This window comes from Homo sapiens, chromosome 3 (assembly GCF_000001405.40).
Source record: "Homo sapiens chromosome 3, GRCh38.p14 Primary Assembly".
Lineage (NCBI taxonomy): Eukaryota > Metazoa > Chordata > Mammalia > Primates > Hominidae > Homo > Homo sapiens.
The window spans coordinates 147,352,087-147,640,444 of record NC_000003.12 but is presented as its reverse complement, the minus strand read 5'-3'; the positions used below and the strand labels follow the sequence as shown (position 1 = coordinate 147,640,444).

The 288,358-nt window shown below is 37.6% G+C and overlaps 3 protein-coding genes, 2 long non-coding RNA genes and 1 pseudogene across 12 annotated transcripts, besides 13 other annotated features; 3 read left to right on the top strand and 3 right to left on the bottom strand.

Annotated features, from left to right (window-relative positions):
• Window positions 26,510-26,559: a silencer, noted in NCBI's record as "silent region_14801". NCBI's record gives its function as "represses an Ori minimal core promoter by ATAC-STARR-seq in GM12878 lymphoblastoid cells {active_cell/tissue: GM12878}" and the evidence as "EXISTENCE:reporter gene assay evidence [ECO:0000049][PMID:35858748]".
• NPM1P28 (nucleophosmin 1 pseudogene 28) lies at window positions 48,595-49,736 on the top strand (annotated as a pseudogene).
• Window positions 49,737-130,534: 80,798 nt separating this feature from the next.
• LOC440982 (uncharacterized) lies at window positions 130,535-219,118 on the bottom strand. The gene is made up of 3 exons (NR_121655.1): window positions 218,886-219,118; window positions 132,393-132,504; window positions 130,535-130,850 (listed from the first exon to the last, which is right to left on the bottom strand). It is a non-coding gene; the product is annotated as an uncharacterized LOC440982 (long non-coding RNA).
• Window positions 219,281-220,209: an enhancer, noted in NCBI's record as "H3K27ac-H3K4me1 hESC enhancer chr3:147138023-147138951 (GRCh37/hg19 assembly coordinates)". NCBI's record gives its function as "activates a minimal SCP1, AML or CMV promoter by ChIP-STARR-seq in naive H9 embryonic stem cells {active_cell/tissue: H9 hESC(naive)}" and the evidence as "EXISTENCE:reporter gene assay evidence [ECO:0000049][PMID:30033119]".
• Window positions 221,148-221,297: an enhancer, noted in NCBI's record as "active region_20675". NCBI's record gives its function as "activates an Ori minimal core promoter by ATAC-STARR-seq in GM12878 lymphoblastoid cells {active_cell/tissue: GM12878}" and the evidence as "EXISTENCE:reporter gene assay evidence [ECO:0000049][PMID:35858748]".
• On the bottom strand, window positions 223,726-231,080 carry ZIC1 (Zic family zinc finger 1). Its single transcript, NM_003412.4, has 3 exons — window positions 229,351-231,080; window positions 227,764-227,927; window positions 223,726-227,091 (listed from the first exon to the last, which is right to left on the bottom strand). Exons 1-3 carry the CDS (start codon window positions 230,330-230,332, stop codon window positions 226,894-226,896), a joined length of 1,344 nt encoding a protein of 447 aa, NP_003403.2. The 5' UTR covers window positions 230,333-231,080; the 3' UTR covers window positions 223,726-226,893.
• Window positions 226,588-227,427: an enhancer, noted in NCBI's record as "H3K4me1 hESC enhancer chr3:147130805-147131644 (GRCh37/hg19 assembly coordinates)". NCBI's record gives its function as "activates a minimal SCP1, AML or CMV promoter by ChIP-STARR-seq in primed H9 embryonic stem cells {active_cell/tissue: H9 hESC(primed)}" and the evidence as "EXISTENCE:reporter gene assay evidence [ECO:0000049][PMID:30033119]".
• Window positions 227,428-228,267: an enhancer, noted in NCBI's record as "NANOG-H3K4me1 hESC enhancer chr3:147129965-147130804 (GRCh37/hg19 assembly coordinates)". NCBI's record gives its function as "activates a minimal SCP1, AML or CMV promoter by ChIP-STARR-seq in naive H9 embryonic stem cells {active_cell/tissue: H9 hESC(naive)}" and the evidence as "EXISTENCE:reporter gene assay evidence [ECO:0000049][PMID:30033119]".
• Window positions 230,893-231,473: an enhancer, noted in NCBI's record as "OCT4-NANOG hESC enhancer chr3:147126759-147127339 (GRCh37/hg19 assembly coordinates)". NCBI's record gives its function as "activates a minimal SCP1, AML or CMV promoter by ChIP-STARR-seq in naive and primed H9 embryonic stem cells {active_cell/tissue: H9 hESC(naive and primed)}" and the evidence as "EXISTENCE:reporter gene assay evidence [ECO:0000049][PMID:30033119]".
• Window positions 231,896-233,086: an enhancer, noted in NCBI's record as "VISTA enhancer hs1043". NCBI's record gives its function as "enhancer in: neural tube[9/10] | hindbrain (rhombencephalon)[9/10]" and the evidence as "EXISTENCE:transgenic organism evidence [ECO:0001131][PMID:17130149]".
• Window positions 233,902-254,399, top strand: ZIC4 (Zic family zinc finger 4). Of its 8 annotated transcripts, none has more exons than NM_032153.6 (5): window positions 233,902-234,082; window positions 237,633-237,717; window positions 243,976-244,593; window positions 249,199-249,514; window positions 251,586-254,399. In NM_032153.6, coding segments are annotated over exons 2-5 (1,005 nt in total). In that variant the 5' UTR covers window positions 233,902-234,082; window positions 237,633-237,647; the 3' UTR covers window positions 251,587-254,399. The 8 variants fall into 8 exon arrangements, 5 of the variants coding, with proteins under 5 accessions (NP_115529.2, NP_001230185.1, NP_001161851.1 ...); NM_001168379.2 differs by lacking the exon at window positions 233,902-234,082 and adding an exon at window positions 234,925-235,072; NM_001168378.1 differs by lacking the exon at window positions 233,902-234,082 and adding an exon at window positions 236,161-236,481 and having other exon boundaries at window positions 251,586-254,397.
• Window positions 243,979-244,716: an enhancer, noted in NCBI's record as "H3K27ac-H3K4me1 hESC enhancer chr3:147113516-147114253 (GRCh37/hg19 assembly coordinates)". NCBI's record gives its function as "activates a minimal SCP1, AML or CMV promoter by ChIP-STARR-seq in naive H9 embryonic stem cells {active_cell/tissue: H9 hESC(naive)}" and the evidence as "EXISTENCE:reporter gene assay evidence [ECO:0000049][PMID:30033119]".
• Window positions 246,566-247,067: an enhancer, noted in NCBI's record as "H3K27ac hESC enhancer chr3:147111165-147111666 (GRCh37/hg19 assembly coordinates)". NCBI's record gives its function as "activates a minimal SCP1, AML or CMV promoter by ChIP-STARR-seq in naive H9 embryonic stem cells {active_cell/tissue: H9 hESC(naive)}" and the evidence as "EXISTENCE:reporter gene assay evidence [ECO:0000049][PMID:30033119]".
• Window positions 248,937-249,451: an enhancer, noted in NCBI's record as "H3K27ac-H3K4me1 hESC enhancer chr3:147108781-147109295 (GRCh37/hg19 assembly coordinates)". NCBI's record gives its function as "activates a minimal SCP1, AML or CMV promoter by ChIP-STARR-seq in naive H9 embryonic stem cells {active_cell/tissue: H9 hESC(naive)}" and the evidence as "EXISTENCE:reporter gene assay evidence [ECO:0000049][PMID:30033119]".
• Window positions 249,452-249,968: an enhancer, noted in NCBI's record as "H3K27ac-H3K4me1 hESC enhancer chr3:147108264-147108780 (GRCh37/hg19 assembly coordinates)". NCBI's record gives its function as "activates a minimal SCP1, AML or CMV promoter by ChIP-STARR-seq in naive H9 embryonic stem cells {active_cell/tissue: H9 hESC(naive)}" and the evidence as "EXISTENCE:reporter gene assay evidence [ECO:0000049][PMID:30033119]".
• On the bottom strand, window positions 251,539-253,583 carry ZIC4-AS1 (ZIC4 antisense RNA 1). Its single transcript, NR_046703.1, has 2 exons — window positions 253,346-253,583; window positions 251,539-253,126 (listed from the first exon to the last, which is right to left on the bottom strand). It is a non-coding gene; the product is annotated as a ZIC4 antisense RNA 1 (long non-coding RNA).
• Window positions 262,423-263,303: an enhancer, noted in NCBI's record as "OCT4-NANOG-H3K27ac-H3K4me1 hESC enhancer chr3:147094929-147095809 (GRCh37/hg19 assembly coordinates)". NCBI's record gives its function as "activates a minimal SCP1, AML or CMV promoter by ChIP-STARR-seq in naive H9 embryonic stem cells {active_cell/tissue: H9 hESC(naive)}" and the evidence as "EXISTENCE:reporter gene assay evidence [ECO:0000049][PMID:30033119]".
• LOC124909494 (leucine-rich repeat extensin-like protein 5) lies at window positions 269,989-277,779 on the top strand. The gene is made up of 2 exons (XM_047449442.1): window positions 269,989-270,081; window positions 270,170-277,779. Exon 2 carries the CDS (start codon window positions 275,144-275,146, stop codon window positions 276,125-276,127), a length of 984 nt encoding a protein of 327 aa, XP_047305398.1. The 5' UTR covers window positions 269,989-270,081; window positions 270,170-275,143; the 3' UTR covers window positions 276,128-277,779.
• Window positions 280,330-280,916: an enhancer, noted in NCBI's record as "H3K4me1 hESC enhancer chr3:147077316-147077902 (GRCh37/hg19 assembly coordinates)". NCBI's record gives its function as "activates a minimal SCP1, AML or CMV promoter by ChIP-STARR-seq in naive H9 embryonic stem cells {active_cell/tissue: H9 hESC(naive)}" and the evidence as "EXISTENCE:reporter gene assay evidence [ECO:0000049][PMID:30033119]".

The window sequence follows — 288,358 nt, the reverse complement described above, 5'->3', positions numbered from 1 at the left end:
TCATTTGACTTCCTTTATTGTTAACTGTGTTTAAGTCTATAATTTCTAATTCCTTAGCTAAGGCATAAGCTCTTTGACTTTAGGAATCATTGTATCCTTCACAGTGTCTTGCACATTGATTGCTAATTGATTGCTGATTAAGTAATTGATTAGTTGATCAATAGACTGTTCTCCATAGGAATTCCTTTGTTTAAAAATAGATGTTAAAATGGACTTACATGAGTAATCCATAATCTTGATTTGGGGACATGTCACACTTTGCATTTGGAACAACTCCTAGATAAGAGATTACAATTTTCTATAGAATAAATGACTAAACTGATAGAATAATAGATAATTGTTCTAAGTAACACAGCATCTCTCATTCCCTGGAGTATGACTTGGGACCTCAGCCTCTTCATCTTTAAAGCAGAAATAATCATTCCTACCCTATAAGGAAGGTTGTTTAAAGATAAAATGAGATAATAGCTGAAAGTGTTTAGCAGTGTGCCTGTGACTTCATAAATGTCAATAAATTAGGATAGCAATAGTTATAGGAGAAAGTATAATTATTGTTTTTTTCTTTCTTATTATTTCAATAGTTTTTCAGGAACAGGTAGTATTTGGTTACATGGATTACTTCTATAGTGGTGATTTCTGAGATTTTGGTACACCCATCACCCAAGCAGTGTACATGGCACTCAATGTGTAATCCTTTATCCCTCACCCCACCTCCCACACTTCTTCCTGAGTCCCCAGAATTCATTATGTCATTCTTATGCCTTTGTGTCATCATAGCTAAGCTCCCACTTATAGGTAAGAACATACAATGTTTGGTTTTCCATTCCTGCAATACTTCACTGAGAATAATGGTCTCCAATTCCATCCAGTTTGCTACGAATGCCATTATTTTGTTTCTTTTTATGGCTGAGTAGTATTCCATGGTATATATAATTTATCCCAAATTTTCTTTATCTACTTATTGTTTGATGGGCATTTAGGCTGGTTCTATATTTTTGCAATTGCAAATTATGCTGCTTAAAAACATGTGCGTGCAAGTGTCTTTTTCATATATGACTTCTTTCCCTCTGGGTAAATACTAGTAGTGGGATTGCTGGATCAAATGGTCGTTCTACTTTTAGTTCTTTAAGGAATCTCCATACTGTTTTCCACAGCGGTTGTATTAGTTTACATTCCCACCAGCAATGTAAAAGTATTCCCTTTCACCATGTCAACATGTTATTTTTTTATTTTTAAAATTATGGCCATTCTTGCAGGAGTAAGGCGGTATCTCACTGTGGTTTAATTTGCATTTCCCTGATAATTAGTGATGTTGAGCATTTTCTCATATGTTTGTTGTCTATTTGTATATCTTCTTTTGAAAATTGTCTATTCATGTCCTTTGCCCACTTTTTGATGGGATCATTTGGTTTTTTGTTGCTGATTTGTTTGAGTTCATTGAGGATTCTGGATATTATTCCTTTGTCAGATGTGTAGTTTGCAAATATTTTCTCCCATTCTGTGGATTGTCTATTTACTCTGCTTATTATTTCTTTTGTTGTGCAAAAGCTTTTTAGTTTAATTAAATTCCATCTATATAACTTTGTTTTTGTTGCATTTGCTTTTAGATTCTTGGTCATGAACTCTTTGCCTAAGCCAATGTCTAGAAGAGTTTTTCTGATGTTGTCTTTTAGAATTTTTATGGTTTCTGGTCTTAGATTTGAGTCTTTGATCCCACTTGAGTTGATTTTTGTATAAGGTAAGAGATGAGGATCTGTATCATTCTTCTACATGTGGCTTGCCAATTATCCCAGCACCATTTGTTGAATAGGGCGTCCTTTCCCCACTTTATGCTTTTGTTTGCTTTGTCAAAGATCAGTTTGCATCTATTGAGATGATCAAGTGATTTTTGTTTTTAATTCTGTTTATGTGGTGTATCATATTTATTGACTTGTGTATGTTAAACCAACCCTTCATCTCTGGTATAAAACCCACTTGTTCATGGTGTATTATCTTTTTGATATGCTGTTGGATTTGGTTAGCTAGTATTTTGTGGAAGATTTTTGCAGATATGTTCATCAGAGATAGTAGTCTGTAGTTTCCTGTTTTTGTCAGGTCCTTTCCTGGTTTTGGTATTAGGGTGATACTGGCTTCATAGAATGGCTTAACGAGATTTCCTTTTTTCTATCTTTTGGAATAGTTTCAGTAAGATTGGTACCATTTCTTCTTTGAATGATCTTTTGTGTTTCTGTGGTATCAGTTGTACTATCTATCTCCTATTTCTTTTCTAATTGAGCTTATTTGAATCTGCTCTCTTCTTTTCTTGGTTAATCTCAGTAACGATCTGCCAATTTTGTTTATTTTTTCAAATAACTAGCTTTTTGTTGCATTTATCTTTTGTATTTTTTTCTTGTTTGTTTCAACATCCTTTAGTTCTGCTCTGATCTTCATTATTTCTTTATTTCTACTGAGTTTGGGTTTGGTTTATTCTTGTTTCTCTAGTTCCTTGAGGTGTGAGCTTAGATTGCCTATTTGTGTTCTTGCAGATTTTTTGATGTAGCATTTAATGCTGTGAATTTTCCTTTTAGTGCCACTTTTGCTGTATCCCAGAGGTTCTGAACCATTGTGTCATTACTGTCGTTCAGTTCAGTGAATTTTTAAATTTTCACTTGATCTCATTGTTGACCCCAAGATCATTCAGGAGCAGATTATTTGATTTTCACCTGTTTTTGTATAGTTTTGAGGATTCCTCTGGAAGTTAATTTCCAATTTCATTCTAAAGTAGTCTGAGAGAGTACATACATAATTTAAATTTTCTTAAATTTATTGAGACTTGTTTCGTGGCCTATCATATGGTCTATCTTGGAGAATGTTCCACGTCCTTGTGAAAAGAATGTATATTCTGCAGTTTTTGGGTAGAATGTTTGGTAAATACCTGTTATGTTCCTTTGTTCTAGGGTATAGTTTAAGTCCATTTTTTCTTTGTTGATTTTCTGTCTTGATGACCTATCTAGTGCTGTCAGTGGAGTATCAAAGTTCCCCACTATTATTGTGTTGCCATATATCTCATTTCATAGGTCTAGTACTAATTGTTTAATAAATTAGGGAGCTCCAGTGTTAGTTGCACATATACTTATGATTGTGATATTTTCCCATTGGGCTAATCCTTTTATCACTATATAATGTCCCTCTGTCTTTTTAACTGTTGTTGCTTTAAAGTCTGTTTTGTCTGATACAAGATTAGCTATTCCTGCTCAGTTTTGGTTTCCGTTTGCATAGAATATATTTTCCACTCCTTTACCTTAAGTTTATGTAAGTCCTTACGTGTTAGGTGAGTCTCTTGAAGACAGCAGATACTTGGTTTGTGTATTTTTTATCCATTCTGCCATTCTGTATATTTTAAGTGAAGCAATGAGGCCATTTACATTCAACATTAGTACTGAGATGTGAGGTACTGTTCTATTCATAATGCTGGTTGTTGCCTGAATACTTTGTTGTTGTTTTTGTTTTGTTTTGTTATTATTTTATAGACCCTGTGAGATTTATGGAGGTTCTATTTTGGTGTACTTCAAGGTTTTGTTTAAAGATTAGAACTCCTTTTAGCATTCTTTGTAGTGCTGACTTGGTAGTGGTGAATCCTGTCAGCATTTGTTTGTCTAAAAAGGACTTTATCTCTCCTTCATTTATGAAGCTTAGTTTTGCTGGATACGAAATTCTTGGATGATAATTATTTTGTTTAAGGAGACTAAAGACAGGACTCCAATCCCGTCTGGCTTGTAGGGTTTCTGCTGAAAAATCTGTTGTTAACCTGATAGGTTTTCCTTTATAAGTTACCTGATGGTTTTGCCTCACAGCTCTTAAGATTCTTTCCTTTCTCTTGACTTTAGATAAACTGATGACTATGTTCCTAGGTGATGATCTTTCTGTGATGGATTTCTTGAGTGTTCTTTGAGCTTCTTGTATTTGGATGCCTAGATTTCTAACAAGGCTGGGAAAGTTTTCCTCAATTATTTCCTCAAGTAAGTTTTCCAAACTTTTAGATTCCTCTTCTTCCTCAGTAACACCAATTATTCTTATGTTTGGTCATTTAACATATTCTCAAATTTCTTGAAGACTTTGCTCATTTTTCAAAACTCTTTTTTCTTTGTCTTTGTCAGATTGGATTAATTCAAATGCCTTATTTTCCAGCTCTGAAGTTCTTTTTTCTACTTGTTTGACTCTATTGTTGAAACTTTCCTGTGTATTTTGCATTTCTCTAAGTGTGTTTTTCATTTTCAGAAGTTGTGATTGTCTTTTATTTATATTATCTATTTCTCTGGAGACTTTTTCATCCATATCTTGTAGTTTTTTTTTAATTTCTTTTGTTTTTCACCTTTCTCTGGTACCTCCTTGAGTAGCTTAATATTCAACCTTCTGAATTTTTTCTAGCAATTCAGAGATTTCTTCTTGGTTTGGATCCATTGCTAGAGAGCTAGTGTGATCTTTTGGGGGGTGTTATAGAACCATGTGTTGTCATATTACCAGAATTACTTTTCTGGTTCCTTCTCATTTAGGTAGACTGTTTCAGTGAAAAGATCTGGAACTCAAGGGCTGCCGTTCAGATTTTTTTTGTCCTATGAGATGATCCCTTGATTTGGTACTCTCCCCCTTCCCCTAGGGATGGGACTTCCTGAGAGCCAGAATGCAGTGATTGTTATCACCCTTCTGCATCTAGCCACCCAGCAGGGGTACCAGGCTTCAGGCTGGCACTGAGGAATGTCTGCAAAGAGTCCTGTGATGTGATCCATCTTTAGGTCTCCCAGCCATGGATAGTAGCACATGCTCTGGTGGAGGTGGCAGGGGAGTGAAGTGGACTCTGTGGGAGTCCTTGGTTGTAGTTTTGTTTAGCATGCTGGTTTTGAATACTGGTTATGCTAGTGGTGATACCACATGGACAAACTCAGAAAGTCTGGTTAGCCAAGGTGTTCCAGGTGGCAGAATTAGCTGTTGTTTTCTCCTTCTTTGGACCAGGATTGTTCTGTTATGAGTTGCTGTAATGGCTTGAGATACATACTCAGGTTTCTCAGGTGATCAAGGGGGGCATAGAGCTCCCAGGAGTTTATGTCTTTTGTCTTTGGCTACCAGGGTGGGTCAAGAAAAACCACCAGGTGAGGGCGGGTTGAGGCAGGTCTGAGCTCACACTGTCCTTGAGCATGGCTTGCTGTGGCCACTGTGGCAGGTAGTGGGTGGTTCCCAGGCCAATAGAGTTACGTTTCAAAAGGGATTATAACTGCCTCTGCTGTATCACGCAGGTTGCCAAAGCAGTGACAAGGCTCACCCAGCTTGAATGTAGTCAGCAAGGCCAGCCTCACTCCCATCATGCTCCAACAACAGCACCAAGTTTATATCCAGGCAGCTAGTGAGTAGGGATGAGATCTTGCCCCAAGCCACATGCCTCCCCACTGAGAAAGTAAGCAGGGTTCTCAGACCTTGCCCCTCCTTGCCTGCCCACACCTTCAGGTGCTGCTTCTGTGCTCATATCTCTACTTCCCATTCCCACCCCTACACCCCTCCAAGATTCTGCTCAGAAAAATTCATAATCAATTGAAATTATTACGAAGTTCAGCTAGGAGCTTCCTTCATGCTGTGGTCCCTCCTCAATTCTGCTGGTTGCCTTCCTCAAGGACCTCTGTGAGATAAGGCCAGGAATGACTTCCCTGGGCTTGAGCTAGGGACCTGGAGTGCCTACAGGGCTCTTCCCATTGCTTATTCTACCTTTATGTGTTGCTCGGCTCCCTAAATCCACTTCAGATCTAGGTAAGGTTAAATCCTTTTCCCATGATCTGGATTTTCACGTTCCCCAGTGGGGATGTGCTCTCAGAGGCAGCCTTTTTCCCCACTTCACACTTTGGGAACTCACAGTTTTTCAGCTGTCTTGCAGAGTTGGCAGAGGCAAGCTGCTTATTTCAAAGGATCTGTGAATTATTATTATTATTACTATCATTTTTGGTATGTTCCTGCAGTAGTTCTCGGAGCAAAAGTTCACAATGTGAGTCTCCACATGCTGTTCTTTCTGCCCAAGTGGAAGCTGCATATTAGTCTTGTCACCTATCTGCCATTTTCAGTTCTATAGCTAATTACTGTTGATTTCACTATTGTTACTCTATCCTCCATAATTATGACATAAGAAATCTCGGCTGGGCATGGTGGCTCATGCCTGTAGTCCCAGCACTTTGGGAGGCCAAGGTTGGCAGATCACGAGGTCAGGAGATTGAGACTATCCTGGCTAACACGGTGAAACCACGTCTCTACTAAAAATACAAAAAAAATTAGCCGAGCATGGTGGTGGACGCCTGTAGTCCCAGCCACTCCGGAGTATGAGGCAGGACAAAGGCGTGAACCTGGGAAGCGGAGCTTGCAGTGAGCGAGATAGCTCCACTGCACTCCAGCCTGGGCAACAGAGCAAGACTCCATCTCAAAAAAAAAGAAAGAAATCTCAAGACACCTATTCCATAATTTCCTTTCTCAAATAAAAGGATTCTCCACGGATTGGAGATCACATTGGTAATTCAACCTTTTTTGAAAAATAAGTGAGCAATAGTGTATGCATTAAGAGTTCAGTCTCAGGGGTCAAATCTATGTAGGTTAAAAATACCAGTTCCATGACTCATTAATTCTGTGACTGGGTAAGTTGCTGAACTTCACTTTACCTCAGTTTACCCATCTCTAAAATGGAAATCATAACAATATATCTTCATTGTTATTATTATTACTAGAATACAATTAATCAGAGGGAAATGCTTTGCATGTCTAGGATGAGTTTGGGTAGGAAATTTCTGCTGCTTTTTATCTTTAAATACAGAGAAATAGAATTTAGAGTTTGAAAAAAGCATTAGAAGTTATCTAACCCAGATTTTCAACTGTACCAAAATTCTTTATAAATACCTCTCATGAATGATTATTCAGGCTTCCCTAGAGGGAAAGCACAACCTCATTCCAACTTTATGTAGCTTGAATTGTTTCTTATTGCATTCAATTTTACTTACAAGTAATCTCACACTTTGGTTCTACACATGTTGTCTGTCCTACACAGAAAAATGTAAAAATCCCTTTTATTTGGTAAATTATTAAAGATTGTTATCATATAATCCTAGAGTCCTCCATTTTTCTTTTCTTCTAATGGTTTCTCACATGCTCTGATTCTTAGAATCTTTTCCATCCTGTTGTCTCACCACCAGACTGATACTACATTCCTTTTAATGAGAACCAGCAGTGAACACAATAACATAGGCATTCAGTCAGGTTATTACTTTCTTCATTCCAGGGATGTAAATTCTATTTATTGCAGCCCAAGTACTGACTTAATTGTCAGTTCAGTTGTGTCATTGTCTACCACAATGCTATTTTCTTTCAAGCCACATCAAGGATTGAGAACATTTATTATAAATTTACACTGTATGATTATTCTACATAAGTTTTTAAGTTTTATTTATTGTACATAAAACAGAAAATGTAATTCCAGTTCCAGTCCATAAGGTATATGTAATCCCAGAAACTTACTAGGATATATCTACATCTATATATATCTTATATCTTTATATATCTATAAACCTATATACATACACACACACACACACACATACACAGAGAGAGAGGGAGAGAAAGAAAGAGAGAGAGACAGTGAGAGAGAGAAAGTCTCACTCTAACACCCAGACTGGTGTGCAGTGGGTGATCATTGCACACCAGTCTGGGTGTTAGAGTCTGGGAACACCCAGATCATTGTTCACCAGTCTGGGAAGCTCACTGGAGCTTCAAACTCCTAGTTTCCAGTGATCCTCTCACCTAAGCCTCCCAAGTAGCTGGCACTATAGTCACATGCCAATTTTTTCACACACCTGGCTAATTTTTTCATTTTTCATAGAGATGGGTTCTCACTATGCTGCCCAAGCTAGTCTTGAATTCCTGGCCTCAAGCAATTCTCCCATCTCAGTCTCCCAATGTGCTGAGATTACAGGTGCAGACCACTGCATCCAGCCTTATTTCAGTAATATTTTAAAAGACTTTCACAGCAAAAAAAAAAAAAGAAAATAAGAAAAATTTTAATCTGTCAGTGATGAGCCAGATTGAAAAAAATTAAAAGAAAGAAAGAAGGATTTTAAGAAGTCACTAACGTAATATGGGTTATTTTATTTAAGCTTACATGGTTTAAAAAGAAAAATAATTTTAGTAGATTATACTTTCAGTTTTGAATACCAATCTGCAAGTATAAAGTTGATTTTTTAATGGTAAAATTAAGTTGCATGACATTTTCAACTAAAGTTGAGGTGGTGACTCTTAGTTTTCCATATTTACTTGGTAAGGAAATGTTAGTCCAGCTAGCTAAAGTTGAAATATCTAAACTTATTTGAACAAATTTATTAAGCCACATTAAGATGAGATTTTTAAACAAAATAACTTACTGGCTCATCATGATGAAAGTAGTATTATGTTTTATTTTATCCCATCCTTTCTCCACCTCTTTTGAGCTAAGGGGTTAACATTTATTTTATGTCAACTATGTAATCATTTGTAATAAAGCTACAGACTCAAGGCAACTAAGATAAAAATTAATTAAACTGTAAGCAAAGTATTTTTGAGTTTTAAAAATATAGTAATAGAGGATAGGAATAACAAATAGGAATAAAGAATATTAAACAGGCTGGGCACAGTGGCTCATGCCTGTAATCCCAGCACTTTGAGAGCCCGAGGTGGGCGGATCACCTGAGGTTGGGAGTTCAAGACCAGCCTGACTAACATGGAGAAACCCCTGTCTCTACTAAAAATACAAAAGTATGCTGAACATTAGGCTGTCATTTCATTTCATCGTGGATACAGCTGATTGTATTCCCTAGTTATCATACTTTAAAAAGAACATCTCTGAGTTGAAAAGATATGACATAACTGGCTGTTGTAGGCATTCCTTATGTTTTAATATCCAATCTATGGTTCAACCAAAAGAAATCCAAATGACATAGTACCACATTACTAGCAAGCTCCAGAACAAAATAAGGTAGCCCAGTTTAAACAACCAAATTGTTCTGAATAACATAACTTTTTCATATTGCATCTCATTTTTTATTATTAACAAGATTTTTTCTTTTAGATTATTTACCAAACTAAATTTAGAATGCCCACATTTTATGATTTTCCTTTTGGAAACTAGAATACATAGTTGTGGGATTCAAAACTTTTATGTATTTCCTCATTCATTTGGGCAATCTGAGTGTGTTTAAAAAAATACAGAGAGTATCTATCTCCTACAGAATTAGAATACTGTGGTTTCCTTTACTTACTCACAGAGATCCTTTGGAAAGCAAATACTTTCTCTCCTGTTTCCTCCTTCCCTGAGGGCTGTATTTTAATCCTCTTTGATAATTTTTTACTGATAAAGCAAGGGAAAAGGAGAAGCAGAAGGCAGGTCTGTTAAGGCTTGTTAGCCAGATCAACACAGGATTTTGATTTCAGAATCAGAAGAAGGTTCTGTTAAAATTTTGCCGTATAACTGAATAGATTGATGAGATGATCTGACAATCTAGTTAGTGAAAACTGAAAACAAAAGTGAAACACCTTATGCTATGAATTATTAAGGTAACTTTTAATTTTTAAAATTTAATTTATATATTGGCATTTTTAAAAACCTTACTAAACTTAGTTATGACCGATCTATTGATTTGTGACAATGTGTAACAATAAAAAGCACTCCGTATGATTTTGCATTTGTTGGACTTACCTTGTAATTCTCTATCTTAGACTTTACATATTTCAAGTGTATGCTCTTACGTGAAGTACTTTCATATTACACATCTTTTTCCATTTCTTCACTACAAGTCTTTCTGCTTGTTTTTATTTAGATATGTTACTTCCATATATCTAGAGTTTAGAAAGCAATGCATCCAACCTGAAAGTCTCTGACATTTAATAGAAGATTTAAATCTATTTACACTTATTGAGCTTATCAATTTGTTTGGATAACATTCTCAGGGATCTATAGCAGATATCCATTAAATATTTGCTTAATAAATATATTTGGCATATTTCATCTCTGATTTTATCCCCTCCTTTCCGGTCTTTTATTGAACTAAGAGTATTTTCTCTATCCTCACTTTTCTTTCCCTCTAACAGTTCGAAAGTTTCGCATTCTATTTCTATTCTTTCAGTAATTTATTACAAAACCTTAGACATTTTGACAAAGAAATTTTACAAAGGTTTATTTTAACTGTTTAAGACATCATTTTTATTGCTTTATGTCATTTCTAACAATTCCTCCACCTAATTTACCAAAACAGTATTCAATAAAGACAACAATAAACCTGAGTCAGACGCAAAAGTGTGTTTACAAATGTAGATATTTAAATTTGATATTTACACATTCTTAGGATGAAATCAAATACAATAATAAAACCCCAAAACAAGAAAACCAATATAAAAGTATTTTAAACTCCAATATGAATACACTGTAATTAAAAAGGAGTATTCAATAAAAACAGAAATGCTTGCCTTTACACTTTTTTTTTTACAGATTATTAAAATTACCCAACCAGGATGAGGTACCCAATAAATATTCATATCATTACGACTTGGTTTTGATTGTCATTCTCATGAGGCTGCACACAACTACTGAGCTGTAACATGACTCAGTTTTTCCATTGATGAAACTGTATGTTCCTTCTGCTGTCAGTGATGTGTAATCAATTGCTACAGCTTTATTGTACTGTCTACAGCATAAATGCAAATTGAGATTAGCATAAGTAATTGTAGCATCTAACCTTTTGGTTAACATGAAGCCATACATAGGTAATAAAAGTAAGATGTTGCAGTGGGAAAGAATCATCAATTCCACAGTGTAGTTATTGATGGACAAAGCCTATGAAAGTCAAATGAAATAAGAGCAAGTGTCCCTGTTAATTAGCATTCAAGCATACTAATAAAACCCTTACATTTTAGCATTTTTAAGGAGATAATTCATTACACAAATAAACTCTGAAATTAAACACCTATGTAAAGATTTTTCACAAAAGTGATATTCTTTCCTGGAGGTGGTGAGGTGGGGAGATGGACATTTATTAAGAATATTCTTGCTGGCCTTGTGATGGGTAGAATAATCCTCCACATCCCACCAAAGATGTCCATGTCTTAATCTCTGTACTCTGTGTATATATTGCCTTACATACCAAAATGAATTCTATAAATGTGATTAAATTAAGAATGTTGAAACACAGGGTCACCTGAGATTATCCAGGTGAGCCCAGTGTCATTGCAAAGGTCCTTATAAGTAAAAGAGGGAGGCAAAGGTTCAGAGTCAGAGAAGAAGTAAAGGTCAGAGTGATGCAATTGATGGCCTTCTAGATGGAAGAGGGCTATAGGCAAGGAGCAGGGCAACCTCTAGAAGCTGGAAAAGGCACAAAAACAAGCAGATCCACTCCTAGAACCTACAGAAGTGCAGCTCTGCTGATAACTTTATATTAGCCCAGTGAGACCCATTTCAGATTTTGATCTCCAGAACGATAAGATAGTAATATTGTGTTGTTTGTGGTAATTTGTTACAGGAGCACGAAATACTAATAAAGGCCTCCTGTAGTAAGAAATTCTGAGAGAAAAGGAAAAGTTGTTTTGGGCTGGGAAAAATAAGAAATGAGATCTAGAGAGTTAAATAACTCATTTCAGGTCACCCAGTTAGTGATAGAATCAGAATATATATGTGGATCTTTCTTTACTATTACTACATTTTCACAAAGAACTCAGAACTAACTCAGTACACAATGAGTAGAGTCTGTCCAGAGGCAAGTGGAAGATTGCTCTTTTTACGATCAATGCAATATGAAAAATTAAGCTAAAATATGTTGAGTTCTACATAAAAATAAAATGTGTACAAGACCATAAAGGAATCTCATATTTGTGCATAGTCCTCAAGATAATCCAAGTGCCCCAAATTTTAAACTCTCATTTTACGCTAGAGGGTTCTTGGAACAAAATCAGACTGAAAGGAGTCACATACAATGACATTTTCAAAATGAAGAGACTTTTTTGTAAAACACAAATTTAAATGGTTGAATGAAAATTACATTTTTTGTAAAAAATGCAGTGTAAATAAACATTAATGAAGAAAAAACATTCTACAGCTTAAGCACATGTATTTCAGTCAACATATGTTTTATACATATTCCAAATGCATGAGGTTGAAACAAGAATTTCCAAGAGAGATAATGAAAATGATTTTTAAGTAGTAAAAGTTTTCTGACTTTATTTTGACTAAATTAAAACTGGCTGAAAAATTGAGGTAAGTTTGCCAATGATGATTTGTGGCATAATTTCTGATGTCCAAATGAAGGTGGTTGGACAAAAAGGGACAGGTTAATTGTCTTGAGTAACTTTTAATGTCGAGTGAGCAGCTGATTTGAGTAACTTTTTCAGAGTTCATCAGGCTTCTTTTATATTATTGCATTACTTTTTAGCACCTACTGGGTCTGTATCTGTTCAAAATTTTTTAATCCTTCTTAATTTGTTATTCTATGATGTCACTTGCAAAAGTCTACCAAATTTCCTCCACTTTCCTTAAATATGTAACCCTGTGGCTGCTGCCAATGTCCTCTACCTTTTCTCCTGTTGAAGACAGTAATCCGCTTACTATGGTCCCCTACTTCAAAAAATTTCAGTTTTATATCTCTGCTTTCTCACCTTCTTGCTGCCAGTCTTTGAGAGAATTGTTCTCAATGGTTACCAAGACTAACTTCTCTATTTTTACTCTTAATAGCTTTTACTTCATTTTCTCCAAGATATTGTAACATCTGAAGACTCTCCTCCAACTTTCTGCTTGCAAAAACTTCTAGTGTAAAAAAAAAATAGTCATAATAGTCATAACAAATTGGCCTTGCCTCTTTAAGATGCCAGCTCTTTCTTTTGATATCAACTTCCCTAGGATATAACTTATTTCAGTCTTATTTCAGCCTCTTCACTCTACTGAGATTACTGTGCCAAACATGACCATCAACCTTTTCAATATCACATACAATCCTCCCTCCAGTCTTTCTTAAGTTTGCCTTGTTCACACTATTTTTCTCTATTGATCATGCTGTCTTCAAACTACCATCGAGATTTCTGTAACCCTAAATTCTGTGAATTTCTCTCCACTATTCTGATTGTTCCTTCTCTCTTTTGCTGGATCCTTTTTTTTTTTTAAACTACTTCCGTAACTATTTCCTGAGCTTCTTTTCTCTCTTTTTCATGTACCAGAGCTAGAAATCCTCTTATTTTACATAAAATCCAATTCTAAATCAGAGTTGTAATTACATTGTTAGTAGGATGAATGGTATAAATGAACATTCAGGAGAAACAATGTTCTGAAACTTAAGCATATGTATTTCAATCAGAAGAAAAGTATGAAAGTCTCCTATTTTTCTAATTTTTTCATTTTATTTTCTGAAGTTTTTTAAGTATACCATCATATTTGTAAATTTTACATTTTTTCAAATTATTTATAAAATTTTAACTTCTTATTTATTTTCATTTTTAAATTGCATTTGCCATTAATTCTAGAAAATTTTAAATAATAATAGTAGATGGAATGTCCTTACATTTCACCATTAAGCTTATGCTTGAAATATATTTCTATCCTGTAAAACAAAAGTATTCATCTATTCTTATTTTACTAAGAAATTATCATCAAGAATGGACGCTAAATTTTTTAATCGTATTTTTTGGCACCTATGGAGATGATTGTAAGTTTTTCTTCTTTGAGTTATTAATATGAATTATATTCTATTTTAAACAGTTCTATAATATCAATATGTTCTCATTCTGTACATGAGAACTTAGTTGATGAGAGGTTCAGGATTACATTAAGATCACACAACTAACAAGTCACAGGAAAAAATATAAGCCTGTCTGGATCCAAAATATATGTACTTTTCACTTTGGCAGTGGTTTTCAAAAAGGGAAGGAAAGAAGGGAAGGAGGAAAAAGAAAGAGAGAAAATATAAACAAGATATTTTGTTCAAATGAAATCTAATATGACAATTCTCCTAAAAAAATAAAATAACAATAATAAAAAGCCCCAAACTGCTCTAGTAAAGTCGGGTAGCAAGCACAATGCCTGATTTCTCAGCAACCTTGAACTCTTGGAACTGCCTTTGATGTACCTGAACCAGAACTCTGAGGAACAGAGGTTGAGAGCCAAAACATGCCATTAACTCTGTTACCCAGGCTCAACTCATTTATTTGTCCTAAAAAATTTTTATTATAAAATTATACATGCATTTGATAAACCATTTCAAACACTAAAGAACAGTATTAAATGAAGTGCAATAGTATTCTTCACTATCCTCACTTTAACTCTCTAGACTTAAACACTTTTAACTTTATTAGTTCTTCAGTTAACACCATGAATCTAATAATCTAATAACCTATTTTTCTCGATTTATTATTTTACACACATTTATAGACTCTGTCTTGAAAGGTAGGGAACTAGTTTTATTTTGCTATCTTCTTTAGTGTTTGTTGTTTTGCTTTGAATACCCTACTATCTATTTTTATAATGTTACATACCTAATTATAATTAGTAAATAAACTTTGAATAAAATAATACACTTCTATTTATAGAAGAGATATAATCTAAAGTTACTAGAAGAGATATAACCTAGAGAGATATAACCTAAAGTGTACTACGTAGCATGAGAGAAACTTTGTCGATCTACACCATTGGAGGTAGCCACTTGTTAGCTCTCTACCTTGCTTCTTTCTGTTACCCTCATGCACCATGCTTATGCTGGTCACCTTGTCCTTTCTCCAACATGCCAGGCCTGGGACAGCCTCTCAACATTTGCACTATAATCTCCATGTCACTGATCATTCTTTCATATTTTTGGTTTTTTCTCCCCCATGTCTTAGGAAATGTTCTTAGATCTATATGCCACCCTGTCTACCAAATTTTATATTTCTGTGATTACATGTTTAATTCTGAAAGTACTCATTTAGTCTCTGAGTGATTCTATTTTATAGGATATATTGAACTCTTGAGAGGTTCCAGTACTATGTTAGATCCAGGGCATAAGACAGACAATAAGGCCTGGCACTGCCCTTGATAATTTTATGGTCTAATATGGGAAAGAGAACAAGTGTCACTACCCAGCATCCTGGATGCAGTATAATGGTAAGAACTTAGAATGTTGAAAATTTAAGATTTGTCAGACATTTATGTTCAACACTTTCTCTAGATTATTAGCTCGTTAAATTTTCAAAACTTCCTTATAAGTTAGGTGTTATCTTTCCCCATTTGATGAAAATAAGGGTTAGAGGGTTTAAGTTACTTACCCACAGTGTAAGGAGCAGGGCTAGAATTTACAGGCAGGCAACTAGATTTCAGAGACAACAAACCAAATCACCACAGTGGGACAAATACCAAGGCTGAGTCTGAGGCTCAGCATCAGAATATATAATAGACAGCACACTGAGTATAACAAAATGAAGGTGGAAGGGAATTGCTAATCATCTAGTGTAATCCTTTTAATATTTTAAAACAATGACTTTATTTTACCTAAAGAACTATGTTTTTGAAAAACAAATCAAACAATACTAGAAAGCTCAAAGACAAAAGTAAGAAAGCATACCAAATTCTACCAGACAGAACCCTGAGTAAATATGCTCCAAATTGCCAAGTTCAGGGTTTTTTGTTTTGTTTTGTTTTGTTTTTTAGACAATCTCCCTCTGTCACAAGGCTGGAGTGCAGTGGTGTGATCTCTTCGTTCACTGCAACCTCTGCCTCCCAGGTAACAGGGATTACAAGCACCTGCCACCACACCCAGCTAATTTTTGCATTTTTTAGTAGAGATGGGGTTTCGACATGTTGGTCAGCCTGGTCTCGAACTCCTGACCTCAGGTGATCTGCCTCAGCCTCCTAGAGTGCTGGGATTACAGGTGTGAGCCACCATGCCCAGCCCAGACTCTTAAGTTTTAATAGTTAAGTGACTTTGGGTGTGTAATTAAACCTTTCCATTCTTCAGTTTTCTCATCTATAAAACGGGAATAGTGATAGGGCCAATCAGAAGGTTGCTGTGAGGACTGAATTATTGTAACCCTATAAATAAAGCATTATAACTGTAAACCAGCTTCAAATCACAGAGAGGTGGGACTCTGCTCAACCAAAGCACATAATCCTTATGCATAATTAAATTAAGCTTTCCATGATAAACATCTCTTCTACACATTCAGGTTCAATATTCTAAAATGCCCAGCTACAACAAAAATAATTAGATTAAAAATTGGCAAATTTCCTCTGTGTTTCATCACTCTGTGTCCCTGGGGTGTCAGTCTGCAAATTACTCTCTATCATCTTTCTATCTTCTATTGTTCTCTTCTCCATTGGTTTCTCCCAATTTGAATTCAAATGTATTTATTGTTTTCTTATGTAACAATACAACAACATACTTCCCTGGTCCCTGCCTTCTTCTCAAGCTCCTTCCCTACTCATCTCTGTCCCTTTTGGAAAAATTCCTGGAGGAGAATCCATATCACAGCACCTAATTTCTCATCTTTCTCTTCCTACTCTATGTGGGCCATCTTGCTACTGGCCCTTCATTTCTCCCAAATCATTCTTACAAACATCACTAACAATTTACTAATTGTTAGGTTCAGGGGTCCCTCTAAGATTCCCATTCCACTTGACCTCTCTCCAGCACATTTGACCTTGCCAAGGCTTTACCCATCTCTGCTCCTTATTCCCATTGCTCTGGCCCCACCCTTTATCAGCTCTTGCTTGGGACACTGTAAGAACTGATTTCCCTCCAATTTGTCTTCCCCACAACCACCAGTTTTCTCTCTAAACCTACATTTGTTCAATTTAAAAAGGATTTATTAGGTTATCAAAATAAAGAAGACATAGTTCTAAGGGCAAATACTCACAATATAATAGTAAGTGAACAAAACAGGATTAAAAAACTATGTAAATAGTATCATTTCAATCATATATGAATAGTGTAATGTGTATATAGCATGTATATATGTCCATCTATATGTATTTTTATGTAAAAAAAAGGTACCAAGTGTTCATGTGATTTTCTGTGGTGATAGGACACCGAATGTTTATTTTCCAAACAAGCATTTATTACTGTTGTAATTTAGAATAAAATGTAATGTATAGTATGTGAGCACACAATTTTGTTTGAGGCAAGAGAAAAAGTCTAGGAAAGCTAAAGAGCTCTAATACCACCCCCGTTAGGTTTTGAAGGGTGAATGGGTATTTTCCAGTCAAACAAAAAGAGAATGTATATTTTACATAGAAGGAGGAGCATGAGACAGTTCCACAGAGGTGTGAAAGCATATTGCATATTCAGAACAAAAATAGTCCAGTAGGCTAGGGAATGTGGTGGACTCTTATAATAATAACCTTCTTTGCATTGGTTGTTACCAAAATGATCTCCTATTTATCCTCCCAGTCTTTTTGTTTATTTATTTATTTTGAAAATTAACCTCTTCTGTGAAGTCTTTCATGACCATCTCTGATTTTATAACAGCTCTTCTATCTCTATCGCTGTAGTCTTAGACCATATCTCCACATAACACGATCATATACGAGCCCTCATTGTTTGGCTGGATCTTAGAAATTTGTTTCCTGCAGCTATTTCCCTGCCTCTCATAATCATGGCTGGTATGGATTGTTTCTAGAAAGTAGCATACAGAATAACAGATGAACTCTATACCCCCTAAAAACTACACACACATACTCATAGACACACACTCAAATCTTTCCTCTAAAATATGTTTTTCCAGTAACATAAAAATACCATGAAAATCAAACCACTGTCAAGCTCTTAAAAATTTCTTCCTTTCTTCAATGTTTTCCCATATTCAAGATAACTTCAATAAAAAATGCAAGTAATCTACTTTTAAATTTGCTAGTAATTTTAGCAGAATGTCATCTTGTCCTATTTCTGATCTCTGTACCATGAATTAGTGTATAAGAATGGTTTAAAGATGTTTTACAAGTCACAAATACATGATGAGTAGGACCAAGTCATCTTCAATAGGTCAGTGAATCTACACAGGCACAACTGCTATTTTTCCATTCAGTGTAACCACTCAAGTACGCATTAATTTTGATGTGACTGAAGAGGTCAGAGAGAGTGGAAAGACTATTGGTCTGTGAAGTGGGAGACTCAGATTCTAGTCCTGGGACTGCTAATTAGCTGTGGGACCTTGGAAAGACTCCTGAACCTCTTCTGTCTTCGACTTCTTCATCTTTAAAATGAAGCCCCTGGATTAATTCATTTGAAAAGTCCCTTCTGAATTGAAAAGTCAAGATCTATAAGGAAAAATCATGTCCAAGTTTACCTTAGCTGTCTATCTCATTTTGCCTATTTGTAAATTGGCCTTTAACATCCTTTCCAACACTGACTTTGCTTTACTATGACTGATGAGATAAAATAAATGTGAATTCTGCTAAACATCAATACTAAGCCAGCTTTCTCAAACACTGGAATCAACTCACTCTAGCCAAAATGTTCTCAGGCCTAGAAATTCATCATATTTTAGTCACTTAAAAGATAATTTATAATACCATTATATCATAGTAAAATTTTTATCTTCTCTATAGATTAGTGAACTACATCATTAGATTTACTATAATCATAACTTGAGAACTAAAACATTGGAACAGTAATTGTATTATTATTTCCACTAACATAAACAAAACTAATAAAAATAAGTATCTAAATGTTCATGGTCTTTTCACTCTGAGATACTAAGCTTCAAAGCATTAAATCCTTTACCTTCTGATAGAAATTAGAATGCTAACTATGAGCTTGCATCTCAGCAATTCCTAAAAAGAAAAAAAATACATTAAGCACTCAACCACAAGCAAAGTTAAGTTCTCACGTTAAAAAAAATTGTGTGATCTTCCCTTTGTGGAGCTTACTTTGTTTTATAAGGGTGCTCATGATTAAAATAACATAACATAATAACAAAAGTCACAGACAATGCTAAAATACTAGTAAAAACATTCAAAATATCGAGATAAATACAACTTTCTTTTATTGTATTTTATAATAATTTTATCCATACAAGAAATATAAGTAAATTTTGAGGGATTTTCATGACCAGGTATAGAAATCAATTACCTAAATTGACTATACATTGATATCATTTCGCTAAAGCATCATAAAACAATGTCATCTTCTTTGACTTGGCAGTACTTAGTTTTTTAAAGAAAATTACAGGACCAGTAGAAAATTTTAAAAGTAAGTTTAAAAGCCTAGAATTCCCATTAGTTATTGTTAACTTCCATTTTTGGCTTGATCATATCCTAATTACAGATGCATGACTATGAAGTCAATGGTATTTTCAAAGCAGGAATCTGTTGACTCATCCCACAGGGGAAGAAAAAAAATCCAATCTCTAGCTACTTGCCACCAATATTAACAAAAATTATCCTAATATATTCATAGGCATATTGATCAGCTGTTGAAAATTTCAAGTTAAACAAAAGTAACTTATTTTTCATCTACAACTAAATCTTGGTCTAGCATAATAAACTATATTTTTAACCTGCCTGTTCTTATAGTCAAACATGTAGGGAAGTTGGGGCTTTTATATTCAAACAAAGGCATCCAGCTTAGATGTGTGATAGAATTTCTAAATTGACACCCAACTTCAAAGAGTAAAATTTCAAGGAGTCCCCGATTGATTAATCAATTGCAGAGCTTTCAGTGTAAACACACACAAAAAAACCTTATAAATTCTTTGTTTTCTGTGTTTTCAAAAATATAATAAAATATAATGATTTATAACCATCAAAAATTATACTTTAATGTTGATTGATTAAAGTCTGTTAGCATGAAACTATAGCCATCAGTTTTTTTCTTTGTGTTATATAATTTTAAGATGTATGAGAAATTTGATCAAATAACCAGTAAAAATACATCCATGCATCAGTATTTTTAAGAAGCCAAAAAATGATATTCTATTACGCTGATGAGGCTAGAATTAATTTAAATAACTTTGGGCTTGATTCATGAAAAACAAAAATACTTACACAGTAGGGGGGCATTATTTCTGCATTTTTTTATATGCACAAGTCATGGTCTGCATTCAACTTTCAATTCAAAAAGAAAAGTTGCAGATTTATGTAGGCAGGTTTTTGTGTGAGTGCACAGCTCCAAAGTGAAAAATAAATAAGCCTGGAGAGAACTTAAGCCTTTTAGCAGAGTGTTAAAATGATTGCAGGCTGAACTTCAGGCCCCCAAAAAAATCTCATCCCAATAAATTATTACCAAAATGTTAGCCAGCACCACGTTGTCACACTCAGGCAGCAGGGACATAATGGTGACACAGAAGAAAACTGCCACATAAATCACTTTAAAACAGCCCTTTGCTCCATATAGGGAGAAACTTCCATCCTCAGCTGAATCTCCTCTCCCACATTTTCATCTCTGAGAAAATGGCAACTGTCCAAATCACTAAAAACAATTTAAAAGAAATCCCTGGAGATGTTGCTGCCAAACTTAGTAATAGCCTTTCGTGATTAAGAAAAAAGGAAATAGGTAGTAAGAAAAATTCTTTTTAGAAATATTCTCCCTTTAAAATCTGAATTGATAAAGTAGATCACAGGTCTTAAACTGAACCAAAGAATCAATAAATATTGATTTTTTCTTAATTTGGCTTTCTTAATTCCACTAAGGGAATATATCTTTTATAGAGTATAGAAATATAAAGAAATGGATTCTATAATAAAATAATTTGGCATTGTTAAGGCATTTCAATAGAGGCAAATGCATTTAACTCATGAAAAATGTTCTCAGAATTTTTACATCTATTATTTCCAAAAGCCAATTTTAAGCTTTCAGACCACATTTGCAATTATTCTTTAAATAAACTGTTCAGCAAAAATATATATCTATTAAAATTTTCTATATGAATAAAAATGGACTTTATAATTAATGACCATGAAAAGTCATTCTAATAGTAAAGTAAACCAACATTATTTATATGTTTTAAAAATAAATAAGGCTATATGTGTTTTTAGACATACTTACATATTTGTAGAAATCATGTTGTGTCAAAAATAGAATTAATTGATTTTATTTTAATGTAAAGTATTTTAAAATACTGTCATAGCTCTATTGTTTCTCACATTTTGAAACAAATCATTGTTGTTGCTTCTTTTTGTCCCTTAAACTTTCAGGAAATCTTAGCTATTTCATAGGTGCACCCTATGAAAATTTTTTATATTCAATAAAATCTTGAAAATAAATGGAAAATAAACCTAGACGTTCAAGATAATTTTATTAATCCTGTGGAAACTATTGCATAATAACACAGACAGTATTCAACTTCCCTTGTCAATTTTGAAACTCAGCTATTACTGTTGCTGTCTTAAATTTAGCATCCTTAAAGCTGAAGGGGGGAAAATCAACTTGCAATTTAGACAGTTATCAAATTACCAAAACTAGTGCAGGAACTCTTAATGAGCAAAACCATTAACAATTTTCCGACTGGAGCCCCTGTTCAAATACCTTGGACACCTTGTTAGCACAGAATGAGGTGTTCAATCAAGAGACTGGGAATTGGAAGTACCAGGGCACAGTTTTGAGTGGTGATTACAAGGGCGAGAGGGCGAGTGCCAAAGTAACAGTCTTCTACCCTGCAGGAAGCTGAGAAACCTTCAAGTCTACATTTGTAAATCAGGCCCGATGATTACAGCAGTCACAAGCAAAGAACATATGAAACAATTATTTGCACCATTCTTTCACTGTTTTAATTTGCTCTTAAAATGAACAAGATGATCCCCAGAGTCACTGGCATTTTGTCTTTAGAATTTTAGAGCATGTTCTAGGATTTTTCATGGCACTGTAAGCCAAGGAAAAGACTAAAAGGATAATTTCAAAGAGCATTCCTTTTTTTTTCCTCACAAGCTTTTTTATTGTGCAGCTTTCCTGTAACTTAACATAGACAAAATAGTTTGCAGGAATTTAATTCATTTCAGATATTTTAATTGTTGACTATTTAAAAATAAAATATGTTTGTCACTTATTCGTTTTTAACTTTTGTTTTATTGCCTTTTATTTAAAATGCAGTATCTTAGACATTGAGACTCTTGCATTAAATTCAGCAGGAATAACAGAACATGTTTCCAGTTTTTAACTACTTTAATCTGCTCTTTAACCACTGACAGCTCACAAATAATTTACTAAAAAGTTTTTATTTTAGGTTACAGCATTTACGTTGTCCTTGAAGCTTAATAGTGACACAGTATCAAATGTATTTAAAAGAATATATTTAAGCAAAATATTACTTCTTTAAATAAGCATATTTATCTTAAGTGAAAAAATTGCACTGAAAAAACAAAATTAAACAGAAAACAAAACCTTCCAAATGCAAATACGTGGAATTGATTTTATTGACATTAGGTACATCTTTTTTACGAAGTTGACTATAGACAAATAAAAATTCAGGTGCCATAAAATAAAGTGTTTATAGTTGGAAAAAGGAAACACAAATATATATTTATAATTTTGTTTTATGATACAAAAATCTATTTTTTTAACTTATTAAATATGCACATATTTTTCTCTGAATTGTTTGCAGGATGATGTACTAAATGTTTAGGGGATGGTTTTGCTAATTAGTGACAGACATGAGGATTTATATATAATATTATATTCTATATGTCTGTAATTTTATAAACTTTATTATGAATTAATCGGAAAAAGAATTTTCAAAAGAACTTAAAATTACCAATTAATTTTATTTCATTTTATGAAAGCATATTAAAGGTTAGATTCTAAGTCTGTATTTTCTTCAATAGGTAGATACTGGAAAATAGCATTTTTAAAAGACTTGGAGCACCTCTGAATTTGAAAACATCATAAGGTTCTGTTTATATAAGCAAGGAAGGAAAATAACACAATTTTAACTACTTATAACTGATTTCTGAAAATTTATTAAATAATATAATTAAATTTATTTTTAAGTAGGTTTATATTTTCCTAGAGAGCCTTCTATTTCCTCTTGACTATTATTTTTGTCAGTGTTTTGCTACATGGTACAATATTGAGGTTCCAGAGTTTGATTTTCTATACTAAATCAATGGTTTAAAATACTGTAAACTCATGTGAGAGATTGCCATGTAATTTTGTAATGTATTGCAATCACATAATTTGTCCCCAAACCCACAGTGATTACTGTTAAATGCTCCTTTTCTCAACTAGTAAAATCTTTTTCATGATTTGCTATCCAAATGTAGAGGGCGCTATTGTTCATGTATTTTGAAAGCGTTTCATAAAGGAAAATACATTTAGCTAATAATTTAGTATTTGTTTTCAAAATGTATCTATAAACTCCAATGGAAGTATCAATGTGTTGTCTGAATATAAATTTAAAGTAATTGAAAAAGTGTTTATATAGATCAGTAAAATTGCATTTGCCATTAAAGATTTATGCATTTTTAATTATCCCTGAGCTCTAATTAATCTATAATTAATTTTAAATATTATGATAACCAGATTTTACAGAAGTATTTCAATTTTTCTCTTATTGTAGTTATGTAGAAGAATAGCCTTGTGCATAGGAGATGCGTGCTGCAAAATTTAGGAGTGTCACTACTTTCAAGCGATTTAGGGAAAAGATAAACTTAATGTAGCAAAAAAATGTTGATTTTGAGTGGAGAACAAGCGAATGTTTACTGTACTGTATTTCAACTTTTTTTGTATGTTAAAATTTTTCAAACTAAAAATTTGCAGGAAATATTCTGATTGCTTATCTCATTCTTAGTTTTTATGTTTATTTTGTTCATTATTTTTCTAAGAAAATATATATTTTAAAAATATCTTACTGAGCATGCTAGTTTCTGTATGCTAAATTTTAATGCAGTTTTTAAATATAAAATGTTATCCTAATTATATTTCTGTCATTAATTTCTTGAGGTTGAATGGGGTCAATAATTTTAGACTAAAAATTTATATTTGCTCATATTTTTACAAAATGTTATGTGAGTAAATATTAATCACTTGTAAATATTTTCTCAAGTATCACGAAATCACCTGAGTTCACTTTTGTTTTATGACTTTTGTTTGTTTTATGGTTGCTGTAAAGAGCTTAAAAATGAGTCAACACCCCCCCAAAATTATAGTCATTCTTGTTCTAAACACAAAATTTAGGTAAGATATTGGTATAGTTTACAAAATGAATTTCAAAAATTTAAATATTTGGATGCATCATTGTATCTAAATGCATGGAACAAATGTTACATAAAACTAACCAGTACCTTGCTACTAATAGTACATGCTGTAGAAGAGTTACAATTACAGATTTTAAACACACTAGTTTAGAAAATTCAAACCAGGCACTAAACATTGATTGTATTCTAAGGTAGTTTTCATTCTTAATTCTTCACATTTAATTTAATACTTTGAATAAACCATTTCAAAATGTTTCTTTTCATGTTACTTATATATTTAATACATCTAAATATATTTTATAAATATTGTAAAGTATCTTATTAAGTTTATTATATTAAAGTCTATATATATACTGAATAGACTTAATAAGAAAATTGTCTCTTTAGTTAAATAAAATCTAGTTAAATAAAAATCACATTTAGAATCATCCAGATTATTGATTGAATATTTCTTTTCTATTTACATTATTAGGCACTGCGGAAGCATCAATAGCATCTCTTTTTCTTTTTAATCTAGCTTGCAGAAAGAAAGAGGGAGAGAATGTTAGTGACTAGTGTATGTAAATACGTATTCTATGCATAGCCATGAAACTAACTCACCAGAAAAAAAACACAAATATTGCTTGTGGAAAAGTTTTGAATGTAGCTCAGGCATTACTTTTCACCACTTCAAATTATTTTAAAATCAAAATAAGTATGGCAGAAAGCACAAAAAGAAAAAGCAGCTCTTTAAAATAGCTCATAACTTGCAATTTTAAATAGGATATCTGAAACTTTGTCTGGTTAAACTGTATCTAATCTTGCACAAGCAGGCATTGTCTAATTTTTATGGTATCCATGCACGTTCAAGAAGTTTTCCACCTTAAAAACAAGGGAGTAGAGTTGAGGGGGGTGGGGCCAATCCATAACTGAGTAACAGTTGCCTTTTATGTTTGGCAAGTTCTTTGGGACCAAGATACCCCCCAGCCTGACTGACTAGGAGGCTGAGATGCAGTTCGGCCCTGTCTTTATGTCAAATCACTGCCATCAAAACAATGGCTCATATTACATGAAAATCTTGTGCAAATGAGCCATAATGGGAGTGAATGACAATCTCGTAAGACCATGCAGCAGGGTCCTCCTTTGATGTGAAATACTGTTAATCTTTCTCAAACATAGCCCACTAAGCATACTTGGCAAATCCTATATGAGAAAGTCCTTACAGTACAGATTCGGAGATAAACACGCTGTAAGTGAAAAAGACACTAATATAAAGTTCCATGTTGGTCATAAATTTTCATTTACTTCAGTCATTTTTTGGTTGGGGGTTTGTTTTTATGTTCTTAGTGGTTATCATTTTTGTCTAGTCTTTTGAAGGATATTTATACATCACACTTCCTTATTTTAAAATGCTGGTTACAATGGCATTACGAGTGTTGGATATAAATGTTCAATGGCTGATTTTAAAAGTATTTTTAAAAGGATCTCTAAGGGTTATAATAATTTGAGAATGTTTGAAAATCTTATTTACATAGGCTTTTGTCGTTAATCATAGTGGACTCAGACTGATGGCTTCATATTATTTGTGCCATAATATGAAAGAGAAAGGAGAGAGAGAGACAACTTTCAAGCATGATGTTTTCTATTAGAAAAAAGAATGACTTAGGTGTTTCTATTTTTAAAGTAGTTTAAACAGCCATCTAAATATCTCCCAAAGAGTAATAGATCAGCTTTTGGATCACAAAAGGTATTTTCTTTCACGCTCTAATATCAAAAATCTAACTGTTTTGCTGGATATCCAAATATGTAAGGCCCATGTCTAAAGCAAGCTGAGTCAATCATGGTAATTCAGTGCTGGTAGGAAATATGCCTCTTCAGTTGTGCTCTGCTTTTGAAGTGTTGCCTAAAAATCAGCCTTGGGCTTCAAAGAGAGAGGGATTATAGCCTTTATCCAGCAATTAATATGGCTGGAATTCAGAATGTCAGTGTCTAACCACGATCCTGGCTGGACAGTAGCATAGCAGGAATTCGTTCTTCAAAACTTGGAGTAAATCATAAAAATGAATAAATAGTAAAATGTTATTAATGTGTGGCAGAAAAGAAGAGGGGAAAAAATAAACATTCCACTTCTAATGACCTACCTATGTTTTTGACATGCAGACAAGCCCTCCCAAAAAAGTGATGTCCCCAGACCTCTAACCAGCCTTATCCACCTAGATCGTTTTAATCTCCCACCAACTGCTAGGCAGAAAGAAGTGCTATTAGAGAGAAAGCTATTCCTTTTGCCTTCTAACATAGATCAGATGACAACCTCTCCAAGTCCCTCCTCTCTGTCAGAGTTCAAGGGTTCAAAAACGGTCAGAATGTCAAGCAACAGAAAAGCAGCAGGGTTTTGCAGGAAGAGTTTAAGTACGTTAGATTATGCAGAGTAGTCAGAAGAGACACTGGTGTTAGGTTTCATTTTTCATTCTCAATCTTATTTTAAGTGCCCTTTGACAGTAGCCTACAACAGAGATCCCCTTCTGCTACTGAGAGATTATAGAATGCAAGTCCTTAAAATACTATTTATTTCTACTTAATACTCTGGTATATTTGAGGTTGAATATTAAATAACAAAATGTCCGCACCTTTATAGCAATAGATTATTTGGAATTAATATTTCAACATGATGTGTTTATCTTGGTCTGAAGGCAAAGGAGTGTCATCTCTTCCAGGAATTGTGAACAAAAATTAGGAAAATCTCTCACGAATTTGAGGAAATTCCTCCCTTGGAATAGGTAGGACCCCTCCCCACCATATACCCGGAACCACCAAGCAATCTTGCTTTTTAAAATCTTACACAATTGTTTCTGCATGTTTCTTTACAATTTTTTTTCTACTGACTTGAAAGAAAACCCACATGTAAAGTATTTACAGAAAAGTATCACAGCATCCTGACAGGCTAAGCAATGTGTTTCATTAATAAGCAATGTTTATTGCTCATTATAGAGGTTTTGTGTGGAAGATATTTGAAGAATGATCACTATAAAATCTAATATTAACAAAAAATTTTAAATATGTAATAGTCTTTTTGATATCATATACATATTTACCCCTAAATCTCACACATAAATATAGAATTGAGATCACAGAGGCATTTAATTTGCTATATTCTTTTTGCACTTATTTTCTTTTTTATATTGCTGTGCATTTCACACTCATAGCAAAAGGCCTGACAGTGTGTTTTAGTTCCACAGAAAGCTAGAAGAAAAAAACAAGGATGGATGATAAACTAAATAGCTAAGAGAAGGCAAAGTGATGCCCATTGTCCTCATTCTATTGAAAATGGGATCAGAATGTGTACAAATCTAAGCAGAATCCATTTTTTCCTTTCCTTTTTTGCTGCCTTAATGTTAAAGCAGTGTGATTCCCAGGCCCCAGTTCAAGTATCAGGAAGCCCACCACGGCTATATCGCCATAGAATAATAGAGTACTTGGTGTTAAAAAAACAAAACGAGTAAAGGAAAGATAATTCAGGAAACTAGAGAACAAAATTCTTCAGCCATCAGAAAGGAAGAAGAACGTGAAAGAAAACCTGCATTTAACATTTTATCTCATATTTTTTATGATATAAAGTTCCTTGTTAGTACAATATCATTATCCAACAAGCTTGAGATTTAGGCAATGTCTACTTATAGAAAGGATACCATGGAATATCTCTACCATGTATTTAGTTATCAGCAGCACCTAGTTATTAGGTCCAAACTATTTTAAACTAATTTCAAAAGATCTATACCCTATTCAGAGTTTAAAGTTTCCAGACCCATTCACAATCACTATCCTATTCCCACTTCCATCAATGCCCTCTCAATGACCCAACAGGTATGAATCTATACATTTATACATATATATAATATATATTACATATGTATTATATATAATACATATATATTATATATAATACATATATAATATATATAATACATATATAATATATAATACATATATATTATATATAATACATATATAATATATAATACATATATATTCAACTGTATTACTTTGTCAAAAATCTCATCAGATAAAACTGTTTTGTTGTCGTTGTTTGTATGAAATTGACATTTTCTGTAATAATATGCACTGGAAAATAATTTTTAAAAAATACAACAAATGTTGTTACTGTTTCTTATAAAACTGAGATTTCTGCAGGGTCCTCAATACTTCCCAGCAATCCTGTTTATCATTATTTAGTAAAAACATTTCTAAGTCTTCTCATCTAATATTTTTAATTCTTTAACTTAATTTTTTGAACAAGTAATACATTATCATGTGTTGGAAAACCAAAATAAAGAATAAAAATGTGAACAAGTGAAAACTGTTCCTCTTAACCCTCTCTCCACTTATCCAGTTCCCCGGACTCCCCAGTCAGATAACCGTTGTTGTTTTGATATATTCGTTCATTGTGTCTTTACGTATGTATAAGAAATAGAATCAACCACTATAGCCCTTCCTGAAATATCTGTTTGTGGCTCTGTCCCTCACTGTCACCTTTGTCTCACATTTCATTGTCACCACAATGCTCTCATTCCTTACTCATCCACTGACCTACTCTATGTATCTCCTTCTTCTCCTATTTCCTCCTCTAACATCAGAAAAGCTGCATTTTATCCTAGTGAAGTCCAATTCTTCCACGTGGGGTAAGGCCTTATTATTTCCACTTTCTAAAAAACTTTACTCCTTCAGTTCTTCCTCCTTCCTCCTACATCTCCACTGTCTGCTTCTATATGTTCTGGAGTTGGCTATTTAAATTTGAATGCATTAAAATTAGGTAAAATTCAAAATTTAGTTCCTCAGGTGCACTAGCTATATTTCAAGTGCTTAATAGTCATATGTGGCCAGTTGCTATAGAATTAAACTGCTCAGGTAGAAAACATTCCTACCGCTGCAGAAAATTCTATGGGACAGTGTTGTTCTAGAGCATGTTTGAAAAATGATAGAATTTCGTCACTCATTAAGTGTGACCTTGGCCAAGTTTTCTTTACTATGCTTCAATTTCTTATGTAGTAAACTGAAAAAAAGAATAGTATCAGTTTTGTAGGTTATTGTATATAAAGAACATATTAAATTGGCATGAAAAAATTGAACATGAATATAAAGTTGAAGATACAGGTATGGATTCAGAAATAGATATATAAAGATAAAGATATATAAAGATAAAATTATTTCAAAACAATTAGTATTCTTTTTTCCGTAATAAATATCTTAGTCCCACCGAAGCTACCTTTGTGTGTGTGTGTGTGTGCACGCACGCACACACGCACGCATTGGGCAGTTCTAACACATTGTATTTACATTCCCGAATTCTCATAAGCATAGACCCCCATTTATGTTTCCATTTCACTTTATACATACTTTTATAATTAAGTGTTATTGTATAACTTTGTTATACAATATTAAATTAAAGATCATAACTTTGTGTTTTTAGCACCATATAAAGGTCCAGAACACATAATCAATATTCAGTAAATTTTGTTGAATTGAATTAAATTTAGTTTACAGACACTCAATTAATGTTTTCCGTGTGTGAAAATTTCTCTCACTTCATTTAAGCTATGTTCCCATTTGTAAGTTCAAATATCATGTTTTCTTTTCATCATCTGTTCTAGACTTGGTAATCATATGGGTTTTATTGTCTCCTATGTGTTCAAATCTTCATTAGCCCATTTGAAATGCCCTACACTCTTCCAATTTAAAGATTACTGTGAAAGAGTGTACTTACGGTCAGAAACTTGTACTTGCCTATCGCTAGTAACCAAGATAATTTTATTTTAAAAAAATGTTTGATAGTATTTTGACTTTATTCTGAGAGAGAGAATAATTAAAAAGGGAAGAAGAAAAGAAAAATAGATGGTAATATAACCATCACTCCTTGCTGTTTGTATAAAGATGTATTTTCCTACTAGATGACTACAGTGAGCTATTTTAAATATGTATTTTTTAAAGTTGTTAATTTTCTCTTTGAATACATATATATATTCAGTACAAATATTTTTAAAATACTAATTATTACATTTTTCAAACTAGAGGGGCCTCTTAATTAATTTAACTATACTCAGAAGTGAATGTTCCATGATTCCCTCATGACACCCTTAGAGCTTTACATATTTATTAAACACACGACAGATACTTGTTAACATTAGTAAGTATTAATGTTAAATGATGTATTATTTTATGAAAACCCATTTTGCAGAAACATGAATTTACCCAAAAATAAAATATGTGAATATTCAGTTAAAATTTATTTTTAATCAGCATTTACAATTGAAATTAAGTATTTTTATATATATCTCATTAGCCCTCCAAGATAGTTTATGCCTTTTGGGGTATTGGTATTTTATTCTATGCAAAATTAATTTGTACACAAATTACATATAGGCTGACTACATAAGGAATTGTACGTTTTAAGAGGAGGGTGGGCCGGGTGCGGTGGCTCACGCCTGTAATCCCAGCACTTTGGGAGGCCCAGGCGGGCGGATCACGAGGTCAGGAAGTCGAGACCATCCTGGCTAACACGGTGAAACCCCGTCTCTACTAAAAATACAAAAAATTAGCCTGGCGTGGTGGCAGGCGCCTGTAATCCCAGCTACTCAGGAGGCTGAGGCAGGAGAATAACGTGAACCCGGGAGGCGGAGCTTGCAGGGAGCCGAGATCGCGCCACTGCACTTCAGCCTGGGCAACAGAGCGAGACTCCGTCTCAAAAAAAAAAAAAAAAAAAAAAAAAAAAGAGAAGGGCTTCGGCCCGGTGCAGTGGCTCACGCCTGTAATCCCAGCACTTTGGGAGGCCCAGGCGGGTGGATCATCTGAGGTCCAGAGTTCAAGACCAGCCTGACCAACATGGAGAAACCCCCGTCTCTACTAAAAATACAAAATTAGCCTGACATGGTGGCGCATGCCTGTAATCCCAGCTACTCGGGAGGCTGAGGCAGGAGAATCTCTTGGACCTGGGAGGCGGAGGTTGCCGTGAGCCAACATCCCGCCATTACACTCCAGCTGGGCAACAAGAGCAAAACACCATCTCAAAAAAATAAATAAATAAAAATAAAAATAAGAGGAGGGCTTCTACCATCAAATAAATCACAGTTTATTCATAAAATGGAATACTGAGCAGACTGTAAAGAGAAAGTAGATCACTATAGATAGAAAGGAGATAGAAAACAATCTATAAAATATATTGATAAATATTTTTAAAATTTTGGAAGACAGTGAACAGTTTACTACTACCCATGTAAGAAAAATAGAGATATATCCATACATTTATATGTTTGAGATTATTTAGACTATTCGTGGAATAGAAATTTTGTTCTGTTTGAATTTTTACCGATTTTTTTAAATGCTTTTTTTGTCTCATCATCAATGCATTCAGTTTTGCAAGTCCTTTTTTTGTTCTTTTTTTTTTTTTTTTTTTTTGACGGAGTCTTGCTCTTGTCACCCAGGCTGGAGTGCAGTGGTGCAGTCTCGGCTCACTGCAACCTCTGCCTCCCAGGCTCAAGCGATTTCCTGCCTCCGCCTCCCGAGTAGCTGGGATTACAGGCTCCCGCCAGTATGCTTGGCTAATTTTTGTAGTTTTAGTAGAGACAAGGTTTCACCATGTTGGCCAGGCTGGTCTCGACCTCCTGACCTCAGGTGATTCGCCTGCCTCGGTCCCCCAAAATGCTGGGATTACAGGCCTAAGCCACTGTGCCTGGCCTGGCACAGTCTTAAAACAATATCAAGAAAAAGACTTCTACTTTCCATATCTCCTAACCTACTAAATTCTTTTTTCCAAGAACAACGACTTCCTTTACACATCTATTTGCTTCCATGTTTCTAAATATATGCCTTAGACTTACATTTCATGATCTATCAATTTTATAATTTGTGTATTGACTGTGTTATGGCATCATCTTATATAAACACCTTCTATATCCCCTCTTTTGTAATTACATACTTCTTAAGATTTACATGTTGTGAGTTATATACATATTGTTCCTTGCTGAGTCCAATGATAGTCAAACAAGCTATTCTTTTTTCTTACTTGCTTTACGTGTTATGTTTCATAAAGTCAATAGTTGCCTGTTTAAAATTATTTTTCTTTTTGTAATGTTTACCTATAGTTAATTCTTCCTAAAATTTCAAACACAATTATTATACACATCTCAATACCATTTTCTACATGTCAAAGTTAATCAAATTGAGTCAAAATTATTTTCTCCCAGAAATCCTCCTCTTTGGGTCCTCTGATTTCTTGTGAAACCTTATCTGATTGCTCTCCAGGCCTATTGCAGAGCTGTTATTTTGGAACTTTCCTTTGTCTCTCTCCCATGAGGGAGCCCATGTCTTTCTCTTCCTTGATTAACTCCCTCTCTTCTAGTGAACAGCAGTACTTGATTGAGAATAAGTGTCTGGAAGATAATTTGCTGAAGTCTTATATGTGCGAAAAAGTCTTTATTCTAACTTGGCCAGAATTTGGCTGCAGATAGATTTTTAGGTTGAAATTGTTTTCATCACATTTTACGTGCTAAGTTCTTGGTAGAACTTTCCAATCTGTTGACCCATGTCCTTCAGTTCTAGGGTATTTTCTTGTATCATATCTCTGTTTTCTCTTTCCTTTTTTTTTTTGTACTCTTTGTCTTATGGACTTATAAGTTTTACATGTCTGCCATTGCAGTTAAGGATAGAATGGTGATTAAATATATGTTTCTAGTCTGCCATGTTTAATTGAATGTACCTATATTATATTTCTATTCTTCTTGATGTTGGACTTTTTGGAAAGTCTAATTTTCTTTTACTTCCTAGTGTTAATTTTTTTTTTCTGTTTATACTACTTTTCCAAATATTTTCCCCATTTAACCTTTCAACGCTTCTATTTATATATTTACTTTTTATTCTGAATAGCCCTTTTTCATTCCATGATTTTTTTTAAATAACATCCTGTTCTTGTTTCATTAAAGTAATAATTTTGTGTCTCTAATCATATCAATTAGTTTTTGTTTTCTTCTGTTTCCTGAATTGCCTCTCATTGTAGTTTACTTTTTATTTGTTTATTTTGGTCTCTGTGTGTTACATTTTCAGCCTCTTCTAACATGTCTGGAGATTCTTACCACTTCTTTCATATTCAAGAGTAAGTCACCAACAAGTTGGTTAGAGGCTCTGCTTTAGTGAAAAGAGCTTAAAGATATGAGTGAAACCACCTTTTCGTTGTAGGAAGGAAGCACAAGCATCTTTAACTAGATGCACGCTTGAGTGGAGTGTCTCTGTTGTAGTCAGTCTCTTTGATGGTGAATATCAACCCAGCTGTTAAGAATCTGGTAGCCCCAAGTGAGGTAATTCGTCTGGAGATGTCACCATTTCACTTATCTTTCTTACTCCCATGCTGCCTGTGCCTGGCATCCCAAGTCTCATCTCCTTTTTTGTTGTATCTGGAGCCTCCAAATTCTAATCCTTACCAAGGTTCTGCAGGGCAGGCTGCTGTGCTTCTCATCATTATCATCCTCTGCAAACATGTAGGTTTCCAATCCTTCTACTTTGCTGAGTCAGTTATTGTCATTTCATCTGTTTTTCACCTCCTATAAACCTACTGGTATCCTCTGTTATATTTTCTTTTACACTCTTTGTCTTATGGACTTATTTATAAGTTTTACATGTCTGCCATTGCAGTTAAGGATAGAATGATGATAAAATATATGTTTCTAATCTGACATGTTTAATTGAATGTACCTATATCATATTTTAATAAAAATATGCAAGAAGGCCCCACAAGTTTTTGGAGTGTTCATAATAATGTTCATCACCAAAAAATATTGGGGTAAAGAAATCTTCACAATCAGTGAATATATTAAATTATTTATCACCAGGAAAATTTGGCGTACAATTAATGTCATAACTAATAGTATAATAACTCCATACCGACTTTCCCCAAAAGGATGTTTTCAGTATGGACAAATGGTTGTTGTCCTATACCTTCTTACAGAAGTAAAAATTAGTTCAACATTTCCAAAGGACAATTTGAAAATACATCCGAAGAGCATTAAAAGAAGCATACTTTCTGATCTAAAGATTATCTTACAGTAATTTATCTAGGAAAATCTCAGTGTATGTATCTAGTTAGAAATTATTTGTTTGCAAATCAAATGAAAGTTGATCACAGAAAATCTCCTAGGCCACAGTTACTGGAAAGATGTCAAAGATTCACTGAGCCACAATGTGACTGAATTGTCTTTCTCTAAACCACTGATTCTGGTTTCTCATGAATAACTCTCCCCAAAATGACAGCATCAGCCTTGCATCTACAGGATCATCTACTTTGGTTCCAGACAACTAAATGACTTAGTCTCCATGTCTCAATTTCGATTTCTCAGAGAATAAATCTGATTGGCCTAGTCAAGTCAGCCTTTGTGGTCAGTGCTCAAGAGAGAGTTAGTTGGAAAATCAGAACTAATTCTTCTCAGACTGCTAGGGTTGGAGAGTTGTTTTTAGAAAGAAGCATGGAGATCTGGAGAAATGTATCTGCACCTCTAACACTCAAGATAGTATCTACAACACTAGCCAACTAGGTGAGTTGGACCATTATACAATGGCTGGTCTATGTCCAAAGATTGACTTGAACCATGACTCAAATACCACAAAGGTTGTTTTCATTTTAGTTTGCTATTGATCCAACAAACAAGGGATGCAAAGAATAATAATCAGATTCAGGACATAATTCAGTGGACACAATTCCTAATGCCTTTCTGGATCCTCAGAGTTTTGTCCAAATTTCAAAAGGGTTGGCAGCACTGATAGAGTGAAAAAAACAGACAGGTAAGAAAATCCTAGAGCCTCAAATGCATCCGTTTTTAGTGGCTGTGGCTGGCTGGGGAAGATGAGAGAGAAAAGCAGATAAGCACTCGGGGGCTTACCTTATTGCTAGATAAGAAAAATGTAATGAAGAGTCTATGTAGAACAAAGTGTGTAACAGGACAAGAATACTAATAAATAGTAACTGACACCAGGCTTAGGATAGACAAGAAAGCTAAGAAAGGGAAGACTATAATATATGGAGAAAGAAATTGCTATTTGGTTCTAGGTGACTATATTTTTGCAGAAAAAAAAAGTATTTCTTTATTTTTTGTTTCTAAAGACAAGTCAGAAATCCAGATTTCTATGTGACACTTCTGGATTTTGAAATGTTGGAAACAATCAAGATTTTGTAAAACAATATGTAGCCAGGAAAAAGACATCTGCTGATAGAATCAGGCCTGCATACAGCTAATTTGTGAGACTGTCTATGCATATTCTAACATGTATACACAAACACACACACACCCTTTGTAAATGAATACGAATCTTAATTATTCTCCTACGCTAAAACCCAATATAATCAAGAATGAGAAGTTTAGCTTTATATACAAATTTCCTCAAAATCACAGTATGTTAGCATAAGAAAGAATATGGGATTTCAGTGATCATAACTCCATTATTTTATAGATGAGATAACATGTATAGAAAGTCTTAACAATTTGTTTAAGACTTAAAGACAGTTATCTATCACATTTAATTATTTTGGAATTTTCTTTAAGACGTAATAAGATTTCTTACATTCTAAGATATAATTCATGTCTAGGTATCATATCTCCACAAGCATTCTAGCTGATTACTATTTCAGTTCAAACTATAATTCATCAGGAAGCTTTATGTTTGTTTCATAAAGCCATCAAAATTATTTCAATGTGCCGTCTAGAAGGTTTAATGTAACTATGGCACATAATGGTACCGCGATTATTCTGGATTAAATAACATCAACATTAGCCTTTATTAACTATTGGCAAGGGACCCACCTTTAACCACCCACTTCACTTTACACTTGGAATTCGTAAAATGCTATATTTATTTCAGGGTACATTTGTCCAGGTGATTTTCAAATTCCAACCTTGGTTCTTGTGCCCAGATTTTTTTTAGATCTTTTACTTCACACATTGAAATTTATGGGGCATTTCCCAGTACTCCCTGCTGCGTCCCTCATCAGGTCCTGGCTGTCAGGCCACTAGGAAACAAGAAATGAATGCTGGAAAACCCTGTGGCTGTTCTTAACTAAAGAACTACAAACATGACCAAAGTTCTCTGCAAATCCTCCTAGATTGTCAGAAGAAAAATGGCAACAAGCTGCAGCCATTCAATGAAGCAATATTTTCCTTATTACTTGCAAAGTCTTTTACTTAGCCTCAACAGTATCATATTTGAAATGATTTTATGACTGGGGGCAATACTTGGGTAGCCATCTGTTCTCTCAGATTAGCTGTCAAATGAGTAGAGTGTTTTTAGTCAATGTTTTCAAATTGCTTTAAAATATCAACAAATTCAATATTTGTTCATGGCATTGGTAAGGAATATTTTCATATTTTATTCCCTCAAAAAGTTGGACTTTACAATAATTTAATATTATCTCCATAGTAACTGGTACAAACGAATAGATTCTAACTGACATTAAAAGAAAAAGAAGAAAAAAAGAAAAGAAAAGTGGTCAAAATGTCAAGATGGATTGGGTATACCAGAGCTATTTTTACACTTGCAATTTTAAAAGCAAATCTTTAATTTGGAGATTTCTGCCTATCCACCATTACAAGTCCCTTCAGGGCAATGATCTATCAAGTTCTGACTCTCTTAAACTGTTTGTGCTGGATTCCACATCGATCACACTCACACTTGCTGCACTTTTAACCAGAGAGCCAAGAAGCAATAATTTTCAATTAAGAAACTAGAAGACTTGGGGTTTGATTTATGGTGCATGACTAATTAACAAATAGCTGGCCTTATGAAAATTAAGCTGCTGGTTACTACAAAGATTTAACTTCATTTTCTTGAAAAGAAACTGATATAATACAGAATGTAATTTATTTATGGAAGTAGTATGATGCATTTTAAAAGTCATAGACATGTAAATGAGATAATTATCATTTTTAAGTGACAGGGCTAATTATTGATATTATGATGAATTTTGTATTCAGAGTACATATACACCTGAAATAAAAGATTATCTTTCCTTGGAATAATGATTTATACTTCCTTCTTATGGTATTGGAAGATCTAAAAATATTGCACATAGTATAAGTATTGGAGAATCTTTTTCAAAAAGAAGAGAAGTAAAATTAGGTTTAAATTTTTTTTGAAAATTACTTGATGTAAATTATTCAGAATGAGTAAATGAATTTATAAACATGAAAAATATTATCAAGTGAATGTGACAGTCCATATGTATGTTTTGTATTAATTCCACTTTTTTCTTTGTTTGTTAAATACAGATTTATGAAAGGCAAATGCCTAAAATCATAAAAAAACAAGGATGAAGTTTACCTTTGTTCCATAAATAAAACAATTTAATGCTATGTCATGTGTGATGTTCTTTACCCTATTAACTTGGGCTCTTAAAATATTAAAAACCTTGAAAATATTCAGCTTTCTACCCTAGCTTTGCTCTACTCCACCTCTCACATTCTCCTGTGCAAGTAACCTGAACTACCCCATGTTCCCCAAACATCACATTCATTTCCCACCAATCTTTCATCACTTATATAAATCTAACTACTTGTAAACTTCTCAAAAACTACATCTCCAAATTCTGCCATCTTTCAACTCCAACCTTAGATGTCACATCCTCCATAGAAAAGCAAAAGTTTTCTCTTCATCTTTCCACTACTCTGAAAGGATGTCTCCTTTCTTTTAGGTCCTACAGTATTATAGAATCATCCATAACATCAGGGGCTGTCAATACTGGCTGCTATGATGGGGACTTGAAATATTATTGTTTTTTATTTGAGTGTTCTTTAATGGATATTTTAATTAATTATAATTTACCTAACTGCATGCTTATGTGCACTTTCTAAATGTACATTATACTTCACTAAAATTACTTTAAAATTTTCAGTGCTGTGGCTCCATCCCAAACTAATTAAATCAGAGTCTCTGGGAGATAGAGCTTTGGACATTGGTGTGTTTTTTAAATGTTCCCCCTTATAAGTCCAACATTCAACCAGCTGTTCAGAACCACTGACCTATCTGATGTCTTAAGAAGGTTATCTACCTTTCTAGAGAGATAGTTGCCATGAATAACTATCCAACCAAGTGTGAATGGATTACCAAAACTGCACAACTCCTAACTATACACATTCTTCCACAGAGTTTTATGTCTGACCCTTTTCTAGGTGATACACTTGCAATTTGTAATCACTGCATGTTTGTTTCAGAGTTAACCAGATGCTCTTAGGGATGCTGATTCCTAAAATGTGATCATGTCTATGAAGTTGACATTATTATAGTATTTGTAATTTTATGGTTCTACTATAGCCTTAAAAGAGGAGAATTTTTTAAAGCTGTAGTAAGAACTATAAAATTACAAATACTATAATAATATCAACTTCATAGGAATGATCACATTTTAGGAATTTCTTGAGAAATACCTAATGTAGATGACAGATTGATTGGTGCAGCAAACCACCATGGCACGTGTATACCTATGTAATAAACCTGCACGTTCTGTACAGGTATCCCAGAACTTAAAGTACAATAATTTAAAAAAATTCTCCTCTTACTGTTTACTTCTTGATATTAGGAGCTGGCTCACTTTTTTCAAATACATGTTCACATAGCACTATTTTGATGTTGCTTGGCCAACTCTGAGGCTACCATTAAAAAGAATAGTGAGGTGGCTGGGTGCGGTGGCTCAGGCCTGTAATCCTAGCACTTTGGGAGGCTAGGGTGAGAGGATTGCCTGAGCTTAAGAGATCAAGACCAGCCTGGGCAACATGGTGAAACCCCATCTCTACTAAAATACAAAAAATTAGCCGGCTGTGGCAGCGTGTGCCTGCCCAGCTACTCAGGAGGCTGGGTAGGAGAATTGCTTAAATCTGGAAGGAGGAGGTTGCAGTGAGCTGAGATCGTGCTGTTGCACTCCAGCCTGGGTGACAGAGAGTCAGAGTAGAGTAAGAAAGATAATAATTTTGTGCCTCTCTATTTTTAACTATGTCTTTGAGATGTCAAAAATATTAGAAACAAACTTCTAATTGTTTAAATTATGATATATTAATGATCAGAAATCATTTGTTGAAATAGTTTGTCTTTGTGAAATTTATTTTTGCTATTCTCTATATTGCTACCAAATTTCTTCATGCAGATATTAATAAATAAGCTTCCATTGGAATAAAGCATCTCAGTGACAGCTCTCAAATCTATTTGCATTCTACCCTACATCTAATGAACTGTCTCTCTAAAGTACAAACCTAATTGAGTTTCTACCTTATTTCAGAATCTTTACTACATACACATCTCCTAAGTCTTGGCTACTCAAATTGAGGTTTGGGGGCCAGTGGCATGTGTAGAAGCCTATTAGAAAGGTTGAATTTCAGGCCTCACTCCAGAAAGAAATCAATCAAAATATACGTTTAAATAAGTTGTCCAAGTGAATCATATGCACACAACTTTCAGAAACTCTGACCAACAGAATAGTAAAAGGCCAAGCTCATCATTACCTACATCCCATCTATATCATCCAGCCTTATTTTTACCTCATATTCAACGTGTTGTCCTAGTCATGCTAGCTCATATAGAGTTTCTGAAGCAAACAAACCTTTTCTTTTATTTGCACATCCTATTAGCTCTATCTTTTCTTCCTTACCACACGTTCAATTGGTAATTCACCTGCTGAACTTCTCAATTCAGCTTATTCTCCTCCTTTTTGAGACAAGAGTATCTCTGACTCCTCAGGTAAAGTTAGGATTTTTTTCTTGTTTGCAAGGCTCTATTTGAAAAGTTATCAAATGGTATTGTAAGGAATATTTGCATTCCTATTTTTCTTTAGTCTGTGGGTTCCTTGAGAGCAAGAATTACATCTTGTTAAATCCCACATTCCTGGCTGGGCGTGGGGGCTCACGCCTGTAATCCCAGAACTCTGGGAGGCCAAAGCAGATGAATCACGAGGTCAGGATGGCCAACATGGTGAACATGGTAAAACCCCGTCTCTACTAAAAATACAAAAATTAACTGGGCATGGTGGTGCGTGCTTGTAATCCCAGCTACGTGGGTGGCTGAGGCAGGAAAATCACTTGAACCCAGGAGGTGGATGTTGCAGTGAGCCAAGATCGTGCCACTGCACTCCAGCCTGGTGACAGAGCGAGACTCAGTCTCAAAAATAATAATCATCATCATCATCCCACATTCTTATCTAACAATATTTTGAACATCAAGAAATGAGTCCTCAAGTACTTTATGAGTGCTGGACAAAAGGCCTAGATTAGACCATTTCTGAAGAAAGACTGTTGCAGAATGTTCCTTTTACACCTTTAAAAGCACTTTGGAGGGAGGTTCCAAGATGGCCAAATAGAAACAGCTTCAGTCTGCAGCTCCCAGCATGAGCGATGCAGAAGATGGGTGATTTCTGCATTCCAACTGAGGTACCGGGTTCATCTCACTGGGGCTTGTCAGACAGTGGGTGCAGCCCATGGGGCAGGGCGTGGCATCACCTCACCCAGGAAGTGCAAGGGGTCAGGGAATTCTCTTTCCTAGCAAAGGGAAGCTGTGACAGATAGTACCTAGAAAATCAGGACACTCCCACCCTAATACTGTGCTTTTCCAACAGTCTTAGCAAAAGGCACACCAGGAGATTATATCCCATGTCTGGCTCAGAGAGTCCCACAACCAAGGTGCCTTGCTTACTGCTAGCACAGCAGTCTGAGGTCAAACTGCAAGATGGCAGCGAGGCACGGGGAGGGGCGTCCACCATTGCTGAGGCTTGAGTAGGTAAACAAAGCAGCCAGGAAGCTTGAACTGGGTGGAGCCCACCACATCTCAAGAAGGCCAGCCTGTCTCTGTAGACTCCACCTCTGAGGGGCAGGGCATAGCTGAACAAAAGGCAGCCGAAACTTCTGCAGACTTAAATGTCCCTGTCTGACAGCTTTGAAGAGAGTAGTGGTTCTCCCAGCACGGAGTTTGAGATCTGAGAACGGACAGACTGCCTCCTCAGGTGGGCCCCTGACCCCTGAGTAGCCTAACTGGGAAACACCTCCCAGTAGAGGCCAACTGACAACTTATATAGCCGGGTGCCCCTCTGAGTCGAAGCTTCCAGAGGAAGGATCAGGCAGCAACCTTTGCCGTTCTGCAATATTTGCTGTTCTGCAGCCTCCACTGGTGATGCCCAGGAAAACAGGGTCTGCAGTGGACCTCCAACAAACTCCAACAGACGTGCAGCTGAGGGTTCTGATTGTTAGAAGGAAAACTAACAAACAGAAAGGACATCCATACCAAAACCCCATCTGTACGTCACCATCATCAAAGACCAAAGGTAGATAAAACCACAAAGATGGGGAGAAACCTGAGCAGAAAAGCTGAAAATTCTAAAAATCAGAGTGTCTCTTCTCCTCCAAAGGAATGTAGCCCCTCGCCAGCAGTGGAACAAAGCTTGATGGAGAATGACTTTGACGAGTTGAGAGAAGAAGGCTTCAGACAATTGGTAATAACAAACTTCTCTGAGCTACAGGAGGAAGTTCAAACCCATTGCAAAGAAACCTAAAAACCTTGAAAAAAGATTAGAAGAATGGCTAACTAGAATAACCAATGTAGAAAAGTCCTTAAATGACCTGATGGAGCTGAAAACCATGGCACGAGAACTACGTGACATATGCACAAGCTTCAGTAGCCGATTCAATCAACTGGAAAAAAGGTTATCAGTGATGGAAGATCAAATGAATGAAATGAAGCGAGAAGAGAAGTTTAGAGAAAAAAGAATAAAAAGAAATGAACAAAGCCTCCAAGAAATATGGGACTATGTGAAAAGACCGAATGTACATCTGATTGGTGTACCTGAAAGTGATGGGGAGAATGCAACCAAGTTGGAAAATGCCTTCACAATACTATCCAGGAGAACTTCCCCAACCTAGTGAGGCAGGCCAACATTCAAATTCAGGAAATACAGAGAACGCCACAAAGATGCTCCTCATGAAGAGCAACTCCAAGACACATAATTGTCATATTCACCAACACTGAAATGAAGGAAAAAATGTTAAGAGAAAACAGAGAGAAAGGTTGGGTTACTCACAAAGGGAAGCCCATCAGATTAACAGTGGATCTCTCAGCAGAAAGTCTACAATCCAGAAGAGAGTGGGGGCCAATATTCAACATTCTTAAAGAAAAGAATTTTCCACCCAGAATTTTATATCCTGCCAAACTAAGCTTCATAAGTGAAGGAGAAATAAAATCCTTTACAGACAAGCAAATGCTGAGAGATTTTGTCACCACCAGGCCTGCCCTAAAAGAGCTCCTGAAGGAAGCACTAAACATGGAAAGGAACAACCAGTACCAGCCACTGCAAAAACATGCCAAATTGTAAAGACCATCAATGCTAGGAAGAAACTGTATCAACTAACTAGCAAAATAACCAGCTAACATCATAAGGACAGGGTCAAATTCACACTTAACAATATTAACCTTAAATGTAAATGGGCTAAATGCTCCAATTAAGAGACACAGACTGGCAAATTGGATAAAGAGTCAAGATCCATAAGTGTGCTGTATTCAGGAGACCCATCTCATGTACAGAGACACACATACACTCAAAATAAAGAGCTGGAGGAAGATCTACCAAGAAAATGAAAAACAAAAAAAAGCAGGGGTTGCAATCCTAGTCTCTGATAAGACAGACTTTAAACCAACAAAGATCAAAAGAGACAAGGAAGGCCATTACATAATGGTAAAGGGATCAATTCAGAAAGAAGAGCTAACTACCCTAAATATATATGCACCCAATACAGGAGCACCCAGATTCATAAAGCAAGTCCCTAGGGACCTACAAAGAGACTTGGACTCCCACAGAAAAATAATGGGAGACTTTAACACCCCACTGTCAACATTAGACAGATCAACAAGATACAAAGTTAACAAGGATATCCAGGAATTGAACTCAGCTCTGCACCAAGCCAACCTAATAGACATCTACAGAACTCTCCACCCCAAATCAACAGAATATACATTCTTCTCAGCACCACATCACACTTATTCCAAAATTGACCACAAAGTTGGAAGTAAAGCACTCCTCAGCAAATGTAAAAGAACAGAAATTATAACAAACTGTCTCTCAGACCACAGTGCAATCAAACTAAAACTCAAGATTAAGAAACTCACTTAAAACCTGTCAACTACATGGAAACTGAACAACCTGCTCCTGAATGACTACTGGGGATATAATGAAATGAAGGCAGAAATAAAGATGTTCTTTGAAACCAATGACAACAAAGACACAACATACCAGATTCTCTGGGACACATTTAAAGCATTGTGCAGAGGGAAATTTATAGCACTAAATGCCCACAAGAGAAAGCAGGAAAGATCTAAAATTGACACCCTAACTTCACAATTAAAAGGACTAGAGAATCCAGAGCAAACACATTCAAAAGCTAGCAGAAGGCAATAAATAACTGAGATCAGAGCAGAACTGAAGGAGATAGAGACACCAAAAACCTTTCAAAAAATCAATGAATCCAGGAGATGGTTTTTTGAAAAGATCAACAAAATTGATAGACCGCTAGCATGACTAATAAAGAAGAAAAGAGAGAAGAATCAAATAGACGCAATAAAAAATGATAAAGGGGATATCACCACCGATCCCACAGAAATACAAACTACCATCAGAGAATACTATGAACACCTCTGCACAAACAAACTAGAAAATCTAGAAGAAATGGATACGTTCCTGGACACATACACCCTCCCAAGACTAAACCAGGAAGAAGCTGAATCCCTGAATAGACCAAAAACAGGTTCTGAAATTGAGGCAATAATTAATTGCCTACCAACAAAAAAAAGTCCAGGACAAGATGGATTCACAGCTGAATTCTATCAGATGTACAATGAGGAGCTGGTACCATTCCTTCTGAAACTATTCCAATCAATAGAAAAAGAGGGAACCCTCCCTAATTCATTTTATGAGGCCAACATCATCCGGATACCAAAGCCTGGCAGAGACACAACAAAAAAAGAGAATTTTAGACCAATATCCCTGATGAACATCAATGCAAAAATCCTCAATAAAATACTGGCAAACCAAATCCAGCAGCACATCAAAAAGCTTATCCACCACGATCAAGTTGGCTTCATCCCTGGGATGCAAGGCTGGTTCAACATAGGCAAATCAATAAACGTAATCCATGATATAAACAGACCAAAGACAAAAACCACATGATTATCTCAATAGATGCAGAAAAGGCCTTTGACAAAATTCAACAGCCCTTCATGCTAAAACCTCTCAATAAATTAGGTATTGATGGGACGTATCTCAAAATAATAAGAGCTATTTATGACAAACCCACAGCCAATATCATACTGAATGGGCAAAAACTGGAAGCATTCCCTTTGAAAACTGGCACAAAACAGGGATGCCCTCTCTCACCACTCCTATTCAACATAGTGTTGGAAGTTCTGGCCAGGGCAATCAGGCAAGAGAAAGAAATAAAAGGTACTCAATTAGGAAAAGAGGAAGTCAAATTGTCCCTGTTTCCAGATGACATGACTGTATATTTAGAAAACCCCATCGTCTCAACCCCAAATCTCCTTAAGCTGATAAGCAACTTCAGCAAAGTCTCAGGATACAAAATCAATGTACAAAAACCACAAGCATTCCTATACACCAATAAAAGACAAACAGACAGCCAAATCATGAGTGAACTCCCATTCACAATTGCTTCAAAGAGAATAAAATGCCTAGGAATCCAACTTACAAGGGATGTGAAGGAACTCTTCCAGGAGAACTACAAACCACTGCTCAATGAAATAAAAGAGGACACAAACAAATGGAAGAACATTCCATGCTCATGGATAGGAAGAATCAATATTGTGAAAATGGCCATACTGCCCAAGGTAATTTATAGATTCAATGCCATTCCCATCAAGCTACCAATGACTTTCTTCACAGAATTGGAAAAAACTACTTTAAAGTTCTTATGGAACCAAAAAAGAGCCTGCATTGCCAAGACAATCCTAAGCCAAAAGAACAAAGTTGGAGGCATCACACTACCTGATTCAAACTATACTACAAGGCTACAGTAACCAAAACAGCATGGTACTGGTACCAAAACAGAAATGTAGACCAATGGAACAGAATAGAGCCCTCAGAAATAATACTACACATCAACAAACATCTGATCTTTGACAAACCTGACAAAAACAAGAAATGGGGAAAGGATTCCCTATTTAATAAATGGTGCTGGGAAAACTGGCTAGCCATATGTAGAAAGCTGAAACTGGATCCCTTCCTTACACCTTATACAAAAATTAATTCAAGATGGAATAAAGACTTAAATGTTGGACCAAAAACCATAAAAACCCTAGAAGAAAACCTAGGCAATATCATTTAGGACATAGGCATGGACAAGGACTTCATGACTAAAACACCAAAAGCAATGGCAACAAAAGCCAAAACTGACAAATGGGATCTAATTAAACTAAAGAGCTTCCGCACAGCAAAAGAAACTACCATCAGAGTGAACAGGCAACCTACAGAATGGGAGAAAATTTTTACAATCTACCCATCTGACAAAGGGCTAATATCCAGAATCTTCAAAGAACTTAAACAAATTTGCAAGAAAAAATCCAACAATCCCATCAACAAGTGGGTGAAGGCTATGAACAGACACTTCTCAAAAGAAGACATTTATGCAGCCAACAGACACATAAAAAAATGCTCATTATCACTGGCCATCAGAGAAATGCAAACCAAAACCACAATGAGATACCATCTCACACCAGTTAGAATGGCGATCATTAAAGAGTCAGGAAACAACAGGTGCTGGAGAGGATGCAGAGAAACAGGAATGCTTTTACACTGTTGGTGGGAGTGTAAATTAGTTCAACCATTGTCGAAGACAGTGTGGTGATTCCTCAGGGATCTAGAACTAGAAATACCATTTGACCCAGCCATCCCATTACTGGGTATATACCCAAAGGAATATAAATCATGCTGCTGTAAAGACATATGCACACACATGTTTAATGAGGCACTATTCACAATAGCAGACTCAGAACCAACCCAAATGTCCATCAATGATAGACCGGATTAAGAAAATATGGCACATATACACCATGGAATACTATGCAGCCATAAAAAAGGATGAGTTAACGTCTTTTGTAGGGACATGGATGAAGCTGGAAACCATCATTCTCAGCAAACTATCACAAGGACAGAAAACCAAACACTGCATTTTCTCATTCATAGGTGGGAACTGAACAATGAGAACACTTGGACACAGGAAGGGGAACATCACACACCAGGGCCTGTTAATGGGTGGGGGGGTGGGGGAGGGATAGCATTAGGAGATATACCTAATATAAATGATGAGTTAACGGGTACAGCACACCAACATGGCACATGTATGTAACAAACTTGCACATTGTGCACATGTACCCTAGAACTTAAAGTATAATAATAATTTTTAAAAAATCACAACAAAAAATAAAATAAAATAAGCACTTACATAGAAATTATAGAATCAGAAGTGAATTGGAACATAAATCAAATCATTCTCTTTCAAAAAAAGATGATCCATGTTAACCTATGTATATGTTTATTCACAATAATCAATAAATGATTTCTAAATAATATGATTTATTTTCCAATGCAGCCCTCACTGACTTGTATGAGTTACATAAGGCATTTAGCCCAGTGTTGGTTTAAAGTGATCAATAATAGATATATTCTTTATTTAGCCTTCTCTTTAGCTTAAATCTTTCATGTGGCAATTAAACTCCCATTGTCTTTGTTCAATGCTTAAGTAAAATGGTAAAAATCTAAAATTAATTTCAAAACTTCATTTTAGTTAAAAGGTAACAGAGTACCCAACAAATTAAAAACTTACTGACTTCTTTTATTTCCTTTGCCAAACCACTTTGGATTGTTTCAAGGCAGAGGTTTTTGTTGTTGTTGTTGTTGTTTTGTTTTGTTTTGAAGAACATAGATAACTTTTATACTACAATATTAAGTACTATAGAAGATGCACACATACTACACACATACTAAAGTTCTTACTCTGTAAGTCAGTTTGCTTGATGTAGCAGCAGCTACATCTACCATTCACTAGATATCTCTTCTTTTTGTCAGTCACCAGAACAAGTGGATTACCTGCATTAGACCACTACAATCAAATCAGCCTCACAAGAGAGGGGGCAACACATCCATTTTGTGGACTGAGAAAAGAAGACTTCAAATGATATTTACTCATACTCTATTACCAATCAGTTTTGCTCTTACAAATATATCTGTCCCAGAGAATCTTTCATCCAGGTCCGCAAGCTTCATAATACATAGTACTAGCATATGATCTACCATGGTTCCTGCATGATCCTATACATCTTTGGGAGTATGCCAAGAATTAAAAGCCCTGGGCACTCTGAACTTGGCCATTATTTAGGATTGAGCTTACAGTGAGAAACTCTGAAGGATGAGGTAATATCTTGGTATGAGACAAAGAGCAGGCTTGCTTATTATTTGCTATACTTGAAATTCCTCAATGTGATGTGAACCCACTATATATGAGCATCCATCTAGGCTCCTCTGTCTTGCCATCATGAAACTTAGGGCATGAGACCCAAGAGCCTCATATCTTTTTCCAGAATCCATAAACAGGACAACTTATTGGCTCCTAAGTAAAATAAAATTGAATCTCACACCTGACCCTTAACTGCAAAGGAAGCTGGAAAATGTAGTTTTTATTTTGGGCACATATATGCCCAGCTGAAATTTCTATTAGTTTGAAAAAAGCTACTTGCCATAATTATCAATATCAGCATCATTTAATTTAGGTTATGTATGTGGTTGTTGATTCTACACTCCAAGCAATGCAACTAGGGCATTAGACACTGCTAAATTCCACAAAAATAAAAGAAGAAAATTAAAAGCTACTAATAGATTATGTGAAAGATGTATACATTGCACAGACTGTCACTGAGGTATTAATCATTTATTTGTATGAACTTGCTACTGATTTGAAAAGAAACTGCTTAGTGTTCAATGACATGTAATTCAGTTCAGGAAAAATGAATTTATGAGTTTTACCAAATAAGAAACTGTTGACATGAAAAAATGGGTGTTATTAGCTTGAAGCAAAATCTTAGAGATAATAGTGGAGCACACTTCCAAGAAAGGCCATATCACAAATGATCTTCATGGCACAAAGAACAATATTGTGCGAGTTAACATGGACATCAACAATTCTGAACCAAATAGTGATTCACTAATCTGAATTCAGATGTAAATAAGGTTTAATAATATCTTAATTAATTTATTGCTTTTTTATTTTTCTGTTTATAAGTGCCCAAAGTGATATATGGTATCTTTAAAACTATGTTCCTTCTTGTGATTCTATCCTGTGCGGTTGTTTTCTGGAGCAGTAGTCTTTTATCTCTGTCTGCCTTCTCTCCCACCTATGTGTGTGCCACCACCCATGGAAGATTCGATGGACATAGACATGAGCCCCTTGAGACCCTAAACTATCTTTTCAATTCTGAACTAAAGGTCAAAAAAGATGATCACTTTGAAGTAGATAATGATGAAAATGAGCGCCAGATATCCTTAAGAATGGTGAGTTTAGGGGCTCGTGCAAAGGATGAATTACACATTGTTGAGGCAGAGGCGATGAATTATGAAGGCAGTCCAATTAAAGTAGCACCGGTGACTTTGAAAATGTCTGTATACCAACGGTTTCCGTTGGGGCTTTGAAATAACACCACCTGTGGTCTTAGAGTTGAAGCATGGTTCAGAGCCAGTGCATACTAGTAGACAGCACTTTGTAGCTGGGGAGAAAGACACACAGTCGGAAGATGAAAAAGAGGAGGATGTGAAACTCTTAGGCATGTCTGGAAGGCAATCTGCCCCTGGAGGTGGTAGCAAGATTCCACAGGATAAAGTAAAACTTACTGCTGATGAAAATGATGATGATTTTGATGATGAGGAAACTGAAGAAAAAGCTCCAGTGAAGAAATCTACATGAGATGTGCCAGCCAAAGATGCAAAACAATCAAAGCAGAATAGAAAAGATTCGAAACTGTCAACACACCAAGATCAAAACGTCAAGAATCCTTCAAAAAACAGGAAAAAAAAAAAAAACTCCTAAAACGCCCAAAGGACTTACGTCTACAAAAGATATGAAGACAAAAATGTATGCAAGTATAGAGAAAGATGGTTCTTTTCCCAAAGTGGAAGTCAAGTTCATTAATTATGTGAATAATTGCTTTTGGATGACTGACTAGTAGGCTATTCAAGATCTCTGGCAGTGGAGGAAGTCGCTTTAAGAATATAATTTAAACAGTTTTGCAAAATTTTTCATCTTATTTCATTTCTTTAACAGTTGATATCTGGCTGTCCTTTATATTCCCCTACTGTGTTTGATAAATGTTCTTCAGGTTCCATTGCCAAGAATATGTTGTCAAAAATGCCTGTTTAGTTTTGTAAAGATGGAACTCTGCCCTTTGCTTTGTTTTAAATATGTATAGAATGTTATGACAGGACATAGTAGTAGTGGCGGTCAAACATGGATATTGTGGGGAGACAAAAATATACATGTGAAATAAACTCAATATTTTAATTAAAAAAATGAGTAGATCTAAGAGCTCTTTATACAAATAAAAATAAAATATACAAGGACTAATAAATCATTGAGTCATAGTTTAACTGTAATAAAAATATAAAATAATGTTTTTGTCTTACAATGGATGACATATTAGGCTTAACAAAATAAGATAAATTCTCAACTATGAATATGAATATTGTGTTTGACTTTGGAGTCCCATCCACAAAAAGAAAGCTGACAATCCTCCACTCTTACTTCATTCTTCTATACCCTTTCCATGGTACTGGCAAGCTCTGACCAGGCAGACTAGGACAAAATCCCTTGAAATAGCAGGTTAATAATATAGAAGAAACATGGATTCCTAGATGATTCCACAGGGCAAAGCCACCAGCCTATTTCAGGCACCCTTCTAAGTCTAGACTGTTATATATGAGGGAAACAAACTTCTATTGTATCAAGTCTGGTATTTCTATTGTATTAAGTTGGTCTATTTGAAATTTGTATTTCTATTGAATTAGGTAAATTTGTACTTGTCATGATTAACTTGTCACAGAAATGCTAAGGAAAGGTACTATTATTACTCCCATTTTTAGAGATAAGAAAATGGACACTAATAGGGGTTAGGTAATTGCCCAAAGTCAAACATTAGTGGAGAAAATGAGATTTTTTTTCACCCGTATAGGCTGATTCCAGAACTACCTTCATCATGGTGCTATTATTGTTTCCAGTGAATACACAGCCACGTGAAGCATGTTATACAAGTGCAAAGTATTGACATGGTGCATTTATACATCAGTAACTCTCTACAGCAATACAATTATCTTATATCCAAAAAATACACAAGTCATTATAATTTTTACCATTTGTAAGCATAATATTGGATATTTAATCTTAAGAAATAGCTCAAAATAACTCCACTAATGTGATATTGTCTATTATTGACAAAACCTGAAAAAACAGTATCTACAGTAGAAAAGTGGTTGAAGAAAATACAAGCTCACTGAAATGTTTTGAAGCAAACAAAGGTATAATGATAAACATTATACCAGCCTTTCGAATGTTTACAATATAACACTATGTGAAAAACTCAGGCTGCAAAGAAAAATGAAAAGAAATGAAAACATAAAATATCGTTGTTCTCAGCTTCTTTGAGGCCGAACACATAAAGTCAAGGTACATTCTGCATCAAAATTATAATACATCAATGAAATTTGCCTTTCCATCTACTTGTTTCCCTCCCTTCTCTCCAATTGTATCTTCTGCCCTTCACATAATCAGTCTCTTCTTTTATAATGAAGCCCTTACAAGATTTTTATTTGGTTAACAAATATGGTAAGTCCCTGCTACACTCAAGGCATTATGCTAGACATTTCCTCAGGAGAGAAGAATGACATCATAATTGGGAGTAACTACTACATACTTATTGTGTTACCAGCATTGGTCTTCATGATATACGCATAAAGCTAAGACCAGATGTGAAGTATAACACTTGCTGGTGAGGCGAGCAGGAAATTAAAGGCCAAACCCTCAGCAACCACAATATCTTGGACTTCTCACTTCCTCCATTGCCTACTGGTAACTTCATTTGAGGGTGATCCAATACAGAAAAAGACACAATAGAAAGGAATGTGTTAAAAGTCATCTGTAGCTCAGGCCACACTCCTTGCCCTGCCAAGACATCTGCTTGGAAGGAGACCACAGAGGAGTCATTCTGAAGGACATTTAAGAAATACATTTAATGTAACTCATTGAATTTCATTTTTTTTGAGAACTATAGATTCCCATGTAATCTATAAGTGTCATACCTCAAACCGACACTGTAGTGTAAGACTAAAGCAAGTACTGGAATAAGTCAAATTTTGAAGGCTCCTGTATCTCATTTTGCAGACTCATGCCTTTGTAGTGCCTTGATCAACCTGAGCTGTGACTGTAGAATCGCAGCAAAACCAGGGTCTCTAGGAAGACAGCCTCTTCCTAGTACTACAGATTGTCTCCAAAGCTTGCTACAACTCTGAGAGGTGGGTAGTATTTTCTCCATTATACATGAGGAAACTGAGTTTCATAGGTCATCCAACAAACATGAGATAATACTAACTTTGTTCTTTCAGTCTTGAAAGCCCACGTTCTTGTCAGTGTACTGTGTGATTTTATAGCAGGAAGCAGTAAGGAACACTTACATCTACAGGTCCAGGCTGTAGATTTTAGTAGAGGAGGAAGAGTTCTTCTGACAGTGTCATTGAGGAGGACAGCAAGGAGCATTGTAGGAAGAGTATTTATGAGAAAAGATACCAATGTCAGAAACAGCAAAGTGCCCAGTTTGATTGAACTAATTGCTGTGTGCTAGAGAGAGGAGCTGAAAAGTTATACTGGAAATATATAAGACTCTAGAAACTGGAACCATGGTTAACATTTTGGCCTTACACTTCCTCTGTTGAAATTCAGGTGGGGCTTAGCTAATTAATAATCCATGGGCTACTTGTACTCTGAATCATGGATATTTTATCTTATTCCTTACCACCATTAACTCCCTTTCTGTGTGCAGGTCAATCAACTTTTTCCATTATATTTTGAAAATTAATTACAGCATAATAAGGAGTTATGAGCAAATTTCCTAAATGTTAGTCTTCACTGGCAGGACGGTTAATATAAATGTATGAAAGGTACAAAGGCAACTAACAAAGAGTTGTAGAGACTAAGCAAACTAGACAATACTTTTTCCATCTAAGGAATTCAAATTCAAACTTTTGGTAAATGTGGTAGTTGCCATGTAATAAGAGTATATTATACATTATTTTAACTGTTTTAAACATATTAATTCATTTAATCCTCACAACAGCCCTGTGAAGAAAATGAGAAGCATTCTCATTTTACAGGTTAAAAAAAAATGGGATACAGAGAAGTTGATTAACTTATTCAAGGCCATTCAGTGGTAGAGCCAAAATTTGAACCTAGAACTTCTGGCTCCAGTCAAATTTTGAAGGCTCCTGTGTCTCATGAGCACCTCAGTGTATGCCTGTATCTCATAGAGTGCTATTCATGCTAAATGTTTTTCTTCTTACAACCACAACAAATTTAGAAGCAAATGCTGGTAAAATCTGTATTTCAGGAAATTTTATCACCAAAAGCTACAATTTGTTCAACAAATACTTATTGTGCACCTATATTTTCAAAGTACTGGGTACCACCCATACAGCCTTCCTGACCAAAGCCAGGAACACATACCCATATGCTTGCACCTATCCATGGCTGTCCTTTGACTAATCTACTGGGTGTCACTCAATACTATTCAGCCAAAAACGAAACAGAATCACACATCCCACTGAATCAAATTACCAGTCAACAAAACAGAAATTTCATTTATTAGCTAGTACTGTAAGATAAATAATTGGTTGTTGGCAGGAAATAAGAGAACAGTCTTATAGAAATGATTTCTGTTACATATCAATTCATAAAAGTTACCACCACTCTGTCCCTGGTTACCCAGTCAAATTAGTCTAGACTCTGGAGCAGTGTTTTTTTCAAGGTGATCTGTGTTATATTCACCTGGAGTAATTAGTTGAAATGTAAACTTATTTACAACCCTGCTATATCAGAAAATTTTGCAATGGGATTTAGGGATTTGAAGGTATAACAAGCTTTTAATATTTTCCATACTTTCTTAAGTTTGAGAATCACTAGTAAGGGAAAACATGAGAAAAGAGACTTAAACGACTTCCCAGAAAATGTTGAGGTCTATAAAAAAGTAATTCATACTAAAGGATAAATTCACTATTTCTAAAATTAGACATTGTAGGTTCAAATGTGCTCTGAATGTAGATAATTATATTTTTTAATACGAAAATGGCATTATTCAAAATTACGGTAAATAATTTAGCCCTTTAAGATTATGCACTTATATTTAAATTTCTGGAGAAATATATCAGAATTATCTTATTTGGCAACTTACAGCAATAAAACTGAAGTGTTGGCCAGGCACGGTGGCTTACGCTTGTAATCCCCAGCACTTTGAGAGGCTGAAGTGGGTGGATCACTTGAGGTCAGGAGTTTAAGACCAGCCTGGCCAACATGGTGAAACACCATCTCTACTAAAAATACAAAAAAATTAGCAGGGCATGGTGGTACGTGCCTGTAATCTCAGTCATTTGGGAGGCTGAGGAAGGAGAATTGCTTAAACCCAGAAGGCAGAAGTTGCAGTGAGCCAAGATCACACCACTGCACTCCAGCCTGCGCAACAGAGTGAGACTCCATCTCAAAAAATAAACAAACAAAAAATACAAAATGTTTTAGGCAACATAGCTTATTTTTCTCTTAAAATAATAGGTCCAGAAATAGGCAGTTGCAGGCAATGGTCCAGCTGCTCAACTCTGCAGACATGGGGTAAATTGAGTTCCCTGTTTTTTTGTTCTTCCATCTTCCATTCTGTTCTTACCACACCACTTTGTTGCTTCATGGTCACAAAATGACAGCTTTTCCTCCAGCAAAGCATTTAAAGCAGAAAATAAGAAAACGGAGACAGGCAATGCCATAGGTCCAAACACCTTCCCAGCAGATGTCTAGTTAAGTTGCATTCATCTGAGTAGTATCTCAAGATCACACCACAAGAGGCTGAAAAATTGAGAAACAGGATGGCCATGATTGCTTTAGACCAGGAGTTAGCAAATTACATCCCATGGGCAAAATGCTGCCTGTTCTCTGTTTTTTGTAAATAAAGTTTTATTTGAACACAACCACACATATTGTTTTAAAAAATTTTTTATCTATGAATTTTTTGATGCTAAATCAGCAAAAGTGAGTAACTCCATGATAAACCTCCTGGCCTACAAAACCTAAAATATTTACTATCTTATCTATTATAGAAAGTTTTGTGACCATAGTTTAGACCAATAATGATCCATCACATGCAGCTGTGTACATCACTGCACTAGGGGTTCTGGTGGCAGAAATAAATATTGGGTAGGCAAAAAAAAATCTCAGTGTCTGCCACACTGTGTGTTTTGGAGAATCTTCTTTGTTTATTGCCCCATCTCTAAAAAAATGAGGTGCTCCTCTTAAAGTTTTAGCTATCACAAAGTCGATGTTAGGATTCCTTGTGAAAATAAATACAAAATATTTACCACAGTGCCTACCATATAACAAAGGTTCAATAATGTTAGCTATTAGTAAAATTATTTATATAAAAACCCTACTGCTTTAGCCTTTCATTTTCCTGAACTGACACCTGAACTGCTTTTGCCTTTCAAAATTATTGAAAGTCAGTTTCATTTTAAAAATTATAATTACAGGTATCATACTTGTCTAATAGTCTTTCTATTGGTAGATTTTGGTAATGTGGACTTGAAAGCACCTTCTAGATACATAACAACTGATTAAATGTTCTAGCACCAACAAACTGACATAAATATATTTATTGAATATAATCTACCATCAAATGCAAAAAGATAAAAACCTTTTAATTTGTTATATATAAAATACAATGATTTGTGTTTTACTGGAAATTTTCTTTAAAGAAAATTGGTATCTTTATGAGACTTCGTCCTGGCATGCCACTGTTTCCAATAGGGTTCCTATCAGGCCCTGTATAAATATTTTCGTAAGCCACACTTAGCCTTTAGAGTTGTCTGGAAAGACTTTTTTGCAAAAAGTTATTTAGTTTCATGAGACCAAAAAGGCTGTTATATAATTTCTCCTATGTGCATATATTCTTCCTGCATAGTCAATGAGAAAAATTTGCTTAAATGTTGCTTTCTTTATAAAATAAATGCAAAAGGTATTACTAATAGAACTCCGATTTTTTAAATATTAAAACATAATAACAGAAGGTTGAACTCTTCTACTGTATGATCTTTTTCAATGTACAACACTAATTTTCTGTATTAAAAAGACATGGAGATCTACTTTCACAATATAATTTGAAACACAGAGGAAAATGTTGCATGCTGAGCGATAAAACTGAATTTCATTTTTGACTCTTGAAAGAGACCTATCCATTTCATTTAGGTCTTCCATATTTTTAACTTAAAAAAATAGAAATCTACAAAAATATTTTGGTAAAAATCTCTGGAACTCTGCAGGAGTCCAGGGAGTCGAGTGAAATTGCTTCCCTGCATTAGATGAATAACTCATTGACTGGCCCTATCCTCATTTAGCTCCAATGAAATAATAATGAGGAAACTTGTATAAAAGTGATTTTTTAAAAACTCACCACAATCTCTCATGCATGTTTTAGAATTATTCACCAAAATCCAGAGATATTGAATATAAAAGATGAGAAACCGTTTCCTAGTGCCTTCAGGCTTGCAGCTCGGTATTTAGAGATCACTGTCTTTCTGCTGCGAGCAAATAGTCTATTACAAAACAGGTAGCCATGAGAAGGTAACTTCATCAGTAAAAAATTGGCCTAAGCTGAAATTTTGGCAAAACAAAAACAAAACAAAACAAAGCAAAAATACAATAAGCACTGCCAGATAGGATCAGAAACACTATTATTTGGAACATAATTCATTACACAGTTACAATAATTACTTTTTTGGAGTATTAATCCCATCCCCAATCAAAGGAAAGCCTTAGGAATTCAGGCATGCAGCATAAAACTTTAAAATGAACCAAGATGTTCTTTCATTGAGACATTCCATACCCTCTTTTTCTAAGATTACCCAAGAGCTAGCTTTCACCACAATGCTACTCTAAGCAGTTTGCATCTCTTTGGTGCTGACCATCCACCACTAGGCTGACAACACCAAGTGCTTCATTGTGAGACTTTTATATTTTTAATAAGCACCTATATATGTAAGCACTGTAATACCTGTATATAAGCACTTTGGTAAATACTTGTATATTAAGCTATCACCATCATTCTTGAATCTTTTCTCCACAAGCTTAATGCACCCTTCCCAGGGCTTCTACTGTCTTTCTGCTTTCTCAGGACCTCCTCAGTGACAGGCAATCTACATCTTCTCTTTCTGAGAAATCCCCCCAGCAGCACTTTATTTCATCTTATGTTTAATTCCAATCAACACCCTGCAAAGGTATTTCCTGAACTACACGCAACTATATATTTTTAATTCATTGACAAATCATTAATTTGTGCCTCCCACAACAAAGTGATCAGCCTTCATATGTTATTCCTCCCAGTGGCATTTTAAGTACGGTCAAGTTCATAACCCAAATAATAAGTCTCTGGTGGTGAAATGTCAGATACTGATAAAGCTAAATGAGCAAGATACACTGTTCTGGGGGCAAGAGAGCCTTCTTAACATCCCGTAAGTTCTCAGCTAGAGCTGTATAATTTAGCTATAGTTAAAACTGGACATTTTTTGAAAAGCTTCATTGATCTTTTATTTACATGCCATTAAATTTATCCATTTTAAGTGTGCAATCCAATGATACTTAGTCAATGTACAGAGTTCTACAACCATCATCACAATCTAATATTAAAAGTAACATTATTCATAATAGGGAAAAATGGGAACAAGTCAAATGTGAATGGATAAACAAGAAAATAACCAAAACCTGGCCTTTTAAGTGAGATTCCTGCAAATTTCATTGATAGCTTAAATAGATATGATATATTTATTTACCTATATATTTGGAGGGAAAAAAATAAACAATTTGAATTTCTCCTAATTCAGAGTGAAAAGTTTGTACTGTAAGAAAAAGCCAAAGTTCATTATTTTGAATGTCACTGAAAAATAGCAGAAGATAGTTTTACCATTGACATTTCTACTAGTTCCCTTTGCATAATGAATATATTGTTATATTATGTAAATATCATGGTTTGTTCTTTCAGTGAGCATTAGTCCAGTTACCCAGAGTAAGGCAAGAAAATTGTCTTCCAAAGTCATGTCACAATGATTCTAAAAATACAGAACCATTTGATGTAGCCATCCAACTATTTCTAGGCAGAATTCTATTTATGTTTTGTAAACTTAAATGATTCATAATTGGCAAATAACAAGATGATGGAAATAAATGTAGCATTGGGAAACAGTCATATGTGTCTCATAGAATCAAATTCTAATAAATTACTATAATTTGAGTGCTAATAGTCCCACTCCAGGAAAATCTTGTCCACCAAAATCTGACCAAATTTTGGCTAAGCAGAAAGCTTTTGTTGAATGTGATGTGGACCTTTCCCTTGAAAAGAAACAAAGATTACAAAGACTACAATTATTATCTATGTACTCCGCTTCTCCCATATCCAAAAATATGTGTTGGATAGCTTATATTAAATAGAAAAATAGCACACTGGAAAACACTTTCACCTAACATGGAACGGCTTACACCTCTACTATCTCTGGACTGAAAACCAGATTAGTAAAAAAGTTTAATGTTATTTATATTCTTCATTTCTGATTTTAAATCTTCTCAAAACTATTTGTACATCAAATGTAATTTTATTGCATTTTTCAAGAATAACCAAAAGAAAGTCTATGCTAGTCAGAGAATAACTTTACTCTTATCCGTTTTAAATCATAACATCTGGTTTCTCTCGCTAAGAAATTTGTTTAATTAAATATTTTATTATGGATACTCATTCAGATTTTCAAAAATTGTCCTGCCCCTAGATAATGACAAATGGTTGCTTTCAGTAGGACTTATGTTACTACAGCTGTGGTTTAAGAATAACTGTTTCTGTATTTTGATAATATACTCTATCTTCACATGGGTATACCAAAAGCAAAAATATTAACACTGTGGATATATGAGGAAATAAAAAACATAAGGCTCCTCTCAGAATTTAATGCCTGATAGCTAATCAATTCCTTTTGTCATCTGTATCAAGAATTTCCAACAAATTTGTAACAATTCACCAATCAGATTTGAAAACTAATCTGGCTAATCTCAGTCGCCAGTCTCTTCCGGGACCATAATTCTATAAAAGTCACAGAGTAAAAAGACCAGTGAGGTTCCTCGAAATCCCACCTTTTCTGCATCATCCATTTCTAGAGAAGTCTGTAGATGCACCAAGATGGTACACTACAGGCATAATTCCCCTTAACATTTTCCCAGTAACTGACTACACAGATTTGTCTGACAGTCAGCACTCCTGCCCTTGCCCCCCTCTCTGACAGGCATCCTGGTATATAAATTTTTACTATTAAAAATTATCCCTGTTTAATTTATCAAAGAACATGAGGAATAACAGCAAATGTGGACCTAGACTAAGTCACACCCAACAAGCAAATTACAATCAGACTGTGTCTGCTATTGAAAGAGTAGTAGTCCTTATTTGGAATGTTTTTAAATCACATTATTATATTTTTTAAACATCACAAGATTTCTTTAATCAATTATTTCCTTGGGGCCTGTCAAAATAATATTTACCTCACTTTGGAGGCAAGTAGAAGAGAACACTTTACCTTTAAGACCTTTGAATAGTATCCTACAAAATGCTGCAATATCTTCAAAACCCTTTCAAAGTACAGCTGTCTTGAATTAGCCCAATAATTCTTAGTAGTAACATACCATAAGAGGAGAAACAATGTGTTACAATAAATGTTCATTGAATGCTATTCCTGTCTCTACATTCCTACTGTATTCTGCTAATACTGATGCTACTATTTTACTTTTGGTGGCACCTGTTAGATAATGTAAGGGGCGGTCTCTATGTTATATCATCCCCCTGTGCTAATGCTTTCATTCAGCTTCAAAGTACACTATGTTCCTTCTTTAGAGAATAGTGGCTTAAAAATTTTTCCTACATTGTCACTTATTGAAAATATTTTGGCAGCCAGGCATGGTGGCTGATGCCTGTAATTCCAGCACTTTGGGAGGCTGAGGCAGAAAGATTGCTTGAGGCCAGGAGTTGGAGGTTGCAGTGAGCTATGATCATGCCACTGCACTCCAGCCCAGGCAACAGAGCAAGACCCTGTCTCTAAAAAATAAAAAAAAAATTTGGTAAATATCAAAAATTCACATTACAAAGTATAGTCTAATAGAACTACAGAATTTTGACCATAACATTCTATAACAAATATATATTACGTATATAGAATCAATAGTATTTCAGAAGATTGTTTTTAATGTTCTTTGTGATTTTACATCAATTTCTCTTCTCACACTAAAAATTATTTTCATAGAAAGATATTGCCTTTCCTGTTCAGATTCCTTGTCATTCAGGCCATTCCTTAAACTACATTTCTCATAGCAGCGTGAGGTTTTCTGAACGACTTTGTGCTCAGTAGTAAACATGCCTTTTATATACTCATTATTCGTTGGAATATTTATTGAACATTGTTTGTGCATAAGAAACTGTGCTGAATGTTGGACAAGACACAAGACACAAAAATAAACAAAACATTCTCCCTACCACCAAGAAACCTAAAATGTCTTATGGGAAATGAAACAGTGACCAAATACATTCCAGACAAGGCGATTTGTGTTAAACGTCGTGTGTGGGGGACAAACCAGAGTCAAAGGAGTTCAGAGGATTACTATCCATGGTTTTGGAAGAGAATAACAAGTCATATTTTTATTTGTAAACTCCTATAGGAGTGAGATTTATGTTCAAGATTAGCACAGTTATTTAACCAATTACGCAATGGTAATACAAATGGAAAAAAACCTGAAGGTTCTCTTCCTAGCATTAATTATGAAGGATTTTCAATAAAAAAATGTAGGAAATGCAGATGTGTACTCAATTTTCAATCTCCCAGGATCAGAGGTTGTATAACTTCCATTTATACTTAATCCTAGTGTATAAGGAAATGTATAACTATGAGGTCTTCACAATATGTGTTTTGGCTGAATTCAGTTGCTAGAATGTAAAGTTACAACAGAATCTCTGCAAAAGTGAATAACAACTGGGCAGCACCCTGAACAGCCTTCTCTTCTGTGGCTACACTGCCCTTACTCCCAATTTATCCCAAGAAATCGTATTCTGTATTTATTTAATTACTGATGTCATCTTCCCTTAACCACTTTCTTAAATGTCCTTATATCTCTCTTAAAATCCAATGGCTGAATACAGCATATTAAAATTCTAATCAGAGCCTCTGAGCCCACTATAAATATAAGAATCATTATAAAACTACATTACTTGCTATTTTTTAAAACTGCACTTGCATTTCAACTCCTAAGAAAGTTTGCTACAAAAAATCTTCATATATGGACAAAAATATGGCATTTTTATAATATTATTTTTAAATGTATAGTTTTTTAAAACAAGTGTTTAACATTAAAAATAGTTACATTATTGTGTTGTATGCATGTTAAAAAGAATGAGATCAGTCTATGTACTGACATGGGAAGATCTCCAAGACATAGAAAAATATGCATCTTTTACAGAACTATTTGTTTGTGTACATATGCACAGAAAAGGCCTGTAGGACACTTACCAATCTGTTATCACATTGCTTTTCTGTGGGGAGGAGATTAGGATTGAGACAGATGGTAAAACGTGACTTATTTTTACTTTAATATTTGTGTATTGTTTGACAATTTTACAACAAGCCTATATTCATTGTGTCATATTTTATAAACACACTTAAAATATTTAATTTGGAAGAAGTCTTTTAATTTGCAAACTAAGTTGCAGTCTACTGTTGGCAGACTAAGACCATTTATGTTCTCAACAGCTTAAAATAGAATTGGTGAGAAAATATTTAAAATAATTCATAAAAACCTTGAAAGAATTTTAAAGTAAATTTTCCGTCTTGTCACTTGAAAATTTTCGAATTCTCTGTTTCTAAGGGAAAATTTTCAATATGAATTGAATTCAGAAATGTAGAGTAGTGATTAATATGGGCTCAGGTTAACGGAAAAAATCTGTATACATTTTAAAAAGGTAAGTATATGCTGGAAAGTCACTTCTTAAAACAGTTAACCAACTCTTCTAAATATACAAAACTTTTTTTCAAAACTGGACTCTTGAGAATCCAGGACATAAGTGTTGGAAGAAGGATGTGAAGAGGGGAAGGAGAAATAGTGCGAAAGGTATGCATGAAATTTGGGAGAGGGGGATGAAAACTGCCTGGTAGTCAATCTAGGTCCAATCCTCATTGCATATTAATTGACTTAAGCTGTTGAGTTAATAAAGGTAGAGAGGAGCAGATATAATTTTTAATAAAGGAAAAAGTCCTGACTGTAGAGATGCTGGTGGCATGAGCAGTCTTCTTTTTCGTTTGTAGTTTAGGAGTAGCAGCGTTGGCCTCAAACCAAGAAAGACAAGCAATGACTGCCTCATCACAGTAAGTATAGGGCAAAACAAAAGATGAGGCAGGTTTTTAATGAGATCATTGAGAGTTAACAAGTCCTTTTACCTATCACAGAGAAAATCCTGGAGAACCACCATAAAGAGTAGTGACATGAGCTGGCTCTAGCTTTGAGTACATTTGCCATCCCAGGTGGGATTCAAAAGAAAAAAAAGTTAATGGTGTCTGGGTTTCTTATTTCTTCATCTCGTATTTTCTTACAATCAACCACTCATTATTAAGTAGTTATTTAATTAATGATTTTTATACCGAAAAGAGCAAGCATGGCCTTTTTATCAGTCCATTTCTGCGTTTTCTCCATCTGTTTAAGGAAGAACTAAATTACAAAGATATGCACCAAAACATAGCACCACCATTATGTTGGAGTCATTATCTTAACCTCTAGGCAAAGCATTTAGAAAAAAAAAACTGTCAAGAACAAGCAGTCTTGAAGATCCATACGCTTAGTCTTTCACGTGACTACCATGTGGCTGCTATGGCACCGCCATCCACTCTTGGTCTGAGGAACTTCCAGCAGTGAAGTAGTAAGCTCAGCATCAGATCAGGGTCATTTCCCCCTTTTGTTTGGTACCCTTGCAACCAGCACACACCTTGACATCATTCATTAGCTTTGCTGTTAACATGCGTGCACATACACAGACACAGACACAGACACACACAGATACACACACACACAGTTTTTCTCTCAGAGAGAGGGAGAAGAGAGAGCAAGAAAAAATAATTGTGACCAAGGCTTTGAGAAAATTAAGATTAGACTTTTAAAACCTGAGAATCCCCAAACCAGCTTGTCTGGCTAATTCAATAAAATTTTTATCAACGTTGTGTATGCCACATGGTGAGGGAGAAAAGGCTTGTGCACAGTTCTTGTTATTTTATCGCTTTTTGAAATGGAAATTATACATAAGATCTATCACAGATATTCAAAGCTGCCTGATCAATTCAACCCAATTTTGATCAACTTGATGGCATGATGTGTGAGGGAAGAGTGAGCTTGTGCAAATTTCTTACTATTTTATCACTATTTCAAGTGAAAATCATACCCAAGGTTTATTACAAATAGCCAAAGCTATTTAATAAAAAATAAAGGAAGAGGATTTAAACATGAATGTATTGTGTTAATTTGTTTTTTCTTTAAGGTGGGTAGAAGAAAGTAGATTCTTACAACAATCAAGCAATCTCTAAGCCAAGAGGTCAGGTACCGATACTACCAAATAAAACAAGTCCCTTTTTGGTACTAGGGAAGAAGATAGTTATGATATGGGTGTTACTACTCCAGAAAGCAAGTTATCTGTTGTGCATCTTTGTTGGTGCAGAACTGGAAACAATCTTGTAAACTAAAGTTTTACAGTTTAGGGTTATGTGTCAACAAGCACACAAATGAAATTCAACAGATATTTTATAGCCACCCAAGCTTTTTTATTTTTGAATTTTTTGAATTTTTTCCAATTTCTTGAGACACTTTCCACTAAAAAATAGCACGCATGGCCAGGTGTGGTGGCTCACGCCTGTAACCCCAGCACTTTGAGAGGCTGAGGCAGGCAGATCACGAGGTCAAGAGATCAAGACCATCCTGGCCAACCTGATGAAACCCCATCTCTACTAAAAATACAAAAATTAGCTGGGTGTGGTGGCACGTGCCTGTAATCCCAGCTACTCGGGAGGCTGAGGCAGGAGAATCACTTGAACCCGGGAGGTGGAGGTTGCAGTGAGCCAAGATCGTGCCATTGCACTGCACTCCAGCCTGGCAATAGAGCGAGACTCCGTCAAAAAAAAAAAGCCCTTATTTCAAGTTGCAGGCATTGCCTTCCCCCAAGAAGCCTTCTGTGTCTCCAACAAGTCCAGTTCGAATCTCCATTGAGTAAAATATTACTGTATTTTTTAAAGCTTGGAAGAGAGAAGAACCAAACCAAACACTTCTCTCAGCCTCTCCTCAGTGACCTTCAGTTTTAAAACCACGATCTTAAACCATGTGAATCTAGAATTCACAAAGTAAAGACATGAAAAGAAAAAGGGTTTTGAAGCTACTTCCACACTAGTGCAGTGAGCCTGTTATCTAGCAAAAACTTCCATAGAGCTCAACCTATTTCACAAAAGTAGCAGTTTGCAGAAAATGATTTGGGGAAAATTACTCTTAACCCTTCTACCCCTGCAGATGCAGACTCCAAAATGCTTAAGAACTGATACTGTGAAACATACTATTAGCATATAGTTATACAGAAAACTCCATGACATGCTTTTGCCTCATACAGGATTTAGGCGAGACCTTAGAATGAACAAATTACTAGGTGTTTGTGTGTGTGTTTTTAAACCAATATAGAAAGATATAACTTTTTAAATCATCTGCATCAAAAATAAAATTTCACCATCTGTTTTTCATTCATTTACACTCAATTAATTTTAAAAAATTAAAGCAAAGAGGATGGAAGTCTTCGAAAATAAACATTTAAGACTTTATTTGCAGCCTAGTGGAAGAGGGCTAAAGTGTTTCAATCAGCAGGCATGACCTGCCCCAACATAGTGTTGTGGTTTTTTTTTTCTCTTCAAAACAACACGGCCCATTATGTTTTCATATACATTTTTTAAATAGCCAACTCATTTTAAAAATAGGCAATTGCCATATTTTAACTTTCAACCTAAGTTGGCAGATGACATTTTATGTACCCCTATGTAGGCACTTGCATTCAGAAAACAGAAAAACTTCTGTAGGCAAATTTGAACATTCAGTGGGTAAAAGTAACCTTTAATGAATAAACATTGGATATCTGCCTAGCAACAGAAAAAAGTATTCTGACTCCTACATAGTATAAAGTAGAAAAATTAATATGACACTTGGAAAACATGCATTTTGTAAAATATACTTTCTATCTCTTAGAGCCCATGTGATGTTGCAGTTGCTATAGTAACCGTATGTTTGTTCAGCAGGAAAATACGTAGGTACAGAATGCTTACATTTATTCACAAATTCTCAGTGAATTTGTGAATAGAAGTGATTTTATCTGCCAAATAGAAGTGATAAATAAAAAATTCTCAGTGGATAAGCAATTCTTGTCCCTTAATATTAAAACTACAATAATGTAATTCTATCAAGCATTTTTTCAAAGAAATATCATTGTTGTTCATAAACTTCAATATCTCATAAACAAAAATGGCTGATCTAGAAAGAATTTTTAACTTCTCATTATTTGTTCATTTGCATGGAATACAATATGCTAAAATGATTAATTACAATTGTGAACCATTAAATTAAATTCATATGCATATTTTTAAATTTCAGTTTTAAATATAGGCTGGTTCTACTATCTCCTATAACAGGTCTTATAAAACCTCGTCAATGGCACATATGTTGAATAAATACCTCAATATACTACATTTGCCAACAAAGTTCTAAAATGAACTTTGTAAATGTCATGATCCTTAATGCTTTTGTGGCATAAATGGAGAGCATTCCTTGCGTCCATTTGGCTATGATCGTGAGCGTACTTTGTTTCCCCAAGAGAAGAAAGAAGAGTAGTAAACCATTTTTGCAGAATGCCATTCTCCTACAACAGTTTTATGAAAGAAACATCTGTGACAAGAATCTTTAATGCTTTTCTGAAAGCCACAGCTGACAGTAAAAGAGCATTGCTAAAAGTGGCAAATCAATCCCATTCTGCCCTTCTCAGAGCATGACACTTAATTTGCTATGTATCACATGTATTTTCCTCACATGTGCTGAGAGACTGTGACATTGATGTGGTGGCTTTCATCCAAGCCTCAGCTGAATAAACACTTGGGCCATACAGTGGGCAAACTGGCATCCTAAAAAACGTCTTGTGTCCTGGGCAAGTTAACTTCACCTCAGGGAAGCATTTTTCTAAGTTTCAGTTTGCAATTTGAGTGCATAAATGGAATCCCTGAACACGGTTTGGAAAACCTTAAATCATTTCACACACAAAGAGCACATTCTGTATTTTTAAGCAAGTTTTCTCAATGTAATGCAATTTTTATGTGACTACCTGAAAACATATGCAAATAGAACAGATAAAAATGAATAATAGTATATAGTATTTCTAATAAAATTATTCCATTGCATAATCTGTTATTTTAAAAAGTATAAAAAATAAGCATATTAGATATGTTTGAAATGGGTAAGTTTTTTAATTAAACAATTTATTGACATAAAATACATACCAAAACACTCAGAAACCTATTTATATACCTTGGCAAATTTTGTAAACTGAGTGAATATACTTGTAATCAAGTACCACAACATTATTAGCACACAGAATCCTTCATTACACCTTTCTAAAACATATACAATTGCTTTTAAATTTGACACAAAATCTTTAACAAATGAGAAAACTTCATTTAAATAATATCAAGCAAATAAGTTCTGGTAAAGAGTATGAATACATCAAGGTCCCTGTAGTTAATGAGAATATCTCTTTTTGTGTGTCTTCTGCGCATCTGCAAGTGATTATTTTTTATTTTTCAACAATCAGGGAAATCACCATTACTTTTACCCCCAAATCACCCCAGTGTTTTTTTTTAACTCCATTGACGTTTTATAAAAATATAGAGGTAGAAAAAAATCCAGGTGTGCATATCATCTCTGCCATAAGTTGTTTTAATTACTCCTATTTTTCTTCCTTCTTACTAAAGAACTTCAATGTAAATCCCTCTTTTTTTTCAAATTTAAATTATACTTAACAGGGGAGAATACATATACTATGTTTTTCTCTGTCTCTCAGATTTCTCCTTCATATGATCATTCCCAAAACAAAATAAAATTGTTTTTAAAAACCTAAAATTAAAGTACAGTAAATGTGTTCTGTGTTGCTTCTTGACCCCCCCAGAGTATGCTTAGATGTTCTGTCTATGACGCCAGGTACCAGGGTTTGTACCCTAGCCACCTGAAGCATTAGTCCCAAGCCACCAATCTCCATTAGTCCCACCCATATTCCTGAAACTGACAGGAATTTAAGCAGTCCAGCCAATACCTTCAGGTACGTTTCAAATACTCACCACAAGAGCTCAGCGTGTTCAGAACTAAATATGTCCAAACTTGATTAACTTGGAATCTCAAACCTCAAGGTCATCTCTGGTAATATCCTTCTGGCAACCCTTACATTCACATGAACAACAAGTTTTACCAAATATACCTCCAAACTCTTTTTTAAATCCATTGCCTACTGTCCTTTCCCACTCCACTGAAGTCCTTACTCTTTCCTGCCATTTCATCTTTACACATGCCATTTCATCTTTCTAGAAGAACTTTACCCTCTTTTGCCTTGTAAATGCCTTCTCAGCCTTCAAAACCCATCCTGAAATGGCTCCTCCTCCAGCTGCCTTCTCTGACCTAGTCCATACCCTGGAGTAAAATCCCCTTTTGATGTGTCATAGCATGTGTCATTCTGTATCTGTGTCCTCAACTGGAACAGGAACACACTGGGCTGGAACAAAGTATTTCATCTTTATATTTTCAATATCTAATATATCACCTGGGATATCACATATGCCAAACAAACAATGAAAGAATAAAACAAAATAAAATATTCTTTGCCTAAAAGGCCTAAAACATCCAGAAGATAACTTTGAACCAATTGCAATTTGCCTGGGTCTACCTCCCTTATCTCAAAAGGGATTGAATGTAATGCTGGTGTAAAAAGTCATTGTGAAAGTGAGCCCCAGTCTTGCCAGCAGCACCCAAGAAACACCACGAGTGCAGAGTCATCAGGAGCTGGGAGCTATGTGGGACAGGTCATGGAAGACGAGGTAATAACTAAAGGACAACCAAAGCTTAGAATAAGTCTACTGCTCAGAAGACCCGGTGTAGTGTGCTCTCTCAAAAGGTGAAACGGGACCAGGGGCAGTGGCTCATGCCTGTGTTCCCGGCAGTTTGGAAGGCTGAGGTGGGAGGATGGCTTGAGCCCAGGAGTTTGAGACCAGCCTGGGCAACGTGGTGAAACTGCCATCTCTAAAATTTAAAAAATAAACCGGACCTAGTGGGCCACACCTGTAGTCTCAGCTACACAAGGGTGAGGTGGGAGGATCACTTGAGCCCGGGATGTGGAGGATGCAGTGAACTGTGATTGTGCCACTGCACTCCAGCCTGGGTGACAGAGTGAGACCTTGCCTCAAAACAAAACAAACAAAACAAAACAAAACAAAAAGTGAAAGGGTTTACTGCATTGTAGGAATGATGAACTCATAGCAGTTTTTTAAATGAGAATATTATTTTAAAAAGGAAAGAAATGAATAGGTTGGATTAAATCGTGTCTCATATTTAATGTATTACTGCCATTAAAAAAAAAAACTTAGAAAATACCTATCCCTCACATCTGCCTTGCTGTTTGTTTTATCGTTGTCCTGGAGTGGTTTCTTTTGATAAGTGTATCGTAAGTGCCCCTAGACATAAATGTGGATCATGCATTTCCAGTGAAATTTTAAGTTACTGTTGCAAATGTGTGCCTTAGAATGTCCTATATTAAAGTGGTATGTCTAAAGGTACATATTTGACAAGATATTTCAATTGTATTTGAAAGATCTAGTACAAATACATTTGAAAAATGTTTGTCACCCATACAAGTAGAAGAAAAACTTCAGATAGATGGTCAGAGAATTTTTTGAAAATAGAATCTGGAGCTCTTGTTCACCTATGATATTTGAAAGTTAGTGAAGACAATAGGCTTCTTACCCAAACCACTAGCCCTGATCAGTAACAAGATCAAGTTTCCAGGCATTTCACATCTAATGTTGATTGTGAAAAAGCTCTTCCTGCTCCTTCCACAGTCTCTAAATTTTGGAATCCTAGAAGTCCAGTTTGAAGAGTACATTTTTCCCCAAAAGAGAAGAGTGAGGGAAGAGCAAAGATACAGAATGCACAAAGAACTTCATCTGGATAACATTTTTCCCATAAATGGGCCTCTGTTTTCTGATCCTCAGGGTGAAGTGTATTGATTTGATATAAATTTTTTTTTTTTTTTTTTTTTTTGAGACGGAGTCTCGCTCTGTCGCCCAGGCTGGAGTGCAGTGGCGGGATCTCGGCTCACTGCAAGCTCCGCCTCCCGGGTTCACGCCATTCTCCTGCCTCAGCCTCCCAAGTAGCTGGGACTACAGGCGCCCGCCACTACGCCCGGCTAATTTTTTGTATTTTTAGTAGAGACGGGGTTTCACCGTTTTAGCCGGGATGGTCTCGATCTCATGACCTCGTGATCCGCCCGCCTCGGCCTCCCAAAGTGCTGGGATTACAGGCGTGAGCCACCGCGCCCGGCCTATAAATTTTTAAAAAATAGGCCGAGCACAGTGGCACACCTGTAATCCTAGAGCTTTGGGAGGTTGAATTGGGAGGATCACTTGAGCCCAAGAGTTCAAGATCCACCAGGACAACATAATGAAACCCCCATCTCTATAAAAAATAAAGCATAAGCCAGGTGTGACGGCACACATCTGTAGTCCCAACTATCTGGGAGGCTGAGCTAGGAGTATCACTATATCCCAGGAGGTGGAGGCTGCAGTAAGCCGTGATTGTGTGATTGTGCCACTGCACTTCGTCTGGGTGACAGAACAAGGATCTGCCTCGAAAAAAGAAAAAAAGATGTCTGAAGTGTGGAACAAAGAAGATAAGCAATAAATAGCATAATAAGTAAAATATATTATTTGTGTGATAGTAATAACTATTAAAAAAATTAAGGATGGAAGGGGAACATGAAATTGATAAGGGTTGAAAATGCAGATAGAGTGGCTGATGACTTTTCAGAAAATACCTGAAGTACAGGAATATATAATTTCAGTAAACGTAGATGAAATAACTCAGGCCAAGCTTCTTGCTGGGGACAACTAAAAAAAAGGAGGAATAGAATTTTTTGAAATGCCCTTAAAAGTATCAATAAAAGAATGAGGAAATACCAGGCCAAAATATAGAAGACCCCAAAAACCTAGAGAAGTAAGTCAAAAAAATGAAAGTTCTCTCTTCAGGAAAACTCTAAAATCTGAGGCCAAGGAATATTTCTATGAATAACTGAAATGATTGTAGAAAGATATTACAAGTAGCTTAATGTCAATAAATTTGAGAATGCCAATGAAATGAACTAATTCAGAAATTAAGTAATTATGAAAATTTGGGAAGAAGCCAATTTAAGATATGAAATCTGTGATCACTGATTTTCCCACCAAGCAAAACTCATTAACAAATTATATCATGCACTCAAGGCAGTAATTCAAACTATAAAACTTCTCCAGAGAATAGAAAAACACTTACACACCTCAATTCATTTTATGAGACCAGCTAACCTTGACAAGGACAGGACATGAAAGAAAAAGTAAAGGCTAATCTCACTTACATACGTAATTGGCAAAAAACATCTAAATAAAATATTAACAAACCGAATCTATAATTATATAAAAATGACAATTCATCATGACCAAATAGGTTTTATATCAAGAATGCACAATTGATTTAACATTAGATATTCAATGTAATTTACCACATAAACAGAGTAAAGAATAAAATTGTACAATCATTTTAATAGATACAGAAAATGCCTTGGTAAAATTCACCATGTGTTTATGGTTTAAAAAAAATTTTTTTAAACTTATAGCAGGCCAAAATAGAAAAGACCTTCAAAATACTAGTGGGGGGGAATACGTAAAAAAAACCTACAGCAAACATCATAATAAGTGGTGAAACAATGCAAATTTTCTTTAAGATTAGAAGTAAAACAAACACATTCTCCATTCTCACTTCTATTCAACACTTTGATTATATCACAACCAGTGCAGTAAGAGAAGACAAATAAATAATTGGCATAAGAATTGAGAGAAACAAACAAGATTGTCATCATTCTCAGCTAACATGATTATATTTTATTTTTTCAGAGACAGGGTTTTGTTCTGTTGCTCAGGCTTGAATGCAGTGGTGCAGTCATAACCCACTGCAGCCTGGAACTGCTGGGCTCAAAGTATTCTCCTGTCTCAGGCTCCCAAGGAGCTAGGATTATAGGTGCACAGCACCTGCCCAGCTAATTTTTATTTTTTATAGAGACTCATTTTATAGTTTATTTTTATAGAAACAGTTCTATTTTTAGTTCTTATTTTTTACGTAGGAAATCCAACAAAGTCTGTACATAGGCTACTAAAATTAATAAGAGATTTAAGAAATTTGCCAAACAAAAAGGTAATAAATAGACATGATGCTTTTTATATGCTAGCCACAAACAGAAAATGGAATTTTAAGAGAAAATGGACATATATCTATTGTTTATAGGCCATTTATATACATGATTAACTCAATGTTGAAAACTATGTTAATTCTTCACATGTGGTTTTACAGATTCAATACAAGCCCAGTTAAATAACAAGGAGTTTTGTGTAATGTGACGAGCTAATTCTAAAATTTTTATGGAAATGCGGCCAGGCGCGGTGGCTCACGCCTATAATCCCAGCACTTTTGGAGGCCGAGGTGGGCGGATCACTTGAGGTCAGGAGTTCCAGACCATCTTGGCTAACATAGTGGAAGCCTGTCTCTACTAAAAATACAAAAAGTAGCCAGGCCTAGTGACAGGCACCTGTAATCCTAGCTATTCAAGAGGCTGAGGCGGAGAATCGCTTGAACCCGGGAGGCGGAGCTTGCAGTGAGCCGAGAACCCACCACTGCACTTCAGCCTGGGCGACAGAGTCAGACTCGGTCTCAAATAACATAACATAACATAACATAACATAACATAACATAACATAACATAACATAACATAACATAACATAACATAACATAACATAATATAACATAACATAACATAACAAACATAAATAAAATAAAATAAAATAATGTACATGGAAATGGAAAAGACCATGCATAGCCAATACACTTCTTTTTGTGCACATGCTTTATTTTATTTGTGTAAATTTAAGGGGTACAAGTGCAATTTTGTTACTGGATATATTGCCTAGTGGGGAAGTCAGCTTTCAGTGTATCCATCACCCAAATAATGTACATTGTTACATTAAGTACATTAATGTAATAATGTACTAAAATTACATTAATGTAATAATGTAATAAAATCATTAAGTATTTTCTTATCATCCTCCCTATTTCCATTCTCCATTTCCACTCTTTTGAGTCTCAGTGTCTAGCATTCCATATTCTGTGTCCACGTGTACACATTATTTAGCTCCCACTTATAAGTAAGAACATGCGGTATTTCTGTTTCTGAGATGTTTCACGTAAGGTAATGGTCTTCAGTGCCACCAATGTTGCTGCAAAATACATGATTTTTTTATGGCTGAATAGTATTTCATGGTGTATATTTACAACATTTTTTTATCGAATCATTGGATGATGGATACTTAGGTTGGTTCCATATCTTTTCTATTGTGAAGAGTGCTGTGATAAATATATGGATGCAGATATCTTTTTAATGTAAGGATTTTTTTGGGGGGGGTGGGGTAGATACCCGGTAGTGGGGTTGCTAGATCAAATGGTAGTTCTGTTCTTTGTTATTTAAGAAATCTCAACATCGTTTTCCATAGAGGTTGTACTAATTTATATTCCTACCAACAGTGGAAAAGCATTCCCATTTCTCTGAATCTGCTCCAACATGTGTTTTCTCTTTTTAGTAATAGCGATTTTGACTGGTGTAACAAGATATTTTGTTGTGTTTTTAATTTGCATTTTTCATGTGCTTGTTGGCCATTCATATGTCTTCCTTTGAAAAATATCCATTCATGTCCTTTGAGCACTTTTTAATGGGAGCATTTGGCAGGCGGGGGCAAGTATTTGTTGTGAAGTTCCTTGTAAATTCTGGATATTAGTCTACTGTTGGATGCATAGTTTGCAAATATTTTCCCCCATTCTGCATATTGTCTGTTAAGTCTACTGATTGGGATTTTTGTTTTGTTTTGTTTGTTTGTTTGCTCTGAAGAAGCTTTTTAGCTTAAGTCCCATTTGTCTATTTTTTTTTTTTTTTTTTTGCTTATGCTTTTGAGGTCTTAGTCATGAATTATTTGCCTAGACTAGTGTCAAGAAGAATTTTCCCTATGTTTTTTTTCAGTATTTTATAGTTTCAGGACTTACATTTTAGTCTGTAGTCCATGTTAGTTGATTTTTGTATGTGGTGGGAGATAGGGGTCTAATTTCCTTCTTCTCCAGATGTCAATCCAATTTTTCCAAAACTATTTATTGAAAAGGGTGTCCTTTCTCCAGTGTGTTTTTGTTGACATCATAAAAGATCAGTTGGCTATAAGTATGTGGCTTCATTTTTGGGTTCCCTTTTCTGTTCTATTGATCTGTGTGTCTATTTTTACACCAGCACCATGCAGTTTTGGTTATTGTAGCCTTCTTGTATAATTTAAAGTCAGATAATGTGATGCCTCTGCCTTTGTTCTTTTTGCTTAAGATTACTTTGGTAGTTAAGGCTCTTTGTTGGTTCCATATTAATTTTAGAATTTCTTTTCTAATTCTGTGAAAAAGGACATTGGTATTTTGATAGGGATTGCATTAAATATGTAGATTGCTTTGGGCAGTATGGTCATTTTAATATTAATTCTTCTGATCTATGAGTGTGAGATGAGTTTCTATTTGTGTCATCTACAATTTCATCAGTGTTTCATAGTTTTTATTACAGCAATCTTTCACCATTTTGGCTAAATATATTTGAAGATATTTTTTTCTTTTTAGCTATTGTTAATGGAATTGCCTTCCTAATCTGGTTCTCAGCTTGATCATTATTGATGTGTAGAAAGACTACTTGTTTTTGTGTGTTGATTTTGTATTCTGGAAACTTTGCTGAATTCATTTGTCAACCTGTGGAAGCATTAGCATTTTCTATATACAACATCTCAGCAAATGAGGATAATTTGACTTCCTCTTTTCCAATTTGGATGGTTTTTTGCTTTGTTTCTTTCTCTTGCCTTGTTTCTTTGGCTAGGACTCCCAGTACTATGTTGAAAAGGAGTGGTGAAAGTGAACATCTTTAGAAGAAGTTCTAAAACGTCTTCCAGTTTTTAGAGGGAAAGCTTTCAACTTTTCCCCACTCAGTATGATGTTGGCAGTGGGTTTTTCATAGATGGCCTTTATTATTTTGAGGTATATTCCTTCTGTGCTTAGTTGGTTGAGGGTTTTTATAATAGAGGGATGCTGAATTTTAATAAATGCTTTTCCTGCATCTATTAGGATAATCAAATGGGTTTTAGCCTTAATTCTGTTTTTTGTAATGTATCACATTTATTGATTTGAAAATGTTGAACCATCCTTGCATCCCTGGTGTAAAACCCACATGGTTTATTTTCTTTTTGATGTGCTGTTTGATTTGGTTTGCAAGTATTTTGTTGAGGATTTTTGCATCTATGTCCATCAGAAATATTAGTCTGTAGTTTTCTTTTTTGTGGTGTCCTTGTCTGGTTTGGGTATCAGGTAAAACTGCCCTTGTAGATGGAGTTAGGAAGAATTTCCTCTTTGTTAATTTTTTAGAACAGGAAGGTTGGTATTAGTTTTTCTTTGTATATTAGGTAGAATTTAGCTGTGAATGCATCTGGTCTTAGGCTTTTTTATCATTGGGAGATTTTTTTATTAGTAATTTAATCTCGCTACTGGTTATTGCACTGTTCAAGATTTGTATCTCTTTCTGGTTCAATCATGGAAGGTTTTATGTATCCATACATTGATCAATTTCCTCTAGGTTTGCTAGGTATTGTGCATAGAGATGCTCATAGTAGTCTCTGATGTTCTTTTGTATTCTATAGTATCAGTTGTAATGTCTTTTTTTATTTCTAATTTTTTAAATTTGCATCTTCTTTCCTCTTTTCTTGGTTAGTCTAGCTAGCAATTTATCAATTTTGTTTATCTTTTCAAAAAACCAACATTTTGTTTCAGTGATTCTTTGTATTTTTTCCCTCAATTTTATTTGGTTCTGCTCTAATCACTGTTATTTATTTTCTTCTGCTAACTTGGGATTTGGTTTGTTCTTGTTTTTCTAGTTTCTTCAGATGTGATGTTAGGTTGTTAATTTGTAATCTTTCCACTTTTTTGATGTAGCCATTTTAATGCTTTAAAATTACCTTTTAGCACTGATTTTGCTGTATCTCAGAAGTTTGAGTATGTTGTGTTTGCATTTTCATGAGTTTAAAAAAATTTTAATTTCTGTCTTAATGTTATCATTGACCCAAAAATTGTTCAAGAGCTTGACGTCTAATTTCTATGTATTTGAATGTTTTCCAAAAGTCCTCTTGGTACTGATTTCTAGTTTGATTATACCTAGTATGAAAAGATACTTGGTATGATTTTGATTTTTTAAACTGTATTAAGACTTGTCTTATGACCTAACATATGGTCTATCTTGAAGAATGTTCTATGTGTGGATGAGAAGAATATATAATATGAAGTTGTTGGAAAGAATGTTCTGTGTCTGGTTGGGTCCATTTGATCTAAAGTCAAATTTAAGTCCAATGTTTCTTTGTTGATTTTATGTCTCAATATTATGTCTAGTGCTGTGAATGGGGTGTTAAAGCCTCCCAGTATTTGTTTATTGCTGTCTATCTCTTTGTTTGGGTCTAGTAATATTTGTCTTATGTATTTGGGTGTTCCAGTTTGGAGTATAAATATATTTAGGATTGCTATGTTCTCTTAGTGAATTGATTTCTTTATCATTACACAATGACCTTGTCTTTTTGCTGTTTTTGATTTAAAGTCTTTTATCTGCTATAAGTATAGCTACTCTTACTTGCTTTTGATTTCCATTTGCAAGGAATATCTTTTTCTGCCTTTTTATTTTCAGTCCATGGGTGTTTTCCAGGTCTGGTGAGTTTCTTATAAGCAGAATAAAGTTGGACGATGCTTCTTAAATTTATTCTGCCATTCCATTTCTTTTAAGTAGAGCATTTACTGCATTTATATTCAAGGTTAATGTTGATATGTGAGGATTTGTTCCTGTCATATTGTTAATTTTTATCTGATTGTTTCATAAATTCTTTGTTTCTTTCTTTTCCTCTTTGTTGTTTGGGTCTGGTGGAATTCTGTTATGTTCCCATTTGATTCCTTTCACTTTCTCTTTTGTGTGATTGTTTTATAAGACCTGTGAGATTTATACTTTTATGGGTTTTTATGATGGCTAATATTGACCTTTCATTTCCATGTTTAAGACTGTTTTAAGCATTTCTTGTAGCACAAGTCCAGTAGTGACAAATGCTGTCATCATTTGCCTACCTAGGAAAGACTTTTTATGTCTCCTTCATTTATGGAGCTTTTTCTAGCTTAACTGAGACACAAAGAAGAAGAAGAAGATGGAAGAACTTGCTCAAACAACTCTCAATTTAATGAGTGTGTAATCATCACAAACTAGATAAATATAATAATAGAAGAGAACAGAATTCCTGTGACAAAGATAGTATGCAGAGCAGTAGAAAAAGAATTGTCTTTAATAAATTATATTATGAAAATTTGATATCTATATGCAACAAAAAGAATTTGATTCCAACATTAAATTATACACCAGATAAAAATCAACTTAGCTTGTAGATATTTTTATTCCTTTTTTTCAGAAATCTTCTACTTCATGGTCATAAAAATATTCCTTTTTAATTATCTCCTGGAAACTTTATGGTTCCCCTTTTCTAGCTATATACCTGTCTTCAACCTTCTGTGCTGCTATAACAAAATATTTTAGACTGGGTAATGTATAAATAACAGACATTTGTTTCTCATAGTTTTGGATGGTGGGAAGTCCAAGATCAAAGTGCCAGCAAATGTATTGTCTGGTAAGGGTTAACTCTCTTCTTCTAAGATGGAGCCTTGTTTCTGCATCTTTCAGAGGGCTCAAACACTGTGTCCTTGTATGATGATAGTATAAAATGGCAAAAGGACCTAGCTAGTTTATAAGAGCACTAATACTATTCATGAGGACAGGAACCTTGCCACCTAATCATCTCTCAAAGGCCCCACTTTCTAATATCATCATCATGATGATTAAATTTCAACATAGGGATTTTGGACAGACACATACATTCAAACCATAGCAAATGCCAATATACCAATAGTGAAAGGTACCTTCTTGACCTTAGGATAGGGAAAGATTTTTTAAAAACACACTCACCCATGTGTGTACACGAACTAACCCAAAATAAAAATAACCAAAAAATAAATTTGATAAATTATAATTTATTAAAATAAATAAATCCTGTTTTCAAAAACATTTTTAAGAGAGTAAAGTGAAGAAAACATTTGCAACAAATGCAAATGCAAAAGACTTGTATCCATAATATATAAATAATTGCAAACCAAAAGAAGAAAACAGAAAATGAGATAGATGGGCAAAATACTTCAATGTTGCATTTCATAAAATAATTTATACAATTGGCCCATAAACAAAAGAAAAGCTGCTCAATTTAATTTGAAATCAGTGAAATGTTAATTAAAATTATAATGAAACATGTTATACACCCACCAGATAAAAACAATCGAAAGCCCAAGCATATCAAATGTTGGCAAAGACGTAGAGCAACAGGAACTGTCATGTGTACCTGGTAAGAGTGTATTTGACACAAACACCTTGGAAAACAGTGTGGCACTATGAAGTCAAGTGAAAGAACCCCTTCCTATATGTTGTAACACAGCTATTCCAGTTCTTGTGTTCACTCTGAAGAAATGTATGTAAACAGAGTAACTCAAGTCCATTAACAGTAGCATGAATAAACAAATTTTGGTATATTCATGCAATTGGACACTATAGAGCAATGAAAAGTAACAAGTTAAATTTACTCACAGCACATCTTACATAATGCTAGATAAAAATGTAAAACACAAAGAATACTTACATCATGATTCCACTTACACAGAGTTTGAAAACAGGAGAAAAACTAGAATATATTAATATTCATATATAAATCTTGAATCTTTCAAAAAGAAGGTTTAGAGTGGTGATTACAATAGACATCAAAATAACGATTACTTCTAGTGCAGAGTATGATCAAGAAAGGAACACCAAAGAAGCTTTGGATGCCTAAAATTTCAATTTTGTATGTTAGTGACAGTTACATTAATGCATCTTTTTAATTTATTCATTCATCTGTTATGTACTTTTAGTATATGTTGTACTTTACAGTTATGCAGACCTATATGGGAAAAGCATTCTAGACAAAACTTCCTTACTAACCTGCCTTCTAGGACTTAGAAATGTCTTATTCACTGCAATTGTCCTGCATTATCTGAACTATTCATCTCCTCCCTTTTATTCAATCATCACCACTTCCATAGTTGTCTTTTCTTAGAGAAAACTGTCTATTTATCTATCTATCACTGTCCATCTATCTGTGTATCTATCCATCTATCTATCTTTCTATCTACCTTCCACCCTTTTATTGAATATCACCTTTTAGATGATCTCCAAAAGCAAAAGTTCAAAACAATTCAATCACTTCTCCCTAAACCTACTTTCCTTACTAGATTCTCCCCAATCTTATTTTACCTTTATATGCTCTTAGTTAATAAAGAACCTGATCTAAGCAGAGCCAATCAGATTCTTTCCCTGGGATATTTATGAATTAGGACTAAGACAAGAAGATTAGATCTTTTAGATGGGTGGGTGTCAAAGGTGGTAAAATTTAGGTATGCTCAGTAACTATGTGTCCTATCCTAGAGGAAGCCAGTCTGCAGGACAAGCGAGCTAAGCTAACATAAAGAGAAAAGAAGGCAGGGCACGGTGGCTCACACTTGTAATCCCAGCACTTTGGGAAGCCGAGGCGGGCAGATCACCTGAGGTCAGGTGTTCCAGACCCGCCTGGCCAACATGGTGAAACCCCATCTCTACTAAATACAAAAATTAGCCAGGCATGGTGGTGCACACCTGTAGCCCCAGCTGTTTGGAAAGCTGAGGCAGGAGAATCGCTTGAACCCAGCAAGCAGAGGTTGCAGTGAGCTGAGATAGCCCCCCTGCACTCCAGACTGGATGACAGAGTGAGACTCCATCTCAAAAAAAGGAGAGAGAAAAGAAGCCATAACAGGTAGCAAAATAAAATCCCACAACAGTCAAGTCCTATAGTCTAGCTGTCTGTAAGATCCAGCTTCTTCCTTTCCCTTTACAGAGATCTTTGAGTGATCTTTCTACTCAAGCTAATTTAACTTGCATTTTTAAATAACAAATAAAACTCGACTTAGAGGATCTAATTAACCTTGTCTAATGTACACTCTTCAAGGTATATGGCAATGACCAAGAGATATCTGCAGTGACAATAAATTACTATAATGTACCTATAAAACAATGATTGTTTTATAATTTATACACAGTTCACATCTGATACATCCATCAAATTAACATTGAATGTTTTAGATTGAAAAACTACATATAATGCTTGGACCTATTCAATTAAGTATGTAATATTTAAAATACATGTTTCAGTTTGATTACAGGACCTAAATAATGTTAATTCACTTAAGATAATCTATCTAAAAATTGCCTAAGGTTGTTTGCCTTTATATTAATTTCAACCATTTTATCAAAAGCAGGAAATCGAGTTTTCCTTTCTTAGTACATATATTTGAATGTGTAAATAAAATATATACATCATTGCAACATTTTAAAAGTTCAATAAAGCAAAATATGAATATTAAATATGAATAAAGTAAAATATGAATAGTAATAGGTCAGATTTAAAAAGAAATAAAAAGAAAATAACATGTCTTTAAGAAATAAAAAATAAACTTCAGAATGCATGCCCATTCACATCATGTCATCTTATGCAGATCTATATGCTATCTAATATTTACTTAAAATGAACAATCTCCATGGCAGCCAGTGGATCAAATGACACATGAGCTGACTGTGAAGTGTGGATATTTGTATTTCTTACACTAAAATTGATTATATAATAACTACAATCAATAATGGAATTATATTGTTTTATCCTAAATATATGTGGAATGATAGAGTATTAAACATGCATTTTCCAGACTATAGTTGATAATGTCAATGTTATTTTTCCATATATTTCTTTTCCTCTTCTAGCCTGACATTTTAGTTTGGTAATTTTAAAATGAAGATTAACAAAAATAAAGCCAATGAGATTTTCTCAAGTTGGGTGTGTGAGGCAGAATAATGGCTCCAAAAGAAGCCCACATATTACTCTCTGGAATCTGTAAAGATGTTTTATCTTACCTGGCCAAAGAGACCTTGCAGATGTGACAAAGTCTGTACATCTTAATGTACAGACATTAAGATAGAGAAATTATCCTGGATTATTTGGGTGGGCCCAATGGAATTACAATCGTGTGTTTCTCAGCAATTGGAGTACATGCTGAGAAATGTGTCATTACACAATTTCATCATTGTGCTAACATCACAGCATGTACTTAAACAAACTTAGATGGCATAGCCCACTATACAACTAGGCCATTTGGTAAAGCCTATTGCTCCTAGGTTACAAATCTGAACAGCATGTTGCTGTACTGAATTCTGTAGGCAGTTGTAACACAGTGGTAAGTATTTGTGTATCTAAACATATCTCAACATAGAAAAGGTGCAGTAAAAGTATGGTATTATAATCTTATGGGACCACTGGCATATATGTGGTCTGTCATTAGCTGTAATGTTATGTGGCAATAACTGTACATGAGTCCTTAAAAGCAGAAATCCTTTCCCAGCTGAGGTCAGAAGAAGAGATGATGATAAAAGTCTCTAAGATGCTACATTGCTGGATTTGAAGGTGGAGGAAGGGGACATAAGCAAAGGAATTCAGGTGGCCTTTAGAAGCCAGATGATATAAGAAAATTGATTCTCCCTTAGATTCTCCATAAAGAAACGAAGTCCTACTAGCACCTTGATTTTAGCCCAGTGAGTCCTGAGTCAGACTTCTGATCAACGGAACTGAAATATAACAAAGTAGTATTGGTTAAGTCACTAAGTTTGTGGTGCATTGTATAAATCTGTTCTCACATTGCTATGAAGAACTATCTGAGACAGGATAATTTATAAAAAATAGAGGTTTAATTGACTCACAGTTCCACAGGCTATACAGGAAGCATGGCTGGGAGGCTTCAGGAGACTTAAAATCATGGTGGAAGGTGACAGGGAAGCAGGCACCTCTTACATGGCCAGAGAAGGAGGAAGAGGAGAGAGAAGCGGGGGCTGCACATTTTTAAACAACCAGGATCTCATAAGAACTCATTCACGATCACAAGAACAGCAGGAGGAATGTCTGCCCCCATGATCTAATCACCTCCCAGCAGGCCCCTCCTCCAACATTGGGGATCACGATTCTACATGAGATTTGGATGGAGAAACCGAGCCAAACCATATCATAGGTTTTATAGCAGCAATAGGAAACGTATAACCTAGGTAAGACATTGGTGTGGCTTCGTAAAGAGTGACAGGAACCAATTAAAGGAAAGGAAAAGAAGAGCCCCACACTCCCTCATCCCTACTGCAAAAAACGTAATTTGACATATCTGAGTAACAGACACATCCCTTCAAAACAGTGGTGGGCCCAGTCAAAGTATTAGCAAGTTACCATCAGCACTCAAAACTCTAGGAGTACTCCAAGAGATTCCTGAGACTTTATGTCCCCTGCCAAACTCTGTTAATACCACATTAGTCTTCCTTCAACTCATAAGCTACACTGAATTATAATTCAGTGTGAAAACAAGCCCAAGCATGCATATATTCCTCAAAAAGCCTACTCAGTCAGTTAAACAGAACATTTATTTTTCCTAAGATGGTTTTTGGGTGTGTATATATTTACATATATTTTTAATAATAGAAAAAACTTTTCCTCAAAATAACAATTTTTTTTCTTTTCTGAAGGATCTTTCTTCTCGAGTAGCTGTTAGGAAAGGGAGAGGAGGGAAGATTAAACACTTTCACATCCATTATTACGTTTAAACATAAAACAGCTTTTAAGTAAAGACATTTTATTTTCCAAAATTAAGCAGGCAATGGGTGTTTAACAGATTTTATGAATAATATCTGACAGAACTCTCTGCTTTCTCAGAACAGTATAAGCAAAATTTGCATTCTGGAACGTCACTTTAAAAAGAAGAAAACAGGTGCCAGTATAACAAACCATGCTCTAAAAACTGATGAAATTGAATCTTCTAAACAAATAATAACATTTATTGATTCAAATTTTTTTACATTTACAACAAAGGAAATCCAATTGGTTTTCTTTATTGATTTTTAACACTTTGTAGCTACATATTAACTTATCTCAACAATTCTCAAAATGTAGACCCGTAAGCGTCCCTGAGATCCTTTCAATAGGTCCATGAGGTCCTCTCGTTTCAATAACATTTCTATGTGAGGCAAGATTTTCTTCATATATTTCAATCCAACAAAATGTCCCAAAAGATTGAATGCAGAAGCAGATATGTTACCTGGTTCTTCAGTTTTGACAGACATTAAAAAAATTACAAAAATGTAAAATGATGCCACTCTTCTCATTAATTATTTTAACCTTAGAAATATAGTTACTTTCTTAAAGATGGTATTTATTTCAATATTCAGTATTTTATTAATTTTAAGTGAATTAACACATATGTACTTTTCAAACTTTTCAGTGTTGATTTCTAATGTCTATTGATATGATCCACGTACATGAAAAAACTGAAGTCCTCAAATTTTTGAAGAGTTCAAAGGGTTCCTGAGCACAAGAAGCTTGAAAACCACTGTTTAACCTCAGTAGTCCTCCCAAATCTCTGAGGAGATATGGAATGAGGTCAAAGGTCAGGGGAGGTGGCCATGAGTGTTGAATAACGTTTATTCTATGATACATCAGCATGTAAAGGTGTGCAAGATGATCCATTGCATGGTAAGATGAAAATAATAAAATTTCAGTAATGTATATTTTATATCATCCTTTAATTTCTATATTAATGTAGTTTTATAACATACATAATAAATTTAGAAATAAGAATTAAATGTATTGAAGGAAGTCAAAAATATTTTACTCCTAGGGCTCATAATTTTGAAACTTGGAGACTACTGATTTTAGAAACTAGATTACTTTGTCTACAATGGATAAAGTGCTGACCAAAAAGCTTTTGAAAAGCTTTTTTAGTGTGAGGACTCTGATATTACACACACACACACACACACACACACACCCCAGACAAACATGAACTATTTAATGAAGCAAACAAAAATCCAAACAGGTCTCTATCAAAGAAGAGAGATTTTGTATAAAATGTCAAATGTGTTGTTCTCTATTTTATATTATTGAAGGAAATGTCCCATGTGGAAGGGCCATTTCTTCGTGAAGACTTCCTGATAACCAGAGTTCCATCATCTAACTTTCCTTATTTTCCATATTAGCCTGGGATAATTCAGTGTTATATCTACTTACTCCTTTTTGGGAAAAGTGAGACTGTTAGTTGTTACTGTATTAACATACAAATTTCAAAGGAAATTGAGAAGTAATTTCTAAATAGGTAACGTCTTTCATAGAAATTGAAGTAAATGCTTATAAGTTTTAACAATGGTATATTTACTTATTCTTTACTTTTATAATCTGGCCTTAATCTACATTATCTTTGTATCTCCCAGTACCCCACAGCACACATCCTCTGATCCCATCTAGTTCTCTATCCTTATATACTTAATACCCTTTAAACATTTATAGACTTTGGCCATTCTCTCAAGAAATTAGAAACTGGTATGAAGAAAAAACATTGTCACAAGTAACCAGTATGAAAAGAAGATAATGATAAAAGTCCCAAGAAACATGCAAAGAATGCACCTGTGATGTAGACTGACACTTACTCACACAATATCCATGCTTCTCTTCCTTTTAATACCAGAACCCAGTTGTATGATAGCCTGCAAAGTTCTCAACCATCTTTGCAGCCAGGTAAGGCTTTGTTATTTGTTATCAAGTTCACTTGCTGCTGATGTTGCCATGTGATGCTCTGGTTAAGGAAATAAAAGCCAAAGTTGTTGGGCTGAATTCCTTGGAAAGCTCTTTATAGAAGTGCATCCCTTTTGTTCTTTCCTTCCTATCTCCTGCTGTCTGAAACTTGAACAAGGTGGTTAGAGCGCCAGCAAACCACCTTGGATAGTGAAATAATCTAAAATGAAATCCAGGAAGGAGCAGAAAAATAAAAGGGGCCTAAGTCCTTTATGATTGTGGAGTCCATATACATATCTTAGAATATTAGGAAGGGGAGGCAAGGAGAAGCAATTCTGTCATAAAAAGTTGAACCTGATCCTAAACAATATGATACTCTTGGAAATTTATTTAAAAAGAGGAGAAAAAAGGAATACTTCCATTAGGTGTTTTTAGTAGCATTTGAGCTAAACCTAGAAGATTAAACAGGACTTTATCATCTAGTCATACTACAGAAATTCATTAAGGAGAAGATTCCAAAAAGGAAATTATATACACAGTATATGAAATTTATCGGAAAAGAGCATGGCACCTCCTTCCTGAGCCTCTGTACACACCCACTTAATTAAAAGATTATGACCCTTCATATATAAATCTCCCCTATCTAAGGCCTGGTTCAAATCCAGCTTTGGAGTCTGCCCACTTTAGTATGCTTGCTAGTAACTACTGCAGGACAAAAGGCCCACTCACTCATAGGCAATCCTACATCATTTGTTATTCCAATATTTTTATGTCTTGTCTCACGATATAGATGATAGGATTTCTGATGTCAGAGAGTGATCTTTAAATTCCTAATTATGTTTATAGTTTTTACACATCTTACAGACTTAATCATAAAAATGTGTAATTTTTAATTCTCTCCCAAGTGTCTTTAGAGTGGTCTGGCCTGATTTGCTGAGCATTTAGGTAGAAAATGTATAAATATATAAATATCAATTCTATAGTGTCTGATAGCTTACAAAGAGTTTTATGTCCATTATTTTACATAGTTTTACAACAAGTTTGTGAATTAGACATCACTCATGCAATTTTTATTCAATAAAATATGAGCTAGGCTTAAGGCTCACTAGGGGAGTAGCACTAAGCCTCTAAATTATTACAATACCATGGAGAAGTACTAATATAGAAGCCAGGATAAGGCTCCAGAAGGCTTAACTGACTGAGAACATTGAGCACCTTTCTGATGGGGAGGGCCTAAGAGCTCCAAAGAGGGAGTGATAAGTGAATGGAGTTGTAAAGAAAAAAAAGTATCTGGAAGTCAGAAAGAAAGGGCATTGCAGACAGACCAAACAGCATGTGTACAGCACATAGACCTAAGACAGCATGGCCCATTTGAGGAATAACAAATAATTTGGTGCAACTGAAGGAGTTACACCAAACTCTGGAGTTAGCTAGAGGCCAGAAAACAAAAGACATTGTACACTAGCTACAGCATTTCTCTTTTACCTTGCAAGCAAAGAAGAGTGCTTAAAAAGAATTTTAAGCAAGAGACCTCAGATGTACAATCTGGAAAGATAATTCTAAATGCAGTGTCACAAATTATCAAGAAAAAATTATAAGAATGTGTAAGATACATAGCAGAGCAAAGTACTGCTGAGTTTCCAACCACAGAGACACATAATTCTGAACCTGATTTTGTATTTTTAAAAATGCACTTAGGTGTTAGCAATACAATTAAATGCAGAAACATAAATAAAATTTTTCAGGATTTTGAAACGACTGTCTTCTTACCCCTCAGAAAAGAAAGAAGAGACTACAATTCACAAAATGCCAGGATCTGTTGACAAGTCACATATATTTCCTAATTTTTATTTTTGTTACTATTGTCCTATTTATTTGTCCTTATGCTCCTCCATTAAAACTGAGAGTTAGCTGTTTACTCTTTACACATTGACCAAAAAATGTTTATATTTTTCTTTCTCAATTGCTCTTTTCTTATTTCTTCCATAAAGAATGTAAAAATTGCACTTGTATCCATTTTAAATGCCATGAGCAATACTTCAGGCAGAAGCAATATTAATCAAATGTGAAAAAGTATTTCACTATTTTTTAATCCAGAAGAATTTTAATGTATTTTATTATCTTCACTCATAAAAACAGCTTAATATACTGTGAGAATTTATTCAAGACTGGATAAAATGAATTAACTGTCTAAATAAGACAGAAGACAAGGTAGAGCTTAGGTATTTTCTTTGCCAACAACTGTTTCTAAGCTAACATGCTAATGTACTTTTTGGAAAAATGCCAAAGATGATACTATGGATCTTTGTTTTTTCTTTCTCTCTGCTCATATGTTTCTAAAAATATTATACTATGAATATATAGACTAAGTCTCTTTTTGCCTCATAAAAAAAGGGATAGATCAGTCATACAGTGTGATACTGTAGGTATGTTAGGAACCTGAGGATGAATTTCAGCTCTACTCTTAGCTGGTTGTGACCTTGGGCAAGATGCTTTACCGCAAAGGATCTGTTTCTTCAACAGCAAAATGAGAATAATAGTAAATACCACACAGGATTATATTAAGGATGAAAGAATATATTGTGTTTACCAGTGCCTGGTATAGAGTAAGTGTTCAATACATAGAATTTTACTGTTATTAATATTTCTATTAATACGTTTAGAAATTATTTGCCTGGTGGGGTATGAGGCCATCCCTGTTGGGGAGAAATTTCTGTCAATTAATTATTTAATTTGTCGGAATTATTTTTTAAGGAGGCACGATGTCATAGTAGTTAAGATATCTGCTTTTCTAAAATCTCATCCCTGGTTTTTATACAGATTTGTAACTTTAAGCTTCAAATTTAGTTTAAGGTGATCTTAGATTGCAACTACCCACAGATGTATAAGCAAATTGTCTCACAAAAAGAGATGCCTAGACTTTAAACTTTGGGTAATATCCAAAAATGATTTTTCAAGGGCAATGAAAATCAAAGATAATCAAACATGAGAAAAGAAAAAGAAAAAAATTATGAATAAAAAAGACAACTTCATATATTGACATTATCACAGATTACAAAATAGCTATGTTACTGTAAAGAAACAGATACAAGCTCAAAAATACCAGCAGGATATGGAAAGCTAGAAAAAGTGACATAAATTTAAAAAACAAATATAGTTTGAAGAAATAAAAATTACAATAAAATACAATTAAATAAAATGAATCAAATACAAAATAATTATAAGATTCAATACAATAAAGTATACAAAATAAAATTAAAAAATTCTCGGTGGACATATTTGGCAGCAAACCAGGCATAGTATTAAAGTAGCAAAAAGTAGTAAACTGGAAGACAGATCTGAAGAAAATATCCACACTGCTACAGATTGAGATAAAAACCATGATAAACACAGAAGAGAAGGTAAGAGACAAGAAGGGTGTAGGAAAAAGTCCCAGGAGGATGTGACAGTGTTTCTCCTATTTTACATATCTAATCACAAGGCCTCAAAAAAAAAGCAAATATTGACAGTACCAAAAGGAGGGGCAAATTAATAGTTAGAGTGGAAGATTGTAGCATATCTCTCTTAGTTGGCAAAATAAATAGAAAAAAATAAGTAACAGTACAGAAGATTTAAAAATATGATTAACAAACTTGATGTATGGACATTACACTGCAATTGCAGAATAATATTTTTTCAAACACACAAGGGACACTTAGAAAATTTACTGTATATTGTGCCATAAATTACATGTCAACAAATATGAAGGGATTGAAATCACACAGAAAATAGGAAAGGGGCACAAGGAAGCTTCTGGAGTTTAAGCATTGTTTTGTAGCTTACTCTAGATGGTAGTAACATGAAATTTTTATGATAATTTGTTGTTATATAGCTACATTTTATGCACATTTTTGTATATAATTTGTGTCTCATAATATTTTTAAAATAAATATGAACCACACAACTAAGCCCTCTGATTACAATGAATTAATGTAAAAATTCAAACCTAGAAAATTTCCCATATCTTCAGAACTTATGCAACATATTTTTAAATATCACGTGGGTGAAAGAAATATTATAAAAGTAATTACAAAATATTTTCAATGGTATAATAACAAATGCTATAAAGCAAAATATATATAATAAATTTAAAGAAGCATGTAAAATAATATTAGCACGAAATACATGTATTAGAAAAGAGAAATGTTGTAAGTATACTAAACACCTATCTAAAGTAGTTAGAAAAATAATCACGAAATAAAGCCAAAGAAATGTGGAGTAAGAAAATGGAGACAAATGCAGAGATTAATAAAATGTTTAAGACTGTAAAATAGAGAAGACCAACAGAGCCAAGGTTGTGTGTTTGAAATGACAAATCCTGTGGTAAGATTGATCAAGGAGACAGAAAGTGATGGAAACAGGAAGGGAGGGAAAGAGAATTTGGGGGATGAACAGGAAAAATCACTGCAGATGCTGCAGACGTAAAACAGACCAAAAGAGATATTACAAATAAATTTATAAATAAAGTCCTAGAAAAGTATGTCTCTAACAAAATTTGACTCAAAAAGAAGTGGAAAACCCAAATAATCCTTTAAAAAATTGAATCAAGTGTTAAAAATTCTCCTGCAAGGAAAACTACAGGCCCAGATAGCTTTATGAATGTTTACCAAGCAATCAATATAGAAAAACTCTATATTGCTTTGGAGTGAATTTTGCACCAATACTACAAATTCCTCTGTTGAAGCCCTAGCCCCAAGTGTGATGGTATTTGGAGACTGGATCTTTGAGAAGTACAGTATTAGGCTTAGATGAAGTCATGAGAGTAGGGTCCTCATGGTGGGATTATATACTAAAGATTATGATGAGTTTGCTCACCAGAGTCTGTGCTCCCTCTCTCACTGTCTTGCTCTTATGCTTGTGCCTACTTTCTCTCTACCCCCCACCCACCCCTCTTCTCTCCGCATATGTGAGGACACAGAGAGAAAGTGGCTCCCATCTGCCAGTTTGGAAGAGAACCTTCACCAGAAGCCAACCATACGGGCACCCTAATTTAGGATTTCCAGCTTTGAGAACTCCAAGAAAATAAATTTCTGTTGCTTAAACCACCCAGTCTGTGGTATTTTGTTACGGAAGCTAAAACAGATGAAGACAGATTTATATACATTCTTTCAGAAAATAAACATGTTATACTTCTCAAGTCATTTTAAAATAAACTTGATACTAACTATGAAAGACAGCATGGGGAAGGAAAATTAAAAGCTAGTTTCACAGTCTCACTCAGAATATAAAAGTCTGAAAAAGTTAACAAATCATATATAAAGAACATAATATATTATGACCCCCTTGATTTTGTCACAAAACTAAATGTAGGCTTAACATTAAAAAAAATCAATGTAATTCACTGCAACATCAACAGAAAAAAGGAAATAAACATATTATCAACTTACTGTAAATAGAGAAAGCACTGATAAAATTTAAAATTCATTGGTGATAAACATTTGCACCATGCTAGAAACAGAAATGAGCTTTTTTAACCTGACGAGGGTTATCTTACAAAAAACATCTATAGCAAACACTGTATTAAATGGTAAAACTTTGAAAGCTTTCCCTTTGAAATGAGGAAAAAGGTAAAAATACCTATGGTCCAAACATCTATTCAATAAGAGAAAACAGTGAAGAAATGAGGAAATCAGTTACTATAATTATATAAACGTTTTAGGGTGCGTAGGAAAATATTTCAGTATCCTTATAAAGGTAAGACATAGTTCAAAATGCAGCTTTAGGAGTTGGATACACTATTCACAGAAAAATATTTAGTTTTCTTTTGCCATTCAAGCTGAAGTAAAATCTGAAAAGTATGTGACGAATCTCTGAAAGAACCAAATATAAATATTTATTGATCCAAATGGTTGTTGAGTACTATATTGTGTGAGGCTGCTAGATTCTAGGAATACAGACAGGCAAAGAATAGACTCTGTCCTTGAGAACTTTACAGTCTATTGCACAAAACAGGCAAGTAAAATAATAACAACAATAATAATACTAAATTTTTACAGGGGGAAGTTATTGGATCATTGATAATAACTCAAGGGGTCATGGAGGGAAAACATGCCTATTAAGGACCTGTTTCTTAAAGATCTATCTCTTTAATTTTGCCAGATTAAATATGAGAGATAGAGATAGGAAATTTCTCATACTCTTATCATGTGAAGATATTGTTTTATACATGGAACATTCAAGATATCATTAACTGTGAGGCAATTCTATGTTATATATAAGAACACCTAAGCTCAGAGAATTTATTATGCTGTGAAGCACAAGTCAAAAGCTAATAAATGCTTAACAAGAGTTAAGTGCAAGTCTAACACCGAAGTTTATGCACATACGCACATTCATGTAAATGAGACTGTGTAGCTAGCAGCTCAAAAATTTTTATCCTACTAAGGCTAGATAACAATTGGCAAAAAGTTATATATGTACATATATACATATATGTATATATATGAGATAATGTAATAATTATTAACAATAATTTCACAAGCAAGAACACTTGAGGAAAAATTACATGAGGGAATATTTACAATGAAAACGCATATGCAACTTCCATTTCTGTTAGTGGCAGCGTAATTTAGACATATTTTTCCACTGAAGATAACTAAAAAAAAAATCAGATGAAATATTTTTAAATCTCCTTTTAAAGTTTTAAATATAAGAAGTAATTACCATTCCAAAATTCAGAGAGGTTACTATGGCCCTTGGATTGTCTTCACCCTATATTTGCCAAACCTGAAGAGGTAGGTAATAAATTGAGCAGTTCTTTTTGTGAACACTCAGGACTACAGACAAAAGTTAAAGTCCAGAGCTAATGAAGGATGGTGTATTAGGACATTTTTTTTGTATTGCTTTAAAGAAATATCTGAGACTGCATAACTTATAAAGAAAGAGGTTTAATTAGCTCATTGTTCTGCAGGGAGTACAGGAAGCGTGATCCTGGCATCTGCTTCTCGTGAGGCCTCAGGACACTTACAATTATGGTGGAAGGTGAAGAGGGAGCAGGCACATCACATGGCAAGAGCAGAGGCAGAGAGAAAGCGGGGAGATGCCACACATTTTTAAACAACTGGGTCTCACAAGAACTCACTCACCATGATGAGGACAGTACCAAGCTATTCATGAGGGACCCACGCTCATGATCCAAACTTCTCCCACAAGGCCCCACCTACAAAATTGGGAATTACATTTCAACGTGAGATTTGAAAGGGACAAATATCCTAACCATATCATCAGGACACTTGGATAAACTAATGCCCACTAAGCTTCTACTCAAGAGTTGCATTCTAGGAGTTACTTTGCACCTGAAGTGAGCCACTTTTGCAATCAACTGATGCCTGGCTTCAAGTCATTTCTGCATCTCAGAATATATGTAGCTCTGAATTTGGATTAAGATGGTCATGGATTTCCAGCATTCCCATGTGCCAGGAAAAAGTAAAGAAAATCCTTTTCAAAAGAACATATTAACCACAAACTTTTTCTACAAATAGTTTTTCAAATGCAATGACCAACATAAAATAGAAGATTGCAAGACACAGGTAAAGACATAAAACTGGCATAACTACTACTCTTGTCATTTCTAAAACCAGAAGGAAGACTCAATGGAAAAAAAAAAAAGACCACAAAAGTAAATCATAAATTTTACTGGTAATTGGATTTACACTGAAAAATTTAATTACCATTGGCAAAAAAAAAAAATGCACAAAGCATATTATCCCAGGCCTCCAGACAGAATACCTCATAGCTTTAAATAGTAAGCATAATAATCTAAGTTTCTTGGTTATATATCACCACTAAAGAGTCCTGAAATATGTTATTATCATTATATTTCTATCAGAAAAACAGTCTCTGTCTCCAAGTAAAATAACGTTTCAGTTAAAAATGTACAGTTTTCCAAATGAAGTATGAAGATTTCCCTTACATTCCAAAGAAACTACAAAGAAATCAAAGTTTACATAAGCATTCCATATATGGATGTAATCAGTGGATACATGATAAAAGTTTTAGAGAACTCTATTCTTCCACTCACTTTATGAGATAAAATAGATACTTAGCATGGAATTTCTTTGTGATGAAGATTTTGTGATTAATATTATACCCAACTTTTGCTAAATAATAATGGAAACTTATTTTGTTTTCTATTATAAGTAACTTCACTTATCTTTGATCTATAGAAATAGCATATTGAAGCCAATATAATATGAAGTGAAATCATTCATAAGTTTCCATGGTAAACTATTTTTTAAACAAAAAGAAAAAGCAAGAGGAAAATCCTGGATAGTTTATTTTCTAAGTGACTAAGAAATAAAAGCTACCCATTAGTCAGACAAGAGAATGACCCAAACAATTTCGTCTTCTGTTAATTCAGGTTAATTAACCTTGTGTTATTTCAGCTCATTCAAATTACATGTCAATTAATCAACTGAGTTTTTACAAATCATTGATTTTTTTGCTAGTTAACTAACAAATGCCAATCAGAAGAATCACTGATTTATAGAGTCCTTAAGTCCTTAAATTTCTATATCATTCCAACCACATTACAATTAACTTTCTTTTTTATTTTTATTATTATTTTTGAGATGCAGTCTCACTCTGTCACCAGGCTGGAGTGCAATGGTGTGATCTCAGCTCACTGCAACCTCTGCCTCCCGGGTTCAAGCGATTCTCTTGCATCTGCCTCCCACGTAGTTGGGAATACCATCGCATGCCACCATGCCCAGCTAATTTTTGTATTACTAGTGGAGACGGGGTTTCGCCATGTTGGCCAAGCTGGTCTCAAACTCCTGACTTCAAGTGATCCTCCCTCCTTGGCCTCCCAAAGTGCTGGGATTACAGGTGTGAGCCACCACGACCAGCCGACGATTAACTTTCTTTCAACTCAAAGATCTATTTATAAACACCTGTTGTTTCAATCCCAATATCAAAGCCTTTATGTTGTCCTATTTTCATTCAAATCACATTGTCAATCTTTTCATCAAGGACACACTATAAATAGTAAACCTATTTAGAAGGACGTGACTATGGTATAAATGGAAAAAGGTACATTATCAAAACAGAAATAATTAGTAAAAACTCTTAGTGAAAAGAATTTGGAGAAGTTTCATCAACAAAACATGAGAAATTTTTGTACAGCACAGAAATACTAAAGCATAAATTACTCAATACTGTTATTACTTCATGAGTAACAATTTACCTAAAATTGGTTATTTTCATGCTGAAGTAGAATTTCTCTCCAAAGAAGTTGACATAAAACAAGATAAAATTTAAATTTAGAGAATACTAAGTGTTTTTATTTTTCCTGAACAATTATACAGTACTTATTTTGCCTAGCAAAGTTAGGGACAGAATTCAAGACATTTTTTATTACTTTTTCATCTTTTAGATTTGGGGGTGAATGTGTGAGTTTGTTACCTGGGTGTATTGCGTGACGCTGAGGTTTGGGATACAAGTGATCCTGTCACTCGGGTACTGAGAATAGAACCCAACAGTTTTTCAACCCTTGCCTCCCTCCCTCCTTTCCCCTTATAGAAGTCCCCAGTGTCTATTATTGCCCTCTTTGTGTTCATGAGTACCCGACGTTTAGCTCCTATTTACAGGTGAGAACATACAGTATTTGGTTTTATGTTCCTGTGTCAATTTGCTTAGGATAATGGCCTCTAGCGGCATTCACGTTGCTGCTTTAAAGGACATGATTTTCACAATACTTTCATTTATTTATTTATTTATTTATTTATTTATTTATTTATTTATTTTGAGACGGAGTTTCACTCTTGTCTCACAGGCTAGAGTGCAATGGCGCGATCTCGGCTCGCTGCAACCTCTGCCTCCTGGATTCAAATGATTCTCCTGCCTCAGCCTCCCAAGTAGCTGGGATTACAGGTGCTCACCACTATGCCTGGTTAATTTTTTTGTATTTTTTAGTAGAGAAGGAATTTCACCATGTTGGTCAGGCTGGTCTCGAACTCCTGACCTCAGGTGATCCACCCGCCTCGGCCTTCCAAAGTGCTGGGATTACAGGCGTGAGCCACCGCACCCGGCATTCACAATACTTTCATAATTTGCATTACAGAAGTGAATTCCATTCATGTTGAATGATACTGTTGTGTTGCATTGTAGGTTTCATTTATTCATAATGTAAAATTCTTTAAGAATGCTTTTTAAAATTATCATTCTACTTTCTACTGTTTTATGCATTCCAGTTTTTTTTCTACAAGATAATAAGTGTTTAATCTTGAAGCCTGTAGAACTATGATAGCTGAAAGATTCTGAGCTCAAAAATAGAGAAATCCACTACAACTTCCATTTGCTGCAAGTTGTAAATATATTGTTACTAGCACCTCTGTTATTAAAACCAGACTTTTATCAGGACCAACTGGTGGAAAACCAGCTCTATTTCTAACTTTATTAGCACATTCTAGCTTCCTTCAGAAGCAGGAATTTAATATATTAAAAACTTAAAATATTTACCATTTTGCTTATCAAAAATAAATTCCCAAGAGTTAACAAATTTGAAAATGAAATATAGGACTTTGCTTTGGATAGGACTTTCACTGGGGACATTGCAGCAATTAAAAGAATAATGTATCAATGTTACTTTAGGAAATGGTATAAAACAGTAAAATAAATTTTTCAGAACTAAAGCAAAACAAAACAAAAAACATGGTTGTAGTCTTACTTCTGTAAAATACTACCTATGTTTAAATGGTTACCTGAACAAATATCAAAGCATCAATCTTTGCAATTCAGTTTGCCTTTTGTATAATTATGGGGGAGATTTAGTTTTTTAAACCCTACAGAAGTTGCACAAATAAAATATCATGCCTAATCAACATTCCCATGGAAATACGGATTGAGCACAGCAAATGAACAACAGTACCTTAATTATGGTGAAATTTCCTTTTCTTTAATAATGAAAACAAAGTATGTATTGTTACAACATTTAAGAAGAGTTTGTTTTACAAAATTAAAATAGATATAGTTTTTCAGAGTTTTTGTACATATACTCATTGTACAAAATTCAAACAAAAGAATGTAGCAAAAAATATTAACATTAAACATTACTTGTAATTACTTGTAAACCATTACTTGTAATTACTTGTAAACCAAGGAAGATTTACTCAACATGTTGGGAAACATAATTCCTAACATCTTGCAATACATACATATGTAATTTTTAATGGGTTTAATCTAAATGCTATATTTTAATATACACAGTTCATTCAAAAACATTTCATAGCAAACTTTTCTTGTCAATAAATATAAAAATACAATATTTTTGATAATCAGAGTTTTCTATTATATGAATATACCGTAATTTATTTGACTAATTCACAGATATGTTGGTTGACTGGTATTATGATGTTGCTATTCCAGTATTTAAGTCATCTTTGAACACATTTCCAGTCATTTCCTAAGAATAAATTTCAACAATTAAATTTGCTGAATCAGAGTGTGTATGAAAGTTACATTTTGACATATAGTATCAAAAATATTGTACCAATTTATATAATCACAGCATCTCAGGAGAATACACACTTTACTTCATCTTTGCTAATTACCATATTTTTAAAATATCATGTTTTTACTGAACTAAACTAACAACATATTTTTTGCTAATTTGTGCTTTTGTAGAAAGGCTGAATATCTTCTCATATTGTGTGTGTGTACATATATATATATATAATATATATATATACATAAAATACAGCCCATCTGCATTCTTCTTATGAAATTTTAAAATAAATTTTTGATGAATGTTTTACCAAGGCAATTTTGGAATCTACTAAAAAAAATTTCTACATAAGTGGTACACAAATCTGGCCTAAGTAGAAACACAGAAACCTGTGCAACTGAAACATGTGGCTAGACCATCATTATATCTCATTGCCCTACAACTCTGTTTTAAATCAGTTACTTATAAATTAGCTTGTTTCATTCATATTTCTTCACCACCTAACTTGACAGGCAATTTTTATGGAGAAGAAATGAATGACTGTATTTTCAACTTTTAAAATTATTTTACAATTGAATGCATCCCCCTCAGTATTTCTAAAGAAGTTTTGACTACATTTTTTTCTCTTAGATGCCATATACCTGTCTCTTGTGTATGATTACCACTCCATGAGTAACACTAATGACCAAATTGACACAGCATCCTCAAAGACAGAGTGACATCTTTTCATTCATCTCAATCTGGAGTCAAAAACATCAGGAATAGATATATTATTTCCATGTCATTTGAGTGATCTGTAGCACTGCTAACCCTCACCCATCAATGTGTACCTCTAGGGACTGCTAGTGAACCTGCCTGTTTCCTCCACATTACAGATGTTCTTTCTGGCTTCAAGCCTTGAAATACCCACTGTACCAGCCACACTCCAGACAAGGTTCTAATATTTCCTAGATGTCTCTTGCTTAACTAAGACCTAGCATTTTTACAGCTCTTAGTGGGTAGCAACTGTTCATGGTTTAGATTTTTGAACTACTAACTTGATCTGTTTTCATTTCAACCACTTAAAAATAATTCCACCTTGTCTGAGGAAGGAAACAAAACTAGAGCCTCCTCATGGGGCCAGAGCATGGCACAATTTCTGTTATTAGGCTCCTTCTCACAGCAGACAGAAGAAACAACAAGGCTTCTTCTCCAGGCTTCCAAAAATATTGCTTCTGGAAAGCTCTGAAAACATAAGAATTCACAGAGGAAAATCCCATTTGCCCACCGTTTAGTTTGAGTCATTACCTTAAAGCTCTAGCAGGAGTCCAGGAGGGGTGTAGGGATGGCCTTAATCACCTCCTGGGGCTTCTCTGTTATAGAAAAAAGAACCTGTGGAATAGTCTTCTCCCTTTCCAAAATCCCATTTCAACTGAAATATGTCAGTTTTCGCAGACATCTCTTTCTGAAACAAATACCTATTCTAACATTTACCTCCCATTCACATCTCCCATGAAAAAAGAGGTAAAAAGATCACTATATAGTATATATTTTTTAAAAAACTCGGTATTTAAAACACACTTTCTACTCTGTATGCTTCCCCCTCACCTTTTCTCTATTTCTTTATATTGAGGTAAATATTTTTCAGAGCTGAATTAATTTTACTTTTAACCTGGAAAGTTTCAGTCTAATTAAAGAATGTATATATTAAACATTTATTCTGCTTTTTTTCACTTCCAGAGACTGAAAAATTTACATTTCAAAAAATACATTGGATAATAAAATTCTGAATAACTAATTTCTGTTAAAACAGAAATAAATGTAAAAAATTTGATTATTTAACTGAAATATAAAACTCCATTAACTCAGATGCACCATTAAATTGTCTGGCTGCTTCATGGGAAATGATAGCCTAAAGAAGAAGAATAGTTTTCATTATAGTATGAAGAAAAGCCTGATTTCTGAGTTCTTATTCCCAAGAACATGAAGGTTCACTTTGACTTCCTGGAATGTTTTACTGTGTCTGTTTATTCATGTGACTTGGTTTAATTGCTAATTCAGTGTTGTTTCTGAAGTACTTAAAATTCAGTAATGAAGACTCAGATAATGAAGTATTATGTAGACTAATTAATGAATATATAATGCCACATAAAGTTTTTGCAAATGCCAACTGTTATCATCATACATGTCAGACTTAATTTTGTCTCTGATTCCACTGAGCTGGGTACCTAATTCTAAATTCACTACTTCATTTAGTATGGCAGTGGCCCTTAGTTCTTCCCTAGCTCCTCAGTATGAGAATCTTCTATTTAGTAGAAAATCAGAGACATCACCTGGATTTTCAATAAGAAAAACCATATATTCAATTTAAATGATAAGCCAAGCACAATGGCTCATGCCTATAATCCCAGCATTTTGGGAAGCTAAGGCAGGCAGATCATTTGAAGTCAGGAGTTGGAGACCAGCCTGGCCATCATGGTGAAACCCCATCTCTACTAAAAATACAAAAATTAGCCAGGTGCAGTGGTATGAACCTGTAGTCCCAGCTACATGGGAGGCTGTGGCAGACAATTGCTTGTACCTGGCAGGCAGAGGTTTCAGTGAGCTGAGATGGCACTACTGCAGTCCAGCTTGGGTGACAGAATGAGACTCCATCTCAATAAATAAATACATAAATAAAAATTAACTAATTAAATGATAGCTCTGCCATTTACTAGCTGTCTGATCTTGCCTAACACTTTTGAAACTCAGTGTGATGAGTTTTAAAATGAAGATAATAATATCCATCAACTCAACAAATATTGCTGAGTATACATCATGTTTCAACCTCTGCTCTGGCACTGAGGATACAACATAGGCCCTGCCTCAAGGAACCAACAGGAAGGTACAGTATGTTAAGTGCCATGATGAAGACAAGAACCAGTTACTATGGAAGTATATTAAAGGATTAACTCCTAGCATTCTGGAGAGGGTTAAAATAAGAATATTTATAGAGCAACTGACACATTGCCTAACACATTGTAGATACTGAGAAGTATTAGCCAACCCCCCTTTTTGTTTACAAACCAGATGGCATGTTTATTCCACATTAGAAAATGAGGAATGTTAGCAACACTGTGTGATGTGGGATGAACAAATATGATTTCTTTTTTTTAAACTTTTATTTTAGGTTTGTGGGTGCATGTGAACATTTGCTACACAGGTAAACACATATCAAGGGGATTCATTGTACAGATTATTTCATCACCCAGGTATTGAGCCCAGTACCCAACAGTTATATTTTCTTCTCCTCTCCCTCCTCCCACCCTCTCATCTCAAGTAGACCCCCTGTTGTTTCCTTTTTGTGTTCATAAAGTTCCTATCATTTTGCTCCCACATGTAAGTGAGAACATGAAGTATTTAGTTTTCTGTTCCTGCATTAGCTTGCTAAGGATAATAGCCTCCAGCTTCATCCATGTTCCCACAAATTACATGATAGAATGACATGGTATGATTCTTTTTTATGATTAAATAGTATTCTGTGGTTGATAGAGAGGCCAACAGTCAAATTCAGGAAATACAGCAAACTCCTACAAGATACTATACAAGACGATCATCCCCAAAACACATATCATCAAGGTTGAAATGAAAACAAGAAGGCTAAAGGCAGCTAGAGAGAAGGGTCATGTAACCTGCAAAGGGAATCCCATCAGGCTAACAGTGTACCTCTCAGCTGAAACCTTATAAGCCAGAAGAGATTGTGGGCCTATATTCAACATTTTTAAAGAAAAAAATCTTCAACCATAATTTCATATCCAGCCAAACCAAGCTAAGTGAAGGAGAAATAAGATCCTTTTCAGATAAGCAAATATTGAGGGAATTCATTACCACCAGACCTGCCTTACAAGAGATCTTGAAAGGATCACTAAATATAGAAAGGAAAGACCAACATCAGCTAATACAAAAACACACTTAAACATATGGATCAGGGTCACTGTAAAGCAACAACACAAACAAGCCAATGTAATAGCCAGCTGACAGCACAATGACAGGATCAAATCTATGCATATAAATACTTGAACATAAACAGGCTAAATGCTCCACTTAAAAGGCACAAAGTGGCAAGCTGAAAAAAAAAGCAAGACCTAATGATATGCTGTCTTCAAGAGACCAATCTCACTCATAGACTCAAAGAGATGAAGGAAAATCTACCAAGCAAATGGGAAACAGAAAAAAGCAGGAGTTGCAATTCTACTTTCAAGCAAAACAGATTTCAAAACAACAAAGATCAAAAAAGACAAAGATGGCATTACATAATGGTAAAGTCTTCAATTCAACAAGAAGAACTACCTATCCTAAATATATATGCACCCAACACAGGAGCACCCAGATTCATAATGCAAGTTCTTAGAGACCTACAAAGAGACATAGGCTCCTACATAATAATAGTGGGAGACTTCAACCCTCCACTGACAGTGTTAGACAGAACATTGAGGTAGAAAATTAATAAAGATATTCAGGACCTAAACTCAACATTGAACCAAATGAATCTGATAGACCTTAACAAAACTCTCCACCAAAAAACAACAGAATATATATTCTTATCATTGCCACATGGCATATACTCTGAAATTGACCACATAATTGGATATAAAGCAATCCTCAACAAATGTAAAAGAACCAAAATCATACCAAGCACAATTTTGGAACAAGCACAATAAAAATAGAAGTCAAGACAATAGAAATGGCTCAAAACCATGCAATTACATGAAAATTAAACAACACACTCCTGAATGATTTCTGGGTATGTAGTAAAATTAAAGCAAAAATCAAGAAATTCTTTGAAAATGAGAACAAAGATACAACATACCAGAATCTCTGGGACACAGCTAAGGCAGTGTTAAGAGGAAAATTCATAGCATGAACTGTCCACATCAAAAAGTTACGAAGATCTCAAATTAACCTAACTTCACAACTGAAAGAATTAAAGAAGCAAGAACAAATCAGCCCCAAAGCTAGCAGAAGATGAGAAATAACAAAAATTAGAGCTGAGCTGAAGGAAACCGAGACATGAAAAACCATTTAAAAGATCCATGAATTCAGAAGTTGGTGTTTTATATATAAAAAAAAGATAGGCTGCTAGCTAGACTTATAAAAGAGAAAAGAGGGAAGAGCCAAATAAACACAATTAGAAATGATGAAGGGAATGTTACTACTGACACCACAGAGATAAAAACAATCATCAGAAACTACTATGAACACCTCTATGCACACAAACTAGAAAACCTAGAAGAGAGGAATAAATTCCTGGCCACATACACCTTCCCAAGACTGAGTCGGGAATAAATTGATTCCCTGAATAGACCAATAATGAGCTCCAAAATTGAATCATTAATAAATAGCTACCAACCAAAAGAAGCCTGAGACCTAATGGATTCACAGCCAAATCTACCAGATGTGCAAAGAAGACATAATACTATTCCTACTGAAACTATTTCAAAAAATTGAGAAGGGGGGTCTCCTTCCCAACTCACTCTATGAGGCCAGCATCCTCTTGATACCAAAACCTGGCAGAGACACAACAAAAAAAGAAAACTTCAGGCCAATATCCTTGATGAACATCAATGCAAAAATCCTCAACAAAATACTTGCAAACTGAATCCAGAAGCACATCATAAAGCTAATCCACCATGATCAAGAAGGCTTCCCCCTGGGATGCAAGGTTGGTTCAGCATATGCAAATCAATAAATGTAATTCATCACATAAACAGAACTAAACACAAATGCTACATGATTATCTCAATAGACTCAGAAAAGGCTTGCAATAAAGTCCAATACCCCTTCATGTTAAAAACTCTCAATAAACTAGGTATTGACGGATCACACCTCAAAATAGTAAGAGCCATCTATGAAAAACCCACAGCCAACATTATACTGAATGGGCAAAAGCTGGAAGCATTCCCCTTGAAAACCAGCACAAGACAAGAATGTCCTCTCTCACCACCTCTATTCAACACAGATTGGAAGTCCTAGCCAGAGCAATCAGTGCAGCCTTCAGTCTGTGATCAAAGGCCCACGAGCCCCTGGCAAATCACTGGTGTAAGTCCAAGAGTCCAAAAGCTGAAGAACTTGGAGTTTGATGTTTGGGGGCAGGAAGCATCCAGCATGGGAGAAAGATGGAGGCCTGAAGACTCAACAAGTAAAATCCTTTCAACGTCTGTCTGCTTCATTCTAGCCTCTCTGGCAGCTGATTAGATGGTGCCCACCCAGATTGAGGGTGGGTCTGCCTCTCTGTCCACTGACTCAAATGTTAATCTCCTTTGGCAACACCCTCACAGACACACTCAGGAACAATACTTTGCATCCTTTAATCCAATCAAGTTGACACTCAATATTAACCATTACACTGCCCAAAACAATTTACAGATTCAATGCTATGCCTATCAAATTACCAACAACATTCTTCACAGAGCTAGAAAAACCTATTTTAAAATTTATATGGAACCAAAAAAGGGCCCAAAGAGCCAAGGCAATCCTAAGCAAAAAGAACAAACCTGGAGGCATCACGCTACCCAATTTAAGACCCCTCACCTTTTTTTTTTTTTTACATATATAGCATTGCCCAGAAAAAATGACACTACATATCATATATTGATTGTGAACAGATGGTTATACAAGTGTGTCTGGCTTTCTTTATGAATATCTTAGAGAAACCTTTTGTACCTCATTCATTTGGCATGAGAGAAACAATTTTCAAACAGTTTAATCTGGATACCTCTCAAGAGTAGGACCAGAGAAGAGTTTAACTTAATACTTTATACACTTCAGTATGATTGCCCTTTTTTAAAACAACAAATATGTCACTATTATGCTTTTGTGAATTTTGGTATTCTATTTTTAATGGTAATTCTATTTTTAATATTTTGATTAATCTTCATACTGTTTTTCATAGCAGCTCCACCATTTTACGTTTCCACCAATAGTGCACAAATATTGTAACTTCACAGCCTCACCAACACTTCCTGTTTTCTGGCTTTCACTTTTGATTTTGTTCTTTATAGTAACCATACAAATGAGTGTGAACTGATATCTCATTGTAGTTTTTTTTTAACCTTTGTTTGAGTTTCAGGGGTACATGTGCAGGTTCGTTATATAGGTAAATTTTGTGTCGTGGGGGTTTGATATGCAGATTATTTCATTACCCGGGTAATAAGCATAGTACCCTATAGGTAGATTTTTAGTTTTCACCCTCCTCTCAATCTCCACCCTCAAGTAGTACCTAGTGTCTATTGTTCCCTTCTTTGTGTCCATGTGTACACAATGTTTAGCTTTCACTTTTAAGTGAGATCATCCATTTGGTATTTGGTTTCCTATTCCTGCATGAGTTAGCTTAGGATAATGGCCTCCAGCTCCATCCATGTTACTGCAAAGACGTTATGTCATTGTACTTCGATTTGTATTTTCCTAATGATTAGGAATGTTGATCATCTTTTCTTATGCTTATTGGCCATTTGCACATCTTTTTTGGAAAAGTGTCCAGTCAAGCCCTTAGCCCATTTTTTAATCAGGTTATTTTATTTGTTTGTTTGCATGTTTTGAGTTGAGTGCTTTAAATATTCTGGATATTAAACTTTTACAATATTTATGATTTGCAAATATTTTCTCCCATTATGTAGATTGCCCTTTCACTTGCTGATTGTGTCCCTTGAAGTAAAGAAGTTTTTAATTTTTATGTAACCCAATTTACCTAATTTTACTTTTGTTGCCTGTGCTTTTGGTATTATATCCAATAAATTACTGCCAAATCATTATTATACTTTTTAAATCAATAAGAAAAAAGAGAGTAAGCTACAATGTCAGATGATATTTTCATAATCAATGAGATAAGTTTGTTGATACGCAAGAGACTTTTGAATCCCATATCTAAAAGCCACTTCTGCCTCTGCCACACTTGCATAAAATCTCCTGTTGAAGTAATATAGGAAGAGAGCAGATGCAAGCTTAACTTTGTGATATTTTGGGGGCAAACACCTGATACAGAAAGTAAAGACACTAAAGCAATAAAATTTTTGCCACTATTTTGGTACTCCAGATGAAGACCTCTGCCTGGAGAAAAAATACTCGGGAACTACATTATTCAACAAACAGGATGAAACAGTCTCTTGGCAGATGAGTTCAAAAACGTCTGTCACTGACTTTCTGAAGTGAGTTTTTAAGAGATACAGATCTAGCTACTGCATGTGTGCTTCACTAAGGCATGAATATAAAACAAAAAAAGGAGTCCCCAAAATTGGGGACCTTTGTGTCACTTTCTTGAACATCAGAAGCCATGTAAAGAACTCCAAATTTTAGTGGGGGCCAACAAGAAAGTCATGACTAATCAGAGGGGTGGCAGAGCTCTTATTACTAATAAGGCAGTAAAACTAGGTTTAACCACCAGAGAATAATTTTCTTACCACCTATTACTAAACATTAAAATGTGCATATGTGCGGCTCAACTAAGTTTAAAGAAAGTTAAATCAATAGAATCTTATTTGAATTACTATTGAGAAGGATATAACCATCACCACAAATAACCTCCTAGATTTTGTACCTTTGATCTACATGTGGAAACTGGATATTTGAAAGACCACACTAAGGTTTATTTAGCACCACTGATAGACTAAGAAGCACTTAAGACATCCACTACTGTTTTTCTTCCTAGAAAGAAAGAATCTAAATTATCTAAGACTAATCTTATCAAAAGACCATGGTATCTATTAATCAACTATCAATATACAATCATTTAAATACTACTTGGTAATTATCAATATGCTTTACTTTCAGATGGTTTTGCTTAATAAAAGTATAGTTATATACTAGTTATTTCAGTCATTCAATTATAGCATAAAGCATATTAATTCATCAAACAACTTCTTGTTATATGGACGGCGTTCTTCTAGATCCCTTATTGGTAACTTTCAAGGGTTGTTTTTCTTTCAAAAGTTGATAATGTATCAATATCTCCAGAGCAACTACATCCTTCTGGAGTGCTCTTTTAGTACTCAAGAAAGGTTCAAGATGTAGACATTTTATTTTCTGTTATAAATGTTAGTCAACTCAAATAAATATTTTTAATAATAACTTTAGAAAAGAGGACTATATAGTTTATAACTACAATAGGTTGGAAATCTTCAATAGATAATTTATAATAAGCCTAGGTGTTATTGAATATGAAAATTCAATAATCCACCACTAATTGTCCACCAAATGAATTGTAATATCTAAAAAGGCAAGAAGGTCGTACTTTATAAAGTCAAACAATTTACATATGAGAGGTGGCTTTAAAAGAATAAGATTGATTTTGACAGATATCCCAGAATATATGTATTCACGTGCATTTTTTCCCTAAAATCTGAGGTCTAAGGAGAGTTACTTAATAAAACTCAGTTGCATTGACTTGGAGATATTTTATTTCCAGATCTCTTCCTCATTTCACCAGGTCAGGTCAACAAATGATTTCTGACATTTCTAAAAATTGAATCCAGACTCAAAGTACAAAACTGCATCAATAGTCATTCATATACATGTCAGAGGTTCGGAAGGAATTTCAAAGCAGAATTTTAAAACTGTCTAGACCCAGTTGGTACTATATCCAATGTGTTAAGCATCATGTCAGTTGCTCAATAAGCCATATTTAATTTAACTCTCCCCACAATGCCATGAGTTGATCTTTCAATGTGCTTCCATAGTAACTGGTTCTTGCCCTTATCATGGCACTTAACACACTGTACCTTCCTTTAGGTTTCTTTAGGCAGGGCCTATGTTGTATCCACTATTGTATCCACAGTGCCAGAGCAGGGGTTGGAACATGACATATACTCAGCAAAATTTGTTGAGTCAATGGATATTATTATCTTCATTACAAAACTCATGACACTGAGTTTCAGAAGCATTAGGTGAGATCAGACAGCTAGTAAATGGCAGAGCCATTGTTTAATTTAAATATATGGTTTTTATTATTGAAAATCCAGGTGGCATCTGATTTTCTGCTAAATAGAAAATACCTATACTGTGAAGCTCGGGAAGAATTGAGGGTTACTGCCATACTAAACGAAGCAGTGAACATACAATTAACTATTAGGTATTATGATTAATTCAATAATTAAAAGTCCAGTTGGGGAGCAACTGGAACTCTGCTGTATTGCTATGGGAATAACAAATGGCACACTCACTTTGGAAAAGAGTTTGGCAACTTCTTATAAAGTTAAGCGTATGCTTACCTCACAACCTAGCAATCTCACTCCTAAGTATTTACCGAAGTGAAATGAAAATTTATGTTTACATAAAAACCTATACATGAATGTTAATAATAACTGCATTCAAAATCATCAAAAGCTGGAAACAACAAAAGCTGGAAACAACTCAAATGTCCCTCAACTGATGGATGTATAAACTATGCTATATTTCTATAGAAGAATACTTCCCAGGAATGAAAAGGAATAAACTGATAATACATACAACAATGTGGATGAATCTCAAAGGCATTACGCATTGTGAAAGAAGTCAAAATCAAACAGTTATATACATATCATATAACTGTATTTATATGACGTTATGGAAAAGACAGTATAATGGGAACAGAAACCAGAAAAGAAGTTGCCAGGAGCTGGAGTTGGGGAAAAGGTTGACGGCAATTTGGCATAAGAAAATATGGGTGGGGGGGTGGTGATGAAACAATATCTGATTGTGATGAGGGTTACATGACCATATACTTTTATTAATGCCCACAGAAATGTACACTAACAAAAGCCAATTTTGCCATAGTCTTTAGTTTTAAAAATTTAAATAAAGCAAAAAATAATAAAAGTAATAGGCATATGCTTTCCATAAGATCCAGCAATTCTACTCTTTGGTTTTGCCCAAAATATATAAAAATGTATGTCTCAAAACACTATTATAAGAATATTCATAGAAGTTTTATCCAAAATAGCAAAAAGTACAAACAACCTAGGTGTCCATCAAAAGGAGAATATAAACAAAGTGGTATAGTCACACAATGAATACCATCAGAAAAATTAATAAACTACCCATACATGAATCAATATGAATGAATCTCACAGATATCATGCTGAGAGGAAGAATCAGGATACAAAAAAAATTCCATATATATGAATGGAATTCCTCTAGGTAATTACTCTATGATCCCACTTATATAAAGTTCTAGAACAAGCACAATTAAACCACAGTTAAGAAGATCAGAAAAGTTGTTGCCTCTGCAGGTGAGTGAGGACTTGCTGATAAGGTGTATGTGGGAACTTTCTGGAGTGTTGAAAATATTCTTGATTTGATAGAGTTATGCATTCCCCAGGTATATGCACTTGTCCAAACTTTACATTGTACATTTCAAGTGTGTATATTTTAAGTAAATTTTACCTCAAAAATCTCTAAATAAATTTTTTCTACATAACAAAATTAAGCAATGAAGAGAATTCATTTTTTACATCAATAGCATTCTCTTATTAGCACAAATATGTAATCTTAGCACAAAATGTAGCTATAGTAAATTCTATTTACATAATGACAATGGAAGTTTTATTTATTGGGCTTTCAACTTTTAGGATGAGCTTATAGTCAAAGCACAGAATATTAACTCATAATTACAGAGAGTAAATGTGAACAACTTTGGCAAAACAGAATGTAAATGTTAATAAACGTTAAAAAAAAAGCAAATGTTAATAGCTTTGACTAAGAGAATGTGAAAGATAAAATTAAGGAGGGATAATGGACTCAAAAACAAAAGAGAAGGGTTACTGGTGTTATTTTACATACAGGGTATTTGAGATACCAAAGTTGATGGAATAATCAATAACTGGAGCTATCAATATATTATCTTAGGTCTAAAACGTATCCAATAGGAGAATTAAAAATAAAATGTTTGATAAAATTGGATCAGAGAGAGAACGAAGATAGGATTAGTGTCAGCTAATTCTTATCTCTCATGTAAAAATTGATATTGTCCTAATAAATTGAGAAATTTGAAGTATCTGCATATTATCTGGTGTTAATGGAGTTAAATGAGAGAGGGACTTAAACAGAAGCAATTTAAAGTTTGCCTCTAGGGACTGAGACCAAAGGAAGGAAAGTATGGGAGAGAGAACATATTGTGTGTGTGTGTGTGTGTGTGTGTGTGTGTGTGTGTGTGTTCTTTACTATTTGGTGTTTTCACTGGGCCAACATATTACTTTAACAGTTAAAATCAAGAAAATTCAATATGTTTCACAAATGTTATATTAAACTTAATAATATTTTTTCCAAATGGAATCTCATTAGTAAACCGTATCTGAGGATATATTTTCAAATGATAAATAAAATTACCCACATTAAGTTATCAGCCATATTTGAGATGTCAATTGGAAACCATCATTATTTATGAGTGTCTCTGGGTACTTAGACTTGTACTAAGCACCATACAGTAGAATGATTATAGCATCAGAGGCAATCCCTTCAAGGAGCTCACTTTCTGGAAAACATTTTAGGCAAAGTTTTGCTGAGCATCATTCTCAACCAAGGTGATTGATGTCAAGGAAGGACAAACTTCCTCTTAACCTGGAAGGATGAGTGAAGTAAGTTTCTTTCTCCATCAAAACAAGCCAAGACCAGGAGAGAAGGAAAATGGGTTCCAGGTGAGAATGCTCTTAGGGAGTTTTATATGACACAAAGGAAAGCAGAACACATTCATTTTCCTCTCCTCCCAGCTGCTCTAATGGCATAAAGTGCTGCTGTCCTACCCATATACATCTGCTTGCAGATTGGCATCTGCAGATGATTGCCTCCAGGTGTTTACCTGAAAGAAAATCCTGAAAGTCAGTGCAAGCTGGAAGCCTCACCTCCAGGAGCAGATGCTGGCCTGCAGAAACCTGCAGACCTCTGCAGATATATTTTTTAAAATAAAGTTGAAATCAAGATTCTAAAAACAAAGGAGGCATAAATTAAGAACTTACTTACAGGACATTTTATGTTTACATCCTTTGAACATTTTTAAATAAAGCCTCTGTGTAGGCATGAACAAAGCTGTGGGTTCTATTCCTTCTCAAAGAAGAAATAGCCTGCTAGATATTTTCTATGTACTATGACAACTGGTTTAGATGCTGAAAACATAGAGATTCCCAAAGGACAAATTCATTTAGGATAAAGCAGCTATGAAAAACTGAAAAACTGAATGATGATAGAAATCCATTACAACATATTTTTCATTAAGGACTTCCTCCTTTACTTTAAAAGTTACTGTCCAAAAAAACAGAAGTAAATATCAAAATGTCATACCTACAAACACCTGAGTCAGCTTAGTTCTTGAAAAACATTTCTCCAAACATTTCTTGAAATGGGCTGGATTAAGCTGGAGAGAATAAAACTGAATAGATGATTAAGTTTTCTGTTAAATGGACATTTTTGCCATTTATTTGTGCATCCTGGTTGTCCTCATGAGAGTTCTCTTGTACTGTTTTTCTATTCTGTCACAAGTTCTAGTACAGTTAATTAATCAAAAATCACAGTGGTAGTCAATTTTGTTGCAGAAGGTTAATTTTATATATATGTATACTCATGGCCAAGCACAATTTTAGGAATAATAACAAGCTATCACAAAGTAATAAGAATATATTTCTTTTATATGCTTCTTGTCTAATAGACTTTTTTTTGAGATGGAGTCTCCTCTGTCACCCAGACTCCCAGACTGGAGTGCAATGGCACGATTGTGGCTCACTGCAACCTCTGCCTCCCGGGTTCAAGCGATACCCATGCCTCAGCCTCCCAAGTAGCTGGGATTACAGGCACCCGCCATCGTGCCAGGCTAATTTTTGTATTTTTAGTAGAGACAAGGTTTCACCATGTTGACTAAGCTAGTCTCAAACTCCTGACCTCAGGTGATCCACCTGCCTCAGCCTCCCAAAGTGCTGGGATGACAGGTGTGAGCCACCACACCTGGCTTCCTAATAAACTTTAGATCTTTTTGACATTTAGTTCCAGATATGATTTATTCTTTTATTTATTTATTTATTATTTGTTGACAAATTTGCTAGTAGCCGAGAGCAAGAAAGGAAATTCTAAATAAAACAGATGCCAATCCTTATCTCGAGAATCTTAGGATCTGAGTGGGGATGACAAAACATGTATAAAATGCATACTGTAATTTGGAGTATAAATAGGAGAAATTCTGATGAAGTGTAAAGGGATAAAGACTGCAGATTTTACTTCCAGCTAAAAGAAGCCACAAGTTTCATGGAAAAGGTTGCATTTAAACTGGCTTCAAAAAGTAGGTAGGAATTGAAGAGGTAAATGTGACAGAAGGATAACATTGAAGGAAGGAGGAGGAAAAACTTAGTAATATATGAGTCCCTTTTTTGGCAAAATATCTAAAATAAGCAAAAAGAACACATTACAACTTTTACAGTAATTAACCATTGGCAAAGGACAAACTGTCAACAATGTTCTCTGAAATTCTAGCTTGTTTAAATAAAGATGTAGTAATGTACTTAAATGCAACATTAGAAGTCTTAGCAAACACAATAAGCCAAGAAAAAAAAATAACCTGAATAGGAATTTAAAAAGAAAAAGGAAGCCATCATTCTTCATGTATGTTATGATTTTTATCATAAAAATCAAAAGTATCTAAATACCAGCATATAAAAATAAATAATATCCTTTATAACAGCAAAAACTAAAGCATAGGAGTAATAGGAGTTGGAGAAGTGCTAATAGCTCAAATATTCTAAGTGCTATATTGTAGGCATTTATTACCTCAATTACTCTTTACAACAACCCCATTGAATGACTGCTATTATTGTTCCCAACATAGGGTTAAATCAACTGAGACTCATCTAGAAAGTGGTGGAGACAAAATTTGAACTCAGGCACTGGATCCAGAACCCAGACTTTTTTTATTGATACATAATAATTGGATGTTTATGGGGTACATGTGATATTTTGATATATTTGCACAATGGTGATAACGTAAGCAGGGTAATTAGGATATCCATCATCTCAAACATTTATTATTTCTTTGTGTTAGAAATATCTAAATCTCCTCTTCTAGCTATTTTGAAATATGCAATAAGTTATTGTTTATTACAGTCACCTCACTGTGCTACCAAACACTAGAATTTATTTCATCTTTCTAACTGTATTTTTGTACCCATTAACCAACCTCTCTTCATCTCCTCCTCCTTATCCTTCCCAGCCTCTGGTAACCATCATTCTACCTTTTACATCCATGGGATCAACTTTTTTAGCTCTCACATATGAGTGAGAATATGTGATATTTGTCTCTATGTGCCTGGCTTACTTCACTTAACATAATAACTTCTAGTTCCATCCATATTGCTGCAAATGACAGGATTTCCTTCTTTTTTGTGGCTAAATAATATCCCAGAATCTCTGTGTGTATGTGTATGTGCCTGTGAACACTTAGGTTTATTTTACAACTTAGCTATTGTGAATACTGCTGCAATAAGCGTGGGAGTGCAGATATCTCTTTGACATACTAATTTTCTTTCTTTAGGATACATACCCTGCAGAGGGGTAGCTGGGTCATGTGGTAAATCTATTTTTAGTTTTTTTGAGGAACCTCCGTACTGTTCTCTTTAGTGACTGTACAAATTTGCAGTGTACAAACACAGAACCCAGACTTCTTAAGACTTGTCTATTCTAGATCATGGAAAAAATGTCACTTTGTCATGCATAACAATCCAGAAGAATCAATAAGGTTGTTAGAAATAAAGTTAAGAATGAGGTCTTTATAGAGAAAATCAATAAATTTTAATGAAGGACATTAAAAAGTCTTTAAAACCTGGAGACATACACAGTGTTCAGGTTGGAAACACTTAATAGCATAAAGATGCCATTTTTCTCTATAATTTGTGTATGTTTTCAATGCGAGTCCAGTCAAAATATTAACAAGTTTTACTTTAATAGGTTCATTCAAAAATTCATATGAAAGAGCCAAGAATGGCCAATACAAAAAGGTAGGACTTGTTCTAGCACATATTGAGGCATAATATAATAATACAATAATTAAAATGACGTGGCATTTGTGCACAAATAATTTAATAAATCAATGAAACAGAACTGAGAGGCCACAAACAAACTCATATGTATGTGAGAATTTTACATGTGACATTACAATGCAATGAATAGAGAACGTTATACTCAAGGGAAAGGACCAGGAAAATTGGTTATCCTTATGGGACAAAATAAAATAAGATCTCTAACACACTCCATATACCAAAGTATATTCCAGATAAATTAAAGACTTAAATGAGAAAAGAAGAAAATATGGTGAAAATGTTTGTGACTTCATGGTATTCAAAGGTTATTTTAATAAAACAATAATATCTCCTATCAGAGACAAATCTAAATTTATCTTCTTAAAAACTGAGTCCCCCACACCACTGGTGTGAGCACCCACAGAAACATCACAGCCCCATTCCCACTATTACATTCCCCCAGCCAACACACGCGCATCCTGCCATGCTGCTGCAGCTGCTGGCACATGCAAGTAAGCATGGATCCCACTACCACCACCCCAACAAAATGCTTTAGCCAGCACCACCCATCTGAATGTTGTGGCCAGCAGACCAGGAACATCTTGGCCCCTCCAGTGCAGCAGATTCCTAACCTCAAGAGGCCAGAAAACAAAGCTGAGAGACGAGTACCAGGCCTCCAGAGATACAGCATACAGCCTGGAAATGCTGAGCTGATCCTTGCCCCTCCTAAAATCTTTCAGAAATGAAGTCAGTTGACAGAATTCACTTTATACCATACTCAAACCCCCAAGGGCCTCAGCGAAAATGAAAGTACAAAAACCCATTTAAAGGATAGCAGTTTCAAAGATTGAAGGACCTTCAGCCTACACAGAAGAGAAATAACCGACACAAGAACTCTGGCAACTCAAAAAACAAGAGTGTCTTTTCACCTTCAAACTACCACACTAGCTCCCCAGCAATAGTTCTTAACCAAGCTGGAACTGCTGAAGTGACAGAAATATAACTCAGAATATGGATAGGGATGAAGATCATCGACATTCAGGAGAAAGTTGAAACCCAACCCAAGGAACTTCAGAAACACAATAAAACGATACATGAGATGAAAGATAAAGTGACCATTTTAAGAAAGAACCAAACTGATATGATAATAGAGCTGAAAAACTCACTTCAAGATTTTCATAACAAAATAGCCAGTATTAACATAGAATCAACCAAGCTGAGGATAGAATCTCAGAGCTCAAAGACCAGTTCTCCAAAATAACTCAGTCAAATAAGCATAAAGAAAAAAGAATAAAGGAGAATGAACAAAGTCTCCAAGAAATGTGGGATTATGTGAAGAGACCAAATTTAGGATTCACTGGCATTCCTGAAAGGAGATAAAGCAATCTTGGAAGGAGAGAAAGCAACTGAAGGAGGGAAAGCAAGCAATTTAAAAAACATATTTGAGAATGTCATCCATGAAAATTTCCCCAACCTCACTAGAGAGGCCAACATTTAAATTCAGGAAATGCAGAGAACCCCTGAAAGATACTATAAAAGATGACCATCCACAAGGCACATAGTCATCAGATACTCCAAAGTTAAAATAGAATGAAAGATGTTAAAGGTAGCTAGAGAAAAGGGGAAGCTCACCTACAAAGGGAATCCCATCAGGCTAACAGCAAACCTTTCAGCAGAAGCTCTACAAGCCAAAAGAGATTGGGGGCCTACATTCAGCATTCTTAAAGAAACAAAATTCCAAGCTGAGCATGGTGACTCTTGCCTATAATCCCAGCACTTTGGGAGGCTGAGGCAGGAAGATCACTTGAGGCCACAAGTTCAAAACTAATCTGACCAACATAGTGAAACCCCGTCTCTACTCAAAATGCGAAACATTAGCTGGGAATGGTGGTGCACATCTGCAATCCCAGCTCTCAGGAAGCTGAGGCATGAGAATTGCTTCAACCCAGGAGGTGGAGGTTGCAGTGAGCCAAGATTGTGCCACTGCACTGTAGCGCCTGGGAAACAAAGCAAGACACTGTCTCAAAAGAAAAAAAGAAAAGAAAAGAAATGCCAACCAAGAATTTCATATCCAACCAAACTAAGCTTCGTAAGTGAAGGAAAAATAAGACCCTTTTTAGACAAGCAAATGGTAAGGGAAGTTGTTACCACCAGACCTGCCTTATAAGAGGTCCTTAAGAAAGTGCTAAATATGGAAAGGAAGGACCATTACCAGCCACCACAAAGTCTCACGTAAGTACACAGACCAGTGACACCACATATCAACCACAGTATCTTGTCTGTATATTAACCAGCTAACAACAAAATGACAGGATCAAATCTGCATATGCCAATATTAATCTTGAATGTAAACAGGTTAAATGGCTCAATTAAAAGGCACAGAGTGGTAAATTGGATAAAGAAGCAAGACACTACTTTATCCTGTCTTTTAGAGACCCATCTTATATGCAATGATACCCATAGGCTCAAAATAAAGGGATGGAAAAAAACATACTAAGCAAACAGAAAACAGAAAAAAGCAGGAGTTGCTATCCTAATTTCAGGCAAAACAGACTTTAAACAGACAATGATTTTTTAAAAAGGACAAAGAAGGGTATTACATAATGATAAAAGATGCAATACAACAAGAAAACCCAACTACCCTAAATATTTATGCACCCAACACAGGAGAACTCAGATTCATATAGCAAGTCCTTAAAGATCTATGAAAGAAACTTAGATAATCACACAATAATAGTGGGAAACTTCAATACTTCACTGACAGTATTAGATCATTAAGGCAGGAAATAAGAAAGATATTCAAGACCAGAACTCAATACTTGACCAAATGGATCTAACAAACATTCTTGAAAATCTCCACCACAAAACAGCAGAATAGACATTCTCATCTGCATATAACATGTACTCTAAAATTGATCACACAATTGAACATAAAACAATCCTCAGCAAATTAAAAAAAAAAATACCAAACACACTCTGAGACCACAGTGCAATAAAAAAAGAAATCAATACTACAAATATCACTCAAAACCATACAATTACAAGGAAATCAAACAACCTGCTCCTGATTAACTTTAGGATAAACAATAGAATTAAAGCAGAAATCAAGAAATTCTTTCAAACTAATGAGAACAACGATATAACATATTAGAATCTCAGGGACACAGCTAAAGGAGTATTAAGAAGTAAGTTTATAGTGTTAAATGTCCACATCAAAAAGTTAGAAAGATCTCAAATTAACAACCTAACATCACACATAGAGGAACTAGAGCAAGCTTACCCAACCCACAGGCTGCAGGATGCATGCAGCCTAGGAAGGCTTTGAATGCAGCCCAACACAAATTCATAAACTTTCTTAAAACATTCTGAGATTTTTTTGGAAATTTTCTTAGCTCATCAGCTACTGTTAGTGTTCATGTATTTTGTGTGTGGCCCAAGACAATTCTTCTTCCAATATGGCCCAGGGAAGCCAAAAGATTGGACACCCCCGAGCTAGAGGAACAAGAGCAAACCAAACCCAAAGCTAACAGAAAACAAAAAATAACCAAAATCAGAGCTGAAATGAAGGAAATTGAAATGTGAAAAACCATAAAAAAGACAGATGAATTGAGGAGCTTTTGTTTTGAAAGAATAAATAAGATTGATAGACTGCTAGCTAGACTAATAAAAAAGAGAAGATCTAAATAAACACAATCAGAAATGACAAAGGAGACATTACCACCGACTGCACAGAAATACACACACAAAAAAACAGAGACTACTACAAACATCTCTATGCATACAAACTAGAAAACCTAGAAGAAATGGATAAATTCCTGGAAACATACAGCCTCCCGAGATTGAACCAGGAAGAAATTAAATCTCTAAACAGAAAAATAATGTGTTCCAAAATTGAATCAGTAATAAAAAGACTACCAACCAGAAAAAGCCCAGGACCAGAAAAATTCAGTCAAATTCTACCAGTTGTATAAAGAAGAGTTGGTACCATTCCTACTGAAACTATTCCAAAAAATAGAGGAGGAGGGCCTCCTCCCTAAGTCATCCTATGAGGCCAGCATCATCCTGATACCAAAACCTCACAGAGACACAACAAAAAAATAAAACTTCAGGCCAATATCCTTGATAAACATTGATGCAAAAATGCTCAACAAAATACTATCAAACCGAATCCAGCAGCATATCAAAAAGTTAATCCACCACAATCAAGGAGGCTTTATCCCTGGGATGCAAGGTTGGTTTAACACATGCAAATAAATAAATGTGTTTCACCACATCAACAGATGTAAAGATGAAAACCATATGATCATCTCAATAAATGCGGAAGATACTTTCAATAAAATTAAACATCCCCTCATGTTAAAAACCCTCAACTAGGCATCAAAGGAACATACCTCAAAATAATTAGAGCCTTTTATTAACAGCCAACATCATACTGAATGGGCAAAGCTGGAAGCATTGCCCTTGAGAACTGCAACAAGACAAGGATGCCCACTCTCACCGCTCGTCTTCAAAATGGTACTGGAAGTCCTACCCAGAGTAATCAGACAAGAGAAAGAAATAGAAGGCATTCAAATAGGAAGAGAGGGAGTCAAACTATCCCTCTTCGCAGACATATTGTTGATTTATTGACATATTGATTCTATACATAGAAAATCCCATGGTCTCTACCCAAAAGCTCCTACATTGATAACCAACTTCAGTAAAGTTTCAGGATACAAAATCAATGCACAAAAATCAGTAGCATTTCTATACATCAATGTCTAAACTGAAAGCCAAATCAAGAATGCAATCCCATTCTCAATAGCTGCAAGAAGAATAAAATACCTAGTAATACAGCTAACTACAAAGGTAAAACATGTCTACAATGATAATTACAAAACACTGCTCAAAGAAATCAGAGATGACACAAATAAGTGGAAAAACATTCAATGCTCTTTGATAGGAAGAATGAATATTGTTAAAATGGCCATACTACCCAAAGTAATTTATAAATGCAATGCTATTTTTATCAAACTACCAATGACATTCTTTGCAGAATTGGAAAAAAAATTTAAATTCATTTGGAATCAAAAAGAGCCTGAATAGCCAAGGCAATCCTAAGCAAAAACAATAAAGCTGGAGGCATCACATTACCTGGCTTCAAACTATATTACAAGGCTACAGTAACAAAAACAGCATAGTACTGGTACAAAAACAGACACATAGACCAATGAAAAGGAATAGGGAACCCAGAAATTATGCTGCACATTTACATCTTGAAAAGGGAATGCTCATACACTGCTGGTGGGAATGTAAATTAGTTTAGCCATTGTGGAAAGAAGTTAGGTGATTTCTCAAAGAATTTAAAACAGAATTACCATTTGACCTAGTAATCCCATTATTGGGTATGTACCCAAAGGAATATAAATTGTTCTACCACAAAGACACATGCACATGTACGTTCATTGCAACACGATTCACAATACCAAGGACACAGAATCATCCTAAATGCCTAACAATGATAAACTAGGTAAAGAAAATGTGGTACATATACACCCTAGAATACTACTCAGTCATAAAAGAATGAGATGATGTCCTTTGCAGGAACATGGATGAAGCTGGAGGCCATTAACTTAATTGAATTAACATAGGAACAGAAAATCAAAGACCACATGTTCTTACTTGTAAGTGGGAGGTAAACATTGACTGTACATGGACACCAAGGAGGGAACAACAGACTTGGGCCTACTTGAGAGTCGGGGGTGAGAAGAAGATGAGGATCAAAAAACTGTCTATCAGGTACTATGCATATTACTTTAGTGATGAAATAATCTGTAAACCAAATCCTCATGACATGCAATTTGCCTATATAACAAATCTTCATGTTTCCTTGAATCTAAAAGTTAAAAAAAAAAATTAAAGTGCCTGTACAATAAAGGCATTATGGATATTTACAGACAAATCATATCGGAAGTGATTATTGGCAATGCATATAACTCATTGTCTTGTTTTGGTTATTTTTTTGTACAGAATTGGACAACAGATATGAATAAGCAATTAAGAATAAAACATACAAACAAACAAACCTCACAGGGAAAATAAATCTTTATTAGTTTGCTCACTCTCACTAGAAATCAGGGAAATGAAAATGTAAGGAGAATTAATACTGAGATACTATTATACATACTTTAAATTCACCAAACGTGGAAGGACACAAAAAGTCAATGCCTTTTATTTTATTTTATTTTATTTTATTTTATTTTATTTTATTTTGTTTTGTTTTATTTTATTTTATTTTATTTATTTTATTTTATTTTTTGAGACAAGGTCTTACTTTGTTGTCCAGGCTGAAGTGTAGTGGCATTATTATGACTCACTGCAGCCTGAACCTATCTGGGCTCAGGTGATCTTCCCACCTGAGCCTCCCAAGTAGCTGGGACTACAGGAGTGCACCACCATGCCCAGCTAATTTTTGTATTTTTTCGTAGAGACAATGTTTCACCATGTTGCCCAAGCTGGTTGCAAACTCCTGAGCTCAAGCAATCTGCTTGCCCTGGCCTTCCGAAGTTTTGGGATTACAGGTGTGAGACATGGTGCCCGGTGTGAGCCATTGGACTCTTTGTGTCTAATGCCATTTATGTACATTTTTAAGCATGGAAAACAATATACTCTTTTGTTTATAGATTACATCCTAAAATGTAAAAAAAAAAAAAAGAAAGAAAGAAGCAAGTAAACACACCAATATGAGAACAGTGATTGCCTTTGGAGAGGAAGAGAGGTGAAGAGGATGAAAATAAAGTTTAAAAAAAAAAAGGAATTTTAACTACTTTTTAAAATGATTTATAGCAAATATGGCCAAATGTCAACATCTGTTACATCTATGTGTTTGCTACATACATATTTGTTATTTTAATTACATACTGCTCTGTATCTTTGAAAAACTTTTAAATTTTATTTAAAGTTCACTGATGAATATCCAAAACTACTATATTTCCACAGATTTTTCTTGTATTCTGATTATTAAAATGAATGTACTTATAGGTCTTTCATTCCAGGGACATAAATAATGAAATTCAATGCCTACCCTTAGGAGTTAATAATGAAATTCAATGCCTACCCTTAGAAGTTTATAATGTGGCTGGAGAGCTATATATGTTAAAAAAAATCATTTAGGCAGTGGGAACTTCCTACTGGTAATAAAAACAGTAAGAAATTTAACTTAGCAGTTAGCTTCATGTTGATTACTTATATCTTTTCTCTACTTGCTTGTCTAAATTTCTTAAAGGAGTTGTGTTTATTGCATCTATAGCAGGTCTACTACCATTGGATATTAAAGATATCCACATTATTTTTCTGCACTCGCATTTTTGTTTGACTAGGCCAAACCAGATTTACTAGGAGTAAGACAGACGATTTGCAAAATAGTGAGTCATTTCCATGTGTATGAGTAATAAGGGATTGCTTTTTATAATTTAACAGAAAGCTGCATTTTCCAACTATAATAATAAGTGATAGCTACCATACTTCAAAGCACCCCTACAGTTATTCATTGATCATTCCTTTTTGGAGTAAGCTCAAAGTGAAGACAAATGTTTTTAAAGGCAACCGAATGTGCATTTATAGCACACATATAATTATAACTGGAGAGGAGAGAAATAAATCATTTGAAAGAATTTTTTAAATATTTTATTTTTCTAAGTAAGTATGAATGGGTGTTTTGTAAAAATAAAGAATTCCTGAAAAAAAGTTGGAAGAAAAAGAAGGATTAACAAGACAGATGATGAAGTTCATCTAAGAATAGCAAACAATTTTGGATATAGATGTGACATTTGTTATAAAAGTTTAGGGTCTGAATAAATGCACCTCTTGTATGGTGGCTCATAAAATTGCTTCTCAGAGAAACAAATTTATTTTTTGAAAACATGCTATTATGGAACAAGATACATAAAAATTCATCTTGTTGCTGTTGTTCTTCACAATATCTTAATAACCAGTAGCTATCTCAATATAGATTAAGTCTATTAGATTGAAATTTAAAGCATGTTTATTACAGAGTTTGGTTTTCAATTTAAAAACACTTGTGTACCCCATAAATATATATAGTTACTATGTACCCACAAAAATAAGAATAAAATAAAATGAAAACATATTCATATTTACAAACTATTCATCTGATAAGGGATTAATAACCAGAATATATAAGGAGCTCAAAGATCTCAATAGGAAAATATCTAGTAATCCAATTTTAAAATAGGCAAAACATCCGAAGAGACATTTCTCAAAAGAAGACAAACTAATGGCCAAAAGGTATATGAAAAAATGCTCAAATGATGATTAACCATCAGAGAAATGCAAATTGAAATTGCAATGAGTTATCATAACACCCCAGTTACAGTGCTTTGCATCAAAAAGACACGCAGTAGCAAATGCTGACAAGGATGTAGAGAAAGGGGAACCCTTGCATACTGTTGATGAGAATGTAAATTAGTACAGCCACCATGGAGAACGATGTGGTGGTTCCTCAAAAATACCAAAAATAGAACTACCATAGGATTCAGCAATCCTACTGCTAGGTATATATCCAAAAGAAAGGAAATCAGTATATCAAAGAGGTATCTGCACTCCCATGTTTATTGCAGCACTGTTCACAATAGCCAAGATTTGGAATCAACCTAAGTGTTCATCAACAGATGAATGGATAAAGAAAATGTGATACATGTACACAGTAGAGCACTAGTCAGCCATAAAAAAGAATGAGATCCTCTCATATGCAACAACATGGATGGAGCTGGAGGTCATTATGGTAAGTGAAATAAGCCAGCACAAAAAGACAAATTTCAAATGCTTTCAGCATTTGTGGGAGCTAAAAATTAAAACAATTGAACTCATGGCAATAGAGGGTAGAATGATGGTTGATACCCATCCCAGAGGCTAGGAAGTGTAGTTTGGAGGGAGGGATGGTTAACGGGTACAAAAACATAGTTAGATAGAATAAATATCGTCTAGTATTTCATAGCACAACAGGGTGATTATACTCAACAATAATCTATTGCATATTTTTAAATAACTGAAGGAGTGGAATTGGAATGTTCTTACATGAAGAAATGATAACTGTTTGAGGCAATAGATACCCCATTTACCCTGAAGTGGGTATTACATATTGCATGCTTGTATCAAAATTCACATGTATTCCATAAATATATTTACTATGTACCCATGAAAAATAGAAATTAAAAAAATTAAAACATATTAATATTTCTAGAGAGCAAGAGAATATTTGTAAATATGTAAACAGCAGCATAGAATTCATACCTGGCTTTTGGTAAGAAATTACCATTACTAAAATTTCTCTGTAACTGTATTTATTGTGGTATAAAAGATATTTCAAAAACTAAGGTAGAAAGGTATTTAAAAATGAACTTAGAAGTTGATTCCAAATGTTTCAAATTCTCAAATTAAAAGAAAACTTAAAATATTGAAAATATATAGTACACCAAATATTCGCAAAGATGTCAATATTATTACAACCCTTTATCCCATTTTATGTTGTACTGTGTTACAAAAACAACAAATGGGACTTTCTTATGCTGGAAAGACAAAGGTTTGTGACAGGTCCTTTCCCCAAGACTCTGGCACAAGTTTCAGAGTGCAGGGAAGAGGTGACAGGATGACTGGGCCTGAGAACCAAATGAGTAAAAAGTATATGCTATCTTCAAAACTACACTTTGAAATCTCAACCAACCACTGTCCTTAGATGGACCTCACACTCCCTTCCCATGATACGTTGTAATTCTTTAGAAAAAAAAATAGTGAACTTGCCTTTCTGAAAGTTATAGCTGGCAAAATGCAATTGAATTTAATGGAATTTTTGCTATGTATTTGTAAAGGAGATAAGATATTGTAGAGAGAGGTATAGAACTCAGGCTGGAGTAAAAGTGGATAAAATATTTGAATATAAAATGTTAAAATCACGTTTCTGAGATATGCAAAATTAAGGAATTGCATCAATTTCAGGGGTTTGTTTTCTAGTGAAAACATATATAATTTCTGTGAGTTTTCTATTGTGTTTTTCTTCCTACCTGTCTGTTTTCAAACCTGAAAAGACACTACTTGGCAAAATAGTTAAAAATCTGCATAATAAGTATGCTCATTAAATAAATATTTAAGGAAAAAAGGTAATAGAATTTTTATAAGGAAAAAGTGCCTACAATTTACATTCAGTGAGAAATTAAGTAGAATTTTGGACAAAAATTGTATTATTAAGATTTTTATAAAGATGTTCTGTTTTCCCATCAAAACTTCTTTTGGGATTTTTATTGTTTAACTGGGTGATGATGGACTTTGATGTAATGCAGGGCTTCTTAAATGTGGCATTATTAAAACTTTTGCCTGTATAATTGTTTCTTGTCTTAGAATCTACTCTTTTTCATGATTCTTTTTTTGTCAAAAAAAACCCCCTAAAATCTCAGTAGCAAAAAATAGATGGAAAAGTTAATGCCTAATTATAGTGAATTCTTACAGTTTTATGTTGTCTCGACACCCACTTTCACTATAACTTGGACTTTCTCATAACAGAAGCAGGGCTCAGTCACCCTTGACACAGTTTTCAATTCCATACCTCCTCCCAGTTTCTCAATGTGTTTGATGCAGATATCTGCCTTATGCAACTTCCTCTTGGTGATCACCTCGCTTTGAAACAACTATATGCAGCCTACATGAGTGGTCCCGCTGATTCTCACACCCCGCATGGACTACGCAGAAATGCCATAGAGACTGCTTTTCAGTCACGGCAGAACCTCCTGAAACTTGTACCTCCTTGTTTCAAACCTATCAATTAAAACTCCCTGTGGAAAACCTGTTTGGATAATGCCCCGGACCCAATAAAGGTGTAGGCCCACAGGTTTCTCTGTCTCTCCACACACTCCCTAATCTCTCTCTCTCTCTTTCTCTCTCTCTCTCTCTCTCGTGTGTGTGTGTGTGTGTGTGTGTGTGTGTGTGTGTGTGTGTGTGTCTTCCAAGTGTGCTGTGTGCCGCCCAGGACCTGTAAGTAACGAAATCTAAATTTCCATCTTGTGTCTCTCCTAATCATTGAAGGTGCACTATCCATTGTAAAGATTCAAAATTAAAACACTAGTGAGGTCGCATAAGAGTACAGCAAGGAAACAAGTGTCCTGTGCATTGTAGAATGTTTAGTAGCAACCCTGGCCTCTTCCCCCGATGCCAGTAACACCACCCTCAATGCCCCCACTCCATCCAGTATTGTGTAAACCAAAAATGTTTCCAAACATTGCCAAATGTCCATCAAGAGGAAAAATCACTGATGCAATGTTTCATCAAGGATATAGAGCCAGGCGCGGTGGCTCACACCTGTAATCCCAGCACTTTGGGAGGCGAGATGGGCGGATCACCTGAGGCCGGGAGTTTGAGACCAGTCTGACCAACATGGAGAAATCCCGTCTCTACTAAAAATACAAAATTAGCCGGGCGTGGTGGCACATGCCTATAATCCCAGCTACTCGGGAGGCTGAGGCAGGAGAATCGCTTGAACCCGGGAGGCGGAGGCTGCAGTGAGACGAGATCTTGCCATTGCACTCCAGCCTGGGCAACAACAGCGAAACTCTGTCTCAAAAAAACAAAACAAAACAAAACAAAAGGATATAGAATCAACAGATATTTGTTGTCTGCCCATCATGTACAAAGTTATGAGTTATGAGCTATCGAATTGTTAAAATATAGTGCTTGGTTTTAAGAAAGGTATAATGTACTTAGAGATGCCAATTATACTTGTATGGATTATCTAAGGAGTAGAAGACCATAAATACAAATATAAAACTACACATATGTCACATATATGTATGTATGTATGTATATATATACATATATGAATGATTACTCAGTGAATTTCTAAGGTAATCCCAGTTCTCCAAGTCCAAAGATGAGAGGATTTGTAGGGGAAGAATTAGTAAATGGTATTATTTATGGAATAGTACAATATTAGCTGCATCTTCAAGGTTGGTTTAGAGAGAAAAGACTGAGTATGAAACATTTGGCCCACCTCTGCAGAGGCTTAGGTAATAAAATTCTGGAAAGTAAAATTTTAAAAAACAAGAAAACAAATGGGGAAGGAATTTTTCTCTTTCCATTTTTAAAAAGAATTTATTCGTAATTATATTTGAAAACCAAGAATATTTTTCTACTGATATTCATTCATCCCTCATATTTTAATCATACAATTTTAAGGAGTCTGATATCCAATTTTGTATTCTACAAATTTTAAGCTGTAAAGCTTTCTGTTTAGCAAAAAGCTGAAAATCAACCTAACAAATCAGTGTTTTGAATAGTTATCAAAATAAAACATAGTATAAAGTCTCTGGTAGTTTGTTTTTTTATCCTTACATAGATAGAATTCATAATACACATTACACATCCCAATTATTAATCTAGTTTGGGTTTTTTAAAATTTCTTTAACTTTCTGAACATTGTTGTTCTTATAATAATTAACAATAAACATCCTAAACAAAATTATACTACAAAAGAAAGATTCTTCATTATTCGGTCTTAATTGCTACTACTTATTGAGCCTTTATAGACTACGCACTATACTAAAGACTTTTCATCGGCCGGGCGCGGTGGCTTACGCCTGTAATCCCAGCACTTTGGAAGGCGGAGGCGGACGGATCAAGAGGTCAAGAAATCGAGACCAGCCTGGCAAACATGGTGAAACCCCGTCTCTACTAAAAATACAAAAATTAGCAGGGTGCAGTGGCAGGCGCCTGTACTCCCAGCTACTCGGGAGGCTGAGGCAGGAGAATTACTTCAACCAGGGAGGTGAAGGTTGTAGTGAACTGAGATCTCACCACTGCACTCCAACCTGGTGACAGAGCGAGACTCCGTCTCAAAATAAATAAATTAATTAAATTAATAGATAAATAGAGGTACTTTTTATCTTCTCCACCCTCAACTCATTCTGATAGACAACAAGTGCGAAAACATGAAATATTTGAATAAGGTAATCATAATGTGGAATTTTCACATGAAGAAAAATTACTTTAAAACATAATAACAATTCAATATCTGAGCTTCCTTGCTGACAGATAAATTTAGAAATAAGTGTTTAAGAAAAAAACGAAAGTTTAGAAAAAAATTATCTAATAAATGGTGTCATTATAATAAATTTTAATAGATTTATACTTTTTATTTTGCCTCTATCCTTTCTTACTTTATTTCATTTTCACTGTACCTCAAAATATACTACAAAGAATTTTTTTATTTGCAGATATACTAAAGCTGGCTTTGTTTTATCTGTAATTATTTAGTAACTCAAAATTAAAGTTTTTTAAAAAAGAAAAGAACTAAGACCAGTAACTTAAAATCTTTGTCTGTTTTAAATAACACACCAATGTGCATAAACCTAAACAATAGCTTTTTTGAGTTTAAATCTTTAAAACTTGGATCAACCTTTATCAAGTGATGCAATGTCCATTACAGCCTATAAATACTGTCAACCTTCTTATTACCTGCTCAACCTCTCAATTTTAATATGGCCAGAATTGCAAAAGGGGGGCAAATTATGTCTTCTCTTGCTAAATGCAAAACATATACTAAAAAAGTTGGCACTACACAATAATTTTCACCAATTTACATAATACATTCAGGGAGAGATTGAAATATGTTGAAAAGCGTTATCTAAATCTTCTAAAATTAGATTTACAGATATATGTTTATTTCGTATTTGAGTATATGCCTCCCTGTAAGCAGGGTGATAGTAAAATAACCTCAGAAGGACTAGTTCATATGTAACTTCATTCATTACATGTGAAATATTTGTTATATGGGAGGCGTGATAAAGAATACAAAGAAAAAATTAATATTTTGTAATATGCTGCATAATGACAAAGTGTATTGCACATGTTAGCATATGTCTTTCAGTAAATAATTTATCACCATTACCAATGGAATGTTTAACTTGAGAATAAGTAACTATGAGTAACTATGTCTGTAATTGTATAATTACTACTCAGTGCTAATTATTTATTAATAAAATTTAAAAATAATTTTGTGTTGCCTAGCTGGTTTTCAATGCACAAAATAAGTACCCACACTAGGATTAAGAACACTTTGGGTATTTAATATTAAACACACTGACCCTCAATTATTATTTTCCTTTTAGAACCAGAAAGTACCAATGATTGGGCTAGACATGTATAAAATGTTTCATGTAAAATGCTGTCTTACTGTTGCATCTTTACTCAACATCAACTTCCAGATGGGAACTATTTTTCATGGTTCATAAAGCCAAATCCAGCTGCTACATTTGGACCTACATAAGGAATCCACATTTTATTGCCTTCACAATGCTTATAAAACAATTGCTGTTGTTTTCGTTAGCCGTGGTGCAACTCACTCTTCTCCATGCAAATGAGATATCCAAAAAGAACTTCTAATGTCTTTATAGTTGATTACTTAGCAGTCCTATGCGTAATACGATCCTGATTTTACAACACTTTTTAGATATTTAAACTAGCTTAAACAAAAACAGTCTTCAAGGGTAACTATAGATTGAGTGAATTACCAAAAGTGTTCTTACAATTTCCTATTAAAACCCACAATGGTTATTAAATACTTCTGTAATCTTAGCTTTATTAAGAGACAGGAAGTGCACAGTTTCCTTTCGCTCCTCGTTCAGCTAATCTGGCTCTTTGATGGTCATGCGCTTGGAATAACCATGGGGTTTCCACCACAGCATAGTCTTCCCACAGCTAAATGGAATTAACCCTGTCAAGCCTCAAGAAAGAAAAGAAAAGAAAAGAAAAGAAAAAGCATCGCATTGTTAGAATAGAAATATATTTGGAACTTTGAGTGAATAGCAGTTATATTAAAATACAGCAATTTGTGCTTAGGACATTTTCGGTAGGGCCACCGATAAAAAGGAAACATCAATTTCAGAAAATGGGAATAACTCGGCTTGCAAAATTACCCATCGTTATTCTTTTTTGCTATCTATAGATGTCAAACGTTTGGTGTCTTCTCAATTATGTTTATTAACTTACTTTTTAGATTCTGAATTAACATCTGCTACTCTATTTTTGCCAAAAGGTCTAAATTCCTAGAAAAAAAATATATAGATAGATAGATGGAAAAGTTAGTACCTAGTGAGTTAATGTAAGAGTATGACAAGGAGGCAAGTTTACTATGAATTGGGAAGCACAGACTATAGTAAACCACCGGTTAATCCCTGTCCTGCTGAGCGGTTGCCCTAGAGGTCTGATAGAGCGCCAAAGCCTCTTACGCATACTGAGACAAAGCTTATTTCAAGCAGAATTCAGCTCCTAAAGCCACCATACTGCTCCCTGACAACCTCCAGTTGCACTGACTCCATATTTGTGTTTCCCGCTGTTTTTATTTATTTGTTCCCAAAGCCACAATAGCTACAAAAACAAATACTTGTTATGCAGTCCTTTGTATCAATACAGGTAAAGTGCTCTGCTCCCTTTTTCACTTGTACATAGTTTGTGCAAATAGGTTTTTAATATATTCCAAGATTAATTTGGTAATTATAAGCCAGTTTAGAAACACACTTTAAACAACAGGTCATATAGTCACCATTTCTATTCCAGAATAATTCTCAGTTTTTGACCCTTGAGCAAAGATGAGCAAATGTGTATTCAAAAAGAAATTCATTTGAATCGTCTACTTCTTTTGCTTTGTCAGGTCCCAATTGATATTCTGTTTGGATTTTTACGGCAATCTTTTTGACCTTTGGCAAGGGATTGTGCTTATTTATCTGATTTAAATTTTTGAATCAAGCTTTTAGGATATTTTTTAAAAATTGGACAAAATGGAATAGAATAGGTGATTTCAGGAAGGTATTTTTATTTTAAGTCAATTATGTTTGTTCTTCATAAAAATAGGATTATGCCTATTGTGGCTATATAAATACATAGCCTGTAGAAGTGTTTGTAGTTTCCCTGGTACAAGAATGTCACCTAAATCCTCTAATGTAATCTGACAGAAGTAGCAGAGTACCTTTTTATAAAACGAAAACAAATAAAGAAGATTAACTTAAATGTAATCATATGTAAAATTTTAAAATGGACTTTAAGCTTTTTATTATTCAATACTATTATAAGCACTAAGAACACTGGGTGGTGAATGTATTTCATATTAAACTCTGTACACAAAAAAAAACTTTGGAAAACAAAAAGAAAATAATATTCTGGCTATTAAACTAAGATATAGATTTCTTTAGGGCTCACACTTCTACCTATTCTGTAATTAGAGTATTTTAAATTAGAAAACATGTATTTGGACATTTCTTGTAGAGAAGATATTATGTCAGAATGTTAAATTATTCCAAGTACATCATGGATTATGCTTTGACAATCTAATTGGTTATCAGAATAAACAAGCTTTATCTTTTTATTTATTTATTTATTTTCCCCTTTAAGGAGTTACTCAAATCTAGTAGAAGTTGATACAAATTTTAAATTTTTACCATGTTCCTTTCTAGAAGTGAATATTCAGTCCTGGAGACTAAAAATGGAAAAAAAATTAAAATAACAATCTTGTAATTCACATTTTTACTCTTGATTGCACCAGTAAACAAGCAGCTTATTTTCAGACAATGTTTTCTAACCTATCAGAAACTGCCTCATTCCTAGTTTTGTAACAGTCTCAAATATTTTTTAAATAAAAAGAAACTATTGAGAGAGAGAGAGAGAAAGAGACAGAGAGAGAGAGATAAGTGTAAAATGTATAGCCCAACAGAATGTCAAAATATAAATAGATGGGGGATTGTATGCCATCCCCTTCAATTTAGCTTATAGTTTTAAACAACGTATTTGGCAACTACTTGTTTTATTTAAAAAAATAGTGTTTGTTGATACCTGAAAGATTATACCAACCAGGAGAAATTCTAAATCACGGTTTTAATAATTTTCTTCTTAAACATTTTAAGGCAAAAGTGAAAGTTTTGCTAATATCCTTTTAAATAGAAATGACAATCAGTCAGGGCACAAGGATAAAAAAGTAAGTCAGCTAGGTCAGCTAATAGGAGATTAGAAAGTGATCCCATACTTCTAGACTGAGACTCAGAAAAATGATTTTAAAAACCCACTACACAATTGTTATTCTTCCTGAAATTATTTGTAGTTTTATTGTATAATCACATGAACATACATAATACAATGCCCTTGAATTTTCTATACTCATCTTTGAGTGCCAAAGGGAGAAAATATTATAGGAAAGGATTAGATCAATAATTCTCAATGCAGGGTGGTTTTGCCCCCATACTGGTGAGGGTACAGGCTAGGGATGTGGCTAAACACTACAGTGCACAGGACAGTCCTTCACAACAAAGAATTATCTGGTCCAAAATGACAGTAGCATCAATGTTGAAAAACAAAAACAACAAAGAACAAAAACATAATTCTCAACTGAGATTTTCTTTTTCTATTGTTTCCCTACTTCCTGGGACACGATGAATAGAACACATGATAATAATTATCACTTACTACAGACTCAATTTTATTGATGTCTCTAAAATTCTGTCTCTAAAATTGTATTTCAAAGTTCCAAGATAGTTCTTGTGGAAATTGACTCATTTAGAGTGTCTTCTCTTTGTCTTCATGCTTTAAATCTCAGATGCCCATAAAAAAAGATGATTTTATGTCCTTTGCAGGGACATGGGTAAAGTTGGAAACCATCATTCTCGGCAAACTAACACAAGAACAGAAAACCAAACACTGCATGTTCTCACTCATAAGTGGAAGTTGAACAATGAGAACACATGGACACAGGGAGGGGAACATCACACACCAGGGCCTGTCCAGGGGTGGGAGACAGGGGGAGGGATAGCATTAGGAGAAATACCTAATATAGATGACAGGTTAATGAGTGCAGCAAATCACCATGGCACGTGTATACCTATGTAACAAACCTGCATGTTCTGCACATGTACCCCAGAGCTTAAAGTATAATAAAGTTTTTTTAAAAATCCCAGATGCCACTTTGGTCTAGTTCTCCATTATCAAGATCAGATATTCTCAGAGGAAAACACAACATTTTTCTGGACCTAACATATGGGATAACCACACTTTTAAAATGCTAGAAGGAAGAAAGAGAAAAGCCAGGAGCCACAATCTCTTATCATTAGAAATTGCATTGTAAGGTAGCTATACAAGAATGCCCCCAATAGAATTGATCAAACAAGGTGAATATGTGGTGGAAAATTCTAAACTCATATGCCATCTTAGAATTTGTATGAATTTTGTTTTCCCTAATTTAAAAAATGAAGACAAGAAAACATAGTGATCTTCCAACCCAGTACTTTCCAAAATATATTCCTAACAATAACGTCTTAAGAAAATGATTTGATGATCAAATATTAGAAAACACAGCGAACATATTGCCAACATCCTTAAAGATTCTCAATACACCTTGGTATAGTAAAGATTCTGAGAAATGCTGCAATGAAAGCATCATTTTAGAGTTTTGATTAATCTTGTGTTTCTCCAACTTGACCCAAGAAATACTTTATTGTGCTTGATTTTGTTATCTTCATTGCAGCTGCTAACATCTGGGAAGTACTATATCAGAAAACCCAGTTATTCTAATGTACAATAGAACTATTCTTTTTCATCCCATCTTAAAGAGTATATGAGCTTGCATATTTTACATATATCATCAAACACAATTTTTTTACTTAAGATAATAAAGAATGTCCCTGAATTCTCAGATTCCAACTAGCTAGTGCTACATGCACAAGTTATTGAAGATCTTAGGGAAATTAACTCCATCAGCTAATGCAAAATACTCTCCAATTAAAAACATTTCCAGTCAAAGTCAAATTCTCTAAAGCCATCACGTTTTGTTTTCATTTAAGACTGTCCAAGGAACACATAAATCTAAATGATCAGAATTACTTCACTCAGTTAATACTCCTGTAATTTAAATGATTTTATTATGCATACATGCAGAACTTATAAATTATACATTCAGAACTTATAAATCATACATTTATAAACAATTATTCTCCTTTTCATTTTATTTTTAAAATTAATCTCATTTATCATTTTTCAGTCTATAATAAATATGTCCATTTTATCTGCTTCTGAGTGAAAACAAGAGTTGGTGGATTAGTAGTAACAAAAAACACGAAAATGTATCAAGAATTGCCCCACCTGTTCTATCTAGTAGCTCCCACCCCACCACCCTGAACCAGTGGAAATAACTGTGTCACCCTGAATGGCAGACACAATTACTATTTCCGTTCTTGAGTCAGGATTCAAGCCAATAACATGTTTTAACTGACATGAAAACTTTAAAGGAATAAGCATTTTACACATAGCAAATATTTAACAATTTTATTTTTTATTTTTTATTTTTATTTTTTTTGCTTCTCACAGAAAAGTTTGTAAGGTAGGTACTACTCCTCTCATTATATATGTGAATAAATGGAGGAAGATAAGTAACTTGCCCAAAATCACAAAGCCAGAAGATGAATCCCAAAAGAACATTAATCCAGGGCTGTTTCTTTCTGCTAAATGATGCTATTGCGTCCTTTCAGGGCTTCTGGGAAACTCTTCAGACTTGCTGACAGCACTTTTCTAGGACAGCTGAGACGCATTCGCTAATCTCTGAGCTGCTTGTCCTTTGTGGTTTACTTTGGCCAAGACATAGAAAAGACAGTTGAGAATAACAGTTATTTGCATGCCTGGAAATACTTAGCAAGTAAAAATGATTTCTACAAATAATGTATTTACTATGTAGAAAAGGATCTTTCTGCTTTTCTAGCTCATTTTCCTGCATAAATTAATTTTGTCTTACCTTTGTTCAGTGTTCACTGCCATTTAGCAATGTGTCATTTCTATGAATTACAGCGATAATACCATAATAATAATAAAGAAAAAGAGGAAGATGAGGAAATAGATATAAAAATGATAAATATTTTTCATTGAAAAGTTATCTCAGATTTTATATTAAAACAGTATAGCAATAATTGCCTCTTTATTTGCTGGAAGTTGTATTTTTAATAATTTGCTTCCTACATCTGGCATAGAATTTACCAGAGAAAGTATGTGCAATAAAAAGAGATAAGTAAAATTTTTGTTTGTTTTTAACCTTTTGTGTAAGCAGGGTTACAAAATGCCAAGTGAAATCTGAAATTTTATTTTTCTCATCTAATCTAATTTCCTACAGAAAATTATCCTAGGAAAATATAATATATATTGGCTTACTTCTTAAGCCGCCTCCTCCTTTAAGTAATATTTTTGTGCCCTTGAATATTTTATCTAATTATAAAACCAAGAAAATGAGATGTTTTTGCACAAAACTTAATAAAAATTGACTCAAGACACAACATTTTCCTGTCTCCATACAAACTGGTGATGAATATTTTAAATTCTAGCAACCACATGTATTTTAAAATAATTTTCTTAACTTCTTACTCTGTTTTTTTTTAGAGACAGGATCTCGCTCTGTCTTCTGGACTGGAGTGCAGTGGCATAATCATGGCTCACTGTAGCTGCAAACTCCTGGGCTAAAGTGATCCTCTCTGGTAGCAAGGACTGCAGGTGTGTGCCACAATACCCAGCTAATTTTTAAATTTTTTGTAGAGACAAAGTCTCTCTGTGTTGCCCTGGCTGGTCTTGAAATCCTGGCCTCAAGCAATCCTCCTCCTTCAGCCGCCCAAAGTACCAGGATTACAGGCTTGAGCCACTATGCCCAGCCTCCTTAGGTATATATTTATCACAACTGTTCCATAAATTATTTGTATAATTGATAATACAAGAAAATCCCTAGTAGTTACTCAGTTGTGGCCAAATTATCTGCTGAGGCTTAGAATAACAGTATAATAGCAATAACAACAATACTAACAGATAACATTTAGTTAATGTTTATTTTGTGCTAGGCTGTGTTAATTTAATTTAATCTTCATGGTAATTCCATTGAATGTAAGTATTATTATTATTTTCATCATTATATTCTTATTACCGTAAATGAGAAAATTGATGCCCTGATTGTGCAGCCAGCAGTGGTGGAATGAGGAATTGTACCCAAACAATCTCAACCTCAGAACTACAGCTTTTAACCAGTATGTTATACTACACCCAGGAAGGCCTTAACTTTGATATTTCCCTTATTTTTATTTCTCTGTTTGTGCTGTCAGAGTAGATGGGTTTGCCAGGAAAGTTTCAGAACTCACCAGACCTGCTGGAAGAACTTCAGACTTAGCGATGCCTTGAGATTGTGCCATATCAAACCTAGCTCCTGAGAGTCTTTCCAGCTTAAAGTCACATCCTAGAGCTTCCCAGGAGCTGTCATACAGAGGGAGGAAACCATCAGTCAGTCACCTGAACATCTGTAACACCAAACAGCCATTTCAAGAGGTAGAGCTTTGCCCAGTGCATTTTAGGCCCTCTCTTGGGAACATAAGGTCACCCCGCTGGTTCAGAAAGTTGAAAACAAGCTCTTATTAAGTGATGGATGTGGCATCATTGCACAAGATGTTCCCTGAGTAATGTTTTCCTGTTCCTGGAACTGAAAAGGAAATTAACTAAGAGAAAAGAAGTAAATTCTGGGACTAAGGCTAGCCAGTGGTCTGTATATTTACTATATTCATGCAGAATAGCAAAAATTTCAGGTGAATTGAAGATATCCTAGAGCCATAAACTGAAAACCTCTTACAGTGACTGTAATAAGTGAGCGTAAGAAAAAACGGAAGGGTAAAGAAGAGTGAGAATTGGGGGGAGGGAGGGAAGAAGGGAGGGAAGGAAAGAAGGGAGGGAGGGAAGGAAGGAAGGAAGGAAGGAAGGAGGGAAGGAAGGAAGAAAGGAAGGGAGGGAGGGAGGGAGGGAGGGAGGGAAGGAAATAGCCAACTGAACATTTTTGAAAATTAAAATTCCATAACACCATTATGGGCTCAATTTGTATTTTGCTAATTCTCACATGAGTTGAAAATTTTGTCCAGTTCTGAAATACTCCTGGGAGGCATAGTATGTAAAGGTGACCAATGTGATGTGGTACACTATCAGATAATATATATGATCAGTTTTTTTGAGATATTTTAATGATTGATATGAATCTATTTTAATGCATTTATAGAAGCTTTGTAAATCTAATTTAGACATATGTTAACTAAATTTTTACTTTTATATGTTCCCACTTTTAGAAAACTGTATTTTTCTTAGAATTGAATAAATTTTTTGTGGGTGTGTGTGTTTTCTATATTCAGTCTCTCTCCCATTATAAATTGTACTTGCTATATATTTGTGCATTGACTCACATTCAATACACAAGAAGTTGTATTGCATATTTCTGAAATATATGTACAATCACGTGTCACTTAACTACAGATATATATTCTAAAAAATGTGTCATTAGGCAATTTCCTCCTGGTACAAACATAGTATAGCATATACTCATATAAATGTAGCTGGTGTAGCTTACACACCTAGGCTATTTAGTATAGCCTATTGCTCCTAGGCAACAAACCTGTACAGCATGTTACTGTACTGGATACCACAGGTAATTGCAACCCAAAGGTAAGTATCTGTGTATCTAAACATAGAAAAGATACAGTAAAAATACAGCACTAAAATCTTATGGGACCACTGTCATACATGCAGTCCATAGTTGGCCAAAACATATCTTGAAGCACATGACTGTGATGGCTTATATGTTAAATTATATTTGTAAATAAAATAGAAGAGCGTATTACTTAATAAAATTCAATCCTTGTATATTTATAAAGTGAAAATGCCCCCTTTATGTGTCCTGTTACATAATAGATATAAAAAATCATTTGTGTAATTAATTAATATAGTATAAGTTCATCCTATATTATGTTCAACTGACAGAAAATAACTAGCTGTTGTCTAAGTTGAACAACCCCTCTGATATTTAAAATTACTGAATCTTCTCTTCGCTTTCCATGAACAAAAAATCAAGATGCCTATTATGACAGATATAGACAGTTTGTAGATAAGAATTTTAATTTTTAAGAGAAAATATAGGTATCATTTCAAGGAATTATTGATATATAATTTCACATTTTAAATCCTCAACAAATATTAAATGTTACTTTTGAATGCTAATTATTGTTTCGAAAGTTAAATATCAAACATCTAAGAAAACTTACTAAATGATCTAGAACAATGAGAGGTAGTGGGAGAAAACAGGTGAAGGGCAGGCAGACGCAAGTTCACAAGGGGCCTCCTAGACCACAGTTAGGGCTATGGAGCTTCAGTCTAAGTACAGGAAGGCCATTGAATGCTTTTTGATGCTTAAGTCACATTTATTGGGGTATAATGTACCTCATGTACATAATTTGGGGCAGAAGCTCCTCACAGCCTACAATACATGTGCAAAATTCTTGGAGTTAAAGGGAGGCACTTTATGAAAATGTGTTTACTTTCCTATTTTTATTTCTAGGGGGATACAACGCATTCTATAGGATTGGAACTCTCTTTATACATATATGTGTGTTTGTGTTTGTGTGTGTGTGAGAGAGAGAGAGTGTGTGTGTGTATATGTGTGTGACAGAGACAGATACATACAAATATGTCACATCATATATGAATGTATTAAAATTCACTCTTTGCATGTAAAACTGATGATTATAGATAAATGTATAAAGATGTGCAACTGTCACAATCAAGAAATAGATCATTTACCTCACACCAAAAAGTTCTCTTGCATCCACCACCCCCTAGCAACTACTGGTCTGATTTTGTCCCTATAGTTTTTCCAAAATGTCATGTAAATGGAATAAATGGAATCTTGTAGGTTTTGTGTCTTGCTTCTCTTAATTAGCATAATGCCTTTCAGACTCACCGATGTTCTGGTATGTAACAGCTCATGATTGCTGAAAGAATTCTATTGTACGAATTATTATAATTTGTTTATTCATTCACTAGTTGATGAACATTTGTATTATTTTCAGTTTGGGCAATTATAAATAAAGCCTTGAAAGCCTTTTAAAGAAGGAGAGACATAATTTGGCTTACACTATAAAAAAATACTGGCTCCTGTACGGAGAATGAATGTCAGGGCATTTAAAGTGGGAGGCTAGAGGCAGGGAAGTCAGCATGCAGTCCAAGTGACAGAAGATGGTAGCTGGTACAAGCAGAGATGTAGAGAAATCAATAGAATTAAAACGGTTATTTTAAAAGCAAAATGTAGAGCACCTGAAATAATATAGAAGTAGGAAAAATCACAGATGCCTGGAGCAACTAGATTATTGTTCACCTCTTCACTGCCGGTTATCTCTCCCCATATCAATTCAGTATGAACACTCCATGGGTATCAGTTAGTGAAATTAAATTTGGGACATCAAAAATTTGAAAACATAGAGTTTTCTATGAAATCTACAATATATCATTCAGTCCCATAAAAACAAATCTTTCATGACAGACAGGTAACTTCTAGAGCCTTATAGTAAGTCTCTACAATACTATCTTTCAACAAAATACGATTTAATTTCCCTTCAGATTTACACTTGGAACACTAAGATTAGATCAGATAATTTGGGGAATTTAAAATAATGTCACATTCACATTTTGGTCTATATATGAATTTATCAAAAATATTAGAACTGTGAGAGACCTCTTTCACTGGGATACCTGAAGCAGCACATAATTCTGAGAGAGATTACTTCAGGGGTGGCCTTAATTCCATAGAATGAACTAAGCGTTCTCCCAGAAAAAATAAGAGAAACAGAATAAGCACATGTTCATAAAGCTCCTCTCTTTAACTCTGAGAATTTTAGACTTGTACCATACAATATATAAGGAGCTTCTACTAAAAATCATCTTCTACTCTTAATTAATAGAAATTGTGGACTAAATACTTTTTTACTCTGTACTCAGTAAATTGCTGTGTAACTACTGAAGTTGAACCTATTACATAAATAATCACATTCTTGTTTTTTCTAATATCTGATATACAAAATTATATAATAGCAATATTTTATATTCAAGTCACCTACATTTATATCTAGACCACTTCTTCACTTTGAGCTGCAAGAATCAAATATGTGTAAACTTTACAAAGCATTTTGAGTATGTTCTACTTCTTATGTACCTGTAGACACATAACCATAAAATAAATTACCAACAGTAGGGACTGACCTTCACTTTCATCATTCCATAGGAAGATACAAATACACTTTTACTTAATTTTGAAGATCAAGTCTTGTAATCAAAATAAAACTCTACTGATCTTTTAAAATAAAAATAACAAGAGCTATTTATTTGTTGTTTTCCCCTGTTATTGATGCTGCTTTTTAAATTTGAAGAAAGTAAAACTCTTAGAGGCTCCTATGCTATGTATTGCCTTAGTGATGAAATTGCCTTGTTAATTTTTTTTTTAACAAGCATTTAGTAGGTGTCTACATTGTATCATTGAGGCCACAGAGATAACAAGAAATGGCCCTTGTCCTCCAAAGTTCCTTTTGTAGAGTGGAATAATAGTGAGTGCTACTCAGCTCAAAGCTAATAGTATCAAATAACTATGCAAATATTTACACATATGACATATATACACATACACCCATCCCAAACTTTAGCAAAATACATATCCCTGACACTTCACACCCATTCTCCACTAAACATTCAAAAGAATATCCCATTGCCATGTAACAACACACATATTAGATATATAAAGTAGCCATTTTATAAATTTTTAATTTGAAATTTTATAGTATTTTTCTTATATATAACAAACTTCATATAACTCAGCACACATAATATTATGACAAGGCCGGTGACCAGGCAGTTTTTTATCCTCTCTGAGTTTCAATTACACATTTATAAAGTGGGTCAATAAATACCTATCTGATAGGGTAGTTGTCAGGATTTGATAGAACAATGTAAGTAGTGGCCAATAGCTAACACTGGAAAAGGCTGAAAAAATGGTAGATATTTCCAGCAGCAGCAGTAGTGTTGTCATTGCTAATCAACTTAGCTACAATGTTTTCTATGAGCAATAAGCACAAGTCAGCTAGCTGGTTTGCTGGAATTTGGTAAGCTCTGCCACTTAAAGACAATATTTTTCTCTCAGAACATCAACATATAAGTGAAAAATTCCCATGTAATCAGGTCAGAACATTGTAACTGAAATAAAGTAAAATCCCCACTATCACACACTTCTATCAAAACAAATTTGATTTGCTTAGAAACACAAAGATGTTAAAGGACAAACACTGTCAAGGAGAAAAATCTAGAAAGAAATATATATTTGTATATAACTAATGGCAATGCAATGTGGGACGCACTATAACAGAAATATGTACAAATTATAATGAAAGAAGAAGTAACAATTTTTGAAGACAGTGATTAAAAAGGACTCTGGAGGGCTTTATATCCAAACCTTTGTAATAGACAATTTTATAATATTAGGCTGTTACGTTGTCTATGTTATATTTGGCAAAACAATAATATCAACAGTCTTTTACATATATGCCCCTACATCTGTGCACAGACTTTTCAAGATGCTAGCTGCCTTCCATCTCCAATTACAAAGAGCATTTTTCTTTCATTTTATGCTAAACATTGTGCAAGGTATTGCAAATACAAATGCATATTAAGAAATAAACGTTATATAAATGCAGGTAGCATGTGTGTTTATTGATACACGATAACTTTCTCAGAGAAGCCCTTCTGTCTAAACAATCTAGTTGTACCTTTCCTCCATACTCTAGCTCACACTATGTTCTTCATAGAATATAACACTCACTGAAATTATATTCTTCCTTTTTCTTTGTTTCCTTTCTTTTTTCTTTCTTTCTTTCTCTCTGTCTGTCTTTCTTTCTACTTTATTTTTTGTCTGTCTCTCCAGTTAAAATGTAAACGTCAGGAAGGCAGGAATTTCCTATGCTTCCCAGCTGTGCCCTCAGTGCTAAGAATTCTGCCTGGCACTCACTTGGTGCCTATGATTTTTGTATTAGGTGCATAAGTAATTAATGCACAAAGAAGTATATATGGGTATTAGTCTCCTATGCCCATATACACCAGTTCCATTCTTAACAGCTACTAAAATTTAAAATTTACTGGATTTCCAGAAAGCTTGTATATTTAATTGCCAAGGATAAATGACTGAAAACATGCATAACCAAATAAGATGACAAGCTCTACTGACAAACATAAATGAATCTTGTCTTCAGCTGATCAGGACCCTTACGTGCATCTTTTCTGCCTGTAAAAATAGTTATGTCATTAAGTCCACAGCAAATATGACAATGGCTAACGAAACTTAAATACAGATATGAGAATATTTCTTCAGCTCTAACTCACAACTAAATATCTGAATTTATGTTTTATTTAGCAAGGGGAATAATCCAGCTTAACTGAAATTATGATCACATATTTATCTGTATCTTAATTATACTGCAATAATATCAAAGCCTATAACATGAGCAGAATTTTCATCACATCTCTAGTTTAAAAACATTTTTTCTCAACCAACCCTCAGGAAAATATTCATGAGGTAAACCTGGCAATACAAAAATAATTATTTGGAAAACATTATATGAGGTGAGTTGTTGCTTCTCTACTGGATGCCAGTTTAAATTGAGCTAATTTGTTTTACCAGTAGCTTAAGAAAACCCCAGCACAGCGTTACAACAATTATATCCAGGTGCAAGGACTTAATTCAACAAATTCTAGGTGGATGCTTCCAGTCAGCACGGTGGGCCCCATTCTCAGCTGTGGCTAAGAACAGACGCCTTGAAAAGCCTCTGTAAACATGATCCAGTCAGTCCTTGAATAGAGATGTTGAAATATTTCCAAAACAAAATAATGAACGTGATATTCTGATGACCACAATTCCAATATACAGATCAATGATGAAAAAGACATAGTAGGAATTATTTTAAATTTGTGAGCAAAATAAGGAAAGTAATTTATTCCTTTGAATTTTTTAGTGTACCAGGTATATGTACATAAGTTTTAAATTTTTCAGTTGTAAATATGAGCATTTCAATTGTAAATGCTCGTATACGTTTTAAGAGAATTTATAAAGATATGGATATAAATCAAAACTATTAACACAAGTATACATGTAGCAAATGATTTTTGAAAAACTTCACTAATGCTCCAAACAAGAAAAATATAAAACATCAGATTTTTAAAAATATGAGCCTCTAACTGATGAATCCACTTGCTTAAATTCATGATGCACAGTTTAGTAGAAAAGATGATGGTGGAGTAAGTGCCCACAACCTCACTTTTAGAAAGTCATACTTTTTAAAATTAAATAAATTTCAGGTTCTTGCTTTATTTGCTTCTTAAATAACTTTCCTTAAATGGTCTTGAGAAAAATGAAGAAAAACACTCCATTATTACAGAGGTAGACACACATAAACATGTATTTTTCCAGCATACTTCTAGATAATATTTTTATAATCTGTTGTGTTTTTCACTCACTGCTGAGGAAGTAAGAACTGGAAACCATTTATAACTTAATATTATTGCAAACAGCTTTTTTAGTTGCTAAAATACGTACTGATGTGCAGGCATATACTGAATTTGGACATAATTGAAATTTGCTAATCATTGGTATAGCAAAACTAGCTTCTAAGTATTCTCCATATACATCTTTATAACTTTCAGTTTGCCAATGATGCTAAGTCTAAATATATTAAAGGATTACTGCCAAAATTTCAGTTTGGGAATTATATCATAAGAGATAGTTATTTTGGTTACTTGTCATTTCTTGTTGTACTCCAACCACGAATTTTCTATTAAAATCAATTTTTAAAAGCTTAAATTTTTCGTTTAAGCTTCTAAACATTTCTCCAGTAAACTCCAGGTGCAACACTTTATTTTATTAATAATAATCTGTAAGCATTAACAATACTAATTAGAAGTATGCCAGACAATTTGAATTAAACCAGTGGGTAGTGCTTATTCAGATGTGGTGTGAATAGTCTGGACACTTTGAAAAACATCCAAAAGGGACGCAAATAAAAAACTGTCAAAAATCTAAACCAAGTTCAGCCAGGCGTACACGACCCGTTCCCATGAATTTAAAGGAAAAATTAAAATCAGCCAGAAGTCCTGAAATAACTTAAAGTTGGATAACAACTCTCATCTTTTGCTAGGGGGTCCTAAAGAAGATAATGATAAACTTTAGTAGACAGACTAAAATCTCTAGGGCAGAAATTTTGGCTAATAATAATCTGGCAATTTGTATCCTCGTTAAGCCCAATTTCCTCAAAAAAAGTAATTTGGATGTGATATTCTGCTCATAACAGTGAGATCAAAATTCCAGTGTGATATCCATATCCAAATAATAAACCTTAACTCAAAGAATCAAGCTTTAATTGCTTCATTGTAAAACATTTGATTTATCTTATAAAAAGTCCATTTCTAATTTAAAGAAAAGAAGATATTTGAAACTTAAAACAATTGAAAACAACATAGCAACATACAGTCCAAAATTGTTTTAACATTTTTTTTTATTTAAACAAATCTTTATTGCAGTCTTATGTGTAATAAGTCAGGGTACAAAACTATGTAAAAATTGAATTCTGATCCCATAGAAACTCAAATTCTCATAAGAAACAAAACACTGTAATAAATGAAATCATTACATTTTATTAACAATTTTACATAATAATATTTATCTGAATTTTATTTTTAAAGTTTATTTTAAAATATTGTATATATTTAAGCTAGTTATCCAGGTTTAGATGCTAGGGTTAGTTTTCCCATTCAGTAAACAAAAACATATAAGTCTATTCCATACCTTAATTATCTGATGAGGCCTAAAACTTACAGACAAGAAAATTTGACGCTACAAACTGAACTCTTAAGTAATTAAAATTACCTAAAGTTCTTAATAAGATGTTTTCAAACAATGATCTAACCAGAAAAAAGAAAAATAATTCCCAGTCTCCTGTGATCCTTATTACAACACTTACTATGGAACATTAAAGCTATGAGTGACATTGGAGATAATCTAGTAGAAAGCTCCCATTTCTCAGGTCAGAAAACCAAGGCCCAGAACCAATGAGTCCAGCTAATTAGTGACACAGATTTATGTCCCAGAACTCCTACATTCCAGTCCAAAGAATGCCAATAGTACACTATGCTAATTCTCAGCTAAAATTTATCATTTTTTTTCCACATGTGAAATATATGTGCTGAAGTTGCTGGTAGAATTTTTAAAAAGAGGAGTTTCAAGCTGCTCAACTTTACCAGTCAAATTGTATACTACAGAAACTTTGGGAACATCTATCATCACCCTCTACCCCAAGTTATAGTAGGCAGTGTTATAGGAAGATTATGATTTATTTTGATAAACCCATGAGATAAAGTTTGAGCAATAAAAAGTATTAAAGTTGTTTAAAGTGGTAAGTATCCCAGCATTTCTTATGCATAGATAAATAACAAGAAGGAGTTGGGGGGAAAATATCCTGTTAAAAAGGAAAAAAGAGGAAATACTGTTTTCTGGTCTAGAAAATTACTTCTTGAAATCACTGAAAAATTATGTTGTCAATCTTAAAGTAAAAGTGCTACAAATACCTAAAAGCCGTACCTGAAAGTGAATATAAACTGTGTCCTATTTTGTCCACTTTTACTTTTGTATCCCATTGGGTAAAAATGTAAAACATTGGAAAAATTAATTTTCTTGTAAATTAATATGAAAATGGTGGAAGTGATGATAAAGTTGTGGTATATCGTTTCTTTGTTGAGTTGTTAAAATGATTTTAGCATAGTTTAACAAAACAGTTAAATGTTAGCTTCAAATAACTTTATTTTTAATTTCAATTTTTTCTGATATTTCACAGTAGAAAATTACAAGTGTAATCATTATTGGTCATTGGCCATTAATTTGTTTCAGCGTATGTACCTCAGTGGGCAGTAATTACTGCTCAGCCTTCAATAAGATATCATTAACAAAATGAGAAGACCAGACAAAATATGTTAATTACCGTAAGTGCTCCATTGGCTCCTCCCTGGAATAAACAAGTCTAACAATTAAGATCACACTTATTTTTTGCCAGACTATATTATGCAGTGAAAAAAAAAGGAGGCAGATGCTACATAATTTGAAGAAAGGTTGTTTTGGGGGATTAATATTATTTTCCTTTTAAATTCATATCAGCAACTATAATAACCCAAAGACTGACAGCAGCTCTTGCACCAAGCAGCAATCTCATAAAAGCTCATTGTTAATAGTGAAAGAAAAAATTAATTGACTACTACTGTACCCTATATAATTAAGATAAGAAATATCTCAAACTTATGTAAATGTTTTAATATTTTAAAACTATTTGTAGAGCAAGTTAAATGAATTTCCTATCAATCCATGTATAAATAGACTAGGGAATATTTTAAATGCCCCAGTTAAGAAGTTACAATATGCCAAACTCAGAACATAATTGGTTTGTGTAGCCAGTGTAGTTCTAAGCATTTCTTAGCTTGGTATTTACAGTATGTTGCTATCCTAAAAGCATAATCAAAATACCTGTCACTACAATACTCTCCAGCTTTTAATCTTTATTGCTGCCACTTCATTCCTAAGAACTTTACTTTCTAAGCATATTAATTCTATCTAAGTATTTGTCTTCTACATATATATATACACATATATATACACACATATATATACACGCACACACACACACACGCGCACACACACACACATATATATATATATATGCATTTCACATTGCCGTTCATTCAGGCCTTCCCTGCAACTGGGTTTGCCATGCATCTCAGATCCAAACCTTGCAGCTGTTCCTGCCTTTCTCTTATTGTTCTGAGCAAGGCACATCTCATTTTACCCTCATTCTTTTGCATTTTCAGGCCTTTCCACTTTCTCTTCCAACTGCTCCAGCTGTACCTTTTACAACCCAGCTGTTGGGAATCTTTTACAGACACTCTCCCTCTTCCTAAAGAGGTCTTCCTGACCTCTGGCAAGTCTGACGGCAGGTTGCTTCCAGATTTTCTGGTTCTTTCTAACATTCTCTCAGGTTAATTTAATTCCTTCAAATCCACCTTGACCTAAGCAACTTCAAGTCTATTTGGGCTTCATTGTGATCACTTATAAGCTAAAGGATTGGATATAAGCAACCAAAACTTCTTGCACATTCTCATACTCATGAATATTTATATGGTATAATTTTTCTTAAGTTTTAGGATGTGTATATTTTAGTAATATTTGCAAAAGAGTATTGTCTAGAATAGAAACATCAATAATAATTGAAGTCAAAAGATAACAAGCTAAAAGGACCACTATGGTTCGATATAGACCATATTTCACTGCTTTACATAACACTTATTCAGAAACTTGAAGAACTGCATGTATTCCTTTTTGGATTGTCAGAAGAGGCTTTATCAATGGTGATAGCTCAGAAATGTTCAAAACTAGCAAATTATCAAACACTTCAAAATACGACTATTACCAATGCAAATATAAAATAATCTCTGACCTCTGGTCTTCAAGAATCCTTCTTTGGTATTGTAGGTTAAATTCTCCTTTTTATGTTCCCAGGATACTCAGAACTTCCCCAAGACCATTTATCATTTTGAGCCATAGTTTTCTGTTTGCTTGTCTATCTTCCGTAGTGGACTATGAAACCTTAAGGAAAGTGGGCTTTGTATCTCACACACAATGTCTGCTTGATGAATTCATTGAATAAATGGCCTTAGGTAAGTATACATTTTTGAAAACTCTTTGAAGTTAACCAGTAATTGTACGACAAATTTAGACATTGAAAATTTTGTTTTAGATTCTTTAAAAGAAACATGAATTCATTTTTCACGTGATTTTTTTAGATGCTGGTGTTTATAATTATCTTAACTTTTAGCTTGAATGCCTATTAGTGTTGAAAACAATTATGACTTTAGCTTGAACAAGGTCATTATAAGTATTTAGAGACTAGAGTAGGTTTCTGAAAAGTTTCAGATTTCTGCAAATGTATTAATTTATTTGTTTATAGAAGTACATATAAAATAGAAGTGCCTACATGCATACCTATAACTCATGTATCTAATTACAGATTTTATTTATTTCTATTTTATGGAAATAATTTTTCTGCAGGTGCTACATCTCAGCAAGTCTCAAGGTCTTATTTTTCTCTAAAAATTAATATCTCTCATAATGGAAAAATAAATGAGAATAAAATTAATGAATTTTACAAAAATTATTTCCATTTAAGGCATAAATATGGCAACAAATCTAAATCTGGGAAATCCATAATTTCACAAGAAAAGATAAACTTCAATATAATTTTTAACAATAGAAGGAAAAATGTATTATCAGTGAAATACAATCAATCTATGTGGTTTTAAAGTATACCCAAACATTATGTTTCTTTTTTTTTTTTTTTTTTTGAGGCTTTGTCTTGCTCTGTCGCCAGGCTGGACAGCAGTGGCGCGATCTCGGCGCTTACTGCAACTTCTGCCTGCTGGGTTCAAGCGATTCTCCTGCCTCAACCTCCCAAGTAGCTGGGACTACAGGCGCCCGCCACCATGCCAGGCTAATTTTTGTCTTTTTAGTAGCTGCGGGGTTGCACCATGTTGGTCAGGATGGTCTCCATCTCTTGACCTTGTGATCTGCCTGCCCCGGCCTCCCTAAGTGCTGGGATTATAGGTATGAGCCACCACGCCCGGCCTCAAACGTTACGTTCCTAAAGGAACATATAATGATCAGTAGCTATTTGAAAATGATTATCAAAATTATAAGCAAAAGTTAGAAAGTTCATATGATGCCTCCAATTTTACATCTCTTTAAAAGTATTCTTGATGTTTAAAATCAAACAAAATTTAACATTTTCTTTGGCTACTACTGGCCAGAGGAATTCGTAGCTTATAGTGACAACAATGATCTTATTATGTATCTTGTTTCTCCAAGAAATGCATGAAACCCAAGCTAGTGCATGATTACGAGGTCATCTCTCACCATGTTCTTAAAACTAGTGTTTATTATTCTCCAGATTTTATGTTGTCTTTACCTAATCTTACGATGTATTTACCTTTGCCTGGAAATCTTGTTGAAGTCATTTTCACAATAATTTTTAAGAATAAATTTAAATACCTTATTTTTTCATTTGTATTTGTTATAAAGTACCCCTAATCTTTTATAATTTTAAGAAACACCCTAACCCCTCCTTATTTCCTTCTATAACCAGAATAAAAACCAATGCATCACTTACCGAATTAGGAAAAGGCAGGAAACTGAAACTGTCTTTTAATGTTAAATATATGGAAGAGAATACGATTTTTTAATTATTATTATACTTTAAGCTCTGGGATACATGTGTAGAATGTGCAGGTTTTTTACATAGGTATACATGTGCCATGGTGGTTTGCTGCACCCATCAACCTTTTATCTACATTAAGTATTTCTCCTAATGCTATCCCCTCCCCTAGCTTCCCACCCACCGATAGGCCCTGGTGTATGATGTTCTTCTCCCTGTGTCCATGTGTTCTCATTGTTCAACTCCCACTTATGAGTGAGAACGTGCAGTGTTCGGTTTTCTGTTCTTGGGTTAGTTTGCTGAGAATTATGGTTTCCAGCTTCATCCACGTCCCTCCAAAGGACATGAACTCATCCTTTTATATGGCTGCATAGTATTCCATGGTATATATGGGCCACATTTTCTTTATCCAGTCTATCATTGATGGACATTTGGGTTGGTTCCAAGTCTTTGCTGTTGTGAACAGTGCTGCAATAAACACATGTGTGCATGTCTCTTTAAAGTGGAATGATTTATAATCCTTTGGGTATATACCCAGTAATGGGATTGCTGGGTCAAATGGGAGAATACCATTTTCTAATGAAAACAACCTTAGTTACTTTTGTTGAATTCATAGCACAAGCAACTCACTGAGTAGATGTTCAGCAAGTACTTGATGTTTAATGCTTTAATTCACACTAAAATAAAAAGGATAGTAATGGTAACTTTCAGCTTCCACCCACAGATCCCATTAATAGAAAGAAAAATGCCTTAAAAACAGACAAACAAACAAAAAACCAGTACAACAGTACATATCCTACGACTTAGCAATTCCACTTTTGGAAAATTTTTAAGGAAGCAATGATGTTGGTATGTAAAGGTATGAGAAGTCATCGGACTGTTGCATATATTCATGAAAACTGGTAATAACCAAAACGCTTAGCAAGAAACTGATTTAAGTTAAAATTGTGACACAAACAAATAACAATGATATAAATAAGAAGGAAAAACTGAGATATATTGCTGAGTAAATAAACAATATTACAAAATATGTATAGTACATAAGCCTATTCACCTACATATTCCCTATACCAAATAAAATAATGTGAACATTAAACCTGTTTCCTCTCCAGGCTGGGCACATAGCCAAATTACATTTTCTAGTATAAAGGGCAATTATATTCACTATCTTGTGGTCTGAAACACATAAACATCTCACTTGTCATCCCTCTCTCTCTTCCTCCTGGCTGGAGGTCAATGGCAAAGAAACTCCAGTGAGAGGCGTTAATGGCACTGCACTGAATGACTGCATGGAGCAGAGTGTCACCGCACTGCCCCACCTAAATGCCATCTCACCACTAGCAATACCCTCCTGAGACAGAAATAAGATTCTATCATGTTAAGCCACTGATATTTTAGAGGAAATCTGTTTTAGTAGTTATGATATCCTAATATTATTCAGAGAAAAGGGTAAATATATACACATATCTCAAAATATTAAAGCAAATGGTAATTTTTTGTATTGTATATTTTTCTGGCATAAACATCTATTAATTTTGTGATAAAAATGTTTTAAGAAAGTCTGTTAGTAAAAACCTCACAAATGAGATTTTTGACCCCTAAAGATATTATTTTCCGAATATAGAAAAAATTAATACCTGTCTTTCAGTAACATAATATGTTTATGCAATACAAGGGAAGTATAGCATTTCATTAATATTTCCTGAATTATGCAATGTTCTGGTTGATCGTATTCCTCAGAAAATAACTTAAGCGTAATATGTAATTAATTGCTTTATAGGGGCACTTTTGCCTTGGTTAATATCCTTAACAAAAGCCATAAATTATCCTCTTAACTATTGCTAATATGGAGCAAAATCTCTACTGCAAGTCTATTTCCGCTCCTTAAATCCTGAACAAATTAAATACCATCTCGCACCATCTCTCCAACATCTCCACACTTGACTGGATCATCTTGACTAAACATGTCAGACCTGACAAATTCTTTAGCTCTTAGAAAGACTTTAACTCAGTTTTTAAGCCCTCTGACATACCAGTCAAAACTCTGTTAATGTGATTTACAGTTAAATTAAACATAAAAACATAATTAAAATAATGATAAAAGGTTAAGGCCTCAAGCTACAAATGCAGAAAAGAGAAGGCATGGCTGTGTTGGAAAGTTCAGTGCAGCCTTGCACAGCCATCTCTGCCTGTTCTGGGTAGCTCAGAGGGTCTTCTGTCAGGGACACCTCAGCTAGAGCCAAATATTACCCATTTGAGCATTTCAGAGCATTTATACTCTGTGCACAGAAGCATGCTAAAATGAATGACTGAGGTTTCATTAATAAGATTAGTGTCTTTAGCAAGTTTAGTCAGCATGTAAAAAGGAAGCAGCATTTTGCCTGATCTTTGCTTTGCCTTTGCATACAGATTTTACCCTTTACTCATCCTCACATCATTCTCACTTTACAGATGAGGACACTGAGGCTTAGTTCATCTCAGTATCACAAACCTGTAGGGAACAAAAGTGTGACCCTCCCACCTTCGCCACCATAATCAATCTCAGGCAGCTCTTTTCACTGCTTTCATTCTCTTCCTTCCATGAAAGTTCTTTCCAGGGAAATAAATGACACGAATCTGAGCTCTTGCCTATGCCTCCCAGCATCAAACTTCTGCATCACCACTTTCTCCCATCCTGCCTCCCTTATCCACTCCAGTCCAGTCTGCAAATTTAAGTTGTCTATTTCTCTTTGAAGATTTTTCTATATTGCTAAGCTGCATTCTCATCACTCAAATGCTTTCATCCCAGTAGGACTGTCTGCAAGCCATAAAATTACTTTTGACCAGACTGTGAGCCCTCAGAGACAAAATATGTGCTATATCCAGTCTTTTTTTCCCAGAGCTTAACATAGTGCTTAGCTCATTAAAAGTTCTCAAAAATAAATACATGAATGGATAAATGAATGACAGAAGCTACAACATTTTTAAGAGGTACTGAATGAATTGAAATTCACAATTTCTGAATGATTTGTTGCGTTATGTCCCAACTTTTCTTCTTCTGTTAGAATAGTTTTTTCAATGTCTCCCTGTCTACTAAGAAAATCTTTCTTACCCTAGTTTGCCTAGCCAGCAATTAAAGGCTTTTCATTGAAGCTCACAATTATTGCAAAACTGGGAAACAAAACATTTTCCTTTATAAAATGGTCCAAGTTAATCTTTTTGAGAAATAGATGTACAACTTATTAACACAATTCAGTTATTCATTCTGTCCAAAATTATTTACTGAATATGCAGAAAAATGTGTTTTAATGATGCATTCAATCCAGTTTCTGTAGTCAAGCAAGTCAGAGACTAGTTAAATAGAAAGACAAAGAAAAATAAATTTTCCTAAAATCAAGAAGTGAAGGGTGCAAAGAAACTTGCTCACTGGAGGTGAGAAGACCAAGGAAGGCTTCCTAGGGTAAGGGACTCTTCATCTGAGTCTTCATAATGAGTTTTGTTAAGCAGACAAAAAGGGGTGAAAGATCTAGATACAGAAGAGGTGATGTACAAAGCCATAGAGATTAGAAAGAAAACAAAACAAAACAGGGTACGTGTGGAGAATAATGTGGCCTCTAGTGCTAATGGAACATAAAAATGTGAGAGCTGGAATAATTAGAAGAATTAGAAGACTGGTAAGGGAGAAAAGGAAGCAGCAGCAAGGCATCACTGTACACCATTTTAGAGCTTAGTCTTTGACTTAAAGGAATTATTATGTGCACAAAAATCTGTTTTGACACAGATTCATATTTAAAACAACTATTCATTGCCTAGTCTACCAGGATTTTATACCAAATATTAAAATATTTTTCTTAAATAATCTTGGATGAGGATACGGATCCCATCATTGAGATCTTTTCTTACGTTTTTGTCTTTCTTTCTAGAGAGAATTAAGACACTTTTTGACTCCTTTTTGAAGGTAGTTATTATATGTAAGGAATTGTGTCCTCAATCCTGTTGATCCTGTTGGCATTTCTCTCACTCACATTGTTACTGTTTCTCTTTTTCTCTTTCTCAACCATTTGTCTTAGATGTCATTTTCACAAAGGACCTTAGTAACTATCTGTTTCTCCTGAAATAGTTTCCTAAGTCAACAACATAGAATGATAGGTCACAATACAGTTCTCTACTTACTGTCTTTATGCGTCAGGCCAGATTTTTTTTCAGTTGTCATGTTAGCATGCATAAAACACATCTGGGACTTCAGCCTGCCTTGCATCTTGAAAGAGTAGGGCATAAACCAAATTTTGGAATCCTCTGTTGATAATAATCCATCCAATATAGCACCTGGAGTGTTTTTTTTATTAGAGAGAGTAAGTGCTGTGCTAAGTGATGGTGATGCAGTTTGATGGAGCTGCCCCTGGAATGCAATAAAGAGCAGAGGACAAGCTCCTTGGAGTGTGTTCCTGAATTAAAAGCCAATGATTTAAAAGTTCACTGGAGAACCCAGGCAGGGAGAGGAGCTTACTCCATGGCTGTTGGCGACACCAACCATATCATTAGTCTATTCTAGCTAGCTATTTACATCCAGGTGCAACTCAAAGTATAAGGAAAAAAATTATACAAAACTTTATATTACATTTGATCCTGGCTTAGAAAGCACATGCAAGCCTAAGTATCCCTCCAGTAGTAAAAATGAAGTTTTACTGCTAACGTTCAAAATTTAAGACCTATGCAACTAGAAGCTGTATGCTTTATCCTTTTTACTTTCCTTTTCTCCTTAGTTTACCCTTTGGGGATACAGTACAAGATTCTGTCTTTCCTACTTGAAAACATATAGTATTATTAGTGGAAAGATCTTAAATACTTATTTTTATTACTTTATCTGCAATTAGTATTAAAAATACGTATTTAAATAGAGTCATTTTTACATGAAATTATTAGCCCTACTACTAACTTTTGTAGAGTAAGAGAAAACCCAAGATGATTTAGTATAAACAATCAAGGAAAATTGTTTGATTACTATACTAAATCCTAGGCTCAGATGATTTAATTCAGTCATGCTTTACTTGTAAAGAAGTATTCAAATAGTCACCTCTTGTATAGTCAGTTTAGCAACTTAAGTCTGAAACTTAAATTTAAATATACATGTGGTTTTAATTATTTCTTGCACATTTGTACAAGAGCTAATTTTATTAAAATGAGGATAAGTAATGATTGGTTGGTCTGGGTATTGCTGAATAATTCAAATGGCTTTTTTACAGAAAGAATGAACATGTACATAGTCACTTATCACATAAAATGAAATTCTGTGTCTTCACATCACTTATTACATCAAATGCAATTCTACGTTTTCACAAATATATTGACATATTTCCCTATCATACTCAAGATCCTATTTGGAAAGGTTTTTTTTTAATTACATGCACTACTACTAACTGTTCAGTGGAAAGCATCAAAATAACTAAGTTTTTAAATAATAATATTATCAACTATTAGTATGAACTATCATATATTCATGATAAAAGGAAATCCAAAGAGCATATGTTTGCAAACATAAACAAATGGTTAGACACTTTCTTAAGGGCAAAAACCTCAACTAATAATTTTTTAAATAATTAGATGCTTTAGGTAACTGTATCACCTATGCAACACAATTCAAGTTCTCCTGATGCAGTCTGACATGACACAACTCCTAAAACTGAATCCAAGCCAAATACTATTCTTGTATTATTTTTAGTCATGTTTTTAATATGAACTTAGTGTCAATTTGTAAATTGTATTTAGTATTTTATCCCTTAGAAAAGTCAAAAGCTTTTTGAAAAATCACAAAAAGTCAGTCTTTTGTGGCTCACTTTCAGGTTTTTTTAAAAATATAGTTTATGTTATTTATGAAAGTGGATTTTTTATTATTACAAAAGATTGAATAAAGAAAGCATATGCACCTCACATAAACATTAGTATAGAATATATCATTAACATGTTTGTTATTTTCCTTGGTGTTGACTTCTGTGTGCTCAGAGTTAGGTAGCTCCAGGACCAGAATGTATGCTCCACATCTAAGAATCTCATAGTGAGACTTCATCTTGGCTGCTGAAAAAAATTAATGCAAAACAAGGAAGAGACCACAACCAAACTGGCCATCTCAAAACAGATAATTATTTCTCTCTTTAGCTTTGGGCTGCACCAAATGTTTATAATCGCTTGTTTAGCAAACTGGGTTTTCTCATATTTTTCATAGTTCAGGAGTCAAAACCATAAGCAATCTATAATAATGGACTTTTCCAGAGCACAAAACTATCAATTTTCGTGTCACAGGAAATGTTTATATGGGAGCAAAATGCTATAGCATCAAAATAAATCAGTAACATCTCAAAGTGCAGATTTCTATATGCTTCCTTGACATAAAGAAGAAAAATTCTATGTTGTATAATACACTTTAATTAAAAACAAAGCTTTTACAAATCATAAAACTTCACAAAGAGACAAATGAACTCTTTTGCTATATCATAAACGAGAAACTATAATACAGATATTGTACATGTTATCTCTGAAAATATTCATTTATTTTAATCGATTAAAATAGTATTTCAGGCCAGATGATTCCTTGTCGGTTAAGGGAGCTGTCCTTTGCATTGTGGTATGTTTTGGCAGATCACCTATCTCCACCCACAAGATTCTAGCAGTAATCCCAACACCTCAGACATAAAAATAAAAAATGTCTCCAGATGCAACCAAATTTCACCTGGAAGGAAATATTTACCCCAGTTAAGAACCACTGGGCTAAGACTATACTGGAGTAAGGAGCATCACGAAATTACAGATTAAATCTGGCCTTCATACAGAAAAGTTTATAGTCAAAGTTGTGAGAGTAATAATGAGGATGAAGAGTAAAGAATAGAATTCATTTGTTAAATCATCTAAGGGGTAGGAAACAAACATTTGTTCCAGGAATTTTTACAGACTTTTTACATCTAAAACCTAATATGTACCTCACAGCAAATATTTGAAATATGACTTATTATCCCTGTTTTGCATATTTATGAGCTGTAAAACATTTAGAAGCTATAGTTGATGAAGACTTTGTAACTTTCAGCATTCAAAATCACTAGCAATAGTAAACAATGAATATGCCCAATGATGAGGTATGTTTAAGTAAATTATGGCATATCCATTAAATATGATTTAATGCAACCACTGGAAATTGTGATCATAAAGACTATCTAGCCTTATAGAGATAGTCTTTTTGTTATAACATTAAGTTACAAAAACAAGTCATAAAATTGTAAAATCACTATACTAAATAATAATAATACATAGAAAAAAGTTTTTTTAAAATACATCTAAATGCTATATTTTTTCTTTTTTCTCTAATGATATATTAATAAACTTATGAGAATATTTTAAAATATATATAAATTATTTAAACATAGCTTTCTATCTTTCTTCAAAATCTCCACACAAAGATGCCATAGTCAATCTCAATAAGTACGATAGACCTTACTTGTACTCTTCCCCTTCTTGTCTTGCAGGATTAAGCTCCCTGAAGTTTTTCATAACCATGTGACTTGATTCAGCAAATGAAATGTGAGAAGTAACATGCCACTTCCAGGTAGCTCCACATAAAAGCCAATGATGGTTTCCCACTATTACAATGGCAAACCTTGAAACCTCATGTAGAAATACAAGCATCATAAGCTGATAGAGACTCTGCCAGCCTAGGCCTCTGAGTGATTTGAGCAGACCCACCTCCCACCCACAACAATCTGCGTCAGTATGTAAAGACACAAACCTATGTTGTCTTAAACTGGCGAGATTTAGAGGTTGTTACTGTAGCATAACCTAATCTATCCTGCTTAAGGCAGTAGCTAATTCTTGTGTTTTATTGTTATTGTGGTAAAATTTTTCCAAAAGCCCAACCAAAATCACATACCTATTTGCCTTGTCAAATATGTATAACTATAACATTTTATATTAGTCATATTCTTTAAGACATTTCAGAAAGACCCATACCAGAAATTCTAAGCAGCACAGGAAGGTTAAAGATCTAGTCAAATTAACAAAGTAATACGTTCAAGAATCACAATCTTTTATTGATTTTCACTTTATTGATTTTCTTACTATCAATAAAGTCAAGTGAAACAAGACCTGGCCTCCTACATGAACTGATTGTGCATGCAATCGCTGTGGCTAATATATTTATAGAATGAACACTTATAAGTCCATAGATCCTAGTAGGTTCTTGTCTTCCATTGGTTACTAACACATAGCTAGGCATTGAGTTGTTTAGCAATAAAAATAAGACATAAGTAATGGTTAAAAGATATTGAAACAATTAAGTTTAAGGAAGCAAAAACTCTGTAAGAGAGATGGTGATCAGGTATTTTTCATATCAGTAAAGCATTAAGAATTTGAAGCTGGACCAAAATTAAAACCTATTAATTTTTATCCTGTTTTGGTGTAGCAAAGCAATTTTGTTGACATACTATTGTCACAGTTAGGTTGTAGTCTGAACATAACTGAATTTTTATATAAATGAGAGCATATTCAAGATTATCCCTAAAATAATATCATAATCACTTGCATTCCCATCTGCTTTCTAAAATGGAGAAGAGGAAGGTGGGTTGGTCGGCCAAAAATGGCACATAACCCACAGGCTGCAACATTAATGCAGTTGCCTATGCTTAGCTTGTTGTTCATGGAACAGCATTATGATCTGTGTTGTTGTGGATAAAAAACTGAACATAAGAATCTAATTAAACTAAACAACTTCTGCACAGCAAAAGAAACTATCATCTGAGCAAACAGACAACCTAGAGAATGGGAGAAAATTTTTGCAATCTATCCATCTGACAATGGTCTAATATCCAGAGTCTACAAGGAACTTAAAGAAATTTCCAAGAAAAAGCATAAACAACCCCATTAAAAAGTGGGTGAAGGACATGAACAGAGACATGTATGCGGCCAAGAAACATAAAAAAACTCACCATGACTGATCATTAGAGAAATGCAAATCAAAACCACAATGAGATTCCATCTCACTCCAGTCAAAACAGTGATTATTAAAAAGCCAAGAAACAACAGATATTGGTGAGGTTGCAGAGATAGGAATGCTTTTACACTGTTGGTGGAAACGTAAATTAGTTCAACCATTGGGAAGACAGTGTGGTGATTTCTCAAAGATATGCAATCAAAACCAGCAATTTTTGACCAGTATACAATCAAAAATACCAGCAATTGACACAGCAATCCCATTACTGGGTATATACCCAAAGGAATATAAATCATTCAATTATAAAAAAAATACATGTGCCCAAGGATATGAACAGACATTTCTCAAAAGAAGACATTTATGCAGCCAACAGACACATGAAAAAATGCTCGTCATCACTGGCCATCAGAGAAATGCAAATCAAAACCACAATGAGATACCATCTCACACCAGTTAGAATGGCGATCTTTAAAAAGTCAGGAAACAACAGGTGCTGGAGAGGATGTGGAGAAATAGGAACACTTTTACACTGTTGGTGGGACTGTAAACTAGTTCAACCATTGTGGAAGACAGTGTGGCGAGTCCTCAAGGATCTAGAACTAGAAATATCATTTGACCCAGCCATCCCATTACTGGGTACATACCCAAAGGATTATAAATCATGCTGCTATAAAGACACATGCACACGCATGTTTATTGTGGCACTATTCAAAATAGCAAAGACTTGGAACCAACCCAAATGTCCAACAATGACAGACTGGATTAAGAAAATGTGGTACATATACACCATGGAATACTATGCAGCCATAAAAAAGGATGAGTTCATGTCCTTTGTAGGGACATGGATGAAGCTGGAAACCATCATTCTCAGCAAACTATCGCAAGGACAGAAAAACCAAACATGGCATGTTCTCACTCATAGGTGGGAATTGAACAATGAGAACACTTGGACACAGGAAAGGGAACATCACACACCGGGTCCTGTTGTGGGGTAGGGGCAGGGGGTAGGGATAGCATTAGGATATATACCTAATGTAAATGATGAGTTAATGGGTGCAGCACACCAACATGGCAGATGTATACTGTATGTAACAAACCTGCATGTTGTGCACATGTACCCTAGAACTTAAAGTATAATAAATATATATAATTAAAAAATAAATAAATAAATAAGTATAAAAATAAAAAATAAACAGCATTGTTGAGATATAATTGATGTTCAGTAAACTATACATATTTAAATTGAAAAAAAAATACATGTGCCCATATGTTCACTGCAGCACTATTCAAAATAGCAAAGACATGGAATCAGCCAAAATGCCCATCAATGATAGACTGGATAAAGAAAATGTGGTACATATACACCATGGAATACTATGTATCCACAAAAATGAATGAGATCATGTCCTTTGCAGGGACATGGATGGAGCTGGAATCTATTATCCTCAGCAAACTAACACAGTAACAGAAAACCAAATACCGCAGGTTTTCACTTATAAGTGGGAGCTGATCAATGAGAACACATGGACACAGGCAGGGGAATAGCACACACTGGGGCCTGTTGGAGAGGGGTGGGGGTACAAGAGGAGGGAGAGCATCAGGAAAAATAGCTAGTGCACGCTGGGCTTAATACCTAGGTAATGGGTTGATAGGTGAGCAAACCACCATGGCACACATTTACCTATGTAATAAACCCGCACATCCTGCACATGTACCACAGAACTAAAAAAAAAAAAAAGCTGAGCATAAAGAACATCAGAACACAAGGTGAAGCGCATATTAGAATGAGTTGATAAGATATTCCTGTACAGTTTCAAGAATAAAAGCTTTAAGTTATCTTAGATGGCTTCAAAGTTTTTAAATGTCACTGTCATAATAAAACGTTCAAAACATTCTTCACTTTCTTTAAGGTTTTTAATCTTTCTCTAAACTTACTCATATACTATGCCATTCTTTGTTGTTTTCTAACATGTATACCAGAACATTCAGAGGCTATGTTTATGTTTATACTAATTCTGATAATACCCCCACAGTGCCCACCCAATACAGAGCCTGTGCTAAAAAAAAAAGCACTGGATGAGTTTAATTGCATTCTTTGTCTTCAACGTGGTTATTCTCCCTAATGTCTTTATCTAGACTTCAGATTCTCTTGTATCAAAGGACACATTGTACAGCATATAATGTCTCTTCAACGTAGTATAAGAAGACAAAAGGCAGAAGGAGGATTAAGTTCTGTTCTCTTCATAAAGGTACTTACTCATTTATTTACAGGAATTGAGATGGTTCAAATGAGTAAGATGCAAAATACACTTAATAAATTAGAAAAACAACACCAAAAAGAGGATCTGAAATGAATATTGTAGGTAACAGCATTATATGACTCATATTACAAAATATCCAATTTATCTTTGAGGTTCATAACAGCCAGTGCAAAAAAGACATGTGTAAAGGAGCATAGTTCTCTTTAACTGAAAGTAGAAACTTATCAATTCCTCACAAAAATTTCTGATACTTAGACTCCAAATTCTAAAGGAAATTCTCCTGTGGGATTTAATCCAAGACCTCAGAGAAAGAAATAGGCTGAATGTTGCTGCTTTTTGTGATTTTTTTTTTTTTCAGTAAAAGCTAAAGGCAGGGAGAGTAATTTCATCATGTGTAAGTTAATGTAGATGGATCTTATTGCTATTCTGTCTTCAAACTGGAATCCAGCAATAAAGCATAAGAATTAGCCACAAAATTTGATGGAGGACAGGCCCTTGGACTAATGGCCCTCAAAAATTACTTCTCACAGTCAGATTTTAGATAAGGGTAGCATATGGAAAGAATCACAGGGTTTGGAATAAAAGAGATCTGAATTTGACTATGTTTGGTCAAACAACTTATTTCACTTCCCTGAGCCTTAGTTTCTTGAGTAGAATTATGCAAGTAACGAATAGAGGCAGAACATAAAAATCATCTAACACATGCCATGCAAATGGCATTATCTGCTGCAGAAAAATAAGGACAGACTGGATAACAGGATAACACCTACTGATGTTTGAAGAAACATCTACATCTCTTGGCTTCCAGATGAACAGGTAGAACTGCTACAATTTTAATGTTACCTGAAGAGCCTATGCAAGATTCTCCTTCTATGAAAGGCCCACATATCTCCTTATGGAAGAGAAGCAAAGCTGGTACTCTCCCCAGAAAACAGCTGTGGTTCACCATCAGTAATTAGACAACTATTCAATTCGTATCCAGATTTCCACGTGATGGAATTAGTCTAACATCAACCTGGAAACTGTACAAAACAGACTCTTCCAGTTTTTAGTTGCCACAGAAAAATCTCAGTAACACCTCCAAGGGATAATGACTGTGAGCCACTTACTTTGCCACTAGCATTCCAGAGACGGTTAGCTGTAAATATAAGCCCAGATTATTGTGCACATGAACTAGGTATATAGAGATATTTTAGTAGTCACTGTTCTAACTTTACGAGTATATTCTTTTCAGGTGATATTTCACTTTTCCTAGTTAACATTGTGTCAGTCTTCCTGATGGTAAATTCTAGGACCATTTGCATCATGGAGCCATCCAACCATGTCATCAAGAAGTAGATAGGTAACTTTTCCACTACAGCTGAAGTTTAAAGTTAGTTCATATAAAAATGCCAGAACACCGACATATGCATTAAACAGAAGTAGAACAAAGGTGATCTCCATTTTCCATTACTAAATATTATTGTCTGATCTGTTAAGTGGTAGAATTACATCTCTTCCAGACATGGGAACTGTGAATCATAACAAATCAAGTGATATCACTGATTTCATACAAAACTATTTGAATAAAATGTTTCTTATAATCTACTCTCAATTCTATCATTTCTCTATTGATGCAGAAGTTTCTCCCAAAAGACGTCATAATCTTTCTTTTTAGTCCAACCAAACTCAATGTATTTGATAATACTGTGTTTCAGAATAAACCTAACATCACAAGAAACAAAAGGACAAACAAGACTAGATTTTTCACATATTCTTATTATTTTGTATTTATTTCTTTATACTAATTTTCCTGTTTGGCTGTCTATGCATGTTTTAATCTGAAATGAATATCACTTCTAACAATCTCCCTTTAACACGAACACCACCCCCACCTCCCTACTCCCCAGCTAAAGAAAACACTTAAGTGGGGTAAATGATCCAAATATCCCAAGGGAAATCTTTTCTACTTTAATTCATGTAGAGAAAAAATATATATATCATCTGCTGGTGGCTCAGCTGCCTGTGCACTATGTGTTGGTAAACCTAGTCTTGTTGCTGGTGGCAGAAATAATCATGCTTTGTATTTATGTAATATCTTTCTGCTATGAAGCTTACAGGATATTATGTGTCTTGCATCACTAATCTTCATAACATCCCTATAGTTATGGGAATAAATTGAAGTGAAGACAGTACTTTAACCTGAAAGATCATGAAATGGGAAAAACTGATAAAGATGCTGCACATAGCTGATCTTGTTAAGGTTGTATGGAAATGTCATGGGGCCAGACTCTCATTCCCCGTCACACTACATGCACCATTTTCCATAAGCGAATCTTTCTTTCAATGTAGAGGGAGAGCCATGACTGAAAGCTGAAAAGAAGATTCAGTGACTAAGCAGCAGAGTGGAACCTCAGGGCCTCTGCATTTTCTTTTTAATTCTGTTCCTAATTTGTGATGTGACCCTAAGAAACCTTTTGCCCTCTTTAAGCCTTAATTGTTTTACTTACAAAATAGTATTGTGCAAAGCATGTTGCTCTGCATCCTGGCTCTGGCTTCCAACACTCTATCTTTTGTACTGTCCCGTAATTAATTTGTTCATCTATTCAACAAATATATATTGAGCACATTCTATGTTTAAGGCACTGGGCCAGACTCTTGAGACTCTAAAAGAAATTAAGACATTATCTCAAGCTTACAAAATAAAAGCAGGCATTCTTACAGGTATAAAAATAGCTACATTATAAACCAATATCCATTGTGTCATTGAACAATGCAAATGATGTACTAAATGAATTCTGAGGCTTTGCTTCTGGCACACTGAGGTAGCAGAAAGAGCACTGAATAAGGAATAAAACTTTACTCATACACCCAGCTCTGCCATTTACTAACTTTCTATAAAATAGATGAAATATAATTCACAAGGTTGTTGTGATAAAATAAAATATTACAGGGAAAAACACCTAATAGATGTAAAGTTGTATTTTTTAATTGTAACTGATGAGATCAGAGAATGCTTCAGGTAAATGATGTTCACAATGATCTGTGGGTGCTGAAGGATATTTCAATAGGTGGAGAACATTCTGCACAGACAGAATGGTAAGGCATAGAACAGGAAATATATTAAGAGACAACTAAGGATTCAAAGGATCAAAAGTCACAATGAGAGGAACAAATACTTTCAGAAGCTATAAGATGGTAGAAGAAGTGAAGGAGTCAAAGGAATGAAACCAAGGAGATTGTGATGAGGGAAGTTGCTAGTTTAAGATATTCAGATGTGCACATGTACCCTAAAACTTAGAGTATAATAAAAAAAAAAAAAAAAAAAAAAAAAAAGATATTCAGATGTTCCAAATGTTGACATGATCTAAGGGATTATGGTGGTCAATCCATGGCTGAAATGAACTGAAGATACAACTTAGGCAAATTTAAGTGATCTAGAAAATTTAAGTCTATTTTTGTATGAGTTAAGCACAGAGATAATGATGAGAGTGCAAAATAAAGAAGAAAATTCTGAACAATATGCAAAAATCATCAAAGAAATGAAAGACATGGATGAAAGTCAATAGATGGTAGAAATAAGGTAAATGAAAGACTGAGAAAAGTCTTGTAAAAATAATTGGAAGAAATAATAGAAAAGATTGAAACTATACAGGATTTCATAGTTTAATTACGGTGATTCCTTGTTTAGGATCTTCCAAAACAACATTATTCAGCAAGTAGCATCAATCTACCAATTAATCTGGAAACCTTAAGCTGAACATCCAAGTCATGTGTACACATCATTCTCCATAGCTCAAACTCGAGACAGCACAGCTGGTAGCCACATTCATCTCCATGAGCGTTGACTTCCCTGTCAGCACACCTTCCTGATTTCTCTTTTCTTTCTTCTCCTCCTGTAACACACATTGACTCACATACACTTTGAAAAAGTCAAAGGTAACTCAAACTCAGGAAATATTTAGAGTTTCTGGCCCTCAAGGACAAAATTATGTGCTATTTGCTTGAACACTGTCTACCATGGAATTGGGTGTATATGCCTAACTTTAAAATTAGTGTTCAATTATTTTATTCATGTTGCATGAACATATAATAGTAATGAGAAAATAAGTTATAAAATCTGGGTAGATTCTGAGTGGCAAGAATTACATCAAGTTCACTGTTATAAGTTCAAATTGATGGAAAACTAGTATAATCGATGGCATCTTGCAATAAATAAAAACATTTAAGATATGATTTAGAAGACAGCACAGGATTAACTAATGAGCTAAGAAAGAGAGATACTTTCAGTTTGTTCCCCATTTTGTTTTTCACCTTTTGACCTAGTTTTTCTTTCTTCTCTTGATAACTAGTTTGCCTTTGATCAACAAGAGTGAATGTTCAAGAATCAGAATGCAAGTTTTACTTCAAAGATCAGAACAATTTATTGATCACCATTCTGATGAGTAATTCAGTATTAACTCATTCATTGAGCTACAGTATGTGGCTTTATATTTTTTCTATATACATTTTTCCTTATAAGAAAAAGAAAAAACTACTTAATATGCAGTCTAGCTACCAGTAGAACTCTTACAGACTGCCAAAATATAAGTACACGATGATGATTGTGTTCAATATATGTCATTTATAATAACCAGATTTCCTATTTTAGGTTTTCATATGACCTAATTTCTAACCTAAGGCATTGACTTATTCTCAAAAGCATTCTAACATATAATGATACATTTATGAATATAACTTACTTTTTTCAAATTTTCACCATTTTGCTGAAACCCCAAACTGTTATGATTTTCTCATTATTTATATTAATTTCTCATGCTAAATTTTTTTATAGCTGGCTCTGAACTGATCACTGAGTAAAAATAGTTCTTACATAGGCTAATGATTATTTGTAAACTTATTTAGGGATAACATAGCTTCCTTAAAATAACCCCAAGGAAACATATGTAATAGCTCCTCCATAATAAGTATATAATTTAATTCCTGCATGTCATATCATAGTTTAAAACTTGTTTTCTCATATTTTATTTCATTTGATCTTCACAACATCCTAATAGTGGGCTAGCAAATATTTTTATTATCCCTATTCTCAGATGAGGAAATTGAGGCTCAGTTAAATAAATTACATGCTCAAGATTATGCAGATAATAAGCAGCTTAAATTAGAATTCATGTCTTGGAAGGGCATCATACTACATGGCTATTTGATCCAAAATGAATGCTAATAAGATAACCTTAATAATTTTTCCCTTAGCAAAAGCATTTAATTTCAATGCAATGTAAAATAAGAAGAAATAAGAGATATAAGATTAGGAAAAAGAAAAAATTATCATTTTTAGGGTTGCCTATCATGTAGGCAAAATGATTGCCTACATGAAAAATGCAAGTGAATCTATAGATAAGCCATTGAAAAAAATGAGTTATCAAAGAGACCAGATAAGATAGTGTTATTGTACATAATAACATTTTAAAAATATAAAACATAAAATATATTTATAGCAAAAAACATACAAAATACCTAAAATTAGACTAACAAAATTATATAAGAAAATTATAAAACTGTATTAAGCCATGAAAAGAAAACTGATAAATAATACTTTTTCTGACTTAGTAAGATTTTAATTGTCATTTTAGTTGGAAATCCTTGAAAGATAAATGTTCATGCCATTATAAAATATAATGACAATATTATATAATTGTCAGTCACAGTATTATATAACTGTGAGTCAAGGAAAGCTTTATTCTTTAGAATTTTTTTTTTTTTTTTTTTTTTTTTTTTTTTTGCTCTTGTTGCCCAGGCTGGAGCAATGGTGTGATCTTGGCTCACCACAACCTCCACCCCCCGGGTTCAAGTGATCCTCCTGCCTCAGCCTGCCAAGCAGCTGGGATTACAGGCATGTGTCACCATGCCTGGCTAATTTTATATTTTTAGTAGAAACGGGGTTTCTCCATGTTGGTCAGGATGGTCTTGAACTCTCAGCCTTCCAAATTGCTAGGATTGCAGACCTGAGCCATCGCACCCAGCCTATTCTTTAGACGTTTTTTACCTAACATTACCCTACTCTGAATATTGACATCACACAAAAAGTAAGATTGTTTAATTTGTTAATATTATTTTTAAATGACAAGTAGATCAGAATGGCTAAAATTGAAAAGGCTGATCTTTTCACATGTAGAGGAGTATACAGAAAAACTGGTAAACTCTCATGTATTACTGGTAGGAGTATAAAACTATACAACTGCATAAAACAGGTTGGTAATTTCTTAGAAAGTTAAATATACACCTACAACATGATCCAGCTATTCCATTCCTAGGTGCTTACCCAAAAGAAAAGAAAGTTTATGTCCACACAGCAACTTATACATGGATGTTCATAGCAGTTTTATTTATAATAGCCAAACACTAGAGATCACCTAAATGTCTATCAACCAAGTGAATGGATAAACAAATTGTGGTAAATACATAACAGTGGAATACTACTTCAACAATATAAAGGAATAAACTATTCACTCAATCAGTTTATCAGAATAAACGGATCCAAAACATAAAATGAATCTCAAATAATTATACTGAAAGTATCCAAACAAAAAAGAATACATACTATAAATTTCCATTTATATAAAATTCTAAAAAATACAAATTAATCTCATCTGCAGCAGCAAAAAACAGATCAGTGATTGCCTAAAGGGGAGAGAGGAAAGAGAAAAAGGTAAGAGGAAGGGACTACATAAGGGCATGAAAAGCTGCTGGAAGATAAGTATGCGGTGATCTCAAGTGAATACACATATATCAAACTTAACAAATTATATACTTTTAAAATGTGCAATTTAAGGCCAGGAGCAGTGGCTCATGCCTGTAATCCCAGTGCTTTGGGAGGCCAAGACAGTCAGATCACTTGATTTCAGGAGTTCAAGACCAGCCTGGCCAAAATGATGAAACCTTGTCTCTACCAAAAACACAAAAATTAGCCAAGCCTAGTAACGGGCGCCTGTAATCCCAGCTACTAAAGAGGCTGAGGCAGGAGAATTGCTTGAACCCGGAAGGTGGAGGTTGCAGTGAGCTGAGATCATACCACTTCACTCCAGCCTGGACAACAGAGCAAGACTCTGTCTCAAAAAAAAAAAAAAAAAAAAAGGTGTGCATGGCACGGTGGCTCACGCCTGTAATCCCAGCACTTTGGGAAGCCAAGGCGGGCGGATCATGAGGTCAAGAAATCAGAAATCGAGACCACCCTGGCCAACATGGTAAAACCCCGTCTCTACTAAAAATACAAAAATTTGCCGGGCCTGCTGGCACGAGCCTGTAATCCCAGCTACTCAGGAGGCTGAGGCAGGAGGATTGCTTGAACCCGGGAAGCAGAGGTTGCAGTGAGCCAAGATCGCACCACTGCACTCCAGCCTGGGCAACAGAGACTCCCTCTCAAAATTTAAAAAAAAAGAAAAAAAGAATAAATAATAAATAAAAATTTTTTTAAAAAAATTAAAAACTGAAAAAAAGTGCAATTTATTGTATTTCAAGCATATCTAAAATGAAATCACTTTGCTTCCACTGATAGAAAGTGGAAAGCTTTGGAATCAAATAGAGTTTGTTAAAATTCAACAACTTACTACCTGTGAGGATTTGCACAAGTCATAAACTTGCTAAACTTCCATTTATTCATCTGTTAAATGAAGATGATTATGGACACCTGTCTTGGTTATTGTATGAACAGAAAAATCTGTTTTTTAAAGTGATATGTAGACCAGAGTGGTTTAGCAGAGGGTATATTTTCAACCTAAAAAAAATTCAGAAAATTCTACCCTTATTTTATTGACAATTTACAAAACAATTCCTTCTATAAAAGGTATCTCTGTGTCATGAATTTATGAAAGAATAAATCTTCAGATGTTATTATGAATAGGTCCCTGCGTTTGGCTAGTAAGAGAATTTAATTTCACTCATGATATGTGGTTTGCTTTTTTGTTTTTTTGAGACAGGGTCTCACTCTGTCACCCAGGCTGGAGTTCAGTGGCGCAGTCACAGCTCACTGCAGCCTTGACTTCCCCAGGCTCAGGTGATCTTCCCACCTCAGCCTCCCAAGTAGCTGGGATTGCAGGCACACACCACCATGCCCAGCTAATATCTGTATTTTTTGTAGAGATAGGGTTTCACCATGTTGCCTAGGCTGGGCTTGAACTCCTGGGCTCAAGTGGTCCACCCACCTTGGCTTCCCAAAGTGCTAGTTACAGGTGTGAGCCATCTCACCCAGCCCATTATAGGTTTTTAATATAATAGTATCTAATCTCTTGTTAAACTATCAAGATTCAGAAATCAAAGTTTGTTATCACTCCTTACAACTGTTGGATGCAGCCACAAAGTAATAACTTCAAGAACTGGTCAATTCCATAAAGATCAGTTTGTTTTCATCTTTGTAAATGTGTGAAAGGTCAAAAAGAGCAACCTAAATTTCATTTAAGAAATGTTATAAGAAAGATTAAAGGGAAAATATTATCTTACACTACTCTCCTATTTGGAAGATTAATTATTTCAACTAATTTTTCTTATAGCAGGGGCATCAATGCAAAGCAGAATGTTTTGGAATCAAATAGAACTTGTTTCAAATTCAGCTGCTTACTACCTGCATGAATTTCTGCAAGTTTGCAAGTCACTTAAATTATCTTTTCTTTTTGAGACAGAGTCTCGCTCTGTCACCCAGGCTGGAGTGCAGTGGTGCCATCTCAGCTCACTGCAACCTCCGCCTCCCAGGTTCAAGCAATTCTCTGCCTCAGCCTCCCAAGTAGCTGAGATTATAGGCTCCCACCACCATGCCTGGCTAATTTTTTTGTATTTTTAGTAGAGACAGGGTTTCTCCATGTTGGTCAGGCTGCTCTTGAACTCCTGATCTCGTGATCCACCCGCTTCGGCCACCCAAAATGCTGGGATTATAGGCGTGGGAAACCGCGCCTGGCCTTAAATTTTCTAAGCCTTCCTTTCATCATCTGTAAAGTAGAGATAATCATGCATATTTTTCTTAGTTGTCGAATAAATAGAATTTATATCTGTATGGTACTGTGTACAGAAATCAGTACCTACAAATGGTTACTATTATTATGTAACAGTATGAGATTAGGGAATCCCATAGAAGACTTTGGTATATTTCTGGGTCTCTTTCCAGCCAGTTAAGCCAAGTATAGTTATTTATACACATAGAGATTAAATATTATCTACATACATATATAGATCTTAGCATATCTATATATAATCTACACATATCCATACATATATATATACACACACATATGTTCACTTGTTCAAGAAATCCTTATTAAATTTAAATTTCTTTTTCTTTCTTTCTTTTTTTTTTTTTTTTTTTTTTTGAGATATGGTCTCACTCTGTTGCTCAGACTAGAGTGCAGTGATGCAAACATGGCTCACGGTAGCCTTAACCTCCTAGGCTCAACTGATCCTCCTGCCTCAGCCTCCTGAGTAGCTGGGACTACAGACACACACCACCATGCCTTGCTAATTTTTTTTTAATTCTTTGTAAGGACAGGGTCTTTCTATATTGAGTAGGCTGGTCTGAAACTCCTGGCCTCAAGCGATCTTCCCTGCCTTGGCCTCCCAAGGTGCTGAGATTATAGAACACTTTGCCTGGTCCCCTATATGGCAAGCTAGGAATTTATATCATATTTTCTATGTTCACTTTCAGAATTGTGTGCAATCTTTTAGAATTTTAACCATTGAATTTGAGCTTCACAATAATTATTAAATATTATTCTGTAATTACTTTTTAAAATTTCAAAGCATTGTTTAAAGATTGGTAGAATACACATAATAAAAGCTGTCTGTGGGTTCAAAGAAAAAAATTGATAAAATGTTGAATTTATTATTGGAATAACTAAACAATTTTTTTAAATTATTCTTGTTTCTTCCTTTACTATAGTGCCAAATTGCCAAATTGCCAAATTGCCAAATTTTTCTTTTGAAAGCGTATATCCTCTTTAAGACAAAAAATAAATCTGAAGTAAAGTAATAAGTTTTTACCATCTAAATTTGGCAATATTCACAAAAACTAAATTTAGAAATATTACTTGGGATTCTTGCTTGTGTTCGTTCCCTATCACACTATATGCACCAACTTTTATATGTAAATTTGTCTTTTAATCTGAAGGGAAAACCATGACTGAGGCTGAATAGAGGAAAGATTCAGTGACTAAGCAGCAGACTGGAAACTTGGTGCTTATGAATTTTCATTCTAATTCTGTTCCTAATTTGTAGTGTACCCTAAGGAATTTCTCAGCCAGTTTCTGCTTCTCTTACTTGGCTTATAAAATAGTGGCATTTACAGTTACTCTTTTTTTTTTTTTTAGACGGAGTCTCGCTCTGTCACCAGGCTGGAGTGCAGTGGCACGATCTCAGCTCACTGCAACCTCCACCTCCCAGGTTCAAGCGATTTTCCTGCCTCAGACTCCCAAATAGCTGGGGCTACAGGGGTATGCCACCATGCCCGGCTAATTTTTGTATTGTTAGTAGAGACAGGGTTTCACCATGTTGGCCAGGATGGTCTTGATCTCTTGACCTCTTGATCCGCCCACCTCGGCCTCCCAAAATGCACGGTTACTCTTTACCCCGACTCCGACTAGGTTCTGAGCAAGCATTGTGTGTAATTAAGCCCATTACTGGTTGTTCACAATGATGACAAGAAGAGATCATATTCTCCCATTCAGAGCTTGGCATGCAAATATGTAAATAACTATCAAATAGTCACCCAGTCAGGCTGTCTAGTAAACTGATCAGGATCACATTTCTTTTTGGTTTTCACTGGGAAAGAGTTCAAGATTGATTGGCTCATCTTCACACCACCCACTACATCCCACAGGGATCTAGAAATAGTTATGATCCCCAAGAGAATTCTCATCAACAATCAGTACTAGCTAGTCATGCCTTCTTATCCCTTCAGCATGTTAATATTTGAGAAAAATGAGGAGCAATTCTTCATCTAAGAAAATGAGATGTTCTATTTTGCAAGTGTGGAGGTTTATTTCACATGTTCAATCACCACTCACCACAATATGTCTGAGAAAATTCTATTCGAGGGTTAAACAAATTAATATAGCCAAAACTGAGAGATTCTATATTAAAATTTTAGGGGGATTCAACTTGCCATATCATCTCGTCAATTCTCATGTCAGGTTAAGATGCATATATTCATTTTGCTACAATAGTAAGAAATTGCTTCCAAACTTTGCACTCTAATGTTAAGGAACAAATCTGTAAAGTTTCAATAATATCATATAGAAAAACCACAGCTTCTGCCTGCCTAGGAGTGAATAGGATACCAGTGGTTAGAAATCAAGGACCATCCTATGAGTATCAGGCATAACAACTGAGTGCCCACTGAGGGCATGGTAGACAGTGACCATTGCACAGCCCAGGCATGACAGAGCCCTGGCAGAGAAATATTTCTTTTAATATCTTGACCAAACTTAACCTAACTTAGGGGGATGTGTCTCACGTGGTTGCAATAAAGCCACTGATGGAAAGATAATAGGTTTAAATATATGCATATTTCAAAAAGCCTACTCTTTTTAATTTTTATTTTAAGTTCAGGGTTACAAGTGCAGGTTTGTTACACAGGTAAACTTGTGTCATGGGCGTTTTTTTGTATAGATTATTTCATCACCCAGGTATTAAGCCTAGTACCCATTAGTTATTTTTCCTGATCTTCTCCCTCCTCCCACCCTCTACCCTCCGAAAGGCCCCGGAGTGTGTCATTCCCCCCTATGTGCTCATGTGTTCTCATCAGTTAGCTCCCACTTGTAAGTGAGAACATGCAATATTTGGTTTTCTGTTCCTACGTTAGTTTGCTAAGGATAATGGCCTCCAGTTGAATCCATGTCCCTGCAAAGGACATAATCTTGTTCTTTTTCATGGCTGCATAGTATTCCATGGTGTATATGTACCACATTTTTTTATCCAGTCTATTATTGATGAGCAGTTAGGTTGATTCCATGTCCTTGAAAAAGCCAAGTTTTAACATCGGTGTAATTCGCTTTCATTAGGAAAGTGAGATATACTAATCCATTATTAGCCAGGGATATCTCTACAGAAATGGTGTCATGTTGACAGTTAGCCAGTCTCCCAGCATGGTGTATGTTTATAAATTTTTACTCATATCTTGGTTCATGGTTCCATGTTTTAATTCTTGAGAAACTTCAGATTTCTCTCTGATAATCATCTGGTGATAGCACCACATTTAGCTTGCAAATAGGATTTGAAGGACTCTGTGAATTTACTATTCTTTGAGATGGTACCTAGCCATCTGAAAAGAGAATTCAGAAATTTACAATTTAGAATGACATATAGAAAGAAGTCACAAATGCAAGTTTCCTTACTTTCCATTAAAATATATAGGAAAAAGAGTCCAAAATTCACATGATAACTGAAAATAGATGCCGAATAAAGAAACAGTTACTATCAAAATTAAAGTGAAAAATTTAGAAATATACTGCATTAATTTTTTTAGCAATCTAGACTTCACCTCAATAAATAATAGACCACCTGAAAAAGGGTAAAATATGAACCGTTCTCCAATGTAGACACACACAATTTGTAGCAAAATGAGAACCAAGTGTTAATTTCTTTATTGTATAGTTTCAAGATGTTACAACTTTAACTAGCCAGGATACTATTTTATAAACAGAGAGAGTGAAAAAGAGAGAGAGAAAATCTCCTCCCCACCCCTAGCTCTCCAAATGTGCTCACTACATCCACTGGGAGACTACTTGGAAGGATGGGCAAAGGCAAGCTACATCCTGTAATGTGTACTCTAAAAATGTTAAGTATTGCAAGACAATTCCAGGCTGTAATGCATGACGGAATATGTAAGGGGGGTGGGGGAGTTGTTTGCTTGTTTGTTGGTTTGTTTTGAGACAGGGTCTCCCTCTGTTGCCCAGACTAGAGTGCAGTGGCACAATCTCTGCTCACTGCAGCATCTGCCTCCCAGGCTCAAGCAATCATCCCATCTCAGCCTCCCAAGTAGCCGGGACTGCAGGCACACAACACCATGCCTGGCTAATTTTTGTATTTTTTTGTACAGATGGGGTTTCACCATGTTGCCCAAGCTGGTCTCGAACTCCTGGGCTCAAGAAATCCTCCTGCCTCAGCCTCCCAAAGTGCTGGAATTACAGGCATGAGTCACTGCATCTGGCCTGTAGTTTTCTATATATTCCATTAGTTCAGCGTGTTAAGGATCCAAAGGGAGAGAGATAGGAAGGCACCCCAAGGAAAGCAGAACTATATAAGGTGAATTCCAGATAGAAACTGGAATTGAATGCCAATTGCCTTTTGACATCAGTTGAAAAACACACACAAACAAAAATCCAACTACCACTCAAATAGACAAGAGTATGGCTAGGGATATTCATGTTTAAAAATCTTAAGTGAGGCCAGATCTCACCTTGTTAATAAATTAATAAATGTAACAGCTCAACCTGTTGTATATGTAAAAAATATATAATATACAATAAGGTAAAGATGGAAATTACTCTAAGAACCATTAATTTGTTCATTTTTACACTGAATATATTTTAACTTGTTTTATGTAATCAGCACTGTTCCAGGCACTAGATATAGAAAGGAAAGTAATCCAGACATTCTTTCTCTCTGCATTAAGTTACGGTCATGTATGTATGACAGATATTAATCAAAAATTCAACACATATGTTTACTAAATACTGTAAATATAAACTGAGGTATAGAAGGACATAGAAAGGAGACCTATTGCCATATCCAAGGTAAAGTTTTATAAAATTCACTGGTATTCTCATGCATGTTAATGTATGTAAATACATTTTGTATTGTATTTGTGTATTTGTAAGGTAATGCAAATGTAAAATATAATATAAAGAGATGCCAGTCTCTAGGAAAAGACAGAAAATCATAGTAAGAGAACAAGCAAGAAAAAAAAAGAAATATGTACAATGTGGAGTGGATCACAGGAAATTAAATATGCAATGCCAAAATAAAAACCCATACGGAAGAGACAGCAGAACTAAACTCAAACTGAGAAAATAGAATCAGCAATATATAAAGCAAAATTTAAAAAGACTTCCTAAAATCAAGAAGAAATGAGCAGAGGGATGAAAACAATAGAAAAGAAGATTATAATTTTGGAGAGCATAAAACAGGAAACTAACACATGAATAGCTTATACTTCCAAAAAATACACCACAGCAAATAGAACTAAAAAATAAGAATAGAAGGAGGGGTGAGAGTGCATATAATATTCTAAACTGCAAAAAAAAAAAAAATTGTAGCTAATATACTCAATGGCAAAAAACTAAAAGCTTTTTCTCTAAGATCAGTTCTACTCAACAAGATACTGGAAGTTTTAGCAAGAGCATGTAGACAAGAAAAAGAAATAAAAGCATCTAAATAGGAAAGGAAGAAGTAAAACTATCTCTGTTCACAGATGACAGGTTCTTATACGTAGTAACACATATGGAGTCTGCACATGTGTGCAAACACACACTCATACACACACACAAACATTTAAAACCAATAAATTCAGCAAAGTTGCAGGATACAAAATCGACACATGAACAAATCAGTTGTATTTCCACATTGCAATAAACAGTGCACAAAGGAAAATAAGAAAATTCCATCTTCAATAACATCAAAAATAATAAAATAGGAATAAATGTAACCAAGAAACACAAGACTTATACACTTTATAAACATTGCTGAAAGAAATTAAAGAAGATCAAAATCAATGGGAGGACACACTGTGTTCACAGATTGTAATACTTAATATGGTCAAGAAGACAATACTACCCAAAGTGATTTACCCAGTCAATGCAATCTCTATCAAAATCCCGAAAGTGTTTTTGCAGAAATGGGAAAACCCATCCTAAAATTTTTGTGGAATTTCAACGGAGCTAGAAGAACCAAAATAATCTTGAAAAAGAACAAAGTTAAAAGACTCACTCATACTTTTTGATTTCAAAACTTAACACAAAGCTACAATAATTAAAACAGTATAGTAATGACATAACTATAGACATATATACCAATAGAATAAAATGGACAGCCCAGAAATAAATCCTCACATTTATGGTCAATTGGTTTTGACAAGGGTGCCAAGAACATTCAGTGAGGAACAAACAGTCTCTTCAAATAATGCCTTAAAAAACTAGACAATATCCTCATGGGAAAGAATGAAGTTGGACCTTTACCTTACATTATATAAAAAAATGAATTCAAAATGGCTCAAAAGAGAAAAAAAACCTAAAGCGCTTTTAGAAGAATACATAGGAGTAAATCTTCATGACCTTAGATTTGGCAATGGTTTTATGAGTCTGACATAAAAAGTACAGGCAACAAAAGAACAAATAGATCAAATGGACTTCATTAAAATTAAAAATTTTGTGCATCAAAAGATGCTATCAAGAGAGACCAGGCATGGTGGCTGATGCCTGTAATCCAAACATTTTGAGAGGTGGAGGTAGGAAGTTTGTTTGAGGCCAGGAATTTGAGATCTGTCTTGGCAACACAGGGGGACCCCATCTTTACCAAAAAAAATTTTAAAAACTAGCCGGGTGTGGTGGCATGTGTTTGTAGTCTGAGCTACTTGGAAGACTGAGGAGAGAGAATTGCTTGAGCCCAGGGGTTCGAGGTTACAGAGAGCTATGATCATGCCACTGCATTCCAGTTTGGGTGAGCATGAGATCCCACCTCCAAAAAAAGAGAGATAGTGGAAAGACAAGCCACATAGTGGGATAAAATATTTAAAAATCTCATGTATTTAATATCCAAAATATAAAGAACTTCTACAACTCAAAAGCAAAAAGACAAACAGCCCAATTAAAAAATTGACAAAGTACCTAAATGGACATTTTGCCAAAGAAGATACACAAATGGCCGCCAATAAGCAGATGAGAAGATATTCAACATGATTACTTATTGGGGAAATATGCATCAAAACCAAGATGAGATACCATTCCATACCCATTAGGATGGCCGTTTCATTATTAATAAATCAAAAAATAACAAATGTCATCAAAGATGTAGAGAAATTGAAACCCTCCTGCATTGCTGGTGCAAATGTAAAACAGCGCAGCCACTATGGAAAACAGTTTGGCCCTTCCTCAAAAATTAAACATAGAATTACCATGTAACTATCCATTCCATTCCTAGGTATATACCTAAATGAATTGAAAATAAGCATTCAAACAGATAATTTTTGGCAAAATTCATAGCAGTATTATTTACAATAGTCAAAAGGTGGAAACACTCCAAATGCCCACCAACAGATGAAGAGATAAACAAAATGTGCTATATATAATATAATGACATATTATTTAGCCATGAAAAGCAATGGAGCTCTGACGTACACTACAACATGGATGAACCTTGAAAACCTTATGCTAAATAAAATAAGCCAGGCACAAATATTGTATAATTCCACTTTTATGAAATACCTAGAATAAGCAAATACACAGAGGCAGAAAGTAGATTAGAAGTAACCAGAGGCTGGAGGGAGAGGAGAAGAAGTTATTGCTCAATTTGTTGAAAATTTCTGTTTGGGTTGATGAAAACTTTTTATATAGTGGTGATGGTTGCACAACATTGTAAACGTAATTAATGCCATTGAATTATACATTTTAAAATGGTAAAAATGGCAAGTTTTATATTACATACCTTTTTTTACAATTTAAAAATTGCTTTAACAAGTATTGAGTATGAATTCCAAGCAAAATTATAAGAGAAACATCTGGGTGAAATTTTTAAATGAAAACGCCGAAAAAAATAGAAAAACACTTTACACGTTCTCAGAAACAAAGGAGCAAACATCCAGCTGAACCAAAATTCTCTCTAGAATCTCAAAATACCAGAAGTTAATGGAGAAATGTCTGCAGAGTTTTGAGATGAGACAGTTGTAATCACAGGTAACTGAAATACAGTCTTATTTAAAAGGTCAAAAATATGTCATCCATGTCCATGCCTAGAAAGAAAATGCAAACATTAACTCTGTATCAGAAGAAACAAAAAGAAAAGATGTAAAAAATGAACCACATTATGAAAGAACCAACGGTACAAATAAAATCAGAGAACTGCCTATGTACTTATAAATCTAATGATACAACTGACTTCAACTGTCTAAAATTATTCTTGAAAGAGAATCTTTACATGTGAAACTATGATTTAGTAATAATAATCTAGATATAAAAGCTGAGATTATATTAATAAAGAAAGGGATGTGAAGAATTGAGGGAAAGTAAATATATGCATAATTCATCATCTTAAATTGGGGAATGAGTGGCTCCAATAAAATGTGTGTGTGTGCGTGTGCATGTGCGCATATGTATAATTTCACTGTTGATTTTTGAAATAAGACTAAGACACACTAAAATGCTTTTGGAAGGGTAAGCATAAAAGTAAGTACTGGTACAGTTAAAAACAAGACGTCTATACTCCTTTCCCCAGCACTAGGAAAGAAACAAGGAAAACAGAGTTTATCTCTTCTATGACTTTTACCCTATTTAAGTCAGTCACCACCAGAAGCCCAAGATTCTTCAACACTTGAACCTTATCTCCATATTGCTTTGCCTGTCCCAGTTAACTCTCCCGACTGTCTACTTTTTCCCAACTACTGAAAACTTTTCCCAGCGTGGTGTATGCCGCCACTCTTTTTTGTTTGTTTGTTTGTTTGTTTTTTGAGACAGAGTCTCGTTCTGTCACCCAGGCTGGAGTGCAGTGGCATGATCTTGGCTCATTGCAACCTCCACCTACCGGGTTCAAGAGATTCTCCTGCCTCAGCCTTCCAAGTAGCTGGGATTACAGGCACACATCACCATGTCTGGATAATTTTGGTATTTTTAGTAGAGACAGTATTTTGCCATGTTGGCCAGGCTGGTCTCAAACTCCTGACGTCAAGTGATCCTCTCGCCTAGGCCTCCCAAAGTGCTGGGATTACAGACGTGGAGCACCATGCTTAGCCTATTCTGCCACTCTTGATATGCCACAGCAAAATCTTTTTTAAGTCGACTTGATTCCTGCAAGTTCCCCTCATCTGCTTGCCTAGCTTTTCCCTGAAGGTATGTCTTTACTGTAGCTCTCCCAAGAAGTGGCTGTTTTTAATTCCATCCTCCTCACTTGTCTAGGAATTCGAGTGCATGTCTCTTTTTTTTTTCTTTGCTCCTCATTCTGATTTCCAAATCATTTTTCTTTACCCACATATCCCTGAAATCCTACAGTTTGTTAGCTTGTTGTAAGTCATCTGTCAAATCCACACTATCCCTTATTTTTCTATTATGATTCCTGAGTAATTCCACTCTCTCCAACACAACCCATCATACATCTTAGATGTGCCTTCTCATACCTTGGCCTCCCTTTTTCTTGATCTTATCTCTTCCAATGATTTTGCCATCTACCTTTCCTCAGCAACTTACTCCAATCGTCACACCCCAGACCAGCACTGTCCAATATACTGGGCATTAGCCACATGTACTAATGAACCCTTGAAATGTGGCTAGTGTGACTGACCAGGGACTAACTTTTAAATTGTATTTTATTTTATTTAAGTGTAACTTTTTAAATAATAAGAAATTTCGTTGTTGAAAAACTTTAAGAATGCTTGGATTGGCTTGGGTTTGTAAATTTACTTTTATACTTGTAAAAGTTTTAAAATCTAAATACGAATCAAGTATTTCCAACACAAATTTAACTTCCTAATTGAGATGCACTGTATGTATGAAACTCACCAAATTTCAAAGGTTTAGAATGTAAAAAGAAAGTAATATATTTAATAATTTTAAATCAATTATATGTTTATATTATAATTTTGGATACATTTGGTTAAACAAAATGTTATTAAAATTAATCTTATCTCTTTTTACTTTTTATGTAACTACTAGATCACAATATTACATATGTAGCTTGCATTATATTTCTATTGGATACTTTCTTGTCATTACCAACTATGTCCTTGTCGTTACTAGACCTTGTAATTACCAAGAATTATACCTCAATACCAATTTCAAAGACTTCACTCCTTGACCACAAACTATCTTTCCAACTGGCCTAATAATTTTCTGATAATTATTTAACCCTACCAAGATTATCAATCCATTGATCTTACCACCTTAGATGGTCTCTCCTCCAAGCCATCAGTTACACTCAGTTTAGACTCCATGCTCCATCATTAAAATTAACAAATAAATGAATTAAAATATAGCAAAAGACATGTAGCAAGAAAACATTTATAGCAAGCTTTTGTGGTGTTCTCTGATAAGTGTTTTCTATTATTTGAATTTCTCAAAAATACCATGAGGTAGTTACTAAATTTATTGTCATTTTACTGATGAGGAAACAGAGACTTTGGGAGTTTAACTTGCCCAGTATCCTAGAGCAAGAAGTGGCAAAGCTGGAACTCTAGCCAGGGTCTATCAGACTATAAAGGAGATGTTCTTAATCTCCTTGTTCCTATGCTATGCTACAATACCACGATGGAAAGGGGAAATAAATGATAAGCTTGCTCCTTAAGGCAGTTGTTGCCTCTGGCCCCTCTAGGTCTTTTGTATTTTGCCTGAATGTGGCCCACTCTTTTGACTCCTATCTCTTGTCTCTGATTCTGGCAGCAGATCTTACATATGACTCAAAGCTATGTGCACTTGACTCAGGTTCCCCCAATCAGAAACTCTACTACACACTTGGGAATTCAAATCTTGAACAAGTGATATAACAATATGGAGATTGGTGGTTTTTAGATTTCCCTGATGCATAGTGAAAGCATGAGAACTCGAGTTTAATATTTGCTGTTATATAAGCTGCCTAACCTTTGTTATAATTCACTATCTAGCCTGGTGTTCAACCTTTCAATGATTCTGTGGATCCCTGATATTCATCCAGATAAACTGGGTCAATTTCAATTGCTGGTAACCAAGAAGTCTAATGCTAATACAGGAGGTAACATGTGGCATACAGAGAACTAATACTATCACAAGTTCAATTAAGAAACTATCATTGTGAAATGTATGCTTAAGAGGGCTCCATTGAAGGAATAATACTTTGTGTTGATCCTTGGGAGTGGATAGGAATTAAAGCAGTCCAGAAAAGTAAGTAGGGAGAGCATTCTAAAGAGACGATTACCAGTAAGTATGGAAGCATAGCTGTACATAGTACAAGTAGGGGAGTGAAGCAAAGGAGTGGTGTTGAGAAGTCAGAGGGTTAAGATACTGAAATGGTTATGGAAATGTCAGATTTTGGAAACGGTCAAAAAAAGGATTGGGAACTGAAATTTCTAGGCAAGAACTAAGGGTGTTGTGAAAAAGAATCAATATTCTGAATATGCAATAAAACCAATAAACTACATCTGCCATCATTTAAGATTTTAATAGTTATTTAACCTGTGCATTCCTATGTGTTATTGTTCTTTTCTGTGGCATATGGTATAAACTGATTTGATTAATATGTTTTCCAATCTCCTTCTAATGTGCCTTTGTATACTACAAAGTCCAGAAAGTTAAAAGCTGAACTTCTCTACTCTCTTGTAATCAGCTTTCTAGATATCAGCCTCTGCCATCAGATGTACTCAAGCAAGACCAGAATTTAGATCTGAAGCAAATGGGAGAGAATGGCACGAGACATCTAGTTTGCTAACTAGAAATTGTGGCAGAGACAACAAGGATCCTGAAACTGGGGTCCTTCATAGCAGCTTCCCAGTTAAACAGACAGCTTCCTGGTCATGGCAACAACAGCTGCTCCCTTGGCAGCTCACTTCAGGAGTGTAGCTTTTGTACTGGTCCTTGAAAGTTCAACCTAGCATCTGTTTCTTGAGCAATCCCAAAGATTCAGCAAGCCATTTAACATCCTGTGATAAATCTTGTTCTGCTTAAACTTGGTTCTATTCTCTGTAACTAACTTCAACAAATATTTGTTCTAACTGTTCCAGTTTGGGCAAAAAAAATGACCATGTTGTAAAGAGCTGGTTGATGAATAGCATGTGTAGGTACAAAAATACAGTAAAACGTACTTCCTTGTTAAATTGTGAAATATTAAACTTCACAGCATTCTTATCATATCCAATGTCTCCCTATCCTTTTTATAAAAGAGAAATTCTATTCATCAAAATATTATTCAGTAGGGAATATCATTGTTAAAAGAATAAATACTATGTATACACAGTTTTTTGATGTTTCTAAAACATTTGCTTGATTAATTTAAAAAGTATAGAGTAATTAATTCTGCTCAGGAAATATTCATTTGGCAGAAGTGGGTCTCAATTTTATTCAAGATGCTCTTTGATATATTATATTAATTTAGCTGTTGTATTGATGATAAAATTCACTGAGAAAATGCTATGATGCTATTGATATGATGAAGGTTTTCTTTATGGAGCCTATTTTCAGAGTTTGTTCAACAACTTAAATAAAGTTATTTTTCCCATAGGAAAAGTACAACAACCCCCTTACATCATTCATGGTAGCAAAAATATACCATTATTTTATTTAAAAAAAAAAAAAGCAGTTTGTTTCTCATTAAAGAAACATTTAAGTGGTTGACAGGTGAAAAATATGAAGCTGCTTGGAGGTGGACCTTTTTTAAAAAAGGAGAAGGATTTTTCTAAATGTTTATCTTTGTTCATTATCTGAAGACTACTGGCTTACCCTTCAACATATAATAAATATTGGGTATGTGGGTGTGCTGTCTTACATCTCATTGGAAAAGCATAGAAAGCTGATTTTAATATGTGTTTTGTTCTTAGCAGCAGGATATAGTAATTTTGAAAAGAAATTATCAAATTGAGCATTAGCATACTATGTACATTTAAGATTTACAGGACTAGATTGTGTATATATATATATATATCATATGTACATATATTGCTTGAGGATACACTAGAAATTCTTTACTATTACACGTTTCTGTTTTATATTTGTTTAAAGTAGTAAATAAACACATTCCAAAAAGGTCACACTAATATTTCTCCATGCATTTGTCATGCCGATCATTGGATATTTAACACACATTTACATTAGTTTAAATATTAAGTATCTTATTTATTTTGAAATATTGTACTTTTTATCCTTGTTTTCCACATATATGTCAATGGATACTGAAGAGATGAAACCTTAAAAATAGAAACTTCTAAGCAAAAATAAGTCAAACAAAAAGCCAATTTAATAAAGTATTTATGAGGCACCTACTACTACCATTGCATTGACTTAGATTTTGTGGCTATAGAAAGCTTCACCTAAACATCACAAAGAACAATAGAGGAAGAGAAAAAAACACTTCCAAATCTGAGACATGCTCCATGCTCATCTGATCATAGTTCAGTTTCTCACACAATAAGCTATGCACAGGGCCTTGGGGCTACTTCCACATATCCTTAGGGAGGAGGAACAAAACGCAGTCATTCCAAGCCTGGACGCCTAACTGCATGACCCCCTTCTTATAAAATTCTTTTTTATTCTGAAGGTGAATCTGCTTCCTGGAATTTATGTTCAAATGCAATTTAGAGATCTTAAAAACATAAACTCCTTAACTTAAACATTTTGCATGTGCATGAGGCACCAGGGAATATGAAATGATGCCCTAATTGAAACATGACTTAATAAGCAGTCCCTGAAACCAGTAGAGCCCCTGAACTGTAATCCCAGCTTTAATACCACTTGCTGTGTTTCGTTGGTGTAATTGAATAATACACCAGAATTTTAGTCACCCCATTTGAGGAAAGAAATGAACAGTGAAGGTAATAGTCACTGAAAAATGGAATAATTAAATAATTAATAGTCCCCCACTTTATAGAGACAAATTATATTTGTAAAGAAATATTTATCAAAAATGGGGCTTGCTGTCTGAAAAGGCTCTTTCTACAGTGGAAATTTTTACCAAAATCTATAGATTAATATCTTAGTCCTTGGTTATTGATTTTTCAACCTGTTGGTATATTTATTTGAGTAATATGATAATTAGTAATTCAACAAATTAAAATGGCATGAACTACTAAGAAGAACAAAGCAGATCTGTATGAGCTGATAGGAAAAAATCACCACAAAATGTTAAATGAAAATATCCAGGTACAGTTTGCAGTGTACTCTACGAGTTGTGCTTAAAAAGAGATGTGAGAGGGAGAGATTCTGACCCAGACACATGGTGACAAATTTCTCTGAGTGCCGAAGGTAGTGTTTATTTTCCTTTCATAAACATAGCACCTCTCTCAATGCCTGGTTTAAGTTAGATAGTAAATGAGTGCATATGTGTGCTATGAATGTCTTCTTTAGAATGTCATTTGAGCATTCCACAAATAAAATAAAAATAGTTATATCCAAAATTACTAAAGATTTTGTAAACTCTCTTTTAAGGGTTTCTGAAATTGTAAACCAGCAAAATACTGAAACAGTAAGAAAGGAATTAGGTAAACTGTATTATAACCACTTGATGAAATATTACATAACTTAAAATTAGTTTAATGATTATGTAGCAATAAATAAATATGGCAGCACATTAAATGAAAAACAAAGTATCTACTAAAACTGAACATGTATATACCCTAGGATCCCACCATCTCCTTCCAGCATAGCCAACAAAAATAGTGTACATATATATTCAACAAAAGACAAGAACAGAAATTTTCATAGCAACTCTTTTTAATTCTCCTATTGATGGCAAAAGAAGTATCCTTTTGTACCATCACATTTATTTTATTATTGTAATAATTTTCGTAATAAATATATCACTGCCAACCTTCTGAGCACAAAATAAAAATTAGGAATCAATTCATCTGAGACTCAGAATAATAGTAGATCACAGTTTTTAAAGTCACTTAAAAGTATCATGGTCTTTTCTAACCTTGGGCGGTCACTTTAGGATCTGGGCGACATCCTTAAACCCTGTCTCTGAAGAATGCTTTACAGCTGGACACTACAGTTCATTGAGGGCCCATTTGATCAGCAGTAATGGTCAATTGGACCAACTGCACCCCTGTTGTCTGCAAGTGGAAGAGGGAACATGCCAGTACATAAGGCTGGGTGTGTCTTTTCTCAGTAACTTCACACACAGCTCTATGCAACACTCTGGGAAACAACACTTCAATGAGAGATCTGCCTTTAGCTTCAGACATTAGTTGAACCCCAGGAGCCTGGAGCTATCAGTAATAGAGGTGGAAAGCTCTGGCTAGAGATGGTCCTGGCAGGAGAAAGAGAAAGATGACTGCAAGAACAGCAGGAACCAAAGATGGCACTAAGAGCCACAGGAAGAGACATTGTGAACTGCTCACTTGGTATAATGACTGTCCCAAGGTGAATACATAAAAGTAACAAATCATGACATCTCATTATATACTGGCTTTAGTGTCAGCCCTCAGTCAGCGTGGCTGACTGACACAAGCTAAAAATAAAACCAATAATAAAAATCCCAATTCCCTTGGTCTGTGACACCTCAGAGTGGTAGCTGTTTATGGATGAGACAGCTTCAGCCTTTGACAGCATAAATTACTTCAAATAATAAAGTGTCACCTAACAACTAGTTTAATAGTTTGAAGGTTCTGCAGTAACTACTTCAAAATAAAAATCCTACCTCTTGTGTTTTATCTTATCTGAATACAGCAACCAGTAGAGAGCAAAGTAGCTAAAATGCTAAGCCAGCAAATACCATCAGAGAATATTTGGAAGCTCCCAAGTGTTCAGGCAGATAGCCAAGCAATCTATTTCCCCATCAGAAGGGAAGGGCTTGCTTCTAAGTTCTCCATGGAAGGCACTTTGTGAAAAGCAACTAATATTCCTGTTGTTTACAAAGCAGCTAATACTCCTGTTGTTTACAAAGCAGCATCTGTTCTTTCTATATGAAAATCATAATTCTTCAGTTGATTCACAAAAAACTCCCCATGACCTCTCACTACACAAACAGTAAAGCCCAGTTCAAGAACCCGAATCAGATCCAGGATACAGGTTGTTCTACTTCATACTCACATATTCAGTGAGTGAAAAAAAAAAAATGCACATTTAAATTCAACTGATGGCAAAAGGATTTGCTTGTCCAAGTATTTTAAATATTATAGAGTTAAATTGTCATTACCCCCAAAAAATAATCTCTCTGGAAAATAAACCCAAGGCCGAAAATTTAGGTTGGAAATTATCTAACAAGGAAGAACTCTATAAAATACTACATTCCTTTAAAAACAGGGTTTTAGAATTATATACCAGTAGCCTGAAACTTAACTATTTTTCAGTGTCTTTTTATTGTTTCATTCAACAAATATAGCTCAGGACCTACTACCTACCAGAAAATTTGCTACTACTAAAGAGAATTAAAAACAACTGGAAAAAAGTCTCCATGAATTTGCTATCTAGTAAGAAATTGACACAAATGATAACAATTCAAAGGCATCTGTGATTTTATTATGAATGACTTCTATGGGCCTGACACTACACCAGATGCCGAAGATACCTCAATATTCTATATTCTAGGAGTTTGCGGTAGAATAGAAAGGGTAAAGATACAAGCAAACAAGTTACAAAACAACATAAGTGTTGAAACAGGGGTATATAAAATGTGTGTCATGAAAACAAAGATGAGGAAATGGCTAACTAAGCTGCCCTGGGAAATCAGAGGGAATTGATTACCTTTGGCACTTGGCAGTTGAGTTGGATTTTAAAAGATGGGTAGGATTTCACCAAGGAGAGAATGGGGTTGATGACAGAGAGGATATTTCAAGGAAAATGAACAGTAGATTATATGACACAAATGTGAAAAGTCAGGAGGGTCACAGATGGTGGGATCCAGTTTTTGCCTGTTGACTTGATAGAATTGTTTAATAGTACTCCAATTCACTCTCAAAAGTGTTATGTTTTGGACAATATGGTATATGGTCAACCTAATGAAATTGCATCTGATAGTTCAGAATTACTGAAACCTTAGACATATTGAAGAAGATGAGTTAGAATAAAGGAACATTCTAAGGAATCTTTTCTTTTTTTCTTTTTGAGGGCAACATGCAGACACTAGAAATTCACTGGGAAAGTATCAGAATATGTATATGTTAAATATAAAACTGATTGGCTATTTAGAGACTGAACTGGGAGGTAGGGTATGAATAGAAAGTATGATATTATAGGACTGAACTAAAGTATTAATAGAGAAGAAAATCTAGGTTCCAGTAAAATCAACAGAACTTTAAAGACTGACAACAAAAGAAGAAACCCAGGATAGCCTATTTTCTCATTCCCCTCTGAAGCTGTTTCTAAGCCTTTATCATGTCATTCAAGCACCCAACCAGGTGAGGGTCCAGAAATATGTCCACTTACCCCTAGCTTCAAATTTTTCCCATCTCTCTTGTATCTTCAATCTCCCTCTTGATTTATATAACCTTATAAATATACTTATTTCTCCATCTCATTTTTTAAAGGCTTTCCGAGACCAGACTACGACACGGCAAAACCCAGTCTTTACCAAAAATGCAAAAAAAATAGCAGGGTGTGGCTGCACGTGCCTGTAGTCCCAGCTACTCAGGAGGCTGAGGTGGGAGGATCCCCTTGAGCCTGGGAGACAGATTGCAATGAGCTGAGATTGCACCACTGCACTCCAACCTGGGTGACAGAGTGAGACCCCATCTCAAGAAAAAAAAAAAAGGCTTTCTCTTAAGGTTTGGTCCATGTCTCTTGTGTCTTTCATGTCTATATGCCTTGGAGGAGTGGTTTATATTCACCATCAACAGTCCTCTCTGCTCTTAAGCAAATAAGAACAATAACAATAGCAACACCAACCACAATAGTAATAACTAACGTAGATCTCGCTACATGTCTTACTAGATGTCAGACACTATTCTGTATATGCTCTGGCTTATCAATCTTCCCACCAGCAATCCATAGTATAAGTACTATTGCTATTCCTTTTTTTACTGATGAGGAACATAGTAACCAAACTTGAGTAACTGAGTCTCAGAAAATGAGGCTTAGACAGGTAATCAAAAAGAGCTACTCCCTAAGGAACATCAGCCAAAAATGCCTCTGCCATCACACTGGTGGCTACACACTGAGGGCCTCCAATGTAAATAATTGCAGAACTGGCTCTTCTAAACTCCAAGCCCATCTGTGAACTTTCTACAGAGCACTTCCACTAGAATAATATGCTGGAAATCCCACTTTGCTATTCACAAAACTAGACCTGTAATCACTACCCCCTGCAGTCTCCCCAAACAAACAATTAAAAAAAAAAAACCTTCTAGTAATCTACACTAAGTACTTGAAAGTAAATTGTGACCCTTCCTTAGCTTTCTTTCTTCCTTCCTCAAACTCTGTTACCACCTGTCCTTCATGGCTCATGAGATTACCTCCAAAATCTCGGTCTTAGCCATGCTTTCCTTTCTCTTCACTGCCCAAATTCAGCCCCACATCACCTCTGGACTCTATCATTACTTTGTAGCATTACATCACTTCAATATTTAATTTCTCCATTTCCTCCTCAATACACCAATTACAGCCATCTTTCCTATATAGCTCTGATCTGTTCGTCCCCGTGCTTAAAAACCTTTAAAGCTTAGCTCAAATGTTGTATCTGAAATTTTCTAATTGTTCTCCCTGACAGAAGAATCAGTTATTACTACCATCAGAGTATTCCCATCTTCATTCATATGCTAAGAAACCATTTAACACATTTATGTTGTGTAGTTATGTATGTTGTGTTTCTCCCCTCTTAGCCCAGATTGTGCCTGTTTTGATGGTAAGGATATGACCATATTCATTGTTGTATATTCAACATCAAGCATAATGCTTAGCATCCATGTTAAATACATGTTTGTCTAATACATCGATTTAGAAATTACTAGATGATAATCATATAGTATCATTCCGTGTGCTGAAACAAGCTCTAATCACATTTTCTTTTTCAAATGTAAAGACATTCATAAGGCATTTTACTACAAGTATCTCACTGGAAGGAAAATTATAGTGAGAAAGTGCCTGGGATTTCTAGCCTCAAGAACAAGATAGAAGATGCCAGTTCTCATAGAAACTTTTCTACAAAGAGATTTTTTTCAGACCATGCTTATATTCTGCAACTGGGAAGAGGTTAGATAACTAGCAGATAACTGCTCTATGCATTCTCATTCTGAAGACTTATCTGAATATTTCTCAGGTTTCTTCATCTATCTCTTCTTGCTTTATCCTACACACACACACACACACACACACACATCATTGAGAATGTTAATAGCCTTTAAAGAAGTCAATATCCTGCCATCAGGCTCTCACACGGAGTGCAGCACAGGTCTAGCAGGTGAGTCATTATAGTGCTGGTTATGGAAACAGATGCAAACCTTTCCCGGGGACATCAGCTGGTACGCAAAAGGGCAGAATGTGGCCTTAAGATGAAACTGAATGCAAAGTCAAAATTAATTTAACTTATATTTTATTTATGATTCAATGAATTAATAATCAAGGATATTTGCATGGGCAAGTTTTTAAAGAGACATTCTTTGATTGAGTTAGTATTTTCCTTCAAAAGATATTTGAAATATTAGCATAATAGAGCACACTGAAGTACAATCCAAAAACTCATTTGTGAAAATTATTTATACTGTAGGCAGGTATTACCAATCCAAATTAGTGAATATGTAGCAAGTGATACATGCTGCCTTATGCAACCTAAAGTCTATTGTGACAAATTTCATTTTGATGGAATCTTCTTGTAGTAAAATTATATTTAAAAAATATGGAACTTGATTTGTCCAATAGTTTCTAAGATTAGGCAATATCCCTAAGCATTATTTTTCTAATTCATGTCCAGGAACCTTTTTAAGTGAGAATCTACTAAGGTTTAAGAGTAATGAAGTGGGTAGGAATAAGCAAACACTGTGTATCAGGAAACTGAGGCATACGCCAGTAGTTCTTCATTTCTCAAAAGATGCAACTAATACCACTAACACATTTGAAACCTCCTTGAGCCACCCCAAACAATTCTTGTGCAACATGTATATGTCCAGATCATTCCTTTGCAATTATTTTTATATGCATTCGTATACAGAAATAAATGACCTTTTTTAGGTCTTTATATTTATATTATGCTGAACATTATTCTGAAGCTTATTTTTCACTTCATCTCGTCTGTGGTTGAGAACAAATGGCCAAGAGTTAAACCCCAATTCTGCCCCTTTATCACCTATGTTACCCCAGGCAAGTCACTCCAGTTCCTCTCTCAGTTTTTTTCATCTGGAAGATGGGAATAATGATAATATTATCTCTCTCATAGGGTTTTGTATGAAAGGTTTAAATGAAAATCTTTTAGAACAGTGTGTGATATACAACATAAAATCTATATGTGTTGGCTAGTTAGTATTATAAGATGCTATCATGTCCCTTATTCTTCTTAATTTCCAAATATTACTACAAATCCTGGAATCCCTAGGAATCTCCTTCATCTGGAAACCCTGGAGATCTTGTCTATCTCATGCCTTTAAATGCCATTCACACACTAACGGTTCTCAGGATTACGTCTTTGGTCCAGACCTTTCCCCTGAACTGCAGACTCACATATAAAAATGCCTATCCTAATAAGATGTCTAATAGACATCTCAGACACACTATGTCTAAATCTGTACTTCTGACCTTCCTCCCAGCCAGCCACTCACTTGCTCTCCTTGTTGATCAGGCTAACGCCCTTGGAATTCTGTCCTACTTTTTTCTGTCTCTCTTTCCACATCCTATTTATCTGTCAGGAAATACTGGTGGCCCTATCTTCCATATATGTACATCCAGCATCCAAGCTCTTTTCACATCAACCTTCACAGCTCTGGTCACAGCTACAATCATTCTTACTTGGTTATTTACAATAGCCTCCCAACTGCTTCCCCTGCTTCCACCCGTGCCCTCCCTTTAGTGCGTTCTCTACACAGCATCAACATGATTCTATTAAAACATAAAGCTGGGCATGGTAGCTCATGCCTGTAATCCCAACACTTTGTGAATCCAAGGCAGGAGGATTCCATGGGCCCAAGAGTTCAAGATCAGCCTGGGCAGTGTAGAGAGACCCCATCTCTACTAAAAATTCTTAAAAATTAGCTGGGTGTGGTGGCGTGTGCCTTCAGTTCCAGCTACTTGGGAGGCTGAGGTGGGAGGATGGCTTGAGCATGGGAGGTCAAGGCTGCAGTGAGCTATGATCACTCCACTGTACTCTAGCCTGGGCAATGAAACAAGACCCCATCTAAAATAATAATAATAAAGCAGACACATCAGTCTTCTGCTCAAAACTCTGCAATAGCTCCCCCTCATTCAAAGTTAGAGCCAAAGTCCTCACAACACCTACAAGCCTTACCCGCAAAATTACCTTTTTGCTCACTTTACTAAGTTAGATGGCCTCCTTGCTGTTCCACAAACCACCAGGCATGTTTTCACCACAGGATCTTTGCACTTACTTGAACTAAAAGTAGATGCTTTTTCTCCAAATATCCACAAGATTGCTTCCCTCTCATCCTTTAGGGATTTGTTCAAAGGTTACCTTCTGATTGAGTCCTCCCTGATCATACTATTTAAAATTGCAAACCACCTTTCACATGTCCCTACCTTGACTCTGCATTTCCTGTTGTCTTTTTCTCCATAATATTTATTACCATTTTTCTTAGTACTTTACTTTTTAAAATTTTGTTTCTTGCCTATATCCCACCTACTAGAATGTAAGCTCCCAAGGGCAGATGTTTTTCTTTGTTTAGTTCAATGCTTTATCTTCAGTGCCTAGAAGAGTGCCTGACACATGCTAGCTACTCACAGATATCAATAATAATAAATATAAATAAATATTTGAAAAATAAGTAAGTCAAGGCACTATAAGTTATTCATCCATTATTCCCTTGATGAGTAAAAATGTAAATTGTTTCCTAAAACATATACATCTATATGAGGGTTTCCCTAGAATATATATCAAAAAGTGGAAAGGCGGGGTCGAATATTTGTACAAATTCATTGTAACACTACCCATTAAGCTTCCAAAAAGTCTGTAAAAACTTATATTTTCTTTTTCTTTTCTTTCTTTCTTTTTTTTTTTTTTTTTTTTTTTTTTTGAGATGGAGTCTCGCTCTATCACCAGGCTGGAATGCAGTGGTGCGATCTTGGCTCACTGCAACCTCCACCTCCCCTATTCAAGTGATTCTCCTGCCTCAGCCTCCTGAATAGCTGGGACAACAGGCACGCTCCACCATGCCCAGCTAATTTTTGTATTTTTAGTAGAGACAGGGTTTCACCATGTTGGCCAAGATGGTCTCGATCTCTTGACGTCAGCTGATCCACCCGCCTTGGCCTCCCAAAGTGCTGGGATTACAGGCGCGAGCCACAACGCCCGGCCGACAACTTATATTTTCAAAGAACAGTATATAAAAGCACTCCTTCAAAATTCACCTCTCATAATTGTATATTTTAATCTACAGTTCCTTTTGCTTGGAAGGTCCTTTTTGCCCTCAACCACCTGTGTCTCCAGGGTGAAATTCTACACATCTTTCAAAACCCAACTCAATCACCATGTCCCGGAGGTAATCAGTCTACTCTTCCCATTCTGAGTAGGGCCCAGAAATCTGAATTTTTATTCAGCACCTCAGATGATTCTAACTTTATTGATTCACAGAACACACTTTAAGGAATATAGTTATTAAGAAATACTAAGGCAAATATACTAGGACCAAGCATTGAAGACATATATCGTTACATACTACCAACCATTTCAATCATTCTTATAGGCAGGTATGTTACAATCTTCGTTTATTAGATAATCTTCCCAAAAACTCATGAATATAAGCTAATTCACTTAGTAAAGTACACCTGAGATTAAAGAATTTATTGACTATAACTTATCCCAGTTAAATTAAGCCAAATAACTCAGATAAAGTTTCTTGTTATATTGCTATGTCTCAACTTGCTGAAGTATGAGTCAGAAGAGCTTATGCAGCTTTCAGATGGGAAGAAATAGGGGCATATGGGAAGGGAGCATGTTGTCCAGTAACTGCATACACCAGACACACAGAATAGCTGGAAAAGATGATCTCATCAATCCCCATTTTATAAAGGTGAAAACTAAGGTTTAGAGTGGTCAAGAAATTCACTCTAGGACATACCCTCTTAGTAACTGGTGAAATAAAGATATTTTTACCTAGGTCTTTCTGGCAACAAAATTCATGGTTTTTTCCCAATATGCCAGATTGCCTCCCATATACCCCCAAAAGTACAACTGTGTGTGTAAAAAATAATTTGTGTTTCTTGAAAAATGAGAATAATAGTAGCTCACACATGAGAAGTTAAGCAAGTAAGCCTAAAGTGCTAAGTGTATCACCTGCCACTCAACAAATCTTGGTTATTATTCGCTACTGTTAATATACTGCAGTGTAGTCAAGTGATCAATATAGACATCTAAAATTTCCATTCTTGTAAAACCAGAAATAAAACTCAGTACGCTTATGTACCATGGGCCAAGCCTGTAAAAGCTTGGAATTAGACTTAAATTGTGTTAATAAACAGAAATTCAGCTTGTGTTTATTTGGTGTTGCATAACAGTTATCTAAGTAAAATCTTCAGGGAACTAGTAAATTGGCATTTTGTGTGAGAATAGAAATTTGTGATGTTCTTATCCAAGTTAGGAAACTTCTCACATGTTCTTTCTACTCTGAGTAACAATACATGCAACATGCAATATTACATGTATCTATATAACAAGATTGCTTATTTAATATTACAATTAGTCTCTTAATTTTTTATTCTCCATGTGATGCCTATCACAGGTTTGCCTTTTTACAATAATGGATTTAGATACTGTAAGTAACCATGATTACAGTAAATTGGTATTTGTTTTCATAGGAAAAGATCTTATAAAATGTTAATGGTAGAACCAAAGTTAATGCTATTGTAAAAATACAAAGATATATGTGTACATTGATGTATCTTTAATAAAGATACTGTAAGAAAAATGTATTACACCATCGTTTTCAAGTAGTCTAAAATTTTTTTTCTGGTAAAACCTATTATTCACCAGAAGATGTAATTAAGCAACTGAATTAAAATACTGCTTGATCTGGTTAATTTTAATGTATATGTGCTACATATTTAATATGTTTGGATTAAAGAAAATTATTATTTAACTTAGGTTTGAGAAAGCATGTAAGTGTATTTATTCTGACACTAAATTTTGAAGAAAGAGACATTATATTTATACTTCATCAAGCGGTAATGACTATGGTGTCCTGTGACTTTTGGGAAAGCTGAAGTATTCTGAGATCTATTTTTCAGAAAGATAATATATGATTTTGAATTAAGTCAAGAAAATAACAGTCAGTGTTATGAAGTTACCATTCTTGTTGGGATGCCAATAACATAAATCAGCTGTCTGAGATCCATAAACCATACAAGAAGGCCTCAAAAGTGTGTTAGCCCCAACTTCAGAAGCAAGCTTATCTAATACAAAGCATGTGTAAAAGCAAACAAATAATTCATCTTTAGTTTCCAATTATTTTAATATCTAAACTTTCTTATTAGAAATAATTCTAAGAGGAGTAAAATTTTCATATTCTTAGCTACTGTTAAATATAAATTATTTTCATCCATCATCTCAAAATACCTTGGAAAATGAATAAAAGCTATTCAAGACCTAGTTCATTTATTTTATTTTATCTAACTTTATTTTCCATGCAATGTGTTTCTTCGCTTAACTTTCAAATTGTAAAATGTTATAATAAAGCAAATTTATATTAGAACACTAGGTTGCTTTTATAAACAGCAAGTTTCTCAGTTGTCACTATGGAGGACAAATGGAGTATCAAATTAAATTTTTCATATTTATTTTTTTATAAGACCCACACTTACATTTCGGTGACTTTCATTCAAACTCACTACTGCTGAATTGCAAAATGTTGTCTTTGTCCTTAAGACCATGACAGAGAACTTTATCTGCATTCAAATTGCCTGCTGGTTTGTGGTATTTCAATAATAAAACAGCAGGATTGAAGGCTCATGATGAGAAATCTGACTAATTACCTGTTAGATGATAGATGGTTGTAACTCGGCAGTGCCAGTCGCTGAAAACAAAACACTTCCAGATATCAATCAGCTTCCTGACAAATCCAATTTCCCTCACATTCAGTGGACAATAAATGGGAATTTTACCCCTACATCTACATAGCACAGAGTTTTAACTTTAAAATATGCATAATGATATTTTAATAAAGTACATTTTTAGGTAACTTAGTATTTAAATACCTGACATATTCATATTTCAAATCTCTCAACTCTTAAAAAGATACATGGTGGAAATAATTGACATTGTAAATCTGTATTGTATTCCATTGCAGAGGGTAAGGTGTGCTTAATAGTAGTTTCCCTATTTTCTTTCTACATTTACATTTAACTCAAATTATTTGCAACATCTCTAATGGCTGTGTTCATTCTTTTTTTTTTAATTTTGTAATAAATGAATTGGATGAACATTCTACATGAGATTCAAAAAACAGAATGCCTAATTAATACTGCCACATACCAGCATGTGGGCAGAGTTAAAGCAAAGAGAGATCGAAGCATGGAAATTGAAAGCAGGCCCAGAGAAACACCTTGTTCTCCCTTATAAGGAGTGATTACATCATCAACATTTGAAAGTTATGGTTAACTCTAATAAGTTATAAAATTCAATATCTTATTCTGTGTTAAAACCAAGAAAATTAATGGTGGCAGAAGAATGAAAAAAGGAAGATTATTTGCTTCCTATTTATAGAAGAAGAATGATTTTGTCTGCAAAGATTGAAAAGTTTGACAGTATGTAGTCTGAAACCAGGCACTTTCAAATGTTGTTAGTGAAAGAGTACATTGAAGCAACTTCATTAAAGGAGAATTTGGCAATAACTATAAAAATGAAAATGCTTAGAGGCAACAATCAACTTTAGGAATGTCTCCAATAATTATCTTCATACATCGGTATGAATGCTCACTGTAGTATTATCTTTAGTAGGAAAAAAAGTTTTTTAACTGAAAATAAGGTTGTTCATAGGATATTTTTTTCAATAAAGTATGTAAATTTATTTAAAAATTGCTAAGAGCATAAATTTTAAATGTTCTCACCGCAAAAAAAAAAAATTATGTTTGTGAGGTGATGGATATGTTAATTAGCTTGATTTAATCATTCCACAATGTGTGTGTGTGTATATATAAACATTACTTTGTACACCATAAATATATACAATTTGTATTTGTCAACAAAAGAATCTTAAAATGTGTAATCAAAACCTAAAAATAAATATTTATCTTAATAAAAAATAAATAGATAAAAAATAAAGTATGCACATCCATGCAATAGAATACTATGTGGCCAAACATAGTTTTTAAAAAGAATAGGGTAGACATGCATGTGCTATCTTGGAATAATAGCCAAGATACACTTTACATGAAAATAAGCCAGATACATCTGAGCCTTTGGAAAGGATATAAATTAAAGTATATAAATACAAATATATTTTTGATTGTAAATATAAAATTTATGGATTGATACACAAGAAAATGCTAGCTGTTGTTGCCTTTGGGAAAGAAGTTTAGACACCTAAAGTAGAGGGTCTTAACTTTCAATTTTGTACTCTCTTGTGTTGTTTAAAATTATATCATACTCTTTATCTCTTTTTCAACAGCAAATAAATGAACAAGTGAAGAAAGCATATGTACAATCATACTTACATATATGCACACAGGAGAGTGTGTTTAACTCTAAATTCCAACCCTTTCTAGCTGTTCCAAAGTAAAAATTCGGGGGGAGAAGGCAGTTAAATTTTTTAAAGTAGCCTGAATTCTGCAGTTTCCTAACATAACTATGAGAACAGAAACAAAAGACATGGCCCAGGTTGATACTAATAAGCTGAACTTGAACTTGGCCATGCCCTGAGGCTGACTACTTGGCTGTAACCTAGTCTGACTAAGAATTGTGACTGAGTGATTGAGGACTAAAGTACCTAATTCAGAACACCTGGGAGAATGAACGGTCACTCTGGCAGAGAAGCACATCAAGCTTACACTCCATCTGCCTAGCCAGGCAAAGCAGGAGATGTACAAGGACTAGATAATTTAGTAAAGTTCAAAAAGTAGGAAACTCATTCTCAAATGATCCCACAGTGGAATACTATAAAGGTATTGGAGACAGACACCTCCTTTTCCCAGGGCAGTAAAACACATGTTGGCACACACACACATGCATGCACACACTCTCAGCATTTTGTCCTTTCTTGTACTCCTTGTAGGATTAGAAAAAGACACCTGCAAAAGTCAAGAGAAAATCCAGAAATGACAAATGCATTGTCATGGCTAGCTTTACAAATAGAAGGGATAAGTCTTCAAACAACACAGGATTAAGAAGCTTTTAATCTTCATATAGATATATATATAAAATATGTTGAATATATATAATTGGTATATTAAACATGTTGAATATATTTAAATATATTATGTTTATTATAATATATTATTTTAATATTTAAATATATATGAATATATATGAATAATGAGGTACAGACAACAGACATGAACTCCAAGAGGAAAGAGGAGATTTGAAGCAAAATCTTTACTTGTTTCCAAATATTACCCAAGGTCTGTCCTGGCCAAAAAATTTGTGGGTACAGTAAGGCTACAGATACTTGTATCAATAACTAGAAAAAGAATAATTCCTTTACTTTGTAATATCTTTTTTCAATTAAATATATATATACACACACACATATGTATGTGTTTTCCAAATGTATTTAAGGATTATGAAAACTAAAAAACACCACAAAATGATATTAAACAGGAAAAATATGCTGGGCGTGGTGTCTCACAACTGTAATACCAGCACTTTGGGAGGCTGAGGCGGACGATTCATGATGTCAAGAGATAGAGACCATCCTGGCCAACATGGTGAAACACTGTCTCTACTAAAAATACAAAAATTAGCTGGGCGTGGTGGCATGCACCTGTAGTCCCAGCTACTCCGGAGGTTGAGGCAGGAGAATTCCTTGAACCTGGGAGGCAAAGGTTGCAGTGAGCCGATATCGTGCTACTGCATTCCAGCCTGGTGACAGAGCAAGACTCCATCTCAAAAAAATAAAAAATAAAAAGGAAAAATAAAAATAATCATATACCATATGAGGATGTAAGCAACTGGTACTGTCTTACAGTACTGGTGAAAAATTTAAATGGTACATTTTTGTAGTTTTCACAAAACTAAATTTATACTTGCCATATCAACCAACAATTCAACTCTTAAATATCTACCCGCCCCCATGAAAATAGATATCCAACAAAGACTGGTATCAAAATGTCTGTAGCACATTTATTCCTAACAACTTAAAACTGGAAACAACCCAAACAGCCATCAACAAATATATGGAGAAACAAATTGTATATTCATACAACTGAATACTACACAGCAATAAAAAGGAATAAAATACTGAAATAAACAACAACATCATGTGGAGCAAATGAAGCTATCTGCAAAATAATACATACTATATGTTTGCATTGATACAAAACTCTAGAAAAGGCAAAACTAATTTAGTGACACAAAGCATATCAGGGTTTGCCTGGATCCAGGGTTTCAGAGAATTCATTAGAATAAAGTGATGAAATGTTTTTATATATCTTGATTGTGAAGGTTGTTACATAGGTATATAAATTTGTCAAAACTTTATGAAACTTTTGCAAATGTGCACTTAAAATGGGTTTATTTTATTGTATGTATATTATACTTCAATATAGTTAATTTTTAAAACAAGCAAAATATGGCAATGCTAATATTTTAAACTGTGCAGAAATTATCTAATTGTATAGTTAAGGAGTGATTGGGAAGGAAAATGGATTAATAAAAACAGTTTTATTTACTGAGTAGAATCAGTAAAATGAAATTGGTGGAATTGTGGCCAAAATTTTTCTGTAATTTATTGAGAATGCTATTAATGTTGCTAATATCTTAAATGTTTACTATGTATAAAATTGTAACACATATGTACTTATTTATATTATGGCGAGCAAGTACATAGAAATAAGACTTAATTTTTCCTATGTATATTTTAAGTCAACAGCTATTTGGAGAGTCTACCATATTTAAACTATATTGACACATTGACACAGAGATATAAAAGATTGGGATTCTGGTCTCAAGATGCTTTCAATCTAGTATGAGAGATATATGTTTATCAAGAATACATTTAATAATTTAGTGGGGTTTGAAATGATTAAAGTGTAGTTCTTAATATTAAGCTACATATAGCATATGCTTTTACAAAATTTTGAAGTTGGACCTGTGTGAAGATTGAATAAGGGGGGAGGGAAGGAAGTGCAAGTGGAGACTTACCAACATATAAAGAAAAGAAAAAAACAATGTAAGACTAAATAAAAGAGAAAATACTAATATAAGTTATTGAATAATATCATCTCTAGAAAAGAAAAATATAAATAAAACATAGAAGGAAATCAAAGAGTAGTAGAAATGTAAGACTTTTTACCCAGGGTTCCCAAATAGAAAAAATATAAATTAATAAACAGGTTTATTTCAAGAAGCAATTATTTGTATTATCAAATTATATATACATGTATTATACAAAGTGCAGTCATAGATATATATAAAAAATTAATCCAAAAGTTAATCCAAAAATCCAAGAAACCCTAACACAATAAAATTATTTTGAGCTCTTAAAAAAGTTATCCAAGTTTAACAAAGAAGGAAACAAAAGACACTGGGCTCCACTTGAGGGTGGAGGGTGGGAGGAGGGAGAGGAACAGAAAAGATAGTGGGTACTGGGCTTAATACCTGGATGATGAAATAATATGTACAACAAATTCCTGTGACACGTGTTTACCTATGCAACAAACCTTCACATGTACTCCCAAACCTAAAATAAAAGTTAAAAGAAAATGTTTTCCAAGTTTAAAGACCATGCTTGTTTTCTCTGATTATTTGCAACTCAGTTTCTCAAAAGACATAGTTACCAGAATACATGTACCTAACCAAAAATGTCTAAGTAACAATAGATAACAGAGATCTTCATAGAATTGGAATCTGGGAAGAATCTTCCAAGTATATAACATGTCTATGATATAAATTCACCAAAAATCATCCAAGAGAAAACCCAATGAGCAAATCAAGATTTGACAAGATAGATGCAGTTGAAGGACTAGAAAAAATAAAGTTCAAAATTATTTGTCCTTGTTAGTCACAAATATTATTTGATATTCTCCTAAGCAGCAACAAATATTTAACAACTTCTAAACAGTTCTCAAGAAATACTCATGAAGTGCCTCTGTACTAAGATTGGGGAATAAAAGCACAGGCTCCTGGTGGACAGTGAAGAAAGGAAAAAGGCTAAAAGGAAATCAAGGTGTTGGGAAAAATAAGGACAGTTTGAAATTCAGTGGGTTAAAATTTAAATGTTCAATGGTAGATTGTTACAAAAAAATTGATTTAAAGGGCATAAGAAATTATGGATGAAATGATACCAACCCTGGGATTTTCTTGATAATAATATAGGAATGGGGAGTAGAGTGAGAGTATGAAAGAAACATGAGTGGCCATTAGTTGACAGTTGTTGAAGCTGAGTAACTATTAATACATGGGGGTTGTTATACTATTCATCCAGTTTTTTAATTTTTTTATTTATTGTTTTATTTTTTGAGGGAGGGTCTTACTCTGTCACTCGGGCTGGAGTCGCAGTGGTATGATCATAGCTCACCGCAGCCTTGACCTCCTGGGCTCCAGCAGTTCTCTCACTTCAGCCTCCTGAGACTGAAGGAGTCTGCAGGCATATGCCACCACCCCCATCTAATTGTTTTGTATTTTTTGTAGAGATGGGGGTCTTATTTTGTTGCCCAGGCTGGTCTCAAACTCCTGAGCTCAAACAATCCTCCTGCCTTGGCCTCCCAAAGTGCTAAAATTACAAGTTGCCTTTCTATATTTAAAATGCTCCATGACAGGTTTTTAAAATGGAACAAAGAAGAAATTAAGTAATAAATGAGGAAGAGAGACAAAAAGGACAATTTAAGATGTCTTTATAATTGACTGTCCATGCTGGAACAGGTTGGGAATGAAAGGGAGCAGGATTAATAGTTCTAACTTCTATCAGCCTAAGCCAGGGTTGTCTTCAGCAGTTTAGGATATATAGTCATTCTACTTTTAACCATCAGGTTTCAAACAACAGGGTACCAGGATTTAACATTTTAACAAAACAGAAAACGTACAGAACAACTTGGAATTGACAACATTTAGATCATTAGCAGCCAGTTGTTATTTAAGTCTTTGTGAAGAATTAGTTTCAAATGATTGTCATGATTATTGATCCTTCTGTGCTATATAAGTTGAAAACTGCTTACCGGGGATTGAATCTAGCCTACAGAAGTATGTGTGTTTTGGCCTGCAATGTACTGGGCAGAGGGCAAAAAAAAAAAAAAAAAAAGAGAAAGAAAGAAAAGAAAAGAAAAAAAAAACTTTGAGTTAGTTGACGTTTCCAAGCTGAAAGATATCATATTAAAATCTTCCCTTAAAAAACTTGAGAGAGTGTTAGCGCTAGTTGGGCATTGTCACGTGTCAAAAACGGGCTGCAGCACAGCATCCTCTCTCTGGTTTTCCCCACTTCTTACCTCTCCCTAGTGATTTCTAACGCTGAGAAGCTTTGCTTATTTTCCTTCTTAGGCTCCTACAGGCATCTGAGTTTTCAACCTTCATTCTAGATCATTGTGTCAATGCCAAGAGCATTGACACAATGAAAGTGAGGCTGGCTGTAGAAGCTGTCATTTTATAAGTAATTTGAAATATAAATCAACAAGTCCAAGCAAATAATTTGAGCATTTTTTAAGATTTGTAGGGTATATATTGTACTACAATTGTTTAAATAAACCCAACAGAGGAAGTAATTCAATTTGAAAATTTATCTTTAATTTGTCTACATTTCAAATTGTTTCATAACTGCCAAGGAAATTTAGCCTGAATTTATATGAATTCAGAGCTCTCTTACTAAAAATGACAACAGCCAATCTATAGTCCATTGGCAACATACACAGTTCCAATCTACAGCCCACTGGCAACATACACTTAGAGGCCCTGGCCCAATAACGGCTGCTCACCTACTTTTTTCAATAAGCTCAGAATGTCAATGGGTGTGCAACTGTTGGCAAATCTTTATTAATTACAAGGCTCATAAGCAACTGTGCAATGTGGAAGGTTGGGGAGAGAGCTCCATTCTGAAAAAAGAGTTCAGAAATAAATGGGGTTTCCAATGACAAAGCATTCCAAAATAAGATAGTTTTGACAGTAGAGAGAATAGCATAGGAAAGCAAGGATGCTCATCATGGACACTGGTGTCCAAACAACAACTAAAAAAAAGGCTTTCAGCTGGGCACGGTGGCTCATACCTGTAACCCCAGCACTTTGCAAGGCTGAGGCGGGTGGATCACTTGAGGTCAGGATTTCGAGAACAACCTGGCCAACATGCAAACCCCATCCCTACTTAAAATACAAAAATTAGCTGGGCCTAGTGATGCACACCTGTAGTTCCAGCTACTTGGGAGCCTGAGGCAGGAGAATCGCTTGAACCAAGGAGGTGGAAGTTGCAGTAAGCTGGGTTTGCACCACTGCACTCCAGCCTGGGCCATAGAGCAAGGCTCCTTTTTTTTTTTTTTTTAATATAAAAAAGACTTCCAGTCTCTAGCATAGGCCAGGCATGATGGGTCACATCTGTAACCCCAGCACTTTGGGAGACCACACGGCAGGAGAATTGCTTGAGGCCAAGAGTTCAAGACCAGCCTGGGCAACACAGTGAGAACTCATCTCTACAAACAATTTTTTTAAACTTAAAAAATTAGCCAGGTGTGGTGGTGCGTACCTTTATTCCCACCTACTTAGGAGGCTGAGATGAGAGGATCACTTGAGCCTAGGAGGTCCAGGCTGTAGCGAGCTATGATTGTACCACTGCACTCCAGCCTGGGTGGCAGAGCAAGATTCTACCTCAGAGCAACAACAACAACAAAAATCTTTAGCACAAAGGAATCAAAAAGGTACAGGAGGTTTCATAAGAGTGACCTAAATGTTTTAAATATATACACATATTTCTGGCAAAAGTCTGTGTGACCTGAACTGATGTATCTTGTGAAGTGAAGAACTGTTGGCCTTCTTAGTGTTGGTCCTAATGCAGAGAAAAGAGGAATCAGAGAGGCCAGTTTGGAAGACTTTAGTTCCTACTGGTTTCCATGATGAAATTTCCACTGCAGCCAGGCTAGTGTCCACATTTGTCTCTGTATGACCATTCAAAATGTTTAGCCTCACCCGCATCTCTGGATTTCCACTGAACATCATTTATATTAGTATTTTAGGGTATGGGTTATTGAAGTTCTTGGTGATAAAGTACACGAGCTAAAACCTATTTAGACACCCATCTTAAACACTTTGTATTCCTTCATACAATTAAAAACTATGAAATGATTAAGAGAAATAAGTTAGAGCTATAAAGAACAGCAGGAATCTCAGGACATATTGTTCAGTGACAAAATTGCGTGATACCCAATGTGACTAACTTATTCACTGTATATACTCACAATCTCAGAGTCCTCTCTTCCTATTGTCTCCTTTCAAACCCCCTCCAAAGACATCTTTATCTCCATGATCATATCTCCCTTATTCATGTTCATGTTCAGTCACTAACATCCTTGTTACTGAATTGGATGATCAGCTCTCTTATTTCATCTGAATTGACCTGCCATCAATATTGACACAGCTGATCACTCCCTCCTTCTTGAGACATTGTCTTCATATGACTTCCTGGACACAACCCTCTCCTGGATTTTCCTTCTCTTCACTCAATATTTTCAGTCTTCCTTGTTAGCTCTTTTATATCTTTAGGACCTCTGAATGTTTGAGTGCCCAAGATTCAGGCCTTAAACTTCTATCTATGTATTAATTTTGGTGGTCTCTTTTAGCCTCAAGGCTTCAAATACTGTGACTATGCAGATGGCTCAAAAATCCATCTGCCTGTTCAACTACTCCACATAAATATCTGAAGGCATCAACTAACTTGACATCCCCAAAACTGAGTTTCTGATTTTCACCTAATACACACCCCCAAAACCTTCCCCTTCCACAATCTTCCATATGCCAGTTAATGAAAACTCTATTCTTCCAATTAGTCAAGGTCAAAAACATGTCAACCTTGACCTCTCTCTTTCACATCCCAAATATAATCCATAAGAAATCACTGTGCATGCTACCTTCAGAATCATTCCAGAATCTTGACTGTTTACCACTTTTTCTGCTACTTCTTTGTCAAACTTACTAAGCTCTCTTTCCTGAATCATTGTCATAGCCTCCTAACATCTGCCTGCCATTAGCTCCTTCAGTCTCATCTCAACACAGAAGCCGTAATAATCCACTTGAAATATGTCAGATCAAGTTACTTTGCTGAAAACCTTGCAGTGCCTTCTACCTCACCAAGGATAATATCCAAAGTCCTTACACTTATTAACAAGAACCTAAATGATCAGTTCTCTCTCTCCCCCAGTTCTCCAAATCCCTTAATCACTCTGACCTCTCCTACTTTTTCCTCCCTTGTTCACTATGCTTCAGACTCATAGAACTCCTTGATATTGTCTGAGCATTCAGGTCATTTGCTGTTTCCTCTGCTTATGATGGAAGTCTTGGCTCAAATATTACCTTCACATTGAACTGTCCTATAACCACCTCTTTTGTTTCCTATATATCTTCATGACTTATTTTTCTGCACAGCATGTACAGTTTTTCAAAGTACCATAGTGACATACAGTCATATGCCATATAATGATATTTCAATGACAAGACCACATATATGACAGTGGTCTCATAAATTATAATGAAGTTGAAGCATCCCCATCACCTAGTGATGTCTAGCCATTGTAATATTGTAGCATAACACAATACTCACATGTTTGTAGCAATGCTGGTGTAATCTACTGCACAGCCAGTTGTATAAACGTATAGGTCTGCCAGGTGCAGTAGCTCATGCCTGTAATCCCAGCACTTCGGGAAGCTGAGGCCAGTGGATCACCTGAAGTCAGGAGTTTGAGACCAGCCTGGCCAACATGGAGAAACACCTTCTCTACTAAAAATACAAAATTAGCTGGACGTGGTGACGCATGCCTGTAATCCCAGCTACTCAGGAAGCTGAGGCAAGAGAATCGCTTGAACTTGTGAGGCAGAGGTTGCGGTGAGCTGAGATCATACCATTGCACTCCAGTCTGGGCAACAAGAGTGAAACTCCGTCTAAAAAAAAAAAGTATAGGTCTACCTCATTTTATTGCCTTTCACAGATATTTTGTTTTTTCACAAATTGAAGGTTTGTGACAACCCTGCATAAAGCATGTGCTCACTTTGTGTCTCTGTGTCACATCTTGGTAATTCTCACAATATTTAAAACTGTTTTATTATTATTATTATATCCATTATGGTGGCCTGTGATCAGAGATTTTGGATGTTACTATTGAAATTGTTTGGGGGTGCCACAAACCATGCCCACACAAGATAGCAAACAATCAATAAGTGTGTGTTCTGACTTTCCACAAACAAACCATTCCCCAGTCACTCTCCCTCTCCTCGGACCACCCTATTCCCAGAGATACAATAATATTAAAATTACGACAATTAATAATCATACAATGACTTCTAACTGTTCAAGTGAAAGGAAGAGTCACACATCTCTCACTAAATCAAAAGCTAGAAATGATTAAGCTTAGCGAGGAAGGCTGTCAAAAGCCAAGCCAACAGCTAGGCCTCTTGTGCTAAACAGCCAAGTTGTGAATACAAAGGAAAAATTCTAGAAGGAAATTAAAATTGCTACTCCACTGAAAACACAAATCATAAGAAAGTGAAACAGCCTTATTACTGATATGGAGAAAGCTTTAGTGGCCTGGATAGAAGATAAAATCAGCCACAACATTATCTTAAACCCAAGCCTAATCCAGATTAAGGCCCTAATTTTCTTCATTTCTGTGAAGGCTGAGAAAGGTCAGAAAGTACAGAAGAAAAGTTTAAAGCTAACAGAGGTTGGTTTATGAGGTTTAAAGGAAAAAGCCATCTCTATAACATAAAAGTGCAAGGTGAAGTAGCAAATGATGATGTAGAAGCTGCAGCAAGTTATCCAGAAGATCAAAAAGTTACTATACTAAACACCAGATTTTTCAATGTAGAAAGAACAGCCTTCCATTGGAAGAAGACGCCATCTAGGATTTTCACAGCTAGAGAGAAGTCAATGCCTAGCTTCAAAGCTTTAAAGGATAGCCTGACTCTCTTCTTAGAGACTAATGCAGATGGTAACTTTAAATTGAAGCCAATGCTCATTTGTCATTTCAAAAATCCTACGGCCCTTAAGAATTAACGCTAAATCTACTCTGCCTACGCTGCATAAATGGAAGATGAAAGACTGAGTGACAGCACATCTGTTTAGAACATGGTTTACTAAATACTTTAAACTCACTGTTGAGACCTACTGCTCCGAAAAAAAAAAAAAAAAATAGGTCTTTCTCCATATCAGAAATCAGGCTGTTTCACTTTCTTATGATTTGTATATTTACTGGAGTAGCACTTTTAATTTCCTTCTAGAACTAAATAGTACTGGTCTTTGACAATGCAACTAGTCTCTCAAGAGCTCTAATTAAAATGCAGGAGATTAATGTTTTCATGCTTGCTAATACAGCAACCGTTCTGTAGCCCATGGATCAATGAGTAAATACATTTACATCTTATTATTTAAAAAATACATTTTGTAAGTCTATAGCTACCACAAATACGGATTCTGCTTATGGATTGGGAAAAAACAAATTGAAAACCTTCTGGAAAGGATAAACCATTCTAGATGCTATTAAGAACATCCTGGGCTGGGTGCGGTGGCTCACACCTGTAATCCCAGCACTTTGGGAGGCCAAGGCGGGTGGATCACCCGAGGTCAGGAGTTCGAGACCAGCCTGACCAACATGGAGAAACCCCATCTCTACTAAAAATACAAAATTTGCTACATACGGTGGCACATGCCTGTAATCCCAACTACTCAGGAGGTAGAGGCAGGAGAATCTCTTGAAATTGGCAGGCGGAGGTTGCAGTGAGCTGAGATCAGGCCATGACATCCAGCCTGGGCAACAAGAGTGAAACTCCATCTCAAAAAAAAAAAAAAAAAAAAAGAACATCCTGGATTCATGGAGTGGTCAAAATATCAACATTAACAGGAGTTTGGAAAAAGTTGATTCCAGCCCTCATTGATGACTTTCAAGGGTTCAAGACTTCAGTGGAAGAAGTCACTGCAGATGTGGTAAAAATAGCAAGATAACTAGATTTAGAAGTGGAGCCTAAAGATGTGATTGAATTGCTGCAGCCTCATTATAAAACTTGAATGGATAAGGATTTGCTTTTAATGGATAAGGATTTGCTTTTTATGGATAAGCAAAGAAAGTGGTTTCTTGAAAGGGTATCTATTCCTGGTGAAGATGCGATGAACATTGTTGAAATGACAAGGGGCTTAGAATATTACATATATTTGATGAAGCAGTGGCAGGGTTTGAGAGGATTTACTTCAATCCTGAAAGAAGTTCTACTGTGGGAAAATGCTCATGGCCAGGAGTGGTGGCTCACGCATGTAATCCCAGCACTTTGGGAGGCTGAGACAGGAGGATTGCTTGAGCTCAGGAGCTCAAGACCAGCCTGAGCAGCATAGCAAGATTCCATCTCTATTAAGAATTTTAAAAATTAGCTGGGCATGGTTGTGTGTGCCTGTAGTTCCAGCTACTTGAGAGACTGAGGTGGGAGGATTGTGAGCCCAGAAGGTCAAGGGTGCAGTGAGCTGTGATTATGCCACTGCACTACTCCTGGGCAATAGAGTTAGACTCTGTCTCAAAAAATAGAAATAAAATAAATAAAAATAAAATAAAATGCTTTTAAACACCATCTTGTGCTATACAAAAATGGCTCATAAAAGGAAGTGTTAATTGATGCAGTAAATTTCATTATCTTATTTTAGAAAATTGCCGCAGTCACCCCAACCTTCAGCAACCATCACCCTGATCAGTCCACAGCCACCAACACTGAGGCAAGACACTCTACCAACAAAAATATATTACTTGCTGGAGGCTCAGATAATCATTAGCATTTTTAGACATAAAGTATTTTTAATTAAAGTATGTACATTGTTTTCTAACACATAATACTATCGCACACTTAACAGACTAGTATAGTGTAAACATAAATTTTATATGCACTGGAAAACCAAAAACGTTTATGTGTTGTGCTTTATTTTGATATTTGCTTTATTGCAATGGTCTGGAACCTAACCCTCAATATCATTGAGGTATGCTTGTACAGCACATACAATTATGTGTGGTACATAATACTTGGTAATGATAATAAATGGCTATGTTACTGTTTTACAGATTTACTATATTATCCTTTTTTGTTATTTTAGAGTGTATTCCTTCTACTTGCAAATATATATATATATTAACTAGAAACAGCATCAGACAGGTCGTTCAGGAGGAATTCCAGAAGAAGGCATTGTTATTAGGAGATGACAGTTCCGTGCATGTTACTGCCCCTGAAGACTTTCTAGTAAGACAAGACGTGGAGGTGGAGGACAGTGATATTGATGAACCTGAACTTGTGTGGGTCTAGGCTAATGTGTGTGTTTGTATCTTAGCTTTTAACAAAAAAGTTCAAAAAGTAAAAAAGAAATAAAATATTTTAAAAATAGAAAAAAGCTTGTAGAATAAGTATATAAAGAAAGAAAATACTTTTATACAGCTATGAAATGTGTTTGTGTTTTAAGCTGTTACTACAAAAAGAAGTCAAAATTTTTTTAAAAAAATTTAAAGTTTATAAAGTAAAAAAGTTACAGTAAGGTAAGGTTAATATATTATGGAAGTTTTTTTAACAAATTTAGTGTAGCCTATGTGTACAATATTTATAAAGCCTATACTAGTGTACAGTAATGTTCTAGGCCTTTACATTCACTCACCACTCCCTCACTGACTCACCCAGAGCAACTTACAGTCTGAAAAGCTCCAGTCATGGTAAGTGCCATGTACAGATGTACCACTTTTTGTCTTTTATACAGTATTTTTACTGTACCTTTTCTAGGTTGAGATATGTGTAGATACACAAATACTCACCATTGTATTACAGTTGCCTACAATATTTAGTACAATAACATGCTAATACAGGTTTGTGGCCTAGAAGCAATAGGCTTTACCATGTAACCTACATGTATAGTAGTCTATACCAACTAGGTTTATGGAAATGCACTCTATTATGTTTGTAAGACAACAAAATTGCCTAATGATGCATTTTTCAGAACATACCCCCATCGTTAAGCAATGTGTGACTGCCCTTACTTATTTAATTTTATGTCTGTTTGCCTCCCCTAGAATTTAAGCTCCATGAAGGCAAGAATTTTTGTTCATTTCTTTCAATGTTGAATCTCCAGTGCATTCAATTAATATTTATCAAACAGAGAAGTGAATTTATATGATACTGTATGTTTTCTATGGAGCATGTGTGTGTGTCTTCAAACCAAGTCTAGCTTAGGGAGGGTTGGGAGTAGAATAATGGTAAATGGGTCATGATTGGCAGTGGGTGAAAGAGACTATCAAAATACTTTATCCCTCTATTGTTTTCAGTTTTTAAATATGATATAGTCATTAATTATTTTTATATAATGGAGTTATTATTTGTTAATGATAATATAACGCATGACATTACAGTATGCCTGTGGACCAGGGCATATATCTAATTCAAGCTGTGGAAAATCTGATTATCGGCCGGGCGCAGTGGCTCACGCCTGTAAGCCCAGCACTTTGGGAGGCCAAGGTGGGCGGATCACCTGAGATCAGGAGTTTGAGACCAGCCTCAACATGGAGAAACCCTGTCTCTACTAAAAATACAAAATTAGCAGGATGTGGTGGTGCATGCCTGTAATCCCAGCTACTTGGGAGGCTGAGGCAGGAGAATTGCTTGAACCTGGGAGGCGGAGGTTGCGGTGAGCCAAGATCGCACCATTGCACTCCAGCCTGGGCAACAAGAGTGAAACTCCGTCTCAAAAAAAAAAAGAAAAAGAAAAATCTGATTATCTTTCACAGGAATTTAATTTAGAATTGGGTCAGTGTGGACTAAGTCAGTCAGAGAACTGTGAGGACTAGAACCATAGGCCACATGAATTTGAAACAAAGGTCAACCAATACCACATATCAGGTGAATTTATGGAGAGATAAAGGGACCGTGGATAGGGAAATAAAGCTTACATGAAAGGAAAAACAGGAGCATAGATGCATCAGATGAGTGGAGACAGAAAGCCCATGGCCTCCTACTTCTCAGTGTCATTCACATGTAGAAACTACATTTTGTTTTCTGTCCATGTTCTTTCCTTTCATAAGAATCCTTCAACTTAAACTACTTTAAGTAGAATTTTATTCCTTGAGATAGTAGATTCTTAACTTAAATACACAATATCTTTTCCTCTGGATAAACTAAGGCAATACCCCAACAGTTAAAAAAATGCAAAATACCAGAAAATGTACTCAATGCTGAATACAGGCTTTTAACCAAAAGGTATGAGAAGGCCAAAACCAAGGTGGATTCTTGCCTTTGCAGAGTTGTTCAAATATATATTAATTTGTACTACTCTCATTATGTCTTTTTAAGGTTAATTGCTATTAAAACTATTCTCTAACAGAAATCCCTTAATTCTGCCATACTGTCCCATCAATTAAAACAACTATTTTCAGCCTCAATATCCCAAATGCTTGGTGTGTAGATTTGCATGTAATTCACTACTAATAATGAAGTACCTAAATTTATTAGCTGTTTCCCCCTTTCTATGAATTCAAATAATTTATAAATTCCCGTATGTGTTCATAAGTAGAAGAGAAATTAATGGGGGTTACAGGTAGCTCCACAGAGTCACACATTATCCTCAGCCTAGTTTACTATGTCCCAACCCCGACTCTGGAATATCCAAAGGCAGTATGTGACACTAGTGTGAACATATTGCCACCTTCCTATTGTACAGGTTGCTTACTCAGAAAGGCATTCTCTATCCTCTCAAGTTAAGGTAACCAACCAAAAATGTCTATCATGTTGTTCTGTCTCAGTATTATACTTAGCAGTATCCAATACTTTTCTTGTTTGTTTCTTTTTCTTTCTTTCTTTTCTTGTCTTTCTTTCCCACCAGAACATAAGTTCTTTGAGACCTGAAACCCAAGATGCTGTTTTGTTTATCACCATTCCCCCAGCACAATATTTCCCCAGTAGAATATGTTATACTCAGCACAAAAGAGGCTTTCAGCAAATATTTGTTCAGAGGAATAAATGACTGGTTTCATTAACATGCCAAGCTAGGTGCCCCCCACCCCAGGGCCTTTACCTTTCTCTTTACTCAGCTAGACTCGCCTACTCTTGTTCTTTTCGTGGCTGGCTCCTTTACATCATTTAGGTCTCAGCTCAAATGTTGCCTTCTCAGGCAGGTCACGACTGGTTACCCTAGCCTCTCCACCCTCTAAAATCTTCTCTATCCCGTCACCCTGTTTTAGTTCAAGGAAAGCACTTGTGACTATCTGAAGTTACTTTTTCTGTCATTTCAGTGTTTTTGTTGTTACCCATCACCCTACTAGAATATAAGCTCCATGAGGAATTTTGACTTATTCATCTTTATATTTCCATAACCTAGAAGAGGTCCTGGCACATAGGAAGCATTAATAAATGCTTGTTAAACATGTGAATAAAACATTGAATATTGCAGTTTAAAAATACATGCTCACACATGGTATCACCATTTTTCAGTATTGGGATACAGACAACAAACTAAATTGCTATATGTGCAAGTAGTGTTTTCAACAATAAAAATTTCACACATAACACAGATTAAAAGATTGCCAAATTGTATTTTTAAGATGCACTTAGAATCTCGTCTGTGTGCAAGTAGCTTAGGATCAGTAGCTGTTCAACTCTGATTACCCTCATTTAGCTTCTAAGAGAAAATATTTTCTTGTATAGACTGGAAAATGAAATTGCAAAGGAATCTCTGCTACAATTAAACCACGTCTATTCAGAGCTAAAAAACATGTGCCACTATCCAGCGTATATGTGAATGCAAACAGACACAATTCCTAGAGGAAGAAAATTCCCAATCCAGAAAATCCCTCCCATGCCTACATCCCCAAATGTAATTAAGTCACACTTCAAAACAGTCTCGGATCTAAAAGAAAAAAAGTCCTTCTATAAGCCAGATAACCACAATTACTACCACCAAAAGTCATTGGTTACTGAGTTGCCCATAGCTGACTGACTGGAACTGTCAAATGTAGAGATAGTCACTACTAAGATCAGTTCTGTCTTACAGTCCTGCAGGTCTCCAGCTTTGTAACCATTCCTAGTCAATCTGTAGGCACCTGTGACGTCTCCCTTTCACTCATCATCTTTTGGGAGCCTTTCCTGATTAACTTCATTCAGTCAATCATTTGGTCAGTCAGTCAATCAACTATTATGTATGGGGTATCTATTATGTAACAGTCATGTTTGGTATGCTGGAAATATATCAGTGGACAAAACAGACAAGAATCCTCACCTTCATGGAGCTTACATTCTAATTGCATTGCATTCATGTTAAAAACAGGTAAATACAGAGATGGCGAATAGTAGATATTTGGAAGAGATGAATAAAGAGAGTCATAGATAGATACACCAACAGATGGGAGTGTTGATACATAATTATTCTATATCTCCTAGGACACCCAGAATTATATAACTAAAGATTATATTTGGTATGAATCAGGTATGTTGCTTTCCAGTTGTTTTCTTGTAACATTATGTGTGCATGTGATCTTCATTATGGGTTTCTCTTGGGCAGAAAATATGTTCTTCATTATCTTGGTACTATATTCAGGGAGCAAGTTGTACAGTGTCCCAAAATAGACTATGAGCTCATTAACTGACGGTTAAGCAATACGTTGCATTTATAAGATCCTTTTTAGCTTTTTAACTTTTTAAAGGCACTTTCCCTCATAGAAGTAAAAAGCAGAACACAAGTTACCAGAGGCTGATAATGGTAGCGGGAAGGGAGGGATAGGGAAAGACTTGTACAGGGTACAAAATTACAGCTAGATAGGAGGAAAGAGTTATAGTATTCCATACTACTGTAGAATGACTGTAGTTAGCAATAACTTATAGTTTCAAATAGCTAGAAGGAGGATATTGAATTTTCCCAACACAAAGAATTGATACATAGCAACAAGAAGAATTGAAATGATGGAGATGCTAAAATTACGCTGATCTGATCACTATACACTATATCTATTGAAACATCACTATGTACCACATATATATATATGATTATCATATATCAATTTAAAATTTAAAAATTTAGAGGCATTTTCATGTACATTATTATTATGAATAACATGTACATGTTCTCATTCTAATGCTAGATCAAAAAGAAGGCTATGGATTGCAGTAAGGGCCATAGTACAAGTAATATGTTTGAGACCACCCGCTTTGTTTGCTAAGAGCCCAACCAGTCTTGTTTTGCTTTTTCTGAATGTCTAACAAAATTCAGACTGTAGAAAGTACAGGCATCAGGCAGTTTTAAAGCACAACATTTGGCCAGGAGCAGTGGCTCATGCCTGTAATCCTAACATTTTGGGAGGCTGGGGCAAGTGGGTCATTTGAGCCCAGGAGTTTCAGACCAACCTGGGCAACATGGTCGAACCCAGTGTCTACTAAAAAATACAAAAAAAAAAAAGCCAGATGTGGTGTTGCACCTGTACTCCCAGCTACTCAGGAAGCTGAGGTGGGATGATTGCCTGAGAAGTCGAGGCTGACTGCACTCCAGCCTGTGAGACTGGAGTAAGACTGTCTCAAAAAAAAATTAAATATAACTTATTAAAATGCAGATTTCTGATCACCACCCCTACCCCAGGCATTCTGGTTTATTAGACTTAAAGTGATGCCCAGGAATTTTTAACAAACACCTCCTAGGTGATTTGGATGCAAGTCCTGAGAAACATTGGTCTAGAGAAAGCTTACTTGAGTGCAAAGGATGGACGAGGGAAGGTCAGTCAATTTGATGCCAAACTGGGCATGTTCAGATATAGTTTGGTACCAAAGCTCTGTTTCAGCAGGCATAAGACAGTGATAAGCCACTTTTTCTAAGTGCTGTAAGAAGAACCACTGCTGCTGGAGATGTGTTGACCAGGATCTAGCTCCAATGAGGAAAGAACTAGGATGCTTCTAATGTCCTAGTCTCATGGTAGGGTCTAGGGCTATAGACCTTAGACGAGATTTGGGTCTCAGGCAGTAAAAGCTGGTTATAGCAAGCTCAGGGAAGGAAACTAAGACAGTATTACACTTTGTGAGCCAGATAAACTTTGGAAGAAAGATAATTTTGCCACTTTGTAGGACTTGCTTGTTCTCATCTCTCATATTTCAGATCTGGTTATAAAATGGGGAACAAAAATGTAAACTAAAAATAAAGGCCTATCATAAAAACCCAAATCCAAAGATTATCATTTAATCCCAAATTTTATAATGAATTATAGTTGAGGATGTGAATGTGTTTTCAAACTCCAGCAGGAATGGCCTGGAAATAAAGTGTAAAGGTCAGCTATGTTACGGAAGAAGAAACAATGAGGCAGGAGTTAATTCCAAACTCCAAAAGTTCACGTTTTCCACCAGGAAAGTGAATGGCCCAGCATTATGCTATAGCAATAATCTCATTTTAAAATCTATAACTATCATTATTTTTGCCACACACTGAGAGAAGTTTTGTCATAATCAATGCACAAAACAACCACTAGCAGAATGTAACAACTAGATATTTCCATATATGTCAGAACAATTAGATGACAAACATTCAAGTAACTGCAAGTTTAAATTATTAAACAATATCTTTTTCTTGCAAGGTGTTAGAAATTGATATGTAATGTATAAGGGGGCCTGGAGAAATATGAGTCCCTATTTAAACCAGAGGGAGAATTTTTATACATGTGAAATTCAAGATTGAGAGAGGTTCACTGCTTTGTTGAACTACATATCCAGGTTGTCCAGGTTGAGAGAAACAAACTTAATACCCTTCTAATTTTAAAGTTCAAATATTTTCTTTAAAACTTCTGACTTCTCTGCTGATAGATAAATGGATATGTCAACATTTAGGGGGATTTTTTCCTGTCTTTACATGTCATATTTAACAATTTTTAAGAAAAAAATTTAAGCCTATGCAGAAGAAGAGAAAATACTGTCATGAATTCCCAAGTACCCATCACCCAGCAATGAAAATCTTGGTTCTTCTTACATTCACTCACTTCCTCTTCACCTACACCTATTTGAGGCAAATTTCAGGTATCATATCATTTCATCCATAAATAGTTCAGCATAGATCTCTAAAAGATAAGTGCTTTTTTTCTAAAAAAAAAAAAAAGCCACAACATATGGTTTTATATAATTTAATGAAATTTTTAAAAATTACAGCTAAATCACAGGCATAAACATATGAATTATTTTATTGATAATTGGGAGGTTGCTCTAGGTGGTTCAAAGCTGAAATCCAGTGGTTTTCAGTGACAGTTTTTCATACCATAGTTTTCTTTATACCAGTACAAGTTCACATGATTTTTTTTTTCAAAAAGCCCCCACAAATTCTTAGTCACCATATCTTCTTACACTCAGAAACTTTTGAATGAATTATTTTTATTCTACCATACTTATTGGGCCCTGAGAATTATGAGATTTCCCACTTGAAGCTTCCATTTTCATTGATTATAATGATAATCAACTAAATTATCCTCTTCCTCTGGAGAGCTACAGAGCTTCTTGATTCCAGTGGTTAATAAAGGCTCTGGTATCGAAAGCAGCACTTTGTTAAAAGGAGTGAGAATAATGACGCAAAACCTCAAACCAGGCAGTGTTCAGAAAACATACTAGTTGTCTTTGAAAGCCATTTGCTTGGTAACAATTGTTAACTATATATCAGTTAAATAATAAATAGTTGCATATAAATATCTAGGATGTGCTTCAAAATAATCTTGAAGGAGAATAGTGAAAGGAAGTATAAACTAAATGAGATTGACCATAAGTTGATAAATGTTGAAGTTGGATGATAGAGGTTTATTATACTCCTCTCTATATTTGTATATGTTTAAAATTGTTCAGAATAAATTTTTTATAAAGAGAAAATAAATCACATGAAAATGACAAAATATACACAAAACAAAGTACTCAAACACTCTTTGCAAATGCTCCTGCCCAAAGCCACTCATCTAAACAGCTAGCAAGTACTAATCAAACTGCTGTATGTTGCACCACTCTCCAATTGAACCAAAGAACAGCAACAAAGGAGTGAAAACAGGAATTTATAGAATTTGAATGCAACCAGTTTCAGAGAACATGAATTATTCCCTGGTTTCATGAGGGTTACTATCGATGTTAAAAGCAGGACATAAAATTTTCTTTAAAAATACTGCCAGAGAACAAGTCAGCCTCAGGGAAAGGAAAAATGTGACTTAATATTGCAGAATAAATTGAAAATTTATGAAAAATTTGTCAGTATCCCAACACTTTTATAGTAAATACTTTAAGCTGAATAAAAATGAACAACGAAACTATAATAAAAGTAAGAAAAGGCTTATTTGTTAGTGACAAGGAAATCTGTATTTAAATCTAACAAGTAATAAAAGGGGGAGGAATACTGTACTATTCTGCAAAGTTTAAGTGTTCTGATGGCCAAGCAGTGTCTTTTTTTTTTCAAATCCTTTTCTGGAGTTGTTAGAACTTGATCTCTGCTTGATCTGACACCCTTCAACCATGAAGTGGACATCCTGGGAGCAAAATGCTCTGACCAGCCCTGGGGCCCGGCACTCACAGAGCCTAAGCCCATCATGGGAGTCCAAGCTAGCTAACTGCAGATGGGTATGCCGACAAAACTGCCCCCAAAAGACAGAGGCCTAGCGAGGATTCAGACAGCAAGCTCACAGCACCTTTTAAAAATTTCATATTGCCTTAGGTTCCAGAGCAAGGATGAGGAGAAGAGAAGGAGGAAGAGGCAAAAAGGGGAAGGGAACAGGGGATGGATGAAGGAGAAGTTTGGGATACATTTTGTTCTTACTTAAAAGAGCACGTAACACCCAGTATCTTCTAAAGGGAAGCAAAAAGTTTAAAAATTCTAAGTTTATGCATGCTTCTCTTATGGCAAATACTATATTTTACTTTGTATATGGTTTAATTATATATGTCTCTTCTGTTAAATTCCTGGAGTGAAGAAAGTATTTGGAATTTATTTTTGAAATGCCATAGCCTATATAACAATGGTCATATTTGTCTTTAATGTTTGTTGAGTTAATTAATTAATCAATCAATTAATCCATTCAGGTGCAGTCAGCTGATAGGTAACAAGCCACAGCTGCAGAACCTGTAGGTTGAATAATGTACTCAATATATTTCACTCTTCACACTGATCCAGCAATGAGAATATGTAGAAGAGTTGTTATGCTTTCTTCTTATTTTTATTACTTAACATAGTGGGATTTGTATAGCATTCAGTGAATATAGCAAACATATTTCACATCTATTTACCAATGTCCAGAACCTAAATTTCACACTGTACCAAATGCACGCCTTTTAACAATTGAATTTAACATTGCTTCCATCTTGTAGGTACATTCTATCCCCGATTCAGAAAAATATGTATTATTATTCATATAAATAAAACATTATGACAGTATTTTGTTTTCAAATTAAGAGAGAAAGGTAGGTTTTCTGTATTTTCCCTTGTTTAATAGAGTGCTTATTTCTGAAACAAGACTCTCAGAAAAAGAAAAATTTTAACAATGAGGTTTTACAGTATGACTTGTCAGTTAACTGCATTTATACCCAAGTCAATTAAGTAGACTACCCTTATTTAAATGTTTTTACAAATAAAATTCTATCTTTAAAAGTTTTTTTAAAAAATCTATAAGCAACAGTAAGCCAAATCACTCCTCTCAGAACTGTATAAAAATTTAGAAAGCCTCTTGTCCAGGGCACTGAAGTTCACAAGTAAAAAAGCTAAGAACCAAGGACATCAACTGACTTTACCAGATCAGAGAGTGAAATCATAACTGAAACATCATCAAAAATCACATAACCCTGATAAAATATTGTCTAAATTGTACAAATCACCTATTTGAAGACAAACACACATAATGACATTAAAATTTGGCACTTCCATTTAATTATTGGTGTAAATCTGTAAATATTTATTGATTTGAAAACTATAATAATATTAGCTGAATTTTTTAATCTAGTGGATTTCCTGGGATTTTTTCCTGGCCAAAGTGTTATACACATAGTCTGGAATATATCTTAGACCCATAAATTTCAGCCTGCTGTACCAAAAATAGCAGAGCCCTCAAGAAAGATTTATAGTATGTGAAAGATGTGGTATATAAAATAGAAACACAGCACTGAAGTTACTGAATGCTGATTAACTGTTGCCCTCAATTCCAAATATTTTTCAATCTCATTAACACACATGTTTGAAATTTAAAATAAAAGTCTAAGTATTACAAGCCATAAAAATAGTTAATCATTGTTAAAGAAAAAAATTTGGACCCTGAACTTTTGCTTGTTTTTATTTATCCCAAATGAGGTTTATTTTCATTGTTCTTATATTTGTGCAGGTATCTCTTTTTTTCTAATACTCTTAACACACCAACTCCTGAGTGATTTTATTGATGCATGTTTATGAAATTTTATACATGTATTATTGTGACCAATTTAGCTTTCTAAAATTCACCTTCATAAAGATTTAAATACCACAAATAGATTATACTTTATATAAGAATGAGCTTCCTTTTCACTCATGTTTTATAAAATAATTATTACACATTTCTGAGAAATAAGTATATATGTGTTGTGTTTACCATGTAATTAATGGTTAAAAATAAATTACTAATTTAAGAATAAAATCATCACCAACATAATTCTGGATAAAAGACCATCTACAGTGATATGAAATTTCCAAAAGAAAATTAAAATTTAGTTCATGATTTTTCTGTCTATTAAACACTAAACAGTTTGCCCTATAAGTACTTTTCATACTTTTCTGGATATTTGTACCTCCTAGAAAATATAACTAAACAGCTTTTTATTCTGACCCTGTAGATACTGACAAATACATTTACATGCATACTTATAAAGATAATCTTATATTTTCAAGAACTGCTATTTACTGACAATATGCAATGACACATGTGAGTTCTATTTTTATACACAGGTTCTTCCAGGAGGAGTTTTTAATTCAGTTAGTTAATTTCAAGGAAATTAGTTATGACAAATGAGCTAATATTCAAGCCATTAGAATTTGCAGAGCATTGTTTCCACTTATATAAAAATTATCTAAATTTGGGTGGGTTTTAAAGTTTAATTCTAATTTCTCTTTGTTCTTTTTCCAGCAAATCACTTTAGTATCACCTGTGGAATTCCGTTATGAATGACATTTTTTTTTTCACTTTGCAAGGAAGAGCCCAAGAGAGAATTCACTTCACAATGACCCTGCTCTGCCCTGTATTTATTCGGCAATGATCCTCAGAAGAAGGATTTTGAAAATGCATTGGAACTCGAACCAAGAGCGAATGTGATTTTGAAGACTTTATTGCTGCCTAAAATTCTATTTTAAGCTACTTATTATAATTCTTTTTAAAACAAAAGAAAAAAAAGGAAAGATGCTTTTGCTGTTACAAATGAAAGGCTGTGTTCCTGATGCCGAATTTCACTGTTCATTTCTTTTGGCCTTGTCGGTATGGGGAGGGGTTGTTGTTTCCTTTTTACTTAATAACAACAATAATAATATCAGATATTGGCTAAGGATCTGACCAAATGGAAGGGGTGATATGAACAAGATAAATCCAGCTTTAGGAAGCAAATACCCCCTCGGCTGACAGCCCCTTGTGCTGGAATCTACAAGGAAATTGTAGCAATGCCGTTCCCACAAGAACAAATATTGGCACTTCCACTAGGAATCCCCCCAAACCAAGTGGAAAGTGCGGAGCTCATACCTACAAAAGAGTGGACCCAAGGGGCAGACCTGGAGGGAGGAGGGTGAGAACTTAGTAACAATGCTTTAAGAAACCAAATCACTGTTTCTTATTGAATTTTATCTTTTCCTTTCCCGCTGCCTCCTCCCAGAAGAAAAAGATATATATATATATGTATCAGCTGCCAGCAGAATAGCTTGCGCTTTCTTTGCAACATTTCGTGCCTGATAATTAATGATGCCCACGCCGGGCGCCTGTGGCCTGGACTCGGGTTCCAGCCGCCAGCAGCCCCTGACGTCAGTGGCGGAGCTGCCTGCGTCAGGTCCCCAGCAGCCCCCGGGTGGCCCGGACTGGAGCTCCGGGGGCATGCAGGGAGGGAGTCCCGGGCAGGGTCGGATAAAACCTCAGAACTGTCGAAAGGGGCTTTCCTCGCACTCGCTCGAAAGTCCTGTCGCAGTTAGAATGCCAGTGTTTGCTGCTCCGGGGGACTCACAGGCACCTCAGACTGCGACAGAGTCTGGAGGCCCAAACCCGGTATAGGCTCCTGGGGTAAAACGGAGTTGAAAGTTCTAGAAAAAAGGGCCAGGGAGAAACAGGGCAAGTCTATGAACAGTGAGTGCTTCCTTCCCTCCACTCTTATATGGGTCAGCGTAATACTGTTTTCCACTGACTCCAAAAATGTGGACCTTAAACGAAATGGACCCACCGTTTCTACTTTAGCTTGACACAAGTTGGAAGTTGGGAATCCCGGAGAGTTTCTCATCCGTGAGCTGGTGCTGGTACCCGCCACTGAGGGAAAATGAACTCGACCTCGCACTTAACTAACCACAGTCTTCCCTCTTTCCTTACTCTCCCATCCTTCTCCAGCTTTTTCTTTCTCCATTCTTCTCACCTTTACAACCCTCCCACACTGGAGAGTTATCAAGATTATGGAAAGGTTTGATTTTCCAAGGGGGACTTTGGCCTCTATCGTCCAGAAAAGTGTGTTCAATCACCCGCAGTTGCCCATGTACTAAGAGTCGGGGGACCCGAGTTTGGGAAGCCATCGGCGCATGCTTGGGACTGAGTCTACAGAACTACTTCTGGAAAAAATCCTGCAGCTCTCATGGGCCCTATCCTCTTGGGATTTCTTCAACGTAGGCTGTTGGGGAACAATTTCTCTTCCCTAGAATCCTGAGAGTATCTTTTTTTCATGATAGTGGTTGCCTTTCTCGTTTAACTTTCCACCTTTTCATCTACAACCGGAGGACAGGGGGGAGTGGAGGCAGAGACTCCTTGAATAAAGATTTGAGACCACAACTGATTTTTGTGCGTTTTCTCTTGGAATAAATTCGGGTCCCAGGAACCGCGCCTGCATGGCTCCGCCAAAACCCGGCGGCAAAAAACAACACGCAGGTGCGGAAAATTGCGTCTGCCGCAGCGATCGGCACCCCAGGACAGCAGCTGAAGGAAGTCAGCCATTGGAGGGCTGCGGAGCTCAGAGCTAGAACACAATTTCGCTTCGCCCTCCCGCTTTCACCAGAGAGTAGCTGGGAACTCGTGCAGGAGTGAATTTCTCCCCTTCTCCAGTTGAAAGCAGTTAGCGGGCTCTGTTACTGGGGGAAAGAGAATAAAAGCATTTTCTGGGAATGCGCTTTTAAAACTTAGAACTTTAATGACAAGTAAGTAAAAGAACACGTTTCCCGAGCCAGTCAATAAATACCGCGTGAGCCGCCTCACCCGCCAAGCAAGTGGCCTCCCAGTCCTGGCCGCAGCGACGTCTCCAACTCCAGCCCCATCTGTGAGGCCGAAACGCTGCAGTTTCAGCCGCTGAGCGCCAGACCAGGGACTTAGTGGCCAGCCTGCCTTCCCTTTCTGAGCTCCAAAGTCTGGGAATAAGTCGAACCAAATTAAATAGAGATGCATCTACTTTCAAAAGGCTTTAAAAACCTGTGACTATCCCCTTTCCATGTGCCACACTGCCTGGTGGATATAAATTGTCACACTCTAGTATCTCCAGCGAGTAAAACAGAAACACACAGACACACACAACACACACACACACACACACACACATATGAATCTCAAAAAAAGTATTGTCGTAACTGTGACACTGTCTTCACAGCCTTGACTGGTATTAGGATTTCTTAGAACGGAATTCATTAAAAGGAGGTGATTAACCTTATTTATAAGCATTGCCTCAAAGTGGCAACTTAAAGGATTTTAGGAATTATTCAAAAAATGTTTCTGTTTTGTTGTTTTGCTTTGTTTTGTATGTTGGTTGTCGTTTTTATTTGGGGGGCTTTGTTTTGTTTTGCTTTTAAGGATCTAGGAATGTGTCTTTTACCCGGTGTCCTTCGCTGCCCTTTTCAGGGAGAAATTGGACTGCCTGACACTTGATTAAGCCTCAGGACTTAGAAAGATCATTTCCTCGAACACTAATTTGAGCGAAATCTGGATTGAGAGTGTAGGTTTACACGCCCAGCTCGAATGTCTAATGTATCAAATCCTCGTTAACGAACTGCCCGCTCCGTGGCCGTGTCAGCCAAAGGTCAGCCCCTTGCAACAGGGCACCGTGGTTCAAAAGCCCTCTTCCAGGGCCCTACCTCCCCCTCCCACCCCAAAATCCATCTTTCACATTTCAATAATAAAGCGCACGGAGCTCCAACTAGAAATGCCAAGGTTGTTTTTCTTTATTTACTTCTTTCTTCACATTAGTGACATGTAAACGACGTGACCTAAGGCAACTACTGAAAAATTAAGTTTATTTTTTCCAGTGGGAAGGAAGTGCAGTTAGTGGACAAGGTAATTGTCGAAGCATCCTCAAGAGGCACGTATATTTGAGAAGCTGTGACTCTTAGAAACCTTAACTTAAAATAGTAATAATAACAATTTCACAGCATTCAAATGGAAACCGCCCAGTAAACTTTGTTGAAGACCTTAGTGATTAGAAACTGCTTAGGGAAAGGGACAATTCTCTTCCCCCGCTGCCCCTTTCCCCTTTTAGAGACCAGCAGAAAGCTTATTCTTAAAAGATGGCTTTGGTGTCAACAGGGCCAAGAGGATCCAGAAGAGTGGGCCTGCACTCTTTTCGCTCCCGCCTCACTGGGGAGCCCCGCGACATTCCTGACTACCCTGGAGCGTACGGCGTATAAACGTATACACCCCAGCGGCAGAGGCCGAACTAGCGCAGCAGTTCCAAATCAGCCCAACTTCTCAGCGCGCGCCTCAGGCCACGCGCGCGCACGCTGTCGCGGGCAGAGTCCGCTAGTAAGGTGGCGGGGCGGGGTAGGGGAGGAACGCGACTTACCAGGTCTGGGATCTAGATTTCGGGCAGAGTTGGTAGCTGAGAGGCCAGCAGACAGATTCAGTCATACCGGAGACGGGCAATTTGGGGAGGTCTACGGCGCGAGTGGAGGGAAAGGAAGGCACCAATGCGGTTTGGGTGTCCCCCTTCCCTTGGTCCATGCCCGCACTCCCGCCGCCGCCTCCACATACTAAGCTCGGCCTGGCCGGGAGAGGACTCAGAGCCCTCCTCGCCGCCATCCAGCCAGAGCCTCCGGCGCTCCCGGGCTCTGGCGCCGACCCCAGGGACGCCTAGGGGCGGGGAAGGGATGTCCCCACTCTCCAGCCCAGGAGAGGGTAACAGCGTTGCCGGCACGGACGCTAGCTGCCAAGCTGAGCAGCCGGACAAGTCCGCTGCGCCGGGCCGCTGGCTTGCAGACCCCGACCCTCTCCCGCCCCAGCCCCTCCCTTCCTCAAGCCCCTCGCCAAATGAAAAGGGTTCTTTGGGCCTTGGCCTTTTGGGGAAGACGCGGGAACCCACGCTGAGTTTGAGTTTTCTGTTCAGAGCAAGGCCCACACAGGTCATCGTTAGCTTGGAGTCCTTAGAGTCTAGATAGCCCACTCCCCACAATACTCAAACACAAAGGGACCCAAATCACGAATGGGTTTCTTCTGGAGTGGTCCCTGTGGCGGGGGTTTGGAGGAACGAGGGTTTCTGCGCCCCTGACTAGACGCTGGGAGCCCTGGCTTCCGGGACCTAGGACAGAACTCGAACCCTCATGCCCCGGCCACTTTCTTCCTAGTCATGAGTAGTGAGGGGTGAGTGGCTTCTGCCAGGCCTCTGTGGGCCTAGCACTCGGTGGCAGTGGGTGAGGGTCGTTGAGTCCGGCAAAGAGACATGGAGCAGACGCTCTTCAGCCATCCTTGCGTTATTGAGCTCGGAGACTCGGGAGTTTGGGTAGGAAAAAAGGCACTGTCCTGGCAGGAACATTTCCAAAGCCTCCCTCCCTGCGTCCTCAGGTTCCACGCTGAAGGCTTGGGGAGTGGTAGTTGTCGGGTGAACTGATACTGTGGTCCCGGTATTCCAAAACTGGCACAGATGGAACTGGCCCTGGGATAGACTGCAGTGTGAGCCCGGCACTGACCTAGGCATCCTGTTCCCAGTGAGGGAAATGAAATGATAAGCTCCACAAAGTGGGTCTACCTGTTCAAATGAAAGTAAAAATCTAGAGTAGGATTGGAATCTGTCGGCAACCACTTCTGATGTTATGGGACCCAGGATTCTTACTAAAACACCCAAAGGCTGTAGATGTTAGTCGGTCAGAGGTTAGAGTGACCCAGGGACCCTCTGTTGCCCCTCCCCTTTGTTTACAAGCGTTGGCCACTCCACCTAGAAAGATTATACGCTCACTCTGGAAATGTCAGCACATTGGCCACAAAATACCATGCAGATCCCCAAGGACTTCACTAGAGAGGAAAGCAATAATCCAGCGACTGAACCCAGGTGTCTCTCACCAAACCCTACCCTTTCTGGTCTCTAGGCCAGGGCAGTTCCTCCACCAGTCCCGACGTTTGCGCTACCTAAGCACGTTTGGATTTAACAGGACCATTTCAACTCCAAGACAGGCAAGCTGACTGGTATTATTTGCAAAGGGTCAAGTGGAAACCCTAGAACAGTCATTCAAGCAAATGGCTCCTAGTATCTCAAATGGGGCGGTGGGAGGCTGGGGAAATGCCAGAGAGCAAGAGGAAGTAGGAGAAAAGAGTGGGAGAGAGAGGCGGAAAGACAAAGACAAGCCGGCACCCAGACTTGGATCTGGGCAAGGGATGAGGGAAGGGCCTAGGGAACCTCCCCCAAGCCGCTGCCCGGTCACCTGGGGCCTGAGCTCTGACTAGGGGTAGGCTAAGTCTTCTCCGAGGGGCTAGGGATATGAGAACAGCCGGGGCGGCAGCTCGGGCTTGGGAAAGGATAAGAGAAGAAGGCCTCCCTGGTAGGCCCGGTGTAAACTGGAAGCCCAGCCACCCGATGCACTGGGGTGTGGCCGGCTGGGGCTCGAGCACCATGCAGCCCCCGGCCCTCGGCGGAGAGGCCCTGACAGGCCCGCTCAACTCGCCGTTCCAATGGCAGCAGCCCCAGGTTGCTCTACCCTCTGCTGTCGGCTCCGCAGTGTGAACTCACTTAAACCAGCGCGGTTTGAAAACAAACACGTGCAGCTACCCCGCCGCACTATTTTGGGAGCCTAGCCAGCGACTTTCACAGGCCGGAGCCTCTGCTTGGTTCTCTCTCTAGCCCGCGAGGGCGGGGGAGTCTCATGCATATTCATCAGCACGTGGAACCTCGGGCCACAGGCCGCGCATGCGCACATCTCGCCCTGCCCGGCCAGAGCCTGCCGCGACGATTTGGAAAGCGCCCCGCCAGGCTGCGGGGTGGCGGGAGGGTCCCTCAAACGCTGACGACCCAGCCTTCGGTGGAGGTGTTGTGGGGAAGTCTCGCTGTTGCACCCCCTACACCTACCCCCGAAGACTGTTTCCATGCTTTCAATAAATCCACCAATGCAAAAATTTCCCTTTACGCACTCCATCCCACCCCTGTCCTTTCTCCACAACTTTCAGTTTTCTTAGTCAGAGGCTAGCATTTTCGCGGATGAATGGAAAATGTTTAAAAAGGAATCGCGATGCGAGCTTCTCTCACCGTTTGTGTTCCCGCTTACTGTAACTTCATGGACATTGTTACACAAAAGAAAGACGTAAAATAACAATTTTTTAAAGTTTGCTAAGGTCGGACGGCTTGGGTTTGCTTGCTATTGTTGTTTTTAAAGATGTGATTCCAATATGTTTATACCCACGCTCAATAGTTGATTCTTGTGTGTGCCATAGGTGAAAATGTCACTGCGTAACTTTCACAACCGGTGGATTTTCCTGGATATGCTTACAGAGATGTCTGACAACCATCAGAGGCAGCCAAAGTATTGTGGACAGTTGACACAATGTCAGTCTGTGGCATCTTCACTGCCAAGTGATATTTCCACTCTAGATAGCTAAACCCGATTTTTTAAAAACTCACCTTTGGTATATAACATCAGTTGGAAACTTCACACTGTTTTAGTTCTTCACTCTAAAGTGGATATCAACTTTAGTAACTGATGACAGATCCCAGCTTCCACAGTAAAAATAGCCTCTGGTTTGGCCTGATGTGTTTCCTCTTGCTAAGGAAGGGACTCTGGAGCAAACCAGCCTTGCATAGATTTAAGGAGAACATTATTCATATTTTGCACCTATTACACCATTGTATTTGCAATAAACTTTAAGGAAAAGGATTGAATGTGACATAAGAAGTTAACATTTTTTGTATTTCTTGCCCCAAAATAGTGCTTATCATTTTTTAAAAATTGCTATATGGTTACCCATAATAATCTTACTTTCTATATCTAACTAGTTTAAATGGTACATATTACAGAGGATGGACAGTGTGGTTAAAAGCCGAAAGAGAGACTATCGTGGCTAACTTGTACCTTTAGCGGCTTGACGGCACAGACAAGATCAATCTTTCCATTGCCAACACTATTTTCAATAATTCTAAAACAGTTGATATCAACTGTGACTATCTTTATGAAAATGCTTTTCCCCACAAATACGAACACATGATTCTAAGAACTACACTTGATGCTACAAGGAAGCCAGAACTCTGTACCTAGAGAGGAGGAGATAAATTTGTAATCGGTATTATAAGTTGGAAAAAGAAAAGAAATGTAACTTGGGAATGTGTAAGAGCTGATGTCTTTATATCTAGTCCACAGCCAAGGGCACAAGTTCCTTTATTTTGAGTGTGCCAGACCACCTGCAGTAACTCCTCATAACATCTTAAACTAAATCTTCTCTTTAAGGTCTAGGGCCTTCTCCAACTCACTTCCTGAAAAGCAGTATGCTCAGGTAACAACTCCAACAGCACCGACTCACAAGGGGTCCTAGACACTGATTTAATGTTGGCCTCAAAAAGAAAACTTCTGGAAGCTTTTGGGGCTAGGTGAGGTACTTGAGGGTATAATTCTCTGGCCAGCCCTTTAAAAGTTCTGAGAAAACTTCACAATAAAAGCATCTAAATGCCAGGCCTATCAGCAAAGAAGGTTAGTGCTACTTTCATTGTCAGGAAAAAAAAAAAATAAGAAAGAAAGAAAAAAAAAAGATAAGCAGATGGGGCAATTGAAAGGTTACATCTTTCTTTTGGAGGTGGTTTGCTTTTTAAAGGTTAACTTGAATGCTTGACTTTAAAAAATCAAAATCATCAGCTGCAAACGCTTAAAGCAGTTGGGGGTAGCTTTTGAAGAAGAAAACAAAGGATCTGAAATGTTTGAAATTACTTAGCCCCCATATAAATGGTGCTTGTATATTTATATGCTTGCTCTACAAATGCACACACACACATACCACAACTCATTTCTCTTCATTTCTCAAATATGATTGCTTGTACTCAGGCATTTTCTGTTGACACAACATAACTTTTTAATAACTTGTTAGCTGTTCTAATCATTTGATAGTATTCAGAATACAATGCAATTGCAAAATGAACCAGGACAGCATTCTACCTAAGTCAGAATCTAAAGCTACACACAGGAAACAGCTATTTGCAGCATCTTCAGCTCCTGCTAAAGAGAGTCTAACAATATATTTTGCTGTTCACATTTATGTATTTCAAAACCTAATAGCCCATGAAAAAAAGTATGAAGAATACATCTCAAGAAGCAGATATTAAAGGTACCAGCAAAATAATAGACTACATTTAACTTCGAAGGATTATTTTAGGCCACCTACATCATTAATGACTTTTTCTTTGTGATAGGTGTTGGAAAAGAGAATGCACAGGAGGGTTGGCTTAAATGTTGGCTTTTATTACGTTTACTTGCTGTGAGTAAGATTATTCACAAATGCAAACACACTACTCTTCAAATGTTTTCTTAAAAATTATTTGGCCTTCACAGTCTAAACAGATATTTGAAATATGGAGTCATTTTGAAGTAAACATTTACCCCTAAAATTTATCTTTAAAATATCCTACTTAAATCATATGTCATAGTGTGATATTTAATTGTTACACTGTGGTATTAAAGCAAAAGGGGCATCAGGTACACAACAAAAATTAGACAGTTATAATTCCCAATTTGAGGTAAACTACATCTAGGAATAGGAATGTTCGAAGAAAAGATGAACTCATCATTTACTATCTTCTTAAATGCACCAGCAAAATTACAAAAGTACCACTATTATCATGTTTATCATTATCACACTCATATCAGGTTATCAGACAAGCTGATCTCAATGAAAGTGGGAAGGATTATTAATTGTGGTGTTATCTTTTCTAGAGAGAAGAGATGTCTTTATTCCTCTTTCTATTTTTAACTAATGTCTGGACCTAATGTCTGGAGTCACTTCAAATGCAAATCTGTTAATCAGTTTCAAACTTCCAAACCAATTGGGGCTAGCTTTTGCTTCGCAAATTTTTGGAGCTAGCAGCAATTCCTGCTTAGGTATTCAACTTCCATAAATCTCACTAAACCTTGCAAGGTGGCGCTCTTTTCATGAAAAAAGCCAATATTATTGTTATAATCAGAATAACATTTTTTAAAAAGTTAAACACCACCCTCCCCAGTGTTTGATGTGGTACAGTAAGTGCAGCAAAGTCCTTCCTCAGCAAATAAGACTTTGTTGAAACAGTGACAAATATAAATAGCAAGAGATGAAAAGACAAGTCAACAAAGGATTCTTAAAGAAATTGAACATTTTTATCTTGTAATTGGCCAATGGTATAAACTGAAAAATTAATTTCACTTTAAAATAGATGTATCTTAAGGGGTTGTTATACTTTGTGGGGTTTTTCCTCTTGTTTTCTTTCTCAGAGTCAAATATGGCCTGTGGCTTCCTGAACACATAGAGTGCATTAAAGAATCAGGTCCATGGCCACCCTTGCCCAGTGAGGTCAGTTTCTGCCACCTGCTCTGCACCTCCACACACTAGCAACTACAGCCAAGGGCCTGATTTGTGATCTCCGGCTACGTTGTCTGCCTAATGGGGCGATCATGCAAGCTACAACCAGAGACAAAGAAGCCTGCGTTCCTACCAGCGCAGCTAACTTCATGGAAGCAGCATAGCTTGCAAATCTATCAAACTAAACTGCAAGAAAGACAATCTGATTTAGAGAAAAGGCATTCTGCTACAGTCATTAAGCACAAGTAATTTAGATTTTTTATATTGTCTCCTCATTTACAAATTTACTGTATCAATGCCAACCAATGGAACGAATTTCTTAAGTAAATGAGAAATAAATAAAAGAGATAGAAAGATAATCAAATTACTTAAAATAATCCTCTTCCCTAGATGTATTTTTGAGAGAACTAATAACAGTGGCAAAATCATAGGAATAATAACATATCATAGGAAGTAATTAATTTAAATTAGCATCATGTTTGAAGAATATAAGTGAAACGCTTTATGGACATTTACTTTTGTACAAAGAAGGAAGGCCTGGAAAAGCATGCATCGACATCCTGAAAATTAGTTATGGTCATAAATGGTTTAATTGAAGACAGCAATTTAAAATATGATATTGTAAATCTGCAACTCAGTTTCAGCCCGGGGAATTTAATCTAGGGGGCAGCGGAACCCTCGGCTGCAAGTTCATTTGCAATGTTGCAGAGCGAGCCCCTGAGCTTCTGACAATTCGTCTACATTAATATTGATGTCGCCTGTGCAATCTATTCCTGTTATTTTTATGGTTGTTATTCTACATCTGCAAAGGTCATTTAAATTATACTGCGGCCGAAAATTTGTTTCATAAATTTTGATATAAATACTAATTACACTCTCTCGGAGAGCCAGCAGGGTAGCATTCATTTATCACGTTTATACGACCTGCAGTGACAGAAAGGGAAGGCAAGGGAGACTGGAGAGCTTTTCTGGAGACCCTTTAAGACTGGCAGAAGAGGCAGCAGGTTGCTGGTGGGTGAAGAAGAAATTCCTACCACAATCACGGAGATTTAAGAATCTTTAATAAGGTACGAAAGGTTACCAAACAGTTCTGGAAACTAAAGTGTACATACGAGTTCTTCTAGCCATAAATATTGAAGAGCTGTAACATGGATAAACCGGCCCTTTACATGCGGATAAATATGGAAACTAGGAATTATATACATTATGTGGTTGTATCTTTTGCCAAAAGTAACGGACAGTTATAGTTTATATCTTTTTTAATATCACTTTACATAAACAAATGGAACAGTTTGACACGCAGATCCAGGCTCGTACTATACGAATTCTTGACAGGACATGAAACAACATTTTACTGCACTAAAGTACTTAGACTTTGGGACGAAATGTTTGCACTTTATACAAAAAAAGCACATTAATACCAATAATATTGGGTTAGGTCGACGTGGAGACTGTAATCGTACAAAGTAATTCACATTTTGGTACACATTTACTAGAACATTCTTGCCATTCAGTACAAACAGTTGGCTTTCGGCCGCCCACCCCTCCCCCTCCCCCTCCCCCCGCCCATCCGGTCCCTCCCCCCTCCCCCAATGCAAAGACCACAACGCCACAATCCCACCCACCCGCTCCAACCGAGATATAACTATTTACAGAATTCAACAGTACAGTTTTAAGCTAATAATTCTGTATTTACAAGAAAACAAAGAAAAAAAGAAGCCGAAGCCCCAGAGAGCCCGTACCAATTCGACAAGAAACTGGCCCTCGGGGTTGGCGGCATTTGGTCAGGTGGCCTCCTCCCCCTCGACCCCCTACCGCACCTTGGGTACCAAGCCTTTGCCAAAAAAAGAAAAATAATGAAAGCGAAAGGAAATTTTTAAAAGGTTGATGCTTCCTCTCTTACTCGTCCTGGGTCTATTGGCAGATTTTTTAAAAAAGGATTGCGGGGTCTGTGTGGGGGTTGTTTTGATTCGCAGGGTTCTTTCAGTAATGTTGTGTATACGTGTGTGATCAGTCTCTTAAATAGGGTTTTGTTCGATGTTTTGTTTCTGATTTTAAACGTACCATTCGTTAAAATTGGAAGAGAGCGCACTGTGGCCGGCTGTGTGGTGGACTGCGGAGGAGGAGGGCGATAAGGAGCTTGTGGTCGGGTTGTCTGTGGAGGGAGACACGATGGTGGGAGGCGTGGAGGATTCGTAGCCAGAGCTGGCGGCCGGCGAAGGCTGCGAGCCCTGCGAGGAGGATTCGTGGACCTGCAGGAATAAAGTCGCGTTTTTACGGACATAAAGAGCCAGTGCGGCGGCCGACTAGAGAGGCGAAGGCCGCGAGTGCCCTTCCTCCTGGACCCCTTGGAGCCCCCTGAACACAGGTGAGGCCCGATCAGCGGGACTTTGGGCTTGGTTTCTCTGCACAGGCCTGCAGAAACCGTGCTCCTGGGAAAGTCAGGGTCCCCAAGACTCACAAAAGAAAAATAGGTCTGGGAAGAGGGAGACTGGATATGAGGCCAGAGACTGCACTTTCTTTCCCTGAACTTTGCTTGTCCATGTTTAGGTGAGCCAGAGCTCAGGCCTGGGCGCAGGAGTCCAATTCTTGCGTCTCACTGGCAGCTGCAAGGGCAGCAGTTTCCGCAGCGTCAACCCCCTGCAAAAGCCCTAGCTCTGGGCCAAATTCAGTGGCGGCCTTTGCTCATACTCGCCTCTTTTAACTTTTATTATTAAACCAAAAATTTAAAACGGCCTTGGACACTCCCATCCCCTTTTCCAGGTCCCGCCCTACCTTCTCTGCCCAGTTCCACTGAGTGGAACCTTTGCCTTCCCGCTTCCTCTGGCTCCCGCCACCGCCTGTCTGCCACTCGCCGCCCGACCCCAAGCCGAGAGCCAAGAGAGCTCCTGCCTCAAAGGGGGCGACGAGAGTGCGGCGATTACCTTCATGTGTTTGCGCAGCGAACTGGGATGCGTGTAGGACTTGTCGCACATCTTGCAAAGATAGGGCTTGTCGCTCGTGTGCACGTGCATGTGCTTCTTGCGGTCGCTGCTGTTAGCGAAGCGCCGGTCACAGCCCTCAAACTCGCACTTGAAGGGCTTCTCCCCTGGTGCCAAAGTAGAATGAGAGGGGTCTAATTAGAAAAAAATACCGCGGCCGTTTTTCAAAAACTAAACAAATAGAAAAAAAATAAAACAAAAAGCCAGCAGCCCAGGATTAGCACTTTGCAAGCTTAAAAACCCGGAACGTCAATAAATTCTTACATCTGCAGTGGAATTATAAATATCTTAACTCTATTGTAATCCCTAATACAATTGGATCTACATTTTATTTTTATGTTTAAAAAAATTAATAGTAGGAGGAGTCGGTTTTTAGCATCAGATCTGGAAACTCGTATTACCCAGAGCTACACACGATTTCGGATTGCTTCCACCTGGCTCCTGGTTTCTAGTTTTCACGTTTGCGGCTTATTCTCCTGCCCTATTGCTTTTCTCTCCTCCCCCTGCCCCCTCCCCGACGCTCCGCATCCCCTGGTCGCCTCCTCCAACCCACCCCACTCCCTACATACACTCACATTTTATAGCGTAATCTGGGCCGGAGAGAACTCAACGCCGCAAATTCTTCCCTGACTCGGGCGTTAAACCCGAAGTCTCAAGCATGGTTCTCAGATCTCACCCGGGAAAATCAGAATAGGAAAGGAGACCCAGTTCCCGGCCTCTTGGGGGCAGGGGGCCCAGAATGTTTTGTCTGATGCCAGGCTACAACCCTGAGCTCGTGGGAACTTTTTTTTTTTTTAACTGTTCCGGACCTGTGTCTTGATTATTTTTAAAGGCCAAAGAGGGGAATCTGGTGTTTTGAAAACACCCTCATGGAGTCTAATAGACAACAAGTTCTTCCTTGCCTTCCTCGGACTTTCTCCACCCCTCAAACCCACTCTTAAAACCAGTCACTACTAAAACTGAACTCTTCAAATATGCATAAAGCTCCAAAAGCCTCCTCAATCCCAAATTATTTCCTTTCCCCACTCTGTCTCAATTCTTTCTGTCTCTGTTTTGTTTCTTTCTACGCCCTTAACCCGGCCTCCTCAATTTCCTCAGCTCTTTCCTTTGGCAAAGTCCTCAGTGAAGTGCACGGAGAGAGATGTTGGCAGCAAGCAAGGGTTTAGATTTGTCTGCAGCCTGAGCAGCTGGCGCCTCCGCGGCTGCCGGGAGCCAGCCACTTTCTCCGGCTTCGAAAGCACCAAGGTCTCCGCCAAACCAGGTTTGGCTTCCTGTTCTCCGACCTTTTTTGTTTCTCATTTAAAAAATCTATATACCCAGCTCCTCCTCGTCCGCCCTGTGTGTGTGTGTGTGTTTTCCATAATTTCAAGCCAGAAACTAAAAATCAGCGCACACTTTCCCTGCCTGCCTGCCGGAACCTGACGCCCGGGATCCCACCGAGGCTGCGTTTGTGCGACCTGGCCGCTGACTTTCGGTTTGGGTCCCAGGCCCAAGTGGGAATGGGTAGGGGTCCTACAGCTGTTTCCGTACCTGTGTGCGTCCTTTTGTGGATCTTTAAATTCTCGGAGCGCGCGAAGACCTTGCCACAGCCAGGGAAGGGGCAGGGAAAGGGCTTCTCGCCCGTGTGCACGCGGATGTGGTTAACCAGTTTGTATTTGGCTTTGAAGGGCTTGCCCTCGCGCGGACACTCCTCCCAGAAGCAGATGTGATTACTCTGCTCCGGGCCACCTACGTGCTCCACGGTGACGTGCGTAACTAGCTCGTGCATGGTGCTGAAAGTTTTGTTGCACGACTTTTTGGGGTTGGCCAGCTGCTCGGGCTCGATCCACTTGCAGATGAGCTCTTGCTTGATGGGTTGGCGCATGTAGCGGAAGAAGGCGCCGGCGCCGTGATGCGCGGCCATGTTCACGTTCATGGGCCCGTAGCCGTGCAGCTGCGGCGCAGCATAGTGCTCCGAACGCGGGCTGGTCACCTGGCCGTACTGCTCCGGTCGCGGGTACATGTCCCCCGAGAAGCCGAGCCTCATCTGCCCGTTGACCACGTTAGGCGACGCGTGGCCGGCAGCCTGCTCGTGAAGCCCGGGGAAGAGGAGGTGGCCCGCGGCGTCCGTGTGGCCGTGTGGGCCCCCGAAGCCCCCGGCCGATGCAGCAAAGAGGCTGTGCTGTGCGCTGGCTGCCGCCGCCGCGTCGCCAAAACCCCGGTTGCGGAACAGAAAGTCCCGCGTGGAGTTGAAGGCTGCGCTGGAATAGGAGCCGACGTGGCCCGGGTGATGGTGATGGCCCAGGGCCGCAGCAGCCGCGTAGCCTGGCGCCTGCGACGTGAAGGCCGTCTGGCCGGCCGAAGCCAGCTCGTGCGAACTGGGGTTGAGCTTGAAGGCGCCCATGCCGTCGGCGAACGGGTTGATGCCCAGGCCCACGTCTCGTTCGGCCACGTCGCCCGCGGAGTGGTGGCGGGACGCGCCAAAGGTGGTCACGCCGATCGCTGGGTACTGGGGGCCGGCGTCCAGGAGCATCGTGGCTGCTCGGGGCGAGCCCCGGCCTCCCCCGCCCCCCCCACCCTCGCCAGCCGAGGAGGGAAAATCGGGAGGAGGAGGAGGAACAAGAGGAGGAGGAAGAGGAGGAAGAAGAGGAGGAGGGAGGGGGAGTCGACCCACCTCGCGAAGTCCTAGCCTGCAGGCAATGGCGCGGCGCGCCCGGGCGCTGGCCGGGCCAAACGCAAAGTAGCCGGACGGCTGCGGGCCGCGAGTAACGCAGGCTCCAGCGCCCGCCAGGCAGATTCTGCCGGCCCGGCTCGCACTTTCTCGCCGCTCAGTCTCTGCCGAGAGGGCCGCGCGTCAAGGCTGCCCGGGGAAAGGCATGGAGCATCTCAGCCCCCTAAAAAAAAACTTCCTCCTGGATTTGTAGCATAGAGGAATGTGAGCGCCAGTGCCGCGACTGCTTCGCCCTCTCTCCGCCTCGCGCAGCGCGCCCCTCCTTACTTCTCCACTAGCCCCTCGCCCTTTCTTTTCTCTCTCTCTCCTTTCTCTCACGCTCGCCTCCTCGCTCCTTCACTCTCCGTTTTTCCCTCTCTGCTTTTTGAAAAAAAAAAAAAAAAAAGTGGGTGGGGGGGTGAAGAAAGAAAGAAAAAGCCAAAGAAAAGGCGCAAATCATGCACAATATTGTCTTTTGCGGTTTATCTTCCTGGGGAGAAACTTTCACCTCCTCAGCCGGGCGGTGAGCGCGAGACTGATAGCAGCAATCATTCCTGCAGATAAATGAATTGAAAGGACGACACCGTCCCCCCCTTGATGAATGGGAGCAGGGGGGAGGTGTCACGTGCTGCCGACGCTGGCGCCCATTGGTGCGCCCGCATTCCCCCCGCCCTCAGCCGCCGCGCCAACGGAGGGCGCGCCGAGGCGCCGCGCGCAGCTCATTGGCCCGCCCGCCTCATCAATCCCAGGTATTGTAAAGCGCTTGACATCCCCTTTTGACAAACCAGGGCTGCCAGGAGTAGCAACTTTTTTTTTAGCCAAATTTTTTCCCTCTTCTCACGGAAATTTTTTTTCTTTTTTCTTTTCTTTCTTTCTTTTTTTTTTTTTTTTTTTTTTTTTGCCACGATTACTTTTCCTTCTCACAGTCATATGCATTCCTCTTCCTCCTTTGCCCTCCCGCACCCCGGCGCTGCCCTTCCCGAAACCAACTTTTCGCTGAGCGATTAGAGACTTCAGACGTCTCCGGGTGCAGCAGGCGGGGATGGGGCTAGTAAACACAGCAAAGGCACTTCCAGAATGTCCCGATTCAGCAACTTTCTTTTCTTTCTTCCCCCTTCCCCCCTCCCTTCAAGAGCAGCAAAAGAGGCTTTTGTTATTTGCTCCTTTTGAAGTTTGTTTCCCTCTTGCTTTGTCCCCCTCCTGTTTATAATTTAAGATCTTGGGAGCACACGGGCACTATGCTCTCTTTACAAAAAAATGTAATTTCTCAGTGTAACCGGCAGCCTCTGTATTTCTCGCTTTTATCTAATCAGACTTCCGGCACCACCGCACCCCCCTCCCCGAAAACACACACACACACACACTCACACACACAGGTGGATGAAAGCGCTTAAGTTCCCAGGTTATTGAGGTTTGAATTTTTTAATGGCAAATTTGAAACGTTGTTGCCAGTTTCCTTTACTTTTTCTCTCTCTTGCGTTATTTTTCTGTTTTCTGCCTTTCCGTTGTCTCCTTCGACTGCCCCCGCTAACCCTGTCTCTCCTCACTCCTGTTCCCTACTTGGGCCCCTTTCATTCAGGTAAAACTGTAAATTTCCCAACGCGCTATTGTTCCCTTGGGCTGCCCAAAGCTCCCTAGAGATCCCCGAATACTTTTTCGGTATTTAAATCCCCAATAGATAGGACCAATGTAAATTTTGTGACATTCAAACCTTTTCTAGTTCACAAATCAGTCACCCTTGTCACAGTTATTGAAATTCCGCAACTCGCCACACCAGGACGGTGGAAAAAGCGGGCGCGGTCTTTGTTGCCGACCAGGCTTTTGATCGCCAGAGAAAATTTACTTACCTTCAGATGAGTGAGCAGAAAAAGAAATAACACTCCCTTTGATTTAGTTAGGAAAATGCAGACATTTGGATTCAGTGCAAACATACAACACTCGCTTGTTTTCGCGATGCGGCCCTCGATTAACCTGTCTTTGCCTAGCGCAAAGTCTATTCAACAACTGCGCGTAGTTTCTTTTTGTCCCTTCCACAAAGAGCCATTGACTATATATTAAAATGATTGTTGAAAGGTAGGGGAGTATGGTACTTAAAAGCAGGAAAAAAAAATCCCTGTGACTCAATCAATTAAGCCGAGCAACATTTATGCATTTCAAAAAATGCACGCGGATGCGGGGGGTTGTGGGGACGAAGGTTGCATTTCTCCGCAGCTCTGTTTAAAACCCAGCAGTCCTGGCCGAGGCTTTAGCTGAAGCGTCTGCATATTCATTAGGTCTAATTATTTTCTAGTAAGGAAAACACAAAAAGCCAAGAGTCGGAATCCTTCAATTTACCCTTTGTTTCTAACTTCATTTGGCTTCTTTGCAGCTGAATCAAAGCCCTAAACTCTTTTTCCAAACAAAGAAACCTCAACTCATCCTTTCATAGGCGGCCCGGTTAGGAAACTCACCGTGCCCCAGCGAGAGGAAAATGAAAATGAATATATTTTTTGCCCTGACGCCAGCGCTGACTGCACGGGCTGGAGGAAGGCAGGGTCAGCGTCCGCCGCTCCTCGCCTTTCTGGTTTTCTGGTCTTCTCACCAACTAGATTCTCGCTTGGGGCTGGCCGGCGGGACTGCCCTTTCCATGGGCTGTGCTTGCTCAAAAGTCGGCTTGGGTATCCGGGATGATTTCCCGGTGCCTGAAGGGACCTGGCTGAGCATTTGTGCTTGTGCCGGGAAATATAAATTCGGAAAAAAAATTAATTGTTCTGTTCCCATCAACAAGTCTGAGTCTAGCAGCCCAGCATTTCCCACCAACTTTGAGTGGAATGGAATGAGGAGTGGAGGTAAAGAAAGGGCCGAGGTATCTTTAAAAATTATTGTACACTTGGTTGGAAAAAAAAAAGATATATCGGAGGCACTAAGTCTTTTTACCTACAAGGGGAAGTTGGATCCTGCTTCCCCTGGAGTTTAGAAAACCTCATCTGTATGGAGAAGTTTTCTCTAGAGGCTGTATTCCTCTCACTAGGGAGAACAGATATTGAACCCACCTCGCCCGCCTTTCAGGAAACACACGCGGGCGCACACACACACACACAACAAGGGAGGGGACCTAAGGGGGGAAGGGTAGCTGTTGGGAGGGGGAGAGGGAAAATAATTCTTCAAAAAAGAAAAGTCAGTCTTCTCCTCTCCAGTCCGTGGAAAATCCAACGGGGACGTTGACAAGAGGGTATTTTTAGGAAACACATCCAAATATACAGGGTAAGAGTGAATGTGAGAAAAAAAAAAGTTGTGGGTTGTAGAAGTTATCAAGTGGGATTTGCGGCGCTCTCTGCAGGAAACGCGAACGGCTCCAGTTCAAAGCCACATGCACCAACGTGACATATAAGCCATTAAAATATCATCCTGACGGCTCATTTCTGCTTCATCATACATTCCCTAACTGCTTCCTGAAAGCTGGAAAAGGAGAAGTGAAGGATGACCGCCTCGCTGGAACCACAAAAGAGAGGCTTGGAGGGGTTTGTGGTCCCCTCTCAGCCACCCCGAAATGATGTGCAGAAATGAGGCGATCCTGGCAACAGGTGGAGTGGGGTAAGTGCGTGAGTCCAGGGGGCAGACAGATGAGAACTGTACCTCCAGCGACCGGGTAGCAAGTACCCTCAAGGGGACCACTGGCACCCAAACCCCAGTGGGGGAAGAGGCCCAGCCAGTCTTTCTGCCCCATCTCCTCCTTCATCCTACCCCCCTCCCCCAACCGTGGATAAAGGCCCCACCCCACTGACACTAAGGGGAGGAGGGGGCCCTTCCGCAAAGGGGCAACGCAGAGGATGAGTCCATCCCTTCTTCCCAGGAGGAGGGAAAAGGGGTACAAATGGGGCTCCCACTGGCACAGGAACCAGGAGCAGTTTGTTGCCTGCCTGCCTTCCCTTCTCTCCTTGTGAATTGCCTGGGTGCCCCACCGTGGGCACAAGAATGGAAGTCGTGGCCCAGAGCTTCCCTCGCGAAAAATGAGCAAGGCGGGTGCCGGGAGGGGGCCTTTACAGGAGGTATCTCTGCTCTGCCCCCAAGGGGGTGGCTAGGAGAGTCTCTGCTTCCCCTCTCCAGGGTCAAAGCGCCAAGTTAGCCCAGATGGCAGCAAGACGATGGAACTTCTCCGCCCCAACCTGACGGCAGATGCCGCCTGAGTCCACCTCAGGGCGGCTCCTTGCCCTCCCTCACCCTGGTCCTGCCTCAGGAAGCTGACTGCTGGGATCTGCTCTCTGCGCGCGGCCAGCAGTGGGTTCGGGACTTGGCTTTCTTTATCTCCAATGCGAACAAGAGCAGCAACTAGCTCTCTGGGGAGCAGGCCGCAGCTCCTAGGATTCTGGCCCCTAGCCTAGACCCAGGGGCATTGGAAATTAGGGGCCAATGAGGAGGGAATAGAGCTGAGCTGTGAAAGAAAGCTAGGACTGGCTCAAAGGTTGGATCTGAAAGTTGGGGTTGATGAATGGCCCATGTCAAAGTCTTAGGAAAGCGGAGGGGCTTTTGGAGGGTTGCACTTCGGCCGTCACCGTCTTCAGGAAACTCCCTTTGGATTCCAAGGTCATGTTTTCCCCGCTTTCCGACAGTATTGTCCTCGCAGCGACCCACACCACTGCATGCTGCTCTTTTTTCTCCTGTCTCAGCCGCCTGCAGGTTGGGGGAGGGGTGATTCAAAGGGAGGGCTAAATGCCCAGCCTGATCTACTGATACAAACTCTATTCTGGGCACCCGGATGCTGCCCACACTTACTTCAGCCCCGAGCTGGGAAACCCAAGCTTCTCCCTCTAGAGAACAGGAGAATGAGTAAAGGCCCCTGCACAACCCAGCCTCAGCAAACTCCTGGCGCTTGAGGGTCGAATGGAGGGGAGCCAGAAAGGTGCAGGGTGCAGATGAGTAAATCAGGCAGCGGGCAAAGGCCGGGGCCAGTTTCCTCTCTGGCTCAGAGCTCCCTGCCAGCTTTCAGGGTTTTTGCTCTGCGCCCGCCAGGGACAAGTTGCAGCGGAGAGGTGGGCATGCCTTTCCCGCGCCTGCCGGCTAGTCAGTAAGGAGCAGCTCGGGAACTGAAGTCTCTAGCTGCAGCTGACCTCTGACCTTGGGTAGTCCTGCGCCGGCTAGGTCGGCCCCACAATTTGCAGCTTCCGAGGCTCCCCCAAATAAAAATGGTGCTTTTTGCACCTACCCACTGTCCCACCTTCTTGGCTCTCCTCCGGCACTATCAATCACTGGAGCTCCCTGGCACCCGTTCCTCTTCTCAAGGTGGGGCCAGGAGGGCAGATTCCAAAAAGTCTCCAGGATGTGCTATGGACTGGTAATTAGGAGGCCGTGGTTGATGTGGGGAGCAAGCATTTGGGGAAAACGAAACTGAGTTTCTACATTCCGTGGTTGTTTGGGACCTCAGGTCCACGGGCCCCAGGATTGCTCCCAAATTCTCTCACCTCTCTTTCAGCAAGATGACTGGCTTGTTTGCTAAGTGGTGTCAGAGTTTGAACTAAAGGAGATGTTTACCCTAGTTCCCTGTGTAGGCTGTGTGATGGAAACGCTACAGAGAGCCTCCTAAGGTCCCTGTTGCCTGCCCTAGTCCAATCTCTGCAATATTTGTTTGCATGTCTATGGGTCTGTAGTGCACAAAAGGCTGACAGGACCTGGGAGAGAAGTGATCCAGACCTCTTAGAAGTTGGGTTGGGGCTGCCTTATGGGTGGACAGGGATCTCTAGGGAACCTCACACCCATTTCCCCCAGAAGCAAAAGAGTAAATTCTATTATTGCCAACCAACCAGGACTTTTCCATGCCAGACATCCTGCCATGAGGAAATTTCAGAGCGAGGACGCCCAGCATGCCGCCCTTCTGTAGGAATGCAAAGTTAGGCCTCCTTTCTTTCCTGATTTGTGCTGGAAGGAGCTTATTACCTTTGGGGAAGAATGCCTTTTGGTTAGAAAGAATTGAAAATAATAATACCCTCTGGGAAAAGGTGAGTCTACCCCCCTGCCTCCTAGGCCTGGACCTAGAAAAGAGGGGAGATGGAAGGGTAAAAGCCGCCAAGCCAGTTGGAATTCTGGTTGGACGTTGAGGGGGAGAGAGAGAGAGAGAGATCTTTGTGCATAGAGAACTGGATACCGTTTAAGATAACAGAGTCCCACTTGGATTTGGCCTGTGGTTCAACAAGTTAAACAACTGCTTGTTCTGTGGGCAGACATCCCCATTGACAGAGGACTTGCTGTGTTTGTCCAGCCTGAGACCTTTTCAATGACTGTTTTTCTTTCTAGGCCAAATTGAGGGTGGGGGCCGGATAGATGCTTCTGTCTGGCTGCTCAACTGCCTCAGCCTTGCCTGACAGATGCAGAGGTCCTCAGGATGGCTTTAAGTATTTAAGGCGGCCAATGGCTTGGTAACTTTAGTCACAAAGTGAATCTGATGAGTAATGTGTATATCTTATGGGAGGTGTTATTTCTACCCTTCTCAACTATGAAATGTGGATGATTTGAACCAAACGATTAAAATTATACCTTTTTAACCTGACAAATTTTATATTAACTTTAAAAAGTCAACCGGTGATGAATCCCAAATGGGTCTGGGGTATGGGAAATGTGAGGCTAAGGAATTCTGCACCACCACAGGCAGAACAGGATTTGAAAACCTGCAAAGAAATTCCTCTCCTCTTGGTTCCAACAGTTATAAATCAAATTTTAGCTGCTAACCTCTCAGAGTTCAGTAGGCTCTCCCCACCACACCTCACTAAATTTCAGTTAATAAACTTCTGAAAAATAATAAGGTTTCTTACGCAATTAATTCAAATTTGGGAAGCTACAGATTTTTGAGCACTGACTAAAAGAGAGATTACTTCTGCTTGCAAAAAACAACAAAGGAGTTTCAAATAAAAGCCTAGCTGGGAAATTATAATTTTTCAATGTTTTTATCACCAAAGATATATCATTTTGCAATATGGGCTGTTCCCGGCAAAATCCTTTTCTTTAGCTTCAAAATTTGAAAATGGTCAAAGAAAGACCGAAAGATCTTCAGATCAACTCCTTCTTTCATTCATACATTCAAACCACAGGATGTTGCCACACAGACGTGTAAAATTGTTTAACTAGTGACTGTCACTCTTTTCTTCCCAAACAGGCTCAAAGTCAGAAAATGAGATACAAGACATCCTTGGTGATGAGGAAACGATTACGGCTTTACCGAAACACTCTTAAAGAGTCAAGTAAGTTAAAATCCTCCTTTGAATATTGGTTTGCTGGTTTCTTTTCTTCTTCTTCTTCTTTTTTTTTTTTAAGTAGGAAGTTTTGTTTTGTCTTTTGTTTATGTTGGGTTGAGAGTTTGGGGGGAGTTTCTTGAGTTCAAATGAAACTTAGAACTCCTTAGTGTTCAATACATTTGCACACAAATCAATGACACAACGTCCCACCAGCAGCCAGCTAATCCCCCTCAATGCCTACTCATCTGGACGTTCCAGAATTAATATTTGACGATTCTCTCATTGAAACAACCACCCCTGACCTTCTGCAATTCCACTGTCACGTTATTCTGTGACATATTCATCTTGAATTCATTTCCAGACAATTTGATTGGAATGAGGTTTGACATGTATTGGCTTCCATGAAAGAAGCAGACTTTGATCTGGATGATGGGGTTTACATGATATACATCATCTTTACCAGGGATACCAGCCTTCTGCAATGTGGTAGTGACGAGGTTCCCACAATGTGGTGTCTGAACAGGGAGTGACTGACAGCTGCTCTGTCAGGAATACCTTCATTGTGAAGAATTTAATTTAATATTCCATTTAGAATAAGCATATGATTTAGGGTGGTATTTTCCCTTCCAGGCGTCTAGTTTTCCTCATTTCAACTATATCACTAGCTGATGGTTGCCTCCAAAGATGTTCCCTCATTGGTAGACAAAGGAACCTTCCTAACCAAAGTCAAATAGACAACCCAGGAAATGGCTCTCTATATTATCTGGGGATGATTTAATGGCAAAAGTCTCAAGAGAGGTATGAGTTGTTATGTAAATTCAGTTGTTTTGATTCTTTAATACTGTTTTGGAAGACCCAAAAGCAATGTTTCCTAAGCTTTTGTCACAGGATGTTTTGTAGAATCCTTGCTTGGAAATTAAAGCATATCCAAGTATATTTTCTTCCATACTCAGTTCCATTAATGATGTTTAAAACTCAAATTTCCATAGCAGAGGAGAAGAATATCCTCTTTTATTGCCAAAATCCTAACAGATCTCATCTCCTTTGCACAATTTGGGCTTAGAAATACGGATGGCCTCCTGGGGCTTATGTTATTTCTTTGCATAAGAATAGAGGCAAACTCCCTGTGTAGGAATCTTGAAGTCTGTTTGTGACTAGCCTCTAAAGAAATTTACCTCTGTTTAGGGTGGCAACCTGGCCAGAAACAGGGAAGAAAGAACTGAACAAGTGACTATTGATTTAGTGCAGAACATTCAGATGACAAGACTTGTTTCTAGCCAGGTTCTATACAGTGGCCCTCAGCTGAGTAAGGCCCACCTCCTGATCTGGGCATAACTTACAATAAACAATCATCATTTAATTTAGCATTGCTTAAAATATTAAAATGGAAAAATAGCCCAGCTGTTGATCTGAAATATCCTCCATTTTTTTTTCTTTCCAAGGCAGTGAGATCAGACATTCAAACCAGTGATTTAAGGAGCTCTGGCAGATGGTAGGGCCACCAAATGTTCTATTTCTAGAAAAGAACTAGGAAATCACTTGTTTATGCCACTGCATTCGTCTGGGTAGGTGAGCAAAAGTGCTTAGGGCATGATTCTGGGCACTGGTTTGCAGAGGCTCTGAAGATCAAGAGATATTTGGGGTCTAGTGGTGGAATATGCTCCAAATAGGTCCCCAAGAAAACAAGCTTCCAGTGTTTCATTTTGACATGTGCTAAAGATCTGTGGGTTGTGAGATACTCTTTTTCTCTACAAATGAAGCAGAAAAGTAGACTTAACAATGTTATATCTCCAGGCATGGGTAGGAATAGAATGTTTCAGTCAAGCATTTGGTGTTGGGGGCAGGTATAGTGAGATGTTTCTGGAAAAAAAATCTGAAGAGCACTGAGGAGACACCATTCCTTAGCCAGCCCAATTGATAATCTCTGTAGCCTGGGTTCCCTGCTTCCCAGGCTCTGGAAGACTCAAAATGATCTCTCTAAAGACTAAAATATACCTCTCAGTTGTTGATGCCCCATCACCTTGAACTGGATACTGCTTTGGGGCTTATTTCAAAGATATACCTTGAAGATCCTTATGTAATCCCTTATTGCTGTCTCTGGGGAAATGTCCTTCGAGGAGAATGTCTGGTCCCATTGCTGGGTTTAGCCAACCAACATATAGACCATATAGCTCTAAGGAACTTGCAAAGATCAGGCAACCTCAGTGACCTGCAGGTCTACTGACCCCTGGCTACTCAAGCAAGAAGAAGCTACCTAAAATGGGTCCAGATGTTTTCAGCTTTCAAGAGAAGGCTGCATCTGGGAAGGAGCTCCATGGGGCCAGCCTACTCTCCAGGATTTTGGCTGAATCAGATGTGTTTGCCCTTTTGCTGCTGGCACAAAAAAGTCATACACAAGTTCAAAGCTTTTCAAAGGCAAAGTGACTAACAGAAAGTGTGTAGTATGCTAGCAGACTATGTGTATAAAACCTCTGTTTCTTAACCCTGGAGTCCAGAGAGTCAGTGGTTAGAATTCCAGAGGGCCCATAAACTTGGAGGAGAAAAAAATGCCTCTTTATTTTCACAACCTTCTATTGGAAAGTTAGTGTTTTCTTCTATGATGAATATGTGCAGCAAATACTGGACTATTAGAAGTTCAACAGACTCACCAGGCTTCCTAAGGGTTCCACAGCCTGAAACAACTAAAAACCCCTCTTCTCCTATCTGTCCATACTGTTATTCAAAGCTTTTGATGGAGGTGGGGTCACAGTGTATATATTAAGAAATCTGGCCGGGTGCAGTGGCTCACGCCTGTAATCCCAGCACTGTGGGAGGCCGAAGTGGGCAGGTCACCTGAGGTCAAGAGTTCAAGACCAGCCTGGCTAACATGGTGAAACTCCGTCTTTACTAAAAATACAAAAATTAGCTGGGCATGATGCTGGGTGCCTGTAATCCCAGCTACTTGGGAGGCTGAGGTGGAAGAATCGCTTGAACCAGGGAGGCAGAGGTTGCATTGAGCCAAGATGGCGCCATTGCACTGCAGCCTGGGCGACAGAGGGAGACTCCCTCTCAAAAAAAAAAAAAAAAAAAATCCGTGTTTTTGCAAATCAGAGTCTTAAAGCTAAAGTGAGTTTGACAAACATTCTGAACTGTTAGTTTTAGATTACCTAGGGTCCAGCAGAGAAAAAAAATTTTAATTGCCGAAATATTGCAGAAGTTCCCCTGCACTTAAACCTGAATACCACATAAGCTGAACAAGTTTGGTGTTAAGATGCGGATAGTAAAAACAACTGGGCAAGGAGTCTCAGGTAAAAACATACTCTGGCTTTTGTTTTGCTTTTTGGAGTCCTTCATGGATTCAGTCCAGAGTTGCCTAGACAATTGCATCATTCAACATACACCTGGGAGGTGAAATGACTCATTGAGATGTGTAAACCTTTCACTGGAGACCTGGCCATGCCACTGCTTGGATGAAGGATCAGAGCAGGGGAAGGATCAGAGAGATGGTGCCTGTTGGTGGAGGAGTAAACCATGGGAGAAAGTGAAAGCCAGGGAGACATATCCTGAGAGTCTAGTCACAAAACTGCTGTGTGGAAGCCCTTGGTTTTGAGAGTAGGGAGTGGGGGTCTGGCAGTCAAATACTCTTCTCTAATTTTTTTTTTTTAAATACTGAGGAGTATCTATTGGTAGAGTTATCCAAGCTCTTCCTGTAGGAGGAGCAGAAAGACCTGGACGTGTCTAAGTAGAGAGAAATTGTTGTGGAAGTTAATCCCTCCCTAAAGTGCACCCAAGGGAGGAACAATGCATTAAATGAAGGTCTCAAAGAATCTGCCAACTGTTATACATCAGTTAATTATTTTAAAAAAAAATTTTTTAAGGCCTTATTTACTGACCAGGAAATGTATAAGAATAGTCCTTGGTGCTGGGGATGGGAGGAGGGGCAGTTCAGTCAATTTCTATTCAGCATTGCTGGTATCTGCCAAAATTTCTTGCCTCTGCTAAGGGGTATGGGATATTTTACTCAATCTTTAAAACTTTTCTTAAAGATACAAGCCTTTCTCTGTTTGGGGGACACTTTTTATGGCCGCCAGGGAAGCCCAAGCACTTAGACTGGCATTTTCGGCTGCAGCGACAAGGCAGGAGTCCCGGCCAGCAGCCCTTTAAATCGCCGGACGACGCAGCTGACCTTAGCCGGTCGGCTCAGACAAAGGACTACCGCTCGCCCCCAAAGCCCCCCAACCCCCGACCCTCGGCTTTTGCCACACTCGACTGAGCCAGAACTTAAGTTTTTTTTAACCAACCGACCCCCATCCCGCCAAAGTGGCCCCCCTAGCACTGGAAGGCATCTTGTCGGAGGCGGCCACGGGCCTGCAGGCCCTCTCAGAGCCTGGAAGGGGAAACGCGGCGTGCACTTTCTACAGAGGCCTAAGACGAGGTAGGAGGAAGCAGAGAAGGCTTGGACCGCAGGCAACAAGTAGCCGAAGCTGAAAGTGGAAGTCACCCTTAAATCCCCTTTCCCAGAGGCTCCGTACGACTGCGGGGTATAGCGCTCAGGATCCCTGATTTGCCCAGGGAGATCCGAGAGCGAAAACCTGTTTCTCCTGGATCCACGCCCGACTCCTTTGTTTCTTTGGCCAGCAGGCCTGCGGGTGGGTGTGACTTGTGGCGGGGAGAGTCCTTTCAGGAAGGCACGGGTTCGAGCCCAGCCTTTTCAGGCCGTCACCACTTCCCGCCTAATCCCGTCCCTGGTCAGGGCCAGATCCTTGAGTTTCGCGCGTCTTTGAGCTCTCCAACACCGGGGAGGAGGGGCCTGCAAGGCTAAATGGGAAGAGAGTATAGAGGAAAGAGAGGGGGAGGGGAGGAGAAAGGAAGACGAAGTGAGGTAGACGTTTTGGGGAAAATAAGAGAGACGAAAAGGACCAGAAAGATGAGGGAAACGAGACATTTCGGAGAAAGCCAGAAAATAAAATTAGGCTCAACGGCTGCTAGCCTAGGAGTTTCTCAGCTCCTGGCTCCTGAGTCAGCAACCTCCTTCGGTCCTTCGATCCCGACCCCCTCCTCTTGCAGGCTGCAGGGACAAACTGCCCAACGAGACCGCCATCTCTGCGCACACGATGCTGCCCATCAGCCCCGACTGAGGTCCCGCAATGCTGCCTCCCCAAAGTTGTGGTGAATGGTGGCATAACCCAGCCCCGAGTACTTCCAGGAGCCCTGAGTCAAAGCTGATCCACTCAGCTTTCCGGAGAGGAGGGGGAGGAGGCTCAAGGGGAGAGAAAAGGATTTGTGCCCGGGTCAGAGCGCATGAGCAGTGGAAGCTTGAGATGCTGTGGGGGTGGGGTGAGGGAGGGAAAGAGGGTATATGTTTGGGGGAGAGGTGTGTGAGGGGGTGGCGGTTGGAGCAGGGAAGTGTGAGAGAGAGAGAGAGAGACCGACCGCGTGCGGCAGGACCTGTCATCACTGACGTCGGACCCGGCCGCGGGCCAATGGGCTACCCAGGCGATTGTTCCTCTCTGTGGGTCCAGGCCACGGCCCTGAATCTCTATTGACTTCCTAACGCGCCCTGCTGCTACTTCTGTAGTGTGCAGGATTTCGCGTAGGCATTAATAGCCAAGGGGGTGGGCGCGCCCAAATCCAAACCTTGGGAAGAAGAAGAGAAAGAAAGAAAGAAAAAAAAAACTTTACAGAAGTTTTTTTGTGTGGTTTTCCTTTCCCCTCCCCACTGTCAGGTGGCAGTGGTGTTAGCGGCCCGGTACAGGGAGCTCCGGGGAGCGTGGGTCGGCAAGCAGCCGGCCGCCCTCTCCTAGCCAAGCGGGGCACTGAAAATATATATGGCTGGGGCGCTTCAGAACCACCACCACCTCCAACATCATCATTTCTGTCACCTCCACTCCCCGCAGGGCATCGTGCCCCGGAGAGCCCCGGGGTGTTAGCCGCCAAAGTGCGCTTGGGGCTCAGCTCCTACCCCTCTGGAGCAGAACCCCCAGCAACCCACAGACTCAGCCCTGCGCCTTCCATTACCCCTTACATCTACTCTGCCGCTACCATCCCTCTCTAGCTCATGGCGCGGCGGGGGACTTGGCCCAACAGCAATTCGGCCCAATGGCGGCGGAGGTGTTTGGCCTTGCTCTGTCCACCGGGTTCACTGCTGGCGCTGTCTGGCTCTGAGTTCCACGGCTGACTGCAGAGGCCGTAGTGCGGCAGGGCTGGGCCTGCCCCCCGGGGCCCAGGGAAGAGCGCGCAGCCCACGCCACCCGTTCTCATGCGCGCTATTTGTTTCGACAACAGGTAGCAGCTCTGGACACCATGGCCCCCAGCTCACCGCCGCCTCCAGCCCCTCGGTGTTCCCGGGCCTCCACGAGGAGCCTCCCCAGGCCTCCCCCAGCCGTCCTTTGAATGGACTCCTGCGTCTGGGGCTCCCTGGAGACATGTACGCGCGGCCGGAGCCCTTCCCGCCAGGGCCTGCGGCCCGCAGCGACGCCCTGGCAGCTGCCGCAGCCCTGCATGGCTACGGGGGCATGAACCTGACGGTGAACCTCGCTGCGCCCCACGGTCCTGGCGCTTTCTTCCGCTACATGCGCCAGCCCATCAAACAGGAGCTCATCTGCAAGTGGCTGGCGGCCGACGGCACCGCGACCCCGAGCCTCTGCTCCAAAACTTTCAGCACCATGCACGAGCTGGTCACGCACGTCACCGTGGAGCACGTCGGCGGCCCGGAACAGGCCAACCACATTTGCTTCTGGGAGGAGTGTCCGCGCCAGGGAAAGCCCTTCAAAGCCAAATACAAACTTGTAAATCACATCCGCGTGCACACGGGCGAGAAGCCCTTCCCTTGTCCTTTCCCGGGGTGTGGGAAGGTCTTTGCTAGATCAGAAAATCTCAAAATACACAAACGAACTCACACAGGTCAGTATTCGGCGCTGTCTGTCGCGTGCGGACCCTCTGGGGAAGCAGGCCCTCGGGTCTGGATTTCCTCAAGTCCCAACTGAGGGGAGGGGGAAATATTTTGGGGTTGTTTCCATGAGCCAAGGCCATAAAATATTAATTATGCGCTTCTATTCTTAGAATCACAGAAGTTTCCGGAGGCTGTGTGTAGGGAGGATAGTGCGGGATTTCTGTTCTGGGGGGGACAAGGGTGAACGTGCCTAAGACCCTGTGTGTGCAAACATGTGCTCTCTGCTTAAGAGTTTGATTTTAAGATATTTTAAAACAGCATTGTTCCCCAAAGTCGTAAAGACATAAGAACAGCTGTCTAACTTTTTTCCTTGTCCCTTTGGAATTGCGCAGCAGAACTCTTCCACCTGTAGTCCTGATAACCTGGCCCACCTGGACTGAGAGGTTACCAGGCCCTGGAGCCTTCTTTAGGAGTTGGGGGTCGAATGGGCTAACTTTGTACGTATTTTTGAGCCTTGGTGGCCGGACACTAGGGATGTTTGGTGGACCCTCACTTTCGCTTTAGCACAGACCTATCCACCTTAAATATCATTTACCAAGCTGCTAAGGGAAATGGGGACATGTGTCAACTACATCTGCTACTTCTAGTTAACAGAAAAAAAGGAGTATCGTTCAAGAGCCTGCAAAATTGAACTCCTCTGGCCAGAGCATCTCTAATTAATACAACTGCAAGGAGAAAGTTTTCACACTTCCAGAACAGCCTGTGAAGTTACATTAATTAGTTTAGCAGCCATTGTTTGTACTCTCCTTAGTTAGGGTTTTCTCGCTCCTCCTCCCTGGAAGTTTAAGAAATCAACATCTTCTCCCCTCCCCCATTTTGGGGGCGGGAGAAGGGGACTGGTGGGGACAGGAGAAAATAAAATGAATTCCAGCTTGGTGCCCCACTTCTCCTACTGCCCGGTGCCTTGCCTTACTCGCCCCTATTCTTGCTGGAACATCGACAATTGTTGGAGTCAAAGAACTTCCTAAGGCTAGTTGTTCTAACGCCTATCTTCTCCCCAAACTCTCCCTTCCCGGGGAAGGTCCATGGCCCGGACACTGGCACATGCGGAGACCAGACCAAAGTCCACTTGGAGCCTGGCACTTTATTTCTAAAGCTTGTCTGGAAGTGTACGGTTTCCCTGAGTTCTTTTCAGGGTTTCCCACAATGTCGCATGGATCTCACCCCCTCACCAGAGGTTTTAGCTTCGGGAAGGGGCGGTAGGTCACACTGGAATCCTGGCCCCAGGCCTGCTACTCCGGGAGCTGGCGGCGGACACCCGGAAGGTAGACTCGCAGTCCTGAGCTGGAGAAGGAACTCATCTTTAATGACAGGGTTTTTTTTTTTTTTTTTTTAAACAAACAAACTTTTACAGCTCTTTGCCGGCCCACTGTTTGAATTCTGTGAAGCAGAAAATGGTTAAATTCTTAGCACAGTCGACCTACAGCAGAGAAGCAAGTTCAGTGCGCCACGGCTGGCTCAGGTTTTCGTGTTTTCAGGACAGAATTTTGTGCGTTCTTTCGGTTCGCGGTCCTGATTCATTAGCGGTGGGGGGTGGGGGAAACAACAAACAAAAACAAACAAACAAACAAACACGACCAACAACGAACTACAGAGTCTGGCCTGCTCGGGCATTTCCCTCAAATCCCCCTCCTAGTCATAAAAAGAAGAGAGAGAGAGTGAGAGAGAGAGAGAGAGAGAGAGAGGGAAAAAAAATATTTCTCAAATGGCAATAGACCTCACTACAAATTATTCATGAAGACAGTTCTCGATTCAACAGGAAAATAATTGCCTTTTCAAATATTAATGGCGTTTCATTTCCTCGAGTAGCAGAAGCGGCAAACAGGAGCAAATTTCTCAGGAGCTGAGATTCTCCCTGACCTGAATCCGGGGCCTGGCTTTGAAGGCGACTGTCCGCACCGAAAGGATTCACTTTGTGGCGGTCACAGCGATCCCGGAACAATGGTGCCTCGGGGAGGGAGGCGCGGGCCAGCAACCGCGCTCGGCCTGGCCACCGCCACCCAGCTCCTCTCCAGGGACCCCTCGGCCGGGGCCGGGAGCTCACCACACCTTCCCCGGCGTCTGAGGGCGAGTCAGTGCTGGGGATCCGAGGTAGAGGAAAAGAGACCGCGCCGGGGCGCAGTCGCCGGGACAACCAGATCCAGCCACAAGTGCGAGAAAATGGCGCTGGCCCAGCTAGCCCGAGCTTCCGAACTTTGTTCGGCGGACCCGGCTCAGGGTCGGAGAGGAGGCCTTTCAGGACTGCTGGGCCTCTGGGATGAGAATCTGGGTCTTTCACAGCGCAGCCCCGGGCCTAGGACGCTCCGAGCGGGCTGCAGGGGCCTAGCCCAACGCCGCCTCTTCACATTCACCCACCCACCCAGGGCGCAGTGCAGGGAGCTGGAGGGAGGGGGAAGGACTGGAGGCCGGGTGTTGGCGGGGGGCGGGGGTGATGTCAAGCGCAGAGACCAGGGCGCCTCCTGCAGCTCCGGAGCAAGCTGGGGCGCGGCCTCACCTGGCCTCCTAGGGGCCTGCGAACTTCCCGGCTGCCGGTATCACTCAGTGCACTGCTGTTTTCTCCTCTGCTCCTCGTCTGGAGCGAAATAATTGTTTTTGTTTTACGTGAATGTCCAGTGAGGCGCTCACGAGATCGGATAAGCGTTTGGCGGGATTTTTGTTGGGGGTGGGGGTTGTTGGGGAGGGGCACCAAATTCTAATTCCATTTCACCTCTGTTTTCTCAAAATAACCTTGGTTCTTTTGCAGGCCCTGAATTGTATGTTTTTTGTAATTTTTTTTTTTTTTTTGAAAGAGAAGAAGGAAGAAAGTTTTGGGTTTGCAAATGCTGGCAGGAATCAGAGGAGATAAAAATGGGGGCAAATAGGAACACTGATTTATTCCGCATCTTTCTATCACTGTTTTATAAAATGGTGCCAGTGTCCCGCGAAATGGCAGGTGCCAACACCTTCCAGACTGTTCAGTGTACTAGCTGTGCTCCTGTAGGGTGGGAATCCAGCGACCAGGTGGTGCCGGAGACCCGGGCTCAGGAGCCGCTGATTGCGCAGAAGCGCAGGTTGTGCGCAAACCTCTCTGTCCGAGCCTCAACAGGGCTCGGGAATTGGGGCTTTGTTTGTTCTAACCAGCCCCAAAGCGCCTGTTTTTCCTGGATGCGGCGGGAGAAGCAACTACAAAGGCAACAGTTCTCCAGCTGCGCGTCTTCCTCCTCAGCTAGACGCTAGGTAGCCGGTCCCTTAACTCAGAGCGCTGGGAGGCAGCCATTTGTTTAAAGCGCCCAGAAACCTTCTTCCCCCATTTCCGCAGCACTTGCAGCTCCGGCAGGAATCTAGGCTTCCGGGTTCTCGGGGTCCTTTCCTCTCCTACACGTCAGCGAATTCAGCTGGCCGTGAGCTCCCCGATTGGGGCTCGGTCCGGCCAATATTGTCACTCTAACGTGCACTCGCGCCTTCCCTCGGCTCTACAGGGCATCGCAGCCACCGATCCCAGCCCCTCCCCGGCCTATGCCAGCCGCCTGGTGGCCCTCCGGGCTGCGGAGCCAGGCCTGGCCTGACAGCAGCAGCTGTTTTCTTCCCGAAGCCGCAGCGCTCAAGGGCGTGGTTGCGGTAGACACCTCGGATCCCATTTGGCCTGTGCGGACCCTACCGCGCCAACCCCTCGTCTTAGGACCGAGAGGCCCGACAGCCAGGTGGGGGTGGTCTGGGCAGACCGGTCGACATCGCAAGTCAGTGCGGACTGGGAGGGCCAGCTGCCCACAGCACGGTCTCCAGGAAGCCTCTGGAGCAGCGTAATGAAATATTATTACTGGCGAGCGTATCTGGAGGGATCCCGGAAGGTTTAGGCAAGATTTGAAGAATGCTGCTAAATGTTTGCCCTCAGGGGGTAGAAGGAAAGAGGGAGGGGGCTCCATTCCTGTAAAAATCTCTTCTGAAGTGAATCATTGCTCAGAATACCTCTCCCTGCAGCACGAATCCACTTTATGCACACACAATGTGCATCGGCTGCGCATCCTTAAATTATTTCATCGCTTTGGCGTTTGCGCAAAACCTACTTTAGGAAACAATTTGGGCCAGGATGGGGGTGGGTGGGGGGGATGAACGGCTGGGCGGGGTAGCGGCAGAGAAGTTAGTCTGAAACAGCAACTTTAAATCGAGCAGATGTGAGCTTCCCCGTTAACTATATTGTGAGCTCCTCCGTTAATGTATTTCCGAGCAGAGGTGCTTCTGGTTCCAAGTGGAGAAAATTTGGAGGAAACAACCCGAGTGGATCAGGATTTTCGAGGATGGAAACTCGACTAAGATGGAGTCACTGTCGCTCCTCCTCCATACCCTCCCCATGAGCCCAGAGGAGGAAGGCGGGAGGGATGGAGGCGTTCAAGAGAGGGCACCGGGGGCGCTCTCTGCACGAGGGAAAGGGGTGCTCGACCTGAGGCGCCGTGGAAAGGGATTTCTGAAAATATTTTGTAGTTCTTTTCCAGAAAATGAGAGACGAATGGGGGAGGGTGGCAAGCACCTGACGGGAACACGACCCACAAGCACTAATGTCTCTGCGTTGCCTCCGCCAGGCGAGAAGCCCTTCAGATGCGAGTTCGAGGGCTGCGAGCGGCGCTTCGCCAACAGCAGCGACCGTAAGAAGCATTCGCACGTGCACACTAGCGACAAGCCATACACGTGCAAGGTGCGGGGCTGCGACAAGTGCTACACGCACCCCAGCTCGCTGCGTAAGCACATGAAGGTGCACGGGCGCTCGCCGCCGCCCAGCTCTGGCTACGATTCGGCTACACCGTCTGCCCTCGTGTCGCCCTCGTCGGACTGCGGCCACAAGTCCCAGGTGGCCTCCTCGGCGGCGGTGGCGGCGCGTACCGCCGACTTGAGCGAATGGTACGTGTGTCAGGGCTTGGGCCCCATAGCGGCTGCCCCCGCCGCGATCCTCAGCCCCGAGCTACCACCTGGCCCTGCTGCTGCCGCCGCCGCCTCCGGTATTAGGGCTGCCTCTGTGATTGCTGCTTCCGCACACACCGAATGCAGAGTAGGCCACGTTTCTGAGGCATGAAGAGGGCGAGGGCGGAAGGAAGGAAGGCCGGCCGGCCACCTGTAATAGTTGCTGGAGCTCACTGAATACGCTAATATAATGTCCATTATTTTAGAAGATAAATATGGTCCCCCTATTTATTCTGTAGTCACAATCAGCACCATCACCCCCACACGCGCCTTCATGACTGGGTATCATAAAACCAGGGTTAGGGGCGAAAAGAGACAGGGAGATGGAAAAAAAAGTTGGAGAATTTATGTGCAATCCTGTCAACTGCAGATGACAAAAGTAAAGCCACAGATTTCCCGCATGCTTCGCAGAATGGGAAATATTTTTCTCGAGGACTGGGCCGCTCCCACCCCCACTCTAACCCTCCCCTCCCCCACATTAATTCCAACCTCAGAAGTTCAGATCAAGGGAAGGGGGCAAAGGGAATTCCAGAGCCGTTTTCTTGACTCCAGTTTCTTTCCTCTTTGCCTTCCTATGGTTTCCCCTTCCCTAGGTATCCTTTGAAACAAAAAACACACAAGTCCTAATTTTTCCAACCTCCTCTATAAAGGAGGTAAGGGAGATTCATCGTCTTTTCAGCAGGGGGTGGGTGGGTGGTGGTTAGACGCTTCCACCCCTATGGAGTGGCCTGGGCACACAGATAAACATCTGCCTGTCGTCCACAGACTCAATATACATTGTATACTTGGAGTAGGGAGTGAATTCAAAACAACAAGAAATACAGACAAAGGAACACCAGAGAGGCTTCAGGATTCAATGCTGTGAGGCCTCCCCGGGCCTTTTTCCCACCCCAACCCCTGTAGAGGCGTTGCCTGTGTAGTCTTGTAGGTGCTTGGGCTCCGGGTGTAGAGCGAGCTGATGACGTCACTGAGTCGAAGCCTCTAAAGTGGAGAGACCTGACCTAGGCGGCCGTGTCTGGGTGAATTGCGTCAATTCGGTGATGGTCTTTGTTAGTAATTGCACAATGTTCGTCTTATTTTTAAAAAGGTGTAGGAGGAACTAGAGAAATGATCCACAATAATAAATATTGTAAAGGCAAACACCCAGTGGGTCTAGATTGAATGTGTATTTGATATGCTGCGTATGAAGTCCCCAGAAAAAAAGAACCAGATGTTGAAGGAGGGGGCGAGAAAGGCCTTTGCAATTGCGGCCAAAGGGAAAAAAATCAGGTCCTTTTTCCCCCCTCCCCCCATCTGCAGGGAGAATGCGGCTGCCCCAAAATCCTAGCTAAGACTTGAAGAAGTAAAGGAAAATAAAATAATAAAGCTTTGGCAGACTCATCTCAGTTCCCTAAGAATTTGAAAATCAGTGTGTGTGTATTGGGGAGGGAGGTAGGTTTTCTCTCTGGGGAGGGCCCCACAAAAGACCTCAATTTTAAAATCTGAGCCCAGCAAACAATTCCTGGCCCTGCCACTGATGAATTTTCTTCTGCTCTATCCTCTTCAGACGCAATTAGACAATTAGCACTCCTGCCCGCAGCCCCCACAACTTTCATCAGATGAAATAACATCCTAACTGGAGTGGAACTATTTTCATGACTCCAAATAAAAAATGCAGTCTTCCAAATACACCTTTAGTGAATCCGTCCTTGAGAAAGGGGGACTGAAATTCCTGCCTACACCTAATACAATAGGGCCCAGAGGCTGCCTGACCCAGCGCGGGCAGTCGGCAACAAACAACTCCTTCCCATAGTGAAACACCAACCCCACCACTAAGGTGCAGAGGGCATTTGCGGAACTTGCTGCTTCTGCCAATGTTTAAAAAGTCCCCCTTCCTGAAGTAGGACTTTTTTCTTTGTCTTCTGTTTCTAAGCTCCCCATTTTGCTTTCTATCTCAATCTAAAATAATGAAATAAAACAAAATGTTTGGTCGGCCACTAATCGCCTTTAATTTTTCATTTGCTTGTTACAGATGTCCACCGCGTTGCTCGCAAGGTAATCTCGCTCCGCGCAGCTGAGCGCCCCGCATCTCGCGCCTGCTACATCAAAGGGCCCGCGCACAAAGCAGTGTTTCTTCGCCACGGTGCATCTTCATGGTAAGTTAGGATTTCTATGGCAATGTGCAAGTCGCACTGAAATCCTGAAAGGCCAAGCCTGGAGCCCGTCCAGGCTTTTCATTAAGGACATAATATTTACGTCTAACAGACCTTTTTTCTTGTGTATACAAGTATATATTTTTGTTTGACGCGGACTAAATCATTTTCATTTAATTTCCGGTAAACAAAACCCACGCGAATGGGCACTTGTACCCGATCATAATAAAAATGGATAATAATGTGAAGGAAGAAAAGAGCCGCTTGAATCGCCGCTCAGCCCCCTTTGTTTCTGCTTTCTGCGGTGATCAGAGGGCGCGTTTGGGTTTGATGGCGAGTTTCTAAAGGCGAGGAAATGGTTTGTAAGAGGGGAAAGAAAAGGAGAAAGGTCTAATCAAGCTCGGGTTGTTCAAAGAGTCGGGTTTTGGGGTTGAAAGTGTGAGTTTGACGGTGCATCAGCATGCCGCGTTAGGCTCGCCATGGAAATACGCGCGGGGAGCGGCCGCTTCAAAGGCGGCACACTTCACTACAGACACTCTATTAAGATACATTTGCGCTGACCTTTGCTTTCACGCCATTTAATACTGTCACTGCGCTCTCCAGTATATACTTCCTTTCTAGAACCCGACTTGCCCACGTTTAGGGGTTCACTCTGCACCCTGATGTGGGAGGCTTTGGCGCAGGGGACACTTTCAGGAAAGGGAGGAGCACAAGGACTCTGTGCATCTTGACTGCACCCCAAAGAGGCTCCAGGATCAGGAGTGAAAGATTTTAAAGCAGCCTCCGAAGCTTAACAAATGAGCATTCCAAGCTCAGTTTTGTGCAAATCGCCTTTCTGACTCTTGAGTAGGATGGAGGCTTAAATTTAATGGCGACTTGGGGGGAAGGGAGCCACCCTGGGGGAGTCTGAGGAGTTCAGACTGTGCCCTTGGGAATTTCCACTCTGGCTTTCCGTGCCACTCTTCTTCCTTTCCATCCCAAAAGTCTCTTGCGGCCCCTGAAACTTGTTTCTTTCTAAGGCAGGGTGTGTGGTACCCTTAGGCCTGGACTAGTCCTAGATGCAAACTCAAGAGCCCAAGGCCAAGGGGATGTGGGGAAGATGGCAGGAAAGTTAGAAGTCCATGTTCCCTTAATTGTCTTGTTGTTTATTTTATCCAAGTACCCCAGTGAATAGGGGAAAAATAAACACAGTGAAAAAAAAAATCAAACAGTGGAGTCTTCTTTAGTGCCAGTCCTTGTGGTTGAATAAAAAGGATGGTCCGCTTTCTATTGAGCTGAGAAATCTTTGAAGTGGGAGTTATTATCTGAGACATTCCTGCTTGTCGTCCTAACAACGCTGATGAAACGTAAAAGGTTCTTTGTCAGCGATTTGTTCTCCTCTCTGTCAAACTCCCTCTGCCCCGTTAGTTTCAAACCGTTTCTAAAGAGATAAAAATCAAACTTCTTTTAAAACAATATCCACACACTGCATCAATACATAACTTTAGGTCTAAGTCTTGCTAAGGGATAAACAAAAGCAATGCCTAGACATCAGGGTCAGGGCCTGGTCTGGTGAAGTATGCAGAAGTTGGGGGGCCCTCGGGACAAGCTTTGGGACATGAGGAAAAGAATGCAGAGAGGGTGCAAGCAGAATACATACCCTAAGTCCATAATTGTGTTTCTGCTTCTTTCTGCTCTGGTTTGCATTCAATCAGCCCAAGTTGGGTCACATAGATGGGTTTCCTTTGGGTACCCCTCAGGCTCCTAATATTCTTGCCCAGGATCCTTGGAACTTAAGAATGCAGCCAAGCAATTGTTAATATCTCCTGCTCCTTCAAAGCCACCTCTGCTAAAAATAGACCCATTGTGTGTTTCTTCTCACTAGCAGCAATCAACAAGCCCTTTCTGCCGTTAATAAGAAGGAGAATAGCTGAAGGAGAGAGATATTTTATTAATTTCCTGTTTCCTTCAGAATCTTGGCAATTGAAGTTTAGAAGGTTTGGTCTACAACACAGTGATCGAAAATGCATGTAAATGCCCATCCTTCCCTTCATTCACGTGTGAAGTTGTTCATTTTATATTGTGCCCAGCAAAGAAACTTTCACCCAGTTCAGGTTTCCCCAAAACTCCTGTGGTGGTTTTAAAGGTGGTTTAAATAAATAAGGATGTGCTGGTCCCCCTACTCTGTGTGTGCTGAATAAATGGCTTGTAAAGAAGTTTTTCCAAGCTGTAACCCATGCTGTTATTATAGTTGCTGCAAAATGTTCTTCCTGATATTGATTTTATTTGTTAACTGAAGGTCTCCATATGTTTGTTTATATTGCTAATTTATGAGAAAATGTAATAATTGCAATGAATGTGAATTATACAGACAGGCAAACATTTTGTAATCATAATTCACATATACACAAAAGCCTGGCTGAAATCTTTAGACTATTTGTACCCTCTCTACCCACACTGTTTGTGATTTATCATCTGTCTCTTTAGTGTCAGTTAAATTATGAACTAACTTGAAAATAAAAGTTGTTTGACTGAAAGTGATTGTTGAATGAACAACAAAGTTGAAAGCCATGGCTTGATCTTGTAAATATATAAATGTAAATGATATTAAATCTGTGATTCCTTTTCCCTCCAAAGGCTTTTGTGTACATGGCGCTGCATTTGGCTATTTTCTTTGGAAATAAATAATGTGATGTTTCTCTTCCTCTTTTGAATCCTGGTGTCCTGTTATTGTTTCTTCATCCTGGACGAGATTCGAGGCCCTCCAGAAGCCTCCAATTCTCTCCTCAGTCTTTCTTCACCGCTTCACACAAATATCTCTGGGGGCCTAGTCTCAGGACAGCAAAATGGAGGGACCCCCTAAAGCAGCCATTGTGAGAAAGACTTCTCTCATCTCAATTTCACCCTAATGGCACTGACATCATCAACCAATTTATTAATACTTTATAGAATGGAAAAAGTTGAAAGGATCCTCTCAGTGTCTGCCAGGAAAGGCTACCTTTCTACATTTCCAGCTCAGAGCAACGTCAAATAACCACCCCTGAATTCCCAGAGAAAAGTCCAATAGCTGGTGGGAATCAAAACAAGGAAAGAAAAAGACAGGACAGTTCGGCTGTAAGACCTGAGTAAGCGCTGGTGGAGTGTCTGAGGCACAGTTGGCCGCAGAGATCTTCCTAGCTGGACCCTGCCCCCTCTGGGAGAAGTGATTGCTCAGACCTCAAGGCTCCATTCAGATACCTGCGCGAAGGCCTATGCCTGAAGACTGGGAGGCTACAGCCCACATGACACTTCCCTGGGCCCCGATTGAGATATCTGGTGAGTTTTAGCATCCGATGCACGCACACTCTTATCTGGCCCAGCCACTGGGAGACTTATTTCAAATGAATCACCAGAGCCATCTTCCCTCCTCCACTGCGTGGTCACTGGACCTCTAGATACCCGCATACATTGTTGCCTCTGCACCTACTGCTCAGGAGCCACCTCAGTGAGCAGTTCGCCTGACACTTTTTTTTTTTTTTAACTCCTGAGGAGTTGGTTCCCGTGGGCTTGGTTGGAGCAAGGGGCTGGATGGAGTGGGAAGACAACGACTCCTGGGGTGGGAATGCTGGGTCTCCTTAGATAACACACTAGAGACTCAACTCGTAGGGCAAGGGCTGCAGTCCTGGGTAAAACGTTGGGAGAAAGGATCCCGGCGCGCGAGAGACGCGCAGGTGTGATAAAGGAGGCCATGAGGGGAAACCAAGACATGTCCCTGAGAAAGGAGGTCCCTGGGCATTAACACTGGAGTTAGCGCCCCCTCCCGTTCATTTCGCGAAAGGGCCCCCTTCCTCCGTCTCGCGGACAGGTTAGAGGGGCCTCTCCTCGACCCGGCCTCTTTGAGAAACAGCACTCATTAAAGCTCTTTAACCGACTGAGCATTGTGGTGAGGAGCAGGTGGGGATTAGGAATGAACTCGAGACTTCCAGTCAAGGCTTTTCTGGGGCTCGGAGCTCTCCGCTCAATCCTGCTGCCTGGAGTCTTCACAGCTGTGCCTGCCCATGGCTCCAGAGAGGATACCAGCCCTTCTACCGACACCTTCCCATTCCCCCAGGAAAGCCTTGCACGAGAGGGCGCCCAGGAGTTGAGGCCTAAATCATTCCCTAGAATGCAGAGAAAAGACAGGGTGCCCGGGAGACTCCGCTGTCCTTGACATTCCGCGAAAGAGTTTTGGAGAAGCAAAGGCCTGTCTTTGAACCTTCCAAGTTCTAATTGCGAGGCAGTAGAAGAGGAAAGAGAAAGTGCTCTTAGACACCTCAGTGCCCCAGCCACTAGGAGAGGTGAGATTTCCTTTGAGTCATTATTGTTTGGCAGAGTTGAATAGTGTAACCTTTGACAGAGGGTTGAATTTACTGGTCCCCAAGTGCCCTTGGCTAGCCTCACCCTAGAATTATCTCATTTGCTTTCTGGGGAAGTTACCCGCCTCCAACCCTGAACTGACAATGCTCAGGGAAGCTTGGGGGCGCTTTAGTCGGCTAATGATCCCTACACCTCATCCTGCTCTTTTATTCGCTATTCCTAATTAGAGCACCAGGTAGAAACTGTGCTGGCCTGGTGAAAAGATCTTGGATAAGAGGAGGCAGTCTGCCCTCTTGTACACCTACTGTCCCTGTGCCCCTGGATACATGATGAAACGTCTCTGTGCTTCAGTTCCTTCATCTGTAAAATGAAATTAAAATGAACCTCCTTTGCAAGTTTGTTTTGAGTGTTAAATAAGATAATCCTTTAAACATTTAGAATGTACTTGCTAGTGCTAGTTGTTATTACTATTACTTATCTTGGTATTCTGTCTTTCAGAAACATTCCCCTAGCTCCTCACTGAATCAGGTGAATATTTTCAGTCCCTAGCAGAAACTGTGGCGCCCTCAGGAGCCCTAAACTCCATAGCAGCGTGCACCTCCTTCAGGCAATCCGAAGAATAGCTGAGAGCCCCAATGTCACTTTGTTCTCTGAGACTAACTCTCTGAGAAGTTTATTCTCTGAGAGTTCCAGAGCCCAGGGCACCCGGGCACTGAGACAAAAACGTAAATTAGTTTTTAAAGGCACAAGAAAAATTAGAGAGAATTGAGTTTATTTTGGTGAGGAACGAAGCTGAAGAAACCAATTGCCTTAATGTCGCCCCATGACTTGTTAAGACTGGCATTTCAGTAAACACAATGGCTCAGTCTGCCTTGTGTCAATTTATTTTATCATAAGCCTCTGCGGTTTGGGCTTTTCAAGTCTTGGGTGTGTAAGGTGGGAAAATGCGAGTTGAGAGAGGGGGCAGGCAGCTAGGGGGCTGAGGACAGGGTGTTTGGGCAAAAGTCACAAAAAAGTACATTTTTCCCAAGAAGGCATCAGGACATTTTTCACAATCATGATTTTTTTTCTTACTAAATCCTCATTTCAGAAAAATTAATAACATCTTGATCAACAAGTGACTGAAGATCCCAAAATTACGTACTTCACCAACTTCATTTCTAGGCATCAGGATAGGTTTGCCTTTTCACCCAAATATCTCCAATGAGAAAAACAAGCGGGAGATTCCTAGGAATGTTTTGGAGCTCAGAACCCAAAGTCATTCAGGAAAAACAGAAATTCAGTAGACATTTTGAGGAGGTTTTGAGTTTTGTCCCTGAATTGTCCAAATTGCCCAGTGGCTTTGCAAACATCCAAAGCAACTGCATGGATAAGAAGAGAAAGAAAAAAAGTACCTTAGGGCATGGGTACAGGTCAATCTAGTGTAAATGTGACCATGAGGATGCACTTTGAAACTTGTCCTGCCTTCTTCCCCACCCCCCCCTCATTTAGAGCCAGTGTAGACTACGTGAGCCAAAATGCAGGGAAAGCAATTCAAAACAAGGTGAGCAAAGCTGTACATGATCCTGAACTTGAACAGCCTTGGGAAATGTCTGCAGAGAGAATAAAGCAAAATTTAAAAATTACCTATCATCATAGCTGTGACATGTAGTTGTAGAATTGCAAAAATAAGAAAAAATAATCCACCAATAACAACATTAGATGATGTATATAGGCTATCAGAAGGATGATTTGGTTTTCCCTTGTCTATGACTGAAGGCTGGCCCATGTAAGACAGGATTAGCCACATGAGAATAGTATTCTTTGCCAAAAACTAAAGAGAAACTACTGACACCTCAAGGTCCTTGATTTGTGTCATTGCAAGGTCTTACTTAGGGTTTAACAGAGGCCTCTAGCTTTTGAACTCATTAATGTATTCATTAATCCTTTAAAGAGTACACCCAGCATCTCGGTGAAAAATGTTTTTCCTAAAATGTTCATATTTCTAAGCCATGAAAAATAGGCATCTTCCCCCAAAAGATTTGCTTGTTTATTTCCTCTGAGAGAAGTGAGTTGCCTGATGCACATAAGCTGTTCCTCATCACACTTTAGCCATTTTCACCTGATAAAATTGTTTCAAACATACCACAAAATTTTCCCTACATTTCCTGCCACTGCATTTAGTGAGTAAGAAATTTATAGTGAAATGTTTTCTATTGCCCCCAAGGCTGGCAAACTTTCTTTTATAAAAAAAAATAAAATAAAAACCTGTTGTAGAAAAACAGCCTTTTTAAAAGTGTGAATTATCATTTCATTGTAAAAAGTAAAAAAAAAAAAAAAAAAAAAAAGGAATGGTAATCCAACTTCCGGAAACTGTTGTGAATTATTTCACCAGACCCTTTTAAAAGGGGATTAGCAGGGCTTTGGGAGCAAAATCCTTCTGTTTTATTGAATCTCTGATTTTATGTTATAATTGCAAGCTGTAAAGACTCTGGAATTAGTATGCAGGCACTGTCAGGACCGATGCAGGTGCTATTCTAACGGTTCAGCTTTTTAATTAAGAAAAGAGGTAAGAAAATCGAATCATAAAAACACTTTTGTGAGAGCTGAGAACATTGCGGCAACTGCATGAATAAAGCCTTTATACCTTCCCCTGACAGGTCAGCTACTGAGGCTCTGACTTACGACCTTTTCAGGGCCAGACAATAGTTAACAGCTTTCTCACCTTGTCCCCACAGAACCTTTTCTTCTAGGACGGATCTTATGGAAATTGCCTTAATAGCTTCACTTTCACAAAAGATATTGCAGTTAGAATGGATAGAATGGATACATATCCATACTGAAATGCCTGCTCTTCAGTCCCAACTACAGATCTCTTGTTCTCTGGATCCCTTCTCATGGGTGGGGGAGGGTGGTGTCTAGGAGGCACAGAAAGTAGATGAGGGAATAAAATCTGCCCTGAAATAGGCATACAGGGGCACACAGACCCAAGACCAAAATGAACACCCCCACCCCTCCATTCCTGAGAAAATGAAACAGAAAAAAATTCAAAACAACAACAAAAAACAACAACAAAAACAAATCTAAAAAAACACCCAAGTCCTGGGATGCAGGTTGTTCTGGGCTTTTCTGAAGTGGGCTCTTCTTGCAGGAAATAAATTTGGCCTGAACACTCCACAGTGGTTTTGGAGGCAGCCAATCCCAGTGGGGGTGCATTAGTCCTTTGTAAGTTTTTCAGCTCCCTGGTTACCCCGAAGTGTTCTTCACCTGTGAGTAAAATTGTTCTTACTCACAATACTTCAAGGCAAGTTCCCCAGCTGTTCCACCATAGTAAAGCTGGAGCTGCCTCAGCCTTGGAACACTTGACTGTGTTAGACCTGTGGAGGCCCTGCAGCCCCCACTGTTCTCCTGTCTCAGGCTTTGCCACAGTTCGGATCCCAGATCGGGACTCTCAGGGAAGACCACACTCTGCCTTCCTTAGGCCTCACTAAAGCAGGCCCCACCCATCACCTTTTCTTCTCAGACCCTGACAGGGTGTGTGATTGGGGACCTGGTCCACGGCCAGCAGCCCAGGCCTTGCCCTTCCTAAGGAGGCCGGGGCGCGCCTGGGCCAGGCCGAGAACAATGCACGTATTAGGATATCAGCCGCCCTCGCAATGATCACGCGTTCAAAGATTTTGTTTTCACGGCTGAGGGGGCTTTTTTCCAATGTAAATCAAGCGCTTTAGTTATTAGGGCTGAACACTAATCTCCAACAACCTTGACATAATGTGGTCGGGCGCGCCGGCCCACTTCGCACCTGCAGTCTGAATAGGGCTCCTTGTCAATGGGGGACACGCTTGTTGCCCTGGCTTGCAAAGGAGGGAAGTGAATAAGTCAAGCTTTGTGAATGCCCATGCGCTCTCTCCCGCTCTCCTTTGATCACGGAAAATGTCTTCTAATTTGTCCCTTTTTCATTGTAACAACGTTTTCAAGGCCCTTTCTATTTTTCCAAACCACATTTTTATAAAGGACATAAATCGTCCCCCGAAAACAAAAGGGGCGCGTCCTGGCCAACTGGCGCTATCACGCTTCAGCGTTTCACGGTTCCAGAAAGACTGTTGGTTCTTGAGGCTTCCATCTAAGCAAACACTGGGCTAGAAGGCCCCAGTTCTCCAGAGCTCCAGATCTGGGCTTCTGGGAGAAGGATGGCGACAGGGCCCCTTAAAAGGGAATGCAGAGGGCCCCCCTTTTTAGTGGGTGGGGGAGGTAGACAGTCAGAAGGGCAATGGGGTAAGACTCATATACTAGGCACCAAGGGGAGGATGTGTCTTTTAGAGATGTGATGCAGATTCCCTGAACTAACTGGAACTCATCAGGCAGTTTCTGGATGTCATGAAAGTGGAAAGGAGTGATCCACCTTTCTTACACAAGGCAGGTTCTGGCGCTCACTGCACTCTGATCATGGCGTTTTGCAAACTTTTCTTCCCACTTCACACCACGCCCTCAATTGGCTGTAGTCCTGCATTCTCCAAAGAGCCAAGGGAGTTGTGGGGGCATATGGAGGGGCTTCCTGCCCACAGACAATGCCCCAGATCTTTTGTGGGAGGCCGCAGAGTATTTTAGGAAAACTCTCGCCCCATAAAAATCCTACGGGAAAACAAAGGATTAATACCATTTTATACTGGGCGGAGAAGCAACCTCTGTCGGATCTGGCTTTCATTCCTGATGGGAATTCACTCACAGTCTCTCCCCAGGAACACACAGGCATTAATGACGTTGATGTCTCATTTGGTGGGATATTAATTATCGGGTTGCAAATCAATGAGCAACCTCTGCTCCTCCTCCCTCACCTCCACTCCCAACATTGATTCAGTTTGGATTGTCACATGTTTTAAGGACCCTCTTGCCAAGAACACTTTTCTCCTAGCGTTTTAACTTCCTCCCTTTATCATAGAAGATCAAATAATTTTTCTAGTATAGAGATGTCTAAGCCTTCTTTTTTCTTCCTCCTTAGTTATTACTTTAGATCAGGCTCTGGGTAAGAAAACTAACATAACCCACTAATACAGTATAAAACACTTTGATGTCTTGCCAAGAAACACACTTCCTTCAAGAGAGAAGTCAACATTTGTTTTTCACATTAAATGGCATGTAGTTGCCAGTGGAAAAAAAATTCTAAGGACTACTTTTTAATTCGATGGATAGCAACCGCAGGGGTCTAAAAGAAAATAACGACGATAGCTATAGACACAAATAACTAAATTACCAAAACGTTAGTATATCTCCAGGCTTCATTAATATGTAACAGACTCCCCAGTTAATCTCCAAAAGCTAGTGTTCCCCCTGTAAAATAGCACTCTGGGACGAATTGTACATGAGATCAATCACTGCTAACGCAGGAAGGTTTACTGCAGGAAAGAAAAAAAAAGCTATTTACACCTTCAGATAGAAGCTTTTCAGATTTAGGAGTAAGAGCCATACATCACCAAGAATAAATGATTATGAATTGGTAAATGCGCCCTCCAGCGATTAGCTATGCGATGCTATTTATCATTTCTTGGGTGGTGATGATGGTAAAGGGTTTTTTTCTTCCTCTCTTTTTCCTTCTTTTAAAACCATCTGACTGTTTGGAAGGAAAAGATTGACAGGTAGAGGGGAAGAAGAAAAAAAAAACACTGAGGGAAAGTTTGCTTTTGCATATACTATAAGTCATCAAAGCATGGAGGTGCAGGTATAGATGGGGTCATGTACGGAAAGCTTAATAGGACACAATGCAGCCATTTCATTGTTTCGTTTATTATTAGGAGATTATTTGTCTATTGGTGTTGACACCTCAGCAGTTATCATTTTCCCCTCTCCTCTTCTCTTTTTACTCAACACTCCTCCCCACTACATTTCCCCCTTCGTGGGTAGTTTACCATCTGAGAAATGCATTCTCATATCTATTATTATTCTTTTGCCCCTCCTTCTTTTTCTCCTTCCCCTTTTTCCTCTTCCTTCTCCCTCTCCCCCATCCTCCTCCTCCTCCTCTTTCTTTCTTTTCTTTTTCTTTAATTTTTTTAAAGAGGGAACATTCCTTTGTATGCGCGGGGCGCTGCGTGTCTGAGCTGGCGTCCTTGCGCGTGGCAGGGTGTTTGCGCAAGATTACTGCCGGGAGGCCATCCCAGCCACAGTCGTCCAGGGAAACGGCGCTCCAGCCAAGGCACGGGGTCAGGGACTCCTGGGGATCCTGCTTGCTGTTTGCAACACAAAAGCATATGCAGCCCCTAAACATTCCAAGAGAGACAAAGGCTGGAGCCGAGGACTGACTTTAACCCTGGTTGAAACTAACTCACAGCCCACCCCCTTGCCCGATAGAGCTTTGCAGGGTAATGGGGGAGGCTTTGAGACCCGCCTAGGGTCAGGAGCTCTCAGACTTACTTAGGCCCCCGCCTCTCCTGGGCTAGGGATAGGTGGTGGGGCAATTCCTGGTGGTAATGTGAGAATAGGTTCTAATGCAAAATAGAAGGATGACTCACGCCAATGAAAGGCAAGAAAGGGGGTCAGTGATCGCATCTTGGAGCTCAAGCCCTTCAAGCTGCCTGTCTGTCCGCCAGCAATACCGACTTGCCTGATCCTTGACGGGAGAGGGGCGCTAGCTTTGCCTGAGGGTGATAGGAGCGTGAGCAGCGTGGCCAGCTGGGTCGCAAAACACCCAGCAGAAAGAGGCAAGTTAGAGCAAGATTCTATGGTAAGGACTTCAGGAGTCCGGTTCAGTAGATCTGGGACTCATCTGCCCACTCTTTCAAAGAAAGAGTTGGCTACCTGAACATAGCGATGGTCCAACTTTAGCGATGGCCCACCTTTCGCAGCTGAATGGGCTCTATGGGCACGGACATGCTTCAAAGGCCCCAGTGCCTTTGCATCCACACCCACACTTGAGGATGTTGAATGTTTGAACGGCAGAGGAAGGTGAAACTTTGGAGGCCAGTTACTGTGGGCTGCTAGGATAGCCAACTGAAAGAGAAGAAGCCAGTGCAACTATCACACGCTTCCAATGCCACTGCAATTTGGATCTAAGTTGGGTCTAGGGACTGTTTTCTTAGGTTGAAGAGATTTAATACAAGTGGGAGGGGGGTTGTGGCTTTAAGTCTGTCACAGCAGGTAATGTTCCCTAGGGGATATTTCAGATAAAGGTACAGAAGGCCCTGCAGATTATCTCAAGGTTACGAAACAAACTCAGGGCAGTGCCCCATAGGCAGGAAAAGTTCCCATTTCAGGCTTGCATTAGGATTGATTTTTAAAGCTAAAATGTTTAAGAAAAGTATTGTACCTATAAACACAGAAGAAAGAAAGATTCTCTCCTTTCAAAAAAAAAGTTGTTAAGAATAGTTCGAGGCTGAATCTATAGTATCTAATCATGCACTACCAGTTTTAGAACATATTAAGGAACCACTACAATATAAATTTTGATCTGGGGAGTGGGAGGAGACATGAAATGTTTCTAGTTTTCATTTTATGCTTTATTATGCAACTTTTCTTTCATCTTCCTCCAGGAAATTTTCTCCCATTTTGATAACTCCTGACAGGCTGGTGTGCTTGAAAGTTTGGTTCACACAGGACTGATCATAATGACATCTTTTACTTTTCAAAGTTAGCACAGCCCTGTACTTTAGAAAAGAGAAATGGAGAGAAGGAATTACCTCACAAATTTGAAAAAGGAAACATACATTCATCGTGTATCTCCCTCCCAAGAAGCCTTTAATACTTTGCACCTAACAATTCCAGAAAAGAAAAAAAAATTGTTGATAACACACCCTGTGAAATAAGCAAATTGTCATCAAGAAGATTTAATTTTGCAACTCCAGCAAAACATAGTATTCATTTACTATTGTTCTTCAAGATTTTATCTTAAGTTTTAATTTTAATGTCATTATTTTCTTCTATACAAACCATTTTTTAAATAAAAGATTCCCTTTATGATATGTTTTCAATAGTGAAAGTCTCTAAAGATCTATAATATTATTATTTATCTGAATTTTGTAGCTCCGAGGGCTGTATACACCATGTAATTGCTTTAACATGTTTTCATAAATTACATTCAGAAATGTGTCATAGTAAATTACCTTTGTAATAAAATGTAAAAAATGCAAATGGCTGTTGTCTTTATTACGTTTTAAACCATTGGTTTATCTGCACTATTTCACTTGTCACTTGCACAATATGTTGGCTAAAGGGGCGGCACAGTTTGATAACAGAGAGCTAGGTCCTGTGTGTAATCTTGCAGGCATGTACAGTTTGGGTCATTTCCTCATCTCCCGCAGAAAATACATTATCCTGCTCATATTTACATACTTTTCAATATTTGTCAAACAATCATAAATTATAAATTAATGAAATGTTCGACAGTCTTCAGAGATCAGACTAATGAAGACATTTACCTTTTTAGTGATTTTGAGTCTCATCTTTGTAAGTTTAATGACATTTTGGTGCTCACGCTTTATTAGGCTTTATTAGATTTGTCCTTCACTCCCGCTGTCATTCAGATGTCTCTACAGAAACATCACCTGCTTCAGGTATAAGAACAAATCGACTTTGACCAGGAAACATTAAAAACAGGGACTCTGCAACCTTAGTTTTAAAGAATTAATGCCAAGTTGGGTTTAAAAGATCACTGGAAATTTTTACCCTTCTTAAATTTTTTAATGAAACTGCTGTTGTATTTATTTCACCAGCAGACAATAACATGAATACTTCTGCATATGTACAAGCTGATATACTGTGATTTCAAAGTGATTTACAGCAGCATTATCAGAAATGGTAAAGAGCAGCCCTGATCCTGATTTCACCTTTTGAAATTATATGAAATATCATTTGGATTAAGGCTGGGACACACAGTTGCCAAATTATCTCACTAGTCCAAAGGTAGGGAACTAGTTTAGAACTGACACCATTTCATCCAGTCAAGGAAAATAATAACAATAAAAAAAACCCTCCTCCCAAGTGCCACCACACTTTGGGTGCTGCGTTGACCTTGTATCCTCAGAAGAAACCCCAGGTACATGCCTGCTCAACTCAAGATAGAAAAGGGATGGTGGAAGCACCATGTGCCCATGAAGTTGACACATTTTCCTGGAAAATGTTGGCTCCCTATGCTCTCATTATGATTGATGGCCACTGGGCTTTTTAATAAAATTATAGGTGATGAATTTAGTTCAATCCAGAGAGGTCAAATGATCAACCTTGACTTAAGATTTGAATAGCTAATCACATGGAACAAATGCACATTGTCGCCACCCATCCCCAGACAGTGTGGAAGTGAGCTGGGGTTTTGGAGCCATCTGACTCTAAACAAAGGGCAAGGAGCCCAGGAAGTAGGAATGTCAATGTCTCTGTCATCAGGTTGGGTAATTTTATTAGCTCTCTTGCAAATTTCATCAACCCGTGTTAGTACACACTACCCTGTGGGGCTGCCAGACATCTTGCTTTCCTAAGCCTCAACCATGAGGAGTTTTGTAGCATTTGGGATATTGTAGCATTGGTGAAATTGGGAAAGGGGTGCTGGAAGGAGCAGACCACTTCCAGTCCTCACTTATCTTTAAGCGGAAGGAAGTGTGTGTCTTTGTATCTATCTATATATTTATCTATCTACCTGTCTATCTATCTATATCTATCTATCTATCTATCTATCTATCTATCTATCTATCTATCTATCTATCTATCATCTATCTATAGAGAGAGATGGGGCCAGACAATTTTAGAGGCAGTGGCTCAGCTGCATACCTTTATTCTGGTGCACTACATCCTCTTCTGCCAGCCTGGCATTGAGCATAGGGGAGAGGCATTCTCTGCATGGAAGGCAAGAGGAGAACTCCCATTCCCTCTCAGAGCAAGGACTTAGAGTTTAGCCTTTGCCCCTTTATAAAAAACACATCAGGAATAAAACAACAGCCCATTAAAAGCCACAATAAGAACCTATTCAAATGTTGGGAGGGACTTCAAAATATTTCCAAACACTACTTTTTTTTTAATACACAATGGAGAGTTAATAAATGGCTTCCTGGTGCAGGGGACATGGCTTCCGCAATCATGAAAAATTGATATGTACCACTAGTAAAGTAATTATGTGCCATTCTGAGGATAAGGAAGCCAGCAATTGTTAATCCACTTGCACACCCATTGACTTACAACATCAAGTTGCAAATAGCTTAATTAAGTCATACATGTGGACTATAACCATATTGCTCCATTGCATTATGCACAGTATATCTCAATTTATTGGGACAATTAATGCTGAGACCCCACTTCTGGTGGGCTGGAATGTTAGCCACCCAATGCCCAAGTTCCTTTCCATTGATACTGCCCAACATAAAAAGCCACAAACAAGTGAGAATTAAGAGAGAGATGGTGGGTTGGGAGTGGGAACATGATTTGTCTTGTGCAAACTTTTGGGGCCACTGCAGTTGTCCAAATGGAGAGCCACAAAAGGTGAGGTGAAGCAAATGAGTGCTTTGGATATACCACAATTTGTGATTTATGAAACTGCTCATGTATTTAAGTGGGTATAGTTTCTGATAGTTTCATGAAAATTGTAAAGCACAAAGCAAAGTTCATTAGTCATAGAAATCTTCAGCTCAGTAGTTCAGGGATCTGACAGCACAGATATTTAAATCGGCTTCACCCCACTCCCACACATATCTGTCGGGCACAGACAGATTGTTTTTCTGAGTTTAAACTACAGAAACCTTCGAGTTTAAACCCAGTGGATTTTCTTTATCTACAAACAACCAAGACACGAATTTCTATCCAGGAATTTCTCTCTGTCCTATCTCCATTCTTCAGGGTGTGAATATTCCGATAACACTTTCCTGGGAATTCCGTCATCTACAAGGTCAGGAGCCTTAGCAGCAAGGGTGGGGTGGCCAGCAGATGGACTGCTGCAGCCTAAGCAAGCAGCTCTTGCCCCTAGCTTCCCTGGCAGGTGAGAGAGTCCAAAGCCAGGGCTAGTGGCGTTAGACTCTTGATAGTCCCTTCCCTTGAGGACGCTGAGTACCTGCTCAATTTCTAACTTGGGTGCCAGGCAGGGCTCCATTTTGAGTCTGAGGCATGAGATACCCTGGGAGTCGTTGTGGCAGTCAAGATTGGGAAAATATTGACAGAGAGTTTAGTCCTCACTGACTCCTCAGTTCTGGTAGAAACCGGGATCAACCATTCTGAACTTCAAACATTACAAATAAGTGGGGGAACTCCAAGAGGAGAGGTTAAAGAACCTCTCCTCTACGTGTCACTAAATGCTGGTTGAAGTAAGCCGGCCCCAAATATAGTGGGTTTTTTTTTTTTTTAGCTCCTTTGTCCTACAATATGAGGTCATTAATTTTGGCAGTGTATTTTAAAGGTGTGCCTTGGGTTCCGAGCTGCAGTTGTGCCTCCTTTTCTCAGGTCTGGGAGCAGCTGGAGGTGGCGACTCCCACTCAGGAACCAAACTCTCCCTACCCAGACCCCCAGCAGTCCTCCTGGGAGAAGAGGTTTCTTCCCGGCATTCTCTGCAAAAAAATACTTGAGTGGGAAGACTTGAGATGTGAACTTGAAGTAGGCTGGGTGCGCTGGCGGGATCCTCAGTCGCCGCGACGTCTTCCTCTGGTTCTCTTATTTTACTTCCCAAAAGTGGAAAAGTGAGCGCCTTGTCTTCCAAAAGAGCTTCTCCAGTCCATCTTTAAAGGTTTCTTCCAGTGTCGGGGCATCTTTGAGAGACCAGGTTGGGGATATCCTCAGGTATTCCAGGGGGCTCTGCAGCCCAGCGCAAGGGAAGGAGGGAGTTGCCCAGACCCGACTGGGTCGCGTCTCACACGATCAGGGAGAGCCTCTCAGCTTGAGGGCTTGATCCCAGTCGGGGAGAGGCTCTTACCTTGTGAATTTGATTCCAGAATGGTAGAGGTGCAGGAAGGGCTCTCGGTGTCCAAACCTGGACACTTTTCAATCTTCAGAGCTAATAAGAGTGAGGGCATGGGTCCGAGGAACCGCTCGTTGGGAATCTATATTTTGTGGTATTATCTCAGCAAAATCTACTTCAGCATTTATAATCAAAACAACAACAGTGGCAACATCCACAACACACGAGTATTTACTGTGGATTTGCTGGAAATGCTTTGTACTCACAGTCCTGTTTAAAACAAACAAAAAAATGATTTGAAACAGATTTTATTTCATGACTATTTTACAGACGAGAAAATGGAGGGTTGAGGTAGTGGTTAAAAAACTTTGCTGGGGTCACTCAGCCTGAAAGTGGCAGAGCAGGCACTTGGAGTAGTGCACTGCCAAATGGTCCACTGTTTTCTTTCTTTGGACTGCCTGTCCCCTGTAGAAAGGCTGGGGCTCAGAAAATCCAGGTCAGAGCGATTGCCTCCCCTTTCATTCCTGCAGGTTCTTTGAAGCCAGTGTCACCCCAATGTTAACCTTCAACCTGCAGGATCTCTCTGGCCCCCGCTCCCACCATACCCCCAAATCCTTGCCAGTGGGTGATTGGGGAGGAGTGGTCTTCTGGGCTGAGGGTCCTCAAATTGCCAAATCCTTTTGAAAACTTGCCCCTTACCACACTGTTCCTTAGCCTGGAGAGCTGTGTTTACATGTGGGTAGGGTTCGTTCGGAGGCCTTCCTGGAAGTGGTAGCCAAACTCCCACACCAGACTAAATCCCGTCAGGGCTGGCGCTGAAAAGTGGGATCCTGGGTGGCTTCCAATGCCCACCCCCCACCCCCCACCCCTCCCACCACCCAACCTCTTCTCCTTCCTTCCTTTCCAAAGGAAGGGCCTCAGGCTATAAGTTTGATCTTCCTTTAGACTTTCGAAGTAAGCTTCCAATTCCTTTACCTCACTCTCCCCCCTCCTCACTTTTTTCTGCTTTGCCAACATCCGAATCCAAGAAAATGGCTCAAATAGGATGCAGATTAACTTCATAGTTCCCATTCCAAAGTCTGGGAAGCCACGGTGATCACCTCAGTTTGTGTGTTCCTCATTCCTAAGAAAATTATGGGGAGAAGTGCTGATGAATTTACCGGGAATAACAAGGCTCTGCAGTTGCGATTACAGGAGAGGGAAGGATCCATGAGGGGGCAAGGTTGAGAGTGACCAGGCTCTTCTAGTTTTCCCCAGTTGTGGTACGGAATGGGAGGGGTTGGAATGAATATATTCGTCCTTATATTCAAAAGCCACAGGTGGCCTGAGAGGTCAAAGGCTGCGGGATTTGAACCTGGAACCGAATGGTGGCCTGCAATGAACCCGCCTACCGCCTCAGGCGTTCGCTTCACTCCAGGCTGCTGGCGCTGGAAAGTTTAACTTTATTATCAAAGGGGAAATTGAAAAGTGACTTCTGCAAATCCCAAGATGGGGTTTCACCAGCAACTTCTAGGGTGGGAAACCAAAAGTGAGGTGGAGAAAAGAGCTAGGAAATCAATTGAAAAAAAAAAAAAAGAAAGAAAGAAAACAAAAAAGATACACGCGGGATTAAATAAACTAAGAGGCTCGCCGGTGGAATTCTATATCTGGGGTTTGAAACCGAGAGGGTCCCTCTACCTTTGGCCATCTGGCTGTTTTAAACTCTGCCCCATGCTGTATAATTTTAGCTGAAAATCTCTTCCGTTGCAGCTTTGCTTTTATTGAATTCATCAAAAGCAAACTTTCCCTGAGTTTTTTTTTTTTTTTTTTTTTTTTTTTTTTTTTTTTTTTAAGAAGGGCTAAAATAATACGCCGACCACTGTGACATTCTCCGCGCCCAGGCCATTTTTCATAACGCCGCAGATCCGCTTTTGTGCCTCTGAGGCGACTAAACAGATGAATAACGAGCAAAGTCTCCCGAAAGTAAGCTAGCAGCTTTTCTCAGCTCGAAAAAAGTTAACTGAAATGAGAAGTGCATGTAAAATCCCCACACCCAAAGATGGGGGCTACACTTTTATTACTCTGAAGGACAACGATGTCTTTTTAAAAGCAACTAACTGCCCACATCCGCACACGCGCGCGCGCGCACACAAGCACACACACACACACACATTTGCTCACACAAACCACACAAACTTTAAGCCTTGTGAAGCTGCCCAGGTGGTGTGTAGGAAATTTTGGTAGAGAAAGAAGTAAGAAGTCTTTGAGGCAGACTCTAGCCGGCAAGATATGACAAAAGATCTGGTTTTATTATTTTTTTAATTTATTATTTTTTCGCAGATAGTTTGAAAGTTGGTTTCTGACAAGAGGAAAGAAAAGGCTGCAACACTAAAGGAAGACTCAAAGTGTTAAAAGGACGCTCAAAATGTAGTATTGTGGCAGGTCGGGGTAAGTTATATTTTCTTCTGTTTTCTCTTTGGTTTTGGAACGCAGTGAAAATGCACTGTGGGGAGTTTTTCTGTTGTTTTTAAGAAATGAAATAATACTCCAAGCTCCCTCCTAGGATGACTTCCTCCTGCGACTTTGCTCTGTTTTTGTGGGTGTTCTACAGAGAGGCGCTTTCTCCTAGAGCCCTGTCATCATAGACCCAGAGGCCCTCAAATTCTGAGTGGCCAGGGTTTGGAGAGCCGCTTTCGGGTCGCAGAGGCAACAAGTCGTGGACTCTCTAGCCCCAGGCAAGCGCCGCACCGCGCCGCAGCTGAGCCTGTGGCTCGCCTGACTCAGGAATGAATTTTGCACGTGTAAACTACTTGCCTGTGGATGCGCACAGCTGCGACTCTGGGGTTTATCAAGGGAAAAAAACTATTCCTTTAAATGGACGATTTGCAAAAACTCAGCCATTGGTTCTTGCCAAATGACTATTGATGCAGAGTAAACCCTACCGGTTGGTGCGTGCGCACGTTTGTTTAACCCTAAAAATATTCCACTTCCGAGTTGCTCAAGTTGACATCCACTTGAAATCATTTGTATTTTTTTTTAGGGGCTGGAAAAATAACTGGCATTATCTGTGGGAGACGGTGTAGATATATTGGTGGGGGAGGCATATTTCACTGGAAAGTGATGCCCTGTATTCGCTGAACGTAGGGAAGTGTCCCAAAGAAACGCGGCTCCCAGTGCGCGCGCATACCACATTTCCACAAACGTGTGTTACAAATGCACTTTCCTGCCACTAACCTGCAGCTTTGAGATTCGATTCTGAGGTTTAAATAATATTGTTTTTCTGCATGGCATGGATATTCAGACGCCAGCAATGAGCAATCCTTCATTTGAGTACCTGCAAGCGTCTGCAGCAAGCTAGATTTTATTTATTATTATTAGCTTTCTGCTACCAGAAACGTGGAATAAACATGTGCTGCCCCAGAAATTGGGCGGAGCTGATCCAGATGTTGGCAAACACGTCTTTACCAGTTGTATTTCTGAGGAAGCCCAGAGAAATGGATCAGAGAGCCGAAGAGAAATTGACAAGGGAGCTGATCAGAGGCGATTTTGTTCATTAGCAGGAGCGACTCCTGCTTTGGGTCTGGCGGGGGCGAGCATATAAAATGCAACTTTTGCCCCATTGGTTCGCTAGGTGAATTAGCACATACTGGGACTGAACAGTCCTTGACCTTTGCCTTTATGTTTGCGCAAATGTTTGCCTAAAACACAATCGGTCTTGACAAGAGAGCATGCTACCGTGTGACACTGCCTATTCACCAGATAGATGTTCCCTGCCACACACGACCCAGAGCAGCCTTTTAAATAGCTTAGGTATTTGCACAAACTGTATAAATTAATGTCGGATGATTGCTAGTTGCTGGTTAAATAGGAGAGAGATGATTTAGATGAGGAATACATGTATCTCTCTGGCATTTTTTTTCTTGCCAAAAAAGTCGGTAAGATAACTGATAGCGAAGGAAAGTTTATGTTTGTGGGAGTCAAAAGGTTCTTGTTTGATCAAAGGGCACATGAATGTAGTTTTCTTACAAATGGCTTTTCCACAAAGATGGGGAGTGGATGAAGGAAGAGGAGAGATGGAGAGTGGAGAAAGCTGTGAGAAACTAATAATTAGGATAACTGGTAATGGGGAGGTTTAGAATATGATTCTGGAGGATTTATTGTTCCTAAAGGAGCCATGGCCAGCCAGCAGCCTCTCAGTGCTCTGGAAACCCCATGAAACTTGGGGGGAAGTTATCCCGATTACTGAGCTTTATGGCTTTGAACTCTTCCTTCAGTAAAACCAAATACTTTAGCAGGAGGAGAAAAGCACCTTTTAGAATCTAAAATTGGTTTAAGTCTTTTAAACCTCTCACTATAGATGTGAAATTATTTAGATAACTGGGCTGCCTTTTCCCGAACTTTGACATAGGAGCAAAATGAACTTTCCTTAACTGTGGTTTCTAGCTGAGATCAGAATTTTCCACATTCCTTTCATTATCTGCAACATGGTAAAACCTCACCAATTTCCATGGCTCAATTCTGTTGGCAGGACTACCAAGACAGGGAGAGCAAATTAAGAAAAATGAGGATATTTTCAATATTCTTTCAGGGAGGTTCATTCCCTTGAAAGAGAGGAGTATTTACTTCTTTCAGTCCAAGGGATGCAGTAGACGAGGGTAGCACCAACTCATGCCACAGTCTGGGAATGCAGATTTGAATGTCTGAAAGCCACTGTGATTTCTCCAAACATTTGCAAGGTATTTTTCAGATTTCCATGAACTGTATTCAGGTGGAGAAGAGGGAGGGTTCACCAGTTCTCCCTTGGAAATCCTTTCTCTTGATCCCTGGGCAAAATTTGCCTTCTCTCTGTTGGGCTATGGAGACTTTCAGGGTAGGAGAAAGTTTGTTTAAAAGCCATGTTCCACATTGACTTTAGGTACAGCACAAAAGTAGCAGAAAGGTAAAAACATCAATCTTAGAATGAAAAAAATAATACGTTTATGAACAAGCACCTAGAATAAAATTAAGGGGACTCTCTCCATTTTTCAATAATCTCCATAATAATTTCTTAACTAACAGAAATAATTTGTTAAGTTATTCTTATTTCTTACTTACTTAACAATGTAATAAGTATGAACTACTTCAAAACACTTTTTTAAGGTAGATGCAAAACGTCTACCTTAAATGTCTGTGCATTTTGGCTTTAGGTTCAGCAATATGGGCAACTAAATATACATAAAAATCATATTTCAATTCTCAGAGGGTATTTGTCCGTTTTATTAAGTGTATGCACAACTGCTTTTTCAAAGTTGTTTTATTTTAAAATAAAATGATTCTAAATGTTCTCTTCTCTTTGCTATGTACCACATCCTACAATCTTCAGAAAATTTAGGAATTAAAGACATAGAAAGGCAAATATTAGGGTTCTATTCTCTGGGATATCCTACAGTGACATAGTGTAGGCAAGGCAGCAATATGTTTCTAGCCTTTTCTTCCCTGTACCTGGGGTTGTGATGGGTTAAGTTTATTCAGGGTTATGAGTAAATTGGGACCTAGAATCTACAATCCATGATGATGAATACAAGGGACTTAGATTTAAATCTAGTTGTTACAAAAATCAGCTTAGGAATTCAATAAATTTCCAAATTTGCACAATTTGAAACAGAAACATTTTTAAAAATCATTAGAAAAAAATCTGCATATTATATAAAACGTATCTCACATATATTCTATCCATCAAAAATTCAAGTACTTACTCCATTCATTTAATTATAGTAACTACAATTGAAGATAAAAGTTGGTTAGTTCCATTTTTTGCTGACAGACATCTATTAATAGAGTTTGTGCATATTTTTGGCCAGAGCTAAAAATACCATTAAATGTTTATATTGTGAAATCTGTCAATGGTTTTACCTAGAAGTGTTCAAGAGAACATATAGTGACTTATTGATATCAATAAAGACACAGCACAATTGCCAGAAGTGTTCTTATTCAAACAAATAACACAAATTAAATAAGGAAGAAAGGAGGAAAAAATATTTTTATACTTTATAAAATATAAGTATATTCATAATTGAAAAATTAAGGTAATTGATTTATTCTTATAAGAGTTGAGTATGTGACAGTTGTCTATTGAAAAATTGTTTGCATATAAAATTAATATTTCTTAAAGGTAAAATGATTGCACTTACAAGACACCATAACTGTAAAATTTGTTAGATGACTCTAGTACACATTAACTTCTATATAAATAATATTCTTACTGACTGGATTATAAAATGACACCTACTATAGTCTGTGAAGTTTTTACATTTTTACTATGCATTGAAATTAAAGTGAAGAAGTAAAGTCAGATTATAGGACTTGGAACTATCCGAGAGAGCCAAGAGGAAGTACCCTGTTTGCATTGTATTTCTTCCAAGGTAGTTATTTCCCCCTAATATATGTAGATGAGGCTTGTATTGTTCTAAAAATCCTCAACAATTATTTGCTATTAATTTAACTCCACTTTGTAAGTAAAAATTTAGAGATGCTTTGGAGTCATGTGTATTTAACTAGCAAGTACTGAACTTAATTGGAATAGCCCAGAGATTCCACTTCCAGGTCCTTTGTCTGTGCCTATGAGTAGGCAGGCCATGCTAGAGTCGGGGTTCAGAGAACAGTCATTCTCTGGTGGCTTTCTTGGTACAGAGAAATACAGTTCTCATCCCCCGTTTTGATTCACAACTTCTGACCAATAAATTGTGCTCTGATTTCCCATGCCTATTGCATCTACCACCACCCTGCCCTAATCACCTGCTCTTGACAAAGAGAGTGCAGAAGCTGAGGCAGTATAGTTCAGGGACTGGATTCCAGAGGGGCATTTGGAAGAAGCCACACCAAGCTTTGGAAAGCAAGTGAGATTTGTGATCTTGATGCTTAGAAATCTTTCCTATGGGCAGTCTTGGAAAATCTGGGATTTCGAGAAGTCTGGGCCCCCATTTTAATCTTCTTTGGTGTAAAAACTGTGAATTCAGAGTTAAAGAAGGGGGAAGGAGCATTGCAGCCTTTAGAGAGGGGTTCAGGGCCTGAAGACCTGAAAAGTTCCCACACTTCATTCGCACCTGACATTTCAGGAGCCCCTTAATTTAGTCACAGAAGTTGATGCCCACAGGGAGCGAGAATTTGGCAGGTACCAGGTGCTTCAGCAGGACTCGGGCTCATTCTCTGATTTAGCTAAAGCTGTCTGGTGAGGGAACAAGGGGTCATAAGTATGCTGTTTGTTTGTTTGTTTGTTTGTTTTGTTTTTGTTTTTCATTTGTTTTGTTTTGTTTTTAGCTCCTGACCCTCATTCATATGTCAGATCCCCATTTCCCTTACCCTTCACTCCCTTTGTCAGTAGCTTGGAAGACTGTGGAGCCCTCTTGCTTTCTCCCACTCCACCCTCCTCTCACCTTCCCCCACCCTCTTTTACTGTCTCACACCACCTCACCTTTCCATACTCCGTCAACCCTTCTTAAACCTCACCTTCTCACACTCATAGCCCCTCATATTCTCTTCTACCCATCTCCCCCTCTAAACCCCTACTACTCCTCATCCTCCACTTCCACAGAATCCCACAAATCCCTCACATCTACTTCATCCTCCTCACTTCCCTCAGACAATTTGCCACCTCCAATCTCTTCATCTCCACAGCCTACACTCTCACACATTCTCTCAAAGCCCCCAGACTCTTCTTGCCCACTCACAATTAGAACCTCACTCACTCTTTCACATCAGTCACCTCCCCATGCCTTCATATCCCACAAGGTGTCTCCAGGCATCCCTTCCCCCCAACTCTTACACCCACCATATTCACATCCTCTATACCTTCCACACATACTTCACCTTCAGACTCCTACTCCCAGTCAGGCACACAAGTCATCTCCCCCTGCCTTTTCCTGGGTGGTATCTGAACTCCTCAGTCTGTGTTGGAGAACCTTGCCTCAAGTGTCTTCCCCTCTGACTCTTCCTTCCATAACTTTCTTCCCTACCAGAGTGTCAGCATATCCCTCTCTGGAGTTCTCTTTGGAGAAGAGCACATGGCTATCTCCCTTTCACTTTTTTCACTCACCAGGGCTCGTAGTCACAGCAAAGTGGGACTGGGAACCTAAACAGTTGTCCCCTAGATCCAGTGCTGGGCTACGTGTGGATGGGAAGCCAGGGCCGCTCATTGGCTGCTCTGTTCTCAGCCCTCAGCTTCAGAGGGCTTGTCCTTGTCTTTCCTCCCAGATTTGTTTTCAGTCTTCAGGGATACAAACTCCTACATTCAACATTTCCATTAGCAGGGTGAGTGGGTAGGAAAGATTCTTTAAACTGGAGATTCTCCAATTTGATCAAGGTTTAGAATCACCCAAAGTTTGTTTAAAAACAAACAAAATAAAACATAACTAGAAATTGCTTGGCCCCATTTTAACAGTTTATGTGAATTTACATTTCTAATAAGTTCCCAGGTGATGCTGGGACCACATTTTGAGGCAATTTGAGCAATGTTCAGCAGGAGGAAGTGACTCTATTTGTACAGTGAGAAGACACAGGGAGATCCATAGAACTCAGAGGTTCAAGAGGAGAATGACACTCAGTGGATAGATGGGAACAGTTTCCTAAAAATGTCCTAAATGAGAAGGTACTTTGACAGTAGGTTTTATTCTACAAGGTTAGGGCTTTTTCTATGAGAGGAAGGGAGGAAGAAAGAAGACTGTGCCTAGGACATCTCCTTTCCTAAGCTCTCGCTGACCATTTAAAATGAAGCTAAGATGTTTAGAATTTGTAGGGGACTGGGTCTTGAGTCACTGAAAGTGCTAGTCACTCTGTTTAGGTTTATTGTTTTTGAGCCTCGGGATCTGTGTGTGTGTGTGTGTGTGTGTGTGTGTGTGTGTGTGTGTAGGCTTGCTCTCTGCCTTTGCATTTAAGTTTCATTCAAAATGGATGGAACCACTCAGGCCCTACAGAATCACCTTTTCTAGCCTAGGTAGTGGTTACTATGGTTACTTCCTGTTTCCTTTCCATGTGCCTATGACCAGACCTCACAGATATCTCCCTTCAATTCTCCCTGAGGGCTAAAAGGTGGCCCAGAAACTTTTGGCCAGTTAACATTCTGCCTTATCAATTGTCTAGGGAGTAGTTTTCTAAATTTATTTGGAACTGCAAAGGTAAATAAATGAAGGAAAAAATACATAAGAGAGAAAAGGTCAAGTTCTTCAAACTGGAACTTTCTTGTGTGTGTGCGTGTGGATATGTCTATGGTACATTTAACCAGTAAGAGAACACATACCATAAGCAGTCATGTTGCTAGACAAAAGTTTTCTTTGATTTTGTATTTGAATTTACTTAACAACATAAATTTTAAATACTAATCCTGGTCACTTGGGCCAAGAACATTTATATATTTTTCTCCCAGCTGATTTTATCAACAGTTTTCAATCTCATTTTCTCAAGACTTTTAGGCCAAGGCAGAATTTTCTAGCCTTCCTTTGGAGATCAGGATCCAGAGATTAGAGTTCTGGGATCTTGGCAAGGGTTTGTACTACTTTTTCCATGATGTTTGCAAATCCCTAGCAACAATTCTGCATTCTAATTTTTTTCCTCCTTTCTTTGTACATCACAAATAATTACACTGTTCAAACATGGCTTAGAAAAAAACACAGTTACATTAACATGTCTCTTCTACAATTTTGTTTTAGAAATGACTAGAATTTTCTGGTAATTCATAGTTTTTCTCCTGGTTTAAAAACAAAAATATTTAAATTTTATCTTGCCAAATGTCTATCATTTGTTAGCACATTTTGCTTGCTGTCCTTCAGCCTCTGAAGTTTATGGACATTATTAAAATGTTTGGGGGATCATCAGCACACCAGTTCCTTGAGAAAATGTTGGGATAGGCTTTACACTATACAATCCAGTTGTTCAGAATTGAAAGGTTTTCAAGTTGAGTTTGCTTTTCTTTCTCTTACTTTACAATCCCTTTTTGTATTTTTTATTTTATTTCGAATAGAAGCTTTTGCCAAGGTTATTTTTAATATAGAAAAAGTAGCCGAAAAATTGGATACTAAATGTCGAATCCAAACTGAGTAAATTTTTGAAGTATGCAGTATCCATATTTCCCATTGACTTAAAATAAAAATGAATGTAATTCAAATCTACTTGTGTTTTTTTTTTGTTGTCTAAATAGAATATTCAATGTGACAAAATGAATCTATAAATATGTGATCTGCATAGTAGACACAGACACAACCAGTTCAATAATGATTGATACTATTTTTAAGTAGTGGGTGCTGAATACATTATCTAAAGAAATGCTCTGAGCATCTGAAGGTTGAGGATCTTACAGTGATCTTAGTTCTGAGAAAATGGCTCATGTATGTTTCGGCTCAGTGTTGGTCTCACTAGCAATAAGTTGTGGCAAATGACATCTGACCATAATGATAATATTAATGTTACTGTCCCTTTGGAAAAGAAAAGTTGAATTCAGTATCTGTTTGCTTTGGCATTATTTTTCCAGCCATCTAACCATCCTTTATGGTACAGTGTGGCTGTTGTTTCTGGAGTTGTAGTGTCTACCCACTCCCTTCTCTCTGGGTAAACCTCCTCTCGCGCCCCCTAGCGGAGGGTTTGGCAGTGCAGAAGCAACAACCACCAGCGATTATTTATTGAACACCTGCTGTGCGCCAAGCACTGTGGAGGAAGCTGTAGCTTGTCTAGATCTGGGTGGGGTCTAATGCCACGCACAGGCTCTGTAAAATGATTTAAGACTGAGCAGATATTCTAGCTCTGGGTCCTTGTGGCTCCTCACCTGGGGGCCTCTTCAGAGCCCTCACTCACGTTGCACTTGGAGCCTGACTGGAGGCATTTCTGGCTATCAGAATTTCCCAGCTATAGTTAGTTTGGGATGGAGAGGCTTGCTGCTCCTTGGCGGGCCTGGTTATAATTTGTGTCCTCTTGTATAGAGCTGTCCAGTTTGACCTGTAGCTACAACCAATCCTGGATCAGCATTGTCAGACCTCGGTTCCACCACACTCTGTTTGAAGAGCTCCATTTTGTGCAGTGGCAGTCACAACAAAACTCAACTTTCCTCTGTGACTTTGTTCTTTTGATTTTTAATAGATCAAAGACGTGGAGGGAGGAAGGAAAAGCGGGGGTGGGGGGGAGAAGAGGAGGGGTAGGGATTGTTTTCGTGTCAAGATGCATCTCCCATTTGAGGCCACTAGCCCCATTAGAAGAGAAAAGTGCACGGAAAAGGGCGAGAAACCTGCACTTGGCTCGGCATTGTTTAGGGGATTCGAGCTGCGGCCGCCGTGGCCGCCGCCACAGCCATACAGTACAGTATCCATGGCAACGCAACCTGCTGCTGCCGCCGCCAAAGTTGAAGGCGCTTGAAAGGCTTGTAGAGACCAGAATCTCAACCCCTATTTTGGTTCCCCCGAGAACAACGGAGAGAAAATGAGGCAGGGAAAGAAAGGAGGAGGAAAGGAGGAAGGAGGGGGGAGGGAAAGTAGGAGAGGAGAAAAAGAGAGAGAGGGAGGGAGGAAATATTTGTATGAATGAGAGGGACTAAGAGAGAATATGAGAGAGAGGGAGGGAGAAGGCCAAGAGAAACCCCACTCCAGGCCCATGAATGCTGGCATTGTCCCTTTTCTGAATCTGATTTACCATATCATAACCCCCAGGAAGAAGAAAACATCAATATCCCAAAGGAATGGAGATGTTTCTATGGAAAACCTAGGAATTTTAGTCCATAACAGATCTGGCATAAAAAAATCAAAGAGATCAAAGGCAGAGCTCCCTGGAGTAGAGATGCGTCTCTGAATTAAAGATGGACGATGCAGACTACAAAGTGCTTTTTTCTTCTTTATCCAGTCCTCTGTTTCCATTTCAAGGGAGGCGCTGGTCTCGTCATATCTAAACTAGACAGTCATTGCGAACAATGTCATAAAGAGGATAAAAGAGGGAGTGGGGGGCACCAAGAGCTCAGCTTCCTCTGTCCTAGTTGGTTTTCCAACCACCTTCTCCAGCATTCTCAGCACAGGTGTCAGCCAAGCCCCACTCATAGAAGGAGCTTGTGGAAAAGCCCACCCCTACCTTCAAGTCTGTAGGGGCAGTTAGGAAAAATTAGATTCTCTGAAATCAGGGGATGAGAAGTGGTATTAGGTTGTTTTCTTGCCTTACCAAATTAAACTTGGGACAATATCAAAGGCTCTGTGTGGCAGTTCTGGGATGGGGAGGAGAGAGCAGGATCTTCAGGCCCAGATGGGGACTGGAGTGGGGGACAGAGTGCCCTAGGTCAGGGGAATTCGGGTCAGCCCCAATAGCTGTCTTTGCAGACATGGGTTCCTCGCAGCTCTTCTGAGACAGAGGCCGCAAAGAGGGAGACATTCCTGTTGGGGGGCGGTGGTCTAGTTAAGTAAGACATCTCCTTGCCAGACAGCCTTTCAATTTGCACATCTAAGAAACCAATACATCTCTAAATGTGTTTTAGACACTGACAAGAAAGACTAGGTGACTTCTAGTTTGAGGGCAAAGCTTATTTTAAACTGTTGAGGGTTTTATTGACCTTTGACTCGTAATGTGATTACCTAGTGATTTTAATTCTTTTTAAACCTAAAGTCGAGTTGAGTTAGGTATCATGATGCTCGGGTGTGTCAGTAGAAGTGCACGGAAAGGAATAGACCAGCAGCAGCCCCAGATGAAGGTCTTCTCCACGTGCACAAAGATAATTCTCTGGCCTGGCTCACAACGTGTTCGTGTTTGTTCCCGTGCGCGTCTGCGGGGCGGCTTGTGGGCCTGTTGTCCGGCTTCTTTCTGACCGTACTTACGGCTGGCAAATTAAAACAATAAATTTTCTAAAGCTGAAGCCTATCCGCTTCCTCTGGAAAGAAGAAAAGATAATCAGCGAGGCGGACGGGACCTGCGTGTGGGGAGCCAAACCTCCAGAGGCCTCGGGTCTTTGCCCAGCGAGTCTCCCCTCAAATTTCCCTAAAGCCAGCGTCAGCAGATGAATATTCGAGAAGTCAGTTAAGTTGTTTGCAAACACGTGCTGGCTAGCGCGGCGAACGGAGGACAGAAAGCCTGTTCCCAGGGTGGAATCAGCATCTGTACTGGCCGCAAGCAGCCCTGGGGTCAGACCCGACACTAAGTAAACAGCGACGCGGTCGAGGGGCTCCTTTGTAGCGGCCGCAGCTGTCCGGTCATTTATTGTCCAGCCAGGACTGGGGTCTGGGGCGCTGCCCTGGCGCCAACTCTGTGCACAAAAACATACCGGGGAGGGCTACACGCATGGCCGCCCCCAGGCCGCCAGACCTTCTCTTTCTGTCTCCCCTTCAGCATCCTGCACCATGCAGGCAGTTTTTCTCCTTAAGTAACAAAGCACCGGTGTAAAAACTCCAGCACCTGGCGGGAGGAGGAGAAAGGGAAAAAGACCTCCCTTCCCAGTGGAGGTGGAAAGAACAGAAGCACAGGACAAAATAACAGGAGGGTTGGAAATCGAAATAAAACTGATAGCAAGAATGATATTGAATGATCTTGTTAACCAGATTTTTTTTGTCCCAAATTGTATGTCTTGGAGAAGTTAGTGAGTGTGTCCGATGACAGAGAAGGAGGAACAGGGACGAGGCAATGATTTTCCTGAGCCAAGGGGTTGGGGTGGCATAGTCTTGGGTCTTGATGGCTCACTCAGGGGGCCCTATAGAAACGCCCCCAAGGATTCAACCACCTGGGAGGCTCTTTACTTCTGGTATTTCTCCTAAGGATGAAACTTGCAATTCAAACACTCTCGTTGCCGATTCTCTCCTCCCGCACCGCTCTTACCTCCACTCCCACATTCCCCTCCCAGCAAGGTTAGCGCACTGGAAGCAATGTGAAGGGGCTGTGGGGAAGGTGAGGCCCGAGTTTCAGGCTACTTTTGTCTGATTCAGACTCTTTCAGAATGACCAGCAAGTTCAACCTGTACCGCAGAGCCAGGACTCACTGGGGAGAAATGACTTTTGCATCCTGGAGTTCTGTGGATAAGCTGAAATTTAAATACAGAGTAGCTAGCAGGCTATGGGGTACTGAAGTGGCTCCTGAGGTGAGACCTTTTACACCTTCCAGACCCTTCCTCGCCCAAATACATGCTTCAGACTCTGTGGCTCCCACTTCATAGGGGTTTTGGGGCACAGTTCTCAGGATTATGGCTAAAGGAGCCAAGTTGGAGGCTTGGACCAGCTGCCTATGGCTGGCCATTTAGGCCCTCATTGAGCCCATAGTCAACAGGGCATTTCACATCCTCAGTGAGCCAAGCTTGAGCAGCTTCAGTGCAGATCTGTGTCCAAGTACAGAGCTGTGGCTAATGGCACCTGCCAAATAGCCACTTGTCTCCTTGCTCTGGAAGATAATTTGTTAGCTGCTCTCCTCTTGGCATTTGCATGAATTCTGTTATTATCTTTTTTTAAGAAAAAAGAAAAAAACTTTTAAGATTTCATTTTGATCTACAAGTCTCTGCCAAACATTGAAGAATGAAACCAGTCATTTGGCTTAGGTGGCTTCTCTCTGATTTGCCTTATGCAGTGAACTCCTAAATTTAGAAAGGTGGGAGATAAAAATCATACCAAAAATTTAAAATGCTATCAGGGTGTTGCTGCTGAAAAAAGTAAATCCACAGATCCCACCTGAATAAGAGAATTGATTCTGACAAAGGTTTCAAAACTCAAGCTCCTGCCCCCTGTGCAAAAATGCTCAAGAGGTCGAATTATTTTTAATTTTTTTAAAAAACAACAGAATAGCCAGGGTGAAGTGAGGGCTAACATTTTGAGTAGCAGACGCTACTAAGTTCCTGCTATTCAAGTGAGAGAAAGTTTTGAGGTCCCAATCCATAGAAACTTCAGTTGTCAAAGCTTAATTAATGTGAAGAATGGATGATTTTCAAGCACTCTGACAGTGGTTCTAATTGCCTGCTTGCTCTTGTGTGTGATTTGCTGCAGGGAGTGGGTTGGGCAACTATGAACCAACTACCTACCAGTAAGTTTATTAAAAAGAAACTCTTGAATGAATGGGGGAGCCTCAGGTTTTGGCCCGCTGGGGAGGGAACTTGGCAAGAGCGTTATTTGTGTCGGTGAGTGTAGAATCCCGTGGGCAGGTTACCTGGGGACCATGGTCCCCCAAACAAGGTTGTGTAGAAGCTTTTCAGCAGCTTTTTCCAGAACATTTATCCGCAAGCTTCGGGGATCTATCCGTCTGTCTACCTCTCTAACTATCTATCGATCGATCTACCTATCATGTATCTATCCATTCATCCATCTACAGCTTGGTGAGACATTTGCCGAGGACAAATCCGATGGCAAATCGTTCCTTAGGCGGTGGTTCCTTAGGCGAAGAATTTAGACCACCGCCGCGGTCTAAACTGGAGCCGCGCCTGGCGGAAAAGACTGGAATTGGAAGCCGCGCCAGACAGCCCAATCTCAAAATTCCAAGCGCTACCCTCGCCCTCTCTGGGTTGGAAGCGGGACTGCCCAGCTTGCTGAGCTCCCCTTTTAGTTGGAAGGGATGTGGGGAAATATTGGATAACTTTGCCATATCTGCAACAAATAAACAGGGTAATTAAAATGACGCAAATGCTGGTGTTGGACTTAGCTGCTTCTATGATCATTAAAGGCAGCGACTTAAAAAAAAAACTCAATTAAGCCTAATGATGGACCTTTACTTCTTGTGAATAGATGGCAAGTAAAACCAATTAGACACATTCATCAGATTCTTTCCACCAAGTTTCTATAGACATTAGGATATGTTCTCAGTACAGCTCAGGAACTCGCACAATATTAACCGCCCAGCGCCGGGGCAGGTGGGGAGGCACGTGGATCTGGGTTAAAGAAATGCAATCCCCTACCCCCCATCCCATCCTAGGAAGCCGATTGCATCGGGGCAAGGCCGGTCCATTCTTGATTCTTCCTAGTGCAGCACCCGTCCCCTTCCCACCCAACTTTTTTTCCAAAAAATCGCTCAAAATTAACGAGTTTTCTGTTTTCTAAATCCCTCTGTGTGGTCAAGAATCCTGGATGTGGGAGTGCTTGGCAAAACCTAACTCTTCTTGGCGCAGAATAGCACCTAGGAAAGGCTGGAATTAAGAACCCAGAGAACGCAAATCGAATAATAGGAAAACAATATTAGTTCTCCCTTTGCATTTTCTTCAAAATTTTCTGCGGAGGCCAGAGTGTTTCCAAGGGGCCCAGATCTGGGGGCTGGGGGTGGGCTAGGAGGAGGAGCCGCAGGGAGAGTCAAATATGCCGAACTCCCCAAACATCAAGCGTTACTAACAACCTGGTATCACCAGGTCAAATGGCCTCAGTGCGAGATGATCTTCCCGAACGGATTTAAGACATTTTTGAGCTGGAGCTCTGACCCAGCCTCCCCGGAGAGCGCAGAAGTTGAACTTCTGGGTCATTTTCCGGTGGCCTAAGCTGTCGCAGTCTTCCTCCAAACTACGAGTTTCATCTATTGGCTTAGGGGCTATAGTTTGAACAAGAACTTTTTTTCCATTGCTCTGGAAGTAACAGGTAGTGCTAGAGCTTTTAAGGAAGAAAGAGATGAATGTATATGCTGGGTTCCCGGTGAGAGGCCACAGCTTTTAAACAACTTGTGAAAGGGCATGAAATTCAGCATCCAAGCAGATCCTAAAATTTAATATTCATCGCCTAACATATTCCCATAACTAATATGTATCTCCGTATTTGGAGTACGTTGATACAGTTTTCATTTTATTTTTGTGTATTAAAAGAGTACATAAAATGATATATAAATATTAAGTGGTATATGCTATTTATAAGAACATACAAATGTATGGCAATAAATATATCAGATGTGTAATGTATATTAGGTGATATGTCCTAGGCTAAATATGTATCTAGAGGTACATATGTATATGTATTTAGAGTGTGTATTTACAATCGATTTTGGACGATGCTGAGTGAAACCTTTTGAGCTCCATCCGTAGCTGACTGAGGCAAAAACAAGCATCTTCTTAATAGTGCCATTTCTAAACCCTTCTCTTGATCATCGCTCTGGCATCGCCTCCACTACCTCCATATAAATAAGAAAATCGTATAAAATAGGTAAACAAACAGAACACTCCAACCTTCTCCCAACCGGGTAAGCCTAACCCTTCACCTCAAAGCTGTTTTTTTGTTTGTTTGCTTGTTTCGTTTTTTCTTTTTTTAGTTTGATTCTGCTCCCAAACTTTCCCGCTGCATGGAGACTTTTTAGGGCCAATCTCCAAATTGGCGGAGATTCTGCGACCCAGCTCCAGACCTGAGCAGAAGGCGTGACTCAGACCTAGTCCTGGCCACCAGGAAATAATGGTAGCTGAATGAGGGGAATAAAAATCAAGGCGAGGGCGACCATTGGGACTGTTAGGCACGTGAGCACAGTCCCGGGAGGATTTTTTTTTTTTTTTTTTTTTTCAGCTAACGGTCTTTGAATGAGAGTCTATGACATCAGGTTGCAGATAAGGAGCGGGTAAGAGAGATAAAAGTTGAAAAGGTTTTGATTTGCAAGAGAACAAACTTTTTGAATTCTCCATGCAGATGGTGCAAATCTGCCTGTAATCATTTTTCAGCTCAACCGGGAGCTGATATCCTAGAGAAGCCCCAAAGTAAATAAGCATCCCTCCCACCCCCCAAAGTCACGCCTTTAAAAGGAACACCGTCTGCCTAATTACGTTTGAATTATGCAAGGAGCTCCGCAGAGGATGGAACTTTAGACAAATAATTGCTCCATTGTGAGCGGCCGGCCCGCCCGGCGCGGCCTCCCTCCCCTTTTCATCACTCGCGCTCGGAAGGCGGCGGGTCTCTCAGCCACCTGAAAACCGCCGTTGGGGGCCGAGCCAGAGACTCCTGCCTAATTAACCTACTTTTCCTCCCAGTGGATGTCAAGATTTTAAGAAAGGGTTGGGGGAGGGAAAAGAGGGACACACAGGGGTTCCCCACAACCCCAAGAGTCGAAACAAAGTTACTTTGCCAAGATTCATAGTTATGACTCGTTTGCACTTCAGGCAAAAAACTTGAGATGTCCCCAGGGAATTGCTTGGAAAAGCTTCCGCTGCTATCGGGGTGCCTTGAGGAGACAGAAAGTTTTGGAAAATTAATGCCATTTGTGTGTTTCAATAGTGTTACAGTAAATCATCGTAATCAAACAGGTTCTCAAAGTTTGGGAATAAATGAGAAAATGTAAAGATCTCTATAATCCTTAAATGAAGAATTAGGTTAATTTTCCAAATGAGGATTCAATTAAATTCATCTCGTATGTAATTTTGTAAGCAGAAAGAAAGAAAGAAAGAAAGAAAGAAAGAAAGAAAGAAAGAAAGAAAGAAAGAAAGCAAGCAAGCTAGGAATTTTAACCAGAGTGTCCTCTCTTACCAGTTTGCTAAGGACCACTCTGCTGATCATCCAGCAACAGTTATTTATGATGTTCTCCTCACAGGTAGATTCCCTATTCAAAATCAAAGAGTTGATTTTGATTTATTTCCATTTGTTTTAATTTGCCTAGGACTGAAATTGTATTTTCAGGATCAGCAGTCATATATTTGGATCATGTTATTGGGAAAAAATGTAATTACCTTCAAACCTCAAGAGTTCATATGCAAGCTGTGTAATAAAATGATTGAAAAACACACTATTGGCTCATTAAGTCTCTTCTTAAATATTTTCTCACATTGATAAAATTCACAATATACTAGCCTTCTATTTAAGTAATTTTGGAAGAAAATACATGGGCTTTGAAATTTACAGGAGCTGAGGGTGAAGTGGATTTAGTATTAGAACAGAAAACTGAAGGTTCTTATAGATTGTTAGAAATATTTTCTATAAAAAATAGATGCGTTGCTATTCAATTAGTTGATCCCCTCCGGCTTAAAAAACTCCACAGGACACTAGCTAAAGGTGTACACAAACATTTCTCCAGAGGGCCTATATATATTTATTTATTCATGGAGCCGAAGGCAACCAGTGTATTAGAAGCAGAGATAGAAATGGGGTGAAGGGCTGGCAAAGGTAAAATGCTTCTGAAGTGAGTTCCTGAGATCAAAGTTCCTAAATGGCATTCTTTCTCCAGGAAAGTTATTTATCAGCACATTTGTTTCAGTGAAAATAGTCAAGATGCTTTGAGTAATGGATTATGAATCCCACAATTAAGTGAACTCTGCGGTTTTCAGTGACGATTTTCCTATACGCACGCATACAGATAATCCCTTGTGTGTATACAGACATATAGACAAACAACATTATACCCCAAAGATATATTATAAATACAAATATGAAAAAAGATTGGAGTGTAGGAAGAACAGGGTAGATATATAGAAACAGAGAAAATGAGGGCCACATAAACTATCAGCTGAGTATGTGATTTTAGAAAGTGTTAATTCTTAAAATCTCACCTGGCTGAAGGCATAGGCAACCTTGGGTAGCCCCTGACAAGGTGCCCAGGACTTGTAAAATCTGCAAAAGGTGAGTACAAGGCTCTATAATATGTGTTTCCTCTAGAGTAAGAATTAAAATGGGAAAAATGGTTCTAATCTCACATTTAATTAACATGTAGGATTTTATAAAAACTGGCAGGAGCTGCTTATATAGTTTGAGTCTATAAAGTAAAACATTTGCATTGATTGCCCATCACTGTCCCCTAAATATCTCTGTATTCCTTTTCCTGTTTACTCAAATCATTCCAAATTCTTAAGAGAAATTGCTGACAATCTTCACCCTGATGAATGTTTTATTCCACCTTTGATCATCATTTATGAAATTAAGATATATTCATCTCAAAGAAAAGCCCTAATTCCTAGAAGTATACTATGTTTTAAATATTTTTTTCTATTGCCATCAGTTAAATACGTCTGAATTGCTTTATGGTCTAATACTTGAACTACTTTCCCTCTTTCCCTATATTATTACAGTTATATATTCAAACAAGTGAGTAAACCGTTATTTGATTATTTATGTAGATGACTTTATAATAAGTAAAAAGACCCATAAAACTAGTTTTTTCCCTACTTCTTAAATATACTTTTTTTTTTTTGCTCAGATATCCTCTTTCTCATGAAGATTTTAAGACTAAATCATAGTACAGTCACTGGCATAAGAATGATGTAGATAATAAAGTTTGCTAAATATGTATGGGCTTTGATTTGTGTTTGGTCAGATTGTAAAAATTGCACATAATTATTTAATTGGTGGACTCAAATAATATTTCAGGCAAGTTTTAGTATCCTGGTATGCTTAGGGAAGAGGATGAGGAGTTAATTATAAATTTTTTCCGCAAAGGAAAAGTTTATCTGTAATTATTTGTTGTTTTAAATATCAACAAATCTTATTTTGTAAATTTGAGTATGTGATCTTAATCAACTAATGTACAAGAAAAAAGTTTTCATCATTTTACATCATAAAGTATGAATATTAATTATATTGAAATAATCTAATAATCTATATGGTTTTTACATATTAGCTTTATATATGTATTTACGTATACCCCCATACACATAGGTATACACACATATCCCAAGATCAAAACAAATTT

What these genes read in the sequence shown, in the direction of transcription:
- ZIC1 (NM_003412.4), bottom strand. Translation starts at nt 230,332, where the DNA reads ATGCTCCTGGACGCCGGCCCCCAGTACCCAGCGATCGGCGTGACCACC. An exon ending in CCACAAAAGGACGCACACAG is followed by an intron (nt 227,928 to 229,350) that starts GTACGGAAACAG and finishes CTTTGGCACCAG; the next exon opens with GGGAGAAGCCCTTCAAGTGC. An exon ending in CGCTGCGCAAACACATGAAG is followed by an intron (nt 227,092 to 227,763) that starts GTAATCGCCGCA and finishes TTATTCCTGCAG; the next exon opens with GTCCACGAATCCTCCTCGCA.
- ZIC4 (NM_001168378.1), top strand. Translation starts at nt 236,347, where the DNA reads ATGCCGCCCTTCTGTAGGAATGCAAAGTTAGGCCTCCTTTCTTTCCTG. An exon ending in AAACACTCTTAAAGAGTCAA is followed by an intron (nt 237,718 to 243,975) that starts GTAAGTTAAAAT and finishes TTTCGACAACAG; the next exon opens with GTAGCAGCTCTGGACACCAT. An exon ending in ACACAAACGAACTCACACAG is followed by an intron (nt 244,594 to 249,198) that starts GTCAGTATTCGG and finishes TGCCTCCGCCAG; the next exon opens with GCGAGAAGCCCTTCAGATGC.
- LOC124909494 (XM_047449442.1), top strand. Translation starts at nt 275,144, where the DNA reads ATGTCAGATCCCCATTTCCCTTACCCTTCACTCCCTTTGTCAGTAGCT.